At 45.7% G+C, this 288,358-nt stretch overlaps 5 protein-coding genes, 3 long non-coding RNA genes and 1 other non-coding gene across 12 annotated transcripts; 3 read left to right on the top strand and 6 right to left on the bottom strand.

Moving 5' to 3' along the window:
• Positions 1 to 46,753: 46,753 nt before the first annotated feature.
• On the bottom strand, positions 46,754 to 49,092 carry LOC105863676 (olfactory receptor 6C74-like). The gene is made up of 2 exons (XM_012751090.2): positions 49,077 to 49,092; positions 46,754 to 47,724 (listed from the first exon to the last, which is right to left on the bottom strand). The coding sequence occupies exons 1-2, from the start codon at positions 49,090 to 49,092 to the stop codon at positions 46,754 to 46,756; spliced, it is 987 nt and encodes a 328-aa protein (XP_012606544.2).
• Positions 49,093 to 68,054: 18,962 nt separating this feature from the next.
• On the top strand, positions 68,055 to 68,115 carry LOC142875793 (U7 small nuclear RNA). Its single transcript, XR_012923079.1, has one exon. It is a non-coding gene; the product is annotated as a U7 small nuclear RNA (small nuclear RNA).
• Positions 68,116 to 102,147: 34,032 nt separating this feature from the next.
• Positions 102,148 to 135,841, bottom strand: LOC142875674 (uncharacterized). The gene is made up of 4 exons (XR_012922994.1): positions 135,736 to 135,841; positions 124,738 to 124,951; positions 121,165 to 121,277; positions 102,148 to 102,673 (listed from the first exon to the last, which is right to left on the bottom strand). It is a non-coding gene; the product is annotated as an uncharacterized LOC142875674 (long non-coding RNA).
• Positions 135,842 to 141,931: 6,090 nt separating this feature from the next.
• On the bottom strand, positions 141,932 to 146,162 carry ZNF22 (zinc finger protein 22). Its single transcript, XM_076010204.1, has 2 exons — positions 146,055 to 146,162; positions 141,932 to 143,927 (listed from the first exon to the last, which is right to left on the bottom strand). Exon 2 carries the CDS (start codon positions 143,832 to 143,834, stop codon positions 143,160 to 143,162), a length of 675 nt encoding a protein of 224 aa, XP_075866319.1. The 5' UTR covers positions 143,835 to 143,927; positions 146,055 to 146,162; the 3' UTR covers positions 141,932 to 143,159.
• Positions 146,163 to 151,920: 5,758 nt separating this feature from the next.
• Positions 151,921 to 185,537, bottom strand: RASSF4 (Ras association domain family member 4). Of its 3 annotated transcripts, XM_012751092.3 has the most exons (11): positions 185,423 to 185,537; positions 176,062 to 176,161; positions 174,920 to 174,995; positions 163,053 to 163,195; positions 161,563 to 161,654; positions 160,721 to 160,878; positions 156,775 to 156,876; positions 156,427 to 156,478; positions 155,002 to 155,123; positions 154,097 to 154,194; positions 151,921 to 152,850 (listed from the first exon to the last, which is right to left on the bottom strand). In XM_012751092.3, exons 1-11 carry the CDS (start codon positions 185,427 to 185,429, stop codon positions 152,790 to 152,792), a joined length of 1,011 nt encoding a protein of 336 aa, XP_012606546.2. In that variant the 5' UTR covers positions 185,430 to 185,537; the 3' UTR covers positions 151,921 to 152,789. The 3 variants fall into 3 exon arrangements, with proteins under 3 accessions (XP_012606546.2, XP_075866316.1, XP_075866317.1); XM_076010201.1 differs by lacking the exon at positions 154,097 to 154,194; XM_076010202.1 differs by lacking the exons at positions 151,921 to 152,850; positions 154,097 to 154,194 and adding an exon at positions 154,198 to 154,404.
• DEPP1 (DEPP autophagy regulator 1) lies at positions 167,340 to 168,762 on the top strand. Its single transcript, XM_076010203.1, has 2 exons — positions 167,340 to 167,541; positions 168,108 to 168,762. Exon 2 carries the CDS (start codon positions 168,114 to 168,116, stop codon positions 168,729 to 168,731), a length of 618 nt encoding a protein of 205 aa, XP_075866318.1. The 5' UTR covers positions 167,340 to 167,541; positions 168,108 to 168,113; the 3' UTR covers positions 168,732 to 168,762.
• On the top strand, positions 174,412 to 177,672 carry LOC142875568 (uncharacterized). Its single transcript, XR_012922913.1, has 3 exons — positions 174,412 to 174,660; positions 176,146 to 176,191; positions 177,510 to 177,672. It is a non-coding gene; the product is annotated as an uncharacterized LOC142875568 (long non-coding RNA).
• Positions 185,538 to 189,008: 3,471 nt separating the features above from the next.
• LOC142875673 (uncharacterized) lies at positions 189,009 to 196,732 on the bottom strand. Its single transcript, XR_012922993.1, has 2 exons — positions 196,492 to 196,732; positions 189,009 to 189,402 (listed from the first exon to the last, which is right to left on the bottom strand). It is a non-coding gene; the product is annotated as an uncharacterized LOC142875673 (long non-coding RNA).
• A 10,279-nt stretch (positions 196,733 to 207,011) lies between these two features.
• Positions 207,012 to 236,987, bottom strand: TMEM72 (transmembrane protein 72). 2 transcript variants are annotated; one of them, XM_076010393.1, is made up of 5 exons: positions 236,843 to 236,987; positions 215,501 to 215,567; positions 211,371 to 211,442; positions 208,877 to 209,016; positions 207,012 to 207,490 (listed from the first exon to the last, which is right to left on the bottom strand). In XM_076010393.1, the coding sequence occupies exons 1-5, from the start codon at positions 236,910 to 236,912 to the stop codon at positions 207,012 to 207,014; spliced, it is 828 nt and encodes a 275-aa protein (XP_075866508.1). In that variant the 5' UTR covers positions 236,913 to 236,987. The 2 variants fall into 2 exon arrangements, with proteins under 2 accessions (XP_075866508.1, XP_075866509.1); XM_076010394.1 differs by lacking the exons at positions 208,877 to 209,016; positions 215,501 to 215,567; positions 236,843 to 236,987 and having other exon boundaries at positions 211,371 to 211,436.
• Positions 236,988 to 288,358: the final 51,371 nt, after the last annotated feature.

Here is a 288,358-nt window from a genome sequence, read left to right as displayed (position 1 = left end):
ATATGCCCTTTTTTCTGGTTGACTTCAATATTTTTCTTTCTCTTTAATCCACAACAATTTGATTATGATCGGTCTGAGCATGGAATTTCTTTGTGTTTATACCATTTAAGATTCATTCAGCTTTTTGAATTTGTAGGTTTATGTGGTTTGTTAAATTTAGAAAGTTTTCAGCCAGTATTTTTTGAAATGTACTTTTTAGCGCTGAATGCTTTTTGATATCTTTCTGAGACTCTGATGACAAGAATATTATACATTTTGCCTTTGCCCACAGCTCCCTGAATCTCTGTTCATTTGCTTTAAATCTTCTTTTTTTGTGGTTCTCAAGTTCTATAACTTCTACTGATCTATTTTCCATTTAATTCACAATTTAATATGTCATCTTCATTATGCTTTTGAGCTCTTTCAGTAAGTTTTATATCTCAGATATTGTACTTTTTAGTTGTAGTATTTTCATTTTGTTCTTCTTTACATATCAGTGTTGAGTATTTTTATTTTTCTTTTAATTTTAAGTGTGCTTGAAATTTATTGTTAAAACATTTTTGAATAGTTGATTTAAAGTCTTTATCAGATAATTCCAACATTTATGCCACCTCAGTGTTTGTGTCTGTTGATAATCTTTCCTCATGACAATTGAGATTTTCCTGGTTCTTCATTTGCTGAGTAATTTTGGAGTGGGATATCATGTTTTGAGACTTGGAGTCTTTTTTAAATCCTTTGGAGAGTGTGGATGTATTTATTTTAGCAAGAAATCGACCTGGTTAAATTCAGACCAAAAGCTCCATCTCATCTTCGATAGGGAGTGGTTTCAACAACTGTTCAGCTTTCAAAATCTTTGCAGAGCTATTCAGATCTGTCTCATGTATTCATCACCCAGTGCTAGTCTGGGGTCTGGCCAGAATCTCTCTTGTTAGTTCAATTTTCAGGATCATTATACTAATTATTACAAGATCCAATCATGTGCAGTTTTGGGGTAAACCTTGGGATGATTTAGCAATTTAATCCAGTTTCTTTCCTGAGGCTCTCCCATCATCATAATATCCCCTGCACATTTTCTTTCCTTAGGACTCTCCTTTCAGGTCCTGTAGCCAGAAACATGGGACCTTAGTTACTCTTTTCTGCTGTTCATTTTTGTAACTGCCTCTGTGTCCTGGATCAAGAGGCAAGAGGACCACAGGATAAAATATATGGTAAACTTACCACTAATTTGGTAGGACTTTAGATTCTGGTCTTCTTTCTAATCCTTCTGCTACTACTTATTTTTCAGAGCCTTATAGTAGCTGCTCAATATATACTGTTTCATTCACTGTTGCATTCACTGGTAGAGACAGGGTAGAATGTGTTTTCTCCTTCTTATCTGGAACTGCTTCCTACAATTACTTATTTATTCCTTTAATGTCACAAATCACCTACATTCAATTTTGGGTCTACAGTTTTGAACACAAAAGATGTCTTGCCTCATTTTACTTCTTCCCCAGTCAAGGCCCAACACTCAGCCATTATACTGTTAAGTGCTTTTTATGTTGTAACTGCCTTGCCTAACCCTACCCCAAGTTCAAAGGGCACAGTTGCTGAAATATCTTAGGAAATGCCTGATAACTACTTTTCTACACTAATTAAATATCACATCAGCAAGATAACGAAGACAAGATCTTATAATTTCCCACAGGTAGGTAAGTTTCACAGAAAACATTTTCAAGTTGAACTAAACAATAGAGAAACTACCCCCTGAAGAATTAATTACTTGCTAATTTATCCCCATTGGAATGACCAGGAAATGAACTTACCAGTTTCTATCTCGAGAGCCCTAGAGAATTCTCTTGCAGCCCTGAGAAGGTGCTATCACAATTAACATTAACTAGCTCTGAAGCCACTTCTGCTCACGGCTCTCAGAGCCAGTTGGCACAAATAAACTTCCTCTTCCTCCTCTCCCATGTCCCCACTCTTTCTATTTCCACTTTCTACAAGCATCTTGATTCTAATAAGCACCTCATGTAAGCCTGTTATTATCTGCTATGTTGATTTGTTTATACACTGTCTTGTTCCTGGCTGTAAGACAGCTAATTATTTTCTCAACTTCATTTTCCTTACCATTAATCTTCTTGAAAGACTAATTTATGCTTAGTGGAAGGGAATTGAATATCAAAGGAATGAAATATGGCATTGGTTCTAAAAGTGTGGTATCTAGACCAGTAATGATATATCACCTGGGAACTTGTTATGAATGCAAATTTCGGGGCCCTAACTATGGAATCAAAAACTCTTGGGGCCAGCAATCTGTGATTTAACAAACCTTCCAGATGATACTGATGCATGCCAAAGTTTGAGGATCACTGCAATTGGGAAATTAATAATTGGGTAGCAATGGCATAATGAGTGAGAAGGGTGTGTGCAAAGTGAGGATTGCTTGTTAAATTGTAATGACCTACTAAACTGATTTTTCCACCATGCTTGGAAGACAACTTGTTATTAGCGTCATGTAGCTAGGTAGGGTGGAAAGGGTAGGGAAAATATACATGCTGGGTATGATGGGCTGACAATGCCAGAACCTCCATTCCCTCCATGTCTGCCTTCTCTATTGGCCTGGATTTTAATCTCCTCAGTCTGTTGATAACACTTTGGCAATTATCCACAGTGACATCTTTCTAATAAATATCCACTCATCTTTCCCCAGGTTTGCCCCCTAAAGCACTGAAGTGGTGCTAAGAGCACTTGACAAATACATTTTTCAAGACCAGACTTCACAAATATGACATCATCTTGCTCACCATGTATAACTTCAACAACCTACAGAGGTTCCTTAGCTGGTTCTTTACTTGTTCTTGACTCTTACAAATTTGGATTCAGATAAAAATGAATTTTGGTAATGTAATAAATTATAGGTAATCTGAATCATTATGTCTTGTGATGGAAACAGCATTATAAGCTACCCTAGAATTTGTAATTGAACAAAGTTTGTCCTTGTTTACAAAGTATTCCTCTAACTTGCTGTAATCTTCAAGGGAAATAAGGAAATTGCAGTTGGCTAAATAAAAGGTCTATTACAAGAAAAATTCTTCCTTTACTTTAGATAAATGTTGAGCAAGTGGAAAATGTCCCTGGCAATACTGAAATCTATGATCATGCTCTTGCATTGGAATTTCTTTCAAAACATCATTGGAATAATGAACATGAAGGCATAACTAGATTTTTTTACTAGACTATAATTCACTATCAATATAAAAACTAGCTCCCAGAAAAAAAAATTCTAAAATTTTCCTTAAAGTTCTCAAACAAGAGATGACGCTATTGGAACATTAAAAAGTTGGAGGAAAATTTTTGTAGTCAGCTCATAATTATCTTCACACTGTCACTCTCATTTATAGTTAGGAATCATTTATCAAAAGTTAGAATTTTCACATAAATACTCACACAAATCAAATGATTATAATAATTTGCTTTGTAAGATTCTGTTTTGAAGGACAAATCATTTTTATTTTAATTTTTTGTAAATACTTTGTTTTGAGAAAAATATGTATCTGCTCATAATTTGTATTAAAATGTCAGGTTGTATTTAGCATTTTTTCTGTTTCTCTTTTTTGGGGTATGATTTACATTTAAGAAAAATTGCAGTTCATAAGTTTAAGATTTGATTAGTTTGACAAATGTATATATCCATGTAATCAGGACCTCAATTAATATATAGAGCATTTCTAGAATCCCATGAAGTTCACTTCTCTCTTTTCCCGATTACTACCTTTCACCCCAAGAGAAAACCACCATTCTTGTTTCCACTATCATATAATAGTTTTACTATTTTTAAACCTCATGTAAATGGCATCATACAATATGTACTCTGTGTATCTAGCTTCTTTCATTCTGTATGTTTTTGAGATGTGTCCATTTTTTTGCCTGTATCAGTAGTTGGTTTCACTTTATTGCTAAGTACTAATCCATTTCCATGATGATTAATAATTTGACTATCTTTCCTTATATTTATTGACCTCTCATATACCCTCTTTGATGAAGTGTTGACATAAACATGTTTCCCATTTCTTTATTGGGGTGATTGTCTTTATTAAAATGTAATAAAGAATTCTGTATATATTTTGGATGCAAGTCCTTTATTAGGTACATGTTATGGAAATATTTGCTCAAAGTGTGTGACTCATATTTATTTTCTTTAAAAAATTAAAACAAGCTTAAAACAACAAAGATTTATTATATCTCAATTCTGTGAGTTGGCAATCTGGGTTGTTTTCCTGCTAGTCTTACCTGGGATCACTGATATGATGACAAATATCTCTGGCTTGACTGGAACTGGAAGGACCAAAATGACTTTACTCACATGTTTGGAAGTTAGTACTGGTTGTCATCTGGTATGCCTCTTTCACAAAGAGGGTTTCATTCTCTAGTAAGCTAGACTGGACTTCTTCATAATGTAGAGACCTCAAGTTTCCAAAAGACTAAATGAAAGAAGAAGCTGTGATGTCTGTTAAGTCCTGGTATCAGAAGAAATGTTATATCATTTGAGTTGCAGTCCATATTTTAACTCTTTTTGTTTTCTTTCTTCACTTATAATGTTCTAAGTTTCTATCTTGTATCATTTCCCTGCTGTCTGAGGAACTGCCTAAATAATTACTAAATTTTTAGAAGGTTTTCTGACAACAAAATCTCTCAGTTTTCCTTCATCTGAAAATATATATTTTTAAATTGTAAATTAGCAATTTATAATTATATTTATTAATGAAGTACAAAATGATGTTATTATTTAAAATAGTGTGGAATAATAAAATAAGGCTAATTAACATATTCATAACCTCAAATACTTATTTTTTATGATGAGAACATTTAAAATGTAAAATACACTATTATTAACTTAATTTCCCATGCTGTGCAATAAATCTAAAAAAAATCTGTACCCCCATAATATGCCGAAATAAAAAAAAAACCCACCTTCTTCCTCATGTCAAACTGAGATTTTATACCCTTTGACTATCAGTTCCCCATTTCCCTCATGCCCCAGACTCTGTAACTACCATTCTACTCTGTGCTTCCATGAGTTTGATTGTTTTACATTCCATACATAAGACCATGTAGTATTTGTCTTTCTGTTCCTGGCTTATTTTACTTAGCATAATGTTCTCTCGTTCCACTCATGTTATTGCAAATGACAAAATTTCCTTCTTTTTATAGGCTAAATAGTATTTAATTGTGTATATATATCACATTTTCTTTATTCATACATCTGTTGATGGACATTTAGGTTGATTCCATAACTTGGCTATTATGAATAGTGCTACAATGAACATGGGAGTACAGGCAGCTTTTCAACAAACTGATTTCAACTATTTGAGGTAAATGCCCAAAAGTATGATTTCTGTTATCATATGGTAGTTCTATTCTTGTGTTTTTTAAGAACCTCCATATGGTTTTCCATAATGACTATACTAATTAACATTCCCATCAACACTATGCAAGGGTTCTCTTTTCTATACATCTTCACCAAAACGTGTTATCTTTTATCTTTTTGATAATAGGTATTCTAACAGATATAAGATAATATTTAATTGTGGTTTTAATTTGCATTTCCCCATTGATTAGCAATGTCGAGCATGTTTTCATATATCTGTTGGTCATTTGTATGTCTTTTTAGAAAGGTATATTCAGGTTATTTGCCCAATTTTTAATTGTTTTTTTTTTTTCTTGCTATTGAGTTGTTTGTGTTCCTTTTATATTTTGGACATTTAACTATTGTTGAACATAGTGCTTGTAAGTTCTTTCTTCCAATCTATATGGTGTCTATCCAAACCATTAATTATTTCCTTTGTCGTACAGAAGCTTTTTAGTATGATGTAACCCCACCTATATATTTTTACTTTTGTTGCCTCTCTTTTTGGGTTTCATATAAAAAAATAATTGCCCAGAGCAATGTTGTGTCATTTCCCCCCTACATTTTCTTCTAGTAGTTTTAGAGTTTTTGATCTTATGTCTAAGTCTTTAATCCATTCTGAGTTGATTTGTTGATAGTGTGAGATTAGGGTCCAATTTTACTCCTCTGCTTGTGGATATCAGATTTCCTAAAGCAATTTATTAAAGAGACTATCCTTTTTAAACTTTGCATATTCTTGGAACCTTTGTCAAAAATCAATTGATCATACATGAGTGGGTTCATTTCTGGGGTCTCTATTCTGTTCTATTGGTCTATCTCTTTTGGATTTTTTATGCCATTTTAATTACTATAGCTTTGTAGTATAGTTGGAATCAGATAGGGTAATGTCTCCAGCTTTTTTTTTTCTTCTTTTGAGACAGGGTCTTGCTCTGTCATCCAGGCTGTAGTGTAATGGTCACTGTAGTGACCACTATTGCTCAGTACAGTCTCAAATTCCTGGGCTCAAGCAATCCTCCCACCTTAGCCTCCTGAGTAGATAAGACTACAGGCATGTGTCACCATGCCCAGCAATTATTTTATTATTAGTAGTAGAGATGGGATCTCACTATGTTGCCCAGGCTAGTCTCAAACTCCTGGCCTCAAGTGATCCTCCAGTCTTTCCCTCTCAATGTGCTAGGATTACAGGCATGAGCCACCACACTTGGGCCAGATTTGTTCTTTTAGATAATAATTGCTTTGCCATCTGGGTTTTTGTGGTTACATATGAAGTTTAAGATTGTTTTTCTATTTCTATGAAGATTGGCATTGGAATTTTGATAGGTTTTGCATTAAATCTGTAGATCCCTTTGGGTATTGTTAGCATTTTAACAATATTAATTATTCTAATCCATGAACATGGATATCTTTCCATTTATTTGTGTCTTCTTTAATTTCTTTCATCAATATTTTATATTTAATAGATTTCAGTGTATAGGTTTTTTTATCTCTTTGGTTAAATTTATTCCTAAGTTGTTTTTTTTTTATAGCTATTGTAAATGAGATCGTTTTCTTGATTTCTTTTTCAGAGAATTCATTGTTAATGTATAGAAATGCTACTGATTTTTGTGTGTTGATTTTGTATCCTGTAATTTTACTGTATGCTTTTATTGGTTCTAACTATTTCTTGGTAGAGCCTTTAAAGTTTTCTATATATGAATACAATATTATGTCATCTGCAAATAGTGACAATTTCATTTCTTCCTTTCCTATTTGAATTATTTTTATTTCTTTCTCTTCCCTAATTTCTCTGGCAAGGACTTTCATTACTATTAGTATGTTGAATAGAAGTGGAGAGAGTAGGCATACTTGTCTTGTTCAAGATCTTGGAGGAAAGGCTTTCAGTTTTTCACTGTTGAGTATAACATTAGCTGTTGGCTTGTCATATATGGTCTTTAAGCTGTTGAGGTACATTCCTTCCAAACCCAATTTGGTGAGAATTTTTATCATGAAAGAATGTTAAATTTTGTCAAATGCTCTTTCTCTATCTAATGAGGTGATCGTATGGTTTTTGTCTTTCATGCTATTGATGTATGTATGTTGATTCATCCTTGCATATCAGGGATAAATCCCACTTGATCATAGTGGATGATCCTTTTACTGTTGTTGAATTTGGTTTGCCAGTATTTTTCTTTTTTGAGGATTTTTGCATCCATGTTCATCAAGGATATTGGCCTGTAATTTACTTTTCTTATAATATTCTTGTCTGGCTTTGGTATCAGCGTAATGCTGTCCTCACAGAATGAGATATTATTTCATTTCACTTTTATAATAATTTCTGCATTATCTCATTTGTTGTTCAGGAGAATATTCTTAATTTACATGTATTTAAGAATTTTCTAAAATTCTTCCTGTTGATTTCTAGTTTCATAACATTGTGGCTATTAAAGATACTTGATATGATTCCAATCTTCTTAAAATTTATGACTTGTTTTATGCCCTAATATGTGATAGATCCTGGAAATGCTTTATATGCTCTTGAGAAGAATATGTAATTGTTGCTGTTGAATAAAATGATCTGTATATATCTTTTAGGTCCATTTCACTTAAAGTATTGTTCAAGTTCAATGTTTTCTTGTTAATTTTATATCTGGATAATCTGTCCATGGTTTAAAGTGGAGTATTGTAGTTTTGTGCTATTATAGTATTGTAACATATCTCTCCCTTAAAATCCTTTAATGATTGTTTTATATATTTAGATGCTTCTATGTTAGGTGAATATTTATTTACAATTATTAAATCCTCTTGATGAATTGAATTCTATCATTATCTAACACACTTTTTGTGTCATTTTACGGTTTTTGACTTAAATTCTATTTTGTCAGATATAAATTTAGCTACCACGGCTCTCTTTTTTCCATTTTCCATTTTTTTCAGCATAATGTGGGGATACAAATGTTAAGGTTATGTATATTGCCCATGCCCACTCCCCCCTCTAGTCAGCACTTCAAGCGTGACCATCCCCCAAATGTTGCACATCTCACTCATTATGTTTCTATAAACCCATCCCCTCCTCCCCCTTGCACATGCCCAACACCCGATAAATGTTATTCCTATATGTCCACTTATGTGTTGATCCGTTAATACCAATTTGCTGGTGAGTACATGTGGTGCTTATTTTTTCATTCTTGAAATACTTCACTTAGTAGAATGGGTTCTAGCTCTATCCAGGAAAATACAAGAGGTGGTATATCACCATAGTTTCTTAACACTAAATAGTACTTCGTGGTATACATATACCACATTTTATTAATCCACTCATGTATTGATGGGCACTTGGGTTGTTTCCACAACTTTGTAATTGTGAATTGTGCTGCTATAAACATTCAAGTGCAGGTATCTTTTTTGTAGACTGTCAGTTGATCTTTGGGTAGGTGCCCAGTAGTGAGATTGCTGGATCAAATGGTAGATCTACTTGTGTCACTTTAAGGTAGCTCCATATTGCTTTCCACAGAGGTTGAACTAGTTTGCAGTCCCACCAGCAGTGTAGCAGTGTTCTTATCTTTCTACATCCACACCAACATTTGTTTGGCGACTTTTTGATAAAAGCCATTCTTACTGGAGATAAGTGATATCTCATTGTAGTTTTGATTTGTATTTCCCTGATGATTAGAGATGTTGAGCATTTTTTCATATGTTTGTTGGCCATTATTCTGTCTTCCTTTGAAAAGTTTCTGTTCATGTCCTTTGCCCACTTTTTGATAGGGTTGTTTGATTTTTCCTTGCTGATTTTCCTGAGTTCTAAATAGATTCTAGCTATCAGCCCTTTATCAGATGTGTAGCTTGCAAAAATTTTCTCCCATTCTGTGGGTTGTCTGTTTGCTCTCTTGACAGTTTCTTTGGCTGTGCAGAAGTTTTTAATTTGATCAGGTCCCATCTATTTATTTTTGTTGCTGCTGTGATTGCCTTTGGGGTCTTCTTCATAAAATCTTTGCCTAAGCCACTGTCTAGAAGAGTATTCCTAATGTTTTCCACTAGAATTCTAATAGTTTCACATCTAAGGTTCAAGTCTGTTACCCAGCGTGAGTTGATTTTTTGAGAGGTGAAAGGTGTGGGTCTTATTTCAGTCTTCTACATGTTGCTATCCAGTTTTCCCAGAATCATTTATTGAATAAGGATTCTTTTCCCTAGTGTTTTTTTGTGCTTTGTCAAAGATTAGTTGGCTATATGAGGATTTTTTTTTGTTTTAATCTTCTCACTGTTTATTTTAGATTATCATCCTGAATGGCTTACATGCTTTAAGATCTTTACTGTGAGAAATGCAGTATAAAATCTATAGTTTTAGTTTAACAAGAGAGGGGGAGAGAGAGAGAGAGAGGGAGAGAGAGAGAGAGGGAGGGAGGGAGGGAGGGATGGAGAGAGAGCGAGAGAGAGAGAGAGAGAGAACGAAGCCCAGAGTTTCATTCTGCACACTGAAAAATAAGAACTGTATGCTTATAAAATTCCTGACCTTAAGGCCATACTATAGATTAAATGTCATAAGGTCTTTATGATGAGGATGGTTTTATATCTGGGTTCTCTGGTCTGTTCCACTGGTCAATGTCCCTCTTCTTGTGCTAGTGCCAAGCTCTTTTAATTACTATAGCTTAGTAGTATAGTTTCAAGTCTTGTAAATTGATACCTCCTATTTTGTTTTTATTGCCTAGGATTGATTTTGCTATACGGGGTCTTTTCTGGTTCCATATGAAGCGTCAAATTATTTTTCTATATCTATGAAAAATGATGATGGTATTTTAATAGGGATTACATTGACTCTGTAGGTCACTTTGGGTAGTATAGATATTTTAACAGTGTTGAATCTGCCTATCCATGAGCATGGTATATTCTTTCACCTGTTTACATCCTCTGCTATTTCCTTCTTCAGTGTTTCATAGTTCTCTCTGTAGAGGTCTTTTATCTCCTTAGTTAAATATATTCCTAAGTACTTTATTTTCTTTGTTGCTATTTGGAAGGGTATTGAGTCCTTGATTTGGTTCTCACGTTGACTGTTGTTGGCATATATGAATGCCTCTGATTTCTGTGTATTGATTTTGTATCCTGAGACTTTACTAAATTCATTTATCAATTTGAGAAGTCTCTTGGTTGAATCCTTGGGATTTTCTAGGTATAATATCATGTCATAAGTAGAGTGAGAGTTTGATCTCTTCTGCTCCCATTTGGATGCCCTTAATTCTGCTCTCTTGTCTGATTGCTATAGCAAGGACTTTCAGCACTATGGTGAATAGAAGTGGAAATAGTGGGCAACCTTGTCTTGTTCTAGTTCTAAGTGGGAATACTTTCAATTTTTTCCCATTCAGTAGGATATTGACTGTGGGTTTGTCATATATGTCTTGTATCATTTTTAAGGAAGCCCCGTCTATGCCTATTTTGTTGAGCATTCCTATCATAAAAGAGTGTTGAATTTTGTCGAATGCTTTTCTGCGTCTATTGAGAGGATCATATAGTCTTTGTTTTTGCTTCTGTTTATATGGTGAATTACATTTATAGATCTCTGTATGTTGAACCATCCCTGCATCCTTGGGATGAAGCCCACTTGGTTGTGATAGATTATTTTCTTGACAAGCACCTGCATTCGATTGGCTAGGATTTTGTTGAGAATTTTTGCATATATATTCATAAGGGCTATTGGTCTGTAGTTTTCTTTTTTGTTGTTGCATCATTTCCTGGTTTTTGTATCAGGGTTATGTTCGCTTCATAAAATGTGTTGGGAATGATTCCATCCTTCTCAATGTTGTGTAATAATTTCTGCAGGATAGGCACCTGTTCTTCTTTGTAGGTGTGGTAAAATTTGAGTCTGAAACCATGTACTCTAGGATATTTCTTTTTAGGAAGTTTTTTTATTGCTGTTTCAATTTCATTATTTGATATTGGTCTGTTCAGGAATTCTTTTTTTTATCATTTCCCCTTTAGTCTATCTGTATCCTTAAAAGTTAGGTGACATTCTTGTAGGCAACATATAGTTTTGTTTTTATTCATTCAGTCACTCTATGTCTTTTATTTGTATAATTTAATCCATTTACATGCAAGGTAATTAATTATAAGTAAGGACTTACTATTGCCATTTTGTTAATTGGTTTTTAGTTGTTTTGTAGATACTTTGTTTCTTTCTTCCTCTCTTACTATGTTCCTTTGTGGTTTGATGGTTTCTGTATTAGTATGCTTCAAATCCTTTCTATATATTTTTTTGGTACATTTCCTAAAGATTTTTGTTTTGTGGCTACTGTAGCCTTACATAGAACATCTAATACTTATAACAGCCTGCTCCAAACTGATAACTTAACTTTGTATTTTATACAAAACACTCTATGCTTTTACTGACTCCATTTTATGTATTTGATATTAAAGTTTACATCGTTTTGTAGTGTAATTTATTTTAGCTCTACTTGTTATTAATAGTTTGGTCTTTTAGTCTTCATACTAGAGATAAAATTGATTTACATATCATTACAGTCTTAGAGTATTCTGACTGTGGCTCTGTTTTACTTATACCATTAAGTTTTGTTCTTTGTTATGTTTCATGTTATTAACTTACAGCCTTTTGTTTCAGTTTAAAGAACTCCCTTTAGCAATTTTTGTAAAGCATATCTAGTGGTGATGAACAACCTTAGTTTTTGTTTGGGAAAGTTTTTATTTATCACTCATTGCTGGGTAAAGTATTCTTGGTTGGCAGTTGTTGTCCTTCAGCATTTTGGATATATCCACTCTCTCTTGGCTTGTAGGGTTTCTACTAAGAAATCCCCTGGCAATAATATTTGCATTTCTTTGTGTATAATGTATTTCTCATATCTTGCTGTTTTTATAATTTTTTCTTTATCTTTGATTTTTGTTAGTTTGATTATAATGTCTTGGTGAACTCTTCTTTGGGGTGAATTTGACTGGAGACTTCTATGCTTTCTTTACCTGAAATGCATAGAGGCTGGAGCCTTCCTGCCAGGACAGTGTTGTTGGGCAGGTTGGGCAGGACTTTTGGCTGAGTGGAGCCATGGTTTGACTTCCTGGGTCAAGCATGTCTAACCCCTATGCTTCTTTGAAATGGGTAGAGACAGGCACCTTCCTGCCTGGGCAGGATTGTTGAGGTGAGCTCTGAGGCCAGGCATGGAGGCTACCCATCTAGCAACTCAAGCTGTGTGGAACTTCCCAATATGTTTCTTTCTTACTTATATGTTAGTTTATTTTTTATTTCAGCATATTATGGGGGTACAAATGTTTAGGTTGTATATATTGCCCTTGCCCCCAACCCTGAGCCAGAGCTTCAAGTGTGTCTATCCGCCAGATGGTGTGCATCACACTCCTTATGTATGTATATACCAATCCTCTCCTCCCTCCTCCCATCTGCCTGACACCTGGTGAATGTTATTCCTATATGTGCACAATTCATAATTACAAAGATGTGGAAACAACCCATTATGTTTCTAAAGGCAACCCGCTCAGCTTTGTAGGTATCTATGAAGTTGGTTTGTATCTCTGATCTGGTGCAAGAGGTGGCATAAACACAGAGGTATCACCAAGGTCACTATGATTTCTGCCTTTTTTGTTTCTATCTGATCTAGGCAGTTTATTCATGCTATAACTCCCAGTTTTCCCCTTGTCATGAAAGCAGAGTGGGAATATCTCCGAATGCTACAGAAGCTGGATGATTGCCTCTGGTTCTTTTTTTCTCCCTGTAGAAACTATGAATCCAGGGACATCTTTGTTTGTCATTGGGCTGACTTGGGAGAGAGGAAGAAGCAGCAGAGTAATAGTGAGACTGTTCTTCTTCCCTTCTAATTTGGTTTTTATTTAGTTCTGCAGACCACTTGTGTGTTTCAATCTTGTTTCCCAGTATTGAGATTTTTAAAAAGTTGCCTAGTGTGTGGTGAGTTGCCAGATCGACTATCTGTGGTGCAGAGGGGAGCCTGGGATTTTCTATTTCACCATCTTGCTGACATCACCCCTTAGAAAATCTTTTTTTTTTAAATTTATTTTTTATTGTATTTTGGCATATTATGGGGGTGCAGATTTTAAGGTTTCAATAAATGCCCTTCCCGTCCAAAAGTCTGAGTTTCCAGCATGACCATCCCCCAGATAGTGCACATGTCACTCATTATGTATGTATATACATGCCCCCCCCCACCAATACACTATTACTATAGTACCTATGTGTCCACTTAGGTGCTACTCAGTTAATACCAGTTTGCTAGTGAGTATATGTGGTGCTTGAATTCCATGCTTGGGATACTTCACTTAGTAGTTTGGGTTCCAGCTCTAACCAGGAAAATATAAGATGTGCTATAGCACATTGTCACCATTGTTTCTTAGAACTGAATAGTACTCCATGGTATACATATACCACATTTTATTAATCCATTCTTTGATTGATGGGCACTTGGGCTGTTTCCACAGCCTTGCAATTATGAATTGTGCAGCTATGAACATTCGAGTGCAAGTGTCTTTTTTGTAGAGTGTCATTGGATCTTTTGGGTAGATGCCCAGCAATGGGATTGCTGGATCAAATGGTAGATGCACTTGTATCGCTTTAAGGTATCTCCATATTGCTTTCCACAGAGGTTGAACTAGTTTGCAGTCCCACCAGCAGTGTAGGAGTGTTCCTCTCTCACTACATCCACGCTAGCATTTGTTATTTGGAGACTTTTTGATAAAGGCCATTCTCACTGGTGTTAAGTGATATCTCATTGTAGTTTTGATTTGCATTTCCCTGATGATTAGAGATGATGAGCATTTTTTCATATGTTTGTTGGTCATTCTTCTGTCTTCTTTAGAAAAATTTCTGTTCAAGTCCTTTGCCCACTTTTTAATAGGAATATTTGACTTTTTCTTCCTGATTTTCGTGAGTTCTAAGTATATTCTAGTTATCAGCCCTTTGTCGGATACGTAGGATGCAAAAATTTTCTCCCATTCTGTAGGTTGTCTGTTTACTTTCATGACTGTTTCTTTGGCTGTGCAGAAGCTTTGTAGTTTCAACATGTCCCATTTATTTATTTTTGTTGCTGCTTTGATTGCCTTTGGGGATTTCTTCATAAACTCTTTGCCTAGGCTGATGTCTAGGAGAGTCTTTCCAACATTTTCCTCTAGAATTCTAATGGTTTCATACCTGAGATTTAAGTCTGTTATCCAGAGTGAGTTGATTTTTGTGAGAGGTGAAAGGTGTGGGTCCTGTTTTAACCTTCTACAAGAGACTATCCAGTTTTGCCAGCACCATTTATTGAAAGGGGATTCTTTTCCCCAGCGTATGTTTTTGTCTGCTTTGTCAAAGGTTACATGGCTATATGAGGGTGGTTTTATATCAGGATTCTCACATCTGTTCCACTGGTCAATAATCCTATTTTTGTGCCAATACCAGATTGTTTTAATTACAACAGCTTTGTAGTATAGTTTGATATCTGGCATATTAATGCCTCCCAATTTGTTTTTGTTGCCTAGAATTACTCTTGATATTCGGGGTCTTCTTTGGTTCCATACGAAGCGTAAAATTATTTTTTCTATATCTATGAAGAATGCTGATGGGATTTTAATAGGTATTGCGTTGAATCTGTAGATCAGTTTGGGTAGTATAGACATTTTAATGATGTTGAGTCTGCCGATCCACGAGCATGGAATGGATTTCCATCTGTTTATATCTTCTGCTATTTCCTTCCTCAGTGTTTCATAGTTCTCTCTATAGAGGTCTTTTACCTCCTTGGTTAAGTATACTCCTAGGTACTTTAATTTCTTTGTTGCTATTGTGAAGGGTATTGAGTCTTTAATTTGGTTCTCGATTTGATTTTTGTTGGCATATACGAATGCCTCTGATTTCTGTGTATTGATTTTGTATCCTGAGACTGCTAAATTCATTGATCAGTTCCAGGAGTTTCCTGGTTGAATCTTTGGGGTTTTCTAGATATAATATCATATCATCCGCAAACAGTGAAAGTTTGATCTCTTCTGCCCCTATTTGGATCCACTTTCCTGTCTGATTGCTGTAGCCAGGACTTCCAGTACTATGTTGAATAGAAGTGGAGATAGTGGGCAGCCTTGTCTGGTTCCAGTTCTAAGTGGGAATGCTTTCAGTTTTTCCCCATTCAGTATGATGTTGGCTATGGGTCTGTCATAAATGGCTTGTATTATTTTTAGGTATGTCCCTTCTATGCCTATTTTCTTCAGTGTTCATATCATGAAAGGGTGTTGAATTTTGTCAAAAGCTTTTTCTGCATCTATTGAGAGAATCATGTGGTCTTTGTTTTTGCTTCTGTTTATGTGGTGAATTGCATTTATAGATTTACGTATGTTGAACCATCCCTGCATTCCTGGGATGAAGCCCACTTGGTCATGATGGATTATTTTTTTGATAAGCGTCTGGATTCGGTTAGCTAAGATTTTGTTGAAAATTTTTGCATCTATATTCATTAGGGATATTGGTCTGTAGTTTTCTTTTTTTGTTGGATTCTTTCCTGGTTTTGGTATCAGAGTAATATTCGCTTCATAAAAGGTGTCAGGGAGGTTTCCATTCTTCTCGATGTTGTGGAATCGTTTCTGCAAGATAGGTATTAGTTCTTCTTTGTAAGTGTGGTAAAATTCGGGTGTGAAGCCATCTGGACCGGGACTTTTCTTTTTAGGGAGATTTTTAATTGCAGTTTCTATTTCAGCTGTTGAGATTGGTCTGTTCAGGGAATCTATTTCTTCCTGGTTGAGCCTAGGGAGGCTGTGTGTTTCTAGAAATTTGTCCATTTCCTCCACATTTTCCAGTTTGTGTGAATAAATATCTTTGTAGTACTCATAGATTACATCTTGTATCTCTTTGGGATCGGTTGTGATATCTCCTTTTTTATTCCTGATGGAGCTTATTAGAGATTTCTCTTTTCTGCTTTTCGTTAGCTTAGCCAGTGGCGTGTCAATTTTGTTTATTTTTTCAAAGAACCAACTTTTTGTTTTGTTAATCTCCTGAATAGCTTTCCTGTTTTCAATTTCATTTAGTTCTGATTTGATCTTGTTGATTTCACTCCTTCTGCTGGGTTTGGGGTTGGTCTGTTCTTCTTTTTCCAGCTCTTTGAGTCGTTTCATTAGATTGTCTATTTGTGATCTTTTTGACTTTTGGTTATAGGCATTTATAGAGATAAACTTTCCTCTCAGAACTGCTTTAGCTGTGTCCCAGAGGAGTTGATAACTTGTCTCTCCATTGTCATTTTCTTCATAGAATTTTTTATTTCTGTCTTGATTTCTTCATTTATGAAGTAATCATTTAGTAGAAGGTTGTTTAATTTCCACGTTTTTGTGTAGAAATGTGAGTTTCTGTTAGGGTTGATTTCTACCCTTATTCCATTGTGATCTGAGAAGATACATGGTATGATTTCTATTTTTTTAAATTTCTTGAGGTTTACTTTGTGTCCTAGGATATGGTCAATCTTAGAGAATGTCCCGTGAGCTGATGAGAAGAACGTATATTCAGTGGCTTTGGGGTAGAATGTCCTGTAGATGTCAGTCAGACCCAATTATTCTAGAGTTTTGTTTAAGTCCATTATTTCTTTATTAATTTTCTGTTTGGAGGATCTGTCTTGAGCCGTCAGTGGGGTGTTGAAATCTCCGGTGATTATGGAGTTGCTATTAATCCATTTGCTTAGATCCAGTAAGGTTTGCTTTATGAAACTGGGTGCACCTAAATTGGGTGCATATATATTTAAAATTGTTATCTCTTCTTGTTGAACTGTGCCCTTCACCATTATGTAATGACCCTCTTTGTCTTTCACTACCTTTGTTGGTTTAAAAACTAAATCATCTAAAATTAGAACTGCCACACCAGCCTTCTTTTGGCTTCCACTTGCCTGGAATACTGATCTCCACCCTTTTACTTTTAGTCTATATGCATCCTTGCAGGTTAGATTTGTTTCCTGAAGACAGCATAGACTTGGCCTCTATTTTCTTATCCATTCAGCCAGCCTATGTCTCTTGAGTGGAGAGTTTAAGCCATTCACATTTATTGAGAGAACTGATAGATAAGGTAGATTACTGTTCATTTTGTTGGGGTGGATGTTGTTGCTTTGATTTCTCTGTTGAGCCATAGAGATATCTGGCCTTTAATCTTTGGGTGTTGGTTTTTTTTTTTGTTGTTGTTGTTGTTTTTTTTTTATATACGTGAGTTTCTATTATGGTGTTCCATGTGTAACACTGTTTTGATAACTTCTTGTAGGGCTGGTCTTGTCTTGGTGAATTCTCTGAGGCTTTGCTTTTCTGGGAATGTCTTTATTTCTCCTTCATATATGAAGCTTAGCTTTGCAGGGAATAGGATTCTAGGCTGGGCATTGTTTTGTTTCAGAAGAGTGAGAATGGGGCCCCAGTCTCTCCTTGCTTGTAAAGTCTCATTAGAGAAGTCTGATGTTATTCGGATTGGCTTTCCCTTGTATGTCACTTGCTTCTTTTGTCTTACAGCTCTTAGAAGGGCCTCTTTAGTTGATACTTTGGTCAGTCTGATGACTGCATGACGTGACGTCCTCCTGTTTGCATTGAATCTCCCAGGGGTCCTCTGGGCTTCTTGAACTTGTATATCGAGATTTTGAGCAAGGCCTGGGAAATTTTCCTCTATTATATCTTCAAAAAGCTTGTCCAGCCCTTGAGTGTTGTCTTCCTCCCCTTCGGCTAACCCTATGACCCTCACGTTAGGTTTTTTCACATAATCCCACAGCTCTTGTAGGCTTTGGTCTTTTCTCTTGTTTCTCTGCTGTATTTCTGTGACTGATTTATTTAATTGGAAGATGTTATCTTCAAGCTCTGAGATTCTTTCTTCTGCTTGATCCACCCTGTTCTTGAGACTTTCCACAGTATTTTGTAGTTCCCTGAGTTGATTCTTCATCTCCAGGACTTCGGTTAAAGTTTTCTTCACTGTGTCAATCTCTTTGTTGAACCTTTGTTCCATTTCCTGGAGGCTTTTTCTGTTTTCTTGGTGTTGGGTATTGAGTTGTTGTTGCAGGTCAGTGAGTGTTCTTATGATCCACATTCGAAATTCCTCTTCTGTCATTTTAGTTGCCAGGTTTTGGTTGTTGTCTGTTTCTAAGGGGCTGGTGCTCCTCTTTGGGGGTGTGTTTTCCGTTTGTTTCTTCATATTTCCGGAGTTCCTTCGCTGATTTCTTCCCATTTTGCTCGGTTGTTGTTTCTTTCCCTTAGGTTTTCGTTTGGGTATTCACACGTCTTGTTTAGTTTCTGAGCCAGTAGATGGAGTTGCTCTCTGTCAGCAGCCTTCGCTGGGGTGGTGTCTGCAGGTCTCTCAACCCGCTGGGGAGCCAGCAGTCCGAGATGTAGTGGAGGGGAAACAGCTAATTACCCTACCCTTCCTGCTGGTCTTGTTAATTACACAGGTTGAAATAGATGGCAGGAACTGGAGCAGTTCCTCTCTCAGCTCCACCCCCAAGGCGGGGCTAGAGACTTTGGAGTCACCAGAGTGTGTGGGTTGTAATGTCTCTCTGTCTAGTATTCACCAAGGGCTGCTTCCTACAAGGCTCGGCTGTGCCCAGGCACACTCCAGGGCCTGGACACCGAGCGCAGAAGACCTGTGCAGACAGAGATTGGCCTGAAGCCGGCAGGCCTGTAGCCAAACCCAGGGAACCCCGTCTTCTGTCTCTTTAATTGCACAGGTGGAGATAAGCGGTAGGAAAGTGAACAGTTCCTATCTCAGCTTTGCCCCCAAGGCGGGGACAGAAACTTTGGAGCCAAGGCTCAGCCACAAGAAACAAGACGGTGGTAGGCGTAAAGACTGTCTGCCTTATAGCAGCTAAGGGCAGCTTCTTTCGTGGGTATCTTCTGCCAGATGGGCTCTGCACTCTGGACACAGAGCGCGAGAGACCTGTGCAGTGAGAGATTGTCCTGAAGCCAGACCCACCAGGTCCCTTGTTCTGTCTCTTTAATTCCACAGGTGGAGATAAGCGGCAGGAACGGGAGCAGTTTCTATCTCAGCTCCACCCCCAAGGCGGGGATACAAACTTTGGAGCCAAAGGCATAGCCCCAAATCCCTGGATGTGGGGGTCCGTAAAATATCTCTGCCTTATAACCACTGACGGCTGCCTCCTGCAAGGCCCAGTGCTCCACACTCTGGGCACAGCGCGCGCGCGGGAGACCTTTGCAGGGTGAGACTGACCAAAAGCTGGCAGGCAGTCAATGAGACCCACCTGTCCCTGCCTTTTGTTGCTTGAATTACCCATGTGGAGATAAGCGGCAGGAATGAGAACAGTTTCTATCTCAGCTCCGCCCCCAAGGCTGGGGCAGAGACTTTGGAGCCCAGGGCGGGGCTCCGGGTCGCAGGAGAGTGTGGAAGGCACCCTTTCTCTGCCTTAAGTTCGCCAAGGGAATCAATCTCCCCTGTAGCTCTGCCCAGTCCAGGCAGGGTCCACTCTCTGAGCACAGAGTCAGTGCCGCTTGTGCAGCAAGTGACGGTCCAATATCAAATTGGTGGAGCAGCGGCGCATACCAGTGGTTTCTTTGAGCCTCCTCTCCAAACCCGGAGCGCAAGTCAGCGCTGGAATGCCGAGTCAGCGCCGGAATGCAGGGGCCGAGCGGTTCCGGTGCCGGAGGGGCAGAGGGAGGGGGGTCCTAATGGATCAAGGAGTCTAACTTTGCGCACTCTGACCTCTCAGTGCTATCCCAAACCTCCTCCAAATCCAAATTCAAAGCCTCCTGCTGTGTAAACTCCCCTTACCCTTGACCTGGGAGTGTTAGGCAGGGAGATGCCCCAGCGGGCTCTGGTTCCTGCTGCGCGGAGAGCGGTTGCTGCGCGGACCCTCCCCCGCCTTAAACCGCGGCCGCTGTGTGCTCTAGCGAACTCAGCGCGTTCCCTACCCTAGTCTCTTCTCCACACAGCTTAATCCCGTGCTGCCACTTCTCACCAACTTCAGGCACTTCCCGGCCTACATGGCAGTGGAGCTCGGTGTAGGAAGGGGTGTTTCTCAGCGCCGGTTAGGGCTGGTGCCACTGTTCACCGGCAGCGGCTTAATCCGCGCCTCGCTCCCTCCCGGATGTGTGCCTCCGAATCCCCGAGTTTTGCGGAAGAATGATCGGTTCACCTTTGCTTTAGGCTGTAAATGGTCTTATCCCTCCATTTCCTGTTGGATATTCTGCAGGCTTGCAAAGCTGGTCTCGTGGAAGTGTAGATCGCTGGAGTGTGGCTATCCGCTTTCTTCACTATTTGCTCTGGGAGCAGAGAGCCAGGAGGGCACCCCTACTCCGCCATTTTCAGGCCCCCTCCTCATTATGGTTTTGATTTGCATTTTCCTAATGGTTAAAGACATTGAGCACTTTTTTATGTTTGCTGGTCAATATTCTGTCTTCTTTTTAAAAATTTTTGTTCATGTCCTTTGCCCATTTTGGAAACTATCATTAAACTGAATAAGCAATGTACAGAATGGGAGAAAATATTTGCATTCTACCTGTCTGATAAATGGTTGTTTTTTATTTTTGTGTGTGGCACATGTGCAGATTTGTTACATGGATATATTGCATAGCGATGAAGTCTCAGCTTTTTGTGTATCCCTTACCTGGTTAGTGTACATATTAATAATACCCATTAGGTAATTTCTCATCCCACACTCCTTTCCCATCTCCAATCCTACTGCCCTTCCAAGTCTCCAATGTCTATTCTTCCATTCTTTATGTCAATTTTTACTTACTACTTAGCTCTCACTTATAACTGAGAATATGTGATGTTTGACTTTCTTGTTTGTGAATTATTTCCCTTAAGATAATGGCCACTGGTTCTGTCCATGTCACTGTAAAGACATGATTTCATTCTTTTTATATCTAAGTAGCTTTCCTTAGTAGTATATATGTAGAGTTAAAATGGCAAGCATTATCTTGTGTGTATTTTGTCTCAAAAATTTTTTTATTTGATAAAGTTATAATAATCTTGAACAAGTCAGATAATAAGCTTAACATTATGGTGATCATATAATCTCTATCAATGACTTTTGTTTTAGACAAATAAAAAAAATCTCTTATGTGTTCAAGTATAATAGGTCCAAAAGAAAAGTCTGCTGGAATAATCCTAGCCCCCAAAATAAAAATCACAAATTCTTTGCATGTAAGCAAAAATTTTACAAAAATTAACTACTAGGTCACATTTTCAAAAATAATTGATATCATTTATTATGTTTTCTAGTCACATGCAATCAAAATAGCAATAAAGTAAAATAATTAACTCAAAATATCACATAACTTTGGAAAATAACAAAAACTTTAACTATTTTATTGGCTAAAGTCATAATATAAGCCTGAAATATTAGAACTTAAGTGCAATGAAGGCATTCCACATCATGCTTAAAGAAGGCAGCTAAACTAAGAGGAACGTGAATAACCTTAAAAGACATTACATACTGAATGTATACAAAATATACACAATAGACACAGGATTAGTGTCCAGAATGTACAAAGAACTCTGACAAATCAACAAGAAATATAAAGACAATGTAATAGGAAGAAAAAGGTCAAAGAATCCAAAAGGCAATGTAGAGAAGAAAAATTCCAATGACTACTAAATGTGTGGAAAGATGGTGAAAGACATTTCTGTAGAGAGGAATTCAAATTAAGAAAGAATTAAGATAATTTTTGGCCACTATCCCTGTGAGTCTGTCAAAAAATCTACTCAGCTATTTAGGTTATCAGGTGCATCATCAGCAGTTAGTATATATATATATATATATACCCCAAGGGAAAAGCTTCTTCAAATGCTCGTCCTGCTTCTCAGAAAATCCTTTTTCTCCAAGATATCTTCCTTTATAATTAGTGCTTTTTGTTTCTTTTTATTATTATTATTTTTATCTCAAATTCTGTGGGTACAAATATTATTAGGGTTACATATCTTGCTCCTACCCCCCCCACTCTGCCAGAGCTTCAAGCGTGTCCAGTCTCCAAGTGGTGCACCCTGCACCCCCCATGAAAGTGCGTACCCTTCCCCCTTCTCCCCCCTTCCACCTATTCACCTCCCATTAACAATTTTTTTTTAGACATTTTGGTTACAGTGTGTTTCTTTGCCTCTCCCTAAAAAGGGATAGAGGTAATCCTTTCCCCCCTACAATGCTCATCACATCCTTAAGATGTGGGTCTCCCTCCCAATATTTTTTCTGTTTTATAGACATCTCTTATAAGGGTTCTATGGTTTGGGGACTTCTGATTTTCACTACAACATCTAAAGAACTTGGAAGTTTTCACTCCCATCCTCAAAACAAGAAAAAATCTGAATAAATTGAAAGTTAAAAATTCTCCAATCAAACATTGAATTGAGACCACAGAGCAAAGTACCACCCAAAATACTGAGGAAGAAGTAAAGACATAGAATTATACCTTACAGAGAGCATAATTCACAGTTGGAGCCAGCAATTGGTAAAACTACTTACAGTATGAATTTCTCGAGACTAAGTGTGGACTAGCTTAAGAGTTAAAACTACCAGTTGGCTAGTTTTAGGAGAACCACACACTTTTGTGAATTTTACCTTCAGAAACCCAACGGGGTTTTTATAGTGAAAATCAGGAAAAATAAAAGGGGCCCCTGTGCTTCAGGCAAGGACTGGGGAAAGTTGTCATTTTGAAATATGTCCAAGGATTTCTGTTCTATGTGACCAGGTCCTTCCCTCAGTAGAAACTACTTTTCTGAAGTCTGGTCTGACCTAAGAGAAAGCCAGTTAGGTTTATCAATTTTTTTCTGGTCTGCCAGTCTCACACAAAGGGAAGAAAAAAGGTTAAGAAATTCTTTGACGTTCATAGCCCAGGGACTCAGGCCCACTTATAAAATGTATATTCAATCATAAGATTATAGAATGTTTTTCTTCTCCAATACTTTGCCACATCATCAATAGGGCTCCAGTATGATAATAATGGATTACAACCAACAGAGATACAAGACATGATCATATTTAAGGACCTTCTAGGGAAATCCAAAGACAACAGGGGACACAAACAAGAACACTAGAGGAAATTAAAAGCTTTGAAATCTATAGGTATAGTAACTTTTTTGGTTTCTCTTTGAGCTGAGGCCTTATTATAACATATTACCCATGCAGATCTCATACTCTTATACTCAAGGAATTGTCCTGCTTCAGACTCCTGTGTAGCTTGAATTAAAGGCACAAGTCACCACACCCAGCTAGGTATAGTAAACTTAAAACACAGCCTAACTCTAAGCCAGGAGGAAAGCTGGTGTAGCTATATCAATTTCAGGCAAAGGAGATTTCAGAGCAAGAAATTTTTCAAAGATAAAGAAAGGCATTATATAATTACAAAGAGGCCAATTCTCAAGAAGACAACAATACTCAATATGTATATACCTAACGACAGAACATCAAAATACACAAAACAAAAACTGACAGAACTGCAAGGAGAAATAGATTAATACATTATTATATTGGGGGACTTAAAAACACCTCTACCAGTAATTGATAGAACCAGTAGAAAGAACATCAATAAGAACTTGTTTGAATTGGGCAGCAATTTATTAGATCAATAAATTTGATCTAATTAATGTCTATATAAGAATCCATCCAACAACAGCAGAATACACATTCTTATAATGCTCACATGGAAAATTTGCCAAAATAGACCACTTCTGGGCCATAAAACACACCTCAATAAATTTAAAGGAATATAAATGATATAATGTCTGCTCTCAGAAAACAATGAAATTAAGCTAGAAGTTAATAACAAAAAAATAACTATAAAACTCCCAAATATTTGGAGGTTAAACAGCACACTCCTAAGTAACACATGAGTCAAAGATGAAGTCTTAAAAGAAAATTTTAAAACAGTTTTAGTTAAATGGAAATAAAAACACAGCTTATCAAACTTTTTGGGATGCAGCAAAAGTGATGCTTAGAAACAAATTTATAGCATTGAATATATATATTAGAAAATAAAGAGGATCTAAAATCAGTAACCTAAGATTCTACTTTGGCAACTTAGAGAAAGAAGGGTTATATAAACCTAAGCAAGCAGAAGAAAACAAATAATAAAAATTAGTGCAAAAAACAAGGGAATTGGAAGATGAGAAAACAATAGACAAATCAATAAAAGGAAACTTTTAAAAACAAGATCAATAAAATATATACATTTCTAGCTATCATCAATGATTTAAACAAACAGCTATTACATGTTCATGAATAGGAAGACTAAATATTGTCAAGATGCCAGTTCTTCCCAAATTGATCTATGGATTAACTTTGACCCCAATCTAAATTCCAGCAAGTTATTTTGCAGATATTAACAAACTGATCCTACAGTTTGTGTGGAGAAGCAAAATATTCTGAAATGTTAACACAAGCCTAAAGGAACAGAACAACATCAGAAGACTGACACTATCCAATATCAAAGTTAGTATAAACAGTTAAAGTCATCAAGACAATCTGATTGGCAAAAGAATAGACAAATCAATCAATAAAATCTAATGAAAGACACGAAAAAGACCCACACAAATATAGTCGAGTGATATTTTATAATACAAAGGACCAAAGGCAATTCTCTAGAAAAATGATAATCTTTTCAATAAATGATGCTGGAAAAACCAGATATCCACATGCGGAAAAAAAAATGAATGTAGGCACAGCCTTATACTATTCACAAAAATAAGCTCCAAATGAATCATAGACCTAAGTGTAGAAAGCAAAAGTATAAAATTCCTGGAAGATAACATAACAGAAAATTGAGATGACATTGTATGTGTTAATGACTTTTAGGTACACCACCATGAAAGAAAAACTTTAAGTGGAACTTTATTAAAGTCTGCAAAGGACTGTTAACAGAATTAAAAGGGAAAGCCACAGTCTGAAAGGAATCTTTGCAAAACACATAACCTGATAAAGGATGTGTACCCAAAATATAAAGAACACTTAAAATTTAACAATTAAAAAATCAAGCAACTAAAAAATAGGGAACAGATCTGAACTGATACCTCAAGAAAATATATGGATGGTGAACAAGTGTATACAAAGATGCTCAACATATGTCATTAAGAAATTGCAAATTAAAATAATAATGTGTGAGAGAAACAAAAGGTGGAAGAGCAAGGGCACTACTAATCAGAGCATCTCTGTAAGAAGGAAAAATTTTAGATAAAATACACAGACAAACACACAGACAAACACTGATCCAAGAGGGTCTGAAGGAAGGGTGCCTGAATCTACAGGAGACTCCACGGGAAGAGATTGTGGAGCAGAACTAGAAGGAGAAAGGCATTGGTGGGGATTAAGCTCAGAGAGGCTCAGAGACCAGTGAGAAGCATATGTGAATTGGCTAACATCCCCCTCCCTCACATCTCAGACTGCTGGTGGGCTCCTGAGCTGCTAGAGAGATCTTCTGAAAAAGTGAGCCCAGAGACTGCTGCCATCAATGAACAGAGAGCTTCTTGCAGACAGGGCATCAGGCTCTCACCCCTGCAGGGTGGCTCCCACTCCACAGCCCTGAGCTGGATGGCAGGTACCATGTTGCTTCTCTACCCACTGGGCACCTTTGTCCCCCCAAAGGGGGCCTCAACCCATCAGGTTTGTTTTTTTTTGCTCATCCCCACACAGACACTTCCCAATTTCATCCCAGAATGCAGGAGCCACAGGGGTCCTGGGTGATATGTGTGACTTTAGAACCCCATAATTTTGGGTGGACTGCCTCCTGGAGAAAGGGTTGGACATAACCAGAGGGTTGACTTTCCTTCACCTAGACTCTTCTTTGTCTCTTCTCTTCCCCCAACTGTGGCTTCTGAGAGAGACAATTGAGCCACCACATGCAGACTTCCACAGGGAACAGGGCTCAGACTTTTCCTTTTGGGGTCCTGCAGCAGAGGGAGGGGTGTTCTGACTGTGAACTCCCTGCCTGCTGGCTTTCCCTGGTACTGCTTTCCCAGTGACTCCAGAAGAACACGACACATCCCAAGGTGTGACACTGAATCAGCTTGGGCACCCCATGAGAGAGATGTGGGACCAGTGTCCTCCCTGGAGTGGTCGGGGTTTAATCTTTGGGGCCTGGGAAATGGACCTACAGGCCAGATGCTGTATATTCAGGTCTCGATTGCATTACCTAGGGGCACAAAGGGTATATTTGTAAATTATTCTCTTGAGTTGTGGGCACCTGCAGGGGCAGAAAAGTGGTGAGAGTGCAGAATGGGTTCTAGCTGTGGCATGCTCTCAGGGCACCCCTCCTCCTGCAACAGGTCTACACTCAGTGTAGGCTGGGATGTTGGGCAGGGAATCTGCCAGCTCACATCACTGTTGTGGAGATGCTTGGCCAGTTTGAGACCTGGGATAAACTGGAATGAGGAGGATGGAAAGGAGTGAGGCCTGCTCCAGACTGCCAGACAGTGGGTCTCAGACAGCCCACATTCACATGTCAAATTTTTGGTTGAATGAGGCCACTTCACCCCCTCCCTGGAAGCATTGGCAAGAGGCAAGGAATAGACCTTTGACTTCTGCTAAAAGCATTTGTGGAGCTAGAGAACAGTTTCACCCAACTGAGTCATACCCAGCCTTACTCCCCTCACTCTTGCTGAGGTGGAGAATAAAGAGACACCTGGAGGCTGGGCGTGGTGGCTCATGCCTGTAATCCCAGCTCTCTGGGAGGCTGAGGTGGGCAGATCATTTGAGCTCAGGAGTTCAAGATCAGCCTGAGGAAGAGTGAGACACTGTCTCTATGAAAAAATAGAAAGAAATTGGCTGACTAACTAAAAATATATAGAAAAAATTATCCGGGTATGGTGGCATATTCCTGTAGTCCCAGCTACTTGAGAGGCTGGGGCAGAAGGATTGCTCAAGCCCAGGAGTTTGAGGTTGCTGTGAGCTAAGCTGATGCTATGGCACTCTAGATTCTCCTGAGAAATAAGAGCTCATCATCTCACCAAAAAACAACATTGCAGCTTGTTTCTTCTGGCAAGTGCTACCTACTGACAGGGAGGTCAATTTACACAGTCTTTTATTGCACTTACTGACTCATCATAAAGCGTGTGGCCAATTCTCATGCACAAGAACCACCCACTGGCTCAGATATCAAACTGCATGTGCCATTGTTTAAACAAAAGAAAATCCAAAGGTAAGAAGCAACAGCTGTCCCAAATGGGAAGGAATCAGCAAAAGAACTCCAGATATATGAAGAATCAAAGTGAAAGGACATCCTCTAAAAGGGAACACCAACTCTCTAGCAATGGGTATCAAACAAAGTCACCATATTGAAAAGACAGAGGAAACATTTCAGACATGGATTATAACAAAGCTCAATGAAATGCAAGATAAACTGGAAACCCAACACAAAGAAACCACAAAAAGAATGTGGGAAATGAATGAAAAATTCACCAAAGAAATTGAAATATTAAAGAAAAATCAAACAGATCTTCTGGAAATAAAAAATTTATTCAAGGGGCCGGGCGCGGTGGCTCACGCCTGTAATCCTAGCTCTCTGGGAGGCCGAGGCGGGCGGATTGCTCAAGGTCAGGAGTTCAAAACCAGCCTGAGCAAGAGCGAGACCCCGTCTCTACTATAAATAGAAAGAAATTAATTGGCCAACTAATATGTATATAAAAAAATTAGCCGGGCATGGTGGCGCATGCCTGTAGTCCCAGCTACTCGGGAGGCTGAGGCAGAAGGATCTCTCGAGCCCAGGAGTTTGAGGTTGCTGTGAGCTAGGCTGATGCCACGGCACTCACTCTAGCCTGGACAACAAAGCGAGACTCTGTCTCAAAAAAAAAAAAAAATTATTCAAGGAATATAAAACACAATGGAAAGCCTTAAGAGCAGGTTGGATAAAGCAGAAGAAAGAATTATAGAGCAAAGACAACATCTTTCAATTCAACAATTCAGTTGCAGAGATAGAGGAGAGAAATAAGAGAAAAGAGCAAAGCCTACAAAAAATATGAGATTATGTGAAGAGGCTTAACACAATAATCATTGACATTCCTGATGGTGAAGAAAAAAATATACAAGGGTTTGATAATCTATTTCAGGGAAAATTGAGGAAAATTTCCCTGGCATTGCTAGAAATCTAGATATTTGTGTACAAGCAGCTCAAAGGACTCTGGGAGATTCATTACAAAGAAGAAAACACCATGACACATAGTCATCAGAGTGGTCAAAATAAACATGAAAGAAGCCCTTCTATGAGCTATAAGGTGAAAGCCTGACATAGCTTACAAAGAAAACTCATTAGACTAACTGCAGAATTCTCAACTGACACCTTACAAGCTAGAAGTGCCTGGGACCCCACTCTCACTCTTCTCAAACAGAATAATGTCCAGCCTAATATTTTGTATCCTACAAAACTAAGTTTCATTTATGTTGGGAAATTAAAGCATATTTCAGAGAAGTAAACTCTGAGGGAATTTTTCAAAACAAGACTGCCCTGCAGGAAGTAATCAGAACTGCATTACACATGCAACAGCACAAAAAAACACAAACCAGTGTAAAATCATCCAAAAGCTGAAGGTCAAAGGCTAGATACCACAATGTCTCAAGACAAAACAAAGCAAAAATGTTCTGCTCAACAGGATGAACAGAAATCCTCCCAACTTATCATTATTTAAATAAATGTGGAAGGCTTGAACTTCCCACTCAAGAGTCATAGGCTCACTGAATGTATCATATGGTCTTTGCTTTTACTTCTGTTTATGTGGTGAATTTTTTTTGAGTCATCTCATTAGATTGTTGATTTGTGATCTTTTTGTCTTTTTGATATAGAGCTGGAGCTCATTCTACTAAGTGAAATATCAGAATAATGGAAAAACAAATACCACATGTACTCACCGTCAAATTGCTATTAACTAATCAATGCTTATGTGCACATATAGTAGTAACATTCATCCGGTGTCTGGCAAGAGGGACACAGGAAAAGGAGATAAGTTTATTCACACCTAATGGGTGCACTGCATACCACCTGGGGTATGGACATGCTTCAAGCTCTGACTCAGGTGAAGCAAAGACAATATATATAACCTAAACATTTGTATCCCCATAATATACTGAAATAAGAAAACATAAGTTTAAAAAAGGAAAAGAAACTTGAGTTGTTTACACATCTTTGCAATTATGAATTGTGATGCTATAAACATTCGAGTGCAAATGTCTTTATTATAGAATGTCTTTTTTTTCTGTTGGATAGATGCCTAGTAATTGGTGGGGCAAACAGCATTACATCTAACCAAAATGTTTGTAGTCCCATAATATCCTGAATTTTAAAAAATGTAAAAGGAATAATTAAATGAAATTGATAACAAAAGAACTATATGAAAGATTAAGGAAACAAAAATCTGGTTCTTGGAAAAATAAACAAAATTGACACCTCTCACTAGATAAACCAGAAGCACAAAAGAGAGGATTCTCATAAACTCAATCAAAAATGACAAAGGAAGAGAACATCAAGATGGTGGATGAGAAACACGGCCAGACAGAGCGTCTCTGCAGAAAAGACAAATTCTAGCAGAAATTAGAAGAAAGAAGCAAGAAGATGAGCACACATCAGACAAGGGTCGGAAGGAGGGGTACCTGAGACCATGGGACACTCCACGGGAGGAGGTTGCAAAGGAGAACTGGAAGCAGAGACCTCGGGAGCAGCCTGGAGACCAGCAGAATGGTAGGTGGCGTAGTTAACTCTCCCCTCCCTTGCATCTCGGACTGCTGGTGAGCTCCCCAGCGGGTGGAGAGACCTGTGGACACCAGCCCAGAGACGGCCACAGTCAGCAAGCCATAAGCCTGTAGCAGATGCGGCACCAGGCTCCCAACTCCTGCAGGCCATTTCCCTGTGCATAGACCCGAGCAGCAGCAGGCACCATATTGTCTCCTTCTCCCCTCCCCCGACCCTATCCGCAGTTGCCGAGAGAGACAATGTACCCACCAGCCTGAGGCACCTCCAGGGAATAAGACATTCCATTTTGGGGCCCTACAGCTGACTGAGGGAAACTAAGATGGTGAGCTCCCTATCTACCAGGCCTCCCAGGTGCTGCTGGCATGGTAATCCAAGGAGAATGGGGCAGACCCTGAAGCTGAGAGACATAGACCCAGCTTGGGCTCCCCATGGGTGAATTGGGACTGGCACTCATCTCCCTTGTGGGGATATAGTTTGAACTCTGGGACTCAGAGGTCAGACCTGCAGACCAGATCCCATGCACCCAGGTCTGGCATTGCCTGGGGCACAGAAGGGATATACACCAACAGCCTACTGAGGTGTGTGTGTCTTCAGGGGCAGATCATCATCCTTGAGGGTAAACCTCCTCCCAAAGGGAGCTGTGTGCCCAGCCTGGTGCTGGCATCACAGCCAGGTTAGACCGGGTGGTGTGAGGTCTGGCCTGCTAGCAGAGGCCCAGGAGTAGCAGTGGAGTTGGGGAGGGTGGAAAGAAGCAAGGCATGCTCCAGAATGCAGGTCTCAGACAGCCCCAACCCACACGCAGTCTTTATGACTGAGTGGAGCCATTCCAGCCCCTCTCTGACAGCTTTTCCTGGAAGCAGAGAACAGAACTTTGACTGCTGCTAACGGCACTGGTGGCACCTGAGGGCAGGCTTACCAAATCCAGCTCCACCCACACTCACTCCTAGACCAGCTTTCACTGAGGGGGAGAAAAGGACACACCTGGAAGTCCGAGGGCCCCACCCACCACCCGAGGCACTAGAGTGCCTCTCTAGAGGAACAAGAGCTGGTTACAGAACACAAAAACAACAGTGTAGCCTGTTCCTGCAAGCCAGTCCCACCTACTGACAGGTAGAACATTTTGCACACCATTTTCATGGCACCTACTGACTCATCATATAGGGAGTGGTTGAATCTCACCCACAGGCACAACCTACTGGCTCCGAAACTAAACAAGGTGTGTGAATACCCCCAAAAAAAAGCCTAAAGGAAAGAAGCAACAACTGATCGACATGAGAAGAAATCAGTGAAGAAACTCCAGAAATATGAAAAACCAAACGGAAACCACACCCCAAAAGAGGAGCACCAGCACCCTAGAAATAGACACCAACCAAAATCAGGCAACCAAAATGACAGAAGAGGAATTTTGAATGTGAATCATAAGAAAACAATGACCTGCTAGAACAATTCGATAACAAACACAAAGAAACCACAAAAAGCCTCCAGGACCTGGAACAAAAATTCAATAAAGAAATTGATACAATGAAGAAAAGTTTAACCGAACTCCTGGAAATGAAGACTCAATTCAGGGAACTACAAAATACAGTGGAAAGCCTCAAGAACAGGGAAGATCAAACAGAAGAAAGAATCTCAGAGATTGAAGATAACACCTTTCAATTAAATAAATCAGTCACAGAGATAGAGCAGAGAAACAAGCAAAAAGAGCAAAGCCTACAAGAGATGTGAGATTATGTGAAGAAACCTCATATCAGGATCATAGGGTTACCAGAAGGGGAAGAAGAAAACACTCACGGTTTGGACAAGCTATTTGAAGATATAATAAAGGAAAATTTCCCAGGCCTTGCTCAAAATCTTGATATACAAGTTCAAGAAGCTCAGAGGACCCCTGGGAGATTCAATGCAAACAGGAAGACGTCACGACATGTAGTCATCAGACTGACCAAAATATCAACTAAAGAGGCCCTTCTAAGAGCTGTAACACGAAAGAAGCAAGTAACATACAAGGGAAAGCCAAATCGAATAACACCAGACTTCTCTACTGAGACTTTACAAGGAAGGAGAGACTGGGGCCCCATTCTCACTCTTCTGAATCAAAACAATGCCCATCCTGGAATCTTATTCCCTGCAAACTAAGTTTTGAACATTAAGGAGAAATCAACACATTCTCAGATAAGGAAAGACTGAGGGAATTCACCAAGACAAGACCAGCCCTTCAAGAAGAACTCAATACAGTATTACCCACAGATCAGCACAATAAACACTCACAAATGTAAATCTTCTCAAAGCTAAAGATCAAAGCCCAGATACTACAATGGCTCAAGAGAGAAAACAAAGCAACAAAGTTCCACCCAACATAATGAACAGAAATCTGCCCTACTTATAAGTTATCTCAATAAAGGTGAATGGCTTGAACTCCCCACTCAAGAGATATAGGCTGGTCAAATGGATAAAAAATAACACAAGCCAAGTATCTGCTGCCTTCAGGAAACACATCTAACCTGCAAGGATGCAATTAGACTAAAGGTTAAGGGGTGGAGAACAATATTTCAAGCAAACAGAAGCCATAAGAAAGCTGGCGTGGCAGTGCTGATTACAGATAACTTAGTTTTTAAATCAACAAAAGTAATAAAAGTCAAATAAGGTCACTATATAATGGTGAAGGGTACAGTTCAAGAAGGAGACATAACAATTCTAAGTATATATGCACCCAATGTTGGTGCACCCAGATTCATAAATCAAACTCTACTTGATCTAAACAAATGGATAAACAAAAACACCATAATAGTTGGAGATTTTAGCACCCCACTGACAACACAGCACAGATCCTCCAAACAGAAAATCAACAAGGAAATAATGGACTTAAACAGAACCCTAGAACAAATGGCGCTAACTGACATTTACAGGACATTATACTCCAAACCACTGAATATATGCTCTTCTCATCAGCTCATGGGTCATTCTCTAAGATTGACTATATGCTAGGACACAAAGCACATCTCAAACAACTTCAAAAAATAGAAATTATGCCAACTCAATAACCAACACAAAGAAACCACAAAAAGCCTCCAGGACCTAGAACAAAAGTTCTCTAAAGAAATAGACACAATGAAGAAAAGTTTAACCGAACTCCTGGAAATGAAGAGTTAATTCAGGGAACTACAAAATACAGTGGAAAGTCTCAAGAACAGGGTAGATCAAACAGAAGAAAGAATCTCAGAGATTGGAGATAACACCCTCCAACTAAATAAAACAATCACAGAGATAGAGCAGAGAAACAAGAGAAAAGAGCAAAGCCTACAAGAGATGTGGGATTGTGTGAAGAAACCTAATGTGAGGGTCATAGGGTTACCAGAAGGGGAAGAGGACAACACCCAAGGGTTGGACAAGTTATTTGAAGATATAATAGAGAAAGATTTCCCAGGCCTTGCTCAAAATCTTGATATACAAGTTCAAGAAGCTCAGAGGACCCCTGGGAGATTCAATGCAAACAGGAAGACGTCACGACATGCAGTCATCAGACTGACCAAAATATCAACTAAAGAGGCCCTTCTAAGAGCTGTAACATGAAAGAAGCAAGTGACATACAAGGGAAAGCCAATTTGAATAACACCAGACTTCTCTAATGAGACTTTACAAGGAAGGAGAGACTGGGGCCCCATTCTCACTCTTCTGAAACAAAACAATGTCCACCCTAGAATCTTATTCCCTGCAAAACTAAGCTTCATATATTATGGAGAAATAAAGACATTCTCAGACAAGCAAAGTCTCAGAGAATTCACCAAGACAAGACCAGCCCTACAAGAAGTACTGAAAACAGTGTTATGCACGGAACACCATAATAAAAACTCACGAATATAAAAACAACCAAAACCCAAAGATAAAGGCCAGATTATACAATGGCTCAAGAGAGAAATCAAAGCAACAACATCCAACCCAACAGAATGAACAGTAATCTACCTTACCTATCAGTTCTCTCAATAAATGTGAATGGCTTAAACTCTCCACTCAAGAGACATAGGCTGGCTGAATGGATAAGAAAATACAGGCCAAGTATATGCTGTCTTCAGGAAACACATCTAACCTGCAAGGATGCATATAGACTAAAAGTAAAATGGTAGAGATCAATATTCTAGGAAAGTGGAAGCCAAAAGAAGTCTGGCATGGCAGTTCTAATTTCAGACGATTTAGTTTTTAAAGCAACAAAAGTAGTGAAAGACTAAGAGGGTCATTATATAATGGTAAAGGGCACACTTCAACAAGAAGAGATAACAATTTTAAATATATATGCACTCAACTTAGGTGCACCCAGATTCATAAAGCAAACCTTACTGGATCTAAGCAAATAGATTAATAGCAACTCCATAATCACCAGAGATTTCAACACCCCACTGACGGCATGAGACAGATCCTCCAAACAGAAAATTAATAAAGAAATAATGGACTTAAACAAAACCTTGTAACAACTGGGTCTGACTGACATCTACAGGACCTTCTACCCCAAAGCCACTGAATATACGTTCTTCTCATCAGCTCACGGGACATTCTCTAAGATTGACCATATCCTAGGACACAAAGTAAACCTCAAGAAATTTAAAAAAATAGAAATCATAACATGTACCTTCTCAGATCACAGTGGAATAAAAGTAGAAATCAACCGTAACAGAAACTCACATTTCTACACAAAAACGTGGAAATTAAACAACCTCCCACTAAATGATTACTTCATAAATGAAGAAATCAAGATGGAAATTAAAAAATTCTATACTCCTACACTGCTGGTGGGATTGCAAATTAGTTCAACCTCTGTGGAAAGCAATATGGAAATATATTAAAGCAATACAAGTCAATCTACCATTTGATCCAGCAATCCCATTGCTGGGCATCTACCCAAATGATCCAATGACACTCTACAAAAAAGACACCTGCACTCGAATGTTTATAGCAGTACAATTCATAATGTGGAAACAGCCCAAGTGCTCATCAATCCAAGAATGGATTAATAAAATGTGGTATATGTATACCATGGAGTACTATTCAGCTCTAAGAAACAATGGTGATATAGCACATCTTATATTTTCCTGGTTAGAGCTGGAACCCATATTATTAAGTGACATTTCCCAAGAATGGAAAAACAGCACCACATATACTCACCAGCAAATTGGTTTTAACTGAACAGCACCTAAGTGGACACATAAGTACTGCAGTAATAGGGTATTGGGCAGGGGAGAGGGGGGCGGGTATATACATATATAATGAGTGAGATGTGCACCATCTGGGAGATGGTCATGCTGGAGACTCAGACTTGTGGGGGGAGGGGGGGAAATGGGCATTTATTGAAACCTTAAAATCTGTACCCCCATAATATGTCGAAATAAAAAAAGAAAAAAAAACCACAATGAGATATCACTGAACTCCAGTGAGAATGGAAATTATCAAAAAGTCCCCAAACAACAAATGCTGGCGTGGATGCAGAGAGAGAGGAACACTCCTACACTGCTGGTGGGACTGCAAACTAGTTCAACCTCTGTGGAAAGCAATATGGAGATACCTTAAAGTGATCGAAGTACATCTACCATTTGATCCAGCAATCCCACTACTGGGCATCTACCCAAAAGATTGAAAGTCACTTTATGAAAAAGACACCTGCACTCGAATGTTTATAGCAGCACAATTCATAATTTCAATGGTCTGGAAACAACCCAAGTGCCCATCAATTCATGAGTGGATTCATATAATGTGGTATATGTATACCATGGAGTACTACTCAGCTTTAAGAAACAATGGTGATATAGCACCTCTTGTATATTCCTGGATACAGCTGGAACCCATTCTACTAATTGAAGTATCTCAAGAATAGAAAAACCAACACCACATGTTCTCACCAGCAAATTGGTATTAATGGATCAACACCTAAGTGGACATATAGGAGTAACATTTATCGGGTGCCAGGAGGGTGGGAGGGGGGAGAAGGGGTTGGGTATACAACCACAAAGAGTAAGGTGTGCAACATTTTGGGGATGGACACACTTGACACTCTTACTCTAAGGGGGAGGGGGGCATGGGCAATATATGTAACCTTAACACTTGTACCCCCATAATATGCTGAAATTAAAAAAAAATGAAAAAGGAGAAATCACAACTGATACCATGGAAATAAAAAATATCATCTATGAATAGTATAAAAATCTCTAGGCACAAAAATTTGAAAATGTGTTAAATGGAGAAATTCTTAGAAACACATAGCCATCCTCCATCACAACCAAGTGGGATTCATCCCAGAAATGCAGGGTTGTTTCATCATATGCAAATCTATAAATGTAATTCACCAAATAAACAGAAGTAAAAACAAAGATCACATGATCCTCTCAATAGATGCAGAAAAAGCATTCAACAAAGTGGAGCACCCATTTATGACAAGAACAATAACAAAATAGGCATAGGAGAGTTACCTCAAAATGATAAAAGCCACATACAAAAAACCCACAGCAAATATGATACTGATCAGGGAAAAATTGAAAGGGTTTCTGCTTAGAACTGGAACCAAGCAAAGTTGTCCTCTATCACCACTTCTATTCAACATAGAAGTCATAGCCAGATCAATCATATAAATGCTGATTACAGGTGCTGGAAGTCCTAGCCAGATCAATCAGAGAAGAGAAAAAAAAATCAAGGGGAATCAAATGGCAGCAGAAGAGGTTATACTATTGCTCTTTGCTGACGATATGATCTTATATTTAGAAAACTCCTAATATTCTGCCATGAGACTACTGGAATTGATAAATAATTTCATGAAAGTCTCAGGTTACTAAATCAATGTACACAAATCAGTAGTATTCCTATACACCGAGAACAATCAAACTGAGAGTCAAATCAAAGATCCAATACCTTTACAATAGCAACAATGAAAATAAAACGCCTAGGAATATATTTAACTAAGGAGGTAAAAGACCTCTACAGGGAGAACTATGAAACACTGAGGAAGGATATACAAGGGGATGTGAACAGATGGAAAATCATACCATGCTCTTGGATTGGCAGAAACAACATTTTTAAAATGTCTATATTACTCAAAGTGATCTACAGATTCAATGAAATCCCTATTAAAATAACAACATCAATTTTTGAAATCTAGAAAAAATAATTATATGCTTTGTTTGGAATAATAGAAGACCTAGTATAGCTAAAACAACCTTAAGCAAAAAGAATAAATTGGGAGGCATCAATTTATCTGACTTCAAGTTATGCTACGAGGCAATAGTAACCAAAACAGCATTGCACTGACACAACAACAGAGACATAGGATACTAGAACAGGACTGAGAACCCAGATATAAATTTATCCTCTATGGCCATCTGATCTTTGACAAAGCAGACAAAACATTTACTGGGGAAAAGAATCCCTAATTCAATAAATGGTGCTGGGAAAATTGGATAGTCACATGTAGAAGATTGAAACAGGATCTGCCCCTCTTGCCTCTCACAAAAATCAACATACAATGGATAACAGACTTAAACCTAAGGCATGAAACCTTGAGATTTCTAGAAATAAACTTCGGAAAATCTCTTATCTACATCATCCTAAGCAAAGAATTTATGAAGAAGACCCTAAAAGCAATCACAGAATCAATAAAAATAAATAAATGGGACCTCATCAAATTAAAATCTTCTGCACAGCAAAAGAAACTATCACTAGAGTGAGTAGATAACCTACAGAGTGAAAATATTTTCATGCTATACATCTGATAAAGGGCTGATATATAGAATCTATATAGTACTCAGAAAAATCGGCAAGAAAAAATCAAACAACCCCATTAAAAAGTGGACAAAGGACATGAACAGAAACTTTTCCAAAGAAGTTAGACTAATGACCAACAAACATGAAAAAAATGCTCAACATCTCTAATCATCAGGGAAATGTAAATCAAAACCACATTAGATATCACCTAACTCCAGTGAGAATGGCTTTTATGAAAAAGTCCCATAACAATAAATGTTGTCATGGATGTAGAGAGATGAGAACCCTCATACACTGGTGGTGGGACTGCAAACTAGTACAACCTCTATGGAAAGCAATACAAAGATGCCTCAAAAAGCTACAAGTAGAACTACCATTTGATCCAGCAAGTCCACTACTGGGTATTTACCCAAAAGAAAAGAAGACATTCTAAAGAAAAGACATCTGCACTCAAATGTTTATAGCAACAGAATTCACAATTACAAAGATGTGGAAATAATCCAGATGCCCATCAATACATGAGTGGATTAACAAAATGTGGTATATGTATACTCTGGAGTACCACTAAGCCATTAAAAATGATGAACTACCTACTGTATCATCCTTAGTGGAGCTGGAGCCCATTCATGTTAATGAAATATCACAAGAATGGAAAAACAAACACCACATATACTCACCATTAAATTGGTACTAATTAATCAACACTAATGTGCACATAAGGGAAGTAACATTCATAGGATGTCGGGCAGGTATGAGGAAGGAGGATGGGATGGGTAAATCCACACCTAACAAAGGAGTTGCATGCTGTCTTGGGGATGGGCATTCTTGTCAGGTGGTGCAAAGGCAGTTTACATAACCAAAGCATTTCTACCCCAATAATACTCTGGAATAAAAATAAAATAAAATAAAAAGTAAATAAATAAACAATAACGCAATACCACTACACATTTAGAATGATTAAATCTCAAAAACTGACAATAAAAAAAGCTAAGGAGGATACAGAACAACAGCAACTCTCATTCATTGTTGGTAGAAACGCAAAATAGTGCATGTACTTTGGAAGTTATTTGTTTCTTACAAATTTGTGAGAAATATAGTCATACCATACAACCTAGTAATTTCACTTCTAGCTAATTACCAAATTAATTTCAAAATTTATGTCCACAAAAATACTTGCACACAAATTTTGATAGTACCTTTAATAATAATCACCAAAAACTGGAAGCAACTAAGATTCACTTCACGAGGTAAATGAATAAATACACTGATACATCTAGATAATGGAATATTAATTGGCGATAAAAAATGAACTATCGAGCCACTAAAAATATGAAGGGATTTTTATTAATAAATGCATATTGCTAAGTGAAAGAAGGCAGTCTTAAAAAGCTATTGCATAACTCCAACTAAATGACATTCTGAGAAAGGCAAAACTACAGAAAATCAAAAGATCAGCGGTTCAGGGAGAAGGTTAGAAAGATTCTGGGAAAACAATTATGTAATGATGGATACATAAAATTATGCATTTGTCAAAACCTGTAGAACTGTAAAACTCAAAGAGTGAACCCTAATGTAAACTATGAATTTAAGTTAATAATAATATATCAATACTGATTAAGCGGTTGTATTAATAACAAATGCACCACACTAATGTACCATTTCTAAACTGCAAGGTGAAGATACAGTTGTCCAGTAACTACACGGATGGAATTTCTCTCTAGCTTTATTATTACACAGAGTGATCTGATATATTAGGAGACAATCACATGACCTTTACTGACAGTTTTAACTCAGTGTGAAAGTTGTAATCATTTGGGGATCAGAGATAAGAGGGGCTCTGGAGGTAGGTTAAGCTTTAGATACCAGGAAAGGGTGATATCACCTCAGGGTTCTACTGTAGAAATGAGGCCAGCACAGAAATACTGGAATGAAAAGAGCAGACATTTTTAGAGATAACAAAGAGACCATGCTTTTCATATGCTAGTGTTTATGAGCAAGGTCCAATCCAGTGTTCTCTTCATCCAATTCAGAGGAGCCACAAGGTAACTGTCAGGAATTTGGGTGAGAACTCTGATCAGTGTGGCTGGGCAGCAATACTGTTTGCATGGACACTCTTCATACCTCTTTTCAGACAGCGGGAGATGAGGAGGAACAAATTAAGGGCAGTGAGAACTCCCTCCCTTACTTTATGAGCATCCACAGCCATTCTTCACATTTAACCGGCATTGATTCTGGTTTTGTCATGAGTAACCAGGTCTAGTAATCTCAGTGTCCTGTCTGCTTACTCAATGCCCTTCAAGTATTCCCAACAGCTTCTTGCCATCCTCATGCCCATCTTGTTTCAGCCAAAGCTTAAGGCCCAAGAGAAAACTCAAATACTAAAATGTTATTTTAGGCTGACAACAAATTGAGGAGGAAACTTTTGAATTTAAAATACCTCTCTTTGGTTCAGCTTAAAATTCCATATTTCCATAATATCCTCAACAAATCAAGAAATAGCAATTTGTTTTATATATACATGTGTGTATATGTGTGTGTGTGTATGTATGTGTGTGTGTATATTATTTTGGCATAGTTGGAGTTTTCCAGAATTTAGGAAAGCCAATATTTTAGTCCTATGGAAATCTTAGATTCCTTAGCTAATAAAGTTCAATCACAGGAAACATGGTTCAAACTGGCCATAATGAGTCACAGTTATTCCTTGGAGCTCCAAAACTGGTCCATTATCAACTTCACCAGCCCACATGGACAGTGTCAAATAACCACAAATCCAGACTTAGGTAAGGACAGAATTTATTCAATACTATTTATTGCGATAGTGAGAATGCTCAAATTGCAGGATCTGCAAGCATCTCAAAATCAAACAGATAAGGCTTTTCTTTCATGGACAGGAGTGACTGGGACAGCAGAAACTTTGTTGGGAAGGAGAGCCTCAAGTAGGGGGTAAGCTGGTGACAAAATCAGGTCCTCCCACGGGAAATTCTTCTCCTGTGACTGGACACTTCTCAGAATGAACTGTCAAGAAGAAATGTCCTGCAACAGGGTGTTTGCTCAGACTTCAGGCAAGCCAAAGCTTTAGGGGTGTGGGGAAAGGACAGAAGCCTGACGACCTTTGGTCAGGTCAAGGCTGTCGCAAGGCAGTGGGTAAGTGATGGGCAGTTGTGAACACTTGCTCAGACGCAAACCAGTTTGCTGTGGACCCACTGCAGGACAGACCCAGAGTGGAGACCCTCGCAGCTACTGACACCCAGTCAACACAGCTCCATTAGGATTCAATCAGTGTCCTAATGTCACCAGTTACTCCCCTGTCTCTCCAGAAGGGAAGACATACTCACACACTGTGGTCAGAAATGGAAGGTCCAGTGACCTCATGACATGTTTATCACTTGATGCAGCAGAAATTGGGAGCAAAACTCAGAGACACCTAGACCTCATTTGAATTTGGAATAGGATTGGATAGTGTCTGAAACTAATGGGATTCACTGGGCTTCCTCTTGGTTCTTCCAAGGTGATAACATTTTGGAAAGTAAATTATAGCATCTATGACCATGAATTTTTTTTGTTGTTTTATACAGTCTCAGTCTGTTGCCCGGGATAGAGTGCCATGATGTCAGCCTAGCTCACAGCAACCCCAAACTCCTGGGCTCAAGTGATCCTCCTGCCTCAGCTTCCCTAGTAGCTGGGACTATAGGCATGAGCCACCATGCCTGGCTAATTTATATATATATATATATATATTTTTTTTTTAGTTGGCCGATTAATTTTTTTCTATTTTTAGTAGAGATGGAGTCTTGCTCTTGCTCAGACTGGTTTTGAATTCCCCTGGCCTGACCAGGATCTTTTGATTTTATTTTATTTTATTTTTATTTTTGGATTTTATTGATTTGCATTATCGTTAGGATTTTATTTATTTATTTATTTCATCATATTATGGAGGTACAAATATTGTTAGGGTTATAAATATTGCCCCTGTCCCCCCTCCCTCCCCCCGATGTGTCCAATCCCCCGGTGGTGTGCATCACACACGTTATGGAAGCATACACCCCTTCCTCCTCCCCCCTACCGCCTGCCTACCACTGGATAAAACGTTTTGTTTTGATTTTTTTTTTGACATTTTGGTTACATTGTATATCTTTGCCTCTCCCTAAGAAGAGTTAGAGTTATGCCCTTCCCCTCCAAAATACTCGCCACCTCCCTAAGATTGGGTCCCCCCCCCAATCCCTGGTGAGCATTGCTACCATTTGAAAACCATAGTTTTAATCAGTCAGTACCAATTTGATGGCGAGTAGATGTAGAGCCCATTTTCCATATCTTGTGTTGCCTCACTTTGGATAATGGGCTTAAGCTTAATCCAGGATAGCATAAATGGTGCTAGCTCACCGTCATTTCTTAGGATTGAGTAATATTCCATTGTGAGGATATACCACATTTTAATTATTCACTCATGAATTGATGGGCTCTTGGGTTGTTTCCATGACTGTGCAATAGTGAATTGTGCTGCTATAAACATTCGGGTGCAGATGTCTTTATAATTGAATGTCTTATGCTCTTTTGGGTAGATGCTCAACAATGCTATTGCAGGGTCGAATGGTATTTCTATTTCTAGCTGTTTGAGGTATCTCCAAATTTTTTTCCACAAAGGTTGCACTAATTTGCAGTCCCACCAGCAGTATAGGAGTGTTCCTGTCTCTCCGCATCCTCGCCAGCATTTGTTGTTTTGGGATTTCTTGATATAGGCCATTTTCACTGGGGTTAGGTGGTATCTCTTTGTGGTTTTGATTTGCATTTCTCTAATAATTAGAGAAGTTGAGCATTTCTTTAACCTTTATCAGAGGTGTAGAGAGCAAATGTTTTTCTCCCACTCTGTGGGTTGTCTATTTGCTCTACTGATGGTTTCCTTGGCTGTGCAGAAACTTTTTAATTTGATCAGATCCTATTTGTTTATTTTTGATGCTGCAGTGATTGCCTTGGGGGTCTTCCTCAAAAAGTCTTTGCCTAGGCCAATGTCTGATAGGGTTTTCCCAACATCTTCTTCTAGGATTCTTAAGGTTTCATGCCTTAAGTTTAACTGACCAGGATCTTTTAAGGGCATGGTAACCAGGGTCTCAGACCCTTCTAGCATAAAAATACCCTAGACGGCAAGCAAACTAAGCCAACAGATAATCTGGCTGTCGGTGAAAGAAAATCTAGAATGCATGATAGTGGTAGGGGATGATAACTATATATGTGGCCTTGGAACCAGTTGCAACAGGAGGCATTGTAGCTTGCTGCTTACTGCTATAGGTCAGTGTTTTGGATTTTTGTTTTCTATTTTTAAAACTGGATTTTTGTTTTGGATTTTTGTTTTCTATTTTTAAAACTGGCTAACCACTCCATTGAAGAATAAGAACAAACTGGACCTAACGTGCTGGCCCAGTGAATCTTATTAGTGTAACAGGTAGATTGAAGAACGCACTGCTGGTGCCCCACCCATATATCCTTGCCATTCACCTTGACAGACAACCTATGGGTATTTACAGCAAATTCCTGCAACCTCTTCCAGAGTACGTTTTTCAGGCTGTGGGAGTATACTTATTCATGCATAAGTAGGCAGAAGTTCTGGAGAATGAATTTTCCCAGAAACAATCCTCAATAAATTATGAGTGGAAAATTGGTAAATTGGACTTCAGTAAAATTAAAACCTTTTTCTCTGTAAAATTCCTTTTTTAAAAGCCAATCTCAAAAGATTACATATTTTATGATTCCATTTGTATAACAGTTTGGAAATGAGAACATTCTAAAAATGTAGGACAGAATAGAAATTTCTTTGTGTTGGTAGTTTGGGGCAGGGGGCGGGGCGGGATGTGAGAACAACTATAAAAAGGGCCCCAAGAGGGATCTTTGCACTGTGGAACCATCCATTATCCTGACTGTGGTGGTGGTACATGAGCCCAAACATGTGCTAAAATTATCAACACTATAAACACAATCATACCCCCTCCCCACTCCCAGGCACACATGAGTACAAAAAGGTGCAATATTTTTAACCCTAACAATATTTGTACCTCCATAATATGATGAAATAAAAGGAAAAAAACTGGGAATATCTGAAAAAGAACGCTTAAATTGTTTCAATGTCAATATCATGATTATGATAGTAAACTATAGTTTTTCAAAATAGAGATCCATACACTTTTTGCCCATTTTTTGTAGAAAATGGGCAAAAAGTGTATGGATCTCTATTTGTTACAACTGCTTGTGAATCTATGATCATTTAAATAAAAATTTCAATAAAGAAAAGATAGTTTGGAAAGTTTAAGTAATAATATTTCATAATAGTTGTTATATACCTTAATAAATGGCAGATGCTTAATTTCTAATTCTAATGAAACAAAAATAATACTGCCGAATGCTAGCAAGAATGAGAAGAAACTGAGTCATCCATGCATTGCTGGTGGGAATGTAAAATTCTTCAGCCACTCTGAAAAACATTTTGCCAGTTTCTTACAAAACCAAACATGCAACTACCATACAACCCAACAATTGCATTAATAGGCATTTATCCCAGGTAATTGAAATCTTAAGTTCATACAAAAACCTGTACCTTGCCCGGCGCGGCGGCTCATGCCTGTAATCCTAGCACTCTGGGAGGCCGAGGCAGGCAGATCACGCAAGGTCAGTTCAAAACCAACCTGAGCAAGAGGACCCCATCTCTACTAACAATAGAAAGAAATTAATTGGCCAACTAAACCTATATATAGAAAAAATTAGCCAGGCATGGTGGCGCATGCCTGTAGTCCCAGCTACTCGGGAGGGTGAAGCAAAAGGATCGCTTGAGCCCAGGAGTTTGAGGTTGCTGTGAGCTAGGCTGACGCCATGACACTCTAACCTGGGCAACAGAGTGAAACTCTGTCTCAAAAAAAAAACCAAACAAACAAATAAAACCTGTACCTGAATGTTTACAGAAGCTTTACTTGTAATAGTTAACTATTGGAAACACCCCATATGTCCTTCAACTGATAAATTATTAGACAAAATGTGATACTTACATACCATGGAATAATATTCAGCAATAAAAATGAATGAAAAATTGAGGCATGGAACAACTTGGAAGAATCACCTGAGAATTATGCCATAGGAAGAAAGCCAATCCCAGGGGTTACATCCTATAAAATTTTACATACATACTCTGTCTGTCTGTCTGTCTCTCTCTCTCACACACACACACACATACACGTATGTTTATTTCTGAAAATGGAAAAGTTATAAAAGTCAGAACAGCTGCAGCAGGAGGGAAGTGTGTGTGGCTATAGAAGATCAACAGGAGGGATCCTTGTGGGATGAAATCTCCTGTATCTTGACCTTATCAATGTCAACTTTCTGGCTATGATATATTATATTTTGCAAGATGCTACCATTGTGGGAAATTGGGTAAAGGGGATATTGGATCCCTCTGTATTGTTCTTAAAACTGCATATGAATCTACAATTATCCTAAAATAAATACTTTATTATTTAAAAAAACGAGAGTTTTTTTTCCAGGGCAAATTAAAGAAAGATCACCCTAGGGGGCCTAGCTTTGTTCACTGGGATACTGGCTAAGGATTAGACTCAGAGTCCCATTTTGCTAAAAGGGCTCATTCATCCTTTAAGGGCTTTTATGGTGACTTCTTCCAGCTGAATTATGGCTTTACTAGAATGCAGTCCAGAGTTCTGACATCCAGGGATCAAGGGGCATGTTGTCTGCCCTCTAGGGAGCTCTCTGTACATAGACTAGGTATAGAAATTGTCTGCCTAAGTTATTTTGGGGAGACAGGAGAAACACAGACACAGCTCTCCTTGGCAGACCATAACTCCCAGAATAGCTTAGTCCAGCCATTCCCAGACATAATAATATAAATCACCTAACACTCTTTGAAAGTATAAGATCCTTTCTGAGAAAATTATGTCTTAAATACAATTAATTCTGAAGCAGAAAGGGAAAATATGGACTTAGTGAGACACAGAAAAAATCAAATGACACCATGCAGATGGGGACCCAGCAGAGACAGGCACTTCCCTCTAGTGCAACTGCCTTCGGGTGGGAGAGACTTTTCCATGCACTTGTAATCAAAATAACTGACTCCATTTTAATCCATTTTTGTCATTAATGCACTCATTATTTTTTAAAACTTTTCTAATTATGAATTCTTTTATTTTTTTCTGCATAAACTGTCAACCAGAATTAGCTTAACCCGGAAGACACACCATACCTACAACTAAAGTCATATTAGGGAAGACATCTCTTGCATGGGAGGAGAGAATTCGACAAGGGGACCACCTTTCTGCAACCCATTTGGTCTAGTGTCTGGCAACATGAATTACAGGAGAAAAATGAACAAATTTAAAAGGTTTTCGCTTTGTTTCTGGTTCAAGGAAGGATTAAAGATACCTTTCTTAATAATATTTGATGCAGCTGGAAAATGATAGAGTGAAAGTGCTAACAACCTGAAGTTACACAAAGCTGTTTATATCTCTAAAGCCAACAGATCCAAAAAGAAAACTTAGTAAGTTTCTGCTGATTCACTTACATGCAAAGAAACAATTAATTAATTACCATTAACTTTAATAAGGCTATTTAATATGACCTTATGCAATTTTCAAACCTTACCTTGAACACACAAGGTGGTTAAAAAAGGTGTTTCTGTCTATTTCTTCTTAGGTATAAGAAGGTTCAAGCAGAAGAATATATCATGGTGAGAAATTATTAAATATAATTGGCAACTTTTTAAAAATTAACTTAAAGATTATATATTATTTGACTTATATATATTAGGCTTTCCATAAATATTGCTTGAATTGAATTCATGTAAGACCAATGAGTAGATATCAAAGAAGATAATTTTATCACAGTATAGAGAACCTAATCTGAATTTTCAAGTAGTGCAAGGCATTGAGTTGCAAGATAAGGTAGTATCCATCTAGGTGAACATTACCATAAGCAAGATCACCATAAGCTGAGAATTTATGGAGAAGATTTCTGCAATGGTGGGAAAGTGAACTAGATGACCAAGGAGATGTACTTACTCTCCAAATACCTATTACCCTATTTGTGCAATTTCACCCTGGACAGAGCATCCCTCAGAGCCTGGTGAACCTGCTTGTTCCGCAGAGTGTAGATGACCGGGTTCAACAGCGGGGTCACCACCGTGTTCACAAGAGCAGCCTCTTTGTTGGAGTCCAGCCTGTCCCTTTGGTTCGGTTTCACATATATAAAGACACAGCTGCCATACATCAGAGAGAGGACAATGAGGTGGGAGGAGCAGGTAGAGAAAGCTTTCTGCCGCTCCTTGGCTGAGGGGAGACGCATGATTGTGACTATTACGTTGCTATATGCAATGATGGTTACAACAAGGGATGAAAACAAAATGAAGGAAATGAGGCCAAAGGCCAACATCTCAGCAGATCTGGTGTCAGAACAGGAGAGATGAATTAAGGAGCCAATATCACAGAAGAAATGTGGGATGACATTGGGGCCACAGAAGGACAGCTGGGAGACCGTGACGACCAGACCAGTGATGACGATGAAGGACAAAACATAGCAGAAGAAAACCAGAAGGAAACAAACCCTGAGATTCATCATGGTTGGGTAGTGCAGAGGTTTGCAAATGGCCAGGTAGCGATCCAAGGACATGGCAGCCATGAGGAAGAAAATTGTTGCCCCAAGTAATAAAAAAGAATAGGCCTGTGTGAGACAGTCAGCAAAGGGAATTGTTTGCCTTCCTAGAAGAAAGATGACCAGCAGTTTAGGAATAACTGTGGTGATAAAACCAAACTCACAGAAGGAGAAACTGCTGAGTAAAATATACATTGGTGTCTGGAGGCGATGGTCAGCCCAGGTGATGGTGATTATGAGCATGTTTCCCATGACAGAGCCCAGGTACGCCAGCAGGTGCACCAGGAACAGCACGTTCCCCAGGTGCTGGACAGCAGGGAACCCCTCCAGGATGAACTCCTGGACCGTTGTCTCATTCCTCAGCTTTATGGTTATGTCCATTTCTCTGTCTGTCATCAACCCTCTTTGATCTATTAGGCAGAAAATACTATCAATGAAGAATAAAGAATTTAATTGATGGCTACTATTATTGTTTAAAAAAAATCAATGTTTTCTTGCCATTACTATTTTTAGCAAAGAATCTTCTTTATGTTTCAATATTTTATTAAAAATTATTTGGCCTTTTACCATTGTTTAATTATAAAAATTGAAGGTTTATTTATTTATTTATTTTTTGGTTTTGTTTTTGAGAATACATTTTTGGTGCAACTTAGCTTTTCTGGAAAATAATACCTTTAAATAATATTCCATTTAAGTTAAATGATAAAAAATGAAATCATTATCTTTTGCAGACAAAAATAATAAGACTAACATATAACAATGAAGGCTGTCAACCCACAGAAAATGGTCTAGGATTTATCAGTCAGATCACCACAAGGGAAAGCTTTGACTATTTCTGCTGCAGGGTTTGGAAATTTCTGTCTTTCTTGAAAATGATTAGCCTTAACAATTTCCTCTTGAGTTAAGACATGAACCATCTACTGACTTTTTAATAGGTAAAACATAGGTACATCTCAAGTCAGAGTGTTCTTTTTTGTTTTTCCTTTCCATTAGCTAGGGGAAAGATCCTGGTTTGTTGGAAGAAAAAAGAAGCACGTGATCAAAGGAGCTGTCTCCTGTGAGCTACTTCTTGGTGAGTACTTGACTATGGGGGTGATTTGCAATCTCAATGATTTGCAATCACAGAAAAATCTTTCATGGAGTCACAGTGTAAGTCTGCATTTCAGGTATGACATACATTCTATGAAGCCCTCCCATGTACTCCCTTTAGCGCTCTGAAAATAGAAAGCATGAAAAAGCCACATTCCTCTCACCATATTCCAACCGATTTCTTTTCCTGAAGTCCATTCACTCAAGACCCTAGCCTTAGCAGGAAAGCCCACTCTCACAGTATCCATAACTACCCAGAAATCATGTCTAAAGAAGGGTTAGAAATAGTTACATGACTTCATTGTGCAGACTCAACTTATAAATACATAACGGGTGAACCAGGACCCCCTCCTTTATCAACCCAGCAGAATGGAAGTGTTGCCTTCTGCTATTAATCATAAATCACCCTTAAACATTCCCTTTTTCAGGGAACATTGTTACATGGGACGATTCTGATGTGGTTGGAATCACACCTGGGTGCCCACTGCAGTCACTAGAGGAACAAGAATTGTTTAAAAAGCCAGTACCCACCCAGAAACCAGATTAACTGACACTGAATCTTTGGGGAAGGGGTCTGGGCTTCTGTTACAAATGAGTGCTCTGGTGACTCAGTTACCATAGTTAAATTGTACTTCACTTAATTCTTTGATTTGTCCAGTCCTACTGCTTTCACTGTACATGATCCATAATACTGATTAAACATAACCAGCCTCTGGCTTAAATATTTGACCCATTAGATTGCAAATCATGCCCATGGTCAAGTACTCACCAAGAAGTAGCTCACAGGAGACAGCTTATTTGATCATGTGCTCCTTTTTTCTTCCAACAAACCAGGATCTTTCCCCTAGCTAATGGAAAGGAAAAACAAAAAAGAACACTCTGACTTGAGATGTACCTATGTTTTACCTATTAAAAAGTCAGTAGATGGTTCATGTCTTAACTCAAGAGGAAATTGTTAAGGCTAATCATTTTCAAGAAAGACAGAAATTTCCAAACCCTGCAGCAGAAATAGTCAAAGCTTTCCCTTGTGGTGATCTGGCTGATAAATCCTAGACCCCTAAGACATGGAATATTACTCAATTATAAGAAACAACAGTGATCTAGCACCGCTTATATTCTCCTGGGTTAAGCTTAAGCCCATTATCCAAAGTGAGGTGACACAAGATCAGAAAAATGGGCTCCACATGTACTCGCCATCAAATTGGTACTGACTGATTAACACTATGGTGCCCAAATGGTGGTGGTGTTCACTAGGGATTTGGAGGTTGGGGGATAAACCCACATCTGAAGGATGTGGTGAGCATTGTGGAGGGGAAGGTCATACCTCTAACCTTTGCTAGGAAGAGGCAAGGGTTATAAAATGCAACCAAAATGTTTGTACTCCCATATTTTCTTGAAATAATAATAATAAAAAGACAATACAAAAGGCCCCAAATCTGCACTAGCATTTGCTGGTGTGCCTCTTTGAATTCCTGACCATATTCAAATTCATTCTATGGGACATGATGACACAGTCCATCATGAACATCACATCTGGTTGGTTGTGTACTCATCCCAAAAGAGATTCAGGAGAAAGAGACAGCAAAAGGTCAAATTACCTTGCTCATGGCCCCTGGTACTCACTTTCTCATCGCCTACTTTCTCTTCACCTTCCCACATAGATGGGTGTCATTGCAGTCAGAAGTGAAAATACATGTAAATGCCCTCACGATATATGTACTGTAGGATTATTTATCATCACCAAGGAGGAGACTAGAGTCCCAAAGAAGAAACCCCTGGAACTTTCAGACTTCATTAGAGGAGTATGAAGAAGGAATGGAAGTAAAAATCACAACAGATCCCAGGGGGCATTTAATTGTTCATTGTCAAGAATGGAAAACTTCAGCAGAAATACATGGTAATTACCACATCACTGAGTCTGATAACATACTGCCATCATTCTAAGTGTCTGCATGGGCCTCTGTGAAAGTCTTCAGAGGTAGATTTAGCATGATTTTTCCAGGGTTATAAAATCTATGAAATCCCAAATCACATATGTCAAGAAAGATAGTCTTAAAACAATAAAAATGCTTGTTGTCAACAATCAGGGTTTCTTTGCCTCTTTTGTTTGTTTTTTGCCTTTTACCCTGACATTTCCTTTATGGAGGTATAATTTACATACTATAAAATGCACACATCTTAATTGTTCAGATGGATAACTTTATATGTAAACAGCCACATAACAACTACTCAAATCTAACCATAAAACATTTCCATTTCACCACAAATTTCCTTGAACCCCTTCACAGTCAGTAAAATACACCAAGAGAAAACATAATTTTTATTTCTAGCATCAAAAATTACGGTGATTAGGATCCAGAAAATGGCAGAGTAGGGGTGCCCTCCTGGCTCTCTGCTCCCAGAGTGAAAAGTGAAGAAAGCGGATAGCCACACTCCAGCGATCTGCACTTCCACGGGACCAGTTTCGCAAGCCTGTAGACATCCAACAGGAAACAGGGAGATAAGACCACTTACAGCCTAAAGCAAAGGTGAACCCATCATTCTTCCGCAAAACTCAGGGATTCGGAGGCACACAACAGGGAGGGAGCGAGGCGTGATTTAAGCCTATGCCAGCTGGCAGTGGCGCCAGCCCTACAGGGTGCTGAGAAACACCCCCTCCTACACCGAGCTCCACTCCCACGTAGGCCGGGAGGTGCCTGAAGTTGGTGAGAAGTGACAGCGCGGGACTAAGCCGTGTGGAGAGGAGACTAGAGCAGGGAACACGCTGAGTTCTCCAGAGCACACAGCTGCCGCAGGTTAAGGTGGGGGAGGGTCCGAGCGCAGCAACCGCTCTCCGCGCAGCCGGAACCAGAGCCCACTCGGGCATCTCCCTGCAGAACACTCCCAGGTCAAGGTTAAGGGGAGTTTACACAGAAGGAGGCTCCGACTTTGGATATAGAGGAGGTTTGGGATAGCACTCAGAGGTCAGAGTGCGCAAAGTTAGATTCCTTGATCCAGTAGGACCCCCCTCCCTTTGCCCCTCCGGCACCGCTCCCGCCCCATATTCCAGCGCTGACTTGGGCTTGGGGTTTGGAGGGGAGGTGCAGAGGGAGCGCTAGTATGCGCCCCTGCTCCACCAATTTGATATTGGACCATCACTTGCTGTACAAGTGACACTGACTCTGTGCTCAGAGAGTGGACCCTGCCTGAACGGGGAAGTACTACAGGGGAGATTGCCCTTGGCAGATTTAAGGCAGAGAAACATTGCCTTCCACACTCTCCTGGGACCCGGAACCCCGCCTGGGCTCCAAAGTCTCTGTCCCAGCCTGGCAGAGCTGAGACAGGAACTGTTCTCATTCCTGCCGCTTATCTCCACCTGTGTAATTAAGGAGACAAAAGACAGGGATTGGTGGCTCCCATTGCCTGCCTGCCTGCCTGCTTTTGGTCAGTCTCTCCCTGCACAGGTCTCCCTCGCGCTGTGCCCAGAGTGTGGAGCCCGCCTGGGCAGAGCTGGGCCTTGTAGGAGGCTGCCTTTAGTGGTTATAAGGCAGAGATATTTTACGAACTCAACATCCGGGGATTTGGGGCTAGGCCTTTGACTCCAAAGTTTGTATCCCCGCCTTGGGGGCGGAGCCAAGATAGAAACTGCTCCGGTTCCCGCCGCTTATCTCCACCTATGGAATTAAAGAGACAGAAGATGGGGCCTGGTGGTCCTGGCTGCCGGCCTACTGGCCAGCTTCACATCAACCTCTCCCTGTACAGGTCTCCTGCGCTCTGTGTCCAGAGTGTGGAGCCCGCCTGGGCAGGGCCTAGCCCAGTAGGAGGTTTCCCTTAGTGGCTATAAGGCAGAGAGACTTTATGTCCACCACTCTCCAGTGTCTTGTGGCTGAGCCTTTGGCTCCAAAGTTTCTATCCCCGCCTTGGGGGCAGAGCTGAGATAGGAACTGTTCCCATTCCTACCACTTATCTCCACCTGTGTAATTAAAGAGACAGAAGACGGGGATCCGTGGCTCTGGCTATGGGCCTGCCAGCTTCAGGCCAGTCTCTACCAGCACAGGTCTCCTGCGCTTGGTGTCCAAGCCCTGGAGTCTGCCTGGGCAGGGTCGAGCCTAGTAAGAGGCTGATTTTGGTGAATACAAGACAGAGAGACATTATGACCCACACACTCTGGTGACTTGGGGCGGGGTCTTTGGCTCCAAAGTTTCTAGCCCCGCCTTGGGGGTGGAGCTGAGATAGGAACTGCTCCCATTCCTGCCATCTATCTCCACCTGTGTAATTAAGGAAGCAGAAGACCGGAGGCCGCCGGAGCAGCCCGGAGACCAGTGGGAAGGCTAGGGGAATCGGCTGTTTCCCCTCCACTGCATCTCGGACAGCTGGTGGGCTCACCAGCGGGTAGAGAGACCTGCAGACACCAGCCTAGAGATGGCTGCCATCAGTAAGCAACACCACCTACCAGCTCAGAAGCTAAACAAGACGTGTGAATACCCAAACGAAAACCTAAAGGAAAGAAACAACAACTGAGCAAAATGGGAGGAAATCAGCAAAGGAACTCTGGAAATATGAAGAAACAAATGGAAAACATACCCCCAAAGAGGAGCACCAGCCCCTTAGAAACAGACAGCAACCAAAACCTGGCAACCAAAATGACAGAAGAGAAATTTCGAATGTGGATTATAAGAACACTCACCCACCTGCAAGAACAACTCAATAACCAACACAAAGAAACCACAAAAAACCTCCAGGATATGGAAGAAAGGTTCACTAAAGAGATCAACACAGTGAAGAAAACTTTAACCGAATTCCTGGAGATGAAGAATCAACTCAGGGAATTACAAAATACTGTGGAAAGTATCAAGAACAGGGTTGATCAAACAGAAGAAAGAATTTCAAAGATTGAAGATAACACCTTCCAATTAAATAAATCAGTCACAGAGATAGAGCAGAGAAACAAGAGAAAACAGCAGAGCCTACAAGAGCTGTGGGATTATGTGAAGAAACCTAATGTGAGGGTCATAGAGTTACCAGAAGGGGAAGAAGACAACACTCAAGAGTTGGACAAGCTATTTGAAGATATAATAGAGGCATTTGTATACACCAACAGCAATCAAATTGAGACAAATTAAAGACTCAATACCCTTCACAATAGCAACAAAGAAATTAAAGTACCTAGGAATATACTTAACCAAGGAGGTAAAAGACCTCTACAGGGAGAACTATGAAACACTGAGGAAGGAAATAGCAGAGGATGTAATCAGATGGAAATCCATTCCATGGTCGTGGATAGTCATACTCAACATCATTAAAATGTCCATACTACCCAAATTGATCTACAGATTCAATGCAATACCTATTAAAATCCCATCAGCATTCTTCACAGATATAGAAAAAATAATTTTACGCTTTCTATGGAACCAAAAAGGACCCCGAATATCAAGAGCAATTCTAGGCAACAAAAACAAAATGGGAGGTATTAATATACCAGATATCAAACTATACTACAAAGCTGTAGTAATTAAAACAATCTGGCATTGGCACAAAAATAGGAATATGGACCAGTGGAACAGATCTGAGAATCCTGATATAAAACTATCCTCATATAGCCATCTAATCTTTGACAAAGCAGACAAAAACATACACTGAGGAAAAGAATCCCTTTTCAATAAATGGTGCTGGGAAAACTGGATAGCCACTTGTAGAAGGCTAAAGCAGGACCCACACCTTTCACCTCTCACAAAAATCAACTCACGCTGGATAACAGACTGAAACCTAAGGTATGAAACTATTAGAATTCTAGAGGAAAAAGTTGGAAACACTCTCCTAGACATTGGCATAGGCAAAGAGTTTATGAAGAAGTCCCCAAACGCAATCAAAGCAGGAACAAAAGTTAATAAATGGGACATGATGAAACTACAAAGCTTTTGCACAGCCAAAGAAATAGTCATGAAAGTAAACAGACAACCTACAGAATGGGAGAAAATTTTTGCATCCTACGCATCCGATAAAGGGCTGATAACTAGAATATACTTAGAACTCATGAAAATCAGCAAGAAAAAAATCAAATAATCCTATTAAAAAGTGGGCAAAGGACTTGAACAGAAACTTTTCTAAAGAAGACAGAAGAATTGCCAATAAACATATGAAAAAATGCTCATCATCTCTAATCATCATGAAATGCAAATCAAAACTACAATGAGATATCACTTAACTCCAGTGAGAATGGCCTTTATCAAAAAGTTTCCAAATAACAAATGGTGGCATGGATGTGGAGAGAGAGGAACACTCTTACACTGCTGGTGGGACTGAAAACTAGTTCAACCTCTGTAGAAAGCAATATGGAAATACCTTAAAGCGATACAAGTGACTCTACCATTTGATCCAGCAATCCCATTGCTGGGCATCTACCCAGAAGATCCAATGACACTCTCCAAAAAGGACGCCTACACTTGAATGTTTATAGCAGCACAATTCATAATTGGAAGGCTGTGGAAACAGCTCAAGTGCCCATCAATCCAAGAATGGATTAATAAAATGTGGTATATGTATACCATGGAGTACTATTCAGCTCTAAGAAACAACGGTGATATAGCACATCTTATATTTTCCTGGTTAGAGCTGGAACCCATACTACTAAGTGAAGTATCCCAAGAATGGAATTCAAGCACCACATATACTCACCAGCAAACTGGTATTAACTGAGTAGCACCTAAGTGGACACATAGGTACTACAGTAATAGGGTATTGGGGAGGGGGGAGGGGAGAGGGGGACAGGTATATACATCCATAACGAGTGACATGTGCACCATCTGAGGGATGGTCATGCTGGAAACTCAAACTTGTGTGGGGGGGGAAAGGGCATTTATTGAACCCTTAAAATCTGTACCCCCATAATATGCCAAAATAAAAAAAAATTACTTTTTTTTTGTTCTTGAACAGAACACAGTATGTGTTTATTTCTTGCCTGTCTTTTTTTCTCAACAACTTTCTGTGATCCATCTATGCTCTTTCATGTATCAGTGATTTATTCTTTTATATTGCTTTGTACTAGTAAGTACATAAGTACAACATAGTTTTACATAAGTACAACATAATTTTCCATTGTTCCATTTAAGGATGGTTGTGTCTTTTCCATTTCAGAGCTATTATGAATATAGCTGCTATGGATATTTGTACAAGTCTTTTGGAAGACATAGCATTCACTTTTATTTGGCTTATTACTTAATTTGAAAGTGCTAAATTATTGCATAGATCTTAACACTATAAGAAACTCTAAGAAATTTTCAAAATTGGATCTAAGCTCTCGATAGCAATGCATGAGAATTCACGTTGCTCTTCATTCTCACCACTTGGTTTTGTAAGGCATTTGCAACTAGAAGAATTCTGGTTGGTGTCTTATATTGTTGTAGTGGTATCTCATATTCCTTTTATTTTGCATTTTCCTGTTGACTGCTTATGTTGAACCATTTTTATTTACTTATCAACCATTTGAAATCTTTTGTGAAGTGACTTAAGATTGCATTATATAGGTTATTTAGTATGAAATGTCTAATCTTCTTAAGTACTAAGTTTGACAGTTGATATCTCTGACATTTCATTTTGATGCTTCTTGTTTTATTTTTATTTTGAAAGTACATAGTCATTCTTTCAAACATGTGGTTTGTCTTGCGATTATCTGTCAAATTTTTTAGAGCAAATTTAGCGAAACCATGGATAAGTAAAAAATTTGTGTTATTTTCAAATATGAGTTCCATTGCAGAACCAATGTAGCACAGACAGCTCAAAATATCAATAAAATGTTTGGCAAAGATGTGGCTAATGAATGCGCAGTATATTGATGGTTTGAGAAAGTCTGTTTGGTGATTTGAATATTGAAAATGAGCCACATGGGCAACCTGACACCAAGGTGGATAATGATGAGCAAAATGCTATAGTGGAAGGGAATCCATCTCAACCTATGTGTGAATTAGCAGCAAAATTTGATGTTACTATTCCAACAATATTGGACCATTTGAAACCAATTGGCAAGGTAAAAAAGTTGTATAGATGTGTTCCATATGAATTAAAAGAGCATCAGAAAGGAAATGATTTCGAAGCTTGCCTTTCTTTGCTCTCATGACATAAAGGCAGACCATTTCTATATCATATTATTATGTGTGACAATAATGGATACTTTTTGATAATCACAAGTATTTTCCACAATGATTCAATAAAGATGAAGTGCTGAAACACAGTCCAACACTGAATGAAAAAGCTAATGGTGTGTGTTTAGTAGTCCAGAGATGTAATTATCCATTACAGCTTCATTAAACATGGTCAGTTGATTATAGCAGATATCTACTGACAACAGTTGGATGAAATGATGAAGATGCTTGTGATTAAGCAACTGAGATTGCTTAATAGAGACAGGCCAATCCTCTTGCAAGAGAATGCTTGACTACATGTTGCACAAACAGTGCTGCTTAAACTACAAAGGCTGGACTTGGAAACTCTTTGTCATTTACTATATTGACTAGATCTTGCACCAACTGACTCCCATCTCTTTCAGACTTTGGGCCACTTCTTGCAAGGAAAAATATTCAATTCTTAAGTAGCTGTGGAAAACACTTTTCAAGATTTCATCACCACTCACTCTCTAGGCTTCTTCTCTGCTGACATAAGCAAGCTAACATTAAGATGGCAAAACCGTGTCAACAGTTTAGGCACATACTCTGATTAATTGTACTGCTTCTTGTTTGAGATATAATAAACCACACTTTTGATGAAAAATTGGACATTTCAGATTTAATAACCTAAATATATTATGGATATTTTCCCAAGTTAGAATTGAGAAAATTTTCTCCTAATTTCTGAATGGCTTTTAAAATTTGATGTTATTGGATGTGCAGAACATATTTAATTTTATGAAGCTCAATATGTCAGGATTTTTTCTTTTCTGGTTAGTGCTTCCAGATTCTTCATTCACTCCAAAGTGACAGAAACATTGTCCTATGTTTTCTTCCCAAAGCTTTATAATTTTGACTTTTACATGTAGGTCTATAATCCATCTCAAATTGATTTTATGTTTATTATATAAAGTAGAGGTTAAGGTTTCCATATCCATATCCAAGTGCTCCAGCAACATTTTGAAAAGACTTATTTCCCCCATCAAAATACATAGGTGCCTATGTCAAAAGTAAGCCATATATATTCAGTCTACTTCTGCACCCCATATTCTATCTCATTTCACTGATATAATTTTCCATCTTTACACTAATACTACACTGTCTCAATTAATGTAGTTGAAAATGTTTCTTCCTCCTCTTTTATTTTCTGAAAGTGTTTGTTAATAATTAATATTATTTCTGATACTTATCAAACATTTCCTAAATGTTTCATAAAACTCATCAATCAAGCCTGAAGCCTTCTTTGCAGGAATGTTTTTAATTACAAATTTAATTTCTTTAATAGGCATAAAAAACTATTTCAATTTTTTATTTCTGAATGAGGCCAAGATAGTGGACAGAAGAAGTCTACACATGCAGCTTTCATGGAGAGGATTGAAGGCAGTGAGTAGATATCCACCTTCAGATCAATCATCTCAGAGAGAACACTGGAAATCAAAAAAGAGGTGAAAAAGGCACCCAAAGGGAAGGTGAAGGAATACAGGCAACCTCCTCTGCATGCTGGATGTACAGAGGGAAGATATATACACATGTAGGGAAGGCACAGAGGGGAGAATACTAGGTCTTTGCACTCTCCCATGATACCTGCTATCTGACCAGCAGGAGGGATCCTTCACTGCAGAAGGCAACAGGAGTGACATCAGAAGCTATCTGGAGACTCAGCAGAGACACTGCTACAGAGAGAGGGCACAGGTATGACTCACTGGCTCACAAACCCTGAGGACTGTGGCTGCTAGTATTTTAAAACACTAGATGTGAAACACTGCCTCTACCCAGGGGTCAGATCCATTGAGGCGGCCTCCTACATTGTTCCTGCCAGTCTAGGGTAGGGGTGGCATTGGGAAGGCCAGAAACTCTCATGAGTCCAATGGGAAGGTGCCACACACTCCCACTGCATCTGGGGGACTGAGTGTTGCAACTATCATCATAGCCTGTGGACATGAGTGGGGCTGTGCTGAAGCCTGCTGACAACCAACAGACATGCTGTCTGTGGATCAAAGTCATCAGGACTCAAGCCAGTGCAGGCGATCAATTACCACTGCAAGCAGGATGACAACCAGCCACCACCTACAGGGATGGGTGGGGCTGCACTCAACCTAGTGCAAAGTGACAAAGACAACTGCCTACATATCTGACTGGAACAGCTCTCAATCTGGCTTGGACTGAGAATTGCTGCTGCTGACAGAACTAGGTGGGACATTCACTCATTCTGCAACATGGGGACCTCCAGTGACAAGCACAAGGGAATTGTGAGTCAAGAGATGCAGGAGAGCAACAGTGTTAAACGCTCACAATACCTATACCCATCTGGTGCCAGGTCAGTCCTCCACAGTAGGACACAAGTTCACCATCCAAATTCACCAAAATTCATGCACAATGAAAGAGAACACAAGTTCACCAAAATTAAGAAGAAAATTCTACTTCTTTGCACAGTTCTCAGCAAAGGACAACAAGTACACTGCAAACTTATCTGTTTTGAACTAAGAGAAGTGATTTCAGATGAGAAGGAACCAGAATAAGAATTCAGGCAACAGGGAAAAACCAGATGATTGGACACCCCTAAAGAATCATAATAGGTCTCAAACAATGGACCTCAACCTACAAGACATTGCCAAAATGTCAGAGATAGAATTTAGATGAGGATGGCAAACAAGATGAATGGGAATGAAGAGAAAGTTTAAAATGAACACAAAGAAGCCAAAAAATAAAAAAAAAAAAAAGAAAAAAAAAAAGAAAAAGAAAAAGAAAAAAGAAAGAAAAAATCTTCAGGATATGAATGAATAAAACTAAAAAGCCACTAAAAAGATAGATAACATAAGAAAACATATAAGAGAACTTAAAGAAATGAAAGAGTCATTTAGGGAATTTCTATATACAGCAGAAAGCTTCAACAATGAGCTAGACCAATAAGCTTCAACAATAAGCTAGCTCTAGCTAGCTAGAGCTAGACCAAGCAGAAGAGAGAATTTCAGAGCTTGAAGACAAGACTTTCAAACTTACCAAGTCAGTCAAAGATGCAGAAAACAGAATAAAGAATAATCACTCAGATAATTATGGGATTGCATATAGTGGACCAATGTAAGAATTACAGGTATCCCTGAGGAAAAAAAAGAAAAGAAAAAATGCATGGAGACCCTAATAGAGGGAATTATTGAGAAAAATGTATGTGGTATCACTAGAGATTCAGATTTTCAAATACAAGATTGTCATCAAACACCAGTGAGATTCACAGCAAATAGGATAGCTCCAACACACATAGTTATCAACCTGGCCAAAGTCAAAATGAAGGAGAAAATTCTACAATCTGTAAGAGGAAAGTAGCAACTAACCTGCAAATGAAAACACATTGGGTTAATAGAAGACTTCTCAACAGAGACCTTACAATCCAGAAGGGATTGGGGCTCCATTTTTAGTCTTCTTAAAGAGAGCAACTGCCAACCAAGAATTTTTTTTTTTTTTTGAGACAGAGTCTCACTTTGTTGCCCAGGCTAGAGTGAGTGCCGTGGCGTCAGCCTAGCTCACAGCAACCTCAAACTCCTGGGCTCAAGCAATCCTGCTGCCTCAGCCTCCCGAGTAGCTGGGACTACAGGCATGCGCCACCATGCCCGGCTAATTTTATATATATATTAGTTGGCCAATTAATTTCTTTCTATTTATAGTAGAGATGGGGTCTCGCTCTTGCTCAGGCTGGTTTCAAACTCCTGACCTCGAGCAATCCGCCCGCCTCAGCCTCCCAGAGTGCTAGGATTACAGGCGTGAGCCACCGCGCCCAGCTCAACCAAGAATTTTGTATCCTGCAAAACTAAGTTTCATAATTGATGGAGAAATACAAGTTTTTAAAGAGAAGCAAACACTAAGGGGACTTGTCATTAGTAGATCTGATCTATAGGAAATACTCAAAACTCCATTATACATACAACAGGGCAATAGATACCCATCAGTTTAAAAATACCTGGAACTTAAAGCTCACAGCTCTAATAAAACAATAGCACAAGAGGGAAAATAAATGGATGATGAACAGAACAGTATCCCACATACCTATATTAACACTGAATGGTCTGAATACTCCACTTAAAAGACATAAATTGGCTGAAGGGATTTAAAATATACCCTAAGTATATGCCGTCTCCAAAAATTGGATCTAACTCACAAGGACTCCAACAGATCCAAAGTAAGGGATGGAAAAAATATTGCATGCAAATGGAAATGATAGGAGAACAGGTATAGCCATCTTCAAACAAAATAGACTTTAAATCAACAATTTTTTTAAAAAAAGACAAAGATGGTCATTTTATAATGGTAAAGGGAATAATTCAACAAGAAAACAAAACAATCTAAAATATATATGCACCTAACACAGGATCTCCTAGATTCATAAAGCGGAACTAAGCAAAGAAATAAACAGTAGTATCATAATTACCTGACTTCAACGCCCCACTGACAGAACTGGACAGATCATTCAAGCAGAAAATTAATAAAGAAACACTGGACTTAAATGGATCTCTACTATAAATTGGCATAGCAGGCATTGATAAAACATTCAACCCACTAACTGCTGAATATACATTCTTCTATTCAGCATATGGGACATTTTCCAAGATTAATCATATTTTAGACCACAAAACAAGTCTAAACAAATGCAAAAATAAAGTAAATCATATCATGTATCTTCTCAGATGACAGTGGAATAAAACTAGAAATCAATCACAGAGAAACACTCAAACCTATACAAAGTCATGGAAATTAAATAACCTGCTGCTGAAAAATTATTGGGTCAAGAAGAAATTAATATGGAAATCAAAATATTCTTTCAACTGAATGACAAATCAGAAACAAGCTATCAAAATCTATGGAAAGCAGCAAAAGCATTCCTCAGGGGAAAATTTATAGCCTTAAATGCCTATTTTAAAAAGACAACAAGATTACAAATTAAGAAAATAATATCATATTTCAAAGAAGTAGAAAAGGAAGAGCAAATCAAACTGAAAGGCAGCAGAAGAAAGAAAAATAAATCTCAAAGCATAATTAAAGGAAATGTAAACAAAAAGATACAAGGATCAAGAAAACAAAAAATTGGTTCCTTTAAAAGATAAACAAGAAAACCTAGACCATTAGCCAGATTAACCAGAAAGGACTCAATAAACTTAATCAGAAATAAAAAGGAGACATCACAACTGATTCCACAGAAATACAAAATATCATTCGTGAATACTATGTAAACCCCTATTCAGACCAGTTAGAAAATGTAGAGGAAATGCATAAATCCTTGGAAACACAAAACCTCCAATCCTGAATAAAGAATAAATAGAAATCCTCAACAGACCAAATATGAGAAGCAATTGAAGCAGTAATAAAAGATCTACCAACAATGAAAACAACAAAAAGCCCCAACCAGAACAAAGAAGAACTGGTGATGGAATTTTAATAGGTATTGCATTGAATCTGTAGATCAGTTTGGGTAGTATAGACATTTAGATGATGTTGAGTCTGCCGATCCACGAGCATGGTATGGATTTCCATCTGTTTACATCCTCAGCTATTTCCTTCCTCAGTGTTTCATAGTTCTCCTCTTCACAGATATAGAAAAAATAATTTTACGCTTCGTATGGAACCAAAGAAGACCCCGAATATCAAAAGCAATTCTAGGCAACAAAAACAAAATGGGAGGCATTAATATGCCAGATATCAAGCTATACTACAAAGCTGTAGTAATTAAATCAATATGGTATTGGCACAAAAATAGGATTATTGACCAGTGGAACAGATGTGAGAATCCTGATATAAAATCATCCCCATATAGCCATCTAATCTTTGACAAAGCAGACAAAAACATACGCTGGGGAAAAGAATCCCTTTTCACTTCACAATAGCAACAAAGAAATTAAAGTACCTAGGAATATACTTAACCAAGGAGGTAAAAGACCTCTACAGGGAGAACTATGAAACACTGAGGAAGGAAATAGCAGAGGATGTAAACAGATGGAAATCCATTCCATGCTCGTGGATCGGCAGACTCAACATCATTAAAATGTCTATACTACCCAAACTGATCTACAGATTCAACGCAATACCTATTAAAATCCCATCAGCATTCTTCACAGATATAGAAAAAATAATTTTACACTTTGTATGGAACCATAGAAGACCCCGAATATCAAGAGTAATTCTAGGCAACAAAAACAAATTGGGAGGCATTAATATGCCAGATATCAAACTATACTACAAAGCTGTTGTAATTAAAACAATCTGGTATTGGCACAAAAATAGGATTATTGACCAGTGGAACAGATGTGAGAATCCTGATATAAAACCATCCTCATATAGCCATCTAATCTTTGACAAAGCAGACAAAAACATACGCTGGGGAAAAGAATCCCTTTTCAATAAATGGTGCTGGGAAAACTGGATAGCCACTTGTAGAAGGCTAAAACAGGACCCACACCTTTCACCTCTCACAAAAATCAACTCACACTGGATAACAGACTTAAATCTCAGGTATGAAACCATTAGAATTCTAGAGGAAAATGTTGGAAACACTCTCCTAGACATCGGCCTAGGCAAAGAGTTTATGAAGAAGTCCCCAAAGGCAATCAAAGCAGCAACAAAAATAAATAAATGGGACATGATGAAACTACAAAGCTTCTGCACAGCCAAAGAAACAGTCATGAAAGTAAACAGACAACCTACAGAATGGGAGAAAATTTTTGCATCCTACGTATCCGATAAAGGGCTGATAACTAGAATATACTTAGAACTCATGAAAATCAGCAAGAAAAAAATCAAATAACCCTATTAAAAAGTGGGCAAAGGACTTGAACAGAAACTTTTCTAAAGAAAATAGAAGAATGGCCAACAAACATATGAAAAAATGCTCACCATCCCTAATCATCAGGGAAATGCAAATCAAAACTACAATGAGATATCACTTAACTCCAGTGAGAATAGCCTTTATCAAAAAGTCTCCAAATAACAAATGCTGGCATGGATGTGGAGAGAGAGGAACACTCCTACACTGCTGGTGGGACTGCAAGCTGGTTCAACCTCTGTGGAAAGCAATATGGAGATACCTTAAAGTGATACAAGTGAATCTACCATTTGATCCAGCAATCCGATTGCTGGGCATCTACCCAAATGACCCAATGACACTCTACAAAAAAGACACCTGCACTCGAATGTTTATAGCAGCACAATTCATAATTGCAAGGCTGTGGAAACAGCCCAAGTGCCCATCAATCCAAGAATGGATTAATAAAGTGTGGTATATGTATACCATGGAGTACTATTCAGCTCTAAGAAACAATGGTGATATAGCACATCTTATATTTTCCTGGTTAGAGCTGTAACCCATATTACTAAGTGAAGTATCCCAAGAATGGAAAAACAAGCACCAGATATATTCTCCAGCAAACTGGTATTAACTGAGTAGCACCTAAGTGGACACATAGGTACTACAGTAATAGGCTATTGGGGAGGGGGGGCGGGTGTATACATACATAACGAGTGATATGCGCACCATCTGAGGGATGGTCATGCTGGAGACTCAGACTTGTGGGGGGAGGGAGGGATGGGCATTTATTGAAACCTTAAAATCTGTACCCCCATAATATGCCGAAATAAAAAAAAAATTAAACTATAATAATAATAAAAAAAAGAATCCCTTTTCAATAAATGGTGCTGGGAAAACTGGATAGCCACCTGTAGAAGGCAAAAGGAGGACCCACACCTTTCACCTCTCACAAAAATCAACTCACGCTGGATAGCAGACTTAAACTTAAGGTATGAAACTATTAGAATTCTAGAGGAAAAAGTTGGAAACACTCTCCTAGACATCGGCCTAGGCAAAGAGTTTATTTAGAAGTCCCCAAACGCAATCACAGCAGCAACAAAAATAAATAAATGGGACATGATCAAACTACAAAGCTTCTGCACAGCCAAAGAAACAGTCATGAAAGTAAACAGACAACCTACAGAATGGGAGAAAATTTTTGCATCCTATGCATCTGATAAGGGACTGATAACTAGAATATACTTAGAACTCACAAAAATCAGGAATAAAAAATCAAATAACCCTATTAAAAAGTGGGCAAAGGACTTGAACAGAAACTTTTCTAAAGAAGACAGAAGAATTGCCAACAAACATATAGAAAAATGCTCATCATCTCTAATCATCAGGGAAATGCAAATCAAAACCACAATGAGATATCACTTAACTCCAGTCCGAATGGCCTTTATCAAAAAGTCTCCAAATAACAAATGCTGGCGTGGATGTGGAGAGAGAGGAACACTCTTACACTGCTGGTGGGACTGCAAACTAGTTCAACCTCTGTGGAAAGCAATATGGAGATACCTTAAAGCGATACAAGTGAATCTACCATTTGATCCAGCAATCCCATTGCTGGGCATCTACCCAAAAGATCCAATGACACTCTACAAAAAAGACACTTGCACTCGAATGTTTATAGCAGCACAATTCATAATTGCAAGGCGGTGGAAACAGCCCAAGTGCCCATCAATCCAAGGATGGATTAATAAAATGTGGTATATCTATACCATGGAGTACTATTCAACTCTAAGAAACAATGGTGACATAGCACATCTTATATTTTCCTGGTTAGAGCTGGAACCCATACTACTAAGTGAAGTTTCCCAAGAATGGAAAAACAAGCACCACATATACTCACCAGCAAATTGGTATTAACTGAACAGCACCTAAGTGGTCACATAGGTACTACGGTAATAGGGTATTGGGCAGGTGGGACGGGGGCGGGGGGTGGGTATATACATATATAATGAGTGAGATGTGCACCATCTGTGGGATGGTCATGATGGAGACTCAAAGTTGTGGGGGGAGGGCAGGAAATGGGCATTTATTGAAACCTTAAAATCTGTACCCCCATATTATGCTGAAATAAAAAAAAAGAAGAAGAAGAACTGGTACCTACAGTCCAAAAATCATTCTATAGTATCAAGAAGGAGTGAGTCCTCCCTAACTGATTCTATGAAGCCAGTATTACCTTGATACCAAAGACAGGAAAAGACAAAACAACAAAAAAAGAAAATTACAGACCAATATCCCTTATGAACAATGATGTAAAAATTCTCAAAATAATACTAGAAAACTGAATTCAAAAGCACATCAAAGAGATAATTCACTATGATCAAGTAGGTTTCATCCCAGGGACAAAAGGATCATTTAAAAAAATACAAATCAAAATATGTGACTTACCACATAAAGAGAAGCAAAAAGAGAAACCACATGATCATCTCAATAAACACAGACACAACATTTGTGTAAATCCAGCACACTTTTATGATAAACAAACTAGGCATAGAAAGAACATAATCCAAAATTTAAAAAGCTGTTTATGATAACCCCACAGACAACATTATACTGAATGAGAAAAAGTTGAAATCATTTCCCATAAGATCTGGAACAAGCCTAGAGTGCCCACTGTCACCACTTCTTCCTTACATAGTACTGGAAGTCCTAGGCAGAGCAATCAGGCAAGAGAAAGAGATAAATGAGATCCAAGTGAGGAAAGAGGAGGTCAAACTGTCCCAGCCCACTGATAATATGATCTCTAATCTAGAAAACTGTAAAACTCCACCCAACGACTCATAGAATTGGCAAATAAATTCAACAGTCTCAGGTCACAAAATCAATGTTCAAAAATCAGTAACATTACTATATAATAAAAATAGTCAAGCTGAGAGCCAAATCAAGGACTCAATAGCATTTATAATAGCTGCAAAGAACATGAAGCACCTAGGAATATGCTTAACAAAGCAGGAGAAAGATATCTGAAAGAGAACTATTAAATAATGAGGAAAGAAATTGCAGAGGACACAAACAATGAGAAAACATCTCATGCTCATGGATTGGTAGAATGAACATTGTTGAAATGTCCAAACTGCCCAAAGTGTTATACAGTGTTATTGGGACTCATCATGAATCCCAATGAAAATAACAATGTCATATTTCACAGACCTAGAAAAAATAATTCTATGCTTCATTTGGAACCATAAAAGAGCCCAAATAGCTAAAGCAATCTTAAGCAAAAATGACAAATGTGGAGGCATCATAGTATCTGACTTCAAATTATACTACAAGGCTATAGTGACCAAAACAAGATGGTGATGGTATAAAAGTTAAGACATAGACCAATGGAACAGATAACCCAGAAATAAAAATATCTTTGTACACCAACTTATCTTTTACAAAGCAGACAACATACACTGAGAAAAGAAAGTCCTATTGGATAAATGGTGCTGGGAAAACTGGGTAGCCACATGAACAAGAATGAAGTAGGACCATTATATCTCACCATATACAAAAATTGACTCAAGAAGGATAAAGGACTTAAACGTAAGGCATGAAATCATAAGAATTCTAGAAGAAAACAGGGAACAGTCTCTAGACATTGACCTAGGCAAAGAATTTATGACTAAGACCCCAAAGGCAAATACAACAGCAATAACGAAAAATATATTGAGCCTAATTAACTTAACAAGCTTTCACACAGCAAAGGAAATAATCAACTTAGTTAATAGACAACCTACAGAATGGGATAAAATATTCACAAACTATAGACAATCTATAAAGAACACACAAAAAATCAGCCAGAAAACAAAAACAAAAAACTCCATTAAAAAGTTGACAAAAGACATAAACAGACATAAAAACTTCTGTTTTTCTTTTGAAAAACGGAAGTTTTTCAAAAGAAGATAGGCAAATGGCCAACAAATATCAGAAAATGCTCAACATTGCTAATCATCATGAAAATGCTAATTAAAACCACAATGAGATATCACCTTCCCCCTGCCAGAATGACTATTAAAAAGTCAAAAAAGAATGGCTGCAGAGAGAAATAAATAATTGTACGCTGTTGATGGGAATGCAAGTTAGTGTAGTCTCTATGAAAAACCGTATGGAAATTCCTCAAACAAATAAATGTAGACTTACCATATACCATAGAGTACTACTATGACTTTTGCAACAACTTGGATGTAACTGGAGACTATTATCCTAAGTGAAGTATTTCAGAAATAGAAAAACAAACACTACATGTACTTTCTAATAATTGAGAGCTAAACTGTGGACACACACAGACAAAAGGGATGTAAAGGACATTGATAAGCAAGAATGAGGAGGTTGGGAGGGGTAGAGGGGTAAAACCTTACCTATTTGGTACAATGAACACAGTTTTGGTGATGGGCACACTGAAATCCCAAACTTAAGCTTCATACAAGGTATCTATATAACAAAATTATTTGTACTCTTTGAACATTTTGAAATAAAAAAATAACTAAAATTTTTTTCTACTGTTTCTCATGTTAGTTTTACAGGTTAGGAAGTTAGGAAGTTTTTATTCCCTCTCTGGGTTTTTTTGGAGTTTTTGTAAGAATAGTACTATTTTTTATTATATACTTTATAAAGTTCACAGGGGAAGACTTATGGTCCTACAGATTTTCTTGTATGTGAAAACATTTGTAAATTATGAATTCAGTGTTATAGCTCTTTCATAATTTGTAAGCAAGATTTCTAGTTTTTACCAGAAATCCCATACACGAAAAAGTATTAATTTACCCACTTTTTGATAGGGTTGTTTGATTTTTTTCTTGCTGATTTTTCTGAGTTCTAAATAGATTCTAGTTATCAGCCCTTTATCAGATATGTAGCATGTCAAAATTTTCTCCCATTCTGTAGATATTCTGTGTGCTCCTGTGACAGTTTCTTTGGCTGTGCAGAAGCTTTTTCATTTGACCAGGTCCCATTTATTTATTTTTATTGTTGCTGTGATTGCCTTTGGGGTCTTCTTCATAAATTTGTTGCCTAAGCCAATGTCTATAAGAGTTTTTACAACATTTTCTTCTATAATTATAGTTTAAGAATTAAACTTAGGTTTAAGTCTGTTATCCACAATGAGTTGATTTTTGTAAGAGGTGAAGGGTGAAAGTATCCTGTTTCAGTCTTCCACATGTGGCTATCCAGTTTTCCGAGGATCATTTATTGAATAAGGATTCTTATCCCCACTGTATGTTTGTGTCTGGTTTGTCAAAGATTAGATGGCTATATAAGGATGGTTTTTACATCTGGGTTCTCAGTTCTGTTCTAATGGTCAATGTCCCTGTTCTTATGCCAATATCAAGCTGTTTTAATTACTATAGTTTGAAGTCTGGCAAATTGATGCCTCCCATTTTGTTCTTATTGCCTAGGATTGCTCTTTCTATACAGGGTCTTCTCTGGTTCCATATGAAGTGTAAAATTATTTTTTTCTATTTCTGTGAAGAGAAACTTTTCAAAATAAGATAGAATAATGGCCAATAAACATGAAAAAATGCTCAACACCTCTAATTATCAGGGAAATGCAAATCCAACCCACCATGAGATATTATTTATCTTCAGTGAGAATGGTCTTTATCAAAAAGTCCCAAAAGACAAATGTTGGCATGTATTTGGAGATATAGGAACACTTTTACACTGCTGGTGGGACTGCAAACTAGTGCAACCTCTGTGGAAAGCAATATGGAAATACCTTAAAGAGATACAAGTAGATCTACCATTCAGTCCACCAACCACATTACTGGGCATCTACCCAAAAGAACAAAAGACATTCTATAAAAAACACACCTGCACTAGAATGTTTATAGCAGCACAATGCACAATTGCAAAGATATGGAAACAGCCCAAGTGTCCATCAATACAAGAGTGGATTAATAAAGTGTGATATATGTATACCATGGAGTACTATTCAGATATAAGAAACATTGGTGATATAGCACCTCTTGTATATTCCTAGATAGAACTGGAACCCATTCTACTAAGTGAAGTATCTCAAGAATGGAAAAAAAACACCGCATGTACTCACCATCAAATTGATTTTAACTTATCAACACCTAAGTGCACATATAGGAGTAACATTCATCAGGTGCTGGGCAGATGGGAAGGGGGAGAAGATGGAAATATACATACATAATGAGTGCGATGAACACTATCTGGGGTATGGACATGCTTGAAGCTATGACTCATGGGGGAAAGGGGGTCAAAGGCAATATACATAACCTAAACATTGTACCCCCATAATATGCTGAAATAAAAAAGTATTAATTTAATTTTTTATTAGATATTGTCATAGAAGACACCAGCTATCAGCTGAAGATTAGTCAGCTAAAGATTACAGTGTGAATCTTCAATGAAGTTTCTCTTCAAATAATATTAGATACTGTAAAATCCATTTAAAATATCTTAATAGTAAATTTATTCTTTTTTCATATATTTTACTTTATAAAGTAAAATTTATGGGAGTATAAACCCTACAAGAATTTCTTAATAATTTTTGCTTACAGTGATTTCAGTATTTTCATAATGTATAAAATATATACAACAGGATTTTTTTCTATTTAATTACTGTATTACTCACAAACATTCTGTGGTTTTCCATCCATTTGCATCCTCTGCTATTTCCTTCCTCAGTGTCTCGTAGTTCTCACTATAGAAGTCTTAAACCTCCTAATTTAAATATATTCCTAGGTATATTATTTTTTTGTTGTTGCTATTGTAAAGGGTATTGAGTCTTTCATTTAATTCTCAGTTTGATTGTTCTTGCCATATATGCATGATGCTGATATGTGTACATTGATTTTGTAATCTGATACTTTGCTGAATTCATTTATCAATTTCAGTAGTCTCATGGGAGAGTATTTGGAGTTTTCTTGATATAAGATTATATTTTCTATAATGAGCAATAGTTTGACCTCTTCTGCCCAATTAGATGGCCTTGATTTGCTTCTCTTTTCTGATTGCTCTGGCTAGAACTTCCAGTGCTATGTTGATGAACAGAAGTGAGATAGAGGGTAACCTCGTCTGGTTCCAGTTTTAAGCAGGAATGCTTTCAATTTTTCCTTGTTCATTTCCTATTATGTCAGCTGTGGATTTGTTGTATATACCTTTAATAATTTTGTGGTAATTTCCATCAATGCCTATTTTGTTAAGCATTCTTATCATAAAGCAATACTGAATTTTGTTGAATGCTTTTTCTGCATCTATTGAGAGGATTATATGGTTGGCATAATAAACATTATTCATACATCTATACTACTCAAAGAGATCTACATGTTCAATGAAATCCCAGTTAAAATACCAATATCATTTTTCATAAATTTAGAAAAAATAATTTTATGCTTCATATGTAACCAGAAAAGACCCTGTATAGCAAAATTAACCTTAATCAAAAAGAACAAATCTGAACACATCAATTTACCAGGCATCAAGCTATGCTACAAGACTGTAGTAAACAAACCGCATGCTAATAGCACAAAAACAGAGACGTAGACCAGGGTAACAGAACTGAGAATCCACACATAAAAATCATCCTCATAAAGACACATGATCTTTGACAAAGCATACAAAAACTTACACTTGGGGAAAGAATACTTATTCAATAAACAGTGCTGGGAAAATTGGATAGCCACATGTAGAATAATGAAAGACTGAACTATATGTTGCATACCAGAAATTCACATTACCTATAAAGACATATATACCAAAAGTTTAGATATGGAAAAATATATTTAATATTTCACATAAATTGAAATAAAAAGTGAGCAGGATTAGCTATATTTATATCATATAAAACAGACTTTAAGCCAAAAACAGTAAAAAGAGACAAAGAAGGTCATTATATAATGATAAGGGATCAATCCAACAAAAGAATATAATAATTCTAAATATATATGCATCCAACACAAGAGCACCCAGATATTTAAAGGAAGTATTGGCTGGGTGTGGTGGCTCATACCTGTAATTCTAGCACTCTGGGTGGGCAAGGCAGGAGGATTGCTTAAGTTCAGGAGATTAAGACCAGCCTGAGCAAAAGTGGGACCTGTTGCTACTAAAAATAGAAAAAGTTAGGCAGACATGATGGTGCCTATCTGTAGTCCCAGATACTTGGGAGACTGAGGCAGGAGAATTTATTGAACCCAGGTGTTTGAGGTTGCTGTAAGCTAGGTTGATGCTATGCACTCCAGCCCACAAAAAGAAAGAAAATATTATTAGATCTAAAGGGAGAGATAAATTCCAGTATAATAATAGTTGGAGACCTCAACCTCCCACTCTCAGCATTAGATCATCTAGACAGAAGATCAACAAAAAAAATCATATGAAGAAAGGAAAGAGGAAAGCTAATATGAATTATACTATTTGTATAATTTTTACTCAGTATGTGGGATTTATTCAGTCCTCAACAATATACTAAACTGGACTTTATACCAAGTAGGTCTAACAGAAATTTATAAAACACGTTATCCAAAAGCTTCAGAATATATATTCTTCTCATCAGCACGAAAAACACTCTCCAAAATAGAACATAATTTAAGCCTTAATTCTCTTCTTTTGTCTGATTGCTCTGCAAGAACTTCCAGGACTATGTTGAATAGAAGTGGAGATAATGGGAAACCTTGTCTGGTTCCAGTTCTAGGCAGGGATGCTTTCAATTTTCCACATTCAGTATGATATTAGCTGTGGCTTTAACATATGCAGCTTTAACAATTTAAAGATACTTTCCATCTATGCCTATTTTGTTAAGAGTTTTTATCATAAAAGTGTGCTGGATTTTGTCAAATGCCTTTTTGCATGTATTGAGAGAATGATTTGGTCTTTGTTTTTGCTTTTATTTACTTGGTGAATTGTATTTATAGATTTGTGTTGTTGAACCAATCTTGTGTCTCTGGGATAAAGTCCACCTGGTCATAATGAATTAGTTTTTTCATGTGCTGTTGCATTTCATTTCTGAAGATTTTGTTGAGGATTTTTGCAGCTATATTCATGAAGGACATTGGTCTATAGTTTCCTTTTTTTGTTGTGTCCCTTCCTGGATTTGGGATCAAGGTGTTATTGGCTTCATAGGATGCGTTGGGGAGGATAAAATTCTTCTCAGTGTTGTGGAATAATTTCTGCAGTATAGGTATGAGTTCTTTGTAGATTTGGTAAAATTCAGGTGTGACCCATCTGGTCCAGGACTTTCTTTTGTTGAAAGCTTTTTCACTGCTGCTACAATTTCTGTGCTTGATATTGGTCTGTTCAGGAATTCTATATCCTCCTGATTGAGCTTAAGGAGGTTGTGTGTTTTCAAGAATTTGTCCAATTCCTCCATATTTTGTAGTTTTGGGGTGTATAAACTTTTATAGTATTTAAAGATAATGTTTTATATTTCTATCATGTCTATAGTGACCTCTCCTTTTTAATTTCTGATTGAGTATATTAGAGTCCATTCCTTTGTAGTTCTTGTCAATCTACAAAGAAGGCAGTCAATTTTGGAATCTTTTGGAAAAACCAACTATGGTTTTATTGGTCATCTGTGTAGTTACTTTGCTCTCAATTTCATTTAGTTCTGCTCTGATCTTAGTAATTTCTTTTTCAAAACGACAATGAGATATCACTTAACTTCAGTGATAATGGCCTTTATCAAAAATGTCCAAAACAATAAATGCTGGTGTGGATGTGGAGAGGTAGGAACACTCTTACACTGCTGGTGGGACTGAAAATTAGCACAATCCCCATGGAGATTGGAGATATCTCAAAGAGTTACAAATAGAAATACCATTTGATCCAGAAATCCCACTACTAGGCATCTATCCAAAGGAAAAAAAGGCATTCTATCATAAAGACATTTGCATGCGAATGTTTATAGCAGCACAATTCGCAGTTCCAAAGATGTGGAAACAACCCAAGTGCCCATCAATACATGAGTGAATTAATAAAATGTGGTATATGTATATTGTCGCTTTGAAAAAGAAATGAAAATTGTTATATTCTTTTGTTGAATTGATCTCTTATCGTTATATAATGACCTTCTTTGTCTCTTTTTACAATCTTAGTACATTGTTTGTGTCCAGGAATTTATCCAGTTCCTCAAGATATTCCAATGTGTTAGCATATAGTTGTTCATAACAGTCTCTGATGATCTTTTGTATGTCTATTTTAATGTCTGCTTTTTCATTTCTTATCTGGGTCTTCTCTCATTGTTTTTCTTGGTTACTCTCTATAGCAGTTTGTTGATTTATTTACCCTTTTTATTTCAGGATATCATGGGGGTACAAACATTTTGGTTGCATGCAATGCATTTGCCTAGCCCAAGCCAGGGTGACAAGCATGCCCTTCCCCCATACAGTGTGCTCCACCTCTGTTAGTTGTGAGTTTGCCCCCCAGTTCCCCATCTGAATGGCACCAACCAACAGCTAATATCATCCTAAATGGGGAAAAATTGAAATGATTCCCTCTTCAAACCGAAACTAGACAAGGATGCCCACCTTCTCCCCTCCTATTCAACATAGTGCTTAAAGTCCTAGCTATAGCAATCAGGCAAGAGAGGGGTATTAAGGGCATCCAAATCAGAGCAGATGAGATCAAACTCTCACTCTTCACCGATGATATGATATTATATCTAGAAAACCCCATGGATTCATCCAAGAGACTCCTAGATTTGATAAATGAATTCGGTAAAGTTTCAGGGTATAAAATCAATATGCACAAATCATAAGCATTCATATATGTCAAGAAACATCAAGCAGAAACTCAAATCAAAAACGCAATACCAATAAAATGTGGTATATGTATACCATGGAGTACTATTCAGCTCTAAGAAACAATGGTGATATAGCACATCTTATATTTTCCTGGTTAGAGCTGGAACCCATACTACTAAGTGAAGTATCCCAAGAATGGAAAAACAAGCACCAGATATATTCTCCAGCAAACTGGTATTAACTGAGTAGCACCTAAGTGGACACATAGGTACTACAGTAATAGGGTATTGGGCAGGTGGAAGGGGGAGGGGGGCGGATATATACATACATAATGAGTGAGATGTGCACCATCTGGGGGATGGTCATGATGGAGACTCAGACTTTTGGGGGGAGGGGGGGAAATGGGCATTTATTGAAACCTTAAAATCTGTACCCCCATAATATGCCGAAAAAAAAAAACCCAAAAAAAAAAAAAAAAAACAAACGCAATACCAGGGGCGAGAAAATGGCAGAGTAAAGGTAACCCCCTGGACTCCTGCTCCCAGAAAAGGAGGCACAGATCTTGGTCTCCTACACGCGAGTGGATCTCCCCACTACAAGGACAGCATTGAGAATCTGCAGAGGTTCAGAGTGGGATTCTCATAAAAGCAAAAATAAGGTGATTGAGAGATAAGATCTCACCCTCTGGAGACTGCAAAGCAAACAATAGGGCGTGTGGGAGGGCGCTGGCCCGCCAGGCCAGGTGGTGAAGTGGGATCAGACCCACAGGAGAACTCCTTGCTTCCCCATCGACCTCCACACCCACCCAGCCAGAGACCTGTCTGAAACTGGTGCAAAATCACAGCAGAAGAAGAGGGTGCTGGAGGGTGTGGTTGATGGTGAAAGGTGGCAGCGTGGTCCTCCCCTGAGCCCCGTGCTAGGACAGTTCCAAGATGGGAGGAAACTGATCTGTGCAGACTGGGGAGGTGGTCAGTTCTATTCCAGATATCGATGATTCTGTTCTTGTGCCAGTACCAGGCAGATTTAACTATTATTGCTTTATAGTACAGCTTGAAGTCAGGGAGACTGATGCCTCCCAGTTTGTTCTTTTTACTTAAGATTGTTTTTGCTATACGTGGTTTTCTCTGGTTCTATACAAAGCGAAGTATTATTTTTTCTAGATCTGTTAAGAATGCTGGTGGTATTTTGATGGGGATTGCATTGATTCTGTAGATCACCTTAGGAAATATTGACATTTTAACAATATTGATTCTACCAATCCATGAACATGGTAGATTTTTCCATCTATTTAAATCATCTGCAATTTCTTTTTTAAATAGGCATAGATGGCCCTTACCTTAAATTTATCAAATCCATTTATGACAAACCAACTGCTAATATCATCCTAAATGGGGAAAAACTGAAACCATTCCCTCTTCGAACCAGAACCAGACAAGGATGTCCACTTTCTCCCCTCCTATTCAACACAGAACTCGAAGTCCTAGCTATAGCAATCAGGCAAGAAAAGGGTATTAAGGCCATCCAAGTCAGAACAGATGTTATCAAACTCTCACTCTTCGTCGATGATATGATATTATATCTTGAAAACCCCGTGGATTCTTCCAAGAGACTCCTAGGTTTGATAAATGAATTTGGTAAAGTTTCAGGGTATAAAATCAATACACACAAATCAGAAACATTCATATATGTCAAGAACCATCAAGCAGAAACTCAAATAAAAAATGCAATACCCTTTACTATAGCCCCAAAGAAAATTAAATACCTAGGAGTATACTTAACAAGAGATACGAAAGATCTATATGAGGAGAACTTTGCCCACTTTTTGATAGCCTTATTTGATTTTTTTCTTGCTGATTTTCCAGAGTTCTAAATAAATTATAGTTATCAGCCCTTTATCAGATGTGTAGCATGCCAAAATTTTTTCCCTTTCTGTAGGTTGTCTGTTTGCTCTGGTGATAGTTTCTTTGGCTGTGCAGAAGCTTTTTAATTTGATCAGGTCCCATTTATTTATTTTTGTTGTTGCTGTGATTGCCTTTAGGGTCTTCTTCATAAATTCTTTGCCTAGACCAATGTCCAGAAGAATATTTTCAATGCTTTCTTCTAGAATTCTTATAGTTTCGCATTTTAGGTTTAAGTCTGTTATGCACTGCGATTTGTTTTTTGTGAGAGGTGAAAGGTGCAGATCTTGTTTCAGTCTTCTACATGTGGCTATTCTATTTTCCCAGCACCATTTATTGAATAAGGATGCTTTTCTCCAGTGTATGTTTTTGTCTGGTTTGTGGAAGATTAGATGGCTATATGAGGATGGTTTTTACATCTGGGTTCTCAGTTCTGTTCCATCGGTCTATGTCTCTGTTCTTGTGCCAGTTTCATGTTGTTTTAGTTATTATAGTCTTGTAGTATAGCTTTAAGTCTGGTAAATTTATACCTCCCAATTTGTTCTTTTCCTCTTAAGATTGCTTTGGCTACACGAGGTCTTCTCTGCTTTCATACAAAGTGTAGAATTGTTTTTTCTAGATCTCTAGAGAATAATGATGATATTTTGGTAAGGATTGCACTAATTATGTACATCACTTTGGGTAGTATGGATATTTTAACAATATTGATTTTGCCATTCGATGAGCATGGTAAGGTTTCCATGTGTTTACATCTACAATTTCTTTTCTCAGTGTTTAATAGTTCTCCCTAAGAAAATTTTTGTATTCTACACATCTGATAAAGGGCTGATAACTAGAATCTATTCGGAACTCAGGAAAATCAGCAAGAAAAAAATCAAACGACCCTATCCAAAAATGGGCTAAAGACATGTACAGAAACTTTTCAAAAGAAGACAGAATAATGGCCAACAAACATATAAAAAATGCTCAACATCTTTAATCTTCAGGGAAATGCAAATCAAAACCACAATGAGGTACCACTTATCTCCTGTGATAATGACCCTTATCAAAAAGTGCCAAAACAATAAATGTTGGCATGGATGAGGAGAGATAGGAACACTCACACCTGCTGGTAGGACTGCAAACTACTGCAACTTCTGAGGAGATACCTTAAAGAGATACAAGTAGATCTACCATTTGATACAGCAATTCCATTACTGGGCATCTACCTAGAAGAACAAAAGTCATTCTATAAAAAAGACATCTGCACTGGAATGTTTATAGCAGCACAATTCACAATTGCCAAGATATGAAAACAACCCAAGTGCCCATCAATACATGAGTGTATTAATAAAATGTAGTATGTGTGTACCATGGAGTGCTGTTCAGCTACAAGAAAAAAATGGTGATATAACACTTCTTGTATTTTCCTGGATAGAACTGGAAGGCATTCTACTAAGTGGAGTATCTAAGAATGTAAAAATAATTACCACATGTACTCACCAGCAAACTGGCTTCACTGATCAAGACCTAAGTGCACATATAGGATTAACATTTGTTGGGAGTCTTTCAGATGGGAGGGTGGAGGAGGGTATGGGTATATACATATATAATTAGTGCAATGCACACCATCTGTGGGATGGACATGCTTGAAGCTCTGACCCGAGGGGTGATGGGGGAAAGGGCAACATATGTAACCTAAACATTTGTATCCCCATAATATGCTGAAATTTAAAAAAATTCACATCTTTAGAAAAAAAATAATTCTCCTTATATATGTCTCTCACCTTCTTCATTAAATATATTCCTAAATAATTGATTTTATTTGATGCTCTTATAAAAGTTGCTGAATCTTTGATTTGATTTTTTGCTTGACTGTTATTATTGTATATGAACACCACTGATTTGTGTGCATTAAGTTTGTATCCTGAGACTTTACTGAATATATTTATCAATTCCAGGAGGGTCTTGGTTGGATCTTTGGGACTTTCTAGATATAATACTCATATCCTCAGTAAAGAGTGAGAGTTTGACCTCATCTGCACCCATTTGTACACCCTTAATTTTCCTCTCTTTTCTGATAGCTCTGGCAAGGACTTCCAGCACTATGTTGAATATAAGTGAAGATAGTGGGCAACCTTGTCTGGTTCCAGTTTTAGGCGGGAATGTGTTGAATTTTTCCCCATTAAGTATGACATTAGCTGTGGCTTTATCATATGCAGCTTTAACAATTTAAAGGTACTTTCCATCTTTGCCTCTTTGGTTAAGAGTTTTTATGATAAACCTGTGTTGGATTTTGTCAAGTGTTTTCTGCATGTATTGAGAGAATCATATGATCTTTGTTCTTGCTTTTATTTATGTGGTGAATTGCATTTATAGATTTGCATATATTAAACCATCATATGTCTCTGAGATAGAGCCCAACTCGTCATGATGAATTACTTTTTTTTTTATTTCAGCATATTATGGGGGTACAGATTTTAAGGTTTCAATAAATGCCCATTTCCCCCCTTCCCTCCACAACTCTGAGTCTCCAGCATGACCATACCCCAGATGGTGCACATCTCACTCATTATATATGTATATACCCATACCCCTCCCCCCAACCACCTGCCAAATACCCTATTACGGTAGTACCTATGTGACCACTAAGGTGCTGTTCAGTTAATACCAATTTGCTGGTGAGTATATGTGGTGCTTGTTTTTCCATTCTTGGGAAACTTCACTTAATAGTATGGGTTCAAGCTCTAACCAGGAAAATAAAAAATGTGCTATATCACCATTGTTTCTTAGAGTTGAATAGTACTCCATGGTATACATATACCACGTTTTATTAATCCATTCGTGGATTGATGGGCACTTGGGCTGCTTCCACAGCATTGCAATTATGAATTGTACTGCTATAAACATTCGAGTGCAGGGGTCTTTTTTTGTAGAGTGTCATTGGATCTTATGGGTAGATGCCCAGCAATGGGATTGCTGGATCAAATGGTAGATTCACTTGTATTGCTTTAAGGTATCTCCATATTGCTTTCCACAGAGGTTGACTAGTTTGCAGTCCCACCAGCAGTGTAGGAGTGTTCCTCTCTCTCCGCATCCACGCCAGGATTTATTGTTCAGAGACTTTTTGATAAAGGCCATTCGGACTGGAGTTAAGTGATATCTCATTGTGGTTTTGATTTGCATTTCCCTGATGATTAGAGATGTTGAGCATTTTTTCATACGTTTGTTGGCCATTCTTCTGTCTTCTTTAGAAAAGTTTCTGTTCAAGTCCTTTGTCCACTTTTTAATAGGGTTATTTGATTTTTTTGTCTTCCTGATTTTCGTGAGTTCTAAGTATATTGTAGTTATCAGTCCCTTATCGGATGCATAGGATGCAAAATTTTTCTCCCATTCTGTAGGTTGTCTGTTTACTTTCATGACTGTTTCTTTGGCTGTGCAGAAGCTTTGTAGTTTCATCATGTCCCATTTATTTATTTTTGTTGCTGCTGTGATTGCGTTTGGGGACTTCTAAATAAACTTTTGCCTAGGCTGATGTCTAGGAGAGTGTTTCCAAGATTTTCCTCTAGAGTTCTAATACTTTCATACCCTAGGTTTAAGTCTGTATCCAGCGTGAGTTGATTTTTGTGAGAGGTGAAAGGTGTGGGGCCTGTTTTAGCCTTCTACAGGTGGCTATCCAGTTTTCCCAGCACCATTTTTTGAAGAGGGATTCTTTTCCCCAGCGTATGTTTTTGTCTGCTTTGTCAAAGATTAGATGGCTATATGAGGATGGTTTTATATGAGAATTCTCAGATCTGTTCCACTGGTCCATATTCCTATTTTGTGCCAATACCATTTTGATTTAATTACTACTGCTTTGTAGTATAGTTTGATATCTTACATATTAATGTCTCCAATTTTGTTTTTGTTGCCTAGAATTGCTTTTGATATTCAAGGTCTTCTTTGGTTCCATACGAAGCGTAAAATTATTTTTTCTATATCTGTGAAGAATGCTGATGAGATTTTAATAGGTATTGCATTGAATCTGTAGATCAGTTTGGGTGGTATAGACATTTAGATGATGTTGAGTCTGCCGATCCACGAGCATGGTATGGATTTCCATCTGTTTACATCCTCTGCTATTTCCTTCCTCAGTGTTTCATAGTTCTCCCTGTAGAGGTCTTTTACCTCCTTGGTTAAGTATATTCCTAGGTACTTTAATTTCTTTGTTGCTATTGTGAAGGGAATTGAGTCTTTGATTTGGTTCTCAATTAGACTGTTGATGGTGTATACGAATGCCTCTGATTTCTGTGTATTGATTTTGTATCCTGAGACTTTACTAAATTCATTGATCAGTTCCAGGAGTTTCTTGGTTGAATCTTTGGGGTTTTCTAGATATAATATCATATCATCATCAAACAGTGAAAGTTTGATCTCTTCTGCCCCTATTTGGATACCTTTAATTCCATTTTCCTGTCTTATTGCTGTAGCCAAGACTTCCAGCACTATGTTGAATAAAAGTGGAGATAGTCGGCAGTCTTGTCTGGTTCCAGTTCTAAGTGGGAATGCTTTCAGTTTTTCCCCATTCAGTATGATGTTGGCTATGGGTCTGTCATAAATGGCTTGTATCATTTTTAGGTATGTCCCTTCTATGCCTATTTTCTTAAGTGTTCGTATCATGAAAGGGTGTTGAATTTTGTCAAAAGCTTTTTCTGCATCTATTGAGAGAATCATGTGGTCTTTGTGTTTGCTTCTGTTTATGTGGTGAATTGCATTTATAGATTTACGTCTGTTGAACCATCCCTGCATTCCTGGGATGAAGCCCACTTGGTCATGATGGATTATTTTTTTGATAAGCGTCTGGATTCGGTTAGCTAAGATTTTGTTGAACATTTTTGCGTCTATATTCATTAGGGATATTGGTCTGTAGTTTTCTTTTTTTGTTGGATTCTTTCCTGATTTTGGTATCAGAGTAATATTCGCTTCATAAAAGGTGTCAGGGAGGTTTCCATTCTTCTCGATGTTGTGGAATAGTTTCTGCAAGATAGGTATTAGTTCTTCTTTGTAAGTGTGGTAAAATTCGGGTGTGAAGCCATCTGGACCGGGACTTTTCTTTTTAGGGAGATTTTTAATTGCGGTTTCTATTTCAGCTGTTGAGATTGGTCTGTTCAGGGAATCTATTTCTTCCTGGTTGAGCCTAGGGAGGCTGTGTGTTTCTAGAAATGTGTCCATTTCCTCCACATTTTCCAGTTTGTGTTAATACATATCTTTGTAGTACTCATAGATTATATCTTGTAATTCTTTGGGATCAGTTGTGATATATCCTTTTTTATTCCTGATGGAGCTTATTAAAGATTTCTCTTTTCTGCTTTTCGTTAGCTTAGCCAGTGGCATGTCAATTTTGTTTATTTTTTCAAAGAACCAACTTTTTGTTTTGTTAATCTCCTGAATAGCTTCCCTGTTTTCAATTTCATTTAGTTCTGATTTGATCTTGTTGATTTCACTCCTTCTGCTGGGTTTGGGGCTGGTCTGTTCTTCTTTTTCCAGCTCTTTGAGTCGTTTCATTAGATTGTCTATTTGTGATCTTTTTGACTTTTGGTTATAGGCATTTTTGGAGATAAACTTTCCTCTCAGAACTGCTTTAGCTGTGTCCCAGAGGAGTTGATAACTTGTCTCTCCATTGTCATTTTCTTCATAGAATTTTTTTATTTCTGTCTTGATTTCTTCATTTATGAAGTAATCATTTAGTAGAAGGTTGTTTAATTTCCATGTTTTTGTGTAGAAATGTGAGTTTCTGTTAGGGTTGATTTCTACCCTTATTCCATTTTGATCTGAGAAGATACATGGTATGATATCTATTTTTTTAAATTTCTTGAGGTTTACTTTGTGTCCTAGGATATGGTCATTCTTAGAGAATGTCCCGTGAGCTGATGAGAAGAACATATATTCAGTGGCTTTGGGGTAGAATGTCCTGTGGATGTCAGTAAGACCCAATTGTTCTAGAGTTTTGTTTAAGTCCATTATTTCTTTATTAATTTTCTGTTTGGAGGATCTGTCTTGAGCCGGCAGTGGGGTGTTGAAATCTCTGGCGATTATGGAGTTGCTATTAATCCATTTGCTTAGTTCCAGTAAGGTTTGCTTTATGTAACTGGGTGCACCTAAGTTGGGTGCATATATATTTAAAATTGTTATCTCTTCTTGTTGAACTGTGCCCTTCACCATTATGTAATGACCCTCTTTGTCTTTCACTACCTTTGTTGGTTTAAAAACTAAATCATCTGAGATTAGATCTGCCACTCCAGCCTTCTTTTGGCTTCCACTTGCCTGGAATACTGATCTCCACCCTTTTACTTTTAGTCTATATGCATCCTTGCAGGTTAGATGTGTTTCCTGAAGACAGCATAGACTTGGCCTCTATTTTCTTATCCATTCAGCCAGCCTATGTCTCTTGAGTGGAGAGTTTAAGCCATTCACATTTATTGAGAGAACTGATAGGTAAGGTAGGTTACTGTTCATTCTGTTGGGTTGGATGTTGTTACTATGATTTATGTCTTGAGCCATTGTAATATCTGGCCTTTAATATCTTTGGGTTTTCGTTGTTTTTATATTCATGGGTTATTATTATGATGTTCCGTGCGTAACACTGTTTTAAGTACTTCTTGTAGGGCTGGTCTTGTCTTGGTGAATTCTCTGAGACTTTGCTTGTCTGAGAATGTGTTAATTTCTCCTTCATATACGAAGCTTAGTTTTACAAGGAATAATATTCTAGGCTGGGCATTTTTTTGTTTCAGAAGAGTGAGAATGGGGCACCAGTCTCTCCTTGCTTGTGAAGTCTCATTAGAGAAGTCTGGTGTTATTTGAATTGGCTTTCCCTTGTATGTTACTTGCTTCTTTTGTCTTACAGCTCTTAGAAGGGCCTCTTTAGTTGATACTTTGGTCAGTCCGATGACTGCATGTTGTGATGTCTTCCTGTTTGCATTGAATCTCCCAGGGGTCCTCTGAGCTTCTTGAACTTGTACATTGAGATTTTTAACAAGGCCTGGGAAATTTTCCTCTATTATATCTTCAAACAGCTTGTCCAACCCTTGAGTGTTATCTTCTTTCCCTTCTGGTAACCCTATGACCCTCACGTTAGGTTTCTTCACATAATCCCACAGCTCTTGTAGGCTTTGGTCTTTTCTCTTGTTTCTGTGCTCTATTTCTGTGACTGACTTATTTAATTTGAGGGTGTTATCTTCAAGCTCTGAGATTCTTTCTTCTGTTTGATCTACCCTGTTCTGGAGACTTTCCACTGTATTTTGTGGTTCCTTGAATTGATTCTTCATTTCCAGGAGTTCGGTTAAACTTTTCTTCATTGTGTCCATTTCTTTTTCCAGATCCTGGAGGCTTTTTGTGGTTTCTTTGTGTTGGTTATTGAGTTGTTGTTGCAGCTCAGTGAGTGTTCTTATGATCCACAGACGAAATTCCTCTTCTGTCATTTTGGTTGCCTGATTTTGGTTTGTGCCCATTTCTAGGGGGCTGTGGCTCCTCTTTGGGAGAGAGTTTTCCATTTGGTTCTTCATATTTCCTGAGTTCCTTCGTGATTTCTTCCCACATCGATCAGTTGTTGTTTCTTTTCTTTAGGTTTTTGTTTGGGTATTCACACGCCTTGTTTAGTTTCTGAGCTGGAAGGTGGTGTTTGTGGGTGAGATTTGTCCACTCCCTGTCCTGATAACGTTGTGCAGGATGCTCTCCCTGTCAGTAGGTGGTGGTCGTTTGGAGGAACAGGCTATGCTGTTGTTTTTATGCCCTGTTATCAGCTCTTGTTCCTGTAGAGAGAACTCTAGTGCCTCAGGTGGTGGGTGGGGCCCTGGGACTTCCAGGTGTGTCCTTTTCTTCCCTTCAGTGAGGGCTAGTCTAGGAGGGAGTCTGGGTAGTGCTGGGTTGAGTAAGCCTGCCCTCAGGCAACACCAATGTCATTAGTAGGGGTCAAAGTTCTGTTCTCTGCTTCCAGGCAAAGCTTTCAGGTCGGAGCTGGAATGGCCCTGCTCAGTCAGAGAATCTGTGTGTGGGGATGGGCTGTCTGAGACTCACAGTCTGGAGCGGCCCTGGCTTCTTTCCACCATCCCCAACTCCACAGCTACTGCTGGGTCTCTGCCCGCAGGCCAGACCACACGCCACCACTCCTCCCCTGGCTGTACTACCTGCGGGGAGGTTCCCTACGCGGGAACGCCACCTGGGCTGGGTGCAGGGCCTCCTTTGGGAGTAGGGTTGCCCTCTAGGATGCTGATCTGCCCCTGAAGGCACACACACCACAGTAGGCTGTTCACAAATATCCCTTCTGTGTCCCAGGCAATGCGAGGCCTCAGTGCACGGGATGTGGTCTGCAGGTCTGACCTCTGGGTCCCAGAGTTCAAACTATATCCCCACGAGGGAGAGCGGTGCCAGTCCCAATTCACCCACAGGGAGCCCAAGCTGCATCTATGTCTCTCAACCTCAGAGTCTGCCCCGTTCTCCTGGGATCACTGTGCCAGCAGCACCTGGGAGGGCTGGCAGGTAGGGAGCTCACAATATGAGTTCCCCTTAGTCAGCTGTAGGGCCCCAAATGGGAAGGTCCAGTTCCCTGTAGGTGCCTCCGGCTGGTGGCTATATTGTCTCTTTGTCTCTCTGGGCATCCGCGGGTAGGGTCGGGGGAGAGGAGGAGGCGGCAATATGGCGTCTGTCGCGTGGCTCGAGTCTGTGCACACGGAGGTGCCCAGAGGGAGTTGGGAGCCCAGTGCCGCATCCACCACTGGCTTACCGCTCACTGGCAGCCTCCGTTGCTGGGCTGGTGTCTGCAGGTCTCTCCACTCGCTGGGGAGCCCACCAGCAGTTCGGGATGCAGGGGAGGGGAAATGGCTGATACTTCCCGCTGGTCTCCGGGCTGCTCTGGCAGTCCCAGCTTCCAGTTCTCCTCCGTGACCCCCTCCATGGAGTCTCCCGTGGTCTCAGGTACTCCTCCTTCCGACCCTCATCCAATGTAGGCTCGTCTTCTTGCTTCTTTCTTCTGATTTCTGCTAGAATCTATCTTTTCTGCAGAGACACTCTGTCTGGCGGTGTTTCTCATCTGCCATCCTTTTTCGGCCTCAATTTGCTGTTCTTTTTCCAGTTCCTTGAGATGTTTTATTAGTTTGTTGATTTGTGAACTTTCTTTCTTTTGGATGTGAACATTTAATGCTGTTAGTTTTCCTCTCAGGATTGCTATTTCTGTATCCCACAGATTTTGATAACTGTACCCCCATTATCATTTAGCTCAAAGAATCTTTTCATTTCTATCTGGGTCTCCTCCTTGACCCAATATCATTCAGCAATAGATTTCTTAATTTCCATAATTTTGAGAAGTGGTGAGTGTTTCTGTTGGAATTGATCTCTAATTTTATACCCCTGTAGTCTGAGAAGATACATGATATAATTTCTATTTTTTAACATTTGTTGATATCTGATTTGTGGGCTAGGTTGTGATCGGTTTTAGAGAATATCATGAGCTGAAGAGAAGAATGTATATTCAGCTTTATTTGGGTGGAATGTTCTGTAGATGTCTGTTAGACCAATTTTTTCTAGAGCTCTGTTAAGTCCATTGTTCTTTGCTTGTTTTCTGTTTGGAGGATTTGTCCAGTTCAGTCAATGGGGTGTTGAAGTACCCAGCTACTATGGCATTACCATTTTGTTCAGTGTTAGGGTCAAGACATGAGAACCCCAGGAGTGGGACAGAACTTTGCCAAAGAGTGATCTGTTGACATGTTAGTTCACTGAGCAAAGGCTGCTTGACCTTGAGGGGGATATTCCACCAATCAGGGATGTCTGCAAATGCACCCTGCCTTGAAGCCTGAGGGCTATAGCCTGGATGTCTGCAAATGGATCCAGGCTTGTAATCCGAAGGTGGAGAGAATGATCAAAGGATGTCAGCCCAGCAGATAAGAGGGTTTGCTATTGTAAGCCTGAGGCAATGTTCCTATGTCCCTCCTGAGTTCATGTCTCAGTAAATGAGGAACTAGATAAGGTAGAAAGAAGTACATGGTCTCTTTATTCCCATTTATATTATACATTTTACTGCTAACTCACGAGCTTTTCATGTGAAATCATTGTAATCTATAACATGAAATACAAAATAAAAATGGGCGCTAGACTTCAGTCAGTACCACATGGCTCATAGGAATGCTGGTGGTCCCCTGACCTCCCCACACCCTTTCACCTTACATTTTGTGTCCATGTCTTTCTCTCTCCCATCTCTTGCAACACACACTGCCCAGGGATATAGTTATATCAGGGATGTGACGAAACCCTGATACTGTTTATTGTGTTATTTAGATCAAACAGGGTTTCCTTTATGTGTCTGAGTGCTCCTGTAATGGATGCATAAATATTAAGAATTGTTAAGTTTCCTTTCTTGACTTTTGCCTACACCATTGTATAGTGATCATCTTTGTCTGTCTTTATTTTTGCTGTTTTAAAGTTTATGTTATCTGATATAAGAATAGCTACCTGAGCTTTCTTTTGATTTCCATTTGCCTGGAAGTTTGCTTTTCAACCCTTGACCTTGAGTCTGAAAGCATCTTTGTGGGTAGGATGCATTTCCTGGAGATAACAGATACTTGGCTTGTGTTTTTTATGCACTCAGCCTGTCTACATTTCTTCAGTGGATAATTTGAGCCATTCACATTTATTGAGAGAATTGATATTTGGGGTAGATTCATGTCCATACTGTTGGATAATTCTTATTATTTTGTTTTACCTCTTGAACCATTGTGGAATCAGGGTTCTGGACTTTAACTCGTGAGTGATTTTACTTTGGTGGGTGTCTATTGCATTATTCAGTGTATAATGCAGTTCTGACTACTTCCTGCAGGGCAGGTCTGTTTTGTGCAAATTCTATCAGTGATCACTTGTCTGGAAAAGTCTTTACTGCTCCCTCATATAAGAAGCTTAGTTTTGCTCGGTAAATAATTCTAGGTTGGCCATTAAGCTGTGTTAGAAGATTGAGGATGGATCCCTACATCCTTCTGGCTTGTAAGTTTTCAGTTGAGAAGTTTGCAGTTAGTTTGATAGGTTTTCCTTTGTAGGTTATCCATTATTTTCACCTTACTATTTGAAAGATTGCCTTTTTCATGTTCCCTTTGGCCAGCTTAATAACTATGTGATGTGGTGATTTCCTATTCACATTGAGTCCCCCAGAAGTCTGTATGCTTCTTGTACCTGGATATCTAGATTTCTTGCCAGAACAGGTAAGTTTTTCTTCATTATTACAAGGAATAGATGTTCCCGCCCTTGTATACTTTTTTCTTTATCTGGGATGCCTATAATTCTTGTGTTTGATTTCTTTACATAATCCCACATTTCTTATATGTTTTGTTCATGTCTCTTGCTGCTGTGTTCTTTTTTTCCCATCTGATTTGTTTAGCATATAGGCATTATCTTCAAGCTCTGAGATTCTTTCCTCTGCGTGATCCCCCCTATTCTTAAGGCTTTCCATGATATTTCATAGTTCCTTGAATGCCTCTTTCATTTCCAGTATTTCTGTTTGTTTCTTTTGTAATACTTCAATTTCTTTAGAGAATTTTTCATTCGTTTCTTGTATTGTTTTTGTGGCTTCTTGTGTTGGATTTCTATTTTCTTTATTCCATTGAGTTTTATTACAATCCATATTTGGAATTCTTCCTCTGTCGTTTTAATAATTTCATTTAGGTTGCTCTCTGTTGTTGAGAATCTAAGGATTTCTTTTGGGGGTGAATTTTCTGTCTGATATTTCATGTTTTCTGCATTATTTTGCTGATTGTATCTCATCAAGCTACTTGGTCAAGAACTGGGGTTGCTAGGACTAGTTTATGGCCCTGTCTCCAGGTTCCCAAGTGTTATTCCTTGACAGTGCTGGGGAGAATAGCACTGATTCTGTATTGCCTTAAGGGTATTTTAGCAAGTTGGGTTACTGGCTCCTCCATGCAAACTACAATCAATGATAGAGAAGGTAACCTTTAGTTTAACCCAGTGCCTTCCATTTCAAGCTATTAGAAGGCAGTGGAGACATACGCACAAGTGCTATCCATCAGCTGGGGACTTAATCTGGGAGATAAAATTCACTAGTCTCCATTGGCAAGAGGTGAAGACAAAATGCAATGATAATGAAATAATGTATTTGTAACATATTTCACTGTAACATCATTCCTACCCTTAAAATCTGAAATAAAAATGAATATATTCCCCATAACTGGTATTCTTAAAAGTCCAGGAATAATCCTCCTATAATATATCAATTAGCATCTTTTGCCTCTGACAGATCAACCCAAACTTTAATGGCATAAAACAAAAACAATTCCTTATTACTTTTATTATTTATATTTTTATATTTTCTGAGTACAGACTGGGCTCAGTGAGGTGGTTTCCACCCAGGGTTTCTCATGTAGTTGCAGTGAAGCCATGGGTGGGTCTGGAGTCATTCAAAGGCTTCCTAACTCATATATCAGCTGCCTGGGCTAGAAAGAGTCAAAGAACTGGAGCTACCCCAGCATCTCTCTCTGTCCCTACAGTTTCTCTAGGTGATCTCTCAGCATGGTGGGTGCAGAGTAGCTGCATGTCTTATACTGTGGCTCAGGAAGCCAAAGTGAATATCAAAAGAGACAGAACCAGGCAGAAGCTATGGAGCATGTTTCCACCTACACTTGGATATCATGGCACATCACTTCCATCATATTCTATTCTCTTTTCCTCTCTGTCTTCAATCACCTCTCTTTTTCATAGTCCTTTCCTCACATCATCCCAGAAAGCTCCATCTCTCATCCACCACCAAGCCCCCAAACTCTTGTTATTTTCTTATGCAAAGAATTCTCTTTTTACACTCACATTTTGTAGATTTCATTTGTGGCAAATATAGAGGAGGTAGGAGGTAGTATTCACCTTCCACAGCCCAAAAGGGATATTATGGAAGATGAGAATATTGCTCCCAATTCCTCACTCCTTACCAGTAAAATCACAGCCATGCCATTTGCCATGGGAAACTGCAAGGCTTTCTGCTAGAGTAGCCAGAGTGTGATTTTCCACCAACTAATGTCACTGGGCCACGACCTTGCTTTGGCCACAGGAATATTAGTGGACATGGTACAAAGAGAGGCTGGAAGTGGATTTGTTTGGTCTGGCTTGTCTTTCCCACTCTATCCATCAGCTGGGAGAGGAATATGCACCCAGTAGCCACAGGTCCCAGCATGAGAAGACACATGGAGCACACCTGAAGCCAGCCTTCAACCACAGCCACACCCTTCAATCCGAGTGGTACCAAGTGGAGCCCAGGTGACCCACCAAACTGAGAATGAAAAATAAACATGCTTGTAATTGCAAGCTGCTGAGTATAGCTTGGGGATAGGCTGTACTTATCCTCAAGAACAGAGGGTAAGTATACAGAATTATCACAATACAAAAAATTACCAAAACCATGATCATTACAGGGCTTTAACCCCACTAAATGCAAAAGAAGATATAAACAGTTTGGGTTTATATTTGCTATTTTTCGTTCTTTGGTTGTGGGTAAAGGGTTAACAATGTCCATTCCTTTTGCATGAGGCTTTGACCTTCTACTGACTTCCTAGACCAATTTATCTGCAAACCTGATAAATATGGAAATCCAATTGTGTTTCTAGGCATCAGTGTTTAAGTAAACGAGACGCCTGAGTGGTTGACTGCTTCTGGATATGAGGAGCTTATTAATACCAGATAAGAGATAATAATTTTGGACTTCCCCTCCCCTAGAAGCCACCTATAGTCATGCCTGGGGATGTCATAACAAATTACCACAAATGTGGTGTCTTAAAACAACAGAAATTTATCCCCTCATAGTTCTGGATGCTAGAAGTCTGACATCGAGCTGTCAGCAAGACCACGCTCTCTCTGGGAGTCCTGGGGGAGGGTTCTTCCTGCCTCTTCTAGCTCATGGTGGTTGCTGGCAGCCCTTGCTGTTTCCCCTCTTGTAGATGCATCACTCCAGCCTCTGTCACTGCCTTCACATGGCCTTCTTCCTTGGGTGTCTCTGTGTCTGTCAAATTCAGGGGTGTACATGTTGGGAGTGCATACGTAGGAGGTTGAGTGACAACCTCAGTCATGTAGAAAATCAGATTCCATTTACATACCAGTAAAAATCAACTCATGTTGTGTGCTTTTCTCCTGAGAGGCCAGGTGTTCAAATGTAAGAATAAGACACCACTACACATTGGTCTTATTTGATTTCACTGCTCAGATTATGTCTAGGACACATTCATCCTCCATGAGAAGAAAGGAAATAAAAAACTTAACTGCATAGAAGACTGACTGGCACACACATGCGCACACACTTGAAGGTGGAGAGATGTCATCAGTTCTGAGAGCATCTTTCATTCATCTATATTTCAGAGGCCCAGTGGTCTCCACCATGTACAAGCCCCAAGTGGCCATCACTAAGAGACTGGGCTTTACTGCCATCTGCAGGAATCAATGTGATTAATTAAGGAAGCCCTTTTCATTGCTGAGAAATTGTAGGTATAAGCATTCTTTTTTTAATAGTTCGCAGGGATATAATATGTTTTCCAATTGAGTAAGGAAAGAAAACAGGTACAATATATGCCTCTCAACACTCACTGGTAAAACTGGTTTTGATGGTCATTTTCCCACCATTTCTAGTTCAGATCAAATCAGCCACTCTTGATTTCTTTCAGTTAGCCATACGTGCTACACTCACTCTTGGCCCGTGCACTTGCCAGGAATCCCTGAGCTTAGAATACTCTCTGCCTGCCCCACCCCCTCCAAATTAGCGCTCTGTCCCCTAGTTATCCTTAAGAGCTCAGCGTGACACTTGTTACAGGAGCCCTTCTTCAACCCCATAGCAGGGAGGATCCCTCACTGTAGGTGCTCCCTTCAGCATGACATTTTATTTTCATTACTCATTAAATTATCTTCCCAACTACACAGTGGGACAACGTTTACCTGCCTTGCTCACTGTTGCATCCTGAGCATATATTACGGGGCTTGATGAGGGCAGGGTAAGTATCCGTGATAAGAGGGAAGGAAGGAGTGAAGTCTGTAATGACATAGTTAGAACTGAGACAATTATGTGGCAGATCCGGACCAAATAGCCTGATAGCAGGAAAACAATATTTTCAGGAGTAAGTTATCTAGGCTTTATGACAGATATGGATCCAATTAGTAGCCTCTTGCTTTCACTTTGTTTATACACTGCATTGTAACCTCCGAGTCCTCTCAAAGATGAAATTAGCCTTGAGCAACATGGGAGGAGAGTAGCACTCAGGCTTTGACCAAGGGGCCCACCAAGGCCACTGGCACAATGTAACTGGATCCCAAGATCCTAAGGAGCTGGTCTGTACATCACCTTAGGAACTCTGTGATGTACCAGGAAGGGGTGGGGGGGAGGGAGTGTCACGGGGCCGGGGGGCGGTGTCTGGGGGGAAGATTAAATGGACTTTAAGGCACATGGTTAGGTTTCCAGACACCGAGATAACTGTTTAAGTCCAAAGGAGAGACAAAAGCTGCTCTCCCACCCCAGTGGTCGCTGCACCAGGAAAGCAAAGACATTCACCCTGAGATGTGACAATAAGGATACAAGCACTGCCCTGAAACCAAGAATCAGGTCAGGAGAGAAGGCTGCCTAGAGCATCCAAAGAGACTCCTCTCCAGCCCTGCAATGAGGAGCACAGTGACTTCGATAAGGAGAGAATCTAGGAAACCTGGAAGAGGAAGCCAGAAAGACACGAGATACTGTCCACGGTAATCAAGAGTGTTGGTGAACTCAGAATGTTGGTTTCCTCCCTCCAGGAGCAGAATGACCTCTGCCCTTGACAGATGCAAATTCAGCCCATTGTCATGTCCGAGGCAGAAACAGATGGAGTGAGGCTCGGGTCTGTCAGAGCCCAAAGCACTTTGTGCTGAAGACCAAGGGAGCAGCACAGCAGCTCTGAGCCAATGACCCATGCAGGAGAGGCCTGCACCAATCGGCCCCCAGCTGGGAAAACAGAAGCCACATCACCTATTTTCACAAAGAGAGTCTAACATAGAGAATTGGTTAGATAAGTTTTGGAGGACTGTGGGGCACAAGGGAAACACTGAGGTGATAGAAAGACAGTAACTGCAGAAAGCAGTTTTATCTCCTGGGATTGGAGGGACATAGAGAGCTTGAGGCCATTGTTACTGAGAAGTCCAGAGAAGGGGTTTCCCTGAGCTGGGCCAGAGACCTCTGAGGTAGGTTGGCTTCCTGGGTGGCCTTGGTCCTCCTGTGGTATGAAGAGATCTCAAAGATAAAATTAGCTATGAGCAATATGAGGAGAGTAGCACTCAGCCTTTGACCAAAGGGCCCACCAAGGCCACTGACACAATATAACTGGATCCCAAGAGCCAGGGTGCTGGCCTGAGGAGTGGGCATTGCTCAGTGGGTGCCACTTCCTCAGGACCTCAAAAGAGAGTCCTGTTGAGCAAGTATTCAGACCTCTAAGTGAGCAACATTGGTGACCACATTCTGGTGTCTCTGAAAGTCCCAATGAGGCTGCTGTGAACTTGCACGCAGCTGCTGTCACTAGACTCATCACTTCTGTAGAGTTAAGGAATAATTGTTAGGGTCATGTTAGCCAGGAGCAAGTTGTACAGAGAATGTACCTGCTCCCCCCTTCTGGCCTCCTCCTTGCTGCCTTCTGGGTAGAGACTAACAGACACCCAGCTGCCAAGAAGAAATAGGGTTTGCAGTATTCCAGGCCAAGAGTTCCCAAGCTGGGTTTTGAACTGAGGGACAATAGGTTAAATAGTGAGCAGTTGTTGCCCAAGGAGCTCAGGACACTCTGCCCCAGACCCCTCTCTGACAAAAGTTGTTAGGATTGAAATCTTGTGTCCTGCTGAGGGCAATTGCTACCCTTCAAATAGACTCCTCTTCCAGACTCATTGCTCATGTTGAGCAGGAGCCTCAGAGTGTTTTCTGCTTGTTAAGAAAGTCCCTTGTTGTCCCAACTACAGAAAGCACCAGAAGCTGGAGTCCATGATGGGCTAGACTATGCTTTCATGGCTAAGAGCTTCTGCTCTGGATTCATGGAGCCTCCATTCAAATCACACATCTAGAATTGCAGAAAAACATGGTGGACTAGAGGCTGCCTGCCAGCTCACTCCTCCCAAAGAAAGAAGTGAAATGTGCAGGCAGCTGCCTACATACAGATCTCTCATCCCAGGAGCAGTGTTGTGAATTCATGGGGAAGCAACATGGGACACTCAGTGTGGACAAAAGAGTAACAGGGTGAGACATATAAAAATATTAGACAACACTAAGAGAACAATAGAGAATAGAGCACGGCAGTGCCATACTCTCCCTCCTGGTGCTGTGCAAACTGAACCTCCAGATGGCACCACCACTCCCACAGACTCCCCCTACTTGCTCAGTCAGGGACATGCCTGGAGCCTGTGCAGAGCTGTTGCACCATACAACAGGTGTCGTGGGGATCAGGAAACAGCTAAAGCTATCCTGATTCTTGGGTACACTATGCTGGGTCTACTCCAGGCTGTGGAGAGAGTGGACTGACTTGTGGCTTCCCTGAGCCATACCCTGGAACTTAAAGCCAGGTGCTTCACCCCTGGAGTGCAGAGGGACCTGGGCATGGGGATTGACCAGAGGAGCAGCAGGCCCTGATCTGAGAGGTTCTGGGTGACCACTTCAGCAGATTCTGGGTGGGGTATGCAGAGCTACAACTTCTGCACTTCTGACCTGGCATCTGAGGAACCCTTGTGCCTAAGAAGCAGCCTGCAGCTTGCTCAGTCCTGAATCCACCCTCCAGGCCCCAACCACCTCCTCTTTGCCTGGCCCTGACCCACCTTCCAGGTAGTGTGGGGCGCGGTGGCAACGCCATTCCAAGATGGCGCCCGCTTCTTGGTCAAACCCTGTTGTTAGTCTGACAAACAATTGCTCAGCGCATGTGCAGAGTTTGTCTCCTCCCTTCCAAGTGCCTTATCCAATCAGACAATGCCCAGTGTACTTACTGCCTTTATAAGCAGCCGCTGAGAACGCCTCGGTGTCTTCCGTATCATGTAAGCCTAAAGGGAACCCCATTAAAGCACGGTCAGAAGAACTCCTGTTGCCGCGTCTTCCTTGCTGGCGAGGCGGGCGCGACAAGTGGTGCTGAAACCCGGGAACTTGAAACAACTTTGAGGCACCAGCGGAAGACGACCTCGGAAGAGGTAGAGTTCAGAACTGACGTGTGGGACGGCCAAAACTCCCCTGCTTCCAAAAAATGGGTAATATTCTGCTGCGGCACTTTTTGTGGCCTATTATCATGAAATGCCTGTATGATGAGACTTCAGGCCCGCGCGTAGCAGCTAGCCAAAGTGCACTGAGTGACTTGCAAGAAGCAAGCTCAGAGAGAAGCAGTAAGGGAGGTACCGCGGTAAAAGGTGGAAAAAAGGAATATAGAGCTCAAAAAAGGAAAATGCAGGGAGGGAAAGCGCAGCCCGACCTGCAAAGGGAGAAAGAAAGAAGAAAGGGGAGAGAAAGAAAGAAGAAAGGGGAGAGAAAGAAAGGAGAAAAAGGGAAAGAAGAAAGGAGAAAAGGGAGAGAAAGAAGAAAGGAGAAAAGGGAGAGAAAGAAGAAAGGAGAAAAGGGAGAGAAAGAAGAAAGGAGAAAAGGGAGAGGTAGAAGAAAAGGGAGAGGTAGAAGAAAAGGGAGAGGTAGAAGAAAAGGGAGAGGTAGAAATGTAAAGGTACCAAAAAATAAAAATGACAAAGGACAGGACAGGACAGAAGACAGAGGAGATGCCTGCTTGACTACTGATACATTCCTGTTCCTGTTGAAGCTCCTAGCTCTATGACTCTGTTTAGATCTCGCAGAGATTTTGGGATCACAGCTGCGATTCATACTGCTCAGGCTCTCAACAATCTATCTGCTGGAGTAGCCGCAGCCCTCGACACTCAAGCCTGAATCAGCGAGTGGATTTAGTACAGGACCAGGTGGACACTCTTTGGCAGTTTGCGCAGCTGGGTTGTGAGTGGAGAATGACCGGCCTCTGTGTCACTTCTGTGCTCTGAGAACTTTACCTTTGCCGCTAATCTTTCTAAACAGCTGTCTAGGCATCTAACAGGCAACTGGTCTGAACAGTTTGATTCCTCACTCAGAGACCTGAGACTGGCCATCGTGCACGTGAACTCCACTCGTGTGGATCTGAGCCTTGCCACAGGACTGACAGCATGGATTCAACAAGCCACCCATCATCTGAAGGAATGGTCCGGTCTTGCAGCCGTTTTGCTGATCGTTGCGGCTGTTGGCGGACTGTGGTGCATCTGTAGGCTGCAGGCCCAGAGACGGAGGGACCATGTGGTATTGGCACAGGCATTTGCTGCGCTTGAACTGGGACAGTCTACACAGGTGTGGTTGACCATGCTTAAGGGTTAGCCTAGGTTTGGGTTGCACCCGCTCCTACCCCCAGGCATTTGGCAGACATGGCCTTTGCACCAGAGAAGGCATGTCCTCAGTCCCACAACCAGCCTTTGCACATCTCGGAGTTTTGCTCATTGCACGAGGTAAGGTGGTTGTTGGGTAAGTGAGGCTCTGCATCCTTGCTAAACGGTTGCTCAGTTCTCATTTAATTAATAAAATAGGGGGAGATGTGGGGCGCGGTGGCAACGCCATTCCAAGATGGCGCCCGCTTCTTGGTCAAACCCTGTTGTTAGTCTGACAAACAATTGCTCAGCGCATGTGCAGAGTTTGTCTCCTCCCTTCCAAGTGCCTTATCCAATCAGACAATGCCCAGTGTACTTACTGCCTTTATAAGCAGCCGCTGAGAACGCCTCGGCGTCTTCCGTATCATGTAAGCCTAAAGGGAACCCCATTAAAGCACGGTCAGAAGAACTCCTGTTGCCGCGTCTTCCTTGCTGGCGAGGTGGGCGCGACAGGTAGGGTCAGCCTGCCATCTACACAGTCCTTGCTTCTGGCTCAGAGCCCCTGCATAGAGGCTTCACTTTCAGCTATACCACAGTCCTTACTCAGAGACTCTCATACTGCGGCACAATGGGCTCTATCCTGAGAGGCCTGCAGTGACTATTTTGGTGGGTCTTGGGTGGGCCATGCAGATACAACCTCTGTACATCTGACCTGGCATCCATGGGAGTCTTGTGTCTCAGAGGCAGCCTGCAGCTTGCTTGGCCCTGAATTTTCCCTCCAGGCCCAAGCCACCTCTTGCCTACCTGGCTTTGACCCCACCCTCCAAGTCAGGTAGGCCTGCCATCTACAAGGCCCCACTTCTTGCTCAGAGCCCCTGTTCAGAGGCTTTGCTTCTGGCTCCACCCCAGTCTGGGTCAGAGGCTTTCACACAGGAGTGCAGCAGGCTCCAAACTGAGAGGCTTGGGGTGGCCGCTTCAGCAGGCTTCAAGAGGACCATGGAAAGCCCCAGGGTTCCTGGGCCACCTGAGACAACAACAGCTTTTCTGACTTCACATTAGCGGAACCCTGGCACCTGTGGAGCAGGCAGCTGCTCACTCACCCTGACTCTGCCCTCTGGCCCCATTTGCCTCCTACTTACTTGTCTCCAACCCCACTCCCAGGTTAGATAGGGCAACCATCTGCATAGCCCCACTTTTGGCTCAGAGGCCTTTTTCAGAGGTTCTGTTTGCAGCTTCTTTCTAGGCCCAGCTCTGAAGCTCTCACAGCACAGCTTGAGGCTCCACCATGTGCCTCCAGAAATCCCTCCAGGCCTGAGACACCATCCCCAATTCTGCAGCCATACACCAGGACCCCAAGACCCCACCCTAGGGCCTGCACCACCAAACCAGGTCTGGAAGATCTGCTCCAAAGTCTAATGCCCCACAAGGGACCGCCCCCTCCACCTTGATCTGCCAGCACACTGCGACCTGCTTTGGGCAATCACCCATAACCTGGGAACCCACAACAATGTTACCCAGCTGCTGTGGATACCTCTGTGGGGAAACTCTGGGTAGAGAAATTCCCACAACACCAGCCTCAGTGAAGAGAGTCTCATACAGCTCCCAACTTTAACATCCTGCAAGGAACACAAGTCCTGTAAACCTATCAACCTGGAACTCAGAAAAGAGGATCCAGATGAAAAGAAACCAGCAAAAGAATATTGGCAACATGAAAAATCAAAACAGATCAGTACCTTCCAAGGGATTACAACAGAGATACAGCAGTGAACTCCAACTACAAGGACATTGTTGGAATGACAGAAATGAAATTCAGAATATGGATGGCAAATAAGATGAATGGAGTTAAATAGAAAGTTGAAAACCAACAAAAAGAAGCCCAAAAGACATTCCAGGAAATTAATGAAAAAGTCACTAAAGAGCTGGACAAAATTAGGAAGAATATAATTGAACTTAAAGAAATGAAAGAGTCTTTTAGGGATTTTAAAAATGCAGCAGAAAGTTTCAGCAACAGGAGAAGAAATAATCAAGGAGAAGAAATAATCTCAGAGCCTGGAGACAAGGCTCTAAAATTAACCCAATCATTTATAACAAGGGCAGAGAAATCCTTAGAGAGACTACACAAAGCAAACAAACATGAATTTTAGGTATCCTGAGGGAGAAGACGAAAGTGCTAAAAGCATGAAAAATATATTTCAGGGAATTATTGTCGAAAAATTCCCCAGTATTGCCAGAGATACAGACATCCAGATACAAGATGGTCATTGAGCTCTGGGAAGATTCATAGCAAATAGGATATCTCCAAGACATGGTATTCAACCTGGCCAAAGTCAAACTGAAAGAGAAAATTCTACAAGCAGCTAGACTTAAGCAACAACTGACCTACAAAGGAAAACCCATAAGGATGACAGCAGATTTCTCAGAAGAAACCATATAAGCCAGAGGGGAGTGGGACCCCATCTTTAATCTTTTTTAAACAAAGCAATTGTCAGCCTAAAATTTTGTGTCCTGTAAACCTAAGTTTCATATTTGATAGAGAAATTAAGTTCTTTACAAGCAAAAAAATAATGGTGAAGGAATTTGCCAAGTCCAGACCTGCCCTGCAGGAAGTACTCAGACCTGGACTATACATGGATCAGCACAATAGAGGCCCACCAGTGTAAAAGCCCCCAAATGGTAAAGGTCACAGCCCAGTCACTACAATGGCTCAAGAGGTAAAGGAGAGCAATGAAATTCTACTCAACAGGATGGGGGAGGAAAGGGATTTACAAAAAAATAAAAAAATAAAGTTTAACTCAATAGGAAGAACAGTACCCCCATAATATGCTGAAATAAAAAAAAATAGGAAGAACAGACATCCAACCTACTTATCTATTCTTTCAATAAATGTGAATGACTTAAAATGCCCACTAAAGAGACATAGGCTGGATGAATGGATTAAAAAATACAAGCCAAGTATCTGCTATTTCTAGGAAACACATCTAACTCACAAGGACTCCATTTAGACTCAAGGAGAAGAAATGGAAAACAACATTCTATGCAAATGGATACCAAAAGAAAGCTTTTGTAGCATTTCTCATCTCAGGTTATGTATAATTCAAATCAATAAAAGTAATAAAGACAAAGATAGTCATTATATAATGGTAAAGGGAATGATACAACAAGAATATGAAACAATTTGAAATATTTATGCCCCTAACTCAGGTGCACCCAGACTCATAAAGCAAATCCTACTTGATCTAAACAAAATTATAAACAGCAGCACCATAATAGCCGGGGATGTCAACAGCCCTCTGATAGAGCAGGACAGAGCCTCCAACTAGAAAAACAAAGAAACAATGGACTTAAATGGAATTCTAGAACAAATGGGCCTAACAGACATTCACAGAACATTCCACCCCCAAACCACTGAATATACATTCTCATCAGCTTACGGGACATTCTCTAAGATTGATCACATCCTAGGCCACAAAACATGTCTCAACAAATTTATAAAAATAGGAATTCTGTAATGTACCTTCTCAGACCATGGTGGAATAAAACTAGAAGTCAACTCCAAAAGAAATGCTCATCTCTACACAAAGTCATGGAAACTAAACAATCTAGTGCTGAATGATAATTGGGGCAAGGAGGAATTTAAGTTGAAAATCAAAAGATTCTTTGAACTAAATGATAAAGGGACACAAGTTATCAAAATCTGTGGAATACATCTAAAGTAGTCCTAAGAGAAGTTCATAGCCATGAATGCCTATACGCAAGAGACGGAATGATCACAAATCAACAATGTAATTAATCACCTCAAGGAATTGTAAAAGGATGAGCAAAACAATATGAAATTCAGCAGAAGAAAAGAAATAACCAAGGTCAGAGCAGAATTAAATGAAATCAATAATAAAAAAATAACTATACAGAAGTTTAATGAAACAAAAAGTTGGGCCTTAGGAAAGATAAACAAAATTAATAGGCCTCTCTTTAGATTAACCAGAAGCAGAAAAGAAAGGGCTCTAATAATCTCAATCAGGAATGAAAAAGGAGAAATTATAACTGATAACATGGAATACATAATATCATGTCTGAATACTATAAAAATATCTATGCACATAAACTTGAAAATGTGGAGAAAATAGACAAATTCTTAGACACACACAGCCTCCCTAGGCTCAATCAGGAAGAAACAGAATTACTGAGCAGACTGGTATCAAGTACCAAAATTGAAGCAGAAATAAAAAATCCTTCAAAAGATACAAAATTTCTCAATAAAATCCTAGCAAACAGAATTCAGCTGCTCCTCAAAAAATAATCTATCACATCCAAGTGGGCTTCATCTCAGAGATGCAGGAATGGTTCAACACCTGTGAATCTATAAAAGAAATTCAGCATGTAAATACAAGTAAAAACAAAGACCATATGATCCTCTCAATAGATGCAGAAAAGGCATTCATTAAAATTCAGCACTTTTTCTGATAAGAATGCTTAACACAATAAGCATAGGCAGGAATTGCCTCAAAATGGTAAAAATCATATATGACAAACTGACAGCCAACATCATACTGAACAAGGAAAAATTGAAAGCATTCCTGCTTAGAAATAAAACCAGACAAGTTTGGCCTATATCACCACTTTTACAATGTAGTGCCAGAGCAATCACACAAGAGAAGGAAATCAAGCATATCCAAATGGGGGCAGAAGAAGTCAAGCTATCACTCTTTGCTGATGATAGGATCTTATATCTAGAAAACCCCAAAGAATCTGCCAAGAGACTACTGGAATTGATAAATCAATTCAGCAAACTCTCAGGTTACAAAATCAATGAACACAAATCAGTAGCATTCATATATACCAATAGTCAAGCTGAGAACCAAATCAAAGACTCAATACCTTTCATAATAGCAACAAAATAATAAAATTCCCTGGAATACATTTTAGTTAAATATATTTAGTTAGGAGGTGAAAGAGCTCTACACTGAGAACTATGAAAGACTGAGGAAGGAAATTACAGAGAATGTAAACAGGTGGAAAACCATACCATGGTCATGAATTGGCAGAATCAACATTATTCAAATGTCTACACTACCCAAAGTGACCTACAGAGTCAATGACATACCTATCAAAACACCAACATCATATTTCACAAATCTAGAAAAAATAATTCTATGCCTCATATGAAACCAAAGAAAACCCTCCTGTATAGCCAAATCAATCTTAAGCAAAAAAGAACAAATTGGGGACATTAGTTTACTAGACTTCATGCTGTATTATTAATACAAGGCTATAGCAACCAAAACAATATGGTACTGGCACAAGAATAGAGACATGGATCAATAGATCAGAACAAAGAACTCAAACATAAACTAATCCTCATATTGCCTTCTGATATCTGACAAAGCAGACAAAAACATGCACTGGGAAAAAGAATCTCTATGCAATAAACAGTGCTGGAAAAATTGAATATCCACATGTAGAAGACTAAAACAGGATCTATACCTCTCACCACTCACAAAAATTAATTCATGGTGGATAACAGACTTAAACCTAAGGCATGTTGGAAAAACTCTTACAGACATTGGTCTAGACAAAGAATTTTTGAAGAAGGCCCCAAAAGCAATCATACCAACAACAATAATAAATAAATAGGTCCTGATCAAATTAAAAAACCTCTATATGGCAAATGAAACTATTATAGTGAATAGACAACCTACACAATGGGAGAAATATTGCATACTATATATCTGATAAAGGACTGATAACTATAATTTATAAAGAACTCAAGCAAATCAGCAAGGAAAATATCAAACAACCTCATTAAAAAGTGGACATAATGCATGGACATAAGGTTTTCAAAAGAAGATAGACTAATGGCCAAGAAACATGTGAAAAAATTCTCAGCATTTCTATTCATCAGGGAAATGCAAACCCAAACCACAATGAGATGTCACTTAACTCCAGTGACAATGGTTTTTATCAAAAAGTCCCAAAACAACAAATTCTGGTATGAATGCAGAGAGATAGTAGCACTCATACACTACTGATGAGACTGCAAACTAGTACAACCTCTATGGTAACGAGTATGGAGATACCTCAAAGAGCTAAAAGTAGAACTACCATTGGATCCAGCAATCCTACTACTGGTTATTTACCAAAAGGAAAAAAAAATACATTTTGTTAAAAAGACATATGCACTGAAATATTTATGGCAGCACAATTCACAATTGCAAAAATGTTGAAACATCCCAAGTGTCCATAAATACATGAGCGGATTAATAAAATATGGTATATGTATATACCATGGAGTACTACTCAGCCATAAAAAATGGTGAACTAATACCTCTTGTATTAACCTGGTTGGACTGGAGACCATTCTACTAAGTGAAGTATCATAAGAGTAGAAAAACAAACACCACATGTACTCAACATGAAATTGGAACTAATCAATCAACACTTAAGTGCACATATGGCAATAACATTCATGGGACATCAATCAGGTGGGAGGGGGAGAAAGGGATTGGTAAATTTACACAATCAGTACAATGCACACTATCTTGATGATGGACACACTTATAACTTTGACTCCAATGGTACAAAAGCAAATTATGTACCCAAAACATTTGTAGCTCCATAATATTGTGAAATTTAAAAAATCCATATCCTTTTATCCAGCAGTCACACTTGGGAGGAGTCTATCACATAGAATTTAAATCCCTAGTACATAAGGGTCTATATGCAAAGATTTTTATGCCAGACTCAGCCTCTACACTGGTAAATTATTTACTGTGGTGTGTACTTCTTGAGACCATTGAGGTGATTAAAACTATTATAATAAATAGTAAATGCATTTTGCAAATTAGTTGTTAATATTATGACACAAGACAACATGGAAACAGTTTCCCAAAGAGGATCCCAGCTTTCTTCCCTGTTTCCTCATGCAGCATCCTCTGCACCTGGTGTTTTCCCCAGTGCCGCACTCAGAGAATGTAACATGGGGAATAGCAGAGTCAAATGGGACAGGAGAGAGTGCAGGAGAGAGTTCTTTGCTACTTCATCCTGGAACAAGCCAGCCTGGAGGGCCACTTTCTGGAACTCTGATTAACTAGCTTATTGACGTTTCTCGTGAGTATTAATTACTCCCAGAAAGTTTGGGGGTGAGGGCAAAGAAAATCCTCTGGATCTTGGAGGCAGAGACAGCCCTGGCCATGTCTGCAGGGATCCTGCTCATTGTCTGCTTGTCTCTGTGGGCTTTGTTATCTCTCAGTGCCTGACGTCCCACTGAGTGCTTCCAGGGAGCATGAAGGCTCTGGCGTGCTTTCAGGAAAAACGTGTAGCAGCAGGTGAGTCTGGGAGCCTTTGTGAAGTCTCTCCTAGTAGATCAGAAACAGATGGATTCAGGAGAATTATGATGACTAAGAAAAACATCTCCAGGCTAAAATAAATGTGTGCAATATTCTTCTTGGTAATATTGTACCTTTGTGCTAATGAAGTTAGTGAGCAGGATTTCACCAATGCCTCCAGGGCTAGGATGCTCTGCCTGACTAACGAGAAATGTATAGTGTTTATATGGCTTCCTCTCCCCTCGCCTCACTTAATGTTTATCCCTCTTACCCCATCTCCCACCTCCTCCACCACCACCTCACTGGTTTTAGGGTGACATGTCTCTTTAAAAAAAAAAAGCAAAGAAAATGCTATTAAGATATTTTGATGAGTGAAGTAACTAGATGTTAGCTAGAGTTCATTCTGTAAGACCTGTGTCTGAGCACAGAGGCAGGCAGACATAGGGAATGTGGAGTCAGACAATGTTAGGACATCGCTCTGCTGCTTGCCTACTATGTGTCACAGTCTCTTTGTCTCCAAAATCTCTCTCTTGCATAAAGTGGCCTGAAACCACAGAGGACCTCAGCACATATAAGTTCTCTTTACTTTTGAAATAGCGGCTATGTTATTGAAAGTTTGTGGGATGAGCTTTATCATTTGGTTAAATAAAATAATAATTTCATAGGACAGAAAAATAGGCTCCAAACAAACCCTAGAATATTTAAAAAATAACATGTAGTAAATATAGCTTCATAAATGGTATTTGAACAATGAATTATCTACAAGAATAATTATTCACCTCATAATATATCATAAAATAAATTCCAGTTGAATTACAGGGCTAAACATACATAATGAAACCACAGAAAAGTAGATTGAATATTTAACTCATCTTTTAATGTCACAAAAGTGAAAAAGAAGGAAAAAGAGGAAGAGGATGAGAAGGAGAAAAAGAAGAAGAGAAGAAGGAAGAAGAAATAAATGAGATATCAGATTTAATTGCATAAAATTTTAAATTTCTATACATTAAAAATATTCAGAATATGTGGGTGAAAGAATTAATTTCTTAATATGTTAAAAAAGTTCACCCAAGTCACTAAGTAAAATGTAAGCATTCTAAAAAAAACACGGTCAAAAGATAGGAATAGAACATAACAAAATAATTTTTAAGTACTAATAAATGTACTTGTAAAAAAAATCCAACTTGTTATATATCACTTGAAAAGAGTAAGTTCTATATGTTGCCTGTAAAGCAGCAAAGGCCAAGATGTGTGTCAGTGCCCAGAGCCGGTAAGGATGCAGACGAGTGGGCCCCCATGGGGCACTGCTGGGAAGACAGGCACAAGTGACATGTGTGGGACCTGCCACTGGAGAAGCAGAGAAGAGCATGTCCCTACTGAAGAGTGGCTTGATCCCAAGAGGGAGAGAAAAGGGAGAGATTGGGACATGCCTGCCCCATTTTTCCTGAAAATTCACCAGTAATATAGGTCATTCCCAACCCAGACCTTCACAGGAGAGGAGTGAATGAGCTTCAAGGAAGGCAAATGCCTTACAGCTGGAGGAGCTCAGGAGTTGGGAAGAAGTCCCCCATTCCAATGACAAGCCTATTCATTGTCTTCTCATCACCCCAATTGTTTAACCATTTCTGTTACTTTTCTATTGCTGAGTAGCAAATTATCATAAACTTACTAGGTTAAAACAACACAAATTTATTATCTCACAGTTTCTGTGGGGCAGGCTCAGCTGGGTTTTCTTTGAGGCTTCAATCACAGTGTCTGTCAGAGCTTAGTTCTCATCTGGAGGCATGACTGATGATGGATCTACTTCCAAGCTTACTCATGTTGTTGGCAGAATTCATTTCCTGGTTGCTGTGAGACTGAGAGCCCAGCTTCTTGCTGGCTATTTTCTGGAAGCCACCCTAAACTCCTAGAGGCTGCCTGCAGTTCCTTGATGTGTGACCCTCTCCACAGCCCCTTGCATAACGTGGAAGCTTGGTTATTCAGCCAGTATGGAAGAAAGAGAGTAAAATTCTGGCAAGATGGATTCCTATAGAATGTAATGTAATCATCAGAGTGATATTTCACCATCTTTGCCATATTCTGTATTGGTTAAAGGTCATAGGTTCGAGGTCTTGCCCACTCAAGGGCAGTTCACACAAGGGTCAAGCCACCAGGAGGTGAGGAGCATGGAAGCCATGTCAGAGTCTGTCCACCACACTCCTACATAACAGGAACAACCTGGTCACAGGTAAGAGATGCTCACTCCTCCTACAACCTGGTCACAGGTAGGAGATGCTCACTCCTCCTACCCTGTCAGATTTTATAATCTATCATGAATAACACTCCAATTCCAAGTGTCATTTTTCTACATTAACCAGGACTATTGGTTTCTGAAATGATACACACCCAAACCAAACACCTTATGAGTAAAATAAATTTATTCACTCACAAATAAAAGAAATAGGAAATATCCACTATAAGAAAATAAAAATGGGCCCCAAGAAAAACTAAACTGAGGACTTTAGATGCTATCATTTTCTCCATATCTTCTAAATGCATCTTCTTATGTGTTAGTGTCACTGCCTCTTGTAGTGAAATTTCTCCAAGAAGTGTTAAACATGGCACTGATAGCACTGAAGTTTCATACCTATTAGCTTCAGCAACTGGGAAGATATGGGCTCACCTTCAATTTCAATGTTAAAAATACCACATGAGGGACATTCACTTCCATGTGTGATGGAGTAGAACTTGTAGTAGGGTAAAAAATTAAAAAGATCTTGATGAGACCCACTTGAAAAACCAGGTAAGATATATTTTAATTCATTTGAAGGTAATAGGGAGCTGTTGAGCCAACCAGAACTAGGACACTAATACTCCACAGAGTGGGGAACCAGGGTTGATTAGATGATGCTTTGCAGTCACTTTTCCCCTGGAAGTATTTGCTGATCCCTAACACAAGGGAAGGATGCCAAGAATCTGGGCTTTGCTTAGGCAGAGGGTCATTACAAGGGGTCACAGAACCTAGTAGAAATTTCTGGAGTTCAAGAAGAAAACTTAGAGATTTGAAAAGACAAGATTTTCGTGAGAAGGAAAAGTAAAAGCACTAAGCCAGAAATGTGGACAATTTTCCCCTGAAGAAAATTCAAATTTGTTGAATTTTGAAGCTTCACAGGAAAAGGGGTGGGGAGCATTTGGAAAGTGGAGAAACGTGTTTATCAAGCTTTCCTAATTGAGGAGAAAAGGTACTTTGGTAATTTTCAAGAGAAGGGGCCCAGGTGAACACAGTAGGTCAGTTAGAATCACTAAAAACTGTACACTAAGAACATGGATTAACCAGAGGTAGATGGAGCCTTACTAAAGCTGCAACCACATTTGACTCAACACAATTCCTGATCAGAATAAAGAAATCACCCACCATCTATCTGCCTACATAAGAAAAAGAATAGTTTTATTTGGAACCTCTCCAATTATTTTACACACAATGTCTGGCATTACTTCAAGACTCCCTAGGACCAAATGACCACAAACCTAGATAAAAAGTTAGACAATTTAAAGACCCATGGGTGATTCTGTTATTGGAATTAACAGACAAAGACTTAAAAATGAGCTAATTAAAAGGATTAACAAGTCCAAGATATAAAGGAGAAGATGGAGAAAACAATGCAGGAGAATTTCACCAGAGTCTGAAATTAATAAAAGGAATCAAGTTGAAATTCTACGATAGAAAAATACAATGCTCAAAATTAATATCTGAAAGGAATAGATGTTTCAAGCAAATTAGACACAACAGAAGAAATAATTTGTAAATTAGAAAATTAGGAGACAGATCAATAGAAAATATTCTAACTGAAACACAGAAAAATAAAGGAATGAAAAGAACAGAAAAGAGTATAAGAGACATGAGGTACACAGTGAAAAACTTAACATATGTGTCTAGAGACATAAGAAAACAGAATGCATCAGAAGAAATAGTTGAAAAATAATGGCCAAGAATTATCCAGAACTGATAAAAAGACATTAACTTGCAGATTCAAGAAGCCCTGTGAATAACAAATAGGCTGAATACACACAAGACCATATCTTAATATATTATATTAATAGTAAGACTTCTGAAAATCAAAGACAAACAGAGAATCTTATGAGCAATCAGAGAAAATTAACTTAAAAGGAGCAATAATAAAACTAAAGTCAAATTGAAACAATGGAAAATAAATGACAGTAGAGTAACATCTTTAACACATTAACTGCCATATGAGTTGCATTTAACTCACACTAGTTTTGAGCCTGGAGAGCAAATGAAGACTCAATTCTCCAAAACAAATTCAATAATTATGTCATGAGTCACATACAAGTCAATTGGCATGCAGTGTAAATATTGATTCTAGCAGTGCATGAATTGTATATAATTCATGCACAGAAAACAATTAAAAATTCACATTTTTTCATTACATTAGAAAGGATCATTTTATTTTTGAAGTTTTTATTTTGTTTTCATAATAACACCATGGTTCCAGAGAAATTTTTTTGCTAGCATGGCAGTCAATATGTTAAAGTGCTGAAAAATATTGTCAACTTAGAATTATATACCCATAATATATACCCAAATATATTCTTCAAAAGTAAAAATAAAGATACTTTCAAACAAACAAACAAACACTGAATTACTATATTGCCAAAGAACTGCACAAAATCAAACACTAAAGGCAGTTGTTTAGGCAGAAGAAAAATGATGGTAGATGAAACTTTATACATGTAGGAAGGAATAAAGGAACATGTGAGTAAATACAAAAAATACTGACTGTATAAAACAACAGTAACAGTTTCTGATGCAGTTTAAAATACACATAGAATTAGGATGCATGCCAAACACAAGGCAAAAAGCATGAGCATGATAAAGAAAGTAAAATTGTTCTAAGGCATTGGTATTATCAGAGAAATAATAAAATAACAATTTATATTAGACTGTAAAAATATAAGGATACACATTGTAATTACTAGAGTAACAACTAAAAAGATAAAATATTATATAGCTAACAAGTTAAGAGAATATATATTTTAGTTATTTATATACCTAAATATTATTAATATATATTTAATATATATAAAATTAAGCCCATCCACATAAAAAGAGAAAAAAAGAAAAAACTTATGTCAAATAGAAAAAAAAGTAAGATGGTATTTATAAACACAAATATTCTCTATAATTATGTTAAATTATTGCTCCAACTAATAAAACAACCAAACTGAATTAGGACAGTAGAAAACTAATACAATTATATGGTATTTTCAAGCTAACACTTTGTTAAGGAAACAAAGTTTGCAAGCAAAATTGTGGGAAAAGGTGTATTAAAAAATAAACAAGAAAAAATCAAACAACCCCATCACGAAATGGGCAATGGAAATGAACAGAAATTTCTCCAAAGAAGACAGAATAATGGCATGCAAACATATAAAAAAAATGTTCAACATCTCTAATCATTAGAGAAATGCAAATCAAAACCATAATGAGATATCACCTAACCCCAGTGAAAATGGCCTGTATCAAGAAATCCCAAAACAACAAATGCTGGTGAGGATGCGGAGAGACAGGAACACTCTTACACTGCTGGTGGGACTGCAAATTAGTGCAAGCTTTGTGGAAAAGAATTTGGAGATTCCTCAAACAACTAGAAATAGAAATACCATTTGACCCAGCAATAGCATTGTTGGGCATCTATCCAAAAGAACACAAGTCACTCTATTATAAAGACATCTGCACCCGAATGTATATAGCAGCACAATTCACTATTGCACGGACATGGAAACTACCCAAGTGCCCGTCAACTCATGAATGGATAACTAAAATGTGGTATATACTTACAATGGAATATTACTCAATCCTAAGAAACGATAGTGAACTAGCACCATTTATGCTATTGTGGATTAAGCTTAAGCCTGTAATACAAAGCGAGACGACACAAGACCTGGAAAATGGGCTACACATCTACTCACCATCAAATTGGTACTGACAGCCTAAAACTATGGTGTTCAAATAACTATAGTGTTCAACAGGGATCTGAGGAGGGGAGACCCACATCTTAAGGATGTAATGAGCATTGTAGGGGGGAAAGGATTACCTCTATCCCTTTTTAGGGAGAGGCAAAGAAACACACTGTAACCAAAATGTCAAAATAATAATAATAATAAAATAGGAAAACTGGCATAGAAACCTATGTCAAAGTAGACCTTAAGACAAGAAATTACTAGAGAAAAAATAAGGATAATAATGAAGAAATCAGTCTACCAGGAAGATATAGCACTTCTCATCCTACATGCACCAAATAATATAGTTTCTAGATAGATAAAACTAAAAGTGACAAACGTAGGAAAAATAGACAAATTTACAATTAAAGTGGGACACTATAATACACCTCTCTAAATTACCAATAATATAATCTAACAAGATACATAGTAAGGATGTACAAATTCTGAAAAACTTAATTAACAAATATGACCCAATTGATATATATGGAACCCTGCAGCCAGCAACAACAAACTACAAAATCTTTCATGTGTACATGGAGCATTCACCAGAACCTGCCATATCTTGCGCATAAAGCAAGCCTCAACACAAAATAATTGGAATTATCCAAAGTACATTCTCTAGTCATAGTCCATAGAGGAAAATATATGGCCTTAGATGCATATTTAGAGAAAAAGTACATCTGAAAATTACATATTTTAACTTCCATCTAAATATGCTAGAAAAAAAGTAAATCAAAACTTAAAAAGGGAAAAGGAAAGAAAGAATAAAGAAAATAGTGAAATTCCATGAAATAAAAGAAAAAATAAATGTGACTAGTAAAACTTAACAAACTTAACAAAACAAGACTTTTTGATAGGTTAATAGAATTGATATGCTCTTAGCAAGAATATTACAGATATCAAAAAGGTAATAAAAGGATATTATCACTGTTTTTAGATTAATTCATCTACATGATTCTCTGGGTTCGGCCCTGGAAGGACTATATCAAAAGAACTCCCTTTATTCTCTGGCTTCCATTTGGGTTCCCTAACAGAGATTGGATATTGGGAGAAGGGTGAAATCAGAGTGTTTATTCTAATGGCTTTCTCCTTACTGTGGCATTTCAGGCTGGCTGGCTGCCTCTATCAAATATCCACACTCCTCTCAATGGTTGTCCTCACCATACCACACTTCATCCCACCATGGCAATCATTCCTTCTCCTCCATTACCTCCTTAAGCCTCAGGATGGTACCAGCTCCACTGCTACTCCCCCCAGGGTACTGCGCTATCTTATGTGGTTTCCCATACCTTACTCATACCTTTGATACCTTTTCTATAATAGATAGCTCCTTTAATAAATTCTCTACAAACAATCCTAATTAGAGCATATCATCTCTTTCCTGTTGGGACCCTCACTGACACAGCTTCTTTGTCTCTGGTCTCCTCCTAACACATCACTTTATCTTAATCAGCAATATCCCATATCAGTCAGTTGTCCAACCAGAGATATGAAAATCATCCTAGTACCCTCCTCTTCTTTCATCCCTCATACCTAGCCATCGCTGAGTGCAGGCCATTTTTGCTCTTAAATGTCACTTTTGTCATTCCCCTTTCCTATCTTTATAGTCACTGACCTTAGTAATTAGGCCCATATGTTTTCTCTCTAGAACAATTGATGCATTTTTCTGATTGGCATCTATAAGGCTATTTACTGCAGAAGGACACACAGCTGAAGGATGAGGGCAGCTGAAAACCTATCTCTCCTTTGTTCTACATGTTGTGTGTCCTAGGGCAGGGTCATTTTGGCTTGGAGGAAAGGACTTCTTCTTTATTCATATGAAGATAACGAAACTAGTAATGACCCTGAATTTATCAACTTCCAATCTATGTAGTATTCTGGCCATCAACATAATCCTGCCAACATACAATCTAGTAACATTACCTATAGCCTTGTTTGGCATAAAAAGTACACAGAGATATGATCCCTGCTTAGTTCAGTACTCACTGATTCCTGATTTATATTCTGTTCCCCAACTATCCTAACCCCTGGCAAATCCCTGAATGTGGAACACTAGCCCAGGTTTTCATACCTTTGCACATACAACTCTATCTCCATCTAGAGGACCCTTCCTCTGCTTCTGTGCCAAGTGGGCTTCAATATGTTCTCTACTCATCTCTGCCTCCTGAGGTGAACATCCGTGTCTGGTCCCCTCCATTGAGTGTGTGAGTGGCCTGTGAGCTGATTCCAACCAGTAGAAAGCAGCAGAGGTGATGGGACATTACTTCTGTGATTATGTTACATAAGATTGTAACTTCTGAATGGCTAGCAGACTGTCTCTTTATGGCTTTGATGAAGCAAATTGCTATGCTATGAGCTGCTGTATGAAGAGACCACATGGAATATAAATTAGTGCAAACACTGTGGAAAACAGCATGGAGGTTCCTTGAAAAACTAAAAATAAAACTACTATATAACCTAGCAATCTTACTACTGGGTATACATCCCAAGGAGGGGAATTCGGCACATTGAAAATATATCTGAACTTTCATGTTTATTGCATCACTATTCACAATAGCCAAGATATGGAATCAACCTAAATGTCCATCATCAGATGAATGGATAAAGAAATTGCAGTGCAGATACACAATAAAATATTATATAGCCACAAAAAAGAATTAAATCCTGCCATTTGCAACAATATGGATGAAACTAGAGAATGTTATGTTAAGTGAAATAAGCCAAACACAGAAAGGAAAATCTCACATGTTCCCACTCATATAGGGGAGCTAAATATTAAAAACAATTGATCTCATGGAGACAGGGGTTAGACTGATGATTACCAGAAGCTGGAAAAGACAGTGGGGGGGGGGGCGAGGGGAGGGAAAGCAAAGTGGGGATGGTGAATGGGTGCAAAAATACAGTTAGCTGTAATGAACAATATTTGATAGCACCACAAAATGATTATAATCAACAATAAGTGGAAGAGAGAGCCAAGATGGTGAACAAGAAACACCTCCAGCTAGAGTGTCTCTGCAAGAAGAAAAGATTTTAGATGAAAGAGAAAAAAACAAACAGGCAGACAAACATAGATTAGATGAGGGTCAAAAGGAAGGGTGCCTAAACCTATAGGAAACTCCATGGGAAGAGGTTGCAGAGCAGAACTAGAAGGAGAAAGGCATTGGAAGGGCATAAGCCCCAGGAGGCTTGGAGACCATTAACTAGGGTAGGTGGAGCAGTTAAATTTTCCCTCTCTTACATCTCAGACTTCTGGTGGGCTCCAAAGCTGCTGGAGAGACCTGCTGACACCAACCCAGAGACTGTTCCTGCCCGTGAATAGAGAGCCTCTTACAGACTGGGCACTGGGCTGCCAGCTCCCTTGGATGCCTGTTGCCCCACAGATTCTAGTTGAGTAGCAAGCACCATATTGCTTCATTATCCCCTTCCCTTTTCCTACCACAGCTGCTGAGGGAGACAATTTAGCCACCACCCGAAGGCATCCACAGAGAATGAGACCTTTTCTTTTGGGGCTCCACAGTGAACTGAGCATTATATGGACTGTGAGCTCCCTCCCTGCCTGCCTTCCTTGGTGCTGCTCACCTGGTGACTTCAGAAGAGTTGGGCAAACCCCAAGATGGAGAGATATTGATCCAGGTGTATCCCCCATGGGTGACTTGGGACCAGTATTCTCCCTGGAAGGGTCAAGGATTGATCTCCAAGGCCTGGGGGACAGGTCTGAAGGCCAGATCTCATACACCCAGATCTCAATTGCATTGCCCAGGGGCATAGAAGGGGTATTTGTGAACTAGTCTACTGAGGTGTGTGTGCCTCAGGGGCAGATCAGAGTAGGTCCTAGCTGCAGCTTCTTGGAAGGGTAACCCTCCTCCATGAGAAGGCAGCATGCCCAGCACAAGCTGTGGTCCTGGGCAGGGAACCTCCCAGCCCACATAACAGTCATTGAGACGCTCTGCTGGCTTGAGGTCCTGCCTGCCACCAGAGGCCTGGGAGAAACTGTGGAATAGGGGAGGGTGAAAAGGAGCAAGTCGTGTTCCAGAATGCTGGTCTCAGACAGCCCACCTCCACATGCATACTTAATGGTTGAGTGGGGCCATTTCAGTCCCTCCCTGGAAGCTTTTCCCAGAGGCAGGGAAAGGACCTTTGTACTCTGCTAACATTTGTGAGCTTGAGGGAAATCCCACCCAACCAAGCCCCACCCACCCTCACTCCCCTACCTGCCCCTGCTGAGGTGGTGAATAAGGACATAACTGGGAAGGCCCAGAGCCCCACCCACCACCTGAAGAATTAGAGTGCTTCTCCAGAGGAACAAGAGCTTGTTACAGGACCAAAAACAACATTACAGGTTTCTCCTCCCGGCAAGCGACACCTACTGACAGGGAGGTCAAGTTGCAGGTTCTTTTACTTCGTTTATTGACTCATCACATAGGATGTGCTCAAATATCACCCACAAACACCACTTACTGGCTCAGAGACTAAACTAGGTGTGTCATTATCTAAAATGAAAATGAAAAGGTAAGAAGCAACAGCTGCTTCAGATGGGAAGGAATCAGTGAAAGAATTCTGAAACTTTGAAGACTCAAATGAAAATGACACCCCCGAAGAGGAACACCAGCTCTCTAGCAATGTATACCATCCAAATTCAGAGTACTGAAATGAAGGAGAAGTATTTTGCACATGAATTGTTAGAAAATTCTAAGATATACAAGAGAAAATGGATACGCAACACAAAGAGACCACCAAAGGGAAAAAATCCAGGACATAGAAGTAAAATTCACTAAAGAAAGAAATTGAAATATTAAAGAAAAATCAAATAGAACTTCTGGAAATGAAGAATTTATTCAAGGAATTACAACACACAGAGGAAAGTCTCAAGAATAGGGTAGATCAAACAGAAGAAAGAATCTCAGGGATTGAAGATAACACTTTTCAATTCAACAAATCAGTCACAAAGATAGAGCAGAGAAGTAAGAGAAAAGAGCCACGTCTTCAAGAAATGTGGGATTCTGTGAAGAGTCCAACCATAAGAATCATAGACATCTCTGAGGGTAAAGAAGAAAATGCAAAAGGGTTCATTAATGTAGTTAATGTAGTTGAGGGACTAATAGAGGAAAATTTCCCTGGCTTTGCTAGACATCTAGATATCCAGGTACAAGAAACCCAAAGGTCTCCTGGGAGATTCATTGCAAACAAGAAGACATGATGACACATAGTCATCAGAATGGCCAAAATAAACACGGAAGAGGCCCTCCTATGAGCTGTAAGGTGAAAGTAGCAGATAACCTATAAAAGAAAACACATCAGACTAACTGTAGACTTCTCAACTGAGACCTTAAAAACCAGAAGAGACTATAACCCCATTCTCAGTCCTCTCAAACAGAATAATGCCCAGCCTAGAATTTTGTATCCTGCAAAACTAAGTTTCTTATACAAAGAAGAAATAAAGACCTTCTCAGACAAGCAAAGATTGAGAAAATACCTCAAGACAATACATGCCCTCCAGGAAGTACTCAGAACAGAATTACACATGGATCAGCACAATAGACACTCAACAGTGTAAAATCATCCAAAAGCTAAAGGAAAAAGGCCAGATACCATAATGCATCAAGAAAGAAAACAAAGCAACAAAGCTCAACTCAACAGGATGAAAAGAAACCTGCCCCACTTATCAATTCTTTCAATAAATGTGAATGGCTTGAAATGCCCACGAAAGAGACATAGACTGGCCACATGTGAAATGTACATAAGCCAAGTGTCTGCTATCTTCAGGAAATACATCTAACCCACAAGAATGCATTCAGACTCAAGGTGAAGGGATAGAACACAATATTCCATGCAAATGGAAGGCAAAGGAAAGCTGGCATAGCAGTTATAATAACTTAGTCTTCAAATTAACAAAAGTAATAAAAGACAAAGATGGTTACTTTATAATGGTAAAGGAAACAATAAAACAAGAAGATGTAACAATTCTAAATATTTATGCATCTAACTCAGGTGCACCCAGATTCAGAAAGCAAATCCTTCTTGATCTAAACAAAATGATAAACAGTAGCATGATAATAGCTGGGGACTTTGATGCCCCTGTGACAGAGCAGGACAGATCCTCAGAACCAACAGTAAACAAAGAAACAATGGACTTAAAACTCTAGAACAAATGGTCCTGACTGACATTTACAGAACATTCTACCCAAGTATCACTGAATATATGTTTTTCTCATCAGCTCATGAGACATTCTCCATGATAGACATATCCTAGACCACAAAACATGTCTCAACAAATTTTAAAAAATAAGAATTATACCATGCATCTTCTAAGACCACAGTAGAATAAAATTAGAGATCAACTCCAACAGAAACTCTAACCTCTACAGAAAGACTTGGAAACCAAACAACCTTCTGCTGAACATTTATAGGGTTAAGGAGAAAATTAAGATGGAATCCAAAAGATTCTTTGAACTATCAAAATCTGTGGGACATAGCTAAAGCAGTCTTGAGAGAAAAATTTATATCCATAAATGCCTACATCTAAAAGAAAGAGGGGATCCAGAGAAGATGGCGGATGAGAAACACCGCAAGAAAGAGTGTCTCTGCAGAAAAGACAGAATCAGGCAGAAATTAGAAGAAAGAAGCAAGAAGACAAGCCTACATCGGATGAGGGTTGGAAGGAGGAGTACCTGAGACCACGGGAGACTCCACAGGAGGAGGTCACGGAGGAGAACTGGAAGCTGGGACCCCCGGAGCAGCCCAGAGACCAGTGGGAAGTGTAGGTGGATCAGCCGTTTCCCCTCCCCTGCATCCTGGACTGCTGGTGGGCTCCCCAGCGAGTGGAGAGACCTGCAGACACCAGCCCAGCGACCGCCAGCACCAGTGAGCGGTAAGCCAGTAGAGGACGAGGCACCAAGCACCCAACTCCCTCGGGGCACCTACATGTGCACAGACATGAGCCGCGCGGCAGACGCCACATTGCCTCTTCCTCCTCTCCCCAGACCCTACCCGTGGCTGCCCAGAGAGACAGAGAGACAATATAGCCACCAGCCGGAGGCGCCTACAGGGAACAAGACCTTCCCTTTTGGGGCCCTATAGCTGACTAAGGGGAACTAAGACTGTGAGCTCCCTACCTGCCAGCCCTCCCAGGTGCTGCTGGCATGGTGATTCCAGGAGAACGGGGAAGACCCTGAGGTTGAGAGACATAGACCCAGCGTGGGCTCCCTGTGGGTGAATTGAGACTGGCACTGCTCTCCCGGGTGGGGATATAGTTTGAACTCTGGGACCCAGAGGTCAGATCTGCAGACCACATCCTGTGCACCGAGGTCTCGCATTGCCTGGGGCACAGAAGGGATATTTGTGAACAGCCTACTGAGGTGTGTGTGCCTTCAGGGGCAGATGAACATCCTAGAGGAAAACCCTCCCCCCAAAGGGAGGCCTTGCGCCCAGCCCATGTGGCATTCCTGAGCAGGGAACCTCCCCACCAGCAGCACAGCCAGGGGAGGCCTGGTGGCGTGTGGCAGAGGTCAAGGAATAGCTGCGGCGGGGAGGTTCCTGCTGGCAGAGGTCAAGGAATAGCTGCAGAGTTGGGGACAGTGGAAAGAAGCGAGGCCCACTCCAAACTGCGGGTCTCAGACAGCCCCACCCCACATGCAGACCCTCTGGCTGAGTGGGGCTATTCCAGCCCCTCCATGTAAGCTTTGCCTGGAAGCAGAGAACAGAACTTTGACCCCTCCTAACGACATTGGTGGTGCCTGAGGGCAGGATTACCCAACCCAGCTCCACCCAGACTCTCTCCTAGACTAGCCCGCAGTGAAGGGAAGAAAAGGACACACCTGGAAGTCCCAGGGCCCCACCCACCACCTGATACAATAGAGTTCTCTCTACAGGAACCAGAACTGATAACAGGACACAAAAACAATAGGGTAGCCTGTTCCTCCAACCAACCGCCACCTACTGACAGGGAGAGCATCCTGCACACCCTTGTCATGACACCTACTGACTCATTATACAGGAAGTGGTCGAATCTCTCCCACAGACACCACCTACTGGCTCAGAAACTAAACAAGGTGTGTGAATACCCAAACAAAAACCTAAAGAAAAGAAACAACAACAGATCGACATGGGAAGAAATTAGCGAAGGAACTCAGGAAATATGAAGAAACAAGCAGAAAACACACCCCCAAAAGGAGCCCCAGCCCCTTAGATATGGGCACAAACCAAAATCAGGCAATAAAAATGACAGAAGAGGAATTTCGTATGTGGATCATAAGGACACTCACCGACCTGCAAGACCAACTCAACAACCAACACAAAGAAACCAAAAAAAGCCTCCAGGATCTGGCAAAAAAGTTCACTAAAGAAATAGACACAATGAAGAAAAGTTTAACCGAACTCCTTGAAATGAAGAATCAATTCAGGGAACTACAAAATACAGTGGAAAGTCTCAAGAACAGGGTGGATCAAACAGAAGAAAGAATCTCAGAGCTTGAAGATAACACCCTCCAATTAAATGAATCAGTCACAGAAATAGAGCATAGAAACAAGAGAAAAGAGCAAAGCCTATAAGAGATGTGGGATTATGAGAAGAAACCTAATGTGAGGGTCATAGGGGAATAAGGCAACACTCAAGGGTTGGACAAGCTATTTGAAGATATAATAGAGGAAAATTTCCCAGGCCTTGTTAAAAATCTCAATGTACAAGTTCAAGAAGTTCAGAGGACCCCTGGGAGATTCAATGCAAACAGGAAGACGTCACAACATGCAGTCATCAGATTGACCAAAATATCAACTAAAGAGGCCCTTTTAAGAGCTGTAAGATGAAAGAAGAAAGTAACATACAAGGGAAAGCCAATTCGAATAACATCAGACTTCTCTAATGAGACTTACCAAGCAAGGAGGGACTGGGGCCCCATTCTCACTCTTCTGAAACAAAACAATGCCCAGCCTAGAATATTATTCCCTGCAAAACTAAGCTTCATATATGAAAGAGAAATAAAGACATTCTCAGACAAGCAAAGGCTCAGAGAAATCACCAAGACAAGACTAGCCCTACAAGAAGTACTGAAAACAGTGTTACGCACGGAACAACATAATAATAACCCACGAATATAAAAACAACCAAAACCCAAAGATATTAAAGGCCAGATATTACAATGGCTCAAAACAGAAATCAAAGCAACAACATCGAACCCAACAGAATGATAAGTAATCTACCTTACCTATCAGTTCTCTCAATAAATGTGAATGGCTTAAACTCTCCACTCAAGAGACATAGGCTGGCTGAATGGATAAGAAAATACAGGCCAAGTATATGCTGTCTTCAAGAAACACATCTAACCTGCAAGGATCCATATAGACTAAAAATAAAAGTGTGGAGATCAGTATTCCAAACAAATAGAAGCCAAAAGAAGCCTGGTTTGGTGGTTCTAATTTCAGGCAATTTAGTTTTAAAGCAACAAAAGTAGTGAAAGACAAAGAGGGTCATTATATAATGGTGAAGGGCACACTTCAACAAGAAGAGATAACAATTTCAAATATATATGCATCCAACTCCGGTGCACTCAGATTCATAAAGCAAACCTTACTGGATCTAAGCAACTGGATTAATAGCAACTCCATAATCACCGGTGATTTCAACACCCCACGGACAAAACGAGACAGATCCTCCAAACAGAAAATTAATAAAGAAATAATGGACTTAAACAAAACTTTAGAACAATTGGGTCTGACTGATATTTACAGAACATTCTACCCCAAATCCACTGAATATATGTTTTTCTCATCAGCACACGGGACATTCTCTAAGATTGACCATATCCTAGGACACAAAGTAAACCTCAAGAAATTTAAAAAAATAGAATCATACCATGTACCTTCTCAGATCACAGTGGAATAAAAGTAGAAATCAACCATAACAAAAACTCACATTTGTAAACAAAAACTTGGAAATTAAACAACCTCTTACTAAATGATTACTTCATAAATGAAGAAATCAAGATGAAAATAAAAAAAATTCTATGAAGAAAATGACAATGGAGAGACAAATTATCAAATCCTCTGGGACACAGCTAAAGCAGTTCTGAGAGGAAAGTTTATCTCCATAAGTGCCTATAACCAAAAGTCAAAAAGATCACAAATATACAATCTAATGAAATGACAAAAAGAGCTGCAAAAAGAAGAACAAGCCAGCCCCAAACCCAGCAGAAGAAGTGAAATCAACAAGATCAAGTCAGACTAAATGAAATTGAAAACAGGGAAGCTATTCAGGAGATTAACAAAACAATAAGTGGGTTCTTTGAAAAAATAAACAAAATTTACATGCCACTGACTAAGCTAACGAAAAGCAGAAAAGAGAAATCTCTAATAAGCTTCATCAGGAACAAAAAAGGAGATATCACAACTGATCCCAAAGAGATACAAGATATAATTTATCAATACTACAAAAATCTTTATGCACACAAACTGGAAAATGTGGAGGAAATGGACAAATTTCTAGAAACACACAGCCTCCCTAGGCTCAACCAGGAAGAAATAGATTCCCTGAACAGACCAATCTCAACAGCTGAAATAGAAACAGCAATTAAAAATCTCCCTAAAAAAAAAGTCCCGGCCCCGATGGCTTCACACCCGAATTTTACCACACTTACAAAGAAGAACTAGTACCTATCTTGCAGAAACTATTCCACAACATTGAGAAGAACAGAAACCTCCCTGACACCTTTTATGAAGTGAATATTACTCTGATACCAAAACCAGGAAAGGATGCAACAAAAAAAGAAAACTACAGACCAATATCCCTAATGATTATAGATGCAAAAATTTTCAACAAAATCTTAGCTAACTGAATCCAGATGCTTATCAAAAAAATATTCCATCACGACCAATTGGGCTTCATCCCAGGGATGCAGGGATGGTTCAACAGACGTAAATCTATAAATGCAATTCACCACATAAACAGAAGCAAAAACAAAGACCACATGATTCTTTCAATAGATGTAGATAAAGCTTTTGACAATATTCAACACCCATTCATGATACGAACACTTAAGAAAATAGGCATAGAAGGGACATACCTAAACATGATACAAGCCATATATGACAGACCCATAGCCAACATCATACTGAATGTGGAAAAACTGAAAGCATTCCCACTTAGAACTGGAACCAGACAAGGCTGCCCACTATCTCCACTTCTATTCAATATAGTGCTGCAAGTCTTGGCTATAGCAATCAGATGGCAAAGTGGAATCAAAGGTATCCAAATAGGGGCAGAAGAGATCAAACTTTCACTGTTTGCTGATGATATGATATTATATTTAGAAAACCCCAAAGATTCAACCAAGAAACTCCTGGAACTGATCAATGAATTTAGTAAAGTCTCAGGATACAAAATCAATACACAGAAATCAGAGGCATTCGTATACGCCAACAACAATCAAATTGAGAACCAAATTAAGACTCAATACCCTTCACAATAGCAACAAAGAAATTAAAGTACCTAGGAGTATACTCAACCCAGAAGGGAAAAGACATCCACAGGGAGAACTATGAAACACTGAGGAAGGAAATAGCAGAGGATGTAAACAGATGGAAATCCATACCATGCTCCTGGGTCTGCGGACTCAACATCATTAAAATGTCTCTACTACCCAAACTGATCTACAGATTCAATGCAATACCTATTAAAATCCCATCAGAATTCTTCACAGATATAGAAAAATTAATTTCACGCTTTGTATGGAACCAAAGAAGACCCCAAATATCAAGAGGAATTCTAGGCAACAAAAACAAAATGGGAGGTATTAATATACCAGATATCAAACTATACTACAAAGCTGTAGTAATTAAAACAATTTGGTATTGGCACAAAAATAGGAATATTGACCAGTGGAACAGATGTGAGAATAGTGATATAAAACCGTCCTCATATAGCCATCTAATCTTTGACAAAGCAGACAAAACATACGCTGGGGAAAAGAATCCTTTTTCAATAAATGGTGCTGGGAAAAACTGGATAGCCACTTGTAGAAGGCTAAAGCAGGACCCACTACTTTCACCTCTCACAAAAATCAACTCACGCTGGATAACAGACTGAAACCTAAGTTATGAAACTATTAGAATTCTAGAGGAAAATGTTGGAAACACTCTCCTAGACATCATCCTAGGCATAGAGTTTATGAAGAAGTGCCCAAAGGCAATCAAAGTAGCAAAAAAAATAAATAAAAGGGACATGATCAAACTACAAAGCTTCTGCACAGCCAAAGAAACAGTCATGAAAGTAAACAGACAACCTAAAGAATGGGAGAAAATTTTTGCATCCTATGTATCCGATAAAGAGCTGATAACTAGAATATACTTAGAACTCATGAAAATCATCAAGAAAAAATCAAATAACCCTACTAAAAAGTGGGCAAAGGACTTGAACAGAAACTTTTCTAAAGAAGACAGAAGAATGGCCAACAAACATATGAAAAAATGCTCATCATCTCTAATCATCAGGGAAATGCAAATAAAAACTACAATGAGATATCACTTACCTCCAGTGAGAATAGCCTTTATCAAAAAGTCTCCAAATAACAAATGCTGGCGTGGATGTGGAGAGAGAGGAACACTCCTACACTGCTGGTGGGACTGCAAACTAGTTCAACCTCTGTGGAAAGCAATATGGAGATACCTTAATGTGATACATATGAATCTACCATTTGATCCAGCAATCCCATTGCTGGGCATCTACCCAAAAGATCCAATGACACTCTGCAAAAAAGACACCTGCACTCGAATGTTTATAGCAGCACAATTCATAATTGCAAGGCTGTGGAAACAGCCCAAGTGCCCCTCAATCCAAGAATGGATTAATAAAATGTGGTATATGTATACCATGGAGTACTATTCAGCTCTAAGAAACAATGGTGATATAGCACATCTTACATTTTCCTGGTTAGAGCTGGAACCAATACTACTAAGTGAAGTATCCCAAGAATGGAAAAACAAGCACCACATATATTCACCAGCAAACTGGTATTAATTGAGTAGCACCTAAGTGGACACATAGGTACTACAGTAATAGGGTATTGGGCAGCATGGAGGGGGGCCGGGGGCCGGTATATATATACATAATGAGTGATATATGCACCATCTGGGGGATGGTCATGCTGGAAGCTCAGACTTGTGGGGGAACGGGGGGAAAGGGCATTTATTGAAACCTTAAATCTGTACCCCCAAAATATGCCGTAAAAAAAAAAATAAAAGAAAGATCACAAATCAACAATTTAATGAATCATATCAAAGAACTGGAAAACAATAAGCAATCCAGCCCTAAACCCGACAGAAGAAAAGAAATAAGAAAAACCAGAGAAGAATGAATGAAGTTGATAACAACAACAAAACTATACAGAAGATTAATAAAACAAAATGTTGGTTCTTTGAAAAAATAAACAAAATTGACACTCCTCTTGCTAGATTAAACAGAAGCAGAAGATAAAGAAATATAATAAGCTCAATCAGGAATGAAAAAGGAAAAATCACCACTGATACTACCGAAATACAAAATATCATCTATGAATATGAGAAAAACCTCTATGCACATAAACTTTTGACAATGTGGAGGAATTAGAAATGCACAGCCTCCTGAGGCTCAATCAGGAAAAATAGAATTCTTAAACAGATTAATATCATGTACTGGAATTGAAACAGCAATAAAAACATTCCTAAAAAGGAAAGTCCTGGACCAGATGGTTTCACACCCCAAATTTTACAAGACCTATAAAGAAGAACTGGTGCCTATCCTGCAGAAATTATTCCACAACATTGTTAAGGAAGAAAACCTCCCTAACACATTTTATGAAGTCAACATCACCCTGATACCAAAACCAGGAAAGGATGCAAAAAAAAACCAAAAAACCGAAAACTACAGACCAATATACCTTATGAATAGATGCAAAAATTCTCAAAAAAATCTTGGCAAATTAAATTCAGGTGCTTATCAAAAGAATCATGACCACGTGGGTTTCATCTCAGAGATGTAGGGTTGGTTCAACATATGCAAATCTATAAATGTAATTCACTGCATAAAAAGAAGTAAAAACCAAGGCCATATGATCCTCTCAATACATGCAGAGAAAGCATTTGACAAAATCCAGCACCATTTTATGATGAGGACGCTTAACAAAATAGGCATAGATGGCACTTACCTAAAAATGATAAAAGCAATATAAGACAAATCCATAGCCAACATCATACTAAATGGGAAAAAATTGAAAACATTCCTGTTTAGAACTGGAACCAGAAAAAGTTGTCCTCTATCACCACTTCTATTCAACATCATTCTGGATGTCCTAGCTGGAGCAATCAGACAAGAGAAGGAAATCAAGAGAAATCAAATGGCAGCAGAAGAGGTCAAAGTATTGTTCTTTGCTGATGATACGATCTTATATCTAGAAAACTCCAAATATTCTGCCACGAGACTACTGGAATTGATAAACAATTTCAGCAAAGTCTCGGGTTACAAAATCAATGTACAGAAATCAGTATCATTCATATATGCCAACAACAGTCAAATTTAGAACCAAATCTAAGACTCAGTACCCTTCACAGTAGCAACAAAGAAGATAAAATACCTAGAATTATATTTAACCAAAGAAGTGAAAGACCTCCACAGGGAGAACTATGAAACACTGAGGAAAGAAATAGCAGAGGAAATAAACAGGTGGAAAACTATACCATGCTCATGGGTCAGAATAATCAACAATGTTAAAATGTCTATACTACACAAAGTGATCTACAGGTTCAATGCCATCCCATTAAAATATCAACATCATTTTTTGCAGATCTAGAAAAAATAATTCTATGCTTAATATGGAACCAGAGAAGACCCTGTATAGCAAAAGCAATCTTAAGCAAAGATAAAAAATTGATAAGCATGAATTTCCCAGACTTCAAGCTATAGTATAAGGCTATAGCAACTAAAACAACATGGTACTGGCACATGAATAGAGCCATAGACTCATGGAACAGGTCTGAGAATCCAGATATAAAACCATCCTCATATAGCCATCTCATCTTTGGCAAAGCAGACATAAACTGGGAAAAAGAGTCCTTATTCAATTAATGATGCTGGGAAAATTTGATAGCCACATATAGAAAACTGAAACAGGAACCACACCTTTCACCTCTCATAAAAATCAACTCATGATGGATAACAGACTTAAACCTAAGGTGTTAAATTATAACAATTCTAGAAGAAAATGTTGGAAAAACTCTTACAGACATTGGCCTAGGCAAATAATTTATAAAGAAGACCCCAAAGGCAATTACAGCAACAACAAAAATAAGTAAATGTGACCTGATCAAATTAAAAAGCATCTGCACAGCCAAGGAAACTATCATGGGGGCAAACAGACAGCCTACAGAATCAGAGAAAATGTTCACAGACTACATATTCAATAAAGGGCTGATAACTGGAATCTATATAGAGGTAAGGAAAATTAGCAAGAAAAAAATCAAACAATCCCATTAAAAAGTGGGCAAAAGACATGAACAGAAATTTTTCAAAAGAAGACAGACTAATGACCAAGAAACATGAAAAATGCTCAACATCATCAGGGAAATGCAAATCAAAACCACAATGAAATATAACTTTACTCCAGTGAGAATGGCTTTTATCAAAAAAAAAGTCCTGAAACAATAAATGTCAGTGTGGATGCAGAGAGAGAGGAACACTCCTACACTGCTGGTGGGACTGCAAACTAGTTCAACCTCTGTGGAAAGTAATATGGAGATGCCTCAAAGAGCTACAAGTAGAACTACCATTTGATCCAGCAATCCCACTACTGGGCATCTATATAAAGAAAAAAAGACATTTTTTAAAAAGACATCTGCTTTTGAATGTTTATAGCAGTGCACTTCACAATTGCAAAGATGTAAACAACCCAAGTGCCCATTAATACATGAGTGGTTAATAAAATGTGGTGTATGTATACCATGGAGTTACACTCAGCCACAAAAAAACAATGGTGATCTAGCACCTCTGGTATTATCCTGGATAGAGCTGGAGCCCATTGTATTAAATGAAATATCCCAAGAATGGAAAAACAAGCACCACATGTACTCACCAGCAAATTGGTATTAACTGATCAACACTTATGTGCAGATATAGTAGCAACGTTGATTGGTTGTCAGGCAGGTGGGAGGAGGGAGGACAGATGGGTATTTTCATGCCTAATGCGCGCGGTGTGCACTGTCTGGGGGATGCACACGCTTGAAGCTCTGACTCGGGCAGGACAAAGGCAATATATGTTCCCTAAATATTTGTACTCCTGTAACATGCTGAAATGAAAAAATAATTTAAAGAAGAAAGTAAATTTAAAAAACACAATAAGTTAGGGTATATATTAAAATAACCAAGAGTGGAATCAGAATGTTTCAAACACAAATAAATGTTAAATGCCTGAGGTGATAGATACCCCAATTTCCCTGATTGAATTAATTCACATTGTACGCCTGTAACAAAACATCACATGTACCCTATAAAGATATAAAACTTTTATGTACTCATAGTAATTTAAAATTAAAATAAAAGAGATTCCATACCAAGGAACTGAAGGGAGCTGATGGCCATCAGAAATTAAGCCCCCTCTGCCCTGGTCCTACATTGCACAATAAACATAAATCTGCTGATAACCACATAATTTTAGAAGTGGATCCTTTCCCAGTCAAGAATTAAGATGAAATTGCAGTCTCAGCCAACATCTCCACCTTCCCACTTTTTTTCCTTTTATTTTTAGTTGACATATAATTGTACATATTTATGGGATACAGAGTAATATTCTAATATGTATATAATGATATCAGGGCAATTAGCATATCCATTTCCTCAAACATTTATCATTTCTTTGTGTTGGGACTACTCAAAATACTCTCTTCTAGCTTTCTAAAAGTATACAATGAATTATAGTTAGCCACATTCACCCTGGTGCTGCAGAACATCAGAACTCATTCCTTCTATCTAGCTGCAATTTTCTATCTCTTAATTCTCTCCTCCTCCCACCTCCACCCTTCCCAGCCTCTACAACCAACAATTCTACTCTCTACTTCTATGAGCTAAAGTATTTTTTTAGCTCCCACATCTGAGTGAGAACATGGTATTTATCTCTCTGTGCCTGACTTATTTTGCTTCTATCCATTCATTGTCACAAATGACAGGATTTCATTTTTAATGGCAGAGTGGTATTCCATTGTATATATATACACCACATTTTCTCCATCCATTCATCTGCTGATGGACAGTAAGTTTGATTCCATAACTTTGCAATTATGAGTAGTGCTGCAGTAAACATAGGAATGCAGGTATCCCTTTGATATACTGATTTCCTTTCCTCTGGATCATATGGCAGTTTTAGTGTGGTTTTTTTCTTTCTTTCTTTTTTTTTGAGAAACCTCCACACTGTTTTCCACAGTGCTGCCACATCTCGATCTGCAGGGAGAGCGTGATGCAGGTGCCCTGACAAGCTGTGTCTGAACTCTTACCCATAGAAACAGTGAGGTAGTAAATATGTGTTGTTCTAAGCGGCTAAGTTTGTGGTGATTTGTTGTGCAAACAAGATAACTAATAAGGTCTCTGAATTCAGAAAACTCCTGGTCACCATCGTTTGGGATGCTCCTTCCTCTGGATTCCAATATGCCAAGTGCAGTCCCCATCATATAACAGTAACCAGAGACTCACGAGTTGGAACTCTGTCCACCATATTCATTCCCATTTGCATTTCTTTGCTCTTTTTCTCTATTCTCTGGATGTGTTTCTTGAGCTTTCTTATACATCACTCGGTTGTCTAAAATATCTGTATTGGTCTCGTCTGCCTTTAGTGTGGATCTCAATTGCCTGGATTTCAATCTTAGATTTCTTGAAATATTTCCTAATCCTCCTATTTTATTTTCTTATTTTGTTTTTGCTTTCTGAACTTGGGCTTCTCTCATATTTGTGGGGTGAAAAGCATTCCCCTGAATGTCAGTAGATTAGATAATTTTAGAAGTATTGAATGAGATCTGGTGCTTAACTCCCATCCTCTCAGCCACCCTTCTGATTACAGCTGTGATGGAGGCAAATAACCCAGTGTGTGCTTTGACTCACCTCACACTGAGAACATCTTGCCCCAAACATGCCCTGAACGTCCTTCACTTTCTGTTTTGGAGTGTCCCTGTCATCATAGACTGCAGCCAACTGTCAAGCACATAAGAACCATCACAGTCTAGAAGTGTCTGTGGGGACTTATTGCCCTGGGCAGCAGGGCACTATCAGAGCCAGTGGATTAAGACATCTCCTTCTCAGTCCCTGGATAGACAACTGGGAGAGACACTCCATAGGGTCCTTGGACTGTCCTGATAAGATTAAGTTCCAGTTGCTCTTTGCCTTTCTTCCCTCTATCATCTTCCCAGGGGCCTCCCTTCCACTCTAAGATCTCCTCCCAAATAAATTATCTATATACACATTCTTGCTTAGGCTCTGCTTTTGGGAGTGTCCTCAGCCAAGTATGTTTCCTTTTAAAATTACAGAATAGTATTCCCTTTCCAGTATTCTGCAGTATTTGCCAGCAATGCTAAACAACTTAAAAGCAAATTCTTATGCAGAGTCTCCAGATAAGAGCCTAGCCTGGATGACACCTAGATCTTGTGAGACTCTAAGCAGAAAACCCAGTGGAACCCACCCAGACTTCTGGTGTTAAGCCACTTATCCTATGTACCTGGTTTCTTCACTGATCTAGAGTTACAGGTATACGCCAAGAGATAGAACCTGTACAGGTTAGATAGTATCGCCCCAAAATTCATGTCCTTTCTGAATTTCAGAATATGACCTTAGAAATAAGGTCACTGCAAATGTCATTAGTTAAAAGGAGGTCATAGTGGAGTAAGGCGGGCCCTTACTCCATCATGATTGGTGTCCCTCTAAGGAGAGCAGACACAGACACTGAGATACACAGGGAGAAGGCCGTGTGAGGACGGAGGCAGACTTTGGAGTGATGTGTCATAAGTGAATGAGTGTTAAAGATTGCTAGCAGTATCAAAGCCTAAGAGAGAGGCATGGACCAGACTCTCCCCTACTGCTCTCAGGAAGAGCATGGCTCCATCTATATCTTCGTTTCAGACTCCTAACTTCCAAAACTGTGAGATAGCAAATCTCTGTTATTGAAAGCCACCCAGTTTGTGTTACTTTGCTATAGCAGCCCTAGGAAACTAATACAGAACATAACAAGTGTCTTTCGTCTCTTTTTATGTGGTTTTTATTCAATTAGTTAAAGCCTGAGGCTCCTATATAACAAAGCCTGGGCTGTATTCTTTAATCCGCGTTTATTTGCTAAAAGGTTGTCTATCATTTTGAGGTTTGAGTGAGATCCTAGGTATGTGTTCTCACCTGTGTGTTCATGAAGATTTCAGCAGGCCATTGAAAGCAGCTCTATTAGAGACTGCTGTATTAGTCAGGGCTCTCAAACCATTGAAATCTATATATTAAATAGATATATAAAAAAGGATTTACTATGGGAATTAGCTCACATGATTGTGAAGGCCAAGAAGTCCCACAGTCTGCTATCTGCAAGCTCAAGAGCCAGGAAAGCAGGTGGTATAATTCAATCTGAGTTCAAAGGCCTGAGAGCCAGGGAAGCCCATGTTGTAACTCTCAGTCCAAGGTTCAAGACCTGAGAACTGGGAGGCCACTGGCATAAGTCTCAGAGTCCAAAGGCCTGAGAACTGAGAGCACCAATGTCTAAGGGCAAGAGAAGATGGATGTCCCAGCTGCAGAAGAGAGAGTGAATTTACCATTCCTCTGCCTTGTTGTTCAATCCCAGCCCTCAAGGGATTGGACAATGCCCACCCATGTTGGACAGGGCAGATCTTCTTTAATCTGTCTACAGATTCCAATACTAACCTCTTCTAGAAACCCTCATATACACACCCAAGAATAATGTTTTACCAACTACCTGCATATCCTTAATCCAGTCAAGTTGACAAATGAAATTAACCATCTCAGCTGCTATATAGCATGACCATTCTGACTGAGGTTGTTGCTGTTGCACATTTTTAAAAACTACCATAATTTTTTTCTGGAACCACATGAGTCATTCATTAATTATCAAAATAATAAATGTTGATAGAAGATAAGCAAGTCCTAATCCACTACCTACGCTTTGCCTTGGCTATGGGGCTTTGGAGGTTTAAGAGGCCAGTTCCAGAAAGGAAAGGCATAAGCCAGTCAATTTCCCTTCAGTCTCAGGAAGGGAATAAAAGAATTTATGATTGTGAAGTGGTGTCATTTGGAATAACATAACCTCAGCATCAGAGAGTGGATACGGAGAGGAAATTGAAAAGAATCTGTGAAACATGAAATAGGCTATATCTTTGAGACATTCTTCTACAGGGCTGCCAAAAAATCCATTGAAAATGCAAATCTGATCCTACAGTACCTCCACGTGAAGCCCTCCAACAATACCACACTACCTTCAGGAGCAACGGCCACACTCCTTAGTTGGTTACTCAAGTCCCTCCATGATCTGTGCCCTCCCTGCTCCACATCCTCCCCTCCCCTCCCCAGCACACACTCTGAGCAATAGCCACACTGGGCTACACACAGGCCCTGAACAGCCGTGCTCCCTGTCTGTGCCTTTGCACGTGTGTTCCCACACTGACATGCCTCCTCCTCCTCCTCCCTCCTCTCCTACTGTACTGCCGACCCCTTCCCTGGCCCACCCACCCAGAAGTGGTCCTCTCTAGCCTCAGGGCCCTGCTGGGCCAGTGCAGGTCTCTAGTCTGTACGTATCCCCATCTTAGGCAAGACTGTTTCATGGCTGACTCTCTACTATGGGAGAGGTCCTTTATCAGGGACTGTGGCCCAGTGAGCCCCATACTGGCGGTGCTGGCACAGGGCCTAGCGATGTTGGCTGATTAAAAGACACAAAGTGGAGCCCCAACTGCCCTTCCAGAGTCGTGATAGAGCTGAGCGACAGCTTGGAGTCTGCATGGCAGAAAGTTGTGGAGGCAGATAAAACCTCATAATACATGTTGAGTGAGACATGGCTATATAACTTTTTAAACTAAAAAGGAAAAGACTAACTACCGTGTTTCCTGGGAAATAAGACCTACCCATAAAATAAGCCCTAGCAGGATTTCTAAGCATTTGTGCAATAGAAGCCCTACCCCGAAAATAAGACCGAGTGATGGGAATGGCTACACAGCATATCTGCACAACCCATGCATTTCGTCGCAGAGCAGTAAAGAAGACAAGCAGCCCTTCTCATCTGCCCCATGGTGACAGCTACTATCCCAGAGGTGCCCGGAAATGTGTGGGCAGCCCCCCCAACAAGGTCACTCCCCCTGTCAGGTCCCGGCCATCCTGTGTGTGCTGCAAGCTGAGGCTTTGAGGGCAGTCTCCTCAGTGAAGTGAGGAGCAGGACGCTCCGCTTTAGGTATTGTGTGTCCCCAGGGGGAAGAAGGAAAGCTGTGGCTGCCATTTTACTATGATGATGTTCCAGAAGAAGATGACTTAACTATATTTGAATAAATGTAGATTGTTGTACCATACTTAAAATATATATATATCCCCTGAAAATAAGCCCTAGGGTGTCTTCTTGAGGAAAAATAAATACAAGACCCTGTCTTACTTTCGGGAAACACGGTAGTGTGAACACACAACCTCAAAAGGCATCCATTTTCCAGGTTTGTGACTCTCATGCCCACCCACAGTAGCCAGAGTTGTATTCCCACTATTATTTTCTAGAAAAAGGAAACAGGACTCGTTGGCAGACGACTGAGTACCTGGCACAGGAAAAACCATGCTGGGGCTGGGCTTAACAATGACAGGAAATGAGGATGCTTTGGGGATGTGAAGGGACGGCCTCCCACTAGTGAGGGACAGAAACCAGAATAATAATTATATTTAATTAGAACAACTTAAGCCAGTGAAAGGTCATGAGTTCATAAAATAATTAGAAGAGTTGATATTATGTAATAAAACAGTAGCTGTAATATTTTTTAAAAGATGAACATAATAGGATTAAAAGAAGTTTATGTACATTTCTATACATACCAGAATATTAATGTAAAGACATTTTTCTCCTAATTATATGTTCATTAGAAAGCTTATTTATAGATGTATATCTGTAAAAATGTACATAGATGTCTTTTCTATTGAAGTAAACAGAGAAGAAAGAACAAAATAATGTGGTCAGGGTAGACATATACAATCTGAAAAGTTTGAAAATATGGCTTAATAATTCTTCCATGAAGAACGAAGTTTAAAACCAATAGTTGAGCTAGTTTAAGATGTTTTAAAGGGAAATTGCCTGTGAGGAATTTTTCTAGATTAAGAGTGAAGTTAAAAAAGAAAAACAATTTAAATATAGGCATACTTCCTTTTATTGTGCTTCACTTTCTTATGCTTTGCAGATACTATATTGTTTACAAATCAAAGTTTTGTGGCAACCCTGCATGGAGCAAGTCTGTTGGCACCATTTTTCCAATACAACTGTGTCACATTTTGGTAATTCTCACAATATTTCAATTTTTTTCATTATTATTATATCTGTATGACGATCTATGATCTTATTGATGTTACTATTGTAATTGTTTGGGGCCACCACAAACTGGGCCTAATAAGATGGTGAACTTAACCACTAAATGTTATGTGTATAACTGCTCCACTGACCAACCATTTCCCATCTCCCTTCCTCTTCTGGGCCTCCCTATTCTCTGAGACACAACAATATTGAAATTAGGCCAATTAATAACCCCATAATGGTCTCTGAGTGTTCAAGTGCAAGGAAGAGTTCACATCTCTCACTTTAAATCAAAAGCTAGAAATGATTAAACTTAGTGAGGAAGGTGTGTCTAAAGCTGAGATAAGCCAAAAGCTGGGCTTCTTATGTCAAAATAGTTAGTCAAAATAAAAACAAAATAGGAGGTATGAATTTACCAGACTTCAAACTATACTACAAGGCTATAGTCATTAAAACAGCTTTTTACTGGCACAAGAACAGGGACATTGACCAGTGGAACAGAACAGAGAACACAGATATAAAACCATCCTTATATAGCCAACTAATCTTCGACAAAGGAGACAAAAACATGCACTGGGGAAAAGAATCCTTATTCAATAAATGGTTCTGGGAACACTGGATAGCCACATGCAGAAGATTGAAACAAGACCCACACCTTTCACCTCTCACAAAAATCAACTCATGCTGGGTAACAGAATTGAACCTTAGGTGTGAAACTATTAGAATTCTAGAGAAAAATGTTGGAAACACTCTTCTAGACATTGGCCTAGGCAAAGAATTTATGAAGAAGACCCCAAAAGCAATCACAACAGCAACAAAAATAAACAAATGGGACCTGATCAAATTAAAAAGCTTCTGCACAGCCAAAGAAACTGTCAAGAGAGCAAACAGACAACCCACAGAATGGGAGAAAAGTTTTGCAAGCAACACATATGATAAAGGGCTGATAACTAGAATCTATTTAGAACTCAGGAAAATCAGCAAGAAAAAATCAAACAACCCTATCAAAAAATGGGCAAAGGACTTGAACAGAAACTTCTCAAAAGAAGACAGAATAATGGCCAACAAACATATGAAAAAATGTTCAACATCTCTAATCCTCAGGGAAATGCAAATCAAAACCATAATGAGATATCACTTAACTCCAGTGAGAATGGCCTGTATCAAAAAGTCCCCAAACAACAAATGCTGGTGTGGATGCGAAGAGAGAGGAACACTCCTACACTGCTGGTGGGACTGCAAACTAGTTCAACCTCTGTGGAAAGCAATATGGAGATACCTCAAAGCGATACAAGTAGATCTACCATTTGCTCCAGCAATTCTACTACTGGGCATCTACCCAAATGATCAAAATCACTTTATGAAAAAGACACCTGCTCTCGAATGTTTATAGCAGCACAATTCACAACTGCAAAGCTATGGAAACAACCCAAGTGCCCATCAATTCATGAGTGAATTAATAAAATGTGGTATATGTATACCATGTAATACTACACAGCTTTAAGAAACAATGGTGATATAGCACCTCTTGTATATTCCTGGATACAGCTGGAACCCATTCTACTAAGTATCTCAAGGATGGAAAAACAAGCACCACATGTACTTACCAGCAAATTGGTATTAATGGATCAACACCTAAGTGGACATATAGGAGTAACATTTATCAGGTGTCGGGAGGGTGGAGGAGGGGATGGGTATACACAAACATAATAAGTGAGATGTGCAATGTTTGGGGGATGGACACGCTTGAAGCTCTTACTCAAGGGGGGAGAGGGGCATGGGCAATATATGTAACCTTAGCACTTGTACCCCCATAATATGCTAATAAATAAATAAATAAAAAATAGTTAGCCAAGTTGTTAATGCAAAGGAAAATTTCTTGAAGGAAATTAAAGTGCTACTCTAGTGAATGCATGAATGACAAGAAAGCAAAACAGCCTTCTTGCTGACATGGTGAAAGTTTAAGAGGTTTGGACAGAAGACCAAACTAGCCACAACATTCCCCTAAACCAAAACTTAATCCAGAACAAGGCCCAAACTCTCTTTAGTCTGTGACAGTTGAGAGAAGTGAGGATGCTGTAGAAGAAAAGTTGAAGTGGGCAGAGGTTTAAGGAAAGAAGCTGTTTCCATAGCATAAAAGTACAAGGTGAAGTAGCAAGGGCTGATGTAGAAGCTCCAACAGGTTATACAGAAGATCTGGGTAAGATCATTGATGACGCTGGCTACACTAAACAGATTTTCAATGTAGATGAAATAGGCTTCTACTGGAAGAAGATGCCATCTAGGACTTTCATAGCTTGAGTGGAGAAGTCAATCCCTGGCTTCAAAGCTTCAAAGGACAGGCTGATTCTCTTGTTAGCAGCTAATGCAGCAGGCAACTTTAAGTTGAGCCAATGCTCATCCACCAGTCTGAAAATCCTAGGGTCTTTATGAATTATGCTAATCCTACTCTGCCTGTGCTCTATAAATGCAACAACAAAGCCTGGATGACAGCATATCTATTTACAGTATGGTTTACCGAATATTTTAAGCCTGCCATTGAGATGTACTCTTAGAAAAAAGTTTCCTTTTAAAGTACTACTGCTGTCTGGATGCAGTGGTTCAAGTCTCTAATCCCAGAACTTTGGGAGTCTGAGGTGGAAGGATCTCTTGAGGCCAGGAGTTTGAGATTACAGTGAGCTATGATGAAACCACTGCACTTCAGCTTGGGCAGTAGAGCAAGAAAGGGTTATTACTCATTGACAATGGACCTGGTCACCCAAAAACTCTGATGATTTATAAGGAGATTAATGTTTTCATAATGCCTGCTAACACAAGCATTCAGCAGCCCATGGGGCAGGGAGTAATTTTGATTTTCAAGTCTTATGATTTAAGAAATACAAAGCTATAGCTGCCACAGGTAGCAATTCCTCTGATGGATCTGGGCAACATAAATTGAAAACCTTCTAGATGGCTTCACCATTCTAGATGTCATTAAGAATGTGATTCATGGAAGGAGGTCAAAATAACAGGAGTTTGGAAGAAGTTGATTCCAACTTTCATGGATGACTTTGAGGAGTTCAAGGCTTCAGTGGAGGAAATCACTGCAGATGTGGTGGAAATAGCAAGAGAACTAGAATTAGAAGTGGAGCCTAAGGCCAAGTACAGTGGCTCACACCTGTAATCCTAGCACTTTGGGAGGCCAAGGCAGGAGGATTACTTGAAGCCAGAAGTTCGAGACCAGCAGGAGCAAGAGCGAGACCCCATTTCTACAAAAAACAGAAAAATTAGCCAGGTGTCGTAGCACGTGCCTATAGTCTCAGCTATTCAGGAGGCTGAAGCAGGAGGATTAGTCAAGCCAGGGAGTTTGAGGTTGCTGTGAGCTCTGATGATGCCACTGCACTCTAGCATGGACAACAGAGCAAGACTGTCAAAGAAAAAAAAATGGACCTGAAGATGTGGCTGAATTGTTAAAATCTCGTGAAAAAACTTGAGCAGTTTTGAGGAGTTGCTTCTTAAGGACGAGCAAAGAACACGAGTCCTTGAGATGGAATCTACTCCTGGTGAAGATTCTGTGAACATCGTTGAAATGACAACAAAGGATTTAGAATATTCACATCTAATGGGTGTGGTGCACATGGTTTGGGATGGGCATGCTTGTAGCTCTGAGTTGGGTGGTGCAAATGCAATGTATGTAACCTAAATGTTTATACCTCTGTAAAAATTTTGAAAGAAAAAAATAGAATACTACGTAAATTTAGTTGATAAAGCAGCAGCAGGGTTTGAGAGGACTGACTCCAATTTTGAAAGAAGTTCTGTGGATAAAATGCTATCAAACAGCATCACATGCTACAGACAAATATTTCATGAAAGAGTCGATTGATGCAGCAAACTTCATTGTTGTCTTATTGTAAGAAATTGCGACAGCCACCCTAACCTTCAGCAACCACCACCCTGCTCAGTCAGCAGCCATCAACATCATGACAAGACCCTCTACCAGCAAAAAAAAAAAAAAGATTACAATTCACTGAAGGCTCAGATAATCCTTAGCCATTTTTAGCAATAATAAAGTTTTAAATTAAGGTATACACATTTGCTTTTTTAGACATAGTGCTATTGCACACTTTATAGACTACAGTATAGTATGAACATAACTTTTTAAAATTTCAGAATATTATGGGGGTGCAAACATTTTGGTTACATATATTGCCTTTGCACCATCAAAACCAGAGCTACATAACTATTACATGCACTGAGACACAGAAAAATTTGTCAGGCTAAATTTATTGCAATATTGGCTTTATTGCAGTGGTCTGGGACCAAACTTGCAGCACCTCTGAGGTATACCTATAGTTTTTGTTTTATTACTTCTAAGTAGATATGATTCACTTACTGGAAGTTCTTAGAAGACCTGACTCAACAAATATGAAAATTTTACAGCATTTTTTGTAAGACTGGATACAAAACACTCTCATATATGCAGACAAATTTTTGTCTTTTTCAAGGTAGTCATATGTGAAAGTTGTGTGTTCACAGCAATGCTATCATTAAAATATTGTTAGATCATTAATTTGGAAATTTGGAAATTACCTCTTGTGTTAGTCTCTTTTGTCTTGCTATAAAGGAAATATTGTACTTGAGGCTGCGTAAAGAATAGAGGTTTGTTCTCACGGTTCTGCCAACTATACAAGAAGTATGGCACCGGCATCTTCTGGCGAGGGCCTCAGGGAGCTTCCAATAAAGGTGGAAGGTGAAGGGGGAGCAGGTGTCTCCTGGTGAGAGAAGGAACAAGAGAGGAGGGGTGCTATGTGCTTTTAAACAACCAGATCTCAAGTGAATTAACAGAGTGAGAGCTCAATCTACCACAGGGACCGCACCAAACCATGAAGGATCCACCCCTGTGACCCAAACACCTCCCACTTGGCCCCACCTCCAACACTGGAGACCAAATTTCAACATGAAATTTGGAGGGGACAAATATCCAAACCATATCACCTCTAGAGCTAATTTATAATTTTTAGGAATGTAAGTTCCATATCTTTTCTATTTTCTTTCTTTTCTCTTTTTCCTCTCTCCCTTCCTTCTTTTCTTTCCTTCTTTCTTTTTTTATTGTTGAAAATGGCATTACTCTTTCCCCTTGCAAAACACATGCATCAAAGACAGGACATAGCCCTGTCATCACAGTCATCCAGTAGGTGGTAGCTAGTGCTGAAAACTTTTTTATTAATTTTTTAAAATTTCAGCATATTACGGAGGTACAAATGTTTAGTTACATATATTGCCCTTGCCCCACCCGACTCAGAGCTTCAAGTGTTTCCATCCCCTAGAGGGTGCACACCGCACCCATTAGGGGTGAAAATATGCATCCTCTCCTCCCCACTCCCACCTGCCTGACACCCAACGAATGTTATTACTATATGTGCACTTAAGTGTTGATCAGTTAATACCAATTTGATGATGAGTACATGTGGTGCTTGTTTTTCCATTCTTGTGATACTTCACTTAGTAGAATGGGTTCCAGCTCTATCCAGGATAATACAATAGGTGCTAAATCACCATTGTTTTTTGTGGCTGAGTAGAACTCCATGGTATACATACACTATATTTTATTAATCCACTCATGTATTGATGGGCACTTGGGTTGTTTCCACATCATTGCAATTGTGAATTGTACTGCTATAAATATTTGAGTGCAGATGTCTTTTTTATAGACTGTCTTTTGTTCTTTTAGGTAGATGTCCAGTAATGGCATTGCTGGATCAAATAGTAGTTCTACTTGTATTTCTTTGAGGTATCTCCATATTGCTTTCCACAGAGGTTGTACTAGTTTGCAGTCCCACCAGCAGTGTAGGAGTGTTCCTATCTCTCTGTAACCATGCCAACATTTATTGTTTTGGGACTAGTGCTGAGAACTTCTAATGATTATCTCTAAATAGCCCACCCATTATCTTGAGATACCTGGGACTACCCTGGCTTCCATCCTTCCCAAGACCTGGTAGTTCAACTCTTTCTTCAATCATCTTTCTTTATTTCTCTTTCTTTTGCTTTAGTCTTAGCAGTTTGCAACCATAGAATCATAACTAAAACAACCAGCTTAATTGCCAAATTGGGCTTACCTCTGATAGATGACAAGTCTTAGGATCAGAGAGAAAAAATGAGTTGGGCACATGGATATCCCACAGCAGAACTGGATCTAGAACTCAGAACTAATCACTCCAGATCAAAGATTTTTCTCTTACATCACACTGTCCCTTAGATTCAACATCTCAACCTCAGATGCACTCAACTGCTAAACACAAAGACATTAATCTGCGTAAGCTCTGTGACTCAATTCAGCCTTTTGGAAATGGTACAGCATAAAAGCACCAGGAAAAGGATGAGAAGAATAAGTAGCAGAGGAGATGGCAAGTTTACAAAAGGCAATGCTACTGAGGACTTCTCAACCTCCAGGCGAAGGCACCTAGGGACAGCTCTGGGACCTCCTTCTCTGTTTCCCTAGGCAGCTCCCAATCTCCTATTTTGTTATGAGAATGTAATTTACTCTACACTTATATATTTTAATTGTTAACATAATGCATGCACATAAGTTCAAACAGCTTAAAACTATGAAAAGCAAACTGTTCTCGCAACTCTGAAGCTCCTGCATCCGTCTCTACATTCTGTTCCCTGGGGGTCTGGCCTTTCATCATAGCTGTCCTCTCAAAGGCCTGTGCTACTGTTCTGCACACATTTTTATGAAGAATCCTTGGAGACAGTGCTTTTGAGCAGAGTGGTGGCTGAAAGCTTGGTGAGAATGGACTGAGGAGAGAATGCCAGGTAAGGAAACAGGGGAGACAAATATAGACAGATCTTTCAAGGAGTTCACTGTAGAGGAGAGCAAAAGAAAGGAGCCTAGAAAATAATTATGATTTGCTTAGTGAACACTTGAGATGATTCATTTCCTTTTTCTGTTAATACCAGGGTAAGAAAAGGACTTGTTCTCCTGTGCCTTGTACATTAATATCTAAGTTACAAGCAAAAATGGAAATGGCATTTGTAATTTGACTAAAATATGCTCAGCTTTTGAAATTATGCTTGCATCTTCAAAGACATTTTATGAATTTCATTGGATTGTAAAGAGTGGTCTCAATTTTTTAAGATTTTGAGTATGGTATTTCCAAAGGAAGATACAGGTTGAAGATCCCTAACCTGAAAATCCAAAATCTAAAATTTTTGAATGCTGATATGATGCCAAAATTCCACATCTGACCTCATGTGATGGTTGTAGTCAAAACTTTGTCTCATGCACACAATTATTACAAATGTTACCTTTAGGCTATGTATATAAGGTATATATGAAACAAATGAATTTCATGTTACCTTTAGGCTATGCATATAAGGTACATATGAAACAAATGAATTTCATGCTTACACTTGGGTCCCATCCCCAAGACTCATTATGTATATCCAAATATTCCAAAATCAGAAAAAAATCCCAAATCAAAAACACTTCCGTCCCAAGCATTTCGGATAAGGGGTGCTCAACCTTCCCAAGGTGAATGTGGAGAAACTACAGTACAGGCTGGTTTCCATTATACCTCCTTTGCTGCCATCTAGTGACAGTTTTATGTAATGTAAAATGTCAAAAGCCCATGTCTTCATGGGACTATTTCCTTTGCCTGTCCATTGCTCTAACTGGGCTGGAAATGCTTCCAGTAGAGCCTGCAGATTTAATGTGCTGGTCTGCATCGGTGGTGGTACTCAATCTCCTCAGGAAAACCTACTGAACTTGACTCTGGGTCCTGTAGGAAGCGAGGCAAGCTGACCTCTGAAAATGACAAGTGTGGTCCAACTACAGCACAAGCAAAAAGTCATTAGGGCATCGTGAAAAAAGCCAGCCCATTATCGAACAAATATACGTTTACATTGCAGCCAAATAAATTATAGTGAGAAATGAGTCTTTTCCATAAATATGTGCTGTCATATGTATACATTATTTCATAGTTTTGGCACTATATCTTTGGGAGCAATCCCTAGAAGCATAATTTTTGGATCAAAGGGTAAATGCATAAATAAATCTTCTAGATAGTGCCAAATGCCTCCCTCAGTAGGGGTTGCACCATTTTGTACACCCCTTCCGTGTATGAGTCTGGCTGGTTCTCCACAGCCTTAGGCATGGCAGATTTTACACTTCTGCACTTTTGTTACATAAAAATTGATGTCACTGTAGTGCTAGCTTGTTTCTCTTATTGTTTCAGTCAAGGTCCAGCCAGGAAAAGAGAAACCAGACCAATTATTTTAATAGATAAAATTGAATAAAGGTACTATAAAAGATTAAACACAAATTGGTGGACCAAACAAGCAGAAGAAAGCATGGAAATAATAGAGAGATAGTATTAGGAAGTAGAGTGATACATTACATAAGTTACTTGGTACTATAAACTTGGGCCCATTTCTGAAATGCTCTATAATTTAATCAATAGCAACATTTATTACAAAGATAATTCATAAAAAGCAATTTACAACTAAGTCAATTCATGTATAGTGATGCAAAAGCTCTAAATAAAATACTATTAGATATTATAACATTAGAATTATAAAATGCCATTACTTAGTAGGAATATATTGTAAAATTTATTTTGATACCATTACCAACTATTAGGATCAAAGCAGAAAAAAATTATCATCTCATAAAATAAGTTTAATCTTGCTTGTATTCAAAGAAATGCAATGTTTCCAAGCAATAGTGCTGTTTGTACCTGGTTTTACTATAAGAAATGCAACTATGAATTGTATTTTTGTAGTTCTTGTCTCTTATCATTCAGCTGTTAAATTTATCCATTTCAAACTGGAGTGGATTATTTTGCACCCTTTCTGGAAAAACAAAAAACAAAAACAAGAAAAACAAAAAAGTAATTATTTTACCAGATAAGTAATAGTGCTTTATCTAAAAACAACAGAAAAGAATCTCTGGGTTGAGTTTTTCTACAGAACTCTGAATTTAACAAGTAGCCCATTACAGTTTTCCCTAAATAAAATTAAAACAGATAGTTCCCAAGTCACTAGGGTGATGAAAAATAGAGTGTCAATCCCATTTTGAAATCCCCGTAACATCTCTAGGGTTACATTACCATCTACAGCACTCACGTGGGACCTGGAAATCAGTTCATGAGGACTGCGATAGGAGGTTCACTTGTCCAAGCTGGTCTGTCCATTTGAACCAAAGAGGGGCCGGGGACAGGAGGTTCTTGCTCTTGGAGGGGAGTCCTCCTGGCACCCACTTACCATTCTCGACTGGCCCAGCCACACTCTCCCTCTGCCAGCCAGAGGGATGCTTATCCCTTTCTCCAGGTCTGAAGAAGGAATATCAGCCTCAGGACTGATTTCAGATTCCGGAAGTGATGTCATAGTACATTCCAGCCTTCCGTGAGTGGACTTTTAACCCAGAGCCACAGATTCACAGGACACGAATACAACACAAACAAGTTTAATGCTGCCTTTAAGGCCCAGTAAGGAAGTGGTGGGTCCCTAGGGAAAAAAAAAAGGGAGAGGAAGTACTACCATTTCTTGCCACTTGCCACTACAGACAGGATGCTGGGTGAACAGAAAGGGAATGTGGGGAAGCAGTGTTTCCCAACTCTGGATCCTCACAAAGCTGACTTTTCTCTTCAGGCTGCTCAAAGGATAGAGTTGTTGATGACTGGGTCCTGAGAGGACAGAAACAGCAGGATGGGTGTACTGGTCAGGACAGGCTGGGTGGCACATACTGTGGCATCAAATCTACTCTGAATCTCAGTGGCCTAACTCAGCAGTTCATTTCTCACTCATAGATGTCCAAAGCAGGTTGGCAAGGGGCTCAGGAACTACCTAGAACATCCGCTCCACTATGCCTGGGTAGGAACATGAAGAATCACACCACAGCTTTAAAAAGCATTATTAAGTCAAATGGAGAACTAGTCGTTTCTCACCCTGTAAAAGTACCAGGAAATGTGGGGGAGCACTTGGGTATTTGCTCACCAAATATCCCTTTCCTTCTTCCACACAGAACATATTCATATTCCTTTTCTCCAAGGAAGACAACTTCAAATCCCATACAGTTACCACTGCAATCTGAAAATCCAAGATCTCTGGGTTGTCTCTAGATGTGCCTGACTCTGTCTCCCATTAGTTCAGAGCCCTCTTAACCCAAAAGAGCCTGTAACTGTGCTCCTCTCCACGTCCCCAAATATGGTGAAGGAACAGAGTAATGCACCACCATGCTCAATATTGAGTAAGAAGCAATATTGAATAAGAAACATACCCTGATCTGTGGCAATTCTGGTGTCCTGAAAGACATACTGCTTAATTATTTTGAATAGCACTCTTGTGAGACAGCACTGTGGTTGCTGCCAAAATGGGCAAATTCATGAATTTAAGAGTGAAGTTGGTCCTAGTCAGAAACTACTCCAGACACAAAATTAGTAAAATAATATCAATGGTACACCCTCAAAAGAGCCCCATATCCATGACCCTGCCAATGAGTGACGTGGCTATGAGTAACAAAGCAGTTAAAGATCAAGTCTTCTGTAAACGACAACTGCAATCACCTTATACTTACAAAACACTTTGTGAATATCTTGTTGAATAAAATCTGTCAACAAGGCCACCTTCTATGACCCTGCACTCATATGCAAGGCCAAGAGGGAGGCAAAGTTCAAGACTGAGGAATCAAAAACATGCAAAACAAGTGATTCTTCCAAAAGCTTTTAGATTTACTGTCTAAATCATTAAAACAATTTCTCAGAAAAAAGAAACAAACAAAAGGTAGTAGTATGCAAAATATTTATTTTTATGAATGTGTCATTAATACAGCAGGAACTAATACGATTATAAAAGATACAAAAAAATCAGATGAATGTTAGCATTCAATAGAAATTAAAACCTGAGCTGAAGGCTGATCAGAATGTCTGACACCTGGCACCATTCTGATGGACGTTAAGAAACATGATTGCTAGACTTCTTAAACGATTCATGAAATGAAGAAAAAGTTAAATTTCAAAGAAGCTACAATGTACTGACACATTAAATCACTTATGCTGCTGACAAACATTTAAGATAAGCAGGGTTATCTAAAGCTCACAGTCTTGAAGGCAGGGAGATATGTAAATTGTAGATTTTTAATTAGCAAAAAACAAGCTGATATTTTTGTTGGTAAAATATGGTTTGTTTATTCATGTGTATCTAAAAGGCTGGCTCAGTTTGCCAGAGCACAAAGGAATGCCAAGAGGTCAAGGGCATGGGGATGGATCAACATAAATCCATCCCAATTTCTGGAAAACCAGACACAGCAGTAAAGTATTAGTAGGAACAGGAGACTTGAGGTTCAATTCAGTTCTCACTTTGGATTCTGTAGTATCTCTTACTATGAAGTTGGTAAAAACAAAACAAAACAAAACTTCCTACTCCTTTAATTAATAACTATCCATAGCAGAAAGGAAGAAACAAAAGAAAGCTAACATAGAGTTATGGGCCTTGATTAAAAATCTGTGAACTTGAATACATTTTAATATGTTGAATCTTGAGTCATACTTATAAACCAATGGTTAATATACTATAAAATTTTACAAACATAAGATCTCATCAGTTGTAGAACTTCAAAACTAATGGAATTAATTTCTTCTCCCTTTTATTTTTCTTTCCACAAAATGTCCTAAAATTGAGTAATCATCAGCATGCCTGCACTTTCACAAATTTGTCATTAAAACATGATGGTTTTTGTCAAAATAATGCAGGAAGCAATTTCAAATGAGGGCAAGGATCTTATATAATCTTAAAACATATTTTTAGTTCTTTGTGCTCCATGTGACATAAAAAAGAAATGAGGGCAGCTCGACTCCTATAGTTTCTTTCAGTCTAATAATGTCAATAAATTCCCAATGTCTCCATGCTAGGAAAGGATCCAGTATTTAAGTGCTCTACTCTAAAGCATCTAAATTAGATTGCTTTTATTTGTTACTACCTTTTTTTTTAAGGAGGGCTAAAGCAGTGCCCCTTACTTAACGCAGACGAGACACTGATTTCCTTCCTGTACCAGCTTTCCAAGAAGATAAGTGAGTTTTCGCCCTGATATTTTTACCCCGGGTTTTACGAGGCTTCTCCTCTTTGTGCACCTTCATGTGCTGCCTCAGATGAGAGCTCTGGCTGAAGCATTTGCCACATTCACTGCACTGGTATGGTTTCTCCCCTGTGTGGGTTCTCTGATGTTGAATAAGGTGGGAACTCTGGCTGAAACATCGGCCACATTCATCACACTGATAGGGTTTTTCTCCAGTATGAATTCTCTGGTGCTGAATGAGATTGGAGCTCTGTTTAAATCTTTCTCCACATTCATCACATTTATAGGGCTTTTCCCCAGTATGGATCCGTCGATGCTGAATGAGATTAGAACTCTGAAAGAAACTTTTCCCACAATCAGCACATTTGTAGGATTTCTTTCCAGTATGGATTTTCTGGTGTTGAAAAAGAGTTGAGCTCTGACTGAAGCTCTTTTCACATTCAGTACATTTATAGGGTTTGTCATCCAAGCTTCTTCTCAGTCTACTCAAGCTTGAGTCAAAACGAACAGTCATTCCCCATTTCTGCCGCTGCCGGCCTGTTTTGCGCTTGTTCTCATAGGCTTTTCCTTGGCTTGAGCTCCGAGAAATACCCCCTTTAGGTTTTCCTAACTTCATGGTGAACAGACAAAGTACTTGTAAGTGAGTGTACTGTCTTCTTCTGAACTAATGTTTCATTCTCTAGAGCTACAAAGTTCAGAATTTTTTTGCCTGTAGAAGAAAAAATAAGAAGCAAATTACAGATGACCTGCTAATTACTCAACTTTCATCTTTTTAACCCATGACAGTTGCATTCATGCTTAAAGATGCACTCAATACAAATGCAAACAAAAACAATTCTGGGGGGAAATATCTGCAAAATAATTCCAAAGTTTAAGCTTAGTAAATATCACCAAATTTTTACTGCATTTACTTTTGGAATTTTTGTCTATTGGGATAGGATTAAAAAAAGTGATGAGGTGAAATATAAATATTTTAGGCATTATCAAATGAATATATAATTGTGAAGGATTAAAAAGTAGAGACAATAAAAATCTTAATGGAATAAAAGAAATAACTCCAAAAGACAATCAAAATTTATGTAACAAAATATCATTATGTTTTAGTATTTACTCCCATGTTAAACTTCTACTCACTTACTGATGACTATTTAATTAAGGTGTCCAAATTGGAAAGAAATGACAAATTATATTACTTAATGATATATTCCTGTTTATCTTCATTTGTTTAGCTATTTTATTTCCATAGCTATAGATGACAACTTGGTCTAATTCTGCAGCATAAAGTGTTTTGAAAGTAGGAACTACTCTATAAGGAGTGGTAGGTTTTCTGAGTCTATGAAAAGATGTCTTATTACTTTTTCTAGATTCTAATGATCCATGAAAGAAAATAATTCATTAAAAACCTGAAACAAAAGTATTGTTTTTGGAGAGAGATAAACTCCAAAAAAACTTTTACCAGATGGTAGAATAAAAGCATAGTAGGTGGAATACAAGAAAATGAGAGGAGCAGAAAGTAACTTTACATGTAAAAGTAGGAAGAAATTTTTAAAATTCCCAAATGCTGCAAAATTCAGTACTTCAAAAAGTTGTGTTTATTTATTTATAAGGTTGTCTTGAGTTATTTAAAATAATAGCCTAAACAAACAAAAAATCCCACAAATTCAAAATAGGTGGCAATGTGTGAGAAACTAGGACTGCAAAAGTAATAAAAGTATTGAAACTATTTTCCATTATTTTGTGTCAGGAAGTAGATTTTAAAATAGGAACAATTACCCTGGGTTTCTCTGTATACAAGTATATAAGGCAAATAAATGAAAAAACAAGTAGCATCATTTTCTTGCCTTTCTTTCATCTTACTGTATAATTAAGACTTTAGACCCAAGATTTTATCTGGATATTTAATAATTATACCTACTGTAATATGGTCAGTGTAACAGTAAGCTGCATATGACAGAAAATTACAGAGTGAGCACTACCCATTCCTTAAGCAAATATTTACAGAATGTTAGGTACATGGTATTGGCATTAAAAAATAGCTATAATGACAATTACAAATATTTTTTAAAGCATATGCATTTCTGAAGACCAACTCAGCGGCAGGAAGTGCAGAGAGTATCAAATCCTCCTCCGGATGGGGAAATCATACTAACATGTAGCTTATGTGCCAGACATTGTGCTAGTTCTTTAATTCTCAAAATAGCTTTATGCAATTATCTCCATTTTAAGCTAAGGAAAGGAGGGCACAAGGCACACAGGCCGGGTTCCCTGACTGCAGAGCCTGTACTCTCAGTGGCAGAAAGGCCGTTCACGGCGCCAAGTCCAGCACTCCGACGGTGCTCGCATAAGGCCCCAGCAGGCGCGAGCACTGAGGCAAACTCCAGTGCCAGGAGCTACTCGTCCTATAACCCTGGCTAACGGGAATGTGCCTCAGTTTCCTCGTACGTAAAACTAGGATGTGATAAAGCAGCAACAGCATCAGGATGTTAGTAGTTTAGATGAGTCAGTACGTGTAAATCACTCAGCAGCCCCGCGCTGCCTAAGCGTTCGTTCATTACACTAAGTACTTAAGCGCAAGGAGGGAGGACAGACGCTCAAGGCCGGTCCCACCCGCCTCTGGCCCCAACCTCCGGGTCCCGTTAAGGCCTCTTTCCTGCCAAGGCCTCCGCCGGCCGCGGGCCGACCCCGGGCCCGCTCGGCCCTCCGCCCCGCCCGGCGGCCCGGCCAGGACCAGCTCGGAGGTCCGGGTCGCCCGCCTCGCTGCCCAGCTGCCGCCGGCTGGCGCCCGCACGGCCCAGAGCACCCGGCCGCGGGCCCCGCGCGCCCCAGGCCCACTCACCGCGGACGGCAGCCGCCTCGCTCCTGGTCGCCGCGCGCGCCGCCGGAAGTGCGGGCCGCGCGTTCGCCCGCGCCGCCGTGGTCGGTCTAGGAACGTGGCGGAACGACCCTCTATGGTCCCAGGCCCTCCTGAAAGAGTTTTTGTTCGTTTTTCATGTTGTTTTGTTTTATCCTCCCGCCCCTCGGAAGGCGTCCCATGACCCCCAGGACCTCAAGACCTGTGGCTGCCTCGGTTTGTGGTCCAGCAGCGGCGTGTCAGGCCTTTTGAAACCAAACACTAGCCTGTCCAACCTGGAAACTACATTTTTTCCCTACAAATATTGAGCACCTGGTATAAAGAGATACTGTTGGGGAGCCTAAACTGTTCCTGACTTTTTTCACAATGTCACCTTATTTAATTATTACCAAAAAACCGCTGCAAAATGGGAATGATTACACTTAATTTACAGAAAAGGAAACCAAGGCTTAGAGAAGAACTTAGCTCAGGTCCACACTGTGTAAGTGGGGCTTGGACGACCCGGGATTGGAACCGCACTTTTCGGCTCCACAGTCTCTTGGTTTTCGACACACCCCTCTTGTTTCTCCTTAGTAATGATCTCTCTTGGTTCTTTCACCTTACAGGTCCTCCTCCTCAGCGTACCTGGCCGGTGCTCAGGCATCTGACCATCTGACCTGTCCTCTCTGAGCTCGCCTCCCGGCCCCCACCTCCACCCCCACCCCAATTCCTCCAGTCTGATGGCTTCGGATACTATCAATGTGTGATGAAGACTCCTGCGTTTGTAACTCCAGTCTGCTTGTGGCATGCAAATATTGAACTCCAGACTTGTATGTATATCCCATTGATTACTCAGTAGCTGCATTCACATGTGTAGTGGATATCCCAAACCTAACAAATCCCAAAACGAATTCTTGATATTCACCTAACGTGTTCTTTCAACAGTCTTCATCCCAGCAATAGACAGCAACTTCATTTTTTCAGTTGCTCAGGCCAAAAACCTTGATGTCATTGTTGTCTCTTGTTTTTTCACCCCAAACCCACATGTGATCCACCTGCAAATTCTGTTAGCTCTATCTTTAAAATATATTCATTATCAAGCTATTTTCAACACTTCCACTGCTGTAACCTCTACCAAGCCACCACCATCTCCTGTCTGGATTACTGTATTGGCTTCCTGACTGATTTCCTTACAGTCTACTCCCAGCCTCACAGTAATCCTTTCAAAACCTAAATCAGACCATGTCATTCATTTGTTCAAAACCCTCCAAAGGCTTTCCGTCTTGTTAGAGCAAAACCCAACAACCTGACAGTGGCACACAAAGCCTGTCGTGATATGTCTCTTATGTTCTTTATCACGTCTGCAGTGCTTAGAGCATTGCTGAGAGGGTGCCAGACACTCAGTAAATATTTTTTGAATGAAGGAATTTTTAAGATGCCTCATTGTTTACGAAATGCCTTTACATCTATCCTCTGATCATTCATCTTTACTGTAGTCTCATGAAGCAGGGATCGTAGGATCTGTCTTGCATATCAGTAAAATGAGGTGAGAGAGGGAAACTTGTCTGGTGTGATAAAGTGAGTTGTTGGTGGAGGCTAGACGAAATCAAACGTGTTCCCACTCCAAAGCTGGGGCTTTCTGCTCTGCAGGGAGCTTCCTTGCAGATGGCAAAGCATGGAGCTGAATGAAGTCTGCACAAGGAAGGTCCACTCAATAATCTAGATAATAGCGGGGTTATTGTCAAGATCAGATGAGGTAGTAGTGTAAGGCACTTAGCACAATGCATAACACACAGGAATGTGAGCCGTCACTATGACTTTTACCACTGAATTATTATCACAGGTTGTTAATGCTGGTGGTTGGAGGGTGAGGGTAAAGGGCAATGGCCAGAGACCCAGAGATGGTTTAGGAAAAGTTTAAAGAGCAAAAATGACCTGTTTGGGACTGAGCTCTGTGTACATTAAAATAAAAAGATAATTATGAATTAAAACTCTTTCCATTTCCCATGTAAAGGTGGTTATCTCTTTTTTCTATACCTGAAAATAACTGGGCCAAAGGTAGACAGATTAGAGTATTGGGCAAAGAAAGATGAATTTTTAAGGAGAGAGAGAAGAGTCAGGAAATAAAGGGGTTGGGGGCACTCAGTGGATGGACTAGGAGGTAAGGATGGAGAGATTCAGGAAAGTATATGGGGTAAAGAGAAACAGGAAAAAGAGCAAGAGAGAACATAGGCAGGGGTTTATGCCCTCTATTTATTTATTAGTATAATACTAGTTAACACTTACTGAATGCTTATTGTGTGCTGGGCACTGTTTGAAGCACGTGTAGTATCTCATTTTAATACCCCTGTGGGATCATCGTTCTGGGCATGTGTTCTGCCCTTCTGCGATCTGACATCCCTGCCTACTGCGGTGTGACTCCGGGTGCTTCCTGGTGAGCTGTGTGCCCAACCCACTGATGTTGACTTGACCACGTGACTTGCATTGGCCAACTGCACGGGAATGGATGCAAAGTACACACCCTAGAAGCTTCAAGTCACTGTGCTTCCACCAGGATTCTGCTATTTTCCTCTGCCTCAAGAACGGCATGTCCTAAGTAGGGGCTGCTCCTCTGGTCTAGGATCCAGAATGAGAAGACACATGAGGCAGAGCCAGATAAGCCCCCTATAGCCACTCAGTGGTATAACCCTCATATATGAGAGAAATAAATGTTCTTGTTGTAGCACTGAGATTTTTGGTGTATTTGTGACTGCATTAAAGTTGACTGATACACCTCCCAACAACCCTGAGATAGGAACTGTTATTATCTCTGTTTTACAGATGAGGAAACTGAAGCAACAAACTTGCCCAAGTGACACATTTATAAGTGGCATAGCCAGACTTTGAAGCCGCAGAATGTGGCTGCAGAGCCTGTGCTCTTAACCTCTAAATAACAATGTATATCTCCCACGTGGAATTCTAGGTTATTTTTATGTGACTTTAAGTATTGAAAATGGTCACACATGATACTTACAAAACACAAAGGAGAAGGGGGAAGAGAGTGGGGGCACACAGTCTGAGCATCCAATGGTACATTTTTCTGAGGAATCTGGGCCAGGAGAGGCCAGACCTCTTCATGGCTGGGGCATCTCTGGGAAACTACACAACAGAGGCCACTCTGGGCCTGGTGGTATTTGAGAGGTCTGTTCTAGGAAGAAGAGTCTTCTGGGCCAAGAAAAATCCTGGCAAGACAGTTTCCTTTTCCTATGGCTTTTCCTCTGCACCTGTACTTGCTTGCAGACACACACACACACACACACACACACACACACAGGCACTGTCTCAACGGGGAGCACTGCTGCCTTGGGTCTGAGTTTGGCAACACTGATCCTCAGGCCAAGTGTAAGAAGTCTGGTTGTATGTGTGGCCCAAGTGCAGTAACAAGAGTGGCTCATCCCCCACTGAGGGGTCTGTTCAGCACAGGGGCTGTGAACAATGGTTCTGTCCACCAAGCCTGAGACTTTGCTTTCTGTTTCCTTTGGACTCTCTGGGAAAGGAAGCCCTGGGAATTCCCATTCCTGGGTCTGAGAAAACATCGCTGTTAAAGCCCAACCAGAAGGGCACAGAGCCCCACCCTGCATAATGTGAGTCTTGGGGCACGTCAGCAGCTGGCTTGCTCCCAGATACCTGCAGCTCTTGGGGCCTGAATATAGTTCTTCTGCCTGGCTGTTTCTACTCTTGGAGCTGCTTGGCTCTAATTGACCGAGCTTCCTCCCTGATCACTGAAGAGGGCTGAGGGCAGGGGGGCTGCTGCCCACCACTGCACCTGACAAGGATATCCCACTGCCACCTCTGCAGCGGCGGAGCATGTGTGTCCTATACACAAGGGGCACATTTTGCATTGCTGGTTCCTCCGCAAATCATCTGGTCAGACTGGATATGCCTTGGGCCTCGTTTCCCTGGGACTGAGGGGCCAGATGTATCCTGGGTGAACGCATGGTTTTATTTTGACAGTAGGAAGGTCTTTAGTCCATTTTTTGGTAAACATTTCCAAGCAGGTAGCATATGGTTATCACCACGTAGAAACAAGATGTTTTTTTGATCCCTTCTGGTAATTTGTTCCCAGCAAACAGCCCTGTTTTTCCTGAGTCCAGTTCTTTTGCAATCATGTTGTTTTCATCCTGTGTTGTGTACTAGTCTCTTTGGTTTTGAGGCCTGGCTGGAAAGACAGTCCTGTTTTAGGAGAATACTCTCTGATAGGGATATCGCCTTAGCTCTGGCTTCCTTTGTTACCTGAGATGCTAGCTGGCCAAGGAGCATATGAGAAATACCCTAAACTCTATGGAGAAAGAAAACTGGAGCCCTTCACAGAGACCAGCAGGAAACCACAGTGCCTAGATTTTGATATTTGAAGTTGTGGGGTCCAGGCGAGCCTCTGAAAATCAAATATGATATTGATAAAAAGATTTTTGAACCTCTCAGATGACTGCAGAAGTATACCTTTTTCCCTATTCCGTGAAACTTATTAGTGATTTTTATGACCTATGATATTCGGAAATTAGTTTTGACAATGTCTATTTTAAAGGTGACACCTACCTAAAAAGGCCTTAAATAATATTGTAATAACTTGCAAAACAGACAACAACAACAAAAAAACAAACACCAAACAAACCTAACAGGCTGGTGCTTACGAAGGCTTCCTGCTCTAATAGCTGCCGGTGTGCTGGGCCCTGTGCTGCTCCCGGCTGGCAGGTGTCTCTCACCTACAAAGATCGACTCTGGCTCAATCAGGCCTCCACGCAGGGAGGCTCGCTGGCTCTCGGCTTGGTGGGTCCCCTGACCCTCCCCGGGGTTTGGCCTTCTTCTTCTGATGAGGAGACCCCTGAACACAGGGTAGACTGTGGCTCTATCTTTGTCCCTCCAGGGCACAGGCCTGGCACAAGGCAGTCACTCCATTACAGCCAAATAATGGATGGACAGTTGTCCTAGACCCAAGGTGGTAAATAAGGGGTAGGGGTAAAATTACCAGGGAGTACCTGTTTTGTTCACTTTCTACCCTCTCCTATGCCCTGCCTCCATCCCTTTTAAGCCCCTGCCTGGAAGATTCCCAAGGCCTTCCTGATGCTAAGATTTTGAGATTTGGGGTGGCCCTATTGTTTATTGTCTGGGCTACCTGCAGACCACCCCGGTGACTCCTCTGTGTCCCACGACAGCCTCTCCTCAGGCCCCACACTGGCCCAAGGACACGCACAGATAGGAAGGCACTGAGCTGGTGTCAAGAGCAGTGGGCTATGGCTCCTCTGCCAAACAAGGCCCTGGACACACAGTGGGATGAGACTTTCTGAGGTTGGAGCAGGGGGCAGAGGAGACACGCAGAAGGAAAAAGAAACAGAAAGCTTGGTCCTCATGTCTTCGGGCCGATACAGCACACTTTTATTGAGCACCTAAGGAACTGCCACAGGAGAGCAGAGACAATAAGGCAGTGGGCAGGCCTCCCCTGCCATCTCTGTGTGTCTGTGACCATGCAGCTATGTCAGGGGAATCCTGGTATGACGTTCTCCCGATGAGTGGCTCCACATGGCCTGGCTGCTTCCAAGCTCTGCTCTTTATGGGCACCCATACTGAGTGTCTCCACACGTTGGAGACAGAATCTTACCTATCTTCGCAAGCCTTTATGGTTCTTCCCTTTAAATCCGTGATATAAATCTGCTCTCTACAGACCCCAGTGGGAGAAGAGTTTGGTCTTCAGTTTGCTTTGTCTTGGACAAACACTTCACATGACCTATGTAAACTGTTGCATAATTTTGCAAATGCTTTCTCATTCATTCCTGAAATTCTCCACCGTTGACAAACACAAATTGTTCGGTATCTGGCCCTGGGGAATTCAGCCTTTTCTCCCAAACAGACATTTCTCCTTATCGTTCTCCCTTGAGAAGTACTGAGAGTTGTCCCTTGCCCACTAAAGGAGAGGACTGCAAGCCCAGAGAGGGCAGGAGGCAGACAGCTGTCCACAGGACTGTAGGATGGGGCTGAGCACTGCCTTCTGGAGTCGCTGCGGGGCATCCACCTGGGGCAGCACCCTTTCAACTTAGTGTGAACCACCCCCCATGGGATCACATTGTGTTTCTGCAGCTTCTCATAAGGATTCCTTCAAGTCTTGCTGATGAATTTAAGACTGATTTCTGCAGAGGGAAGGTGGTCTTATTCCTGCTCTCACCTCTGCCCCCAGGGGCCAGGTTGTGCAAGGCTATGGGCGATGTCGAAGCTTGGAGGCTGGGCACACCACTGAGGCCATGGCTGGGACGAGGGTACGTCCCATACCTGCTGGCAGTCCCTGCTTTTCCCAGCAGAGTTCCTGCACGGCAGCATGAAGTGAGCGCAGACAGGGATCTCATGGTTAACATGGAGGGATCTCGTGGTTCACGCAGGGGCTCTGGGCCAGGCACTGAGCAAGTGGATAAAGCCCATGCCCCAGGCACTGGGTCAGGTACTGCTCTTCTGAGCAGGAAAGGTGTGGCATGGACAGGACTGGCCACACAGATCCCACCTGGCGATCTGGGTCTGCCCCCTGTAAGTGCTCGCTTTAGGGCCGAGAGCTAGGGCTGTGTGAGTCGTGGTACTTGGACTTCAGACAGGCAGAAGCACAGGTGCTAGACTGCTTAGGCGGTGGCCGTCATCAGTGTGACCAGCCAGGGCCTGGCCACCGAGGTTCAGGTGCATCTGCTGCTGTTAGCGCCTTCAGAAGAGGCAGGCACTGGCCAGCTACTCGCCCCCTACCAGCTGCTCCAGGCGCTGCAGCATCGTCAGACGCAGGGCTTGGAACCTGGAGGGAGACATGGCCAAGGGGAATCACTGAGCCGGATGGGACAGGAAGGTGGGCAGCAGAGCGAGCGGTGCACAGATGCCTGATCCAGGAGACCCCTGCCCTTGACAGGCTGGTGGAGGCCACTGCCTCTCCTCTGCCAAGGAGAAGGCAGGCCCCGGCCTGTGTGCTGAAGGCCCTGGCCCAGTCAAACAGGGCTGTGGGCAATGCAGCGCTTCAAAGCAGAAACTTGCCATTTCTACTCCAAAGACTCTGATAGGCACAAGAGCACGCTGGAGTGGACAGGGTGGCAGGGCAGGGATTGGGAAGCTCGTTTTCCAGCCTGGGCTTTGCAGTCACTTGTGCTGCAGCCTTCCTCAGCTGGGCCTCAGTTTCTTCTCTGCACATTGAACAAAAGGACTAGTTGGCCCCCAGGTCCCCCCAACCCTCCAGTTCTCAAGTCCTACAATGACACGACCGACTGCACAACAGATGGTTCCCTCTGACAGGTCTCCGCAGACTCACCTTTGGGGCCTGACTGCACACATGAGAGGCAAATCCAAACCCATCCCCTGTCCCCAGGCCTGCGCAGTGAGTGGCCTGCCCTTCCCTCCCTAAGCTGCCCTCCACCCAGGCCCTGGCTCAATGCCCTTCACATGTCTCGCCCCACACTTCACCTTGCTGAGGACGAGATGCCATTGGGACCCATAGCCTGACTAAGTCTCACACAGCCGGGCCCTGATGTAGCTTCCACAGGAGCTAGCAGGTGACACCTGCTTACCTTTCCATTGAATTAGTCCCTTGCACCTGAAAAACATCAGCTGGTGCTGGGAATCCCAACAGCTGGCACTTTTGGGCAGGCTCAGAATTCCTGCTAATATGAAAGGTCCCAGAGCAGGCCGAGCCCGCCTGGCGTGCCCTCTTCTTGGCTGCTTTTCCAGGAAAGCTGGATCCAGTGCCCACCTGGCCCTGCCTCTGACTCTCCTGCCCAGCTTTTGCAGACTGTGTTCTGTGCTAGTGAAGACGCCAAGGCTGGACAGGTGGACGCCAAGGCTGCATCCCTGCCATGTCTGTAGGCTGTCACCCCAGCTTGGTGGCAATACTGAGCAGGGGGCCAGAGGGTGACAACAGGGAGCCAGGATTAGCAGGCCTCCCCAGACGGCCTGGGCACCTGGCGCAGGGGGGAGAGGAAGCTCCAGCTGGTGCTGCTGGCCTCACGCCTAGTGCTTGCCCTGAGGCCCCCCACTGGCTGTGTAGTGCTGCTTACTTCATGGTCAGTTTCATTATTTCTCTTTCCTCCTCTTCTTTTAATTTTTCAACAAAACTGTCCAGCACCGGCATTTCAAACTTAATGTACTGAGCAACCTAGAAAATCCAAGAACATTTTAATGTGCTTTAAATTAGAAGCCAAAATGTGTTTTCTTTTCCTCCAAGCTTCCTCAGTGGCCCATCCAGCCAACATCTAGTACCCGCAAGTAACCACACCTTTCCCACCCTGTCCCCAGCACTGCTCCGTTGGGTAGGAGGATGGGAGGATGGGGGAGTCCATTCTTATCTCAAAGGCAACTGTTAGCCCTGGGAGGAAACATGAACCCGAATATTAGGAAAAGCATTCAATACTGCAGCACTGTCACACTGGTGCTCGCTGGGGCTGGGGCAGGGTGGCCGTGGAACACCATTGTTTCTGACGATGGAATGGAAGGCCCAGCCCTGTGAAGAGCCTGAGGGATACAGGGCTCCAGCCTTCTCTTTGGGCTCTAAACCCTGCCGGCTTCCTGTACACAGGGGAGTTTGGAAATGCACTCACTCCAGCCGAGACTCCAGCAAGTCGGTAGGACTCAGACACTGCCCTTCCTTCCGCAGGCTCCAGTTAGGCCCCAGTTAAGAAGCCCTTCTGAGTCTTTAACATAATGACAGCAAAATACACTCCAATGAAGGAGAAGGCTTTACTTGCCTGCGAGGAAAAGGGCAGGCCCATGTTTCTTCTTTCCCCTAAGCTGATGGAGCTGGTGGCCACTGACAGGAAGGGGACGGGAGCCACCACTGTGCTGGGCTCGAGGCCCTCGGAATGGCCGTGGAGCACCTGGAGCCAGGGCCTGAGAAGCTCTGGCCAAGGTCACCTTCAGAGCCCTCGGAGTCCCCCACGGCCTCCCCAGCCTGGGTCCCACTCACTTCGTGGGGCACCTCCACACCCAAGTCGGCTTCCATCAGGAATATCTTGGCGATCTTCTCACACGGCCCATGCAGGACTCTAGAAATCAGCGGGTACTCACAGTCTTTTAATTTTGTCCGCTCTGAAAAAGAAGGTGATTTACAAAGTTCATGTACATTAGGGTTGACTCCCTCTATTCCAGAACAGGAACTGATAGAAGGTGTGTGCCTAGCGTCCCGGGGAACCCTCTCTGACCTCGCTGAGGACGCTGCCCTGAGACACTGTGATCATGCTGACTGGGAGCAGAACATGCTGCCCCAAATCCGTCACTTTGGCATAAAGGTTCTGCTGAGCTGAAGGCAACTGAGAAGAAGCAGAAACAAGAAAAACTCTGTCCTCCTCTATTTGCCTAGATCACAGGCGTCCTCAAACTATGGCCTGCGGGCCACATGCGGGCCACCTAGCACATTTATCTGGCCCTCTGGGTGTTTTTGGCACCGCTGCCTGTCCTGCTTAGCAGCCAACTCATCCCAGGCCCACATGCGCATTCTCCAATGGTCTGAGGAACAGTGAACTGGCCCCCTGTTTAAAAAGTTTGAGGACCCCTGGCCTAGAAGCAGGGCATACATTTGTCACAGTGTCCCTCTTCCCTCTCCACCAGGAAGCACAGAGTTGATCACCAGAGACAACCCCAGAGCCTGATCAGCCCCAGAGGGCACCAGAGGGATCCCACAACAACTCCTGCTGTGTACAGCCCTCACCTTCCACCAGTTCCCCATGCAGTGCCTGCCCAGCGTTGGCCTCCCCAGACACTCAAAGCCCTCTCCCCTGTCTTGTCACTGCCCTAAAAACGTACTGATCTTTTTGCTAAGGTTGCTTAAGCCCCAGTTCTAACCACCCCTTGGAGTCACTCAGCCTTGGATGTTCCTGTGGGTTTGCAGGTTGCAAAATTAACAAACTTCTGGTTGGTTTTCTCTTGTCAATCTCTTTTGCTAATCTAATTACAGGGCCCCAGCCAATGAACCTAAGAGAGAAAAGATTTTCTTCCTCTCCCACAGTGTCATTTTGCAAAGGACCAGCAGGAGGAGAAGCAGTATCTAAGCAGGTAGGGGAGGGAAGGGGTGCAGGACCCTGCTCAGTGACCAGCCTGTGCAGCGGGGGGCCTGACATGTCCCCCACCCTCCGACTGAACTACAACCTGCTAGAGGCCCTTTCGTTTGAGTGGAGGCGGCTGGAGAGGGTGGCTTCCCATACACTTCCATGGGATGGCGTAAGAGATGGCAAGTGTGCCCAGGTTTGGGGTGGGGAGAAACAGTCATGGTGGGAGGCACAGCATGTCCCCGGTGAGGACAGCCCCTCAGGGGAGGAGGAGAATAGTGGTGAGCTTGCTGAATGGCCAGAGACTTTTGTGCTTCTATGACCCAGAAGCAAAGGCAGACACTCACCTCCAGACTCGTGAAGGATGTAGAGCGCAAACTCACTGGGGCCGTCTTCCACCTGCACAGGCAGGCACAGGAAGTCAGACCAGGGTACTTGGAGATGAGAAAGGACAGACGGGGTCCCCTCGCAGTAACCACACTCCCAATGCCAAACACACAAGTCCCCAAGGGCCCTCCCTCTCTTCTCTCTTCCAGTTTAAAATCCCAGGGACCACAGCTCTGCAGAGGAATCCTTGCTAGAACTTCTACCCAGGAGCTGCTGGCAGCTTTCCCAAGCCTTTCCAGCCCTCCCTCCCCCAACAAAATGGCAAATCACCAGTGTCCCAGTGCAAGGCCACTCATGGCTCGACTTACCCTGAACTTGTTCAGCAGCAGGGTGAGCACATGTGGGGTTGTCATGGTGCTATTGACCCTCACGTTGGTCACGGACCCATAGGCTGGAGTAAACACGGAGGTCTGTGGCAGGAAAGGGGGTAGTTCAGAGCAGGTCCAGAGGGGACATGGGGCTGACATCACTGTGTTGAGTAGATCCAAGCAGGTGACCCTGGGTTCTGGGAACACCTGTGCCTGTCGGTTCACGCAGGTGCATACAGAAGCTCTTCCCAGGCCTAGGGGGTGCCAGGGAAGCTGTTATCATGCATGTCTTTCAGAGGCCCTAAGGAAGATGCCTGCACACCCATAAGGCCTCCTTCTCTGGATCTGAGGAACCAGGACCACGGAGGTAACTCACAAGGGGTGGGAGAACCAGTCTCTGCCTCACTCTTTCCATGGATCAAGTCACCGAGTGTCTGTTGATTCTGAGACTGAAAGTTCCCCAATCTGTTTCCTCCTCCCCATTCTCCCAGCAGTGCTGAGCAGAGACTCTTGAGTCATGCTGCATCAGCTCACCAACCTGTCCCCTTCTAATCTCACTCTCTCCAAGCCATTCTCCACACTGCTTGCTGTCCAAAGGCACAACCTTTAAAATCCTTGCAACTCAAACTTTGGTCTGCATCAGCTGCATCGACTTGCAGCCTCAGCCCCCCACCCCCAGACTTTCTGAGTCAGAAGCTACACTTGTAGAACACCTGGCCACGCAATCTGTGCAGTACAGCGTGAGCAGCACTGTCTGAAAGCACAGTTCTAAACACATCTGTAGACTTCCTGTGGCCTACACAATACTGTCAGTAACTCCTCTCGCTGTCACATTCACATGACACCATGATCCTCTCATAAACACCCCGTGCTCCAGCTGCATGGGCTTCTTCACAATTGGGGGGGGGCACGTTATATTCTTGCCTTTGTCTATGAGACATCAAGTATGAAATCAACCAGGATGTTGCCTGATGCATAATAATAGGTCCTCAATAAACACTAGCCATGCATTGAACAGGCTAAGCATTTTACATACAATTTTTTATTTAATCCTCACAACAGCCCTTTGAAGTACCTATAACTAGTCCCTTTTTCTTAGGAAGAAATCAGAGGCTTGGGGAGATTGAGTAGCTTGTTCAGCGTCACGAGGTCATCTATGGAGAAAGGCTAGAGCCACGACTCAAAGCACTCTGTGATGCCTGGAACTCCACTTGGTGCTGGTGCCTCCCAGCAAGTGAGTCCTCTGCAGGTGAGCTTCTCCTTTTTTCCAGGACCAAGTTCAAATGTGCATATTCTTTCACTATGGTCCTAGCTCTGCTTTCCCAAGCAGGTAGCTGAGTCTCAGGGTTCTTAAGGGAAATTCGTAGTGTTCCCAGCTGCTCCTCGCTCTGGTAAGTACAGGCATACCTTAAAGGTATTGTGAGTTCAGTTCTAGACTATCATATAAGTAAAATATCACAGTAAAGTGAGTCACATTAATCTCTTGGTTTTCCAAGGCATACGAAAGTTATATTTACACCATACAGTAGTCTAGGCGTGCAATAGCATTATGTCTAAAAGTGTACATAACTTAATTAAAAAGTACTTTATTACTAAAAAGTTCTGACACAGAGACACGAACAGAGCACATGCTGATAGACTTGCTTGATGCAGGGTTGCCATAAACTGTCAGTTTGTAAGAAGTGCAATATTTGCAAAGCACAACAAAGAGAAGTGCAATAAAATGAGGTATGCCTTACCAGGATCACACTCAAGCCCAGACCTGTTTCTCCCCATCTCAATTCTAGTTGAGATATAGAATGATCCTGGGTTTTGCAGAAAGACAGAATTAGGCTTTCAGTTCTTAAAACATACGAACTAGAGGAGTCAGGCTAATTCAAAGAGTCAAAAGGTCTTGTCAACAAGGCATTGTTAGTGTTTCTTCTGCATGAAGCCTTTTCTTGGGGACACCAACCAACTCCAAGTAGGAACAAAAGTCCCCTGGCTGGTTTCTCATCTCTGACCACAGATGGTTCTCTCTAACAGAACACATTAAAGTCCAACAGGGCAGGGCAGAGCAGTGGGAACAGCTACAAAGTCAGACCATTCTGGAAATAAAACCAACATTGCTGTGAATCACAACAGTTTTAGAAAACGAGTGAGTGAAGTAATAGTGCACAGTTCCAAGAAATAAAACACTGAACAACTACCCCAGAAAGTCAATGCGAGGAATTATTTAATTGTTGTCTGTGACTCAAGGAATCTGTACCCTTATTTCTAAGAACACTAATTCTGTGAGAAAGATGGCTTTTGTATAGGGCTTCCCTTTGGGAGCCCCTTAGTCACCAGGTGAGGTGAACCAACTGTCCAAAGTACCTAAGATACTATTCCATGTCCTGGTAGGCAGTACTTTCACCTGAAGGAATGGATCGCCCTTCTCAGGTGGATGGTGACTAGAAGGCACAGCCACCTGCCCAGGTCTCGGCTGAGGCCGGGTGTGTCTAGCTGGCTGAGCAGCTCTTCTTGGCAGGTGGTTCAGATGGAAGGAAAGGCTATGACTGCAGCCCGTGCTGCCCACTCCTGTTCATTTCAAAGGCCAGAGAGTGCTTGAGACATCGTGTCCCTGTGACATTTGCAATGACCACACAAAGGTTTAATGTGCCAGACAAAACTCTTGGAGATGAATGAGACCGTTAGAGAAGAGGTGGATATAGCAAAGCTAAACCCCACTATCCTGTGCCTTGAATCATGGAGCAAAAGACTCCGTTTTTTAGGAATGTAGAACTGGAAAGAGTCTAAACCCAGGTACGTGTTTTCTGAACATTTTTGAATGATTCCTTAAAATAGCATATCAATATTTATTCAAATACTAACAATTGGTGCTTAACCCTTTATAGACGAAATCCCTTTTGGAACAAGATTTAAATACTGAAGTCATAGTATGGGTCCTTTAGCTAACCTACATCATTCTTAATCTCCCTTAAACTCTGCTTAACTTCAGGTCTGGCTCCCCCTTCACTCTCTCAGGAGACTCTACTTTGAAATAGCCCTGGGTTTTCCTGAATTTAGCAAAGGCAACCTGATGGTCATTCTGTCGTACTCAGTGCAAACCCAGCGGAGGGTGCAAAGGAGGTCCTGAGATCAGAGCAGTGTCCCTTCAGCTTGTCGAGCAGAATCTGGCTTCATCCCTAAGTCCAGTGTGCCCCAAGAACAACTTGAATGGCCCCTGGAAGGCCTGACCTGGGCTCCCTGCTCTGACCCCAAGCCCTCCCTCCGCCTAGGCCCCCTGTCCCCATGAGTCAGCCTCTGCCAATGAGGGCAGCTGCTTCTCCTGGAAACCTCTGCTTTCCCCGTGCAGCAGGCAGGATATGGCTGTCACAGGACACTCCCTCTGGGGCCTCGCCCGGACTGCCACTCACCCCTATTTATAGCAACAGTCAACTTCTCCTTTTACAGTCCGGTTTGTTTATGCAGCGATGTAATCTGGGGAAGGCCATCTCTTCCTGAGGTCAGTACAATGCCTCCTTGGACAAAAGGCAGAGTGCTGGGAATCAGGAACTGTCGGGTTCTCTGGGACACACACAACACCCTGGCACACTGCAGCTTAATCTACCGGGTGGGGGCGATGGCCGGGGACACTGTGTTCCCACGGAACAGCCAGTCGAGCTGGGGCGGGAGCCTCACAGAGAGTGGCCTCCGCATTACTGTCTGCCTCGGCCCCCGCAGCCTACTTGCCCCAAATCCACTCCACTTGTGTGAATGGCCTGCAGGGGGGATGGTGGGAAAATGGGTCATGACCAGGAATGTCACACTGACAACATGGGGATGACAAGAGCTCCCTCCCAGGTCCAGGAGAAGATGAACTCTCACGTGACTGTTATGGGTTCAGCTGTGGCTGTGCTGGGGGATGGCTCCCCATGCGCCCGCTTCAGGGCCCAGAGGAAGGGCCAGGCCCGGACACCCTCACCTTGTGATTGTAGAAGTGCCCGTTGATGGAGAAGCGGTGTCTCCGCAGGCGCTGGGCCTCCCCGGGTGCGCTGCACTTGGGTCTCCTCTGGATCACGCCGCTGGCGTCACTCTTGGTGCGCATCAGCTGTGGGGGCTCCTCGTCCTCGGCCGGGGGCCCTGCAGTGAGACGGGCCAGAGGGTGGCAAGGGCAGTGACGCTGGCACGGCGTCTGAGCAGCGTGCGCAGCCGCACGGCAACTTCGTGCTTAGCGGACCTGACCTGAGTGCCGCTCCTAGGGCGGAGGCTGGGTAGGGCTGGGCGATTCCCAGTCCGCAGACAGGAAGGTGAGACCCTGCGCAGGCGACCCATGCCACAGTGCCACACTGGTCTCTGTCTTGTGGCACCAGGGGAGGTCTTTGGTAGCCCCAGCCCAATCCTCTGAGTGCCCACTCTGGGCCAAGCCCTTCCCTGAGTATGAGGGAAGGGGCGCAAGGAGGACAGGTGAGCAGTTACTGATTCCAGAGGCCCTGGAGGCTTGGGGCCCTGGAGGGCGCCCTCGCCCCTGCTCTTGCACCTCCTTTCCATAGAGCGGCACAGGGCAGGGAATTCAGGCCACTGACAAACTATGTCACCTGTGCAAGCCTCTGCTTTCTTTACTATAAAGAGGAGCCAGTGGGAATGTGTGTAGAGAGCTCACAGGTGGGCCCCTGAGTAGGTGTTCAGCAAGGCAGCTCCTGGAGACGCATGAACCACTCACTGCTGGTGCACAAAGCTGTTCTCTGGAGACTGAGGTTGTGAGCTGGGCCACTCCTCTCCCACCCGGCGAGATAGGGTCCCAGGCACCTCGCAGGCTCGGCTCACCTGAGCTGTCTCTGGAACTCTCCGCCTTGTGCCCTGGCTGGGTGCTGGGCTCCTGGGCAGTGACCCTGCCATCTGGGGGAGGTGGCTCCTTTCTGAAAAGAGACATTCTTGGTGCTCTGATGGCTATGAGTAGAGAAAGGGCACTCAGGCCTGAGAGAAGAGAATAGCAGCCCCTGGGGACAGGACACAGGCAGGAAGTGGGGCAGGCCAAGTTGAGATCTGGATTTCATACCGTGAGAGTCAATTTAAAACAATATAAGAAAAGAAAAGGCTTCCTATAGTGTCTGCTAGGAGAAGAGTGAGTCTGGCCCTACAGACCTGAGTGGCCTGTGCTGAGCCGTGTCACATGGACACATGGACACATGTGCACAGCCAGGGCCCTGTGTTCCTGTACCAGGCTTGGCCAGGCCAGGTCATGCAGCCACGTGTCAAGTGGGTTGCTGGACTTGCCAAGGGGCTGGTGGGGTGCTAGGCAGGGGCATCCTCGAAGGGGCCAACTTAAGGGCATCTTGGCAGGATAGATCAGAAGGCAGGGCAGCTGGTGCCAGGCTGGGGAAGGAATGGGGTGATGGGATGTGGCCTCACAGTCCGGGGGAGGGGCAGGCAGAAGGAGGGTCCTGGGGAACACGCGGGGCAGAGCTTGAGACTGCTGTCTGTGACTGCTGTTACCTCGAGGGAGGGGACGCCTGAGTCATACTTGCAGCCCTCTAAGGAGTCTGAAGTTATGCTGTGAGTCTGTGTGGCTCAGAACTCGCTGTGAGTGACCAGGGACACTGGGGATGTGCAGGTGTCAGCATGCTGAGTGCTCTCAGAGCATGTTTTACTTGAATATTCGAAGGAGGTAAAGCCCTGAGTGAGCCCTGAAGGGGTTGTCACATGCCGGAGCAAGCCAGGCTCAGTCGCTAACTGCCCTTTCCGGGGATGGGGAGTGGGAGGAGGGACGCGTCTGTTAAATGGTAAGACAGGTGGGAAACCATTTCCTCCTGATGGAAACATTCTTCTGAAAATAAAACAAATCTGACCTGAAATTACAATAACTTGTAAAAATAAATTTGAACACTAACACCAAAGCAGAGTGTTAGGCTAAATGTGTATGAATTTTTAAGATAGAGGAGATACTGAGCAATGCCCAGGTGCTGGAAGCCCCCGGCTGCAGCCTGCTCTTCTTGCCAGCAAGGTGGCTCGTGTGTGAATGTTTGAGAAACGTGAGTGGAGGTGATGGGAGCCCAAAAAATCCCCCAGGAGGGAGAGAGAGAGGCAATGTGGCTGTCATCCAGGACAGCTGCCCGGGGTGAGGCTGGGTGCTGGGGCCCAGGAGGACTGTGAGTGGCAGTCACAGGACATGGGGCTGGGGCTGGGCCATGTTCCCATGTGAGTCCCCTACAGGGGCAGGGCTTCTGCCCTGAGGCTGAGGACACGCCCACACCACAGAATTAGAGCTTGGGTTGAACAGGTGTCACAGAGGCCAGCTGGCCTGGCCGGGCACTCACGGGTGGCAGCTGGGCCGTCCAGGTGCCCACGAAGCTGAGGGGAGGTGCACTCTCTCCCGGTCATCCTGCACCTGGAGCCGGATGGGCCGCCTGAGTCCCCAGGCAATGCTGAGGAGCCCCTCGATGATCAGAGCCCCTTCTTCCTGTGGGGGTGCACAGAGGTCATCCTCCACCCCCGGGACAGTCACTCTCAGGGGTCACTGCCCATCCTCCCTGTGCCCCCTCAGAAGTGGGACACCGTGGACACTCAGGCCCCAACACACCCCTCCTCCTTGGCGTCCCTTCCTCTCCTGGGAAAGGGCCATCAGCCTCTACGTGCTGTGGCGGAGGCCCGGGCCCTCGGGAGGAAGCCTGAGGCGTGCCTTCCACTGTCCGGCTATGCCTGGCCAGGGACAGAGCAGCTGAGTCAGGTGTCCCACAGGAGCCCAGCTGCTGTCCATCAGGCACGTCCACTCCTCGGGAGAGGAAGCAGTTCCAGGGAAGCACAGCCCGGTGGCTCGTGCCAAGCAGGATGTGACTCTGCCCACACCGCACCTGGGCAGGGGCCCCAGAGGTGGTCCTTCTGCACGTCCTGACAGCAGCAGCACCCACTCACCTGGGCAGAACCCACCCCTTGATGTCCAAGCTGGATTCTTTCCTGTTGGTCGGTCTTGCTTTTCTGACCACCACCACCAGGTCACTACTAGCACCATGTCCCACCACCAGAATTTCTACAACAGTCCTCATCCCATGTCTCCAACCAGCCTCAGTTTCCGTCGGTCTGCAGATAGCATGGCTGCTAAACTTGAGGTCCTAATGGACAGAGTTCTCTGCAGGCACCTCGGCTGGCTCTGGCTTGCATCCTTTGGATCCTTGATTCCGTGTCTCTGACCTATTCCCGGTCCTGTCTCTGTATGACCACCCAGCCTCTCGGCTCCCATCCCGACTGCCCCATGCGTGACTGTGGTCAAGTTGCATGGGGTGCACCTTCACAACACCTGCCAGAAGCCTTCTTGGCTGCCTTCGGGGCTCCCAGCTACGAGCTCCCAATGTGCTTTAACACTAGTTTTTACAATGAACTTTAAACATCGTTCTCCCATTGCTATCTCAACCATCATTTTATTTCACTATTTATTTATTTTTCACTGTGTTAAGAACTTTTGACATGAGGCTCACCCTCATAACAAACTTTTAAGTGCACAATACAGTGTTCTTCACTGAAGGCACAACGCTGTTAGGTCTCTGGAGCTTACCTGTCTTTTGTAACTGAAACTTTAGACCTGCTGAACAGCAGCTCCCCTAGCCCCTGGCTACCATCATCCTCTTCTCTGCTTCTAGGAGTTTGACTAATTTAAATTCCTCACATAAGTGGAATCATGCAGCATTTCTGATGAACATTCTAGGTTCCCAGATCTCATTTCTCTCTCCTCATTGGCACTGAGAGGTTGGTGAGAACGGGGACCCCAGGGCAGTGTCCTCGTATCGCTGGCAGCACTCACAGAGGGGCTCTGCCGTGTGGATTTCAGTGGTTGGTTGGTGGCAGCTTCTAGTTTCACACCTCCCGCTCTCCACGAGAAAATTACTGTAACATTATGAAAAACATGCATAGCTTTCTGATATGATCTTGCACTATTTGCTAAAAAAGAAAATAAACAAGAAACCAGAGCTCTTTCTGATGTCCACGGTGTGACACAGCACAGATGCGCAACTAACCTCCCTGCACAGGAAAGGCTAGTGTGGATCTGAGAGGGAAAGGTCAGTGGGAATAACGAGAAAGCCCAAGGTGGGGTTCAGCTCTTCCGGCCTGGCCTCAGGTGCCCCCACCCCGCCGGAGCTTGTCATGTAGGGACGGCTTATTCATGAGACACGCTGCTCCAGCCCCGCCCTGGACCCTGGCCCAGGGACGTGAGTGGACACAACCTCGGCCATGGGGGCTCACGCTCAGGCTCAGGAAACGTGAGGAGGCTTCCTAGGGAAGGGACCTGTGTGCTGGGCCAGGGAAGGTGGTTAAAGGTGGGCAGAAGGGAAGTGTGAACAGTGGTCCTGACAGCACGAGCCGCCCGAACACAAGCAAAGGCAGAGAAGCAGCAGGTCAGCCCGAGGAAAGCCCAGGACAGCTGAAAAGTCAGTGATGGTGGCAGCTTGGCAGGTGCCCCTGCTACTCAAGACCGGGGGCTCCTCGGTGGGGAGGGTAAGTGGGTTAATCAGCTCTGGGAGGCGCAGCCTGGAGGAGGAGCACAGAGGCGGGAGCCAGCTTGCTCCAGCATGAGAGAAAGGGGCGCAGCCAGGGCAGGGGCAGTGGGCTGGATACCCCGCAGCTGGACCTGCGGAGACCCCATAAAAGGAAGACTCTGGGACCTTTCAATGAAAGGGGAGGCAGGAGTGCTGCAGCAGAGACAGGGGCTGCCTCCAAGGTCCGGGCCATCTGTGCTGGGCATGGGCTGGCCCGATGCATGTGCCCCCAACATGTCCACACGCCACCGTCCCACCCCGTCAGCTCGGCCCCAGCAGAATGGAGAGCAGCCCTGTTAACCTCTTTAGCCCTATCTGTGATCAGAGAGGGTGGGGCTGAGGCCAGAGCAGAGCCCACCAGGCGCCCGGCAGCCCTCACCACACAGGTGGGAAGCGCTCATAGGCAGACACAGAGGAGAGCCCGGTATTGCCAGCCCAAAGAAGGGCCTAGAATGCAGCATGGGAAGTCATCCGGGGCCCTCTAATTCTGTGTCCTAGTCAGCGTTCCCTCCTCAGTTCAGTCTTTTGACTAATGTGCTCATTGCTAATAATTTCAAAGAAGAGCCGGAGAACACAGGCAAAGGCTCTACAGCAGTATGCAGACGCCAGGCCCCTCAGGGCGCACCTGCCATGTGCTGGAATCCAAACAGCATCTCAGACACTTTTTGCCCCGTGCCTGCCTCTGCCTGTGTGGAATTAATTCCCCACCTGGCTCCAGGAACTTGGGGCTGCCCGCCCCTCCTGCTGGCCGCGGGAGCCTGGGTCTGGCCGCGCTCAGGTGTCGGGCGTGGGCTGCCCTCTCAGAGACGCCTCTTTCTGCCCCCACTGTGGGCGCAGGACAGGCGTGTTCCAGGTGCCGTGAGGCTGGGGCTGAGCATCCGAGGCCTATCTGAGAAGTGCAAGGCGCCGGCTCTTTACCAAGAGCTTTCCCAGGGACTGCCCACCTGGTCCTCCTCGGCCTCCTGTACTGCACGGTCACCCCAGACATAGCAGTGGCTTCCTAATGCTGCCGGTGCTCCCTGGCCTCCCCTACCCTCTCCCTTCAGCCCAGACACAGCAGCTGGAGCCGTCCGTGAGGCTGATGCCAGGCTGTAGCACCCTTATTCACATGCAGCGGTGTCCTTCCACGACCCGCAGAGGGAGACTGGTGTCCGCGCTGAGGTCCAGTGACCTCCTCTTACATGGGCCAGTCATGCGGGCCCCTTGCTGCTCCCCGAGCACGCCAGCACACTCTCATCAGGGCTTTGCAATTTGCACGTGCTGCCCAATCTGCCCGGAATGTACACCCCCAACGTCCCTTCTTAGGGAAGACGCTCCTGACCACTCTGCCTATAGCAGCAGCCTGTCACCCTGTCCCTCCGCGCTGCTGTACTTTTTTTGCAGCTATCATCAGCACCTGCAATCACAGCACCTCTCCATCGACGGCCTGGTCCTCCCCCTCACTGGAACGTGAGCTCAGGGGCCCGCCTCTGTTCACCGCTGTGTTTGCTGTGCCGAGAGCAGTCAATGGCACGCAGTAGCACGACACATCTGGTGAACAAGTAAACAAATTCTCCTTTGAAAGCACCACATCTGGGGTGTAGCAAGACCAGGACCAGACCCCCATGGGCTGCCCTTGGTCCCCGTCAGAAGTAGGCATGCCTCGCCTTGGAGCAGGCCCAGGCAGCCCAGCCTCTGCCAACTCCGGGCTGGGGCCCTATATGGCTGGTGCCTCATCAAGGTCAGGGCTGTGCAAGCATCAGCAAAAGCCAGAGTGTCCAGGCACTGGGGTGTTAGTTCCAGGCAGTGGTGGCAGACCCTGGGGCTGCCAGTGGGGGCCCAGTGGAGCCTCCTGCATCTCCCAGTGCCCCGAGGTGGCCAGGAGGGATGCCGGCCCTCCCTCGGCCCGCAGCATAAACATTTCCGAGCCTCCCACAGCACAGACACATGTTCCAGGCTGGCAGCTGGGCCAGGCCCCGCCCACCAATCTGTTTTCCTCAGAGAGCCTTCCTGAACATTGCTATTTTTAGCTGTCGTGTCAGTAATTGACGGCTGCTGGAAAGGTATAAAAGCAGCCGCCAGGCCTCGAGGCTTGCCAGGCAGCTCAGGGAAGAGCCTTCCACTGTGGACCTCGGGCCCGGCACATCGTCCCCTCGTCCTCCTGCCAGTGATCCCACACCGGACACGGGGCTCCAGCTGCCAGACCCCACCCGCCTCCCGAGAGCTTCCCAGGGGCTTCCTGTGGACTGAACTGCTCCTGCTTGTCCAGCCCCACCATCCCCAGGCCCCTGAGCCACAGGTAAGAGAGAGCAGCTGCCTCTGGTTTGAGAGAAAACAGGGCTTTGTCAAGCTTTGAGGGCTATTCCCAGCCTGGACTGGCACGACCCCGCCACAGGTGAGAGACCAGGGCGACACGGTCCTGGAGGGCTTCGTGTTTACAAAGGGGCCGAGGTGTTATTTCCTGTGGTTCCCACAGCAGCCCTGCCAGGCAGGTGTTTGCCACCGTGTTATGGATGGGGACTCGGCGGCTTGGAGAGGTGGCCTTGCCAAAGGTCTCAGGGTCAGTACATGGCAGATCCTGTGTTTCAACCCAGGTTTCCTCTGACCCTGTGTTTGTTAGGTTGGGTTCTCTTATTTGTGCAAACTCTGAAACAACAGTAATAATAAAGTCTTAAGCCCGTGGGTTTTAATGTCAGCAGGAAGGAAGAACCCAGGAGTCCGAGCCCCGGTCTCAGCTCAGGAGACCTCATGCTGCTCTCAGAGCACCTAGTTCCTACAGGAAGCCCCAAATGAGGGAGGTGACACCACAGGGAGTGTCAGGATGGCATGGCAGGCTCTCACCACCTGTCCTCTGTTAACCGACAGGTGGTGATGAGGTCCCGGCTTCTGCTTTCTGTGGCCCATCTGCCCACAATTCGGGAGACCACGGAGGAGATGCTGCCTGGGGGGCCAGGGCAGGAGCCCCCAGCCTCGCCCAGCCTAGATGACTACGTGAGGTCCATCTGTCAGCTTGCACAGCCCACCTCTGTACTGGACGAGGCCACAGCCCTGGGCCGATCCTGGCCACCTCACCAGCTGGCCCAGGTCTGCGAGAAGAGCTCCCCCGCCCCAGCCCTACAGGACATCACTGCCCGTTTCAGTGGCCAGCAGCCCACACTGCCAGAAGCCAACACTGTTGACCCCCTGGACTGGCTCTTTGGGGAGTCCCAGGAAAAGCTGCCAAGTCGGAGGGATCTGCCGAGGAGGACTGGCCCCTGGGGTCTGCACAGACAGATGGACGGTGGCAAGGCCAGGGGGGTGCCCAGAGGGTGGCTCTGTGAAGCCAGGGTGCCTGGGCAGTCTCTGGCACAACCACCACGGGACGGGCACCAGAGCTCCAACCCGAGAAGCCAGACTTCTGGACAGCTTGGCCAGGCCGTGGCCTCCCCCCGCCCAAGCAGTGTCCTTAGAACTCTCTACTCTCTACTCCCGGTGATCCATGAACTCTGACCCACCCCAATAAAGCCTCCTGTAAAGAGCACTCTGGGTCCGCGTCTCCTCCCTTGCCCTCCCCACTGTGGACACTGTCCCTGGCGGGTCTCTGGAAGGGAAACGCAGGCTGCAGGCTGTCTACGTGGGCAATTCATAGTGAGACCCCCCTGTGCACAGCAGCGGCAGCCTACCTCTCATGAGGGGACGTTACTGCACATTGCTCTGCCCCTTACTGGCTTTTCACTTTGAGGAACTTTATTAATGTCTGTTCCTCAGCTTTCTCGTGGGGAGAATGGGGTGATTGCTGGGACCTGCCCCGCAGGCCATTCTGCTGAGTAAAGGCATGCTATCCGCCCATACGCTGAGTAGCTCTTGGTCACAGGTGGGGAGAGCAGCGGTAAGGGTGTGGGGCATGGGGGTCCCAGGGTCCCAGACCCCCAGGTGATTTCAGAGCAAGGCCCTGGGCACTCCCAAGTCAACCTCTTGGCCCCCACCCTCAAAGCCCATGTTCTGTGAGGCCCCAGAGAAAACGTGGAGTCCTTGGGGAACTGTCATCTGGGTACACCCAGGACACCTTGCTGGCTCCAACTCACAAGTCCTGTGGTGGCACTGGGAGAGTTCCCTATGCTAAGGGCCAAGACAGAGCCTGCACCACTCAGCCCACAGGATGCCAAGTGCCTGGACTGCTGGCACGGTCCCCACTCCCCTTACCCCTATCACTGCCTCCACCAGGGGCCTCACTGCAAGGTCAGGCTCCCACCTGAGAGTGAAAAGCAGAGCACTGCCCAGCTGCTCTGCACCGGGCAAGTCCAGATGTCTCCAGGCCCCGGACAGCCCTAGGTCCCCTGCAGCCTGGACAACCTCAGTTTCTGGAGATGTCTGGCAAGCAAGGGGGTGAAGGTGGGGAACAGGAGGATTTCCTTCCTCAGAGAGGTAGGGGTGGCCTCAGGGAACTGCAAAGACTCCCGTCTGAGGACCCATCCCCCTGCTGCGTTGGGCCAGGCTGGGGCTGTCTGACCCTGCTAAGGCTGGAAGGGACAGAGAGAGGAGGACAGAGCTGTGGGCCCTCGGTCTGCTGAGTCTCCTCCTCCTCCTTGCTCTGTGAACTATTGATCTATTTTCTTTCTTTTTTGTGTGGTTATTTTTAATTGCTTTGGACTTGTTCAATGTTTATCTGTCCTCTGTCATGTGTGTTTTCTCGGGAGATGAAATATGAATTGCACATTAGAAAGAAAAAGTTTCAGACAAGCAATTTACTCAGTTTTCTTATCTATAAAATGGAGACGCCATTGCACCCTCCAGGGGCTGGGGAAACTGTACAGGTGAACTTGGAGACGCGGCCATGAGTGCTGTACACAAATGTTTGCATCTACCACAGCCGGCTGGTCTCTTTGGTGGCCTCAAACCTGACCTTCCCCAGCAAATACACGTGAGGCAGCCTTTAGCCAGACCTTCCCCAGGAGCAAGGGGTGGGCGGATGGGCCACGTGGTGCCTGGCTGGGGCCTGGACGGCCAGGCTTGCTGGGCCCAGCGTCCCTGCCAAGCAGCAAGAAACAGCGTGAAGCCTTTCTCCTCTGGCAGCCTAGGTGACAGGATGGCATTAGTGGACTCCCCCACATCCCACCCCCTGAGTCACACTGTCACACTGCTGCGCCTGGGGAGGTCAGGCAAGGTGCTGGGCTTCCCTGCTAATATCCTCTCCTCTCCTGCGAAAGTCTGCGGTGCCTTCGGCAGGTGCCTTCGGCAGGTACCTTCGGCAGGTCCCCACCCCCAGCTGAATAAAGGCTCAGAGGAGGGGCATCTGGCCGCGACTCAGGCTCCTGAGGACAGGACAGCCTGGCAGAGTTGCTTTCTCCCCACAATAAGTCCTCCTGGTGGGGGCCCCGATGGAGCATCATCACATACCCCCACTCTTGGCTGCAGTGTGGGATGGGGGATGGGAAGCGGGAATGGGGTGGTGGGGCGGGGCTACACCAAGCCCCGCCCAGAGGGGCAGGCTGGGAAGCACAGATGTCCTTGGGACCGACCCTTCACTCCAGGGGCCAGTGGTCTGCCAGGTCTTAGGAGAGCGGACAGGGCAACGCTCTGGGGAAGGATCCCGGCCTTCTGCAACCGCACCCGGGAGAGACACGGCCCGCCAGGGAAGCGCCCCGCGGCGCTCGCGAGGCTCAGCGTCGGGACTGAGGGCGGGCGGCGTGTGGTTGCGCTCACGGCCACCAGGGGAGCTCCCGAGCCCGGCCGTGCGGCAGGTGCGCGCAGGCCCTGGCGGCTCCCGCTGCCCTGGCTCACAAAGTCAGTCTGGAGTGATAGGTTCCAGGTGGTCCTTTTTTCTTTTAAGATACCAACCAGCCTGGTTAAGACCCTTTGCCATCTTCAAAAGGCAGACTGCACCCGGCTGCTCATGCTCTTCGTTGTAAATTAGCAAAATTATCCCAAAGGCAAGGTTTGCAATAAATCAGCTGGCGCCTCAGCCAACTGAGGGGTGAGTCCTCCGCCAGCGCTCAGGAAGCTGGGAGAAGGTTCACAGGGAAACACCTGCCCCTGCCCACACGCTACGGACACTGGATGTGGCCGTGGAGGGGAAGCTGCCCCCAAACTGCAGTGCTCTGGCTAAAGTTTCTGCGGAGAGGCCACAGGGAGGGGGCTCTCTTCCAGGGCCCCAGTGGCTCTGTGAGGGCACACTGGGTGGAGAGTCCCTCACAAGCCTGAGGGCGTGTGACCTTAGCTTGGGGAACCAAGGGTGACAAACAGCTCCTCTATTAAGTGATACTCAATTGAGAGCCCAAGAGACCTCCAAAGCTTCATGCTGGAAATGGTATTGCCGTATTATAAGTGACTACTCAGACCTTGGAGCCATGCTGGCATCTTTCATTTATTGCAATGAATGTGACCTTGGACTAGAGACTTAAACTCCAAATGCCTCGCTCTCTTTGCCTGAAGAATGATCATTCCTACATTTCAAACTTCTTAAATAGAGGAGACAAAGTACCTGATGCATTGGAGGTTTCTTGGGGAAAGTCAGTTCCTTTTGTCTACCCAGCCCTTGGGCTTGCAGTGTCCAAGGAAAGGCCAGCCTGGCATGGCCCTGTCCTGCAGCAAGTGCCTGGCCCTGGGAAGTGCCCAGAGGCCCAGGAGGCCCTGGGTCTGCAATTTTCATGATGGGTGATAGGTAGGTCATGGGGCCTCAGTGAGACTGGGAGACCCGAAGGAGTGTGGTGTCCCAGGAGCCAGCTGTGCTACCAGTATCAGAACTCTGCTTCCCCGGCCTGCAGCCTGTCTTTACAGCGCTGTCACCCCAAAAAGTCTTTCCCTTCCTCAGGCTGGCACCCCCATGGCTGTCAGGGCTGCAGAAGTTTCCTGAAAGGTACTTTCTGGTTCGGTGGGGGTCAGGTCATGTCCTCACACACTTTAGGAGCAGGAACATGAAAATCCCCCTGTGGGTAGCTTCCTGCCATTGTGGGCTGTCAGGAGCGCCTCTGCCTGGCTTTGGAGTCCCCACTTCTGTTCGTGGGCTGTCCGGCACCAGGGACACAGGCCCAGGCTCCAGCTTCCTGCCCACACAGCCCTTGCTACAGAGGGGATTATCTTGGGGAATCCAAGTGCCAAGAGCAAGCTGACTGTCTTACTGACAGTTTTCAGGCTTGACCTTTGGCCAGATGCCCTGTAGGGCTGGTTAAAACACAGACAGTGGGGGCCTCAGAGTTTCTGATTCCGCAGGCCTGGGGGGAGGGTGGGGAGCAGTGGAAAGAATTTGCATTTCTAACCAGCTCCCTGGTGGTGTTGGTGCAGGGACCGAACACAGAACTGTCAGGGCCTTGGATCAATCCCCGAATGACTGGAGCCTGAAGAGCAGCAGCCCACCAGAAGAGCCTCCTCAGACCCTCAGCAGTGAGGACTGAACTCTGACTTTTTTCCTTTTGCTAAAAACTCCTTCCTAAGGAGGCCAACTGGGTCAGGCAGACAAAGGGTAAATTCCCACTAAGCGGCTTTTGTTAACCAAATGAAGCAGTGGTTTACTTCCCAACCTGATTCTGGTATGGCATTAACATCACCTAAAAGATAAGAAGCCCCTGTCTTAACTCAAGCATCCTAGCAGATGCCTATCATAAATTTAAAATGTCTTAACTCAAGCATCGTAGCAGATGCCTACTCTTAAATTTAAAGCATCTTAAAACATCCTAGCAGGCGCCTATTGTAAATTTAAAATGTCCTCCTGTCTGGACCTCCCAGAGTGCTCACACTCTTATCTTAAATTAAGCATATCCTTTCTGGTCTCCTAGATAAAGTCTAACTCTCTCAGCCAATTGCCAGCCAAAGAATCTTTAAACCCACCTATAACTTGTAAGCTCCCCCCACCCACTTTGAGATGTCCCACCTTTTTGGGACAAACCAATGTATGCCTCTCATGTATTGATTTGTGACTTTGCCTGTAACCCTCCTCTCTCTGAAAATGTATAAAACTGAACTGTAACCCAGCCACAGCGAGCCTACTGCTCAAAGCTTCTTGAGAGTGGCTCCGGGTCATGGTCCTCAAATTTGGCTCAGAATAAACTTCTTTCAAATATTTCAGGGCTTGGATTTTTTCCGTCCATAGCAGCACAGACCAAAACCCCTGTGGCCCTATCTGCCATTCCCTCTGTCCCTCTCCCTGCTGTCCGGCACACCAGAGCTCAGGACTCAGGACTCATCCTGTCTCCGCCCAGGCCCGTACCTGCCCGTCATCCAACAACTATGCACTGGGCCCTGCACTGTGCCTGGCCTGGGAATACAGAACAGGCTAGGTCTTACGTATGCCTCAAGTAAGAAAAGAGCAGAACCAAGTTGCAAGGTGGAGGGTGGGCTGGGGACAGGCAGGCTAAGCAGGTGTCAGAGAAGGCCATTCCAGCACAGGGCAGAGTGGAAGTGAAGAAGAAGGAGGCAGTGAGGCAGCCAGATGGGGAGGGGAGCAAATTGTCAGGCCCCTGTGTGGTGGGCAGGTGAAGGGAAAGCAGGCTGTTGGGTTTGTGCCATCCCAGGTTGTCACAGGCTGCCTCAGCATGGCCTGGACTGGGAGCCAGAAGCTTCCCTTCCATCCAGACACATATAACCAGACCTCCCGAATGGTTTGACATCTGGCCCAGCTGAGGTGTGCTACAGGTGGCTGAGGCTGCAGTCCTGAGGCCATCTGGCAGGTGGATTCCAGCCAGCCCCTCACCTTGCTACTGACTGGCCACCCCTAGCTGCCCAGAGCTGCCTCTGGGCTGGACATCCGGGCTAGCTCTCTGGTCTCGTAACTGTAGAGGGATGTGTGGCTGGATGAGTAACTACAGAGGGAAGGCTAGTGAGCCAGTGGTCCCTGCCCTGATGAGGTCTGTGGGCTTCCTGGGGCTTGTGCTGCCCATTCTCGCGCTCAGCAACAGAAGGAGAATGCAGACTCCAAGTCCACCAGCCCTGGTCAGACACTGATAGATGGAGGAGATACAGAACTGACCTTATCCCCCACATAAAGCTTCCCCATGACAAGACTGGCCATTAGGTTGTACAAATACATTGAACTAGACCAAGATGGGCGCACAGAGCCCTGACCAAGATCTCATGGGAAACACCTGGAGGCTCTGGATGGTGGCAAGGCCAGGGCTTTGCTTGGCCTGCCCAGCACGTGGCTCCCTGAGCCGGGTCCCTGCTGGACGCACCCAGGAGCCCAGGTGGTGCCCACAGGCTGTGTTTGCTGAGCTCACATGGTGTTTCAAGATTTGGGAAATGCCTCATGAAATGCCAGATCTCTAATTTTTTCTTGCTGTACCAGGCCCGCATTCCTGCACAGCAGTGATGGGTTTGATCTGATGCGCGGCTGCCACCTTCAATGGGGACCACTCCCCATACACGCCCTGCCTGGCCTTTCAGCATCTGAGCTTGTAACCTTGCAGCTCCACATGCAGATGAGAGCATTGAGGACCAGGGGACACAGGTGAGACCATCCAGGGATGGCTGGGCTAGTGGGGAGCAGAAAGGGACTGACCTCTCCCCTTCCCCTCTGCAGAGTGCTGTGAGGGGCAGAGAGGATGAGAGCCAAGGGAGACCATATAATTTATTCTCTAAACTGGGTCACTGCTAAGAGTGAAGGAGATAGTCTAATAATTACCCTGAAACAGATGTAAGCCAGGACTGTCTTCAGCAAAGTGGGATAAATGGTGGCCCAACGAGCAAGGAAGAACAACAGGCCTCACCTCTCTGTGTCTCAGCTGAAAGCTGGTGCCTTCATGGTAGCAGTTGTAGGTTTTCAGCAGGCTCAAGAGCTCCGACCTAAAAAGGTAAAAACACACATACTCTTGGAGCATGGCTTTGGACAAGGCCTTTGGCTTCCCTGGCCTTGGTCTCTTTATTTGTAAAAGGAGCACAATAGCACAGGTCTTGCCAGCCACACACGATCAGTGGAGAGACCAGACTGGCCAGCCTGACACACGCCCTTTGTCTTCCAGAGGGCTTTGCATCTGGGCCCTGATTGGAGGCATGGAGGTAGGGCTGAGAAGGAAGTGAGACTTCTGGGACAGGCCACGTGACATCTGGGACATGGAGGGTGTTGGCACACTTTCACTCTTACAGGTGGGAGTCCCTGACAACTTCCCTGCCCTTTACCTCTGAGTCACATGCTCAGAGTAAATCCCCTGGGCTTGGATTGCTGGCATTTGAAAGACTTGATTTTCCCCACATTACTTCCTCCAAGGGCCTGGAGTGGCTGCCTCTCCCCATCCTGACTTCCAGCGGCATAGTCAAGGGATGAAGGTGTCCCTCCTGAGAGCACGACCCCAAAGGCTGTAGGGATCAGGATCCAGATACTTTCTCTCAGCCTAAAGGGACAGCCGCAGTGCCCTGGCCAGTGCGAGGGAGAGAGGAGGCCAGGACAGCCCCTGCACCCGGGCTGGGCTCTGCAGAGCAACAGATGTGAGGTGTGAGCCACTCATGGAATTGTCAATCTTCTAGTACATGTTAAAAGGGAAAATGAAACATGTGAAATTAGTATTATATATTTTATTGAACTCAATACATGTAAATTACTATCCTGTCAACATGCGATCAATATAAAAATTACAATATTAATGAGATCTTGTTCATTCTTTAATTTCATACAAAGCCTTTGCCATCCGGAGCAGCTTTTCTGTGAACCACAACTCCTAGCCATGGCTGTGTGTGGCTCGTGGCTCCCCTACTGGACAGCTCAAAAAAAGAAGTACCCCATCACTGTCCCCCAGGGCATACCATCAGTGAAAAAGCACCTAGAACCCCTCTACCCAAAGGCTGCCAGGGTGGGGGAGTGGCCACAAGGAGGTGGCAGGTGTGAACACCCCCAGCCCCGCACACCAAGGCTTACCTCTGAATGGATTTGCTGTCACTGATGGGCACCTGAGAACTAGATAGACAATCTTCCTTCATCTTCTCTTCCTCTTGTCTGCAGACATGGAAGTTACTTGCTGGGAAGACAAGGAAGGGCGCACAGACAGGTGAGCAGGGAATAGTGCGTCCAGTGCAGCACCCAGCACCCAGCACCTGCAGCCCCCCGCACAGAGGCCATCGGCCTCTGCATCATACCCAACTGGACGCAGGGTGGCCACAGCTAAAGGGCCCCACACCCCCACGGCTACCTGTCATCCAGACTCCCCTTGGTTGGGCAAGGTCAGAACTGCTGAGCCAGTGATACTGGTCTTATCAGCCCCCAACCCTGGGAGACTCTCCATACTCCCCAGAAGTCAAAATCAATCCCCTAAATGTCTCAGACCACAGGCTCTCTTCCCTTGGCTAGGACACCACCTTGAATAATGGTGTCTGCCTCAGCTGTTCCTCCAGTCCTGGGAAGCTGCCCTGGGCCTCTCTCTTCCCTTCCTGCTGGGTGGTGGAGTCAGCGCACCTGGGCCAGCTCTCTCAGTGGGAGGTTAGAGTACCGGCTTCACTAGATGCTGGAGACGTGGGCATTTCCTATGAATTAATAGTCCTTACAACAACATTGTGCGGTAGGTGTCATCTTATTCCCATTTTATGGATGAGAAAACAGGGACAGAGGTCAAGCACTTTGCCCAAGATTACTCAGTGAGTAAGTTGCAAAGCCAAAGGTGGAGCACAAGCACTTGAACCCCCGATTCTGGTCTCCTGCCCCTTCTCTGCGTTGATCTCAGGCAGTGACTTACACCGCAGCCTTCCTCGCCTCATCTGCATGGGTAATCTCTAGCTGACAGGGTGGCTCACATGAGACTGCCTCTCTTTCCAATCACATAATCGACAGGTTTGAGGAGCCTCCCAACCGCACCAGAGCTTTCTCTACCCTGCTGGCGTCTTCCGCATAGGTTCCTGCTTCTGTCTCTCCCCACATTATGCTTGCTGAGGACTCTCTTATCAAGGCCTCCTACAAGCTGGGCAGTGAGGCAAAGCTTCACACACACACACACACACACACACACACACACACACACACACACGTGCACATACATGCACACAGGCAAACACATGCACACACATGTATATGCACACACACGCCCTCCTGTGTTGACCCTGCCTCCACCTCCCATATCCCCAGTTGCAGTTGGGGCCCAAGGGGTCACATAACACTGGGAGGGGACTCAGCCTGAGTGCCCCCTGTGACCTTCCCACCACGGAGGTTGGCTCATCACGTCTTCCTGACGTGTGTGCGCAGTTGTTACTGGGGGCCCAAGGTCAGGCCTAACTCCTGTCATATTTGTCAATGTACTGCTGGGAGCCCGTCACACAGGGCACTCTGCCCCCTCGGGCACTGGCACTGCCAGCTCTCTCCCTCCCTGTCGCCCACAGACACGACAGGCCTGCCCGCTGGGCTGCATCGGCCCTGAATGAGCATCTGGCTCCAGAAGCAGGGGAAATTGGCCGGCAGTGAGAAGGGGAGTGCCCTGGGGGAGGTGGGCTTCCCAGTGACCTCGGGGTCACCCTGTAAATTCCTCCCTCTTCCATGCTCTGGGGCGAGTCACGTGGGCGCCCAGAGAGGAGCAACTCCGCCGGCGCCAGGCCCTCCACAGCGATGCAGGGCTGTGGCACGGGGGCCTGGCGCTGGGACCTCTGGCCGGCTCTTCTCCGGCCAGAGGGCAGCAGGGATTTCAAAATAATGAAGTTTCGGTTCCTCAGCAGGTCAGCTCGCCAGTGGAAAAGTGATCTGCCGGCTCCTCTCGGATGGTTCCTCGTGTACTTGTGAGGCAAAAGCCACCCCAGCCCGCGTCAGCCATGGTGTGCCTGCGGGTCCCTGGCACAGCGACGCCCGCTTTCAGCAAGCTCATTGCGGAAGCGCTGGATTTAGCCCGACATCACAGGAGGCAGGAGGTGGCTTTTCTCTCTCCTTCCTCTTGTCCAGCTTCAACCCCACCCCCGCCCAGCCCCAGCCTTGCCCCGTGCTCACGGCTCCCCTAACAGACTCTGTGCTTTTCCTCCCTCGGGGCTCCCCAGTGCTGCTCTCTGTTCAGAACTGGCCTCACCCTCCTCCAGGAAACTCTTAAACTCTTGCCAGAGAAGCCCCCCGTGTGGGTGTCGGGCAGCTCCTCCTCCTGGCTCCCAGCTGTGCTGGGCCCCACAGGGCCTGCGTCTTCGCCTCCCCCAGGACAGTAACGCCCCTTTCTGCTTCCACACGTGTTTCCGGCACCAAGCGCAAGCCTGGCAAGTCCAAGGAGCTCTGTAAGCGGTTGTTACATTACTGAACGAACACAAGAAGCATCACAGCCTTCTCCAAACGCCCCTCTTTTAGACACGTGCATATACAGCAGGGACAAAAATGTTAAAAGTCTCCAGGGGCCAAGGAAGTGACTCAGCTGAGGGAGACTGGTCACAGAGTCCTTGGAGAGTTGAGGGACACATTCCTCCTCTAGAGGGGCAGCTCTTCTGGTGTTTCATAAGAAGCCAGAAATCTGGATTTTTATGGGCTATCTTTCACTGCTTAAAGTTGAGTGACAGTGGCAGAGACATTTGCTGCCCCTGGAATTACCTTCCAGGGCCTTGCCCAGCCCCCTCTACCAGCTGAGACCATAGGCCTAATTCTGACCAGTGTACCACAAACAAAACGCTGTGGGTCACTTCCAGGCCAGCACATCTAAGAGCCAGTGTGCAACCCTCCAGCCCACCTGTCCCCTGCCATGGTGAACCAGAAAGCCACATGTTCCAATTGGTGCAGTTACTCGATGGTCAGCCTGGCTCCCTGAATGACTCGGCAGACCAGAGCGCCCTGCCAACCCACACTGCACACGGACTGGGAAAGAGACCTCAGCCTCTGCCATGACAAGTCACTGGTGCTTCAGGGACTTGTTACTGCAGCATAACCCAGCTTATTTGCTCATGCAGTGCATAATTCAATGAAAATAACATATATGTTTAGTTTAATATTTTATATTTAAATATATTGAGAAATAAACTGTAGAGAGACCAAACCCACTTGCAAAACAGACACACTTAGTAGGGCTTCGGTGTGCGACTTCTGATTCAAGACATAACTCGGTTTACAATACTTCCATTCTGCCACAGCACGTGGGGAATGAGATCATTTTGCTCTATGGAGTAGGAATATCTATAAGTGGAGTTCCCCATAAATCAAGTAATGGTTACTTATTTTAAAAATTTTTTTTAGAGAAAGGGTCTTGCTCTGTCACCCAAGCTAGATGCAACAGTGTGATCATAGTGCATTGCAGCCTTGAACTCCTGGGCTCAAGTGATCCTCCTGCCTCAGGCTCCCAAGTAGGTGGGACTACAGGCATATGCCACTATGCTTGCTAATTTTGAAAAAAAAAATTTGTATAGATAGGATCTTGCTATATTGCCTAGGCTGGTCTCAAACTCCTGGCCTCAGGCGATCCTCGTACCTTGGCCTTCCCAAGTGCTAGGATTAGAAGTGTGAGCCCACACGCCTTGGCCATGGTTACTTATTAATATTAATAGAACGTGCTTCCTAAAGAGCTCTGGGCTGTTTCAGTTGCATGCCTTCTGGGCTTAATTTTCCCACCTGTGCAATAAGAATATTGACTTCCAATGGGTTTGAAATCTTCTCAACTGTAGAACCCTTTGTTCAAATGGAAAATTCATGCAAATCAGATTAAAGGAGGTTGCTCTGGTTGGCAATCAGGTGGGTGGCAGGGAGCCTCATCTGCCAGGGCTCTGGGCTACTATTTGCAAAGCACTGGCCTCCCTCGCCAGCCTTCAGGAGTGCCTTACCCTGAACACCTGTTTATTTAAAGGATGCGACTGATGTGCTGATGTGTCCCAAGCTTCAGGCCAATGGCACTGCTGGGGGAAGCCGCTTAAAGGAGGGAATCAAGAGGAAAGCAAAGGAGAGTCCTGGATTGCAGGTGACAATGTGAAGGGAGGAGGGCTTTGGGGTAGACAGCTAAGCTTGGCAGAGACAGCGGGTGGGGCACACCATCCCATGGGAGGGCAGGGAGGTCAGGAGCATGGCTGGAGGAGACAATGCAGGACCCACTTCAGCAGAGCGGGGCTCTTCCCACTTGCTGGGCTGGGTCCTGAGGCTTAGAGGGTGGGGACCTCAGCTCCATAGAAAGGCAGTCTCTCTTTTGAGAGAACCATATGTTTCTGTGTCCTCAGATACTCATCAGCTGCAGGGCCCTACACAAGCCACTTGGTGTCTCTGGTTCTCACATCCCTCCGCCCCAGTGGGCAACACCTGGTCTCCCTGAGCTCTGGAGCCTTCAGCTCTGGGGTCACGCACAGATTCCATTCCAAATAAGAGCCCCATGCTTTGTCAGGCTTCCATTCATTTTTGTGAATTGTATTCATTCTGATCTCAGTGTCTTGCCGAGTCCTAAAGCAAGCTGCACAGGGACCTAAGGGGCAGCTTAGAGACAGTGGTTACACGACATAGCTCTGGGAGAGAACGCACACACCCCAGCAAGACAATAGCAGGGGCCATCTCTCCATTTGGAGCAATTTCCTGAAACTGCCCCTTGAACACCGGACCTCCTTGTGCATTGGGCTGGGCCTTTGAGAATCTCTAATGGAGAGTTTTTCAGTCATTTATAAACAACACAATCTTATCTTGAAATTAAATCCTAGGCAGCAGCTCAATACACAAATGGATGAAAGTGAGGCTGCCGGGTGGAAGCCGGAGTTGGGAGAGGATGGGCTGGGGCTGGCCTGCCACCTAGGCAGTCTCAAAACCACAGAGTGACAGATGCGGTTGGACAGGCCAGCCGGCCCTCCCTTCCCCCAGCCCTGCTGCTCTGCTCTGGGCAGTCCAGCCTTCTTTGTCTTGGTCTGCTCCCCTCCCCCAGCCCCCGGGGCACACAGCTCAGGCCTCCACGATAGCTTCCCAGGCCGGAGCCACTCTGTCCCCAGACAGAGAGCTTGTCTGGAGCCAGGGCCCTTTGTCCCCAGAGGAGGCCCCGGGCGGTGTGCCAGCCACGGCTACCTGTCTCCAGTGAACAAGCAGTGAGTTGTGCTCACTGTCCACTCCAGCAGCTGCTCTGCCAGCCGTGTGGAGACAGCTGGCAGCCAGTGCAACAGCCTGCCGTCACTGTTGGGGACAAAGGCCACCGAGGCCTTGATAACTGCTAGGCGTGGACCACCTTTCCTTTCTGTGGTTGTGGAGCCAGGTATCACAGAAGAAGGTGACTCTGATTCTTGAAGGCACCTCTGGGGTCCAACGCCTTCAGGACAATGGCAGAAGGAGAAAAGGAAGCCTGGCGAAGTTGGCTTTCCCTGGAGACAGCCCACATGCCGCCCACTCTTGGGCCTTGCAGCGTCCTTCCTTGTGTACAAGACGGCGAACGGAGGCGGTGGTGTCCTCAATGGGCGAAATGGAAGGTGAACTGGCATCCACGCTAACATGCTCCCAGCACGTCTGTGAAATCTGACAGCCTGGTTACCTCCCTGCTAACATTTCCTGAAACTGTGACTCTTACTTTCTTATTTTGGCATGCCTTCAATCAAACAGGTAATAAAGTGACCTAGGAAGCAGAAGAAAGGAGGACAGAGGTGTGGGCACAGCCGGGAGCCTCTCAGCCCTGGAGCTGGCGCTGGCGGAGGGCGCAGGTGCAGGCCACGTGCCAGCATGCCTGGGGAGCCTGGGCTCTGCTCTCCGGGAAGCCCATGGCTACAGCTTGCTCATGCCAGAAATGCCAGCCAGAAGTGGCAGCAAGGCGCTGACAACAATGAGCCTTTAGAAGGGCCTTCCCAGCACCTGTTAGCCGGCAAATGGCAGGAGCTTGGCCAGGAAAGAAGCCGCAGTGCCTGCCGGCACCAGATGCCTCTGAGAGGGGGTCTGGCTGGACGTGGGCCACCCCTCGGCAAGGCATTTTTGTGAGACAGCCAGCTGTTCAGTTGTAGATGGCAGGCAGCTGCCACTCAGCCTTCTTCCACACTGCTGTCCTCTCCCTCTGTCCAGTTCCAATGGCCACCCCCTCCCCTCCTCTTCACCCCTACCATAACCCCCTTGGCTCAGCCACATCCATCCCTGCACCAGCCCCAGCCCCAGCCCTGAGGGCTAGAAAGCCCAGGGGGGACTTTGTGACTCTGTGGTTGGTCCAGATGGGGGTGATAAAGGCCTGGGGAGTGCAAGAGAGGTGGGTGCAGAGCTCCCCTCCACCTCCACTCCCTGCTGTGCCCTGGGCCAACCACTACCCCCCCCCCACGTGCCTGCCTTTACTGTCTTTCCAAACACAGTCTCCACAGACACAGTCCTGGGCTCCCAATCACAGGTCTCCCTGAGTCCAGCCCTGACACCATTCCCCTCCCTCTGAAGAGCCAGGCCCTAGGATCCATGCAGTTCACAAGCCAGTCTTCCTCTGGAAGCTCCCTGACAGCCCCAGCCTAGGGTCAGCCACCCTGACTCTGGTGGGCGGACTTCTAGTTTCTGCCCTTGTTTAAGGTACAGCAACTCGGGGCAAGAAAGTTGTTTCCAATCCTCCTGCTGCCCTTAACACCTTGACCATGCATTCCCTGACCCCTACCGGGCTCACCTCCTATCTGTGGAAGAGGAGATCCATGGAAACAAGGATTTTCTCAGCTATGTTTTTTTTGTGAAACAGGTGCTCAGAATAGCCACTGGCCAATATCCCGACTGCCTGGGGGGACCAAGGGTGCAGCACAGCGAGGGGCCGCTGCACAGCTGCCCGAGGCACTGCCCATAGCCCACTTGTGCTTCGCTGCCCCAGGCCTGTTCACGCCATGCCAATGCTGGGGGAGGTGTCCTGTGAGATACAGTGGGCCTCAGACTCTATTGGGTCATGGAGCCCTTTGGAGTCTCTTGAAAGCTTAATATACTCTCCCTATGAAAATGCACACACATGTGTGTTCACGTGTGTGCGTACATCTGTACATGCACACGCATATACACACAATTTGCCTACCACTGCAGGAGGATCAGGGAGCTCTTTTCCATGTGTCCCTAGATCCCCAGATCCCAGGTTAAGCATCTCTGCTGAAACGTGTCACGGCAAGAAAGGGAGGCAGAGGACATTGTGGACAGGAGCGTGAATGTGAGTTCTGCTGCGGCATCAACTTGGTATGTGACCTCAGCACGTCGTGCCAGCTCTCAGACCTCGCTTTAACCAGACATGTTGTGGCAACTGGTGCAGAATATCTTCAGGGTTCTTCCCAGCACTGCCACCATGGGGCTGCATGACACCTTGTCCCTCTCCCCAAGGTCAGGCAGGGCAAGAGGAGGGGGTTCAGGACCTCTCCCTCAGCAGCTCATCCTGGGGAAGAAGGTCTGATAGCCAGAAAAGGCAACCCAGGGAACTGCAAGTTCCTCTTTAACAAAAATGAGAAAACTGCAGAAGCTTTGGGAAGTGCAGCCACTTCCTACTTGATTTTAATTTACCTTAAAACAATTTCAAATTTGCAAGGCTCTGGGTTCAAAGCTCTGCTTTGTGATTCCCTGCCTGTGAGACCTTGGGCAAGCCCTTTCCCACTCTGAACCTTAAATAATTACAATCCTTGATGATTTTTGTGAAGGCAAATGAGGATACCTGTAAGGTGGGCCTTGTATGGGCCTCACCTATGGTAAACAAGAGTTCTCTTGCTGTTACAGTTGCCACTGGGAATCAGAGGCTCTGGGGATGGGGAGGTGGGACTCAAAGAGGATGAGAGACCTCCTCCCAGGAGTGGCTAGGAGTAAGGGAATAGGCTGAGTTTATCCCCCAAACCAGGAACCAGGTGCCCAGGTGCCCAGCCCAGAAGGTTTTCTGGAAGATTCCATAGTCTGGGTTTCCCCTCTGAGGCTTTGCATTTGTAGGATTTGAACTTTGACACACATACCTGAATTCATGTTCTTTGTTATCTGTCATGGTCTAGTTGGCCCTGACCCAGGGGGACCCTGGACCTTAATTCTGTTCTTGACCTCCAGGATCCCCTGGAGACTCCTGGTAGGAGGACAGCCCCATCTCTGGGTTTCAGATGGACCCTGGACTCTGTGGCATCAACCTTACCCTCGCTGTGAAGTCTTGGACCACCAGCATTACACAGAGAACATGACTAGAACTAATGAAGGCAGACTTAACACATACTGACGAATTGCTGAAGCATGCCCATGGCGACTTCCAGCCAGCGATGTGTGGACCTAAGGCTAATCAGTTTCCTTTTCTCTTCACTCCCTTCTCCTCTCTCCCTTCCTCTTCCTCCCCACCCCCTCCTTCCCTGCTCCTCCCCTGGCACTCCAGCCCTGGTGGCAGTAGCCCAGGATCCACACTGAGGAACAGGAGGCAGGAAGATCCCCATTTACCTGTTAGTTCACCAATTCACTTATAGCTTTTTGTTTTTTGGTTTTTCTTCCATGGTATCTGGCAACTAATCCTGATCGACACCCTGGTGCTGTGGGTTGTTAAAATACAGTGAAGCTAGTGAGGGTCTCTTCAGTGAGTTTGGGTTCGAATCCCAGAATCCCAGCCCTTATTTGCTCTGCGACCTTAATTCCTGTGTGAAATGGGGTTGCTCAAGCTCTCCTCACAGTGCTTTCAGAAAGGAGTGGCCCTGGCACTGATCCTGGCGTGAGAGGCCTCCTGCTCACAGCGCTGTGCCAGAGTAATGAAAGCACTGAGGCATCTTTTGGAAGTGGAGAGTCAGGAGCTTGGGAAGAGCAGGGCAGCAGGCAGGCTGAGCTCCAAGTCAGGGGTGAAGTGCAAGAGACCTGGAGGTACAGCAGGCCGTGGGTTCAAATCCTGACTCTACCACTGACTTATCTGGGTAAAGGCAGACAACTCTGTAACTCTTTCGGCCTCAGTTTTCACTTTTGAAAATGGGGATAATGAAAGTACCAATCTCACGGTGCTGTGAGGAGTAAGTGGCAAATTGTGGTAAAGCACAGGGCCTGGCCGGGGCAGACACTCTATAAATAGCCATCCTTAGGAAAGCTTCTCCTGCTAGCATCTTGGCATTCGTCTTCCGTCTGGGAAATCAAGTAGTGCTGCAGGTGCTCAAGGTTCTTTCCCCAACTCCAGGACCAATGCTTCCAGGAGACTAGCTAAAGACGGGTGAATAAAGGTGTAGCCAGTAGCCGTCCTGCCCCTAAATTGCCTTCCCTTCGGAGGAGGTGCCAGGCGCAGCGCCCACTGTCAGCGCAGGGCGCGAGGCCCGCAATGCGCCAGGCTGGCAGACGGAGGGAACCCTGCGCGTGGCGGCCAAAGGGCACTAGTGCCTAGGCTCCCGCGCGCTGCCGCCGGCAGTCCCGGGTCGGAGGGGTGTCTGGGGAGGCCCACGAACTCTCCTGCGCAGGCATCACTCACCGTCCATTCATCGCGCTGTCCGGAAGCCGCTGCGTCCGCCGTGCCCTCGCCTGCACCGAGTTGCGCCCGCAGAACCTGCTGCCCGCGGCCGCCGCGCTGCGGGTGGGGCCCGCCCCCGCCCCGCCCCCGCCCCCGCCCCGCCCCCCCGGTGTGGCCAACGGCGCCGTCCCGTCCTGCCCCGCCCCGGCCCCGCCCCCCCCGTGTGGCCAACGGCGCCGTCCCGTGCTGCCCCGCCCCGGCCCCGCCCCCCGCCCTCACAGCCAATAGCGTGGCCCGGTCCCGAGCCGTCCCGCCCTGGGCTGCGGTGCCCGGCGGCGCGGAGCCGGAGGGGCGGTGGGGGAGGCGTGGCGGGTCGGGGCAGCCGAGTCCCCAGACCGCACTTCCCAGAGCGCCGCGGGCCTCCACAGTCCCCGGCCCCCGGGCGCCGCGGGAGAGCAGCCCCGACCCCAGCCCCGTGGGCGCCGCCTGCGGGCGGCCCGGCCCTGGGGTGGCGGCTCCCGGCCGCCCGCGGAGGCCGCTGCGCAGGCGCCGCGCTGTCTGGGGCGCGCGTGGAGGGGCTGCGGGCGGGGCGCGCGTGGAGGGGCTGCGGGCGGGGCGCGCGTGGAGGGGCTGCGGGCGGGGCGCGCGTGGAGGGGCTGCGGGCGGGGCGCGGGGCCACTGGTGAAGCCGAGCACTTGGTATTTAGTGTCCAGGGGACACCTTTGTGCGGCGTGGCCATTCGCCTGGCGTGGCCTCTTAGAACTCTGCTTCGTTTAAGAAATCCCGTCGGTGAATACAAAGACGTTGGCGTTCTCACCCGTCACTGCCTAATGTGGACAGGGTTCGCCCACGCGTAGGCAAAGGGAACAGAAAACCACAAGCCATTTGGGGAACTCCAGTAGTTCACTGTTTCTGGGGTGTGAGGGCGGCAGGGTAGGGGATCGGGTTGATGGAAAACATCTGTGATTTCTGTTTCATCACACCATTCCCAGCTCCCCCGCTCCCAACATAAATCATTTTAGTTTCATCCAGTCTGCCAATTTAGAATTCGATATGGATTTTCTAGGAGAATGCAGGTGACCACATACACAAAAATCAGCCTGGGTTTGAGTTTGAGGACCCCTCGAGAACTCAGAGGACTGCTGACCACTGCTAGGCTGCTGGGTTTGAGGCAGAGCCGGGCTGCGCCACCTGGCCTACCGGGCAATCCCACTGGGCCTGCAAAAAGTGAGGGGCTAAAGATGAGCAGTCCAGGGGCCCTCCCATCACAGCCTTTGCTTGAATTCTTGGAGAATGGACCATCCTTTGCCAGCTCAGGTGGTCCCTAGGGTTGGTGACCCCCTGTCATGACAGTTTGCTCTTCCATAGCCCAAATATCAGACTTCATCAAAGTTGAGATCAATAATTGGGTGCTACAAAACGTTTTTTAAAAACAGGGGTAACATTAATTAGCTCTCAACCTCTGAGCATTAGATCCTAAGACTATCATCACTTGCAGTAGCAGAAGTAAACATAGCACCAGGGTGACAACCGATTTCCCTGGGGCTCTGCAGCACTTGAGTGTGAATCATTCTGTCTGACCTAGTTAATGTTTTTCCCAGGCCATGGCTAGCCTGGAGCCAGGATTGAGTTGGGGGCAGGAACCCAACACCTCCAGTGCACCCATTGTGCAGCAGATACTGTGCAAATGCTCCACCCAGTTTCGCAAGCTCTAGTCAGTGGGTGTTACTACTTGCATTTTACACGGAACACAAGTCATCCATCATCACAGTCCTCGGTTCCTTCAGAGGGAGGGGTCATCTTCTCTTTCAGTATTCAATAGAACTGTGTTTGGCCTCCAGTTTACTTATGGTGGGGGCTGTGGATCCGGCCAGTTGCCAATCCAATATAAATTTTCTTCTTTGGGAAAAAGAGAGAAATGAAGAAAGGAAGGAAGGGAAGGGTCAGGGGAGGAACAAAGGAGAAGAAAGAGAAAAAACAACTCGTTTATAGCAGCACCCTGCCAGCCCCTAGTTATGGATCATGACCACTTGTATTTTTCATACTATACTTACAACACAATGGTGGGTTGTTAAATTAATTTAGTGACTAATGTGATCAGTACTTAAAAAAATAGGAGAGAAAATACCAGTGTGCAACACACATAGTAAATGTAAGTTGTATTTTATGAAATTTTGTTTGCACTGTTTATGTTTCAGTTATGTGTATTAGACTGTGATATAAAAATGTGTTTCTCATTGTGGGCCACAGTCAAAACAGTAAAAACAGCCGTCTAAGTCAATCTGGACAATCCCTTTCATGGTCTTCCCAGTTTCTTTTGAAGCTAGAAGTGGCCGTAAGACCCATTTCTGGGCAAAGAGCAGGGAAAGTGAGCTGAGGAAGGGAAGATTTGAGGGAAGGTGAAGACAACTCTTGTTTTCCTGGTAGAGAGAACAGACGCCTCCTTTGCCTTCCTTTTTCAAATGTGGATAAGATAAGGAAAACCCCCATCTATTACTTGGCACATCAGGCACCTGAGACCCCCCCCCCCAGGGAAGACTCGAATCAGCAAACACTGACCTGTTACCTGGCCCATCAACTAATCTATTACCTGGTGCATCAGCATAACACTAAACCTATTACCAACACATCAACTAACCTACACCTGATACCTCACCCCTCGGACCACCCCAACTTAATAAAAGTGGGAAAAATCTGGTAGATGGAGCTCAGAATTTGGTGGCAAGGTCCCTCTGAGCCCACCGACGAATAGACTTTGATGCTCTAACTGTCTGTGTGCCACTTGCTTTGTCACGGGGACCACCTGCTGTAACACTTGCTGTAACAGATATACTCTGTGATGTCTGGAGCACCAGCAGCCATTTTGAGATAATACAATATGTCCATATGCTAAGAATGGTGGAGCTTAAAGATAAAAGGAGTCTGGGTCTTTATTAACATCATGGAGTGCTGCAGCATGCCTGCACTGCCTACTCCAGACTCCTTACCATGGAGAAAATATTCCCCTATTTCTTTAAGCCAGAGGTTGGTATAAGCCTATTCTGTAAGGGTCCAGATAGCAAATATTTTAGGCTTTGTGGCATAATTGGTCTGTGTCACAACTATGCACTTCTACTGTTGTAGTTTGCAAGGAACCATGACAATATGTAAACCAAAGGATGTGGCTGTGGTTCCAATAAAACTATTTACAACAACAGGTGGCAGGCCACATGTGACCCATGGGCTGTAGTTTGCCAACCCCTTCCCTGGATGATCTTGTTCCCTCTGACCTCATCTCCTCCTACGGCCCCAGCTTCTCTCTGCTCTGATCATGCTGCTCCTCCCATACACCAGGCCTGCTCCTGCCTCAGGGCCTTTGCACTTGCAGCTCCCTCACCCTGGAAAGCTCTTCCCCTAAGTGTGTGCAGGACTCACTCCCTCACAAATCACCTTCTCTCTGAGGTCTTCCTTGGCCCCTGTCTAAAATGCCCTCCTTGACTCGCACATACCACTCTCTGGCAGCCTGTATATTTCAATTCTTTATCACCAACTCCTTAAGGGAGGGACACTGTGTTTCCCTAAACCCCAGCTCTGCCTGGAATGCATAGTATTTAATCAATATCTGATATATGATTGATTTTTCCTTTTTACTAGATTCAGACAAGAAAGCAGACTCAGGGAGGTTCAGTGCTCACGGAAGGTGACATGTACGGAAAGTGGTAGAGTTGGGTTTGCACCTGGTGGCCCCATGTGGTTGTGTTTGTTCCACTGGGGATTGAAGGTAGAACAACATCCACCTCTAATGGGAGATTGGGCCTTAGGGGAGCAGAAGCCACACACAGATTCCTGCAAGACTTCTTGCCCGAGTGCATCGCGCCAGCAAAGGAGGCCTTTGGGAGTCCATTAAGGGAGCAGGGTGTTCTGTTCATCCTGGGCAATCTCATTCTTTGTAGCATTCCTACGTCAGAAAGTCTTTAGAAAACGCCAGTATTCTGTGAACAGTCCAGGCTGATTTGTAAGATCTGTGAAAAGCCAAATGAAAACATTTATGATCCAATGTTTTTAGTAAAGGGCCACGAAGAATGAATTTATCTTTGATAAAGTTGGGAAGCTTAAAGGAGCCCACGAGTCTGACACACACAGGTGACCTAGGCTGTTGGGGAAGGTGCCCTCCAGCAGGCTTCGCCGGTGGCATCTCGGCACCAGGGCACTGCTCCAAGCAGACTCAGAACTTCTTCTTCCCTCTGGTGCTTCCAAAGGAAGGGAAAACGCCTGGGTGCAATCACGTGTTGAGATGTCATTTAGATTTCTCAGTCTTGAAAAATAGGTTTCAATATCTTAATGTAAATGATGTTAATAATGAGAACCATGTTCAAGCCGTTTCCTTAAAATAGTAAATGGGATTTTGAATTAAAATTACTGATTGATTGCTTAAGGCCTTTTATGGATGGTTTTGTGTGATATTTTCCCCTTTATCCTCTCCAATATAACATTCAGAACAAATGACTTTTTCAAGCACGTTTTCAAAAAATCTGTGTGATTCCAAATATGTATTCTTTAGAAAACAATTGGATGATTGCACTTGATTGGCAGGAAGAGGCCAATTAGAGAATGCTTCTTGCACTGTCTGCTTTGGCGGGGTCCTGGAGTAATGAGGTCATCCCACTGCACTATCCTAACACACAGACGGCTTTGCCATCAGTTTTCAGGGGACTTCTCAGAAAATCTGCATATCGCCTATCCTTCCTTCTTCTGTGAAATGGTTTTCATTAATTTCATTTGTTAGCATATGAACAATAACTTCAGGTTAAAATATGGAACTCTTTAACCCATACCACAAAAATGCTAATTTATTCCCCAAATGGACATAAATTTCAATATAGGCTGCATAATTGCCTTCTCATTAAACACACATACACACACATGCATGAATGCTTTACATTTTCTTTTTCCTTTACGATTATGCTTTTTTTTTTTTTTTTTTTTGGAGACAGAGTCTCGCTTTGTTGCCCTGGCTAGAGTGAGTGCCATGGCGTCAGCCTAGCTCACAGCAACCTCAATCTCCTGGGCTCAAGCAATCCTGCTGCCTCAGCCTCCCAAGTAGCTGGGACTACAGGCATGTGCCACCATGCCCGGCTAATTTTTTTTTTGTATATATATATATTAGTTGGCCAATTAATTTCTTTCTATTTATAGTAGAGATGGGGTCTCGCTCTTGCTCAGGCTGGTTTCGAACTCCTGACCTCGAGCAATCCGCCCACCTCGGCCTCCCAGAGTGGTAGGATTACAGCCGTGAGCCACCGCGCCTGGCCTACGATTATGCTTTGAGAAAGATTTTGTATTCCACCCTGTAGAACTAATAAGTACTTGATCACAGGGTTTGCTAGGAGGGAGGAAGCTTGCTTTAAATGGTGATATAGCTAAAAATTGCTGCTGAGATTTCCTTTTGGGGGAAAATAATTGTTTGACCCAAGCCCTTTCTCTACTTAGTCTCTGAAAAGAGGGTGTGGCTGCCTAAGCCACCTCTGCTCCCAAAACACGTGAGGACAAGGATGGCCTAAAAACCCCTAGGCGGAGACCATCAGTAGTTCTGGTTTGGTGAAAGCTTTTTTTCTCCATCCTCTCCTCCCTATCTTCCTGATACTGAAAATACAGAAATTTTTTGGTTCAACAAACAGTGCAAATTGGAAGGCGAGGGCAGGGACTACTTCCCTAGACTTCCCAAGCTTCCCAAGACCTGTGGCCCTTCCCCACCCATCCACACTTCGCAATCCTGCCACTTCCGCCTTGCACTGTGCTCCTACAGGGCGCAGGCAGTGTGGGGCTGCTAGACGGCTGATTATTATTAATGGACATTGTAACCATCTTTAAAACAGACAAAAATAATTATGGTAATGCTAGACTCCTGAACAAATTGCACTTTCAACATAATCATAATTTTAATATAATTATAAAGTAGCCTTATAGTATTCAATATTTTGATTCATTTAACAAAAAGCAAGACTGTTTGATGGGCTCAAAGAGCTAGGCATGAGCCAGCACAGGGCAGGAGGGTTTCAGAAGGATAACACTTCTCAAAGGAGAATGTCTTAAGGCAGACTTTCATCCACAAAGAGCCCGCTGTTGCCGCTCTGGCGGCAGAGTCCCTATGAATAGCTAGACACTGACTGAGAAGCAAGGCCGCGAGCCAGTGAGTGGCCAGGACCTTCCCTCAAGCCAGGATATGAAACAGCTGAAGGAAGCAGAGACCTCCCGGATGGAAAAGTGGAAGCCTGAGAGAAGAGGCACATTTGCACACACAAGGGCTGTCTGTCCCGCTCCTCGACTGTATTTCAAACAGAACATCCTCAGGGCACTCTGGGAAAACCTGCCAGCTAGGCAGTGAGGCAGCTCCCGTGTCCTGGAGGGAAGTGTCATCCCTCTGTCTCTTCTTCCAAGTGTGCAGCTCCTAAGGAATGTAGAACATTCCTAGAGGGGCAAGGGGCAAGCTGGCCCACAGCTAGCCAGACTTGACCCGTTAACCCTGTGTTTAAAAGATGCTTCAGTTGCGTTGACCTCACCTCCCAGCCTGCCATCAATGCCACCTCTGTTAAGCCCCCAGTTTGGTGGGGGCTGCCCATGCCCAAGTTGCCTTCCCAGTCATTGTAACTGTGAACTAAGGACCTGTGTGTTTAAGGAAAGAGAGAGCCATATACTTGCTAAGTTTCTTAAGTTTTATCTCCGCTTGAGAATTGTCTCTGGTTTTGACCTTGAAAACTCTCTCTCTCAGTACAAAAAATGAGCTATCAACTTTATCGTGTGGGAAAAAATAGAATGACCAGTGTGATAGTCAGGGTTCCCCAGAGAAACAGTACCAATCAGTATATATGTATGTCCCACTGGGATTGAGAGATACAGGCAGAGAGATGGCAGATAGATAGACAGAAAGATAGATAGATTTTAAGGACTAATTGGCTCATGTGATCACATGATTTGGGGGTTAGCAAGTCTGAAATCTGCCGGGCAGGCCCCAGAAGGCTGGAGATCTAGCTGAGAGTTGGCATTGCAATGTTGAGTCTGCAAACTGCAGGCCAGCACACTGGAAACGGGCATGGTTTCTATATGCAGTTTTGAGGCAGAATCGCTTCTTCTTCAGGAAACTTCAACCTTTGCAGTTAGGGCCCTCAACTAATTGGATGAGGCCCGCCCACATTAGGAAGGGAATCTTCATTACTCAAAGTCTACTAATTTGTATGTTAATGTCATCTAAAAAACACCTTCACATTGACATCTAGACTGGTGTCTTACCAAACAGCTGGCCACCCAGGTTGATACATAAAATCAACCATCACAACCAGTAGTTGCAGAGAGTTTGACCAGTAGCTCATATTCACTTGTGCTCCTGTCTGGACAGGTTACATGACAGTGGCCTGATGCCTGAGCATGTAACAGTGCCTCTTTTTTTTCTAGGATTTTATGTTTTAATGTACCTACGTAACCTGAGGCAATTTTTGAGAAATTGTTGTTTCTTCATTGTCCTAATGAATCTATGTGAGGGATTGGCAAACATTTTCTGTAAAGGGCCAAAAAATAAATATTTTTATATTTGCCAGCCATACCATCTCTCTTGCAACTGCTTAAGCAAAAGCAGCCATAGATAATATGTAAACGAATGCGTGTGGCTATGTTCCAATAAAACTTTATGCATAAAAACGGGCAGAGGGCCTGACTTGGTTCACAGGTAAAGGAAGGGTTTGTGGTGACATCAGACCTTTTCTCTCCCTGCCAAATCTGATGAAGGAAGTGGATCAACTACACTGTGGGTTAGGGTGCTTTCAGCTGTGAAGAATAAAAACCCAAACAAAGGGGATTTTATTACCTCACATAATAAAGAGGCCCAGGAATGGGTAGTTCCAGGGTTGGGTTAATTCAGTGTCTCAGGGTCATCTTCCCGGACCCCATTTCTTTCCATGTTTGTTCTCTGCCACCTTTGGTGTAGTTCCCTTGGTGTTTCCCTATAGATATGCCCATGTTCAGTGGAAGAGGAGGAAGTGTGCTCCAGGGAGGCTCCTTTTAGTACTGAAGGAAGGAAGCTTTCCTCCTAGCCATTTCCCCTCACTTCCCATTGGCCAGAACTAGGGTGTGGGCACCCTGCCGACGACAGACCCACCATGGCTGGCTGGGTGAAGTGCACGTCTGGCCAAGGGGAGGAAGGTCGATGAGCCATGAAAGTCCAGGCTCTGCCAGTAAGCAAAAGATCAGCGGTGTCCCTTCCCTGGGAAGAAGCCCAGCAATGCCTGCCATGAGCCTGCAGAGTCCAGCAGGCACGGGGCGGGGGGTCCATTCCCGGAGTCAAGGTCACTACCTGTGATGGGTGAGCTAGGTCTAAAGAGGAAGAGGAGGGAACAGGCTGGAGAGACAGCGGTGTGGCAGAACAGTTCCTCGGGAGAGCACCATGCTTGAGAAGTGAGGCTCTGAAAACTGGGAGAGGGCCGGGCAAGAGAGAGGGAGCATGACCAGGAGCACAGGGAGCCACCCAAGCCAGAGAAACAGGAACTGGAAATGCCCATGGGGACATGGAGAGTGACAGCTGGGCCTGAGGCCAGAAAGCTGCTGGGGGTTGGGGGGTGGCCAGTGAGCTCTGGGCTCAGGGAGCAAGAGGCCTGGGAGGGCTCTCTCTGCCAACCTTCTCTGTAAGTCCTGGGCACTGGAACAGAGTGAGCAGGAGCAGCAGGAGACCTGGGCCCCTGGAGGGAACCTGAGGGGTATCCCGGATGTTTGTGCTATGTTCCTAAGCGGCAAGGTGACATTTTCTTGGCCACTTCTTACCTGCATAGGGCAAGGGAGAAAATGCTGAGTCTGGGATTTTTGCCTGGGCTCAGAGGAGGCAGAGCAGGGCCTGGTGTGAGGGCCTGACAGAGCTCAGGCTCTGCTGGGGCCCAGCTCTGCTCAGGCCTGTCAGCCACCCAGGGCAGTTCAAAGGGCAGCGGCCTCTGCAGTGTGGCAGGCGCAGTGCGGATCACCCGAGGGCAGCAGAGCCGAGTGTGTGTGCTGGGTGCAGTTGCTCAGCGCTCAGAATGGAAACGGCCCGTGGGTGTAGGAGGCGAAGGAGATGGAGTGAGCAGCAGTCACAGCCAAGGTGGGGAGCAGCTGCCCTGCCTTGCTCCATCTGAGTTGGCGCACCCCATTCTCCCCCTTCCTTTGCCCCTCCCTATCTGTCATCCTTTCTTCCTCTGCATCCAGTCCAGCCTCCAAAACTTAGAGCCCCAGGTGACTCTGTTGGCAGGGACCTGCTAAGGACCAAATTGTGTCCCTGCTAAATTCATGTGTTGAAGCCCTAATCCCCAAAGTGATGGTATTAGGAGGTGTGGCCTTTGGATGGTGACCGGGTCATTTTCAGGGAGCCCTCATGGATGGGGTTAGAGCTTCTCTAAGAAGAGAAACAGAGCAGTTGATCTCTTTCCCCATGTGAGGATGGGGAAAGAGCAAAGAGGTAGCTGTCTGTGAACCAGGAAGCCGGCCCTCCCTGGACCTGACCATGCTGGCACTCTGATCTCGCACTTTGAACCTTTAGAACTATGAGAAAGAAATGTTTGTTGCTGTTGAAATCCCCTGCCCCACCAGCCTCTGGTGTTTGTTATAGCAGCCCAAACTGACTAAGACAGGACCTAGGGGCCCTGGGCAAAGCCCTCCTCGTTTGAATGGTGGGGGGAGAGGCCCGGAGGAAGGGCCCCGGCCATGGGCAGGTGAGGTCCTCCACCATTCCCAGGCTTGGTCTCCTGGTGGCCCCAAGCACCCTGCTCTGGAGCCGGAATGGTTGCAGGCACTCCTGTTTTCAGCTGCACGCCAGTGTGCAAGATACAAATTCTCCATGCTGCGGTCCCCTCTGTACAGTGGGATTGTAACCAATCTGTCCTCACAGGCCCTGGGAACTGGAGCACCTGGAACATGCAAAGCAGCAAGTCCCCCAGGTCTCAGTTCTCAGTTGTTGTTGTCGTTGCTGATAATGGCTCTTGCCTTGTACTCTATCGCACAGACACCGTCTTTGCTGTGTGTGGAAAATGCACCTGCCCGCCTCAGACTCCAATGGACTTGGCCATGCTCTCCTTGTCTCAAGGCAGACAATGATGTGCTGATAAGATTCTAATCCTGCTTTTGAAGCTCACCTCATATCTGTTTTTCTAGATTGTCCTCTGCCTGAATTCTCGCTCCTAGCACACGGTTGGCAGTTGTAGTGTAGCACCGTGTCTGCCTCACGTCAGCCACACTTAGGGCCTGTCTGTAGGATCAGACAGCACGATGGACTCACTCCCTCAGCCCTAGCACCTTCAGTGCTGCCTGGGACACACAGTAGGTGCTTAGTAGATGTTTGCTGAGTTAAATCGACTCTTGCCCTTAGCAGTCTATTTTCTAGGTTTATACTGGTGCCGCTGGTTTAAAAGAAAGGAACATACTTCACTCTGGAAAGAGGAACCCCAGATTGGGGGCCTGCAAATATATTGCCCAGTTTCCAGGAAGCTGGAAACTGAAGTGACAGTGGGCTGGTGGCACCCTCCTCCCCCGCTGGGCCGTGCGCAGCCTCAGACAGAAGCGGCTAGCTGGGGACAGATGAATCATCAAAGCATGGCCTGTTCACTTTACTCATGATGTGCTTTTTAAAGGGAACTTTAATTTGAGACTCACGGAAGCTTTCATATTCAAGAGGTGCAAACATTCCCTTGGATAGGCTCTCCTACCTGCCCCAACATATTCCCAGTGCAGCCTTCTCTGGTTCTGATGCTCCCACTGCCCCCAGATTGTGGTCCTAAGTGATTATGCAAATTTTCTAGAAGCTCAAGCTGTGAAAACAATTGCACAGAGTACCTTTAGACAGTGTTGGACTTTCCTTGGGCTGCTCTATAGTCTGGGCAAAGGCTCCCAGTTATTGTGGACAGCTGGGCACTCCTGAAGCTTGGAGGTGGCAGGGCCCTTTAGGATGGCTAAATCCCTCAGGTTACATATGAGAAATGGTCCAAGGCCCTAGATTGCAGCCGAGGCAGGTGGGACCATACTCCTAGCATGCCATTCTTCTGTCTATGCAGCTGTGTAACTTTTATCATAACATGAAACTAAGGGCATAACATTCTACTTACTGAAACTTGGCTTATTGAAATTCCTCTTCTCTTCTGTGCAAAGATCATGACTTTGTCCTTCCTTCTTCTCTGGATAATGGCAAGACATTCAGCCAGCCAGGCAGGTCCTGTGGAAGAGCTCCATTACACCCAACAGGGACAGGCCCCCTTTATCTCCTGAGAGCACTACTCTTTCCGCCCCTCTCCAGGTGGTCAAAGCTGACCACCCACCAGCAGGCCAGCAGCTGAGCCCCGGGCTTTGAGAAACAGATGACAGCTGGATGACTGACCAGCTTGCAGAGAAAGCTTTTGAAATTTTGTGCACACAGGGGATGGGGCAAGAGGTTTTCCCATTTCGACATACCAAAGGGTATGTTTCCTTTGAGAGATCTGTGAGGAGTGGGGTGGGGCAGAACACCAGGAAAAGAGGGTCATGCCTGTTTCTCAGCAAGCATGAGCCAGGTCTTAGCTCCAGACTGAGCTGAGAGCAGGAAGGGGCATGATGAGAGTAACTTGCAGCCTGAAGAGACAGCTGCATCCCAGAAGAGCTGACCGAGGAGGGAACAAGCAGTCCCAGAGCAGCCGTAGGCACCCATGTCCCAGGAGAAGAGCATTGAAGGCCCTGTAAGCACTTCAATTACATCATCATATTTAATCCTCAGTCATTCTTGGAGGTTGGGACTATTATTATCCCCTCTTTACAAATGGCGGAGTGGAGGCTCAGAGGAGTTACTTAAGTTCTGGCCACACAGCTGGTGAAGAGCAGACATAGGGCACGAGTCTAGGTCTTATGCACTTGATGGCCAAAGTTCTCATCAGTGCACTCCATTCCTGTATAGTCATACCAAAAAAAAAAAAAAAAAAAATGCAGCTCTTCTGGACTTAGTAGCTCAGAGGACCCTCTTTCCAGGAAAACACTATTTAACTGGAGAGAATTATCAATTATTTAAATCTCTGGAAATTGTCCTAAGTGCACACAGCCAATGGAGAAACATCCATTGAAGAAAATCTACTGAATCCTGGTAAGAACAGTGGCATGGGGTCTGCAGCATTTGGACCACGACCCACTCCCTTAACCCCTCTCAGCTCTGCCTTATGGAAACTGCTACAGGTGCTCTACTCTGGGCAGGTGTGGCCAAGGACACAGGGGCTCCCTCTATCCTCAGCTTCCAGACTAGGCTATAATTTCACACTGGGAGGAAAAGGTGCTGGTGTTTCCATCCCCCTTGGCTCTCTGTTGCAGAAGCTTCACTCTAGGGAGGCACAACCAAGATGACTGAAGGTCCATTCCCCGACTGAGCCCCCACGCACACCGTGGCAGCTCCACTCAGGTGCAGCTGGCTTAGAAGAGGATTCTCAGGGTTGCCTCAGCCCAACTCATCCCTAGGGCAGCGGCTCCACACTTGGAGGGGCAAGCTGAAAACACCAGGGTCTAATCCCCTCAGTACCTACTACAGAGCAGAGCTATCACTCTGGGGGAAGCAGATGGCTGTCCCCAGCCTCAGCTCTCCATGCAGTGCTGCAGAGGTGCTGTCCCCGAGAAAGCCAACAGTCAGGATGAGGAACTCATAGCTTTGCCTGAGGGGAGTGGCTTTGTTTAGAACAGCATGCAGTCTTTCCATGCATCACGGAGCAAGGCAGGGGCCAAATCTGCAGGTGGCAGATACAGGCCAGGAGGGCGGTTCCTTGGGGTGGAGAAGCTGGGGACCTATGAGGGGAAGTGACTGCAGGAAACTGCAGAACACTGGACAGTCACCTATATGAATCCCCTGGTAACATCCCACACCTCCTGTAAGCCCTCCCCTGGACCAGGCCAATAAAAGGAAACCATCTGGGAGTCCTTAGCATCTTTCTCTACTCATGGAGATTGACCTGTTCATCTCTCTGGAATATTTTTGCTTTGTATAGCTTCCTTCTTTTCTGCAATAAAAGCTGTTTGTGTGGAATTGTTTCCTATCTATCACACCAGCATGCTTGTGATGAGTCCAAGCAAGGAGCCACAGAACCAGGACGATCTCTGCCAAGAGGCCGGACCTGACAAGGGAGTTATTGAGAACAACCAAGATCTTGGTGAAGAGCAATTAAAAGTGTGCTCATGACTCCATGGCACTGGTAGCAATAAGCAAAAGGGTAGGACAAGCAGAAGTTTAACAGAGCTGGGAAAGGGATAGCCAAGAAAAGTCCTTTGGGGTTCACAGTCCAGTCTGGGGGCGGGAAGCCGTGTGCAAGTACTAGGCTGCACTCTTCAGGAGCGATCAGAGAAGGATGTGGCAGACACTTGAACACTTTCCCCAATCTGCACACAGAGCCATCAACAAGAAGTGGATGCCTCACTGGCACTCGGGGCTTGAGCACATCCTCTGACCAAACACTGGGTCAGGGGAAACTCCTAGAAAGCCAGGCATAAAAAGAAAATCACATACATACCTGGCAAACTGTCACCCAGTTTTGTGTGCTCAAGGTTGTGCCCTTTCAGGAGTGATCAGAGAAGGGGCACCCAAGCTATTGGTCCCTCGCTGAACATGGGGACAAGTGTAAACTCCTTGCACTGTGATAGAAGCCTCCAACTGCCCCTGCCTCCCCTGCAACTGGCAGTGGTAAAGGGTAAGTATCTAATTTGTCAAGGGGGCTTGATCACAACTTTCCTTTTTTTTTTTTTTTTTTGAGACAGAGTCTCACTCTGTTGCCCGGGCTAGAGTGCCATGACGTCAACCTAGCTCACAGCAACCTCAAACTCCTGGGTTCAAACAATCCTTCTGCCTCAGCCTCCTGAGTAGCTGGGACTATAGGCATGTGCCACCATGTCCGGCTAATTTTTTCTATATATTTTTAGTTGGCCAATTAATTTCTTTCTATTTTTAGTAGAGATGGGGTCTCGCTCTTGTTCAGGTTGGTTTCGAACTCCTGACCTTGAGCGATCTGCCTGCCTTGGCCTCCCAGAGTGCTAGGATTACAGGTGTGAGCCACCGCACCTGGCTTAATCACAACTTTTGATCAATAAATGGCTTTTGCTGACCCAGAGGAAACTCCTAGGTAATGAAGCTAAAAGATTAAAAGCAAGGAAAAAAATCTAAGCAGCGACATTAGAGGCTGAACAATGGGAAAAAATTGATTGACTTCACAGAATTAGTCCAGCCAAGTCAAATGAATAAACAAACAATTACAAGACATCAAGCAGAAAAGGAAAGAGAACAAGTATCAGAAAAGGAGGGAGAACCTGTATCCTGTATCCAGAGATGCTACCAGATATTATTTAAAATGTCTAGCTGTTAACACAACTTTTTGAGACGTTAAAAGAAACAAGAAAGTTTGATATGCAGGGGGATAAAGCAGGCAATGGACACAGCTTTTGAGGTGGCCCAGAGGTTGAATATAGCTGACAGAGACTGCAAAACAGCTATTACAACTATGTTCAAATAACTAAAGGAAACCACGTTTAATGAATTAAAGAAAAGTATGGTGATGTTTTGTCACATAGAGAATATCGGTAAAGAGGTAGGAATTATTTTTAAAAGGACCAAATGAAAATTCTAGATTTGAAAAGTACAGTAAGTGAAATTAAGAATTCACTAGATAGACTTAACAGTGGGTTTGAGCTAGCAGAGGAAAGAATCGGCAAACTTGAAGATAAATTGATGGCAATCTGAAGAACACAGAGAAAAAAGAATGAAGAAAAGTGAACACAGCTTCATAGTAATGTGGGACACTGTTAAGCACACTAGCATTTGCATAATGTGTGTATCAGAAGAGAGGAGAGAGAAAAGGAGCAGAATAAATATTTTAGTGTATAATGCACAGTAAGCAATTATGGTTAACAGTAAGGTACTATATATTATGAAATTATTAGAAGAGAGGCTTTTGAATGTTTTCACCACAAAGGAATGATAAATGCATGGGGTGATGGATACACTAACTGCCCTGGTTGGATCATTATACAACAAAGATATATATTGAAACATCAAATTGTACTCCATTAATATGTACAATTACAAAGGGTCAATTAAAAATAAATAAAAAAATTTAAAAAGTACTATGCAAATAGCAATCATAAGAGAGCTGGAGTGGCTACAACAATATCAGACAAAAATCAACTTTAAAACAAAAAATGTTAGCAAAGATAAAGAGGGACACTTCATAATGACAAAATGTCAGTGCATCAAAATGATGTAAAATTATAAACTTACAGGCATATCACATTAGAGTACCAAACACGTAAAGCAAAGCTGAGAGAACTGAAGGGAGGATCAGACCAGTTAACAGTAATAGTCAGATACTTCAATACTCACTTTGGATAACGGGCAGAGCAACTGGGCAGGTGATCAGCGAGGCCCTGGGAGGCCTGGCCAACACTACAAACTACTTAGACTTCACAGAACTCCACAGGGCACTCCGTCAACAACTGGAGAGCACATGTTCGACTTGAGAGCATATGGAACATTCTCCAAGACACACAATAAGGTAGGACATAAAAGAAACTTAATACATTTAAAAGGACTAGAATTATACCAAATATATTCTCCATCCACAATGAAATTGATTAGAATATGTGTAAATTAAACAACACCCTCCTAAATAACCAATAGGTTAAAGAAAATAATCACCAGGGAAATTAGAAATATTTTGAGATGAATGAAAACAAACATGCAAATAGACCATAACATATGGGGTGAAGTTAGAGTTTGCTCAGAGAGAAATTGTTAACTATAAATATGTATAGACATAGAAGACATGTCATATCAATAACCTAAACTTCCCCCTTTTTCCTGGAAAAAGAAGAGTAAACTAAATGCAAAGTAAGTAGAAGGAAGGAAAGAACAAAGATGAGAACAGAAATAAATAAAATAGAGACTATAATAATGATAAAGAAAATCAGTAAAACCAAAAGTTTGTTCTTTAAAAAGATCAACAAAATTGACAAAACTTTAGCTAGATTGACTAAGAAAAAATGAGAGAAGACTCAAGTTACTAACATTGGGAATAAAAAGAGGGGGCGTCACTACTGATCTTATGGAAATATAAGGGAATATTATGCCAACAAATTAGATAGCTTAGATGAAATGGACACATCCCTACAAAGACACAAACTACAGAAATTGATTCAAAGGAGAAATTTTTTTCAAAAATCTGAAGATTTATATATAATGAGTTTGAATTAGGCCCAGGCCCAAATGGCCTCACTGGTGAATTCTACCAAAATGTGAAGAATTGATATCAGTCCTTTACAAACTCTCAAAAAATAGAAGAGGAGGGAACACTTTCTGAATCATTCTATGAGGTCAGTATTGCCCTGATGCCAAAATAAGACAAAGACATCAAAAAGTAAAAAAATTATAGACCAAACTCTTATAGATAGAGACACAAAAATTCTCAACATAATCCAGCAACATATGAAAGGATTACATACCATGAACAAGTAGAATTTATTCCATGAATACTAGTTGTTAAATATCTAAAATCAATTAATATAATAAACCTTATGAATAGAATAAAGACCAAACAGCACATGGTCATCTCAATAGCTGCAGAAAAAGTATTTAACAAAATCCATTACTGTTTCATAATAAAAACGTTCAATAAACTAGAAATAGAAGGAAACTTTCTCAGCTGGATAAAATTCCGTCACTAACGTAGTACTCAGTGGTGAAAGACTAAATGCTTTCCCCTACAATCAGGAACAAGACAAGGATGTCTGCTCTTGTAACTTCTATTTAACATTGTACTAGAGGCATTAGCCAACTATATTAAACAAGAAAAAGAAATAATAAGTTTCTGGTTGGAGAGAAAGAAGTAAAACTCTTTATATTTGCAGATGACATGATATTGTATGTAGATCATGATAAAGTATCTATTAAAAAACTGTTATAACTAATAAATTTGTTCAGCAAGTTTGCAACATACATGATCCACACAAAGTAATCATATTTCTGCATACTGGCATTTGAAAATAAAATTATGAAAACAATTCCATTTATAAAGGCATGAAAATGAATAAAATACTTAAGAATAATTTCAATAAAAAAAGTTTGAGACTTGCACATTGGAAATTACAACATTGTTGAAAGAAATTCAAGAAGATCTAAATTAGTGGAAAGACACCCCAAATTCCTGGATTAGAAACAGTATTGTTAAGATGAAATACTCCTCCAATTTATCTACTGAGTCAAAGCAAATAAATCCCTGCGACTATCTCAGCTTGCTTTTTTTCAGAAATTGAAAAACTGATCCTAAAAATCACATGGAAGTGCTAGGGACCCTGAATAGCCAAAACAAATTTGGGAGGGCTCAGACTTCCTGGTTTTAAAGCTTACTACAAAGCTGTAGTATTCAAAACAGTGTGGCAGTGGGGATGAGGATTCAGGGGTCCTCAAACTTTTTAAACAGGGGCCAGTTCACCGTCCCTCAGACCGGTGGAGGGCTGGACTATAGTTAAAAAAAATTATGAACAAATTCCTATGCACACTGCACATATCTTATTTTGAAATAAAAAACCAAACGGGCAAAAACACCCACATGTGGCCTGCGGGCTGTAGTTTGAGGACGCCTGGAATAGATAAACAGATCAATGGAATAGAGTTGCAAGTTCAGAAATAAACTTGTTTATGGTTTGTTAATTTTTGATAAAGATATCAAGACAATTTGATTCAACAAATGGAATGTGTTGAAACATCAAATTGTACCACATAATGTCCATTTGTTGAACAAATGCTGTAACAACTGGATGTCTACATGTAAAATAATTAAGTTAGATTCCACCTTATACTACACACAAAAATTACCTCAAAATTGATCATAGATCTAAATATAAGAGCTAAAATTATAAAAATCTTAAAAACACATAATAATGAATCTTCATGACCTTTGGCTAGGCAATGATTTCTTAGATTTGACAACAGCAACAAAAAAAAACAAGCAACAAAAGAAAAAGAAGATAAATTAGACTTCACCAAAATTAAATCTTTGTGCTTTAAAGGACACTGTCAAGAGAATGAAAAGGGAACCCACAAAATGGGAGAAAATATTTGCAAAGTGTATATCTGATAAGGGCCTTGTACCCAGAATATATTAACAACTCTTACAACTCACAATAAAAAGGCAAATAGCACAATTAAAAAACAGGCAAAGCATTTTGAATAGATGCTTCTCAAAGAAGATAATCAAAGGCCAATAATTACATAACAAGATGCTTAACACCAGGCATTTGAAAAATGCAAAAGAAGACCACAATGGATAAATAAAAAGATTGTCAACTGCAAGTGTTGGCAAGGAGGTGCAGAAAGTGCTGATGGGAATATAAAAAGGTACAGCCCTTTTGTCAAGAGTTGAACACAAAGTTACCATAAGACCCAGCAACTCCACCCCTAGTTATCACCCTAGCGAAACGAGGGCCTATGTCTATTCAAAAACGTGTACACAAATGTTCATAGCAGCATTATTCATTACAGGCAAAAAGTGGAAGCACCTCTGAAGTCTAACAATGGATGAATGGATAAACACAATGTGGTTTTGCCATACAATGGAATATTATGCAGCCAGGAAGGAAAAGAAATAAAGATGCATGCTACAACATGGATGAACCTCAGAAATATCATGCTAAGTGAACAAAGTCACAACAGATCACATATTATATGATTCCATTTGTATGAAACACCCAGAACAGGAGCATTTGTAAAGACAGAAGGTAGATTAGTGGTTGTTTAGGGAAGGGGATGGGAGGTGGGGAGTACTCGTGGGTACTTGGTTGGGTTTCTTTTTTGAGGTGATGAAAATTTGAACTTAGGTTGTGGTGAACTTAGATTATGAATACACTAAAAACCATTTAGCTGTACTCTTTGAATTGATGAATTTTATGGTATGTGAATTATATCTCAGTAAAGGTATTTAAGAAAACTAAAAGAAGAAAACCAACTAAGGGGATGGGAGAGAGCAAGGACACAGCGTGTGACCTCCAGGGTGTGGTTTCTCAGTGGGGTCCACTATGGCTCTTTGTTTTGGGGGCTGGGTTCCCCCGGACCAAACCCTGGAATCTGGAGTGGAGAAAGGAGCTCTTGGACCCCCGCTGGCCTTGCCAATACGACTCAGGGGCGTCTCCTCATGGCAGGGCCCCTGTGGTAGTAGGGATGAGGTGCACGCGCAACCACTTGTGATTTGTCGTCTGAAAACCACCTCCCCATGTCCTGTTGAGTCACTGCTGTAATTCCCACCTGACGGGCACCTGAACCAGAGGCATGAAGGGGCGTGGCCAAGGGTGATCAGCTGCTGCTGGTGGACTGAATGGCCCCAGCCTGGCGCTCTTCCTGCCTCCAGTCCAGCCGCTCCCTTCCGCGTCTGCAACGGTCCGCTCTGCTTTCTGCTGACAGGGAGGTGGGTCGAGACAGGGCAGCCCTTGTGGTCTTCGTTTTTCAGCAAGGAATTTGCTGTGCTGGGATGCCAGTGGATAAGGGTGTGGTTGCAGACACCTGGTGCTCATTTGCTTATAAGGAGGTGCCACTTTCTTGCTGGCCCACTTAAGGAGAGGGTTCGGGTCTATTTAATAATTTCATTCCAGCGTTTTTATTTTTGATAGCAGGAGGAGTGTTTGAGAGCTTTACTTTGCCAACCTAGCTAAGGCCAACATCATGCCCTCATGCCACGCACCAGCAGACTCTCCTTTACTGATGACATCACCAGGAGACCCAGATGTGTCAGAATCACCTGCGCATCGTCACCTGGAGCTCCCAGTGCACCCTCACTTCCAAGACGCATCCTTCTACAAACGACACTCTGGCACTTGGGTTCACAGATGGTTATTAAACAGGACTGACAGCTCTGACACCACACTTTCAGGTTTGCTTCTCGTGACCTGGCCGTCCGGTGCTGCTGGCTTAGGCCCCGAGCACAGAGCTGCTCTGAAGCTCAGCAACATCTCGCTCCCTCGAGCCCGCCCCATTCATGCAGCGTGGGCATCTGCGGCTGTCGCATTCCCCTTCTCCCGGCTCCTCCGCACCGAGGCTCCCAGCCCGTCAGGAATGGGCCACGACGCCCACCCCCCTACACCTGTGTTGTTCAGCTTCTCTGATCTTGAGTGCCATATCCTGAGGTCCCGCCTCAGTGGTGGCTACAGCACAGCTCTATAGCTCTCGCCATTGCTGGCTGGTGGGAGTGTGTTTCTTGGCCATTTGTCATTTGATCTGAGAGGAGATCTGGGTTCCTGCGTGAAGAGCCCTGATTGTCGAGAACACCTGCTGAATGTAGACACCAGACTGATACAACTTCTGGTTGGCTGTTATTTCTGTAACCTTCACAAAATAACTTGTAAGGGATGCTGAAAAGTGTCCAAGAACAGACGCGAGTGTCTCATCGCATCTAACCTGGAGGGTGTGGTCCAAGCTCTTCCAGAGGGCGCTGGTGTCAGCTCCTCACTCTGCCCGCGAGCCGCAGGACCGTCCTTCTGGTGGCCCAGTGCTGCGCTGGCCTAGGAGGGAGTGTCTGCTCTCCCGGCAACAGTCTTGCAGACCAAAGGGCACTTTTTAGAAGTAAAAACTATATTGCAGATCCTCTCACAAAGCATATCTGATTCAAATGCCTTTGTTCTTTCTGGGTTAACTGTCACTCTGTAGCCCCATGGCGGAGAACCTGCCTTCCTGCCCGCTTTCCTCCTACCTGCCCTTCTTCCTGCCTCTGCCCTCCCTCCCATTTTGAACAAACTTATATCACATTGACCACCTATTCCATTACCAGGTGCCCAGGCGTGCAGGGCCACTTCTGTGGTGTGAGCCCCTCCAGGCTGCTGCCTCGGGCCCTGCACACAGCGGGCACGCGCTGCCTTCGGTGCCCTGGCATTCAGGGCTGAAGGTCCTCACAGCATTCAGCATCCCAGTTTGCATCATCTGCTTGGCATCTGGGAAAGGCCCCTGTGGCGGGTGCAGGAGCCCCCAGCCGCGCTTTCCCGCAGTGAGCACAGAGCGGCATTGTTTCTCTGAGCGGCTCTGTAACTCATGCCGGCCAGCTCCGGCCCCAGAGCATGCAGAGAATGCGGGGCCTGCTGCCCAGCTGCCCCCTCCCTCACTACCCCGAGCAGCCTCCATGGGTCTAAGTCCAGCCTTGGAGAGGCTTCAGCTGCCCACACATCCCTGGCCTTTGGAGCTGGGCTGTTGCGTCAGAGACGGGTGCACCCCAGGGCCTCACTGAGTGCCGGGCCCTATGTCCGGAGCAAGGCGTTTCTCCCTCTGGGGGCTGAAGCAGTGGCACCTGCAGCCTGTGTGAAGTGGGAGTGATGGTCTTTCTTGGGAAAGGACAAGGATTTCCCCACCCGTGGCCAGGAGGGAGGAGCCTGTGCAGGCGGAGCTGGTGGCACTGTTTGTGCCTCCCTTGCAGCCTCTGCCAGCTGCTGGCCTGTCACACCTCCCGATGGCCCAGCCACCTCGGGACATCTGGTCACCCTGTAAGGACCTGACCTGCAAAGCTCCTGAGCTCCTGGGGGGCCCGAGGACATCAGGAAACTCCAGGCAGGATGATCCGTCTCTGCAGAGCCCTCAGTAAGCACCCCCGCAGGAGCCCGCAGCTCAGAACAGGCCAGTGGCCGTGAGAGAAGACAGGAGGAGTGGGGCCTGGGCGGGAGGGACGATGGGGGCGGTGTCGGAGGTGGTCTCCTCTGCCTCGCTGTCCCCCTCGTCCAGGCTGTCTGCGAGGGACGGGATGATTCGCACCACGTTGTCTTCAAAGTGCACCTGCTTCTTCTCGGCCAGCGAGTCGGCTGGCTCCAGACTCAGCTCCGTCAGGGCGTCTGGGGGCGGGAGGGCAGTGGGCTTCTTGGCCCCCTTCAGGATGCTCTTCATGTGGATGAAGAAGGAGCCGGGCCCCTCCTTGAGGGCGCCATGGAAGGTGTAGGTTTGCTCCGTGTCCCCAGAGCCGGTGGTGCTCACGGCGCTGCCGGAGGGGTCTGTGTACTGCTCTGGGGGGGCCGGCACCTCGGGGGCAGCTTTCCTCTTCTTCCGCTTGCTCAGCAGGAAGTAGGCCAGGCCGGTGACGATGAGCATGGAGCCTGGAAGAGAGCTGGGGGTCAGGGTGCCGGACGTGCTGTGGAGAGTGCGAGGGGCTGCGTGGCCCGACGCGCCCCGCATCCCGGCGCTGTGCGGTCATGCTCCCTGGCACCGTGGCTCTGGCCCTCAGGCCTTGAGTGCCTTACACCCCATAGCGAACTGGGGGCAGTCCTGACCCCAGCAGAGGGATGTGAGCAGGGCCGGTGCCGTGCAGCCAGGGGGCTGTCCCGTTTGGACATCAAGGGAGGGCTACATCTGGGCCTCAGGACTCTCCTTGGACCCCTCAGCTCTCAGCCTTCTTGTTGACTGTCTGCCCTGCAGCTGCCCACCTGGACTCCATCACCAGGTTCAGCCTCCCTCTCGGGACAGTGTGTGGACTAGACCCGCGCTGCCCTCAGCAGCCTGGACACTTCTGGTTACTAGGCCCTGACTGCTGAGCTGGCTTCCTTTCACTGCCAGAGACGGGCTGGGAGATGCCTCTCATTTCAGCCTCCCCAGGAGGGTGCTGTGTTGGCCCCTTGTGGCCACAGAAGATGCTGGGTCTCCACCTGCACCTGGGCTCTGCTCTGGTCTGCTGGAGTGCAGCCCGGTACACAGCAGGTGGAGAAGGGGGCCGTGGGCGCCTGCCGGGGCCAGAGCCTCCTGCGTGTGTCTTGCTGTCCGAGCAGCGGGGCTGTGCCTCACTCTGGCCTGGTCAGTGCTGAGTTATTGTCGGGAGTCTGCCTGGAGAGAGGAGGACGGGACACTGAGAGAAACGGCAGGAAGGATGCGGCTCCCTGGAGGGTTGGCTCCCCAGTGTTTTAGACAGGTTCACGATGAGAGGCACAGGTTTTAGCAACAGGAAGGAGGGAACGGGAAGATACTAGCAGAAAAGGTCATGGACAAAGCTCCCAGGTTCTGCAACCAGAAACTGGGCTGAGCAGCAGGGCACACCGGGTGGGGCGGAAGCAGGAGACAAGGCTGTGAAATCTTTTGGGTCCCACCGTAGGTGCCCTTCAAACCTGGCTCAGGAGTTTGGACCCGGATGGGCAGGCACTGGGAAAAGACTGAAGGGTTTGGGCAGGGAAGGGACCATCCTGTACCCTCGGACAGCTTGGATCGCATGCAGTCAGGGGAGGAAAGGCCGGGTCCCCTTTGTGGACACAGGCTCTGGGTGGCTGTGTGAGGGAAGGGTGCCTTCTCCGGACCTTCCTGCTGCCGGTCAGCACGGAGGATGTCGGGCAGTTCCTCGTGCTCACACTCCAGGTCGGAGAGGCAGTGGGGCTGGTGGGGGCACTGGGGCTAGCATCGGAGCAGGACTATGAGGGACTCAGGCCTTCCCGCTCAGAGCGCAGCTGTTGGGGGCCGCATGCCTAACTACCCTGTCCCTACCCTCCCCATGGTCCTACCTGGGATGGTCACGTGCCAGACCAGAACTGGGTGGAGGAAACAGGCCACCGACAGCAGCATGTAGGCCAGGAACTTCTGGAAGCATCCCAGCCAGTGGGCCTTCTCCCTTGCTCTGTCGGCCAGGGACCCTGGCTGACACCTGCCGGGTGAGCATCCAGGGTTAGCAGGACACAGCCCAAGAGAGCACCAGCACCGTGGGAGGCTGGGGACCCGGGGCTGGGCCCTGCTCCCTGCCATGGCATGCTCTCCGCAGTGGCCCTGGCCGAGCACCCCGCAGGGGCTGGAGTCCTGGAGGACTCCACGGTCAGGAGCCTTGTCTGAGTCCCCTCAGAGGGGACACAGTTTTTCTGAAAGACTGTGCAGCCCTGCCTTTCTGGTTAGCAGGGGAGGAAGGTAAATGCTCTCAGATGCCACAGGAGCCAGTGAGGAGAGTGGGAGGCCCGAGGCTCATGGGAAGTCCACAGTGAGGCAGGGAAGGGGTGCGGTGTGGGAGCCGCCCAGCGGGGACGCGGTGCAGGTGGTGCATTGCACGGGGACGTGGTACAGGTGGTGCATTGCACGGGGACGTGGTACAGGTGGTGCATTGCACGGGGACGTGGTGCAGGGGGTGCATTGCACGGGGACGTGGTGCAGGGGGTGCATTGCACGGGGACGTGGTGCAGGTGGTGCATTGCACGGGGACGTGGTGCAGGGGGTGCATTGCACGGGGACGTGGTGCAGGGGGTGCATTGCACGGGGACGTGGTGCAGATGGTGCATTGCACGGGGACGTGGTGCAGGGGGTGCATTGCACGGGGACGTGGTGCAGGGGGTGCATTGCACGGGGACGTGGTGCAGGGGGTGCATTGCACGGGGACGTGGTGCAGGGGGTGCATTGCACGGGGACGTGGTGCAGGGGGTGCATTGCACGGGGACGTGGTGCAGGGGGTGCATTGCACGGGGACGTGGTGCAGGGGGTGCATTGCACGGGGACTTGGTGCAGGTGGTGCATTGCACGGGGACGTGGTGCAGGTGGTGCATTGCACGGGGACGTGGTGCAGGGGGTGCATTGCACGGGGACGTGGTGCAGGGGGTGCATTGCACGGGGACTTGGTGCAGGTGGTGCATTGCACGGGGACGTGGTGCAGGTGGTGCATTGCACGGGGACGTGGTGCAGGGGGTGCATTGCACGGGGACGTGGTACAGGGGGTGCATTGCACGGGGACGTGGTGCAGGGGGTGCATTGCACGAGGGGCCTGGCCAGGCGGGCGAGCAGGCTGGAATCCAGCTGCGCCCTGGGACAGCGCCCCCTAACTGCTCGCAGGGACGGCGCGTGGCCCTGGCAGAGGCCTGATGTTGAGCAGGTTTCTTCAGAGGCGCTGCCTCCAGGTTTCAAAAGAGGAAAGTGCCTGCCTTTAGATCCATCGCTTTCCTGTTCACCCTGACTTGGCCTGGAGCGGAGGCGTGGGCAGGCTCGCTGCGCTGGAGCACCGCCCTCAGCACCGCCCTCCCGCGCCACCCGCAGGGGCCTAGGCTGCCACGGCTCGCTCGCGCCCCCTGGTGGTCACGCGTGTGTGCGCGCGCTGGAGTCCTGAGGAGGTAAAAATGCCCCTTCACATCCAGGGCTCCTCCCTCCCCTGCCCTAGGCCCCCACTCCATGGAAGTTTCAAGGCCCCCCTGGCAGTGACATTCAGCAGAGAAGGGGAAGGCTACTGTCTTGGGGCTGGTGAGCCTGGGAGGCAGCCAGTGGCCTTGCCAGGTGCCAGAACAGCTGGATTCAAGGCCTGGGTCTCTCTGGGGTCCCACTCGGCCATCTAGGCTCTGGGTTCTGAGAGTTCAGGCCCGCTGTCTCCTAAAGCTAGCCTGCACAGGGCCTCTGCTCTAGGCCAAGTCAGAGGTGAAGACGATGGCTCTAAAGGCAGGTATTCTCCTCTTTTGAAAGTAGTGGTTTGTGGCCCCAGCCCTCGGTCCCACACGACAGTATCGACATACTGAGTGTCGGCTGGGCAGCAGCGGGGCCTCCGTGGCCATGTGGCCTCAGGGGTCCTGCCAAGTCTGCACTCTTGCCCCCACAAGTGGGTATGGGGGCTTGCAGCCCCTGACTTGCCCCTGAGTCCTAGCGAGAGGCAGAGCCAGTTCTCGAACCCTGCTCTGCTCACACCAAGCTGGGCCTTGTGCAGGTCCTCACCCTATGGTGGGCAGCGTGGGCACCGGGGCCCAGACACCGGCTGCTTTGGGGAGAGGGGGAGCTGGACTTTCCTGGGGGATTCTGGGCAGGAGCAGGCCGTGAGTGAAGGCTCAGCTGGTTCCCTTGGTCGGGAACAGGGCAAAGAAGGTGACTGAGCTCCGCGGGCCTGGGCCCACCCCTGGGCTGGGGCTGGCTGTACCATGGAGGGGACCTGTCCCTGGTAGCTTCAGGAGCAGGACACGTCCCGGTCTCGGCCTCTTGGGCAGAGCGTCTGGGGTGTCTGGGCTGGGGCGGCGCTGGTGGAGGGCCTCTCCGGAGGCTACTTACTGGAAGCAGATGGCCAGCAGCTGAGCCACAAAGTAGGCCCCTTCGCACACGGAGACGGCGGCTCCTGTAAAGCTATAGACAGAGACAGGTGAGCAAGGCTGCATTCCCGATGCTCCGTTCACTCTCTCCTGGGCTGTCTTCTCGCAGCACCTTGGCCTCCTGGGGTCTACGGCCGGCAGACGGGCCTGATTGTGTCACCCAGACCACATTTGCCAGGGGCTGTCTGGATGCGGGGCCTGTCCTGGGCTGGGCCACGTGGTAGAGCGGTGAGGGCAGGGGCTCAGAGATAGGCGAGGAGGAAGCCGTGGGCAGCAGCGGGATGGGCCTCACCCGGGCACCCTGTGTGGACACTGGCAGGTGCGTCCTTCTGCCTACTGGCCTCGGGACTGACACCCACTGCCTGGGGTTCCAGCCTTAAATAGGGACCTGTTCCTTGCTCTTCCTTCTCCCTCTTTTTCCATCGTCCAGTCTCCAGGACTGCTGACGGTGCCCCTTCAATGCCTTTGGAACCACACCCATCCTCTCTGGCCTCACCGGCGTTGCCTGGGTTTGGGCCCTGCCCCCGGATGGGGCCCCAGTTCCCCTGGGTCTCGCTGACCCCGCTCTGCCCCCTGCTCTTCCAGTCTGGCATGCCTGGCTGCCCTAGCACACCCGGATCTGGCCGTGTTCCTCCTGACCCAGAGTGCCTCAAAGGCTCCTCCTGCTCCCAGTAGGGTCCAGGAACTGTCCAACCAGAATCTGCTGGGGAATACGTGAACCAGATTTCTGGGCCACCCGTAGACTTTGTACATCAGAATCTTTGGGAATGGGCCTCATATATGTGTTTTTGGAGAGTCTCACTGGCTCATGAAATTTCTCAGCACACCTTTTAAATCCCGTCATAAAATTCCATATTTCCCTGACTACACAGGAAGTTATTAGGCACCACAGGGCCTTTGCACAGGGTCTGAACCACGAAGTAGACCCTTACTCATTTTTGGAAGGCCTCCCTTTTCTCTCACAAGTCTGTCTGGTGACCTCTTGCTTCCTGTGAGGTACGGTATGGCCAGAGCCGCCAGTCTGTGCACTCCCTCTGCAGCGCGGGCCTGGCTGGGTTCCGTGCTCCATAATGTGCTTGGCCAGGAATGCACGAGAGTGCCTGCTGCCGTCTAGGGCGAGGCGGCTCCGTGCCAGGTGGCCCCAGAGCCCCAGGTGTTGCCATTTACTGACCAGCTGTGTGAACACGGGTGCAGAGCTTGGCCATGCCATGCCTTAGTTGCCTCGTCTGTAAACTGAGGCTGTTATAGTGCTTCAACAATAAAATTGTTACAAGACTTGAGTTGATATTTGTAAAACACTTAGGACCACGCTTGGCACATAGTGATTATATAAATGCTAGTTATCATCTCTCTCCCCTTTGTGACCATTTAGTACTTAATGTCAGCTTTCTCTTACTCTCTCTGTGTCTCCCAGCTTGTGCCTAACTCTTACTGCTCAGTTTTAAAATAATAATAACTAACATTTATATAATGATTCCTTTGGGCCAAGCATAGTTCTAAAGGCTTTACAAGTAGCAACTCATTTAGTCCTTGCAAAAATTTTATGAGAAGCACTATAATTACCCTCAGTTTACAGATGAGAAAACTGAGGCTCAGAGAGCTTAAGTCACTTGCCTGTGGTCACACAGCTGATTAGTAGTAGGGCAAGATTAGAACCCAGCATTCAGGCTCCAGAGCCTGTGTGTCTAAGAGGCACACCATGGCACTTTGTAAAACACTCAGCATTGCCTTTTCCTACGCCCTGGGACAGAGGAGAAAATTGAGGTTTGGGGAATAAAATGACTCATTCAGACTTCCTGCTTGGTGCTCATGAGTGGCTGGCAGGGACGGATTGGGGGGCCATGGGTGCCAATCCTGCCAGGGTTAGAGAGAAGGGCATGAGTGGGAAACATAAACTAGTTCACAGTGAGGGGCAGGGACTTGAGGCTGGACTGGGCCACCCAGTGCCCAGATGGGCAAAGCAATCTGCGTCCCCCTGCCACGGCCCCGCCCTGTGAGTAAGGGCCCCACTGGAGAGGACGAAGGCCCGCCTGCCTCTGGGTCCCAGGGAGGTAGGGCACAGCTGCCAGCCGGGGACAGAGTCAGTAAGACAGGGAGGGTGCTCAGAGCAAGGAGCAATCACTTCAGTTCCCAGGGTGGAGTGCTAGGAAGGAACGCATGGCTTTGGGAATGCCGAAATGGGTGGAAGGTACTCAGTGTACAGTGGAATGCGGCAATTCGGTGAGTCTGTGAAAGAGTGAGAAGCCCCCAGGCATAAATGGGTGAGAAGTTAGGCAGGGGTCAGAAATGGCACAGTGTGGACTAGAGGGGGGAGACGGAGCCATTGGAAGTTGTTGGACAGCTCCTTGTGTCTAGGTGGCAGTGTGGAAATAGTCTCAGAGGGGGCGGTGGCTGGGAGCCACCAAGCACAGTAAAGAACCTGCCCAGACAGGCAGGGGAGGGAGGGTGAGTAGACTGGGCCACCGGAGGAAGGTGTGGTGGAGCCTGTGGAGGGAGGGCAAAGGAGGGCAGAGCCTGGCAACTGCAGACAGACCTGGGCCAATCATTGCCATCATCCCCCACCACTTCTCTGCTAAGTAACCGCTTCAGCACCCGGGGGGCTGGAAAACGTGGCTTCCTGCATAATCAGGAAGAAACCACTGGTAGCCCCTCATGGTGGGGCCGCAGAGACCCTGGGTCTTTCCTCATCCCCTGGGACACCAGTGGTCTCCTTCCCTCCAGGGGTATTTGCACAGGCAGCTACGGGTGGAGAAGAAAGGACCTCATCTGGAGAATGGAAGGAGCCTGGCTGTGAAGCTGGGCTTTGCTGCTCCTGAGCTCCGTGATGTGGGAAAGTTTCCTTCCTCTAGATTTTCTCACCTGCAAAACCAGGCCAGTATGCACTTTCCTATGGTGATGTGAGTTAAATAACATAATGTAAATATGACATTTAACTGTTCTTGGCATGTAGAGAAGCTCAACTATGTATTCTCTTGACCTGATGCCCCTCTTTCTAAAACAAGAGCTCAGTTAATGTTTGCTGAATAAAGAAATGATTGTGATGCATGGATGTATGGTTGGGTGGGTGGAGGGTGGGTGAGTGAGTCAGTGTGTGAGTGGTTGAGTTAGTGGATAAATGAATGAATGGATGGATGAGTGGGTGAGTGAGTGAGTGCATGAATGGTTGAGTTAATGGATGAATGAATGGATGGATGGGTGGATGTGTGGGTGAGTGAGTGAGTGAGTGAGTGAGTGGTTGAGTTAATGGATGAATGAATGGATGGATGGGTGGATGTGTGGGTGAGTGAGTGAGTGAGTGGTTGAGTTAATGGATGAATGAATGGATGGATGGGTGGATGTGTGGGTGAGTGAGTGAGTGAGTGAGTGAGTGGTTGAGTTAATGGATGAATGAATGGATGGATGGGTGGATGTGTGGGTGAGTGAGTGAGTGAGTGGTTGAGTTAATGGGTGAATGAATGGATGGATGGGTGGATGGGTGGGTGAGTGAGTGAGTGGTTGAGTTAATGGATGAATGAATGTATGGATGGGTGGATGGGTGGGTGAGTGAGTGAGTGAGTGAGTGGTTGAGTTAATGGATGAATAAATGGATGGTTGGGTGGATGGGTGGGTGAGTGAGTTAGTGTGTGGGTGGGTGAGTTAAATGGATAAATGGATGGATGGGTGGGTGGGTGAGTGAGTGCATGAGTGGTTGAGTTAATGAATGACTGAATGGATGGATGGGTGGATGGGTGGATGGGTGGATGGGTGAGTGCGTGAGTGAGTGAGTGTGTGAGTGGTTGAGTTAATGGATGAATGAATGGATGGACAGATGGGTGGCGAGTGGGTGAGTGGGTCGGTAAATGGATGAGTGGATGGATGGAAAGTGGATGGGTGGATGAATGGGTGGGTTGGTGGATTTTAGGACAAATGGTTGGTTTATGGGATGGTCTGCCCCAATCAGGAGCTATCCTACAAGCCCCCTTGACTCTTTCTACCTCTGGGATAGGATGGAATAATCGTGGGGAGGGAGCTGCTCTAGGTTAGAGGAGTAGACAGATGGAGAGTGAGTTGGAGCAGACTTGCAGGCAGAGAGGGGCCCGTGCACATACTCACAGCAGATAGAAAGCCAGGCTTTTGAACTGCCCCCGGAGGAAGGTCTCAGTGCCCACGCCGATCAACACTAAGGGGCAAGAGGAGAGGGGACAGTGGGCCCAGTGCTCCACACCCCAGCACTGCCCTGCTGAGGGCTCCTTGGCTGTGGAGTGAGCCTTCTCCTTGTGGACTTAGAGCCAGGGTGAACTCTTTTCCTCATGGCCAAGAAGCTGTGGCTAGGAAAGTTGAAGAGAGCAGAGAGCCTCCTGATTGGTCCCCAGAAGCTCCAAGAAGAGCCCCAGGGGTCTTCTGATCCTCCCTCCCAGAGCACAGGTGCCCACCCTGCTCTGCAACTTTGGTCATGCAGCCACCCTTAGGGTCCCCAGCCCCTTGGTTCCACGGCCGTGCTCCTCCCTGTGTGGTGGCCTGTGCCAGCGTGTGCCGTGTGTCTGGCTGCAGTGCTTGGCCATGGGGGACCTGCCCCAGTCTGTTTCCTCGCCCAGGTCACCAGAGGTGCTGTTTGTGTGGCCTTCCCCTCACTTGCTGCAGGGGCAGCTGCAGCTGCAGCTCGCACGCTGGGCTCGCTGCTGTGCGCCCAGCACTGATGACCCCTCACTCAGCCCGGGCTCCCTCCTGCCCTTTCCTGGCCGTTGGTTGGTGTGGACCTTCCATTTGCCCAGGGTGAATTTAGCCTCAGACTCGCCTTTCCAGGCGTGCTGGCTCCGGGTGCTCTCCTCCTCGGGATTCCCTCGGTCGGCACAGCTCTGACCCTATCTGGTCACCGGTGAAAATGGTCCATGGACAATGCCTCAGGCCACTGATAACCTCTTTCTGTCCCTGACTGAGAGCACCCCCGGGCACCCCGCATTTCTCTCTCTGGGCTCTCACGACACATCCTGCTGTGTGCTGGAGTGTGGCTTCGCCCTGACCCCCTTCCAGACAATCCAAGACGATGGGGTGGCAGGGCTGTCGCCTTGGCTGCCTGTGTGTGGTCACAGCTTTGTTGCTGCTGTTGGGGGCGGGGGTGGGGGGCTGCTTCCCTGGGCCCTGGCACTTCTGTCCCCGCGTGCGCCAAGCTGAAGGGGACCCTTTGTCTACTGCTGAAATGCTGCCTCAATGAGGTCACGGGCACCCCACCCCTCGATGCCAGGGGATCGTGGAAATGCTTGGGGAGAAGGGAGCAGAGTGCGGCGGCCTCGCAGGGGAGGGAGGCGCCTCTGTTTCCTGGGTGGTGGGCGGGGCTCTGGTGCTCCCTGTGCTCCAGGCTCCAGGCTGCCCGCCCGCTCCAGGGTGCCTCCGCCCTGGCTTGTCTTGGGAGAGGGCTGGCTCCACCTTGCAGAGACCTCAGAACTCAGGTGCGATGCTCACACGCCTGCCCTCTCCTCACAGCAGCCCTGTGGCACAGCGAGTCCTATTCTCCCATTTTACAGAGGAGGGAAGTGAGGCTCAGTGACCCTGTGTAGTTCACTCACAACCTTGTGTAGGACACAAGCTAGAAAGTGAGGACTCAGAGACCGGGCTGGAGACTTCTGGCTCCAGAGGATACAGTTTCCTGGTGTCCACTGTCTGCCAGTGCGGGTGTGTGAATGTGTGTTTGTGTGAGTGTGTGAGTGTGTGTGTGTGTATATGAGTGTGAGTGTGTGAGTGTGTGTGTGAGTGTGTGTGTATATGAGTGTGAATGTGTGAGTGTGGGTGTGTGTGAGTGTGTATATGAGTGTGAATGTGTGAGTGTGTGTGTATATGAGTGTGAGTGTGTGAGTGTGTGTGTGTATATGAGTGTGAATGTGTGAGTGTGGGTGTGTGTGAGTGTGTTTGTATATGAGTGTGAGTGTGTGAGTGTGTGTGAGTGTGTGTGTGAGTGTGTGTATATGAGTGTGAATGTGGGAGTGTGTGTGTGTGAGTGTGTGTGTATATGAGTGTGAATGTGTGTGTATATGAGTGTGAATGTGAGTGTGTGTGTATATGAGTGTGAATGTGTGTGTATATGAGTGTGAGTGTGTGGGTGTGTGTGAGTGTGTTTGTATATGAGTGTGAGTGTGTGTGTGGGTGTATGTGAGTGTGTGTATATGAGTGTGAATGTGTGTGTATATGAGTGTGAGTGTGTGAGTGTGGGTGTGTGTGAGTGTGTGTATGAGTGTGTGTGAGTGTGTATATGAGTGTGAGTGTGTGAGTGTGTGTGAGTGTGTGTATGAGTGTGAGTGTGTGAGTGTGTGTGTGAGTGTGTGTGTGTATATGAGTGTGAGTGTGTGAGTGTGGGTGTGTGTGAGTGTGTGTATATGAGTGTGAGTGTGTGTGTGTGTATATGAGTGTGAGTGTGTGAGTGTGGGTGTGTGTGAGTGTGTATATGAGTGTGTGTGTGAGTGTGTGTATATGAGTGTGAGTGTGTGAGTGTGGGTGTGTGTGAGTGTGTGTATATGAGTGTGAGTGTGTGTGTGTGTATATGAGTGTGAGTGTGGGTGTGTGTGTGAGTGTGTATATGAGTGTGTGTGAGTGTGTGTGAGTGTGTATATGAGTGTGAGTGTGTGAGTGTGTGTATATGAGTGTGAGTGTGTGAGTGTGTGTGTGAGTGTGTGTATATGAGTGTGAGTGTGTGAGTGTGTGTGTGAGTGTGTGTGTGTATATGAGTGTGAGTGTGTGAGTGTGGGTGTGTGTGAGTGTGTGTATATGAGTGTGAATGTGTGAGTGTGTGTGTGTGTATATGAGTGTGAGTGTGTGAGTGTGGGTGTGTGTGTGTGTATATGAGTGTGAGTGTGTGAGTGTGTGTGTGTATATGAGTGTGAGTGTGTGAGTGTGTGTGTGTGTATATGAGTGTGAGTGTGTGAGTGTGGGTGTGTGTGAGTGTGTGTATATGAGTGTGAGTGTGTGAGTGTGGGTGTGTGTGAGTGTGTGTATATGAGTGTGAGTGTGTGAGTGTGTGTGAGTGTGTATATGAGTGTGAGTGTGTGTGTGAGTGTGTGAGTGTGTGTATATGAGTGTGAGTGTGTGAGTGTGTGTGTGAGTGTGTGTATATGAGTGTGAGTGTGTGAGTGTGTGTGTGTGTATATGAGTGTGAGTGTGTGAGTGTGTGTGAGTGTGTATATGAGTGTGAGTGTGTGAGTGTGTGTATATGAGTGTGAGTGTGTGAGTGTGTGAGTGTGTGTGTGAGTGTGTGAGTGTGTGTATATGAGTGTGAGTGTGTGAGTGTGTGTGTGAGTGTGTGTATATGAGTGTGAGTGTGTGAGTGTGGGTGTGTGTGAGTGTGTGTGTGTATATGAGTGTGAGTGTGTGAGTGTGGGTGTGTGTGAGTGTGTGTGTATATGAGTGTGAGTGTGGGTGTGTGTGAGTGTGTGTGTATGTCGTGCTGGCAGATGGCCATTATCCAGTGTTCACTACGTATCCTGTCCTACTCTCAGCACTTAGCATTTGTTAATTTATTAACTTCTTTAGTCATGTAATAGTCCTACATGAAGGTACTATTGTTACTCCCATTTTACATTAGAGAAAACCGAGGCACAGAGAGTGTAAGTCAAACCAGCCAACCAACCACGCATGCCAGGGCAGCTCTGAGTTTCTGTCTCACACTTGCCAGTTAACGGCCGAGTCGCTCCATCTCTGAGCGTGGATTTCTGCGCTATCCCTCCTGCACATGATGGTCGTGGGGGTTCAGCGAGCCAACTGATGCCAGCACATCGCAGGTGCTCAGCGACTGGCTCGTTAATTTTTGGTGCAAAGGTCCAGCCCTGCGTAGGGGAGGAGGTCTTCCCACCCGGCCTGGGGAAGGGGTCCTGGGCTCAGGGCCGCTGTGGCTGTGCACGGCTGGGCAGGCGGGGGCTGGCGCACACGGGCAGTCACGGCAGATCTGCCTGGGCTGTGGCAAACGACCAGCAGAAGGCAGGGCAGGGTCTTGGGAACCCAGTTCCTTTGCCTGATTCGCAACTGTCAAGGATGCGGAGACCTATTTTGATGCCTTTCGTTTTGCACAGTTAAGACTGAAACAGGGGTCAACAGTCAGAGAGGCATCGGAGGAGCACTGCAGAGGCAGTGCTGGTTTGCATTTTAAAAAAATCAAAGTAACAGTAACAGAGAAACGAGAGCTGAGTTGGAATCCCAGTTCTGTGCGTTATTACCTGGGCAAACTGGTGAGTGCTTAACCCATCCGAGCTGAGTTTTCTCGTCTGTGGAATGAGAAAACTAAGTCACACCTCACAGAGGTATAACTCTTATTGGAGAAAACAATGAGTTTGGAACACATGGCTTTGTGCCTGGCAGATGTCAGGTGGCCAGTGGTAGGAGGTGGCTCCTCAGTACCCCCAACCCCTACCCGCCTAACTCTGCCCTGCCAGCTTTCCCAGCTTCCAGCCGGCTACTGTGCACAAAGGGAGTGTGGTCACTCTCCCCAAAGCTCCCTCGCAACCGTAGCTGGCCAGATTCTGCATGCCCAGGGACAGAGGGCTGCCCTTTGGCTGGAGGAGGAGAGAGTGGGGAGCCAGGAGTATGGGGCTCAGCCCAGGTAGGGCTTTAGGGGATCCAGTGGGGCTCTTACAGGAGACTGTAAGGCCCTTGGACACCCAGGCCAAGGGACCAACCCCTTTCTGGTTGATCCTCCCCATTCTGGGGTTCGTGTTCCTAGACGCATGAGGTCCTTCCTCTGTCCCCTGCACCGTCTGCCTGAGGCCTCCATCCTCAGGCTGCTTCTGCTGGGAGCTGCATGCACACACGACTCGGTGTGCTCCTGGCAGCTCTTCCTAGATGGGGGGATCACCTGCTCTTCTGTGGGATCTTGCTGGGATGGTCTGGGGTCAGGCCCAGCGGTGGGCTGCAGTCGGACATTGGGTCATCCCTGGGTGTGCTTGGTCCAGCAGGGGAGATGCGATGTGGACCGAGCAAAGTACACACAGCGAGGACAGAGAGCCAAGTTGTATTGCGGGAGAGGGGAGCTCGCCTAAGAGCTCTGGGGTCAGACGAGCAAGGGGCCCTTCCTGGGCCAGTTGGGAAAGAATGCACAAAGAAGATTAAACCAGGGCGGACTAGGAAGGTGTGCAGGAAATGGACATGTGCCGGTGGAGGGGCCCGGCATTCCGGGCTGCTGGAAGGGGATCCCGCAGCCGCAAGTGGTGGAGGCAAGAGTCTGCCTGCGGAGCAGGGCACTGCAAGGGTGGGCAGTGGGCAGTGATGTGCACTGACGTGACGTGGGGTCCTTACCAGCCTCCACAGGGTGGGCGGGAGGACCCTTGAGTGTTTTGAAGCAGCAGAGAGCTGAGTTCAGACTGATATTTCAGAAAACTTTTTGACCTCTCTGGTGACATTTGGTGGTAGTTAAGGGACAGAGCCCATCTCTGGGTGCTCCTGGCCTCCCCCTCTCTCAGCACACTGACACCTGCTAGTTCCTTTTTCGGCCTTGGCTGGAAGCTCAGTTCTGGCTGTGGCTCCTGATGGTGTGGCCCAGGTGGGCTCGTCCTCCTGTCTGTACAGCAGAGCACCTGGCACAGGGGTTGGAGGGGCAGCGTTGGTTCTGCCTGGGGACCCAGGCAAGGGGGCTTCCCAAGCATAAAGCATAGGGCATAATAACCTGTCATCCCGTGTTGGATTTTTGGCTTTCTCAGAGCAGTGGAAGGCAGAGGTGTGGGCTGGTCACAGGGGGCCAGACATGCGGTTTGGAAGCTCCCAGGGCGAGCCACCTCCCAACGAGATGCCGGCAAACATGCGATGCAGTGTAGCAGGCCCTCCGCCTGCATATTGCCTAACCTGCACACCCCAAGGTGGGCACTGTTCGCCCTGTGTTATTCATGGAAAAATCCAAACGCAGACATTACAAAAATCCGCTCAAGCTGGTTGGAGAGGGACACAGCAGTCCACTGCCAATAACAACAGGACCCCATCTCTCCAGACGACCCCTCTGCGCTCACGAAGAGCCCTGAGGACACGCCCTCCCCACATGCACGTTCTCATGCCAGCCCCTTGCCCAAGGTGGAGCCCCTTGCCCGAGGTGGAGCCCCTTGCCCGAGGTGGAGCCCCTTGCCCGAGGTGGAGCCCCTTGCCCGAGGCACATGGGCAGTAAAGGGCAGAGAGAAGCCCGGCTCTGAGTGCGGCTCCCAGTGGTCCCGAGGTAGTGGCTGGGGAAGGGCTGGCATGAGAATGTGCATGTGGAGAGGGCGTGTCCTCAGGGCCCTTCGTGAGCGCAGAGGGGTCGTCTGGAGAGATGGGGCCCTGTTGTTATTGGCAGTGGACTGCTGTGTCCCTCTCCAACCAGCTTGAGCGGATTTTTGTAATGTCTGTGTCAGCACAGGGCTGGAAACCACCTCTTCACTGCCTCAGTGACCCTCCCGAAGCCCAAGCCGTGGGTCGGTGTGGACACTGCCCGCCTGTCCCTCTCCTCAGGCATCCAGCAAGGACCCCTCTCCCGGAGCAGAGCTCTCTTCTGAGTCAGGAGGGGCTGTGGCACCAATGCCCCCACCAGGACAGTTCATCCCACCAGCCCGAGCTGCCCAGCCAGGATCCGAAGGCCCCGTGGTCGCAGACCCTTCACCCCACCCGTCCTCTGGCCAGGCCTGGGGAAAGCACAGAGTTGCAAAGCAAATCCCTGCCACAGCCTGGGAAGACAGTCCATCCCCACAAACGGAGAGGTGTGGAGGGTGGAAACAGGCCCAGTGCTCTGGGAACGGGACAAGGGATGTCTCCATTCTGCGTGGGAACCAAGGAAGGCTCCAAGGAGGAGAAAGGCGAGGGGAAGCAGGGGAAGGCGCAGCGAGCCAAGAGTCTCGAACTGTGGCTCCGTGCACTGCTCTGAGTGTTTCTCTGTGCAGCGCCCAGAGCTGGGCAAGGTGGCAGGAACCGATGAACCCAGTCAGCAGTCAGAGCGACAGCGCCCAACGAGCCACCTGAGCTGCCCCAGCCACGCCAGCCACCCCACCCAGCCTACATTCTGACTCTTGAGGAGTGAGCATTCATCCAAGACCCCGTGGGCCTCTGGCCTCCCTCAGTCCTCAGTTGGTTGTCAGGAAGCCAAAATCCAGGCTCCTGGGTCCACACAGCCTTGGGTGTGCAGGCTCCCAGCAGTGGGTGCTATCTGGGAGGTCCGATGGGCCTATTGTGGTTTCTATCTTAGGACCTCATGGAGGTTCTGTGGGGACCTGCCTCCTTCAAGCAGGTTCCTTCCAGAGTTTTATTTTGCAACGATTCCCAGCAGAAAAAGTGAGGAAAGCAAGAAGTGAGAGTTCTTACTGCAGGAATTTTGTGACCCGTAGCCAGCCTCAGCCTGGACAGGTGTGACGGCCCTGGCTGTGGAAGTCCCAGCCTGGTATGCTGGTTGGACCCTGCTGGGAACAAGCTGTCCTTGGAAGGCAGCACAGTTACAGGTGACATACGCATGGGACCCCAAAATGTTCTGACGGGGGCCCTGGAGGTTCTAGATGTTTTTCCAGGGGACTGGTCTCTACAACCGGCATTTCAGAAGCCAGGAAGTGAACACAAAGTGTGGCCTGAAGTCTGGGGAGTGTTGAGTGAAGGATGGAACTGGGACCTTGCGGCGGAGCCCTCCTGTCTGCTGAGAGTCTGTCCCCGGACACCGCACGGTGGAGTCCTGCTCTCTCAAAGGCCTCACGTCGGCCCACGGGTGAGGACAGCCCACTCTTTGCTTTGTGGCATTGTACCCCTGGTCTTTCCAGGTTTCCACACCTAGGCAGGGCTCTCTGTAAGACTCACAGAAGCTACAGCGCCCAGAGAGGCAGGCCGGCGGTGGGGCGAGAAAGACAGCCAGGCTCAAAATGAAGGGGGCGCCCCCCCCCCCCCCGCAGGCGAAGGAAGCACGCATCTGTAATTAAGGATGTACTCACGCTAAAATTAAAGCGGTGCTCTCCCTAAGAGATGCCCCTCCCAAAACTAAGGGGTGCTCCCCTAAAATTAAGGAGGTAGTCATTTTGTAATTAGGGATTCAATAGAAAATTAAGGAGGTGCTCATCCTAAAATTGAGGTGCTCCTCCTAAAATTAAGGAAGCATTCCCCCTTAAATTAAAGAAGGACTCACTTTAAAATTAAGAATGTGCTCGCCCTAAAATTAAAGAGGCCCTCATTGTAAAATTCAGGTGATGCTCACTCACTCCAAGCTGGGTGGCACTCAGCCCCGGCCTTGCAGGAGCGGTGGGCCCTTTGCTGGCCCCGACAGTAGCTGTGGTCCTGGCATCCAGAGACTTAGATAGCCTCAGGGTCTAGGGCTTTCAGCTACTCTTGGAGAGTGGCCTGCACCCTGGCTTCACAGCGTTAGTCCAGCCTGAAACTGGCCGGCATGCATCAACTACGCACTCTAGGAAGTGGCCCTCGGGCGCTGCCCTGAGCCGGGCCCCCAGGCAGAGGAGTTGACCTTGTATACTGGGGACAAACAAGGGGACAGTGCCTGCCGCCCCCAGGATCAGAGCCTCGTCACAACAAATTCTCCATGAGAAAGAATTGCCCTCAGAACTGCTCGATCTGGTGTGCTGTCCTTCCGCTGCGGGAGGAGGGCGCCGGGCAAGCCGCCCAGCACTACTTTGTGCTGTCGCTAGTGGCCATTAACTCCTTCCCTCCCTTCCTGTCATCCCACCTCAGGCTCCCCCGTTACCCTCAGCGCTGCCCAACAGAAGCACGTCATGCCCAGCACAGCCCATGCCTTGTCCCACTCCCAGCGCTCTCCTGGGCAGAGTTTTGCATTGCACCTGGACGGCGCCATTCACAGACAGGACTTGCCTCTCTCATGGAGGAGTCTCCTGTCTCTGTCCCTCCTGCCTGGGCTGGGCCAACCTCAATCAGTGCAAGCACTTTCTTCTCCCAGAGGCCAGGGCTTGCTTCTGAGTTGTGTTCCTGAGCTGTTTGTTCCAGTTCAGGCTTGGCAGGGGCCGGAGATGCTGGGCCAAGAGCCCATAGTGCAGGCCTGGGCACTGTCTGAGCATGCTTCTCGGCTGGGAGCTCTGGTTCACGGTGAGGGTGTATGAAAGCTAGGATGAGACTGTGCAGTAGCAGAGAGAACATGAGTCTTGCATCAGAAAAGCTGAGTCCTGGGTCCTCAGGAAAGTCATAAACTCTCTGGTCTGCATCAGCTTCTGGAAAACGGCATAATAGAAACATGTGTAACGGTGGCTACCAGCGTTCAGTCTTAGTGAACAACTGAGTGCTGTGCAAATGTAGCTGATGGCTAGTAGAACTGTTATAAGAGGCAGGCTGTTCCCACCAGTATTCTCAAGGGGGAGGAGAGGGTTTATTTTCATCTTCTGCTTCCATTATCACATTTTTTTTTCTTGTGGCCAAAGAGCTCTTCCCTTTGCACTGATGCCATTCATCGATTTTCCTGTCTCGGGTCCCTTCTCAAGGTCTGGCTGGGATGCAAGCGACCCAACCTCCCATCTCAACGTCTCTTGTGTAAGACCCTCTGTAACCCTTCTAGGGACCCAAAGAGGCTCAGGCCAGTGGTTCCTGAGGCTGTGGTTCTGCCTGCTGTGGGGACATCCCCCTGGCAGTGGGCTGGTGCTGCTTTTGCTTTGGAGGGACCTCGTGGTTGACTGTCACTTGTCTGTTCTGACTGCGTGGGTTGCGTTTGAGTTTGCTGAAGCAGCCTCGTAACTCACGGCGTGTATTGATTGCTTCTCTTCTACTGTCCCAGGATCTCCAAGGACATCTCAAGTAAGGATGTTCTGGGCTGATGCCAATGGGTGGGGATGGCTCAGAAGTGGTCACAGATGGTTGCAGAGGTGAAGAGCAAGATTTGCACCATTTCTAAGAACATGGAGATGTTGGAATCAGCTGTTACAAATTCACTGGGATGATAAGATAGTAGTCACAATCCTTCAAACTCAGAAGTTGTAGCAGATACTAAGCACGGCAAGGAGTTTTACCTGCATGTTGAGATCAGTTCAGCTGACACACATGAGCCAGAGCTCACAGATAGTGTGAGAAAAGGCAAAGATTTCATGGTAGAAATTTCTGGATATTCAGCTGGAAGAGACATCAGAGTGCAGCACGGCACTCAGCATCCTCTAATGCTCTCACAAGCTTGTCTGTGAAGAATGGCTCAAAGGTAGTAGAGCCCACCCGTGCTCTACTAGGTTCTCCAAACATGGGCCACGGACTGAAGTAGAGTAGCCAAGAGGTCTTTTTTTGTTTTGGTCCTGCAGAAGTCCCTGTGGTAGATTGCAAGGGTGCTCCCAAACCTTCACCCCCTTGGTATCCCCACCTTTTGTTATGTGACTTTGTAGTCCCTCAAACTAAGGCAAAGTCTGTTTCCAATCTCCTGAACCTGGGCTCAGCAATGCGACTTGCTTTGGGCAATAGGATATCATCTGATAGGATGCAAACGCAGCCATGCACTGGGCTCAGGAACTGGGCCTGCCCTCCTGTGCCCTGCCACTGCCATGAGCACATACCTGGGCTGGTGTGCTGAGCATGAAAGACACAGAAGCAGAGTGTCCCTCATCATCCCAGCCCAGGCCAGCCTTGCGGAGCCGACAGCCATCTGAATTCCAGTGGGAGGAGCACACGCAGACAACCTTAGTGCAGCTGCCTGGCCTACCCAGCGGACGTGAACGCTCACTGCGGTATGCCACTGATGCTTTGCAGCTCTTATACAGCATGGTTTTGGCGTAGACAACCGACACATCCACTTCTAGGGACAGCTTCATTGAGGGATAATTGACATACAACAAACTATACATACTGGAAGTGCAATTTGGTAAGCATTGCCGTATGTCTATGCTCATGAAACCATCACTTCAATCTCACCCCCAAATTTTCTTGTATCTTATCATTGTAATTTTACCCTCCCATTCTGCTGCCCACCCCTAGGCACTAATCTGCTTTTTGTCATTAGAGATTAGCTTGTATTTTTGAGCAGTTTAGATAAATGGAATCATGCAGCTTGTACTTGTTTTTGGCTATTTCATCCAGCACAGGTATTTCCAGATTCCTCTGTGTTGTAGCGTGTATCAACAGTCCATGCCTTTCTGTTGCTGAGTAGTATTCCATTGCATGCACATCCCTCACTTTATTTATAACTTGCCTTCTGATGGACACTTGGGTTGTTTCTAGGTTTTGGCTATTACAAATTAAACTGCTATGACATTCCTGTGCAAACTTTGTATGGACACATGCTTTTATCTTGGGTAAATGCCCAGGAGTGGAATGGCTGGATCATACGGCAGGTGTGTGTTTAACTGTTTAAGAATCTGCCATATCATTTCCAAAAGTGATTATACCATTTTACATTCCCACTAGTAGTTTGAGACTTTTATGCCCTTGCCAACATTTCAACACTTGCTATGCTGAGTAATTCTGGGCAGTCTAATATGTAAGCAGTATTATCTCATTGTGGTTCTGATTTGCATTACTCTGATGACTAGTGATGCAAAACATACCGTATTTTCATGTGTTTATTTGTCATCATATCTCTTTTGTTCACTGTCTTTTTATTCTCCTAACATTATATTTTGAAGAGAGAAGTTTTAAACTTTGATGATGTCCAACTAATCGATTCTCTTATGAATTGCACTTTTGTTATTGTGTCTAAGAAATCTTTGCCTAACCCATTACTGAGATTTTGTACTATTGTTTAGAAGTTTTATAGTTTTTTTTTTTTTTTTGAGACAGAGTCTCGCTTTGTTGCCCAGGCTAGAGTGAGTGCCATGGCGTCAGCCTAGCTCACAGCAACCTCAAACTCCTGGGCTCGAGTGATCCTTCTGCCTCAGCCTCCCGGGTAGCTGGGACTACAGGCATGCGCCACCATGCCCGGTTAATTTTTTATATATATATCAGTTGGCCAATTAATTTCTTTCTATTTATAGTAGAGACGGGGTCTCGCTCTTGCTCAGGCTGGTTTTGAACTCCTGACCTTGAGCAATCCGCCCGCCTCGGCCTCCCAAGAGCTAGGATTACAGGCGTGAGCCACAGCGCCCGGCCAGAAGTTTTATAGTTTTAAATTTTACATTTAGGTCTATGATTCATTTTGAGTAACTTTTTGGATATGGTACAAAGTATAGATAAAAGTCCATTTTTTTGGTAAAAGGATATTCAATTATTCTAGTACCGTTTGTTGAAAATATTTTTTTCTACACTAAAATGTCTTGTACTTTTGTCAAAGTTTCAGTTGCTCATATATGTCTAGGTCTGTTTCTGGGTTCTATTCTTTTCCACTGATCGACCTGTCCTTTTGTGTCAATCCTGCACTGTCTTGATTTCTGTAGCTTTATAATAAGTCTTAAAATCAGTAGTGTTAGTCCTCTAATTTTACTACTTGTTTACGAAGTTGTTTTGATTATATTAGAACCTTGGCATTTCCACGTGAATTTTAGAAACAGCTTGACAAGTTTTAGGAAAAAATCCTGCTGGTATTTTGATTGGACTTGCATTGAAACTTTAGAGCAATTTTCAGGAGAATTTACATCTTGATGATACTGAGTCTTCTGATTCATGAACAAGGTCCCATTGATCTAGTTCCTCTTTACTATCTCTCAGTGATGCTTTCTAGTTTCTAGAGTACATGATTTTTTTTACATCTTTTGTTGCATTTATTCTTAAATATTTCATTTATTTGATGCTACTTTCTGTTTGTTGCTAGTATCTGGAATGTATTGTTGTATATTGATCAGGTCTTCCGCAAATCTGCAAATCCCTTTATTAGCTCTAGTAGCATTTGGGGTAGATTCCAGCAGATTTTCTACAATCATGTCATTTGTGAATAAAGAGTATTTCATTTTTATTGCCAGTCTATATGCAATTTCGTTTCTTTTTCTTGCATTCTCACACTGGCTAGAACCTTTAGTACAATGTTGCCTAGAAATGGTGAGAGTGGGCGTCCTTGTCTTGTTCCCAGTCTTAGGAGAAAAACATTTGGTCTTTTGCTTTTACATAGATGTATGTTTTCTGTAGATGTGCTTTTTAGGCTGAGAAGTTTCTATCATTTGTCAAAAGGTTTCTTTGTATTTACTTATCATCTAAATATTTGATAACACAGCTTTTCTTTTTTAGTTTGTTAACCTGGTGTTCTTAGTCCATTCAGGCTGCTATGACAAAAGACCATAGACTGGAAGCTTATAAACAACAGAAATTTATTTCTTGCAGTTCTGGAGGCTGAGAAGCCCAGGATCCAAGTGCTGGCAGCTTTGGTGCCCGAGGGCCCTTCCTTATATACAGCTGTCTCTCACTGGAGTCACATGGCAGAAGGGCTGAGGGTGCTCTCAGGCCTCTTTCATGAGGGCACTAATTCCACCCACGAGGGCTCTGCTCTCATCATCCAATCACCCCAAAGGCGCCACCTCCTAATCCCATCACTTGGGTGTTAAGATTTCAACATATGAATTTGGGTGGAGGGACACAAATGTTCAGTCCACAGCATATGGTCAGTTCCATTAATTGATTTTTCAAATATTAAAACAACTTTTCATTTCTCAGATAAACTCCACTTCATTATGATATATTTTTTATATATTTTTATTTTATTTGCTAAAACTTTGTTTATAATTTTTATGTCTATGCCAATGAAAGATAATAGTCTATAGTTTTCTTTTCTTGTAATATCTTTGTCTAGTTTTGGTATTCATATAAATAGAGATTTTATAGAATGTTGAGAAGTATTCCCTCCTTTCAAATTTCTGGAAGAGTGTGTAGAATAGATATTGTTTCTTAAATGTTGACAGAATTCACCTGTGAAGCCACCTGGGCTGATACACCACTTTTTAGTGATAACTTCATTTATGAGAATGACTCTGTGGGCTGTATGGTTCACTGGCACTACTGGGGATAGTGTCTCCCATGTAGAATGGGAGACCATCCTTGTAAGGACCAACAGCAGAGATTTGTTTGAGGTCTTGATGTCAGGGAAACCCGAGGTATTTGCTTCTTATTCTTTCTTGGTGTTCAAAGAGTGTGTCTGCTCACTCTTCCGCATGGTAGCTTTCTAGAAGACAATGACCACGCCTCCCTGGGTACTCCATCTATGCCAGCCATGCCATGCTTCTTGGCCTGACGTTTGCCTGGCCCACGGTCGGGTTCCTTGTCCAAAGTGTCAGCCACTATGTCTATGTCCCTGTCCTTCACAGCCCTCTTCAAAAGGCTGAACAGAACCAAGGGCAATCCTGGAAGAATCGTCAGCACATGAAAAATGAGAGAGTCTGCTGTCTTCCTTCTGCTTGGCTCACTGGATGTGGTGTAGAAATAACCTTGTTCTTGTGGGTGACCTTAACAGCCCAAGCTTGGATGTGAAGGGGAAGGTCGCCCAGTATAAGGCTTTTACAGTCTGGCCCCTTCCTCTCTGGCCACATGCTGACCTACTCCTTTCCTCTGCTCCTCCTTCTTTTTCCACCCACAACAGGAGCTGATCACCCTGCTGTGCAGGTCGTAAGCCCGCATGTTCCTCCAAAATTAACCCTCACTGAGCATGGGTGAGAATCCACGTGCCGGGCAGTTTGCTGCTTAGTCACTGTTATGTTGAATCCTACAGCCCAGAGGGTGGGCACGATGGTTATCCCCATTTTGTAGAGGAGGAAACTGAAGTTTAAAGAGGTTGGGTGCTGTGTCTAAGGTCACGCACTGTACGCAGTAGGACAGGGCACGAACCCGCCCTCCCAGCCACTATGCTGCAGTGCCCGGTGCTTAGACGTGTGTTTACTAGTTCGCCTCCCCAGTCAGACATCCTACTATGTGTCTACACTGCACGACTGGGACTCAGCAAATGTTTGCCAAGTGAACGAATCATTAGCGGAGTTCCAGATTTTTTATTTTAAACCTAGAAGGAAGCCACAGGCACAAAGAAATCCAGAAAAGAATGCTCCAACCAAATCCTATTGTCTTTCAGTAGTAGGTGGGCAGAACAAGAGGAGGATATTTGCTTACTCATGGAGACAATTACCTCGGGAAAGGAAAATGGTCAACATTCACTTGGAAGACGTGCACACACATTGCGGTCTGGCAGATGTAATAAGTCACCTGCAGACATGTTGGAGTGTGTGAAGCTGTCTTAAATGGCTGGAGGTTGTCACGGGATACACATTTAAGAGGGTGGAGATTAGCGTGGAGGGACCAAGACAGTTGCTTCAGAAACATCAGTTTTCCTGAAGGCTTTAAGCAGGGCTAAGGTCACACTACACATTTGCTGCACCCTTTAAACAATGATGACAACACCTGGGCTTTAAATGCCTCTATGTCCTCATCTATATGAATAAGTTCCCATTGTGAGAGTGTGGGGTGAGGACTGGGGCCGCTGGGGGCGTGGCCGTGTCTGTCATGTAGAGAAGCAGGTTGATGGGTCAAAACCCCGGAACAAAACAAAACTCCTAATGGATCTCAGGTTGACCCCAAGCACTTGACTTGTGAGAAATGGCACATCCAGGCAGGCCGCTGTGTGGAAACGGCTTTGCCTCCATCTCCCCGTGTCCTGTGGGCTCTGCGGAGCCTTCCCTTTGGAGCTACCTGTTGCTGCTGTGTGCTCCAGCGGACCAGACTTCCAACACCGGGCCTCTGCTGGTGGCTGTGTGACTTCTGCCAAGCTACCTGAGCATTTGGAGCCCCAGTTCCTTCACCTCTGCAATGGGATTGAGATTGAGCTTAGCACTCCAGGCCCGACAGGCATTTGTGGGGCTGTAGCAAGATAAGGACCAAGAAGCATGCTGTCAGTCCCGCACCTCTGGACCAGAGAGGCAAGGTCACACTGTGATAGTTCCCTCTGGAGATGTGTGCAGATTTGTTTGTCCCTGGAGGGGGTCCAGGAGCAGGTTTGGCTGGAGAGCGTCATGGTGGTGCCAATTAAAGCATGCATGGCAAGCATGCAGAGACAGAATGGGCAGCTAGATAGAGTATCAGTGTCCTTAGATTTAGGAGTGTGACCCTTGACTATACATTCCACTGTAACGGTCTGTCCTCACCACGACCCCCCTGCCTGAGCCTGTGCATGGTCAGGGCTGACCCAGGGCAAGGGCACCAGGGTGGCCTCTGGGCAGCTCTGATCAGGCCTTTCTGGTAGCATTTGTGTGTTTCCTATCTTGCATCTTGGCGTCATGAAGATACGGAGAGACATACCATCGCTTGGGTTAAGTGGAGGACACAGTGATCAAGAGTGGAGTCTCGGGAGTAGACCGTCACTAGGAAACTCACGTCCCTGCTTCCTGGGTGTGAAGCCTTGAGCAAGGAGCTTTACCCGTTAAGCCTCGGTTCCTGCCTCTGAACAGCGGGTAGGAGGCTGAGCATGATGGTGCTTCAGAGGATAGTTAGGGGGATGAGACGAGATACTGCATTTAAAACCTGTAGCACAGAGCTTGGCCCATAGTAAATGCTCAAATATATAATAATGCCTATGGTCAGCTACTGCTACCGAGCAGGGGCTAGAAGAGTGAAGTGAGCCCTCGAGTGCTGGCAGTGAGAGGCTTCAGGCTTGAGCCTCTGTGCTCTAGGGAACCTTGCGAGCCTCACCCAAGTGCCCAGAGACACTGGGCAAATGTCTTTTGGGGAAGCCCATGCATGTCTGTGTGCAAAGACACAGGCTGGAGGAGGGGCTTTCAGGGCCTAAGAGGGGTGTCATCTGCTGCTACACAGGGAGCTCTTCCCATCATCCTCCTGGCCGGCCGCCGGCTGCAGGCGGGGGTGGGAGGGTGGGGAGCTATTGCAGATCCCATGAGGATGAAGGGCAAGAGGGTGGCCGATGTGCAAAGGGAGGCAACCCTGCCTGCCTAGGCGATGGGGGCAGGCCCTTTCTCATTTTATGGAGGAAGAGTGCCTTGGGCCCCTGGACTCCCAGCGCAGTCAAACCTGCTTCCCAAGTGCCCTTTCCTGACAGAGGTCTGCAGCCTCCCTGGGGCCTGTGGCTCTCACTCAGCAGGTGGACACAGTGAGAACCCGCTTGAAGAAGGGACTGGCAGGTGTCCCAGCATCTGCATGGGTCTGTGTGTGGTTTCCCAGCTGTGTCTGCTTCTGTGGGTGGCCACATCTCAGCAACTGAGCCACTTGGAGGTCACACACGCGTGTGCACACACATGCACGCACCCAGATGCATTCCTGCATTCCTAGGCCAGGGAGATGATGCAAATGAGGCTAGTGTGGGACAATGGTGGGGGTGGTCTGTGATGACCTGGAAACCACACGACTACACCAAAGGGATGGAATTTTCTAATTTTAGAAACACTTCCACTGGGTGCAGTCTGCCCATGGCCTGTTTGCCCTATTTGGCAGTGACAATGATCCACCTGTGCTCCAAAACCACGTGTGGTGTGGGGCTGGACACCAGGGTGGGGCAGCAGGGGCCCATGGAGCTGCTGGATGTCCTAAGGGGGCTCATCCAAAGGGGCTGGGAGAGGAGCAGGAGCCAGCTCAATGCAGCACCTCCTTGTCCTGGTGGAGGCACCTGGGGCCTGGTGCCTTTAGCGCTTCCGACAGCCCTGCTCCCATCCTCAGGGGGTCCAGGGAGAAGGCTCTTAGGGGCTGTCTGCTACCTGCAGGTGACATGCTGGGCACCCTTGAGTCACATGCCTTCCTATCTTTTGGAGAACCCACATGCCGTGCCTGCAGGGACATGAAGGGGCCACCCTAGATCCCCTGGCCACAGTTTCTGCAAAGTCAGGGCCTCTGTTTCAAGTCTTATTTCCTCCTTAGCAGCAGTGCACCTGTAAATGAAGCCTGAACTTCTCAACAGAGGATTTCAACAAAAAAGAGGCTTAGGAGAATAAGGAATTTGCAAATCTTATGCACTGGACATAGGCCAGGAGTCTAGTGATGCTGGAAGAAACTTGAGATTTGCCCAAGAGTGCCAAAGCCCCTCTGCTGCTTCCCACTCCCTCCCAGCACTCTAGAAAGCCCCGGCGAGGTTATTTGAAAGCCTGGCCATTAGAAGGCAACTCGTGGCCTATTTTTAGCCTGGATCTTATATGAAAACCAAGAGAGAGGCCCGCCCCGCCCTCTGCATTAACAGCAGCTCCGTGCACAGAGATAAAGGTTTGGTTATGAGGGGCATTATGAATGTGTGTGTGAGTCTGTGTGTGAGTCTGTGTGTGTGTGTCCGTGTGTGAGTCTGTGTGTGTGTCTGTGTGTGTGTCTGTGTGTGAGTCTGTGTGTGTGAGTCTGTGTGTGTGAGTCTGTGTGTGTGAGTCTGTGTGTGAGTCTGTGTGTGTGAGTCTGTGTGTGTGTCTGTGTGTGAGTCTGTGTGTGTGTCTGTGTGTGAGTCTGTGTGTGAGTCTGTGTGTGAGTCTGTGTGTGTGAGTCTGTGTGTGAGTCTGTGTGTGTGAGTCTGTGTGTGTGTGTCCATGTGTGAGTCTGTGTGTGAGTCTGTGTGTGTGTGTCCATGTGTGAGTCTGTGTGTATGAGTCTGTGTGTGTGTGTCTGTGTGAGTCTGTGTGTGTGAGTCTGTGTGTGTGTGTCTGTGTGAGTCTGTGTGTGAGTCTGTGTGTGTGAGTCTGTGTGTGTGTGTCTGTGTGAGTCTGTGTGTGAGTCTGTGTGTGTGTTCGTGTGTGAGTCTGTGTGTGTGAGTCTGTGTGTGTGTCTGTGTGTGAGTCTGTGTGTGAGTCTGTGTGTGTGAGTCTGTGTGTGTGTCTGTGTGTGAGTCTGTGTGTGAGTCTGTGTGTGTGTTCGTGTGTGAGTCTGTGTGTGTGAGTCTGTGTGTGAGTCTGTGTGTGAGTCTGTGTGTGTGTTCGTGTGTGAGTCTGTGTGTGTGAGTCTGTGTGTGTGTGTCTGTGTGAGTCTGTGTGTGAGTCTGTGTGTGTGTTCGTGTGTGAGTCTGTGTGTGTGAGTCTGTGTGTGTGTCTGTGTGTGAGTCTGTGTGTGAGTCTGTGTGTGTGTCTGTGTGTGTGTCTGTGTGTGAGTCTGTGTGTGAGTCTGTGTGTGTGTTCGTGTGTGAGTCTGTGTGTGTGAGTCTGTGTGTGAGTCTGTGTGTGAGTCTGTGTGTGTGTTCGTGTGTGAGTCTGTGTGTGTGAGTCTGTGTGTGTGTCTGTGTGTGAGTCTGTGTGTGAGTCTGTGTGTGTGAGTCTGTGTGTGTGTCTGTGTGTGAGTCTGTGTGTGAGTCTGTGTGTGTGTTCGTGTGTGAGTCTGTGTGTGTGAGTCTGTGTGTGAGTCTGTGTGTGAGTCTGTGTGTGTGTCTGTGTGTGAGTCTGTGTGTGTGAGTCTGTGTGTGAGTCTGTGTGTGTGTCTGTGTGTGAGTCTGTGTGTGAGTCTGTGTGTGAGTCTGTGTGTGTGTTCGTGTGTGAGTCTGTGTGTGTGAGTCTGTGTGTGAGTCTGTGTGTGAGTCTGTGTGTGTGTTCGTGTGTGAGTCTGTGTGTGTGAGTCTGTGTGTGTGAGTCTGTGTGTGTGAGTCTGTGTGTGAGTCTGTGTGTGTGAGTCTGTGTGTGTGAGTCTGTGTGTGTGAGTCTGTGTGTGTGAGTCTGTGTGTGAGTCTGTGTGTGTGAGTCTGTGTGTGTGTGTCTGTGTGAGTCTGTGTGTGAGTCTGTGTGTGTGTTCGTGTGTGAGTCTGTGTGTGTGAGTCTGTGTGTGTGTCTGTGTGTGAGTCTGTGTGTGAGTCTGTGTGTGTGTTCGTGTGTGAGTCTGTGTGTGTGAGTCTGTGTGTGAGTCTGTGTGTGAGTCTGTGTGTGTGTGTCAGGGGAGGGGGCTGCAGACCCTTCCACTCGCTGAGATAAATCAGATTCTTAAGCTATCTGTGGCTAATCCATTAGAAGGGTGGATACCTACATCCTGAAACAGCTTCCTGACAGGAGGCGGCCTCAGCTCTGGGTGGACAGTGGCTGGGGAAACAGACACTAGGATTCTTGGCATTTTACGTATCTGGAAACCAAGACCAAGAGGGAGCGGGGTGGCCTCAAATCAACAGTGGTAGACTCTAAGCCCAGATACGGAAACTTATTTAGGGTGACCTTCCCCTTCCCAGGATGGGCTGTTGGGGACCTCGGTGGCCACTCCCTTATGCATAGGTGACAACATGGTCTGAGAGAGTCTGGGGCTGGCTTCTCTACCAGCTCACTCACTGAGAGCCTCTGCAGAGCAGCTCTGGACCCTTCCAGCTGCCCGATAGGCAGGGCTTCCTGCCCTAGAAGCAGGGAGGGCTTTGGCCAGAGCCCTGGCCTTTGTGGAAATCAAGGGACCAGGGTTCCACACTGGTTGTCCCTCTGACATGCAGCATGACCTTGCACAATTTCACCACCCCTGCTGGAGCTCAGGTGCTCCATCTTGTAACAGGAGGGGTGGCATTAGGCCGCCCAGCAGCCCTTCCTGCTCTAACTCATGGCCTAGATGCCGAAGGAGCCTACTGGCCAACACATGGTGAGCCCATGTCCTCTCAAAATGGCCCAGGTCCTCACTGAGCTCTGGAGTGTGTCATGGAGGTTTTCACCCTCAGTTCCACTTAGCTATGCTCAATTCCTGACGTCCTTGATTTGTCGAAATACCTCGCCAACAGGCCCAGCATCTCCACCCTACAGATCAGAAAGCATAGTCCTGGGGGACCAGGTGGCTCCCCAAGGTCACACACAGGGCAAGTGACAGGGCTGGGGTGGGAACCAGCCTGGCTTGAGTCTGAGCTAGGAGACCCTTCCCATTCGGCCAGACCCACGGGCAAGCTTTTGCCCAATGCTGGGGAAAGGCTTGGATAAGGAGTGTGTGTCTCTTTTTTGTCCTCCAGAGACGACGGGACCCAGAGCTAAGGGCTCAGAACACTATCTGCTCACTTCCCCGATGCAGATCCTGGCCCCATAGGGGACACGGGGCTAGGTGTGTCTGCCTGGGGCAGTGGGCAGGCTGGGTTCAGGATGGCGGTGGTCAGCTCTGTTCTAACCCTCTGTCTTTCTGGCCAGTTGGGTAGCCCTGTGATCAGCTGGGGGAGGGAGAGGACTCCAGCAAGGGGACCCTCTCTGTCCCTGAGCCCACAGTGCGTTCCAGCAGTCAGGGCACCTGGGTGGCCGGAGGGGAGCCTGCGACCTCCGTGTCCAAGCCAGCTCAGCCCGTCCTGCAGGGCAGAGCTGCCCCGGGACTGGGAATTCTCTCTCCATGCCATAGGGCTGGGTTTGAGCAAGGCAGGATGGGCTCAGTGGACCATTTCCATAGTATACAGCAGGAACTCGAGTCCCAGATTTGCCTTCACCTTCCATCCCCACGTCCACCTCAGAACTGTAGGGGTCAGACCCCTTTGACTCATTTCACAGAAGCGGACCCTGAGGCTCCCCAGAGTCACAGGGAGGGCGAGTTGCCAAGCAGAGATCCAGCACCAGGCTCCTGGCCTGAAGCTCGCCCCACTACACCTGCCGCTGCTCCGCACAGCAGTTCTTCTGGGGGTCTTGGGAGAGAAATTGAAGCACAGAAGTCACCAGATGTGCCTGGCCGTCTCCCAGCCACCTCCCGCCACTCGGGCAGCTCTGCGTGCTGTGCCAGCGTGCAGGGAATGGCAGCTGGGGGGCGGGGTCTTACCTGTAGCAGTGGTGATGCCCAGGAGCCGGCAGGTGTATTCCAGCCCCGTCCAGAACACCTGGAGCTTCATGGTGGTGGGGCTGAGGGCAGAGTCCCAGCAGGGCAGGCAGCAGAGGCTCTGGCCCCAAGATGCTCCTGGACGTCCTTGCACAGGCGGGAGGCTGTGGCTGCCAGCTCACCCCCCTCCCCCTGCGTGCCGGGGGCCCTGCCTTTCCAAACCAGTCCTGGCCACCCCAGCCTGGCCGAGGTGTGAACAGGACTCACCTTCCTGGCTTGTCAGCCCGTGCCCTTGCCAGGCAGTCGGCTTAATCATTACCTTGGAAGAATGCCCCTGCTGCTCCACGCAGCCCCAACCTGGCCTGGAGCAGCTCGGCCCCAGCGCAGCCGCCTGAGATGGGGATTAGGGCTGGGCTGGAGGCAGCCGAGCTGGCAATTAACCGTTTCTGCTGGGAGGAGGGAGCCGGGGAGCCAGCCCAGGCCCTTCCTTATCAGGCAGTGCCTAGAAAGTGGCACCTGGACCACACACCCGCTGGGGGCCTGGGGCGTCAGCCTCTGGAGGGGACAGTGCACTTGCAGGTCCTATGTGTGTGTGTGGCCAAGACGGATGTGTCTTTAAATCTCCAGTAGAGGCAACCTTTGAAACCAATTGCAAGCTTCATCCCTCTGTGTGCGTAGTATAGGTGGATGAGAAAGCTTTCCAGGCCGTGGAAGATCTGGACTCTGACCATACGTGCTCAGCTCGGGCCACGCCACCCAGAGGCCCCTCCTTTATCCTTGACAGGAATCCCTGACATGGGATGGGATGTGGGAAATCACCTCGATTCTTTGGGAGGGGAGTTGCTGTGTCAATAATTAACCGGGTGACCTTGGGGAAACCCAAAGGTATGAGCCTTAGCAACTTTTACAGAAAATAAATGAGAGGTTTTGGCTGGATTGGTGGTTCTCAAAGTACGAGCTGTGCCAAGGAACCCAGCCTCCAAAACCGGATAATGGTGGGCTTTCACTGATTCTTAACTTAATAATTGACATACTGGATTGAATAATATCAAGATTTAGTTCTCCTCCTAGGTGTTTTTTCTGAACTCTTTTACCCCTTTGCTCATACAGGATAGACAAGAAAACATACAAATGTTTTGTGTATTGTTTTCACACCATCATAAAATTGAAAATCGTTAGATTAAACATGGTAAAGTCGAGCACCCCCTGCAATAATGGAAAACTCAGGAATAGTTAGTTCTGCTTTTTCCTTTGTTGAGGATGATGCACCCTGATATAATGAACAGGTATTTTTTGTTATTAAAATTATTTTAATTTGATTGACTAACTTGACCAAGAACTATGGCATTCCATAAAGACCACTTTTTTAAAAATATGTTTTACCCTTAAATGAATTCAAGAACCTTTGTGCTCATCTTCAAGATGGAGTTTAAAAATGTGTGATTCACATATTTATTTCTTGGGTTAACAGACTGTGCTTGTCTATGAGCAAACTATTTATCAACTCCAACCTTCTTAAACGTCCATGTGTCCTGGCACTGCACAGCCTGCTCCCCGGGGGTGTCTGGGCCTCGCGGCACACGCTGAACAGCTCCTCACCCTTTAGGAACTCTTCCTTTCTGTGCGGGGCGGGGAGCGCCGGCTGGCCCCACAGCAGCGAGCTGGTTTACATCTGAGGCGTGCACGTTCAGAAGGGGTGGACTCCTCCGAGCCTGGGGCTGCTGAGTCTCTTCAGTCCAGGGGTTGTGGCCACGGCCTCCCCTTCCCAGAGACAGTTTAGGAATGCAGGTGTGACCCAGTTCTGCTCAAACAGCTCAGAGGGGCATGTGCTAGTGCCCTCTGGGAAAGTGCTCTCAGTTTGACAAGGGGTGAGAGGATGGGCCGCTCTCCCTCCCTTTGGGTCTGCCTGCCGGGATGGCCGTGCACGACCTGGTGATGGGGAGGGTCTGGCAAGGGGCACGACCAGCTCACGGCCCATGAGGTGAGCAGCACCGGGCACCCGGGGACATTTTGCAGCTGCTAAACTACCTGTTCCTCATCGTCAGCCGGTTGAGGTAGGTTTCCGGTTACAGCCTGGCGGTGGATTGCGCCTGGACTGAGTTCTCCACAGCCTCTTCTGCGGGAGGGTTTTCTCTGTGCACAGGGCTCAGGCTGGGGCAGACGGAGAGCCGGCCAGGCTGAGTTTGGGGCTTCATCATCGGGGCTGCCCCGCTAAGAGGCACTGAAGAGGCGGCTGCTGGTGGAAGGAGAACAGGGCCCGTTGCAAACACAAAGTGTGGAGGAAGCCCGAGAGGGCCCCTCTTGCAGAAACCACAGAGAGGCCTACGGCAGAACTGACGCCACCTCCACCGCCTTAAGCCCATTTGCGGAGCCCCCTGGGGAGGGAGAAGGCTGGCGGGCGACATGTTCCCTAGACCTCTCAGAGTTCAGAGAAAACGGTGCCAGCAACCCTGAAATAGAACTGGATGGGAAAGTGGTGAAGCCCCAGGCATCCAGGCCTGACCCTGCAGTCACTAATGGGCCCCGAGGAAAAAGAGAGGGGCATTTCCTGGAGAAATCGGTGCCCAGGGCAGCTCCGTTTAATAGGCGTGTGTGAGGCAGAGGAGGGGAAGGACAGAGGGAAGGACAGAAAGCCAGTGGCTGTGAGGGCGTGTGGAAAAGTACTCTGAATGGCCGGAAGGGAATCTCAAATTATAGCAGTTTATAAAGCAGAGTGTGCCCAGGGCCAGCTGTTCTGGATAATGGCGTGACGTGGATGTTACACAAAGAAAACACAATTTCCATTGCAACCTAGGAGTACAAACCTGGGCTAGTGGATAGAAGTTGGAGGCAGAGATTTTAGCTCAAAGTAGGGGAAGATGTTTCAGCCAGCGGCTGCCCGGCCATAGGGTGGGCTGGGGGAGGGGAGGACTCCCTGGGGCCGTGTGAGTGCGGGCTGGGGGAGGATGCTCCGATGGTTCTCACACACACTGCTGGACCATTCGGACCTCGTGGTCTCTGCTTCCAGACATCTGTGATTCCTGAAAGAACCCAGAGAAATGCTCCAAGAAGTGCTGTAAGAAGACAACTTTTGCTGGCTCCCTGGCATACGAAGGAAGGGAGAAGGAAGAGAACTTGGTTTTCCACCTTGCCTGGCTCTTCTCTGCCCACCTGTGCCTGGTTCCTGGATGCCCAGCCTGGCAGAGATGCAGTGTGGGGACGGGATGGGAGGGGAGGGAGGGGTACAAAGGTCAGCTCTGCAGTTAGTAGCTGTGTGGCCTGGGACATTCCTTATTCTTTCCTGTCCTGATTTCCTTATCTGTGGAAGTGTCTGGAAGGTGTCTTACTGGGTCAGATGCACTGGGTCAAAAGCACCTGTCTAGAGAAGATGCCAGGAAATAGGAGCTACTATTAATATTATAAGGGAGCGAAGAAAACTGCCCACCCTGTGGCTAATCCTGTGTAGATATTGTTAGCATAGAATTCCACCCACTGAGCCAGTGCCCTAAATCAGGGGCTACAGCTTAGGCTCCCAGCCTCAGGGAGAACCAGGGCTGTTCTGTGGCACAACATGACAGGGTTCATCACAGCATTATTACCAAATCATTTCCTTTCGCTGTGTGCTAGCCAGAGTCTCTGTGTGCTGGAGCAATAGGAAGACAGCTGATTTAATAAACCTACAATAATCCAAGCCACTTGGCAGCATAATGTCCTGCCTCCAGGGCTTGTGAAAACTAGTGATGGTGCCAATGACGATTATAATAGCTGGTGTTTGCTCGGCACTCACTGCATTGTGCTAAGTGCTGTGTGCATGACTCTAGATGAGGGAGCAGAGTCACGTGAGGTTAAGTGCACTTGCTCAAGATCACGTGGAGAAGAAGTAAAGGGGTGATGAGTCCGGCCAGGTCCCCAGCTTGGCCCCTCCGCTGCTTCCCTGGTTTGATAGGTGCAGGTGAGAGGAGACCCTCCCAGAATTCCTGGGACAGGTGCCTCAGGAGGACTTGACATCCTCCCTGCTCCTAGATCTGGGTTGGGAGTGGATTTGGTGAGAGCTCCTGCCATCTTCTCTTGAGGTGGTCCAGGAGAATGAATGCTCCAGCTCTCCCCTGACCCTGGTCTTGCCTAGAGCTTCTGTTGGGAACTGTAAATGGATGCTTTGCAAATATCCCCAGCCATATGGGGTGGATATAAATTGTGCACTGTGGATAGCAGCACAAAAATTCTAGATGCCTGGGATTGCTCTGGGGAGCTTGAGAAGTCAAAAGAAGATGAAATGTGGGTATTCACTAATCTTCAGCTGCTGGGGTGAGGCAGCTTCCACAAAATTGTAGGGAGGTCACTGGCATTACTCAAAGCAAGTCCTGTGCCTAGACTTGGTGATCTAAGCCTTTGACCCCTGCACCACCACCTCCCCCCTTTTCTCAGTGTCAGCAGAAGAAAACAGAGACCCTCCAGCCAGCGCTCTGCAGACCTCCCCCATCCTCCCCAACCACACTCTCACCCTTACCTGTCCTTCCCTCCCACTGGAGGAAGAAGGGTTAATCCTCTCAACCTGTGTCTTCAACCACTGTCCTTATATGTCCCCTGGGACTTTGGACCATCAGTTACCATCCCTGCCCTGTATCTTCCAACTTTCCCCTCCACCTCTTCCCTCCGGACAAATAGAGCCAAGATCAAAGCTCCTGTGCATGGCTCTGCTTTCCCCTGAGAGCCACATGCAGTCTCTCCTCCGTGCACCACCAGGACTTTTGAAAGGGGTCTACACTTACCACTACCTGCCATCATTTCTTCATTTTCCACTCACTGCTCCATCTGCTAGGATATGATGTCTACCTGCCTCCACATCCTTGCAGCTGACCACGGGGCCTTGCTCATGCAGCCCCACCTCTTAGACCTCTCAGCATTTGAAATCACCCCTTCCTTCTGGACAGTCTCCCTGTATGCTATCCTTCGGTAATCATCCTGCATGCTTACGGCGTGCCTTCTATCTTCTCTTTTTATGGCATCTTCTTTCGATGCTGTTTCCTTGTTTGGTGATCTGCAGTTGGCAGCCTCCATCAATGTCCCCTCCCGCTGTTCATGCCCTTTCGTGGTCCCCTCCCGACTCCACCAGGGCTGGTCTCCGTGAGCAAGTGCGGCAGAAGTGGCAGAATGTCAATCTGGTATTAGGCTGCACGAGACACGGCCCTAGTCACGCTCCCCTCATGGACTGCCATCCCGGGGAGCCAGTGCTGCCATGCGGAGCCCTGCAGAGAGGCCCCGGGGTAGGAACCACGCCCTCCTGCCAGCAGCAGCCACGTGAGGGGGCTCCAAGGAAGATCCCTGGCCACAGCCGAGCCTTCAGATGACGCAGCCCCCACTGACAGCGTGGCTGCACCCTCATACGAGACCCTGAGCTTTCTAGAACCACCAGCTAAGCTGCTTCCAGATACCTGGCCCTCAGAAACTGTGAGGTGATAGATGTTTGTTGCTTCAGGTTGCCAAGTGTCACGGTACTCCGCTACGCAGCAGCAGGTAACTAATGTGTCATTTGTGACCCTCTTTTCTCCCGTCCCCTGTCCGCCCTCTGTCTGGTTATTGCCTGATCCAGGACTCCAGCATGGCAAGCCTGGATCACTCCCAGTCACGGCCCTGCACCAGCCCCTCCCCTCAGCCGTGAGCTGCGTTTCCCCCTGCCTATTGCTCCCTCGGTGTCAATCTCAGTGTGTCCCAAATCCAACTCTGCCTTTCCACGTCAATTCTTTTCCATTTTCTGAACTTTACATCTTGGTTGCTAGCCTCATTGTCACCCTGTGCACCAAAAGTGCCAACACCAAGGTCCGAGTTGATGGTGGCTTTCCTCCTTCCCAGTCTGCCAAATCCACAGTATCACCTGCTCACCCCATCTCTCGCCTGCTGCTCTGCCCCTCTGATTTCCTGTGCAGATCCCGCCCCGTCTCCTAGTGGGTCTCCCCACGTCACCCCACTTCGGTCCGTCCTCCATCCTGATGCCTGAGTGGGTTTCGGAAATGGCAGATCTCCACACGTCACGTCTCTGCTTGATGCTCTCAAAGATTTTCCACTGCTGAAGAACAAAGCCAGAGTTCTTATCGTTCTTGCGCCCAGAACCCCAGACGTAAGCCGCCCCACACCGTCACTCCTCCCTCAGCCTTGCCCTCCTCCCCTTCCCTCCTGCCCACCAGACAGATGCTCTCACGTACTTTGCTCACGTTCTGTCTGCCATGTCTTGTTCCCGCCTCGCTCCTCCTCCTCCTCCTTCGGCACTCTCTCCTTCTCATCACCATCGCACTAGTGCTCAAAGCCCAGGTCAGTGCCGCCTCCCCCAGAGCGCTCTGATCTCCGCAGTCGGAGTCACCACCCTCCTCCAGCCCCGCTCTGAACCACGAGTTCCAGGCCAGTGTCCCCACCAGCTGGCGAGCTCCGGACGCAGGGATGCAGACGCTTGCAGGAATGCAGGAGGCTTTCCCCCGGGCCCTCTGTTTATGCTTCAGTTCTTCGGGGTCAGTTCGGCCAGCACGCTGCAGGAAGTGGGCAAGGCCACATGCCCAGCCGAGGGACAGGGTGCAGCCGAGACATTTTCAGGTGGCTTCACCTTTGCCCTTCACCTCTCCTCTGTCTCCATGCTAGATGTGGCCACAGTTCCTCCCTCACCGTGGGCTGTGCAGAGTCTGCGCAGGGCTGTGTCCCAGAGGGAAGAAAGGCGTGCTGCTGTACAGGGGATCCTGGCAGTCGCCCGCGAGTCAGCCTTCCGCTCCCAGGACGCTAGGGCTGCCGGCTCGCCGGGCGCGGGTCTGTGTGGGGTGGGTGAGATTCCTGCTGCTAACGGCCAGGAGGAGCCGAGGAGCAGCCGGCCTGCTCGCCCTGCAGCCCAGATGAGCCTCAGCAGCTGTCGCTTGCCACCCGGTGCCAGCGGAGGGGTGGTGCAGGGGTCTTCCCGCCAGGTCACCGGGGGACGAGTTCCAGCTGGCGCTAAAGGCAGAGTGCGCTTGGACAGCCGCGCCCGTTGGGCACTGGGTTTTCTGTGTGTACAAAGAGGCAGGTGAACCCGTCAGATCCCTGAGAACCCTGAAGCCGAGGTCTTTGTTACGATGAGCTCCATTTCAATTAAGCCTCCGGGAAAGAAGACTGACACAGGGAGGAACTCCCAGGCCAGGCAGGGCAGGCAGGGGTCACCTCCTTGCCGAGCAAGCCTCACCGGACATCCATCAGGCACTGCTGCCTGGCGCAGCCCGGTCTCAGACGCAGATTCTCGGTGCGTGGCCAGGGGAGACTTCAAACATTCCCTGGAACTGGCCCTCCGGACGAAGGCAGATCCTGGAAGTCAGTGTGGGACCTCAGTCTTCTCTGGGGACGCAGCGAGACTGAATACCGGCCTAGGCTTGCAGTGTTTGGGAGTGAGATCCCCACGGCTCCCGGGAGCGGATCCCGACACGTGGAGGAAGCAATGCTTCCGTCGGAGGCAGAGGTGGCTGGGCACAGCCGCTCCGCTGTTGCTGTGAGGAAGGGCGTCCTCATTCAGCAGGGCCGGGGCGAGGGTTGGGCTCAGGAGGAGGGGCAGGTCTCCGCGGGCCCTGGCTGTGCTCTCTTAGGGCCGCCCACCCACCCTGACGGTAGGGGTGCTGGGAGCGAGGAGAGGACACTACACCTTCCCGGTCTGTGTCGGTGTTTTAATGGTCATGCCTCAGAACGCTCTTGGCTTTTTGGTTTAAATTAACTCACAGAAGATGTCTAAGGTTCTGTCAGGAAAAATGAGAGTCCTGTCAGTAACATTTAAGAAGTCAATTTAGTCACCTGTAAATTCCCTAAGTATTTAAATCATGCTTTATTCATTTGGTTTTGTTAATTCACTCCCTATCAACCAGTTGCTAATCCACATACCAGAAATATATATATATATATATATAGTGACGTAACTGAAAGAAACAAAACAGGCTTAGCAGGCTTGGTTTTGAATGCGCAGGTGCGTGTGGCTGTTCAGTGACAGCACTTGGCTCCTCCCCGTCAGGGGACAGTGAGAATCTGAGCACGCTGTCTCTGAGGACGCAGCCGGGGCGAGTGGGAATTCTGGGGAAAGAGGGTGGAAGAGGGTGACTGAGCTCGCAGATCACGGGGCGGCCGGCGGGAGAGACTCGCCCGCAGTGGGCTGCTCCTGTGGGCAGTGGGCTTGTCACCCAGAGCCCTCCCGAGGGGCTCAGCGCCCGGGACACCAAGATCCAAGGAGCAGAGATAAGGGCCGGGGCTAAAACGGGGGATGGGTGAAAGTTCATGTCCAGAGCTGGACCCTTAGGTCTTCCCTCCCACACAGTCACCCCTCACAACCCGGGGCCGCACCCTCCTCCCTGCCTTTCTCCTGCTCCCCATCTGAGGGGCCAGAGGCTCTTCCCCGGCTGGACGGAATGGTGGTGTACCAGGCACGGCAGGCCGGGCGATGCAGAGGACAGAGATGGGGTTACAGCCAGACTCAGGCTGACCGGCGTGCTCCTCAGCCCTGTCTCCATAGCAGCCAGGCCAGCGCTGTCCCCAGCAGCCAGAGGGCTCTTCCTAGAGAGTGTCTGTTGGAAGCCCAAAGGGACATGGGGTGAGTAAAACGTTTGGGGAAACAAAACGTCTGACGGCTCCCGGTGAAACCCACGAGTCCTTGAAGTTCCCATCTGCATCCGCATAACATTCCCATTAGTGTTTCAGTGCTTTGTTTTAGGTTTGGGGACAGCCCAGGGCCACCAGGCACTTTTGAGGAAAGGCTCTGACATGAGAGAGAGACCAAGACAAACAGAAAATGGGGACCCAGATGGGAGGCGTAGCCAATGTAGGACACGTACAAAAAAACTTAAAAAAAATAATAAACCCTATAATTACCATCTTGAGAAATATATCAGAAGGTGTTACATCTATAAAATAAGGACAGAATATAATGAAAAAGTAACCAGAGCACAAGAATCCCGAAATGAAAAACAAGCAAAAAACCAAAAATTCCACTTAAAAAAAGCAAATAATCCCCCCCCCCAAAATAGAATAGTTAGAAGCTAACATAAAATAGAACAAAAAGACAAAGAAAGGGAAATGGAAGAGAATATGTAACACACATTGGAGGATGCCCAAGGCGCATCTGCTCACACGTAAGAGTCCTGGAAAGACAGGACAGACGGAAGGAAAGTTGCAAAGATGCAACACAAGAAAATTCCCAGAACTGAAGAAAAGGAGTCTTGGGAATGATCATGTTTTAGGAAGATGGCAGGAAGAGTAGTGACAGGGAAGTCAAAAGTTCATGCCTACAGTTGGTCACTCAAAATTTGCAATGTGAATATAGTGCCAAAAAATATAAAAGTGAGGCCGGGCGCTGTGGCTCACGCCTGTAATCCTAGCTCTTGGGAGGCCGAGGCGGGCGGATTGCTCAAGGTCAGGAGTTCAAAACCAGCCTGAGCAAGAGCGAGACCCCGTCTCTACTATAAATAGAAAGAAATTAATTGGCCAACTGATATATATATAAAAAAAAATTAGCCGGGCATGGTGGCGCATGCCTGTAGTCCCAGCTACCCGGGAGGCTGAGGCAGAAGGATCACTCGAGCCCAGGAGTTTGAGGTTGCTGTGAGCTAGGCTGACGCCACGGCACTCACTCTAGCCTGGGCAACAAAGCGAGACTCTGTCTCAAAAAAAAAAAAAAAAAAAAAAAAATATAAAAGTGAACATCAGAAGAATTTTCTAGAAGAGGTGATGATGTTTGTCTTTGGGGAGAACCAGGGGAGGAATGGATGAAACAGGACAGCTTTTTGTTATTCTTGTTGTTTGTGTTTATTTTCTCTTTAAGATTTACTATTTCTTGACTTTTTAAATGCAGTACATGTATCATTTTGACAAAAATAAAAATGTATTTTGAAAAAAGAAACAGGATAACATTAATACTGCCTCCTCATCTAGATGTTAATATAGTAGAGTACGTCCTTCTAGATATGTTTATGCATATATAGAAAAATATTTTTACCATAAAATGATACTATGCACATTGCTAAAGATGGATTTTTAATTCAAAAACATACCAGAATCGTCCACCTGTGAACAAAATATTCAGAGTGCTTATCTATGACTGAATCATTACTAGGTACTGCAGAAGGGGGTGAAGCCATACACAGTTAAGAACAATAAAAGTGGCTGGGCGCGGTGGCTCACGCCTGTAATCCTAGCCCTCTGGGAGGCTGAGGTGGGAGGATTGCTCAAGGTCAGGAATTCAAGACCAGTCTGAGCAAGAGTGAGACCCCATCTCTACTAAAAATAGAAAGAAATTAGCTGGACAACTAAAAATATATAGAAAAAATTAGCCGGGCATGGAGGTACATGCCTGCAGTCCCAGGTACCCGGAAGGCTGAAGCAGAAGGATAGCCTGAGCCTAGGAGTTTGAGGGTGCTGTGAACTAGGGTGACACCACGACACTCTAGTCCAGGCAACAGAGCAAGACTCTGTCTCAAAGAAAAAAAAATAGAACAACAAAAGCTTCATGAATCGAGTGCCATGGCAAGGAAACCGGGGAGGCTTCTCAGAGGAGGTGGTTCAAGAAGGCACTCCAGGCTGCAAATGTGAAGCTACATAGTGCCGAACTGAACTGCCTTGAGGGTGCCGAAGTCCCTGCCACTGGACGTTTCTGAAGAGACGCTGGGGGCATCTCTCAGAGCTGCTGTCCAGGGATTCTGAGACAGGGGTGGTGGGTGTGCTCGCGTGGTCTTCTACCCGGGCTGGCGTCCTCACTCCAGCCCTCCTGTGTATCCCCAACTTTAAAAGCTGGGCTCCTGCTTTTCCTTTGCCTTTTTCCTTTTCCTGTGATGCTTCCACCTCTCTGCTCCTCCCACCCACAGCTTCTGTCTGTAGAAATCCCACCTGTTCTGCCTGGTCCAGAAGAGAACAGAGGGGTCCCGGGAGCCTCGGCACTGAGGGGCGGCACGGGCACCGGCCCAGCCCGGCGCAGGGCTGCACACAGAGTCCCGGGGCTGCCTGGAGCCTGAGTTCTGTGCCCACGTGGGGATCAGGGTGCGTGGTCCTCCTCACCGAGCCCGATGGGAGCCGCTGTGATGACGGGTCACACGGTTCCTGCACCTGTCCCCTATGGCAGTGTCCTATTGCTGCCCCAACAAACTCCCATCCCACAAACGTAAGACTTAAAATAACACGTGTGTCGTCTCTCAGCTCTGGAGGTCGCAAGTCTCGCCCAGGTGCTGCCAGGGTTGCGTTCCTTTCTGGAGCTCCAGGTGAGGCCTGTGCCCTTGGGCACCCAGGCTGTTGGCAGCATCGGCTCCTGGCGGCTGAGGGCCCAGGGCCCGCGTCCTCGCTGGCTGCCAGGGGAGGGCCGTGCTCAGCTTCGAGGGCGCCCACACTCCTTCACTTGTGCCCTTTCCCCCTCTTCGGACAAAGGTCCAGTCCCTCTCACCTTCAAGTCTCTCCCTGCCTCTTTTGTCTCATTTCCCTCCCCTAGCTGGGAAAGGAGAGCCACTGGTGTCGCTGGGCCCGCCTGGATGGCCGCGCTGTCTTAAGGCCGGCTGATCGGTGACCTTAATTCTATCTGCAGCCTCGATTCCCCTTTGCCCTGTGGGTGCCGGGATTAGGACCTGGCATTTTCTGTGCCCCACACCCTCTGCTTCCCTCTGCACACTCTGCCTTCTGCCGAGGATGGGCGGGGGCTCAGCACAGGCGCGGCGCTTTGCTCAGCCTTGCAGAGAACCCTCGCGTGGGGGGGCACCGCTGTGGCGCCGCAGCGCAGCGGCTGAGACCAGCGCCACCGCCTTCCCTGAACTCGCTGTGGGGCCCGGCCAGACCTGCTGAATAAGAAACTCTGAGGTGGGGCCCGGCCAGCTATCGGCTTTAACCAGCCTCCCAAGTGACTGTGGCGAGACCAGAACAGCCAGGCCTGCCTCCCTCGCTGTGGTCCTGGGCTGGCCGTCAGGGAGCCGGAAGCTGGGCCTTCTCTGCATCGTGCATGGCCACCAGGAGTTCTGTTTAGACTGCCGGTGCCTCCCAGCCACTCTGGGCCATCCCCAGAGGACTGGGAGCTCAATTTCCTCAGAAGTCAGGCTGCTAATGCCCTGAAAGGTAACATGACACAGAAAATCGACCGGGAGGAACGGAAAAGCCTTGGCGGGGTCCCCTGGGAAGCCTGCTGTGCTCCCAGCTCAGACAGGGATGAAGGAAGGCAGGGCCGTAGGGAAGAGCCTCAAGACGGCTGCAGTGGGGGCAGGGTGGCCTGAGCCCTGGGTGCCAGCCGCAGGGGCTCTCTCTGTGTGGGGCTGTCCCCCACGGCCAGAGACCTTGGCCCTGGAGAACGGTGTGAGTGGAACTCTGGGGTTGCACAGCATCCAGGTGATAGGTCCTCCAACCTGAAGCCAGATTCCTTCTCTGCGGCTGTCAGCACCGAGCCAGGTTCATGTCTCTGCTGCCAAGGTCAGTGGGCCGTTCTCCTTTGGCTACAGGCACCTGTAGGATCGTGGGGTGTGGTTGTTAAAAACAAGGTGGTTGTTAAAAATGATTCAGCTATTTTCCAGCTGTGTGACCTTAGGCAAGTTACTCAGCCTCTCTGAGCATAGGTCACTTCATCTGCTTTTAGTGAGTATGGATTTCAGTCCATAACACTTGAGTATAGGAATTGTTAATTTCTCCAAATTAGATAATTGACTCTAGCTTCTAACCACTAAGCTGGAGGAGGAAGATGCGCTCTGGTCAGTTGAGCAAGAGTCTCAGGATTCTAAATGGCCCCAACATGCAGGACATTCAGAAGGGGCCTCTGGTGTTCACTCCACACTGGCACCTGACATTCGACATTCTCTATGTTCAAATTCAGAGGCTCCTTGAAAGCAGGTGGCCGTGTATCACCTGGGTCAGCTCACGGTGCTGTGGCAGCAGAGGGCAGGGACGGCCACAGTCCTTCCCCCTCCCTGGGTCCACAGCCTTTACAGGTGGCTTTGCAGCAGTTTCCCCTCCCCTTCCATCTGGGCTGGGCGGAGCTGGGTCTGGAGGCAGCAGGCAGTGGGGGTGGCCAGTGGCCCTGGGCCTGCCCTCCAGGCTCCCCAGCTTCTGTTCATTCCCCAGCCCCGCCCCCGCCCCCGCCTCCGCTGGCCAGTCGCCCCAGCTGCCCCAGCAGCTGAGGCACAGGAAGAACCGGGTAGCTGAGTCTAGCTCCCGTTCCAACCCGCACAACTGCGAGCTAGTCTTTAGCTGTGTTTTAAGTCACTTAGTTCCAGAATGTTTATGACTCAGTCAAAGCTGACACGGGGCCTTTTGCCTGCCCAGGGTCTGCACAGGAGGGCGACAAGCTGCTGATACGTGCAGAAAGAAATCCAACCCATCCTCAGGCTCCGGAGAAACCCGCCCCTCTTTCCCAGGCTCCGGAATCCCCTCTCGCCTAGGCCGCTTTCAGCAAATGACAGCCTGTGAGGGGGCATCTTTCTTCTGGGCACCGTGTGACTGTGGTTGTTCCCAGAACATGAAGCTAGTCACAGCTCCCTGGGGAGGGCCCTTGGTCAGAGCACCCCCACCCTCTGGGGATGAGGGGGCGTCATGCCACTCTGGTTCTCTGCAGCCCTGTAGCCAGGAAAACAAAAGACAGTCTTCCCAGATGAAATGGGGAGGGCGCCTGCGGGACCTGACAGGGGAGGGTGAGAGAGAGGGTGGCCGGAGCAGTCACTGGGAAATGCTGGGGGAGGGGCCACTGCCCCCACTGGTGCTCTGTCCACCCGGGACTTCTGGCCTCCTGCCTGGGGCTGCCGTGTGCTGCGGCTGCAGGGTGGGCAGGATACTCGCTCCAGGGCAAAGGGCATGCTGGGGCCAGGGACTCCTTGCTCCCAGCTTAAAGGGCAGCCCAAACCCACTTCAGGAGGGGGCCCCAAATTCTTCAGGGGCAGCCCTCGACTAATTAGCTGGCACCTGTGCTCAAAATATTTATTGGCCCCGTGCAAACCACTCTCCCACTTGTCCTGTCAGAGGGGGAGGCTGGGGGCAGGGTGGATCTTGCTGTCTGTCTCCCAGCCCAAGCCTATCAGATGCCGCAGGGTCCTGGGCGACTTTTGCCCTGCCGACCCTTCTTGTGAGGCACAGCCTGCACCAAGTGACAGCCTGGACCGTCCTCCCAGGGCCTTGTTGGCCCTGGTGCCCTGGCACTGGGAGGGACTCGTGGAGCAGCCACTCAGGATGGCTGCAGCCGCCCCGCGGGGGTGGCTCCCTTTCGAGTCCGGGAGCTCCGCCTGCCTGTGTGTGCTCGTGGGGGAGCAGGCCATGGCCCCTGGAAGCTGGCCGGGCACCTTCCTCCAAGGATGTTCCTGGTGCCTCCCAGGGGAGGTTTGGTTTCTGGTCCTGCCTGACTCCCTGCCTTTTGGGGCCTCCACGGCACAATAAATTTCATATTTCTTCAGGAGTGGGTATCAGGCCTGAGCCTCAACATTGGCACATAAGTCTTTTGTTTTTGCCAAGTAAGCCAGCTGGGTCGCAAATGCCAGTTTCTTTGAAGAGACTTGTCAATGATCTCAGAACATGCTGGCCGGCTTGAGGAGGCAGCCCTTAACACCCGGCGCAGCGCGGCTGCAGCGGCCACGCCCGGGGCTCTGGGGAGCTCATGTGTGCAACGAGGATCTCAAATGTCCTTCCAGCTCTGACACCCCGAGGTTGTAAAATGAGGTGAAAACTTGCTGAGCCGGGGAAAGGACCCATTCGCAAGGACGTGGACCTCCTTCCCCTCCTCTCCCAGTCCTTGCCGTGGTCCCTGGGGTCCCTGAGAGTGCGCCTCCCTAAGGGTTGGAGACCTGGAGGTGCAACTCCTCAGCCGGGAAAAACATCTCCTTGTCCATTCTCAGACCACAGAATGTTGTCTTGCGAACAAGCTGGCGTTTACATCCACAGCGCTGGCGCTGCTCGGCACTTGCTTGGGTTCTGAGCTTTAAATTACACTTGCGAGGGTGTCCTGCTCCAGCGCTCGGGTTATTTATGTTTCAGCTGGGACATGTGAAGGATCAGATGGAGGAGACCCGGCGGGCTGGCCGGGGACAGTTTACAGGGCGCTGTGTTCGTATCCGCTCACACTGGTTCTGGTTGCTTCGAAAACGAGCAGTGGCCGGTTAGTGTGACTGCACAGCCTGGGTGACTGCCCTTGGCCTTGCTGTCCTCCCTGGCACCACTTTATGCCTTCTCTTCTGGGGCCCTCAAGCGTGGCAGGCTGGGGTAGGGGACCTTGGTGATGGGACAGTGTTGAGACTGACTCTCGGCCTCCCTAGGTCTGACGCCGACATCGCCAAGCTCTCTAGACAGGCTGGTGGCTCCCATCACCTCTGTTTCTGTGGAAAGAATCAGAGAGACATTTACAAATTTGTGAGTTTGCTTTGGCAATGCCTTAAGCTGCTGCACAAGCTGGAGCGCAGGACAGAGATGGTGCACTGCAGGTGAGAAATGCAGAGGGCGATGAGGGCGTACCATGGACACACGCAGGGTGCAGTCTGACAACATTTCACTGCAGTTGCATGAAAGGGAGCAAAGGCTGCTTCACGCCCAGGAGGGCTGGGCCAGAGAAGTGAGACTGACGAGTGTGGGGGGCATGCGGAGCAATGAGAGCCCTGCGTGCTGTGGTGGGACTGGAAAACGGGCGGTCACCGCGGAAAACAGAGTGGCTGTTCCTCAAGAAGCTAAACGGATGAGGGAAATAAGCTGGCACAGGCAGACAGCCAGCCCACGCCCTCACTCACACGCGGAGCTGGAGCAATCGGCCTTCCGAAGGGAGAGAGTAGAACAATAGAGCCAGGGAAGCGCTGTCCGAGGGGGCTGAGGAGGGCTTATTAATGGGCACAAGGAGACAATTCGATAGGAGGAACAGGTTCTAGTGCTCAATAGCACAGCAGGGTGATGAGATTTAACAGTAATTTATTGCATATTTCAGAATAGCTTGAAGAGAAGATCTGGAACATTCCCAACAAGAAGAAATGATCCATGTTTGAGGCGATGGATATCCCAACTATCCATACACTACACGTTGTGTGCTCACATGGACCCCATAAAGATGTATGACAACTGTGTATCCTTAAAAATTAAATAAAATTTAAAACAGCTGACCGTAAGAATTGCCCTGTGGCCTAGCAATTCCTCTCCTCAGTGCAGCGCAGTGAAATGAGCCAGACAGAGAGGGACGGACATGGCAGGGTTACACGTGCATGCCAGCCTGGGACAGGCAGATTCACAGAGACAAGAGTAAAACCGCGGTCGCCAGGGCCTGGGGCGGGCAGAATGGGGAGCTGTTTTTACTAGGGAGAGGGCGTCTGCTCTCTCCCTAGTAAAAACAAAGACGGAGGAGACCAGGAGGTAGGTGGTGGTGGGTTGCACCTCACTATGGACGTGCCTATGCCACTAAACACGGCTGCGATGGTGACTCTTAATCATGTACATTTTATTATAGTAAAGAGAAAGCGAGGCCCCAGGGTTGACTCCGCTCGTCTACCCTGCCTCACACTGCTCTCCGCAGGTCCCCTCCCGCCGTCCCCTGGTCCTGTCAGGTGGGCAGACCTGGTGGTGCCGCTGGTCCCATGTAATAGATGCATAACAAGCGCACAGGGACTCTGCCTCGGGTCTGTCACTCTCCCTCATTTCTACACACACACACACACACACACACACGCACACACACGCACACTTGTGCGTGCATTGCCATGTGCGTTCCCGATACTTGTCTGTCTCCCTCCTCCCTGCTGTGTGTTCTCAGGGCAGGGACTTTGTGGCCACTCATCCCATTTTCCCAGGACCTGGCATACAGAAGGTATTTGCGCTGAGTGACGAAGTAAATGGCACTCTTCGTCGGAGGCTGGTCCTGGGCCGGCAAGCAGCAGGCACCCAACACCGCCTTGTCTGCTTTCTCCGGCCCGTGCTCTCCAACCCCTCAGGCTGCCTGGTGGGTGAGGGGGACCCCATATGCACGAGGCCCCTCCTGCTCCACACCAGGTAATGGACTCTGAATAGCTGACTTAGAGCAACGGTCCCCCTTGGGGTGACCCCCTTTTCTTGGCTAGACCTCCTCCCAGCTCCCACCCGGTCCCGCCTGGACACTATCCACACCACAGCAGGTGTACCTGCACAGGTGTGCCCTCTTCTCTGACTTGGCCCTCCCTGGCACAGTTCCTTTCAATTCAGTAATTTACTCCCAACTGTGTGTGTGTGACATATTTACCACAGCCGGTGCAGGCCCTGCTGTGGGCTCCGCGGGGTGCACGGCGTGTGCCCTCCATGGGGTTCTGCATTGCCTGACCACCAATTTCATCTGCGGCATCATTCTTGCAGAGCTGGAAGGCAGAAGCTCCATTCTGTGTCCAGGTGGTGGCCTGGACAGCCCGTGGCCGAGGCTCTGTGTCTCAAAGCCCTTTCACTGCACTGTATGCATACTGTTTGACTTCACTTGACTGATCCCTAGAAGAAATTAGGGGCTCTAGACTTCTCCCTGAAAGACCTCAGTGTATGAAAAACAAAGACAAAACTCAACCAATCAAAGGAAGCTCTGAGTGTGCACATCAGGGTATACTGTCTTCTGGGAATGCAGGAAGTTGGAAAAGGCCAGGGAGATTAATGAGTGGAAGAGAAGGAAGAGGGAAGGAGAGGACTGTTGCCTATTGCACCCATCCTCTTAGGAAGTCAGTCTCTTGGAGGACAGCTACGCTTGTTTCTGCAGTCAGAGTAGGCCCCAGAGACCTCCATATGTGCATAAGGACCCTCTGAATAGAGATCACATCCTTTTCTCACAAGGAGGGGCTTGAGCACACGTGGGGAAGCTGCACTCAGGTTCGGATCCAGACCAGTTTGAATTCCAGAGTCTGAGAATCTAAGAACAGACCATCTTGAAACATCAGGACGGAGACAGCTATCCATGGAAATGAAATGCAAAGCACCACACACTCAAAATTCAGTCTTTAATTCATCCATCCTTTTCATTTACAGAAATCAGAGTGCAGATGGCTTTGGAAGCCCCTGGAATCTGATAAAATACCATTTTAAATTGTTCTGTGGTTTTCCATTATGAGAAGTCCAAGGAATTGGTAAGATTTATGATAGGCATTATACAGTCCAGAAACTATTTTCTGGGCAATCAATTGACCTTCATCTCTGATATTTACATCAAATACATGGGGTTGACATGGGAAGGGACTCTTGCTGGGGGGAAAACATCAACTGTATTGCTTTTCTTGAAGATCACTCATAGCAGTGGTGCCAATGCAAGCGTTAATGTGAACTGACCCGATTCTGGGTCCTTGGTCCATGCTGTGGGCATCCAGAAGGGCCTCAGAACCACAGGAGACCTCGTAGGCACTTGCAGTTGGCCCAGATACTTTCTTGGTCCTCTGCACATTGTCTCTTTGTTTGCCCTCTGTGAGCCCTTCCCTGACCACCCTATAGAAGTGGTTGTTCATCTTCTATCTTCTGTGCTGCCAGGGAATCTCATCTGTCCCCTGATGGTTGCCCTTATCTTAATGTAAACAACATCATAGTCATTGTCATTGTTATAGCCATTGATGTTTCTGATACTCACAAGGTGCTAAGCACAGGGCCGAGCAGCTTGAGTTGTTTACGGGTCTGAGTCCCCCACTCCTGGTTCTATGAGCTCCTGGGAGGCAGGACAAGGTTTAATACAACTTAGTCACCTTTGTCCAGTGCCTACTACAATGATTGATTTATAGCAGATATCCTATAAGTATTTGTTCACAGAACTTACATGAATTGATTTGTAATGTCTTTTACAAAATCAATCTAATTTCTAGTTAATATTCTAATAATAACTTTAGTTGTTTGTCTTTTGCAAGAAGGCCTTTCTCTCATTCAAGAGCTGCACATGTGTAATAAATCTGATACATCCACAGGATGCTTACTCAGGTCCACAGCTCAGCTCAGCTTCTCCTCCCTTCCTGCTGGGCTCACTGGAGGACTCCATGGCTGGGGCCAGAAGCTGTTTCTGTGAAGTGGCACCAGCGCGTCATGCTGATCTTGTTCCTGTTGCCATGGGGTGTGCCCATCACTGGGTGTTTCTGTGGCCCCTTGGGGTCTCCCTCAAGTGGTAAGGAGGTTAAAGTCAGATAATCAATGTTCAACATATGCACCCCATGATAGGTGGATGTCTTAGTCCATTTCTGCTGCCAAATACCACAGACTGACGGGGTAATTTATAAAGAACAGAGACTAATTTCTCACAGTTCTGGAGGCTGGGAACTCTAAGATCAAGGCATCTGCAGGTTAGGACCCCATCTCTTTGCTTCCAAGGTGGCACCTTGAATGATGTGTCCCCACATGGTGGAAGAGCAGAAGAGAGAGACATTGTTTTATAGCAGCAGAGCCCTCATGACCTGCACACCCTCCTAGAGGCCCCACTTCCCAACACTGCTGCATTGGCGATTAAGTTGCCAACAAGTGAATTTGGGAGGGGACACATTCAGACCATAGGAAGATGTTTCCATGGTGATGCTAAAAATCGTGCAGATACCTTCAGCTTTAACATACCTAAGAGACATGTCAGGCCTGCTGAATGGGGGTAGAACTTGGGCCACTGGGTCTGAAGCAGGAGTTATAAACCTCCTGCCATCTCCTCCCTGTACTTCATTGCAAAAGAAAGCAGAAGTTAGTTGGATGAGAGAAAGACTTCATGTGGCTTTTTACTCCCTAATACATCATTTCACAAAGACACACATTATTGAAATTTCTTGCAGAAGAGAAGGAGGGTGGGGGAAACAGTTAGAGAGAGGACAAGAACATCACCCTGCAGCTGCCATCCCACTTCTCTGCTCCCCTTATAGCAGGACTCCTGAGTGAGCGGTCTGCATTTACTGTCTCTTTGGTGGGTGGCACGAGGGGACATCTATCCCTTCCTCACCACCTTTGGGCTGCAGAAATGGTATATATAATTATGTTACGTATAGTCAATGTGTGTTGACTATCTGGATACTTGGCATATAAAATTGGTTGTTTTGAGTCATCTGTAGCTGCGGACCTTGGTATTTAGAACAATTCCATGTTTATAGAACACCTCTGGTCTGTCTGCTCCTGCTGGGCAAGGGGCACAGAGATGAGATGAATGACTAGACTCAACGTGTTCAAGGAATTTCTGGCTCAGGACCTCAGAATTGGGGTAGGCTGGCACTGCACAGAGACCCAGAGAAGGCATTGCTTAGATGCCACCTTTGTAGGGCCCAGACAGAGTCAGGCTGGACCCGTGTCCCAGCAAAACCCTTTCCTAGCAAGTTACTGGCAACGGATTCAATTCTGGATTTCAAAGTTGGGCCCATAAGATTGGCACGTGGGCCGCATTTTGTCCTTCACCACCTGGGGTGTCCCCATCCCACCCGGAGACAGAGCTCCATGTAGTTCCTAGACCCCATCACCACTGAGACGGCTTTTATTTTTTTGTCCTTAAACTTGAGGCACATCCAACACACAATTGTTAAACAAAAATTATAGGAGGCCATTGTTGTGGACTAAACTCCTGCACTGGGCCCCAGCAGACCAGACTAAAGACTAGGTGGAGTCAGTCAGGCTCGCCACACCCACACTGGTTGTCATCTGGCCTCCTGAGAAATCAGGGGAGGTGACAGCCAGACTTCTCAGACAGGCCCCTTTAGTCTTCATGGGCAGGATTATAAAGTTCCCTCTGCTTTAATCCCACGACAGAGTAACCTGAAGCACCCTGATGTGAACCAAGGGGCTACCTTTCCACTGTTCTCACTCCCTCTTCCACCCCACGAGGAAGGTCTCTTGAAATGCCAGTCTGCCTCGTATTCCTTGTTTCTGCCTCTGTGGCTGTGTGTCTATGGAGCCGGCTCCTCTGCCGGACGCGTTGGAACACTTATTCCATCTCATGCAGTGAAGTGCTGCCCGATTCTAGCAATGCAAATAAAGCCAGCTGAAATCTTTAAATTTGTTGAATTTTGTTTTTTGACACAGTAAAGTGAACGATTTAAGCTTTCAGTTTGGAGAGTTTTGATAGTCGCCTATACCTGTCCACCACCACTCAGGCAACATCCGGGACATTTTCAGCACCTCTTCCCGATCAGCTGCCCAACACCCATGTTCTAATTTCTGACTCTATAGATTTGTTTTGACTATTCCAGATTTAATATAAATGAATCACAAAATATGTATCCTTCTGTATCCGGCTTTTTAAAATTTTAAGATTCCTCCATTTGGGTTTTAACATCAGTAGTTCATTACTGTTTATTTTACCACAATGCATTTGTCCATTCATCCCTTGCTCCCAGGGTTTTTGGCGGCTATGAACATCCTCTGGTTTCTAGTGTCCCCACCTTCTTCATGGCTCTTCAGCCCCTCCCTTCCCTTCGCACTTGCCACTGCCTAGGCACTGACCGTTTCTCGTGGTGACCGTCGACATAGTCTCGGACAGTGTCCCCCTGCTGTGGGGCGCCCGCCCTGTGCCGTCCTGGGCGCCTTGCCCTCTCTCCCTCACGTACTTAGAGCTTTCTGGTTGGAAGCGACAGGAACCTGTTCTGGTAACTCAGGCAGACGGAGTGCGCTGGGAGTTGAGAGTGTGTAGGCAGGACTGAGGGGGCTGGGGGGCCAGGCCTGGAGGTGACAGGCTCCCCACAGAGGATGAACTCCCCGCCCCACTTCCCTGTTTCAAGCCAGGTGACGATAGAGAGCCCAACTGCGTGATGGTGTCCAGGGCTGAGCAGGAGGATCCTGCCCGAGGGCACAACTCCCCGGGACCCAGAGGGAAGGATCTGGGAGCAGAACGAGGCAATGGGCGGGCTCTGGGAGTCAGACGGAGTCACAGCCAGGAAGGCCCTGCCTACTGGAGAGTCAGAGTAAGGCAGAAAGGGGCGGAGAGAGGGAGGGCAGAGGGAGGAGAAAAAGGAGGAAGATAAGAAAGGAAGGAAAGGAAGGAAAGAGGGAGGGAGGGAAGAGGGAGCAGCGTGGAGGAAAGGGGAGATTTTAGACGTGGGGCAGTGGCTAGAGCCGGGACACTCAGGCAGGCACAGAAGGATTGAAGTGGGGCTGGGCCGGGCGGTGGGCAGAGCAGCCTCGGGAGCTGTGTGTGGGTGTTTGAGGGCTCGGCAAGCCACTCTCCAGGGACGGCCACCCAGAGACATAGCAGGCCCAAGGAGGACTGAGGCACAGAAATGTCCGTGGGGCTCCCGGGTGGCAGGGCCGGGACAGGCTCAGAGGTGAGGGCCACAGGGACAGGCGAGGAGGCAAACGGCTCAGCCTGCAGAGAGCCAGCCTGCTCCAGCGGCATCAGTGCCTTCGTCTCTCAGATGGGAACAGCCAGACTCAGGGACGCAAACAGGCTCCCCAACACCACGAAGCCGACAGGCGGCACGCTTGGGATTGGAACACAGGCCTTCCTGACTCTACAGGGGAGGAAAAAATCCTCTCCCTGTACCCATCTTAGGTTCACTGGGATGCTGCTGTAATTAGAGTAACAAAGAAAAACAACCAGGAGTTTGTGTTAACTTTGCAACCTGCAAACCCACAGGAACACCCAGGGACGAGCAACTCCAAGGGGTGGTTAGAACTGGGGCTTAAGCAGCACCTTAGCAAAAGAGCAGTATGTTTTTAGGGCAGTGACAAGACAGGGGAGAGGGCGTTGAGTGTCTGGGGAGGCCAACGCTGGGCAGGTACTGCATGGGGAGCTGGTGGAAGGTGGAGGCTGGCCTCAGCGGGAGTTGTTGTGGGATCCCTCTGGTGCCCTCTGGGGCTGATCAGGCTCTGGGGTTGTCTCTGGTGATCAACTCTGTGCTTCCTGGTGGAGAGGGAGCAGGGACATTGTGACAAATGTTGTATGTCCTGCTTCTAGGCAAATAGAGGAGGACAGAGCATTTCTTGTATCTGCTTCTTCTCAGTTGCCTTCAGCTCAGCAGAATCCTTATGCCAAAGTGGCAGGTTTGGGGGTGGCATGTTCTGCTACCTTCACTTGCACAACACTTTGCTCTCTTCCAAAGTAGTCTTATACATGCATGTCCTCTCCGAACACCAACCTGCCACTCAGGGAGGCTGAGGGAGGCCGGTCCAATCCCAGCTTGGGGCTTCATGGGCAAGGTGCTGGGTAGAGGGGCCTCTGTGTCAGGTGAAATATCCTGCTCAAGTGCCGGGACCCCTCACCTCTGCCACTGGGCGGGCAAAAGGGGGACTCCCCTCCGCCTCCAGGCTGGCCTTCCCATGTACCCAGGCTGCCCCTCCCCAGCTCCCACGCCTTCCCAGCTGTTGGTTGCTCCGAAGCCTGCAGAAATGGGTCTGTGATCCGCTGAGAAGCACAGTCACAGGGTGGTTTTGTTTTCTGCCAGTGCTATTAACCCAAACTGTACCAAGCGGCATCTAATTTTGGCTTTGTAGCTCCAGTCTCAATCTTATTCCAGGCCTGCACCCATTTGCCACAGCTTTTCTATGCCACCTGGACATCCGGAAACGTTCTGAAAGATAAAGCACCAGGGTCTGGAACCACATGCCTTGGGGTGCTCCCCTCGTCTCTTAATTTAGGAGCGATGGAGTCGTTGACCCAATGCAAATGAGCCACTAGATCATTTGCAAATGCCAAGTTCAGATGAATCTGAGTTTTGGTTTTGATATTTTCTGGGTCTTGGTCCAGCCCACAAATAAGTAAATATTTGACACTTATCTGGTTTGGTCAAATGGGATAATCCGATCTCTCACAAATGAAAGCCAGCTCTCAGATTCTTTGATTCCACTGCTGCTTTGATTAATAAGAGAATTGTTGGCTTCCCTTCCTTTTGGAAGGAGCCTGGGACATGCAACCCCCCTACCTGCCTTTGAATGCAGAAAGGAACCAGGCCTTGGCGGCTGGACGCTGTGCGGAGCGTTTCTCCCACGGACTCTGCTCCACGCAGGGCTGCTGCTCTTGGGACTGCAGCCAGGAGTCACACACCTGCTGGCCAGCCACGAGGGCGACTGGGACAGAAGTCTTTTCCCTGGGCAGGGGACTGCGCCGTGGGTGAAGCTGAGGTGCTGAGCTCTCGGACACTGTGCTGCCCCGGGTGGGGGACGCAGAGGGAGCAGAAGGAAACAGCCCCTCTGCAGACCCGAGGAGCCAAGTAGGCGGCTTGTTCTACCTGCCATATTTGTAACAGGGGCTCCGTGTACCCGGGAGGCCATCATTTGTGTTTTTATTTTCATTATGTTTCATCCACGGTCCTGCCAGTGTGTGCGGTTAGTTCTGCCCCACGGATTCTCTTGTTGTAGTTTCACAATCCACCTATTTTAAAGTGAGTTGCCAGAAGTGGCCCCATGGTGGGCATCCTTCAGGCACCATCCTGGCCAGGAGGATAGACCATGTTAGCACTGGTAGGTATTAGGTTCCTCTGCCACGCCGGGCCGTGGCCCACCACCCTTCCACCTGCTTCCTGGCCTCTGCCCCCGCCCCTGTTATGACCACCCGGCCTTCACAGCCACAGCCCCCGCATGGCACTCCCGACAGGCACAGTGAGAAACAGAAAGGTGACGTGTAGACAAACGGTGCTGGGGTGGGGTGGGGTGAGGCCAAGAGCTGATGTGTGCACTCGTGAGACGTACACATGTGGGGGAAGGTAAGGACAGGAACTTCATTCACAGGGGAGTGGGGCGGGAGGTGCTGCCGATCCTAGACCTGGGGCGGGCAGGCGGCAGGCGTTGTCTTCCAAGCCACCCGTCACTCCAACTCACTCGCCCCCACGAAGGTGCAGCTCATCTGATGCTGGCTTTTGTTTCCACCTAATCGTCCAGGGATGGAGATGGGGCCACCATCCTCCTTGGTGCCATTCTCCTCTCTCACCAACATTTAAGGGTCACCCTGGACACTGGAAGAGCTGAACTCATAAAGACAAGACCACTCTCTGCTAACAAGATGGGGCTGTATCTAGTTAAGTAAAATTTATGTGTGTGTGTGTGTGTGTATATATATATGCATAAAGATAAAGGTATTTATTTGTCTATATGGGACCATGTCATGGCATAAACATGGCCATTGGGCAGACTCTGCAGTCAGAGTTCTTCCTTATCTTATAGGCTGGAGGAGCCAGCATTTTCCAATTAATAAAACATCTCACAACTTTCTTTATTCTGCTCTAATTGGACACGGAATCCTAGGGTTACTGTGCTTAGGGAAGCTGACCTCTGCACTCAGTAGCCTGCTCTGAGGGGAGCAGAGTCTCTGCCTTGCTTAACACAGATTGAAATTGTACTGAACATGCAAAAACATTTGGAATTATAGAATATGTAGAAATGTTCAGTTGGTTTTTATTATGATTACTGTTATGTGTGTATGTAAATCTCCTAGCTTTCATCCTAAAATGTGCTGATTCTTAATTTAAGTATATGCAACCCAAAATTATCCAAGTCTTCCTGCCTTGGCCTTAAGGTCTAGTTTTGGCACTCTGATGCATTAAGAGAAATATAATTTCAACTCCAAAAGTGTCTCAAGGATAATGTAAGGCTTGGTTAAATCTTTCAGGGGGCTAGCACATGGGGACACGACATACAACAAAAGATCTCAGAAAATACTTTTACCTGTTCATTGCAGTCCTTGTCAACACAGCCTTCTCTCGTGCCCCTTCCATGGGCCACAGCCCCTCTTCTGGTCCCCCTGAAAGCTCTGGAGAGCCCTGCGTCCACAAGCACTTCCCACCTCTTGCAACTCTCCTCTTGGTCCCCTCAAGCAACGCCGCAGCCAGAGCGAGCTTCTTGGCTTCCTAGAACGTCACAGACAACTCAAGCTCAGGCGTGCACTGCAGGTGAGGGAGGGGAAGTTATGAATAATCTACGCCATACTTTTGTCTTTGTGATCTATACTATAAAACCCATTCAAGTTGGGTCTAAATTTTTCTTTGGACAGCGTGTGCTGTAGGTATTGAACAGTGGGAGAAGTTGCACCATACAACCCTTGGTGAGGGGTCCCCTGTGGGGCTCACGGGGACAGGGGGCAGGAATTTCAGCCTCATTTCCTGTTGAAGGAGCCGGTGAACAATTTGAGCTTCAGAGCAGGAACAGAGTCTCAGTCTCGGGACTCGGACTGAGTGGCCCTCATCTCGCTGGTGCTGCCTGAGCCCACCCAGGGGACAAACGGCTACCCTGGTCGGGGCTACACTGGGACCACTGGTCACCCAGCACCCAAAGCCGCTTTTCTCCATGGAATGCAAACCATCCCTGCCTGGGGCCCTGCCAAGCCTTGGCAGGACTTAATGCGACATTCAGTTCCAGATTAATTCAAGTTGGAACGGTTTTGCTAAAGGTGGCGAGACCCTCGATTTATTTTCTTATTTTTGTGAAGCACTGAAATGGCTTTTACAACACGGTTTTGGATTTCTGCAATTGAGATGTCTGCGCACGATGAGTTCTTTTTACAACAGATGTCTATAATCATTATAATAACAATGGTGCCTTCCTATATTTCTTTAAGGTGTGTTTCTTCTGGTTAAGCTTTGGTCCAGGAATTTGGGCTGTGATTCAGGGACTCATAGAACTTCACAGCACAGTGTGAGAGGAGTCTGCTCTCTGAACCCTCCCTATGAAATTTCCACCCTGCGAAATTTCCTCCTGCTAGGACGGGTCCACCCACCGGGAGTGTCCTACCATTTCCTCTCCGACAGCGCGAATTGTCTGAGTGTTCTGAACTGAACGAATCAAGATACGTAAAAGAGTATGGAAGGATGCTGAGTCAATGCTCCCATTTTATGGATGTGAACATGAAGGCCTGAGGGAGGGAAGTACTGGGAATCAGGTGATCTGGCTCTGATCAATTGTATAAACTCCAAGAATTGTGGCCTCGCCCAACCCAGGGGGCCTACCTCCAAGCTCCCTTTGCTGCCCTTCAGCCACACCTGGCAGATCAGAGTGACATGTCTCTGTTGCTTTGGAATATTAATTAAAGGTAAGTGGTTACAACTTTTAAATGTAATCTTATAAGGGGCTTAGGGCTGGGTGAACATTTTTCTGGGTTAAAGAGAAAGTCCTTATTGAAAACTTAGATGTAGAAAACATTTTCAAATTGATTTGTTATATAGAGAATGCAGAGCACAGAGACACACACGTCTATGCAGCAGGGCTCTCAAAGTGTGGCCCCTGGTGCAGCACCATCAGCGTCACGGGCACGCAGAACTCTTACGAAGGTAGCCCTGCTCAGCTGATCGCAAAGCCCTGGGCGTGGGGCCCAGCAAGCTGTACTTTAACAAGCCTTGTGTGTGTGGGGGGCGGGGTGGGCTTTAACAAGCATGGAGGGGTCCCACGCACGCCAAAGTTTGAGACCCACTGTTACAGAATATTGTCTTCCTGGTCTTGATCGTGCGATGGGGCGGTATGTGTCACCATGGCTAGGCTACGGTGCCCCGTTGGTTGGTCAAACACCAGTCTAGAGGTTGCTGTCAATGTATGTGTTTAGATTTCAATCAGTAGACTCTGCGTGAAGCAGATTACCCTTCAACACGTGGGTAGGCCTCATCCAATCAGTGGAAACCTCTAGGGAAATGACTGAGGCTCTCTGGGGAGGAAGGAGTTCTGCTTCCAGGTTGGCCTGAACTCAAGACTGCAGCACCAACACCTGCTAGCATTTCTAGCCTGCTGGCCTGCCCAGAAAATTGCTAGCCCCCACTATCACGTGAGCCAATTCCTTAGTCTCACCCCACATGCACACGCGTGTCCTCCATGTGCTGGCTGTTTGTCTGCGGAACTCTGGCGGGACCAGCAGCAGCGGCAGCCAGTCCCCGCGGGCTTTCTCAGCAGCCGGACTCAGCGGCCAGCCTCCTCAGCGTGCCATTCCAGACAGCTGCTCCCAGCAGGAGGAGGCAGCAAAGAATGCAACGTGATAGCCATCTGGGACTTAAAATATTAAGCAGGAGGTGAAGTTTTGTAGGTATACCTGATTTGGCAGAAACAATTTGAATTTAGGTCATTCCTTGGAAGATTCTTTACTGAAAGAATTGAAGCTTTTAGTGGGCAGTTAAAATCCAGATGGAGCCGAATTTGAATCTTTGCTCTGTAACTTCCTCTCTGGTGACCTCAGGCAAGTCACTTAACCTATGTGAGCCATATTTTCCTCATCAATGAAGCATGGTTACTAAGATCTTTCCTTTTGTGGCTTTGATAAAGCTTCTATGTAGCACATTTTATGTCAGGCTTATAGTAGGCACTCGATGAATGGTAGTGATTATTATTTTAGCTAAAAATACAGGTATACCAGAAAGATATGACTGTTATCTGGAAGTTGTAGGTAACTGTTCTCCCTGGTTAATCTTTGATTTACTGTAATATAGTGGAGATAACATGTTCAATTGTAATCCGTATATCAACATTGTTATTTGAGCAATGTTCTGGGCTCTGACTGGGAAGGGGTGAATCTTAGTACCAGCTGTTGGTGACAGGCAACACCAAGGCAACGAAGAAGAGTGTGAAGAATCTGCCTACATTTTATTGTAGAGTAAACCTAAGAAAGCCATACGTTCTTGAACTTTCTATTAAAACAGTACAGACTTTTCTTTTATTTCAGCATATTACGGGGGTACAAATGTTTAGGTTACATATGTTGCCTTTGGGCCCCCCCCAGTCAGAGGTTCAAGCGTGTCCATCCCCCAGATGGTGCATACCACACCCATTAAGTGTGAATATACCCATCCCCTCCTCCCCGTTCCCATCTGCCTGACACCCGATGAATGTTACTACTATGGTGTATGTGCACTTAAGTGTTGGTCAGTTAAGTCAGTTGATACCAATTTGATGGTGAGTACATGTGGTGCTTGTTTTTCCATTCTTGTGATATTTCACAACACAGATTTTTAAGGGAAGACATGGGGCACGCAATCTTTTGGAAATGCTATTAGTTGTACATAATTCTAGGGACATAAATAAACATTATCAAATGGTACAATTTTCTATTTTCCACTTAGAAGAACGCTGGCCTATTAAAATAAGCACACAGTGGTGTGTGAACACAGCCAAAAGGACCAACGCCTCCCTGTTACTGGAACACTTACATTATTTTAAATTATATTTTAATTAATTTAAAAACTGAATGCAAAGTTTTGAAAGACTAAATGCCAAAGGTTATTCATGAAGAAATTAGAAAAGTTATATAAACCAACAATGACTAAGAAAATTAAAATCGTATTCAAAGACTTCCTTTCCTCAAAGCCCTAAGCCTGAGGTGTTATAGATGAATTTTACAAAACTTTCAAGGAACAGTTAACTGCTAAACTTTATAAATGGTTCCGTAAGATAGAAAAAGAGAAAATTGCCCAACTCACTTTATAAATCTAACATAATATGTAATTCAAGAGTCAGATAAGCACAATAAATGCTAAAAATAGTACTCCGACTGAGAAGTGTATCAATGTAGAAGGAAAAAATCTAAATATCAATTAAGTGAATCAAATAATTTAAAAAACATATCATGATTAAGTAGGTATAACCTAGGAAGACAAGGGTAGCTCATCACAGGAAGTTATCATAAAAACTTTGGTTAACAATTTTATCTCATTGAAGGCTACTGAAGAAAAATTACATAATTTAAATTAACACAGAAGAAGTATTTTCTAAAATTCAATAACTTTTGTAATTAAAAAGCATAGAAAACTAGGAATAAGAGGAAATTTTCTTAACTTGGCAAAAGTTATATTCAAAAAGCCTACAGCAAGCTTAACATTTAAACGGAGAAACATTAGACCCATCTTTAAAATTAGGAACAAGTATGGATGTCCAATGCTATGGTCTGAATGTTTGTGTCTCCTTAAAATTCGTATGTTGGAATTTTCTAGGTGATGGTATTATGACATGGGTCTTTGAGAGATGATTGGTCATGGGGCAGAGCTCTCATGAAAGGGCTCAGTGTCATCATAAAAGAGTCCTGAGAGAGACCCCTCACCCCTTCCACCGTGTGAGGATATAGTGAGAAGGCTGTGTTCAGAAACTGGGCCCACACCAGACACTGAATCTGCTGCTACCTTGATTTTGGACTTCCCAGCCTCCAGAACAATGAAAATTAAATTTATGCTCTTTATAAACCACCCAGTCTATGGTATTTTATTGCAGCCCGAATGGAGTAAGATACCCACTATCATTGTTTCTGTTTGACATAGTGTTTGAGGTTCTGGCCAATGCTGTAAGGAATGAAAGAAAGAGATGTAAGAGTTAGTGTGGAAGAGGGATTCCAGTTGCTCCATTCCAGAGAGTCCAGGTAGCAGCAAGGGTGGACGCAGAGAGATTGGATCAGACACCGAATAATCCCGGTGTGGGCCAGGGCTGTAGCTACAGGTGGTGAGAAGTGGTGGATTTGGGGTTAATTTTCAAGGCAGAGTTGACAGATTTGTTAAAGGATTTGGAAGTAGTGGGTGAGGAAAAGAGAAGAGTCAAGGGCAATTCCATGTTTTTTTTTAGTTTTGTTTTGTTGTGTGTGCGTTTTTTTTAACCTGAGCAATGGGAATTACTAAGATAGGGGAAACAGTAGTAAAAGTAGTTTGTGGGGCAGAGCTAGACTCAATGTTGAAAATGCTAAGTTTGAGATCTCTATTAGATATTCAAGTGGAGATGTCAGGAGGTAGAGAGGAGGGAGGATTTAGGGTGCAGGGAGGAGGTCTGAGCTAGAGAGGGATATTGGAGAGCCATGGTATAGAAGTGACATTCAAACCGTGAAAGCTGGTGAGCTCACCAATGGAGTCGAGTTAGATAGGGAAAAGTAGACGTGACAGGACCGAGTTTCAGTTGCTAGGCTGGGATAACGTTGGGGTAATGAGAAACAGAAGCCAGGAAAATATGAAGAAAACTACAGAAATGCAGTGTCCCAAAGGTGAAAAAAAGTGAAAAAAGCTTTTGTAAATGAGAATGTTCAATGACATTATTTACTGATAGTCTGAACAGGTGATACAAGAGAGTGAATCCCTTCCCCTTCCTTCTCCTTCCCCCCGCATGTATTTTTATAGCTTTATTGAGGTATAAATAACATAAAATAAGTTTCATGTACTTAATGTGTACAACTTAAGTTCGGACATACGTACATACAGACCTGTGAAACCACCACCGCAATCCACGTGGTAAGCCGGTCCGTCACGGCAAACACGTCTTCCCGTCCCCTGTGCTGCCCCTCCCACCTCTGCTCCCCACAGGGGCAATCCCTAAGGATATCTGCTTCCCATCAGTATAGATTAGTGTGCTAGACTTTTATATAAAGAGAATATTACAGATTCTTACAAATCCTCCTTTGGCCTGGCTACTTTCACTTAGCGTAATTATCTTGAGTTTTATCCATGTTGTTGTTTGTATCAATAGTTCATTCCTTTTTCCTGCTGAGAAGAATTCCATTGCATGGATATACCCCAGTTAGCTTATTTATCATAAGTAATTTGTCCTATAAAACTTCCTGCAGAAGTTTTATAGTTTTTATTTTGGAAAATTATACTTAAATGTTGGTAGATGTTGAAAAATACACAAAACAATTCCTTTTTATTCACATGGATATCAAATTGCTTTGGCACCATTTATGGATAGACTACTTTTCCCACATTGAGTTACCTTTGCAGTTCTGCCAAATATCAGGTGTTCTTATGTGTATAGTCCTATATGTAGCTGTTTTTATTTAGGTGCTTCTGAATTTTAGAATAAGCTTGTCAGTTTCTACAAAAGATCCCTTTCTTTTTGAGTTCATATTGCAATTGAGATAACATTAAATTTTTAGATTATCTTGGAGGAGAATTGCCATCTTACTGGCATTATGTCTTCTGATCCATGACTAGTGTGTCTCTCCGTTTTGTGAGATCTTAACATTTTTTTCTAAGCAATGGTTTCTGGCTTTTAGTGTATAGTTATGGAATACCTTTTATTGGCTTTATCTGTATTTCATATTTTTGATGCTGTTAAATGATATTATTTTAAAATTTTTAATTCCTGATTGTCATTGCTAGTATAAATATGAAACATGATTGATCTTTTAATATTGATCTTCTGTCCTGCAACCTTGTTAAACTCACTTATTAAGTTCAGCATATTGTTATGTAGATCACACTGGATTTTCAGCAAAGATAATCATATCGTCTATGAATAAAGACAGTTTTACTTCTTCCTTCTACTCTCAGTGCCTTTTATTTCTTCTTCTTGCCTTATTGCATTTGCTACAACACGTTGAAAAATGTTGAATAGAAGTTAAGAGTGGACATCATTGTCTTGTTGTTAATCTTATCAGAAAAGCATTTAATCTCATCATCAATTATATTATGAACAGCAGGTTTTTTAATAGCGGTCTTTTATTATCAGGTTGAGGAAGTTATTTCTGTTAGTAGTTTCCTGAGAGAGTTTATATCCAGAATGGATGTTGGAGTTCTGGAAATGCTTTTATTGTGTGTATTGTGATGCTTATATAGTTTTTCTTTTTTAATTTATAAATGCGATGAATCACATTAGTTGATTTTCAAATTATACGTCAACCTTACATTTCTGGCATATGTTCTGGCATATGTGGCCGCCTTGGTCATGACGCATTATCTTTTATACTGTTGCATTTGATTTGCTGAAATTTTGTTTAAAGGGTGTGTGTGTGTGTGTGTGTGTGTATGATTTGCATCTATGCTCATAAGGATATGGTTTGTAGTTTTCTTTTCTTACAATGCCTTTGTCTGGCTGTGGTACCAGGGTAAAAATGGACTTTTAGAATGATTTGAGAAGTATTCTATCTATTACAATCTTTTGGAATAGTTTGTGTAGAATTGGTATCAATCCTTTTAAAAATGCTGGGCAATGAAGCCGACTGGGCCTGGAGGTTTCTTTGTGGGAAGATTTAAGGTACAAATTCAATGTAAAAGAGTAGACATGAGGTGAATGGGTTATCTGTTTCTTCTTGATAAGTGCTGATGGTGTCTTTCAAGGAATTTGTCTGTCATATATAATTTGTCAAATATATTTGACAAATTTATCATAATATTTATCATGAAGTTTATCATAATATTCTCTTATTTTATTTTTAACATCTGTAACATCTACAGTGATATCTTAACTCCCATTCCTTATATTATTAATTTGAGTCTTTTCTCTCTTTTTTGGTGATTAATCTGACCAGGGGTTTGTTAATTTATTGATCTTCTTAAAAAACCCCAAAAAACCTCTAGCTTTTAATTTCATTGATTTTTCTCTTTTGTTTTTCTATGGTCTATTCCATTGGTTTATGCTCTGATCATTACTGTTTCTTTTCCTCTGCTTACTTTGGATTTCATTTGCTCTTGTTTTTTTTTTTTTTTTTTTTTTTTTTTTTTTAGGGTGGTAGTTGAGATCATAGATTTGAGATCTTTCTTTCCTTCTAAACTATTGTAGTGTTATAATTTTACTTCCAAGTATTGCTTTAGCTATATCCTACCAATTTTGATCTGTCGTGTTTTGACAATCCATTGATTGCATTTTCCTTTCATTATGGGTCATTTTTCGTGCCTCATTTCATGGTCATTTTTAATTGGATGCCAGTTATTGTTACTTTTTTCTTGTGTGCTGGATATTTTTGATTTCCTGTATGTATTTTTAAGCTTTGTTCTGGGATACAATTAAGTTCCTAAGTAACAGTTTGATATTTTAGGTCTTGCCTTTAATATATCTTAGGTAGAATCAGCTGTGTTTACGCTGGAAATTATTATCCTCACTGCTGAAGCAAGGCTCTGCCTAATGCCTCATGAGTGAGGTTTTCAGTCTGGCTGGCGGGAAGAGACATGATTTACGCCCTGTCAATGGAGCTTCTGGAGGTTTCTGGGTTTCTGGGGTGCTCTCTGTGCAGCTCCCTCCCCTTTCAGACACTGCTCCCACCCTGGGGGCCCTCGGCTTTGTCTCCTCAACCCAGGGAGCTGGCCCGCTCTGCCAGCACCTCTGTAGCCTCTGTGCTGTGGCCTGGACGCTCTCTAGGAGGCTAGCTGGGCTGACCACGGGGAAGAGTGTCCTGAGCACCTGATGTGCCGTGTGGAAAACTGTCATTTCAATGATCTTGTCAGTTTCCCCCCAGTTCTTTCAGGTGGGAGGACAACTCTGCTTCCTGTTGCTCTATTTTGGCCGTTTTGATCTCGTGAGGATCTTACAGGTGGTATTTCCCCACTTCACAAAAGAGAAACCCTCTCCACAGCGCTTTAAATAACTGCTCGGGGGAACCCTCTAGAAAGCGACAGTGTCCAAAGCGGAACCAGCTTCACCGGTGTGGGTGTGCTCTTCACTTCTGGGCTCCGGCAGCAGAGTACGCGACGGCTGCTGTCTGCCAGAGGGCAGCAGAGGACCGTGACAGGACTGGAGTCTGCCAGGGCAGCGGAAGTCCAGCGTGGTCTGCATGAGGCCCGGCCTCTCTCGGGTTCCTTGCTTTTGGCTCCTGTCCTGTCACTGCTTTTGTCTCTACTCCTGCTGACCGCTTAGCTCTATGGTTGGCTGCCCCACAACTGTGGGATGGTGGCCTGAGACGCCTCTCGACGCTTTGTGCTGTGAGGAAACAGGACAGGAGGCGTAATGGCCAAGCGGTCAAGCGATGTGCAAAGCCAGGTTTCCGGCTTGGTGTGCGGGACTCTGTCTCCCCTGCTCCTGGCTCTGTCTCCTGCCTGATGTGGCTTTGTTCTCCAACTGCTGTCCCTTGTGGTCACTCAGATGGCTACCACGGTTCTAGCCCTTGAGAACAAGAGACAGACTCTTTCCTAAACCCCCAAGGGGAAATCCTGGGCTCCATCTGAGCGGCCCCACGTGGGGCGCACCTTACAGACTCCCCACAGCCTGCCCGCAGCTGGTGGCTGCAGCGAGGGTTGGCTTCCTGAGTCGGTGTCTGTGCTGCAGGGGATGAGGGTCTCCTGATCGGCTCGAGCTAGTGGGACTTACCCCTGGGGCTGGGTGGGGGCCAACCCCCACCGACCACCCACTCCAGATTAGGGGAGGAGCTGGGGGGAGGCTGGTGAGCCGTCCAGTAGTTCCCAAGATGTTGCCAAAGACAGAAGAGCTCAGAGTCTGGGAAGCGCCCGGGCAGGAGCCTCAGGCCCAGGACACCAGCTGATGAGCACACCATGTGTGTCCAGGCAGCCAAGTGCCCTGCACCGCCTCTGCCCCTTTGAAGCAGAGGCAGCCACTGGGCACAAGGGCTTTGCAGTCTCTGCTCTGCAAAGCAAGGATGGCGGGAGCGGGTCTGACTCATTTGGAGACACTGCCTAGTTCAATCTGCTCTGTCAAAATGAATGAATCATCTGCCAGGCATTGTGCTAGGGTTGAATAAGTGTCAAAAGGACTTCAAAGAATGTTCTGTTTACTAGAGAGAGAAAAATAAAACCAATAAATGCAATCCAGTGTCAGACATTCCGTAAGAAAGAAGTATATATGGAACTGAGTCAGCACAAAGTGGGAACTTTTTCCTTAGCTTAACGAGGCTAAGACATGCTTTCAAGAGGAGGAAATTATTAAAATTTGAGGCATATGCAGGAGAAAGAGGTGAGTGCAGTGGCAGGGAAAAACTTTCCAATGTTCTGAGAAAATAGGCACAAAGACACAGATAAGTTAGAAAGTCTGTCACTTTTGGAGTAGCCTTTCTTTGTTTTTTAAAGCAACTCAGGATATATTAGTATATATTTGTATATTAGTTGAAGTTGATAATTTTAAATCGTGGAATACTGAAATTATGCTTAAAAGAAATGAAAGGTCAAAGAAATGTCGTGATAGGCTTAATTCAGCTGGTTACTTTTAACAGTTTTCTTTAGCCAAGAACTCCACAGTTGCATCGGCACACAACACAAGCCCCGGAAACACTCCGGTGTAGCGGCGGGCTCAGCCCCGGGCACAGGGCACTCGCTGTGAGGCGGCTGCGTTGGGCCAAGCATGGATGTGTAGTGTGGAAGACTGCATTTCCTTTCGCTGTCTGTCCTGACTTGTATGGATCGTGTAGGGTCTGAAATACTTTGCAGACTTTCACAGGCTAAAACCTGGCTAAAGCTTCAAACTGGCATTGCAGTCTAGCGGCTCTCCAGCTCCGTCCCCCCACCCCCCCGTGATGGCAAGGTGGGACAGTTTCTCTGCTTTTGGGGGAAAAATACTTTCCTAGACTTTCATGAAATGTATAAAAATGATTAAATGCCATAAACCCGTTCTCTAAGTAGGCTGCTCAGGGAACTGATACCAACTGGTTCTCTTGCAGAGCATTCTTGAACTAGAGTAAGCCATCCTCTAAGTGCTGAGGCAGCCTTTCTGACACCTGGGGCAGCCTCCTTCCTGCCACTGCCTTTTCTCTAGGCACAAGTACAGACCTTGAAGGGAGAAAACGCCACAGCCGTCCCCGGAAAACGTGGTTGGTGGGCTGCTGCTGCACTGAGACCCATGCCGTTCACACCTCTCGACTCTGGGCTCCTGGTGGGCTCTCCCCGGACCCCGTGGAGCCCAGCCTGCCATGGGCCAGTGCCAATATGCATTTTAAAGCAAACTTAGTGGATGGGAGCTGCATGCATTCTCTTTCCCTCCACCCAGGGCATCATGATCTCAAAGTGCTGAGATGGATGCAAAAAGTGTTAGTTAATATTTTCACTGTGCTGGGTACAACGATGTACAAGACAGACATTATCTCTGTGTTCACACAGCCTGACATCAAGCAGGAAGATGAATACACAGAGTGCAGGGGCACGAAGCCAGAGGTTACGGAAGCCTTCCTGGGGAAATGGGCTCTAAGCCTGAGGACAGGAAGGGCAGGGCCCTGGCCGGAGGTGGGGAAAGCCAGGGGTGAGCCGGGGGTGAGCAGATGTCTGCAGAGGCCGTGTGGAGAGAGCTAGGATGAACTTGAGAGCCTGTGGCGCTGGTAAGTGTGTGAGCTGTAGCCGGAGCTGGGGGAGGGCTGGTCGGGGAAGCAGAACTGCTCCAGGTATTTGGCGGGGCCTTTATCAACTGTGGGAGGGACTTGGGGAGGTCAGGGACACTGTTTCAGGACATCCAGAACAGAAACCCAAGGGAAATGGTTACCAGTGATGCTAGTAGTCCACAGCACCAAAGCAGGTGATTCTCAGGGGACACCTGGAGCTCTGAGAGAGCTGTGTGCCCGCCAAGCCCACCTACCTGCAGAGCCTGGTGGGGAGTTCTCAGGAGCCGCGCAGGGCCAGGGAGAGCGCTGCCCGAGGCCGCAGCTGCAGGACAGAGAACACACTGCCTCTCCCGACGCTGCCCGCATCCCGGTGCAGGCCACTCGCAGGCTGAATCTAACCTTTGCGCTGGGCAGGACAGTGACTCTATGGCTCCATTCATGTCCCTGGGGAGCAGAGGGTGGTGTCGCAGGGACTGGAAGACACCGATGATCACAGACGAACCAGCAAAATAGTTCGTGGAGAAGGAACTGGGTTCTTGTCCTGCCACTACTGCCTACTGGCTGCGTGCTTGTCTCCAGGCCTCGGTTTCCTCTGTAAAGTGGGGATGATGACACTACTCACTTCATGTGTCGTGGAAAACATCAGGCAAGGCAACATAAAGTTCTTAGCACAGTACTTTGCATGTAGGTCTCAATGGTGTCAGGTTATTACTATTCATAGTGCGTTTTTGTCATTATATATTGAAAATAAAGTAAAAAACCATTAAAGGATTGAAAAAACAGAAAAAAATGCGCTCACCTTTTTAAGAAGATGCAGTAGCTTTGGGAGGTCATGAGGAACAACAGCCACATGGCTCCAAGCTGACTGGCTCTGTGGCCAGGACCACCAGGGTGGGGTCGAAGTCAGGCTCAGAGAACATCCTATGGGGCCTTTCAACTCCCCCATCCTTATCAAGTCACCGTGAGTGTCTACGCGTCCCAGTGGGCCACGTGCATGCTGCCTGTGGAGGGGGTGGGACGATTCCCCCATTTGGGCCCAAGGAACATTTATTTGCCTTTCCCAGGACTCTGTCCAGTGGAATTCAAATAGTGTAATTTGCTTAGTCTCTGAACTGTTTCCAGGAGGTTGCTGGGCCTTCTTCTTCCTGCCTTCCTTCCTTCTCCATCTGGGGGGTGGCAGGTGGCCCCAGGAACCCTTGGGCAAGGTTTTCACTCCTAGTCTGGGGATAGTAGCAGTGAAATTCCAGGAGGGTCTGTCTGGTAGGAACAACTCCCAAGCAAGGGTGGGAAGGGAGAGGACCCCTGGCAGGTGTGGAATTGGGGTGAGCCAGATGAACTGGAGTCCAAGGTCAAGGTCTGACAAAGAACTTTCACTTGGAAACCTAAGAAAGGACCAGAACCCAGGGGCCTCGCTATACAGGAACTAAATGCTCAGACAACAGACCCAGCCTGGGGCATGACTGCTGGTGGGCACGGAGCTCCCAACACTACCCGAGCTTGCAGGTCCTGCGGTCTGAACATGCAGGACTGAGGTCTGGAGCTCCTGCCATCTTGTGCCAAGGGTGCTGTTCTAAATGCTGTCCCAGTTTTAAGTATTTAATCCCCATACCAGCTCTAGGAGGAAGGTACTGTTATTATGACGTCCAAGCCTTGCTCTGCGCCTGCACACTGACCTCTCGCGACATTCTGAGGGATGATGAGGGTGCACACCTGGAGCACTCTGGCCCTGGCTTGGCACATCATTGGAAGCCGCAGACATGGTTCTCTTTACCCCTCCGGTTTCCATGCACAGGGCTGACGGCCTGCGGGTCCCTCCGGGGCTGCAGGCAGCTGGAGCAGGGCCAACGCCCCGTCACGTGGGGTGCTGTTCTCGAAGAGCTGACATGCTCCCCAAGACTTTAGAAGGACTCAAGTACCCACACAGCCCTTTCTTGACCCCTCTGCTTTGACCCCTCTGCAGGGGGCCTGCCGCTCAAGGTGGCCACTTGGCTTGGGGAAGTGTCTGCTCCCTTCCTGCTTTCCCATTCATGCCTGGCTCCTGCTAGGGTTCTTGCACCGCCTGGGAGGGGGCCCCACGCCTGGGAGAGCGAGCGCAGGTTGGGCCTGGGCAGGGCTTGCCTTCTTGTCTCCCCAGCGTCTCCTCTCTGTTCTCTCAGGTGGCCATGCTGCTTTTATTTATTTTTTCCCTGTTCCAAGGCTAGCCCAGGCCCAGCATGTACGGCCCCTAGGTGTTCTGTTTGCCTCCGGTTAAGAGCAGTCCATACCTCTGCCATCTTTTATCAGCGGGTCCTCCTCAGAGGATAGATTTCTTTGGCCTGAATTTATAAACTTTATTCCAGAACATTTCCAGGTCATCCTGGGAAGATGGGGAACAAGCACAAGGAATACAGGGCAGCACGCCCCCCTCCCCATGCCCCCTACATGGGGACAGCTTAGGACCTTGCAGAGGCCTTGCCATCTGACCTGCCGCTGCTGCCTGAAGTGGGGCCGACATCCCCACAGGGACACGAGCTCCTGTGATGTGGAACGGGGCCACCAACCCTTAGAAGGGTATGGACGGCACAAGGGAAGCTGTCCTTGGAGTGTCCATGTGGCGGGTACTAGGTGACTCAAGCTGAATATGGCGCAGTGCGATCACTGTGGTCACCCTATTTCATTTTACAGATGAGCAAACTGGGCCTCAGCGCTGTGACTCCCACTGTGTGCAGTCGATGAGCTGTTGCTGTCAAGGGACGGGGATGAAGGTCACTCCTGTCCACGCTCACCAAGTTCAGGGGTTGAGGGTGTTCCATTCATCCCACCGCTGCGTCCCTGGGTGTCAGGGATGGCAGCCCCATCCCAGGGACTTGTGAGCGTGGGAAGTGGTGCCTGGGAGATGCCACAGTCTGGAGGAGACCTTGGCACCTGGCGCATTGGTGGGGCTCCCTTTGCTGGGCAGCCTGCGTGGAGCGCGGAGGGGCATGGCCGGGCGGACTTCCCTCAACTGTGCGGAAGCAACAGCTTGCTTGGCTCCTCGCGCAGGTGGTGTGCGGGCCACTCCCGGGCCGCAAGTGGTCCAGCAGCTCCGGGGCCAGGATAAAAGGTCTTGGAAGTCTTTCAATGGTGACCCTTCTCTCTGCGAGGCCCCACGCCCCACCTCCTTCCTTCGCCCCGTCCCCACAGCTGATCTCTTCTCCCCAGCCCAGCTCCTCCTCTTTTCTCTTTCAAATCTGCTGATTTTTTTGGGAAAAAGTTTTCCCTGTTACCCCCGGGGCCTTCCTTTTGGAAACTTCCTTTTAGAATTGTCTTATCACAATTTGGCTCTTGCAAACAAGCTTTGACTTTTCTCACTATTGTTTAATATGTGAGTTTCAAGAGCTAGTTTGGGAGTTGAAAACCTGAATCTTGAGGACTTCACTCCCTCACGTTCCTGCTGCATTGCTCCTGGTCCTCCCTGCAGTGAGACAGGCCAGAGGACGTCATCTCGGGCTGCTCAGGCTGCCACGACAAATACACCCGGACCAGGGCCCAATGCACAGCCACTTGCTGCTCGCAGCTCTGGAGGCTGGAAGTCTGAGATCGAGGTGCCAGCACACCTGGTGTGTGGTGAGGGTCCTTTTCTGATTCAGGTGGCCACCTTCTTGCATGTCACGCGGTGGAGAGAAAGCAAGGGCTCGCTTGTCCTTCCCACAAGGGCACTGTGCATCAGGAGGGCTCCCCACGCGTGGCCCTATCCCCCTGCAAGACCTCACCTCCAAGTACCATCACTCTGGGGACTGGGCTTCAACACATGAACTCAGTCCACAGCAGTCATGTGCCAGAAATCATGAGAAATAAATACACAAAAATAACATTTCTATTTATCATATTGCTCCTCCTTTTAGACTGAAGATGCTTGTATCTATTAGCGGGGCTGGCTAACACCTTAGGAAGGTGAGTTTGCCGCCGTCACCCCCAGGAAACGGGGACCGAGCAGTCCTGTCTCCATCTTTTACTCCCCTGGCCCCTTTGGCCTTCAGTGTGGGCTCAGATCAGTGGCCAGGACCCCACAGACCATCAGCTCTCCCCGTCCTTCCCAGGGATGTTTCCGAGCTAACTTAGACCAGTGATAACTTTCTTTAAAACTCAGGGGTAGGCAGCCCCTACCCCTGAGTTAACGCACCCCTGGGCTCCCACCCCAGACATGCAAATCCCTAGTGTCTTTACATGCAAAGCAATAGAGTAAAATCTTGCCCTGCTGCATTCACGGATAGTTTTAAGAATCCAGTGATTGCAGATGGAAGGTTCCTTGTAAACCGAACCATGCTTAGGACCGCTTGCCCTTTTATTCATCTCCGGAGTTGTCCTAGCTGGGATCTGAGAGGTGGGGGCAACCCCATCCTTACCCTCTGCCACCCCCTGCAACTCACTCCCCTGACCCTGGGTGGCAGCAGCCCCCTGGGTCCATCTCGGTCCTGGGGGCCCCCTGTGGGGGAGGCCTGCTCTGGTTGGAGGCTGAGGTCAGGATGCAGCCTAATTAGCTGAACAATTTCCAGCCCTGCTCAGCAAAGAAACCCTTGGGGGAGCCACAGTGTGACTCACATTCAGATTTCCTGATGAAGGAGAGTGTTTTGAGAGTCATTCTAGTGCTGCAGCCTGGGGTCACCCCTCCTGACACTGGCTTCTCTTTCTTCCCCAGCAGTCCTCAAGACTTTCTTTCTATCCCTCTGTCCTGCCTCCAACACACCAGTGGGCTCAGTCAGAGTGAGGGATCGAGTCTGCCCGCATAAAGGCTCCTCTGTGCCCACTGTCACCTCCCTTCCACTCCCGGTCTGGCCAGACCCAGGCCCTTCTTACAGACTCAAGACACACTAGCATCGAAAGGGCCTGGGCAGAGCATCTAGTCTACTGGGTTGTTCGTACAGGGTAAACTGTGTCCTGAGAATTGAAGAGAGGCCGGGGTGGGGTGGGGTGGGGGGGGTGAGCATTTATTGAGCACCTGCTGTGTGCAAGCCCTGCAGGAGACGTTTAGTATGCCTGCTCACTGCTCCCAGAACAAGCCCTGGGAAGGGTGTTACTCCATGCACAGGTAAGGGAAACAGATTTCACACTGAAAAATGGTTGCCCAAGACCACACTGTTGGCTTCAAGATGAGAGCAGGTCAACTTGTGCATGGATTTATTCTTTCTGCAGATGTTTGCCACAGACAGGTAAGCAGCAAAACTGAAGACTGCTGGGCTGCAGAGACTGCCTGTCACTGTGCCTCGGCCCCTCTTCAGCAAGGTGGAGAATCAGTCGGTGCTCTAGGTTATGAAGAGGAGGTGATGGATTTGTACATATGAAATACGGTCAAGCTTCTGCCTGCCACATACAAGGTGCTCAGGGAATGTGTTGTCACTGCCTGGTCTGTCAGTACCCGGCCCTGGGTGGCATCACAGCTGGCCCCTGCAGGGCGGAGGGGTCTGGCTCAGGCTCACTGTCACTTCCTTTGGTCCAGTGGAGCACTTGGCTCCATAATGCCTCCCGGGGCACCTGTGATGTCTCTACCATTCCTCACTTCCCACATGTGGGGGCACCTGTGATGTCTCTACCATTCCTCACCTCCCACACGTGCTGGCTCCTCTGAATCTGACCTCCGTTCTGCAGCTTCAGCCCATCTCCTCCTGCCCAGAGCTGGTGCTGACGGAGTCCCCATGGCCTTGTCTTGGACAATAGGACAACAGCCACGAACTTTTGGCCACAGAACTGCTCTCTCGCTGGGCCACAGAAGGACTTGTGGCTTTCTGGTAATGCCTATGCCTGGAGCAGGCTCTGGGAAGGGGGTCTCTATAGGGACTCCAATCCCTATAGAGACCGCAGCATCACTATAGATGCCGCAGCATCACTGACCCCTGTGGCATGTACCTGCTGCTGACTGTCCTTTTCACCTGAGAACCTTCACTGACCATCTTTCCCATGGGAACTGTGTCTCCTTGTACTTTGGTTTATCTCCAGATAGAAAGACATCATTCCAATTTTTCTTAGGGGGCTCCTGGTTCTGTACAGATCGCTGCAATAACTAGGTTGCACAGGGTCGTCGCCTTGCTCCAAACATCTGAACCTCATCCAGGCGCCCTGCCTCAAACGTAAAGCTCTGTCCATGTCTCTCAATGATGGGAAGCCGTCGCATGGAGCCAGCATGAGCGGGTTGCATGAATCTCGTAAACATACGTAGGATCTCTTGAAACAAAGACTGCAGAGTTGGAAGGGACCTGGGAGGGATCTGTTCTGGCTTATGGTGGGATGTCAGGCGTCAATCAATCAGGGGACTTTGGGCAAGGGGAGTTGCCCCTTTTCCCTCCCAGAGAGTCAGCTGCCTCCCTTGGTCATGTGTTCATCATTCCTTTGTTCACTTAATCCTATTGGTTCAGCCCAGGAGGATGCTATAAGCAGAAGATGGTCTGACCAGCAAAACAGACATGGCCCCTACCTGGGGATTGTATTGTCTGGAGGGAGAGCAAGGAAGTGAGGGGTGAGTGGGAGGCTGAGACATGAGGCTGGGCCAGGCAAGGCCTTCTGGGCCATGCGAAGGGTTTGCGTCGGGGTGAGCAAGACAATCAGGTTTGCATTTCTCTTTCTAAGTGAATGAGTTGGAGGGGTCTCCAGGGGCAGGCAAGCGTGGTGGCGGATAGGATTAGGGTGGTGAGGGTGGAGGTGGAAGGTATGAACGGATGTTGAAATACAAACCTGCTTCTGCCAGAGCATCTGTTCAACCAATTACAAACAATCCACTCAAAGGAGGGACTGCTGCCTGGGACCCTGTGTGCCGACCTCCTCCTCGTAGGAGAGATGTGCCTGCAGGTCTGAGGGCGAAGGGACCTGGTGCGGCGCCCAGCGAGTCGCTGCAGGGCTGGGATCGACACTGTGAGACTCCCGGAATCACGCTGGAGCCTCGCAACCGAGCCCGCTGTGGACGAGGCCCTGGCCCAGGGGTGACGGGCTTGTCCCGGGGAGAGGGGGGCAGAGGACCTGGGCTCCAGCATCCTCTGGCGTGGAAGACCTGCCGCTTGGCTCGTGAGTGATCTGGGGCGGGGAGGAGAGCAGAGGAGGCAGGCGGGGCGGGGTCTCCGTGCAGGCCCCGCCCCTCTTTCTCTGAGCCCGCACACAGGTTCCAGCACAGGATGCGCCAGGCAGCAGCGGGAATCTGAGAACAACCGGCGTTTGATGCTGCTGGGGGCAGGGCGGATAATGAGATGCAGGCATGAGCCCAGGGCGCTGTCTGCAGTGCCGCCTGTGCCCTTCCTGGCACCCAGGGCAGACTGAGAGGTCAGGAGGACGTCAGACCCTCTCATGGGGGCTCTCCTGGAGGCGCCCCCTCTGCTCCTCTTCCCCGCCCTGCACGCGTCTGCACGTCAGCCTCAATGCCTGCTTTGTGGTGGCAGCTGCAGCTTGGGGGTGGGGGGGTTGGGGGGGTGTGGGGGGCGGGTAGCTACTGGCTCCCCCTCCTCTCCCCTCCTGCGGCCCCCATGGGTGAAGGGTTGGCTAGCTCCTTCCTGTTCTCTGTACCCCCAGGCCCAATTGCCTGGTTTCTTGTTCCTCCTCCCCATGCTGGGCAGGAGGCTGCTGACGACCCTGTTCCCTCTTGCCTTTCCCAGGAGGATGCTGTGAGTGAGACAGGGTAGCTCGTCTCCAGGCGGGCGGGCACTTGGAGCCCCCAGAACCCCCCCGAGAGAAGATCCTGTCTGTGCAGAACTTGGCTTTCTTGCAGGGTCCGCAGTGGAGGGGTGCAGTAGACCCTCAGGAAGGGTTCTGTGCTTTGGCTGCAGTGTGAGGGATGGGGGGAGGGAGGAGAAAGATCAAACAAAAAGCAAAGAAACCACCTTTATTCTTTTACTCTCCAGGTGGTCACACCAATCCTGATAACATCCAACCAGGGGTCCTGCGATTCCAGCTGGGGCTAGGTTGTTTACTTTGGTCTGGGACTGAAACAAGCCTCCCATCTTTTCCTCATCTCTTAGCAGGTCTCATGCCTCTGACACCTCTGTGGGTCACCCCCGATCCCAGGGGACAGTGAGCGAACCCTGAAAAGAATGACAGCGCCACGCAGATAATCCGTGTGGGCAGCTCCACCCGCCCCGCCCCTGCCTGTCTTTATAGTGCCATCAGTTTTAAGTGACACACAAGGATTTAAAGAAAAGATGGCGACCTCTTGGAGAAGTGGGCATTTGAGCTGGGTGGGAGCTTGCCCGCTGGCCACGCAGACGCACTGCGCCAAGTGCAGGGCTCAACAGGCTGGAAGACGGGCTGCTCTTGTCCCCTGCTCTGAGCTGACAGCGGACCCCTGTGGAGGCAGTGGGCATGTGGAGGAAGGTTGGGGGGGCCTTATATTGGGGTGCAGAGCACACCTGAACAGAGCTGGGCTCCCCCTGCAGCCATGAGGAGGCAGAGAGCCAGGTCAGGCCGATGAGTTGGAAACCCCAGCCGAGGAAGGGACTGGGAGATGTTAGACAGCCTCCTCCCAGCCATCCCGCCCTCCAGGCAGAGTCTGCAGAAGCCCTTGGTGCTGCCAAGGAGGAGGAGGCACCTCGCAGAGGCCTCCTGGGCCCTTCCGTCCTTACTCTTTGCAGGCTTCAGTAACAAAAGCAGGTGTGTAGATGGCAGGGGTGGGGAGGTGGCGCTGTCCTGCTCACTGGGCCCCTCAGGGCCCTGCCCCACCCCATCCCCTGGCTCTGGGGGAGGTGCCATTACAGGGTGCAGGGCCGGGGAAATGGGGTTAAATGTGTGCTTGGTTAACTGTGTGTGCACTCGCAGAGCAGGGGGTCTGCACCGTGAGCTGGACACGCCCGGCTTTGGCAACTGCTGTGCAGGGAAGGGCAAGCCCCCCCCCCCAGCCACAGGCTCCCCATGCGCAGGGTGAAGGCAGGAGAAGGTAGGCTTACGAGCCCGGGCAGAGGTGGCCCAGCAATGAAGCAGTGGCCAAACACATGGTGCTATTTCAGGATCTCCAGGAAGGCCTGGGACCACAAACCTCCAGGTCCACAGATGTCTGTAATTTCACCGTAGCTGCTGCTTTTCTTTGGCTTACGCTGCTACCTCTTATGGCAGACCTTAGCCAAGGCCATTCCCTCCTTGTGTCTTGCTAACTGAGCTGTATAAACCTAGATGTGTATATGTCTATGCATATATATGTGTTTCTACTCAGGTTACAATATGCATGGGGGATGCTGGGCCTCCAAGGCTTAAGGCTCAAGGACTGACCCTTGATTAATATGTGTGGGAATTCCATTTTTGTGCAAGTGATTGTTTTACTAATGGGCAGGCATATAACCCTGGTTATTGAGGCTTGAAGGGAAGTTTACTTGGACTGTTCTTGAAAGGGTGGGAATTCTCATTTCTGCTTTGGCTGAATCTTGTCATGTCTGCATGTGATGCCTGTGACTTTGGCAGCAATTTTATGATCATGAGGGAACAAGTTAAGGACTAAGTCAATAGTCTGGGAATGTCATAGTGGAAAGGTAGGAATTGTCCAAGAATTGTCCAGGACTATGCCAACCTTGTAGACACCATAGTTCAGACTTCTTGTTATGGAAAATAACAAAGATCCCTGTGGTTTAAACCACTGTGGGTGGGTTCTCTTTCCACGCTGCTGAAAACACCCCACAGATACTGCCTCTCTGTGAGTGTGTCCCAGATCGCCTTGGAGCTCAGCCTGGAGCCCCTCACCTCTCTTATTATCATTTCTCTCCACCCACCGTCCACTCCCCGCCCCCACCTGAGTGAGATTCCAGTACTCGGGGACCGGGGCTCTTCCTTGGAGGAACTTGGGCTATCAGAGCTGCTTTACTGCCAGCGAGCAGAAGTGCCTGGGAGCCTCAACACCCCTTCCGTGTCAGTGTCCCTGTCTGTGGGGAAGGGACTGCTGGTCTGACACAGCCCAGCTGTCTTCCTCTCCTCCCGGCCCCGGCCCCACCACCCCACTGTCCCTGGAGCACACCCTAGTGATTCACAGGTGCAGCTCCCCATCTCAGACAAGGTGCGGTTGGTTGGGGTCAGCCTCCCCAACGCCGGCCATCGCAGCACAGGCGGGGCCCAGGGCCGGGCCCGGGGACACGCTATCCCCTGCTCACCCGTCGTGCCAAGTGCCCAAGGGCACCCTCGGAGGACACTGGCAGACTCCCGCATCCGTGCTTTGCGTGTGTCCCAGGCAGGGCCAGCTGCTTGGCTGCATCCTGCCCTCCGGAGGATGGCTCCTTCTGCAGCCTGCGGGCCCGCCTGCCGTCGGGGCCTGTGACTGTGGCAGCACCGGTGCGTGCTGAGCTGCGTTTCCGCCACGCCCATGTGTGGGGGCCCTGACTTCCAGTGCCTCAGAATACGTGCTGCTGGAGACAGGCCTTTAACACAGTGCCTGCCACACGAGAAAAAATTTTTTTCTTGGGCCCATGATGTTTTATTATGAAAATAGAATAAAACTTCGAAAACAAAATGATCCTTTCTAATTTAATGAAAAATGTGTTGTTTTTATTGTTTTCTGTGAGTGAGTTATCTGCAACTTGAAAAACAGGCCATACAGCTCCCAAGGTGCAGAGACGTGTGAATTACATATGCTTCCTGAGGCCCCGGACTCAAAAGTAGCGTGAGTTAAATACAACTCACGTGGCAGTTAATGTGTGAAGGGAGTAAATAAGATAAAATGAGGTTCTTAGGGTGAGTCCTAATCCAATATGACTGGTGTCCCTATAAGAAGAGAAAATGAGGACACAGATTAGCACAGAGAAAGACAATGTGAAGATAAAAGGAAAAGACAGTCACCTCCAAGCCAAGGAGGGAGGCCTCGTGAGAAACCAACCCTGCCCGCGCCTCGATCTTGGACTTCCAGCTCCAGAAGTGTGAGCAAATGCAGCTCTGGTGTTTAAGCCGTCCAGTCTGTGGTACGTGGCTATGGCCGCCCTGTCGAGCTGGTGCAAAGGAGAATCCTCTTCCCACCTGGGAAGGGAGACAGGGCAGCAGGCCCTTCCCTGATTGGGTCTCTCATCCGTGAGTCTTTCTTAGAACTGATTTGCCGGACGTCTGCTGCCTCCCTCCTGGCAGTGTCTCTCGGTGCACCCAGGGTGGGCGGGGCCGGTGTGGGGCTGTGGGTGTCCAGAGGAGGAGGAGGAGGAGGAAGAGGAGTGTAGGGGAGGGAGGCCTGCGCTTGGCTCAAAGCCATCCTGACCCGGAGGCTGCACACTGGTGGCGTAACAGGGCTCAGAGGGTGGGGGCTGCAGAGATGGTGGGGTCAGGTCCCAGGGTCTTTCAGGGGAAGAGCACTGGGTCTGTGGGAGAACATTGGGGCCAGGCCAGGGCCGTGTGCACAGAGGATGCCCAGTAACTGCTCCCTGAGCTCCTGAGCCCCACCTTGGAGCCGCGCCTCCTCCCACCCTGTCATTTCCCTGCCTCATGTGCATGGTGTCCACTCCACTCCCGTTGCACAAGGTGTTCACATTATTTTTCCTTTGGTGGGTACTTCAGGGAAAGGACAGGGTCCTCCCTAATCCCTCCTGGTACTCAATGTGTCCACGGCGACGGGTGCTGACTGACAGCTGATGCCGGGACTGCCAGCCAGTAAGATGCAAGTTAAAGCATTAAAAGAGAGCCATCCCCTGGACTATGGGCCTTGCTTCTGGCTCTTAGCGACCTTACCTCTAGGCTCTGGGATGCTGCCACCCCACAGAGACTGCCACATACCTCTGAGCAGTGAACTCCCCAGAATTCACATGGAGCACAGCATTTCTTTCTTCTGAAAAAAGTTCTCTCCAAGACAACTGTTCTTTCTTTGTGGGGAACAGGAGGCTGCCCTTATGCCTGGGAAGAGAACGTAAGGATAGCATAGGGCTACTGAACAAGGCTGCTGGGAGGCCGCTCCCCTGCCATCCCCTGGCTCTGGGCTTCCCCCACCTCAGACGAGCCCGGTGGTAGGTCCAGGCAGCCGCGCCAAGGCTGGAGCCAGCGTCACCCTGCCCACCTTGCACGGGGCTGTACCACAGTGTGCAGAGACCTGCAAAGGGCATTGTCGTTGCCCTCCTATCCCCTGATGGGCACCCAGGGTCCTTCGTACAGACAGGATCAGGTGGCACGCAAGAGGTCCCACTCCCCAGAGCCTGGGCGGTGGGGAGCCAGGCCCAGCCCTGGGGCTGACATCTACAGAAGGTAAAGATTGCTCAGGTGAGGCCACCTGGTGAGACTAGGCTGCTTCCTCTTCCCCCTCTCCTGGGAGTGTGCAGGTGGTGAGCATAGGCCGTGTGGCCACCTGTGGGGTAGGGGAGGAGGCTTGGGCTGGTGTTTTAGCCAGGGTTCTCCAGAGAGACAGAACTGACAGGAGAAATGTATGGAGAGAGGAGCATATGAGAAGGAATGTGTCAGGGGAATCGGCTCACACTGTTGTGGAGGCTGAGAAGCCCCGTACCAGGTACTTGCAGGCTGGAGAACCAGGAAGCCAGCACCTGATGCAGTCCACGTCTGGGGGTCAGACCTGGGGAGCTGCCAGTGTAACTCTTAGTCTGAGGATGCAGGCCCAAGAGTCTGGAGGGGCAGGGTCAGCTGGTGGGAGTCCCAGAGTCCAAGGGCCAGAGAACCTGGAGTTCTGATGTCCAAGGGCAGGAGAAGGGCATCAGGCTCTGGCAGAGAGAGAGCAAGAATTCTCCCTTCCTCCACCTCTTTGCTCCCTCTGGGCCCCCAGCCAACCGGAAGGTGCCCACCGACAGTGAGGGCTGATCTTCCCCACCCAGTCCATCCACTCACACGCCAACCTCCTCCAGAAACACCTCACAGATGCCCCTGGGTCAGCCCAAGCATTCTCATCAAATGCCAAGCCACCTGGCTGAAGAGAGACAGTCTCAGTGCCTATGGGAGCGCTGAGGACAATGCCGTGATTGACAATGAACAATGCTCCACCAGCTATCTGGACATCCTTAATCCAGTCAAATTGACACCCCAAGTCAACCACCACAGCAGGGGAAGCCAAAAGCCAGAGTCTGAGCAGCAGCTCCACCCCATCTCAGAGCAGGCTCGGCCACGTGTCCCGCCTCCTCCACCCTGCCCAGGGCCCAGTTTCCAAATACAAAATTGAGAAGTTTAAATGAGAGGCTTTTGGGTCAGGTAACCTACTGATATGTAATAGAACACCCCCAAAACTTAGTAGCTGAAATCAACGACATTTAATTTGCATGTGAATCTGCAACTTGGGCAGGGACAGCTCGTCTCTGTTCCAGTTGGCTCCATCTGTGGCAGCTCCACAGTGGGGCTGCAGTCATCTGGAGGCTCACCCCTCTCCCCTACTGTGGCTGTGCAGCTGCTGCGGGGGCTGCCTGCTTCCTCGCAAGATGGCGGCGAGGTGCCGAGGACTGGTATCCTGACGGGGAGGGAGGAGGAGAACACGGGTGGAAGGTGCATCGTCTGCCACCTTTTATGATCTAGCCTTGCAGATTACTTGGCGTGCATGCTATTAGGAGCAAGTCACTAAGACTGGCTGCTACGAGAGGCGAGGGGAAATAGACTCCACCTTTGGACAGGAGGAGTGTCAAAGGAGTTTTGAGGACATGCTTTGATATCACCACTTTCAAGCCTCTTCCACCTTTAAGGAGGTCACGAGCCCTGGCCATGGTGTGTGGCAGCCCCGTGAGCCTCAGGCTACTTGAGTATCCCTGCTCTGCCAGTCCCCAAACTCACTCTCCTTCCCAATCAATTTGCACTGTAGATAGAGAACGTGGAACAGGAAATCATAACCATCTAACAAGGACAGCATAGTCTAACTTTACTTTTTGAGTTACTTAGGCATGAAACTTTGTTCTGGACATAAAGATATAATTTGGGGAATATCTGAAAGGGCTATTTCTGGAAATCTCCAGCTGGCAAAAGGCAGCTACCCCACTTCTTCGTTTTCCCTGAAGTCTCCCTAGAGTGTCTGTAGCGCAAGCACAAGGCAGTTGTCACCAAACCCCCTCTCCAACTCAGCCAGGAGTCGCCGTGGCTGGAGAGCTCTTGCCCGCCTGGCTCTGGGACCGCGCCCCCCATGCTGGCCACAGGCCTCTTGTCCTTTTCATTCACTTCTCCACCAAGAAGGTTTTCATAACTTTCCAGAAGTCTGAGCCTCTCACGTTCCCGCTTCTTAGGAAAAGTGCATTTTTAAAGACGATTCTTCAGTCAACCATTACACGATTTTGACAGATGCCACCTGGGTGTGAAGCCTTGTGTCCAGGGTGGCTGCCAGCCGGGCCCAGAAGGGGTCAGTTAAAGGGCCTCATTCAGCCCATCCTGCTTCTGTGACAAGGGCACATTTCTGCCATCAGCTGACATCCTGAGACGTCTCCTTCCTGCACTTGTCTGGTCCATGGCCTTCCGAAGGCAGGAGCAGAATCCGAGGCGGGCTTGGGAAGTGGTCATTAGAGCAAGAAGGGCGCAGAGTCGTCTCTGATTCCTCTCCCCGCTGAGCTCACGCTTGTTGCTGAGAAGGCCCTGTGCCCTTCCCTGACACGGGCACTTTCACCCCCAAGGGGGGAGTGCTCTCCTGCCATTTCCTGCCGTTTCTCCACATCGTCCTGAACTCCCTTGTGGCAGGAACGAATGCCAATGGCTGCTGTCTGCTGCCCTTTGCGTGAGGTACTGCAGCGAGCCTGAACCCGCAGGGCCCCTGCATCTCAACTCTGAGGGGCCCTGTGGCCCGTGCCCAGAGATTGCAAGGCGAACGCCGCCCCCTTGCAGCTGCAGAGCACAGTAGCCCTCCAGCACGGGTTTGCTGTCAGGAGGCCCAGATGCAGGTTCCAGCTCCACCCCCTTCTGCATGACAAGTGACAGGTCATTTCCAGTCTCTGGCCTTGAGTTTTCTCATC

Source organism: Microcebus murinus, chromosome 14, assembly GCF_040939455.1.
Source record: "Microcebus murinus isolate Inina chromosome 14, M.murinus_Inina_mat1.0, whole genome shotgun sequence".
NCBI classification, from domain to species: Eukaryota; Metazoa; Chordata; class Mammalia; order Primates; family Cheirogaleidae; genus Microcebus; species Microcebus murinus.
This window is presented reverse-complemented; position numbering and strand designations above follow the sequence as displayed.

Coding starts and splice junctions, on each gene's coding strand:
- ZNF22 (XM_076010204.1), bottom strand. CDS start 143,834: ATGAAGTTAGGAAAACCTAAAGGGGGTATTTCTCGGAGCTCAAGCCAA.
- DEPP1 (XM_076010203.1), top strand. CDS start 168,114: ATGAGGTCCCGGCTTCTGCTTTCTGTGGCCCATCTGCCCACAATTCGG.
- RASSF4 (XM_012751092.3), bottom strand. Junction 161,655..163,052: donor GGACGGCCCAGCTGCCACCC/GTGAGTGCCCGG, acceptor GTCTCTTTTCAG/AAAGGAGCCACCTCCCCCAG. Junction 160,879..161,562: donor GAGTTCCAGAGACAGCTCAG/GTGAGCCGAGCC, acceptor GTCTCACTGCAG/GGCCCCCGGCCGAGGACGAG.
- TMEM72 (XM_076010393.1), bottom strand. CDS start 236,912: ATGAAGCTCCAGGTGTTCTGGACGGGGCTGGAATACACCTGCCGGCTC. Junction 211,443..215,500: donor AGCCTGGCTTTCTATCTGCT/GTGAGTATGTGC, acceptor CTCTGTCTATAG/CTTTACAGGAGCCGCCGTCT. Junction 207,491..208,876: donor CTGGCACGTGACCATCCCAG/GTAGGACCATGG, acceptor GCTCTCTTCCAG/GCTCCATGCTCATCGTCACC.